The 288,358-nt window shown below is 42.6% G+C and overlaps 11 protein-coding genes across 25 annotated transcripts in view; 6 read left to right on the top strand and 5 right to left on the bottom strand.

Annotated features, from left to right (window-relative positions):
• The window catches only part of LOC115105533 (cytospin-B-like), a 179,239-nt gene extending 157,823 nt beyond the window's left edge, over positions 1 to 21,416 (top strand). For 5 of the 6 annotated variants that reach the window (XM_029627693.2, XM_029627692.2, XM_029627691.2 and 2 more), the window contains 2 exons: positions 4,279 to 4,338; positions 17,737 to 21,416. In XM_029627693.2, coding sequence (XP_029483553.2) covers positions 4,279 to 4,338; positions 17,737 to 17,826 — 150 coding nt within the window. In that variant the 3' untranslated portion in view covers positions 17,827 to 21,416. Of the gene's footprint in view, positions 1 to 4,278; positions 4,339 to 8,291; positions 9,142 to 17,736 lie in introns of those variants that run through there. The other variant, XM_065007328.1, reaches the window with a different exon arrangement.
• Positions 21,417 to 35,149: 13,733 nt separating this feature from the next.
• LOC115105532 (adenosine receptor A2b) lies at positions 35,150 to 64,404 on the top strand. The gene is made up of 3 exons (XM_029627689.2): positions 35,150 to 35,393; positions 35,626 to 36,089; positions 57,001 to 64,404. The coding sequence occupies exons 2-3, from the start codon at positions 35,770 to 35,772 to the stop codon at positions 57,746 to 57,748; spliced, it is 1,068 nt and encodes a 355-aa protein (XP_029483549.1). The 5' UTR covers positions 35,150 to 35,393; positions 35,626 to 35,769; the 3' UTR covers positions 57,749 to 64,404.
• Positions 63,635 to 88,909, bottom strand: zswim7 (zinc finger, SWIM-type containing 7). Its single transcript, XM_029627688.2, has 5 exons — positions 88,612 to 88,909; positions 74,759 to 74,780; positions 74,188 to 74,290; positions 66,462 to 66,566; positions 63,635 to 64,992 (listed from the first exon to the last, which is right to left on the bottom strand). Exons 1-5 carry the CDS (start codon positions 88,685 to 88,687, stop codon positions 64,873 to 64,875), a joined length of 426 nt encoding a protein of 141 aa, XP_029483548.1. The 5' UTR covers positions 88,688 to 88,909; the 3' UTR covers positions 63,635 to 64,872.
• Positions 88,910 to 100,861: 11,952 nt separating this feature from the next.
• ncor1 (nuclear receptor corepressor 1) lies at positions 100,862 to 200,479 on the bottom strand. Its single transcript, XM_029627674.2, is given in 48 exon segments — positions 100,862 to 103,384; positions 103,540 to 103,728; positions 105,695 to 105,883; positions 106,090 to 106,143; positions 106,421 to 106,563; positions 107,099 to 107,248; positions 107,463 to 107,707; positions 108,181 to 108,329; positions 112,631 to 112,780; positions 113,044 to 113,504; positions 115,346 to 115,484; positions 115,710 to 115,916; positions 117,657 to 117,806; positions 118,309 to 118,515; positions 118,934 to 119,158; positions 119,407 to 119,743; positions 119,874 to 120,130; positions 120,277 to 120,360; positions 120,482 to 120,601; positions 120,916 to 121,081; positions 121,330 to 121,388; positions 122,167 to 122,253; positions 122,506 to 122,623; positions 123,114 to 123,280; positions 124,332 to 124,493; positions 125,291 to 125,495; positions 126,089 to 126,335; positions 126,587 to 127,061; positions 128,760 to 128,850; positions 129,212 to 129,348; positions 132,397 to 132,480; positions 136,832 to 137,142; positions 138,275 to 138,405; positions 156,574 to 156,675; positions 156,849 to 156,903; positions 160,974 to 161,152; positions 161,642 to 161,732; positions 165,207 to 165,379; positions 170,350 to 170,416; positions 172,653 to 172,705; positions 174,104 to 174,160; positions 180,052 to 180,174; positions 181,430 to 181,612; positions 181,906 to 182,088; positions 182,091 to 182,127; positions 183,973 to 184,067; positions 186,271 to 186,462; positions 200,331 to 200,479. Coding segments are annotated over 47 exon segments (7,602 nt in total). The 5' UTR covers positions 186,382 to 186,462; positions 200,331 to 200,479; the 3' UTR covers positions 100,862 to 103,187.
• pigl (phosphatidylinositol glycan anchor biosynthesis, class L) lies at positions 192,428 to 228,635 on the top strand. 3 transcript variants are annotated; one of them, XM_065007327.1, is made up of 8 exons: positions 200,917 to 201,428; positions 201,937 to 202,036; positions 202,694 to 202,816; positions 216,064 to 216,154; positions 220,005 to 220,072; positions 221,647 to 221,678; positions 223,000 to 223,133; positions 226,053 to 228,635. In XM_065007327.1, exons 1-8 carry the CDS (start codon positions 200,999 to 201,001, stop codon positions 226,098 to 226,100), a joined length of 1,026 nt encoding a protein of 341 aa, XP_064863399.1. In that variant the 5' UTR covers positions 200,917 to 200,998; the 3' UTR covers positions 226,101 to 228,635. The 3 variants fall into 3 exon arrangements, with proteins under 3 accessions (XP_029483542.1, XP_064863399.1, XP_029483540.1); XM_029627680.2 differs by lacking the exon at positions 226,053 to 228,635 and adding an exon at positions 223,743 to 224,395 and having other exon boundaries at positions 200,940 to 201,428; XM_029627682.2 differs by lacking the exons at positions 200,917 to 201,428; positions 202,694 to 202,816; positions 226,053 to 228,635 and adding exons at positions 192,428 to 192,510; positions 223,743 to 224,395.
• On the bottom strand, positions 224,486 to 228,004 carry LOC115105529 (centromere protein V-like). Its single transcript, XM_029627683.2, has 5 exons — positions 227,644 to 228,004; positions 227,451 to 227,543; positions 226,489 to 226,558; positions 226,284 to 226,398; positions 224,486 to 226,110 (listed from the first exon to the last, which is right to left on the bottom strand). Exons 1-5 carry the CDS (start codon positions 227,652 to 227,654, stop codon positions 225,941 to 225,943), a joined length of 459 nt encoding a protein of 152 aa, XP_029483543.1. The 5' UTR covers positions 227,655 to 228,004; the 3' UTR covers positions 224,486 to 225,940.
• LOC115105530 (centromere protein V) lies at positions 228,089 to 230,131 on the bottom strand. Its single transcript, XM_029627686.2, has 5 exons — positions 229,758 to 230,131; positions 229,554 to 229,658; positions 228,768 to 228,837; positions 228,528 to 228,642; positions 228,089 to 228,367 (listed from the first exon to the last, which is right to left on the bottom strand). Exons 2-5 carry the CDS (start codon positions 229,643 to 229,645, stop codon positions 228,243 to 228,245), a joined length of 402 nt encoding a protein of 133 aa, XP_029483546.1. The 5' UTR covers positions 229,646 to 229,658; positions 229,758 to 230,131; the 3' UTR covers positions 228,089 to 228,242.
• A 6,939-nt stretch (positions 230,132 to 237,070) lies between these two features.
• ubb (ubiquitin B) lies at positions 237,071 to 240,289 on the top strand. Its single transcript, XM_029627670.2, has 2 exons — positions 237,071 to 237,175; positions 238,197 to 240,289. Exon 2 carries the CDS (start codon positions 238,205 to 238,207, stop codon positions 240,032 to 240,034), a length of 1,830 nt encoding a protein of 609 aa, XP_029483530.2. The 5' UTR covers positions 237,071 to 237,175; positions 238,197 to 238,204; the 3' UTR covers positions 240,035 to 240,289.
• A 7,964-nt stretch (positions 240,290 to 248,253) lies between these two features.
• Positions 248,254 to 274,526, top strand: p2rx5 (purinergic receptor P2X, ligand-gated ion channel, 5). Of its 3 annotated transcripts, XM_029627667.2 has the most exons (13): positions 248,254 to 248,492; positions 259,744 to 259,894; positions 261,873 to 261,944; positions 262,554 to 262,629; positions 262,965 to 263,049; positions 263,465 to 263,545; positions 264,263 to 264,404; positions 270,816 to 270,949; positions 271,146 to 271,239; positions 271,334 to 271,399; positions 273,139 to 273,221; positions 273,342 to 273,563; positions 273,648 to 274,526. In XM_029627667.2, the coding sequence occupies exons 1-13, from the start codon at positions 248,269 to 248,271 to the stop codon at positions 273,658 to 273,660; spliced, it is 1,443 nt and encodes a 480-aa protein (XP_029483527.2). In that variant the 5' UTR covers positions 248,254 to 248,268; the 3' UTR covers positions 273,661 to 274,526. The 3 variants fall into 3 exon arrangements, with proteins under 3 accessions (XP_029483527.2, XP_029483528.2, XP_064863398.1); XM_029627668.2 differs by lacking the exon at positions 263,465 to 263,545; XM_065007326.1 differs by having other exon boundaries at positions 273,342 to 274,526.
• Positions 274,527 to 274,776: 250 nt separating this feature from the next.
• On the bottom strand, positions 274,777 to 276,704 carry emc6 (ER membrane protein complex subunit 6). Of its 3 annotated transcripts, none has more exons than XM_029626020.2 (2): positions 276,506 to 276,704; positions 274,777 to 276,351 (listed from the first exon to the last, which is right to left on the bottom strand). In XM_029626020.2, exon 2 carries the CDS (start codon positions 276,310 to 276,312, stop codon positions 275,977 to 275,979), a length of 336 nt encoding a protein of 111 aa, XP_029481880.1. In that variant the 5' UTR covers positions 276,313 to 276,351; positions 276,506 to 276,704; the 3' UTR covers positions 274,777 to 275,976. The 3 variants fall into 3 exon arrangements, with proteins under 3 accessions (XP_029481880.1, XP_029481881.1, XP_029481883.1); XM_029626021.2 differs by having other exon boundaries at positions 274,777 to 276,348; XM_029626023.2 differs by having other exon boundaries at positions 276,651 to 276,682.
• Positions 276,705 to 276,900: 196 nt separating this feature from the next.
• Positions 276,901 to 281,047, top strand: shpk (sedoheptulokinase). 4 transcript variants are annotated; one of them, XM_029627663.2, is made up of 7 exons: positions 276,901 to 277,140; positions 277,325 to 277,466; positions 277,575 to 277,758; positions 277,986 to 278,138; positions 279,380 to 279,555; positions 279,839 to 280,039; positions 280,178 to 281,047. In XM_029627663.2, the coding sequence occupies exons 1-7, from the start codon at positions 277,006 to 277,008 to the stop codon at positions 280,570 to 280,572; spliced, it is 1,386 nt and encodes a 461-aa protein (XP_029483523.1). In that variant the 5' UTR covers positions 276,901 to 277,005; the 3' UTR covers positions 280,573 to 281,047. The 4 variants fall into 4 exon arrangements, with proteins under 4 accessions (XP_029483523.1, XP_029483522.1, XP_029483526.1 ...); XM_029627662.2 differs by having other exon boundaries at positions 277,548 to 277,758; XM_029627666.2 differs by having other exon boundaries at positions 277,051 to 277,140; positions 277,392 to 277,466.
• The last annotated feature ends 7,311 nt before the right edge of the window (positions 281,048 to 288,358 follow it).

Here is a 288,358-nt window from a genome sequence, read left to right as displayed (position 1 = left end):
TTTATCCCAAAAGCCAGAATGGGAACACATGGGGCGTATCGAACTACGGAAATTCAGCCGAGGCAATATAGTAATTTCGGCAATAGATATTCTCCCAGTTATAGGAACTGGGATGTTAGTCCATCTACTGAGATCAGATTGAGTTGATTAGAGCATTCTGTTAAAGTTTCTGCAAATGGTTTTATCTAAGGAAGGAAATATATAATGGGAAACAATTGGGATTCCTTGAGAGGACTGTCTTGAGAGGCAGTAGGGCTGGTTTGGTTAGATACATTTCATAACTTGAGATGAAGCTGAATTTATCTAGAAACGTCAATGCGTTTGGGAGTGATTGAAATACATTGTCTAGATATAGTAAAATATTGTCTGTGCATAATCAGATGAAGTGATCAGCAGATTTCAGGAAAATTGTTATTTCCTTCAATTTACAAATTGCATTGCCCAGGGGGTCCATTGATAATAAAAATAGCAGAGGAGAAATCGGATTGCCTTGTCTACTGCTTCTAGTGATTCTGAATAAATCCGAGCAGATTCAGGTTGAGTGTTTAATAGTCACAGGGTTGCAGGTGTAATTGCAGGCTACAGTGAGAATATTAGGCTCCGAGCTCCAACATGCAGGACTGTGAAATAAAATAAAGAAAATGGTAAAAAAAATATATATATATATATATATAGTACCAGTTAAAAGTTTGCATACACCTACTCATTCAAGTTTTATTGTTTTTATTTGTACTATTTTCTACATTGTAGAATAATATTGAAGACATCAAAACTATGAAATAACATATGGAATCATGTAGTAAGCAAAAAAGAGTTAATCAAATCAAAATATATTTTCGGTTTTAGATTCATCAAAGTAGTCACCCTTTACCTTGATGACAGCTTTTCACACTCTTGGCATTCTCTCAGTCATCTTCATCTGGAATCATTTTCCAAGTCTTGAAGGAGTTCCCACATATGCTGAGCACTTGTTGGCTGCTTTTCCTTCACTCTGCGGTCCAACACATCCCAAACCATCTCAATTTGGTTGAGGTCATGTGATTGTGGAGGCCAGGTCATCTGAAGAAGTACTCCATCACTCTCCTTCTTGGTCAAATAGCCCTTGCTCAGCCTGGAGGTGCGTTGGGTCATTATCCTGTTGAAAAACAAATTATAGTTCCACTGAGCGCAAACCAGATGGGATAGGGTATCGCTGCAGAATGCTGAGGTAGCCGTGCTGGTTAAGTGTGCCTTGAATTCTAAATAAATCACTGACAGTGTCACCAACAAAGCACCATCACACCTCCTTCGCCATGATTCACGGTGGGAACCACACATGCAGAGATCATCCGTTCACCTACTCTGCGTCTCACAAAGACACAGCGGTTGGAACCAAAAATCTCAAATTTGAACTCATCAGACCAACGGACAGATTTCCACTGGTTTAATGTCCATTGGTCGTTTTTCTTGGCCCAAGCAAGTCTCTTCTTTGTATTGGTGTCCATTAGTAGTGGTTTCTTTGCAGTGATTTGACCATGAAGGCCTGATTCACTGTCTCCACTGAACAGTTGATATTGAGATGTGTCTGTTATTTGAACTCTGTGAAGCATTTATTTGGGCTACAATTTCTGAGGCTGGTAACTCTAATGAACTTATCCTCTGCAGCAGAGGTAACTCTGGTTCTTCCTTTCCTGTGGCGGTCCTCATGAGAGCCAGTTTCATCATAGCAGTTGATGGTATTTGCGACTGCACTTGAAGAAACTTTCAAAGTTCTTGAAATGTTCCATATTGACTGACCTTCATGTCTTAAAGTAATGATGGACTGTGGTTTCTCTTTGCTTATTTGAGCTGTTCTTACCATAGTACGGGCTTGGTCTTTTACCAAATAGGGATATCTTCAGTATACCACCCCTACTTTGTCACAACACAACTGGTTGGTTTAAATGCATTAAGAAGGAAATGCATTCCACAAATGAACTTTTAACAAGGCACACATGTTAATTGAAATGCATTCCAGGTGACTACCTCATGAAGCTGTGTGAGAGAATGCAAAGCTGTCATCAAGGCAAAGGGCAAAGGGTGGCTACTTTGAAGAATGTCAAAACACTTGTTTGCTTCTTACATGATTCCATATGTGTTATTTCATAGTTTTGATGTCTTCACTATTATTCTACTATGTATAACATAGTAAAAATAAAGAAAAACCCTTGAATGAGTAGGTGTGTCCAAACTTTTGACTGGTACTGTATATACACTACCATTCTAAATTTTGGGGTCACTTAGAAATGTCCTTGTTTTTGAAATAAATGCACATTTTTTGTCCATTAAAATAACATCAAATTGATCAGAAATACCGTGTAGACATTGTTAATGTTGTAAATGACTATTGTGTCTGAAAATGTATGATTTTTTATGGAATATCTACATAGCCGTACAGATGCCCATTATCAGCAACCATCACTCCTGTGTTCCAATGGCACTTTGTGTTGGCTAATTCAAGTTTATCATTTTAAAAGGCTAATTGATCATTAGAAAACCCTTTTGCAATTATGTTAGCACAGCTGAAAACTGCTGTGCTTATTAAAGAAGCAATAAAACTGGCCTTCTTTAGACTAGTTGAGTATCTGGAGCATCAGCATTTGTGGGTTCGATTACAGGCTCAAAATGGCCAGAAACAAAGAACTTTCTTCTGAAACTTGTCAGTCTATTCTTGTTCTGAGAAATAAAGGCTATTCCATGCAAGAAATTGCAAAGAAACTGAAGATCTCGTACAATGCTGTGTACTACTCCCTTCACAGAACAGCGCAAACTGTCTCTAACCAGACTAGAAAGAGGAGTGAGAGGCCCCGGTGCACAACTGAGCAAAGGGACAAGTACATTAGAGTGTCTAGTTTGAGAAGCAGACGCCTCACAAGTCCTCAACTGGCAGCTTCATTAAATAGTACCAGCAAAACACCAGTCTCAACGTCAACAGTGAAGAGACGATGCTTTTGTTTTTATTGGCCAGTCTGAGATATGGCTTTTTCTTTGCAACTCTTCAATTTAATGATAGTAAAGATACGACAATGTCCAAGAAGTGAAGTCTATATTCTAAATCATATATTCTAAATCAGATTGGACACCCAGCAAGGGCATCCAATCCGGCCCGCAGGTGGTCTGAGTAAAACATGTATTTAATTTTTTGTCTTCTTTTTTGTGTGTAGTAAAACAAACTCAATATACTTTTAAATTACTAAAACCAAAACGAAACAGTGTAGAAATGATAATGGTTTCTTGACTGTGTCCAGCTTGCTAACAATAACCAAAATTAAAGCTAGACAGTCAGGGAGTATCGAAAATTCCTAAAACGATGAATAGAGGACTATGTTTTGCAAATTCTGTTCTAGATACTCTAGACAATAATACATCATGGCCAGTAGGTCAAGTCCTCCCTTGGAGGTAAATGCAATAGTGTAAATGGAGTAGTAGCCCATATGGGACACCTCAGTATATTGTCCATTGTCCATTAGTTGGTGTGGTGTGATCACTGTTTTAATGTCCTGGACCATAGGCAATATAATAACAACAAAATCCAATGCTCAGCAAAAATAGTATTAATGTTCCTTGTACCCAATTGGGGAGTGGGGGGGCTGGGTCCTCATCATTGTCTTATTCTGAGGGCAGAATCATAGCAATAGGCTAGGCTGAGTGATCATGCATGGATACCTGAATATTGAGCCAGTCATGATAGGGTTCCATCTGTTGACTTGTCCCCTTGTGTGTTGGGTTTGATGTGATTATTAAAGAAGTCTTGACAGTGGAAAACATGTGTGTTGTGTTCTGGAAGGTCAAGATGAGTTTTGCCGGGTGGATGAAGCCTCATCTAGCTTGTACAGATTTAGCTTGCGTAGCTTGGAACTCACCTCGTTGTAGGTCGCCCTCTGTTTTAGCAGTTCGGCAGGTCAGTGACTCTTTGACTGTCCTCTCCCTCTCCCTCCACCTCAGGCATACGTTTTGTCCTGGTCCCAGAGGGAATATGGCCTGGGTGTTTAAAAGGGTTTATTTGTGGAGATGTGTGCTGTTTGTTGCTGTTTGCAGCGATCTGTGTGGTAATACGTGTGGAAGAAGAGGGGGAATAGAAGGGGGAAGAAGAGGAGGAAGAGAAAACAGGAGGAGAGGAGGGCCCTGCAGTGTGTTATGAGTAAGGAAGAGGAGGTATAGGAGGAAGAGGGACACTCTGTAGTGTGTAATGAATGAGGAAGAGGAGGAATAGGAGGAGGAAGACCTTGTAATGATCAACACTGTATGTTTTTCCTACAGGTCCGGAATCTGTCCCTGGCGTTTCAGGCTGCAGAGAGCATTGGCATCAAACCCTCCCTGGTGAGTTGAACTGAGCAACCAGAGACCAGACAATGCACCAAAGAAGCATGGACGCTTTGATCTGGTTTATTCCTAAACAAATGACCTAATTTGATTAACTAACTACAGAATGAATAGCATGCTTTGAGTTGGTCATCTACAGAAACAACATTTGATTAGATTATTGAATTTTATCAAGTGATAGAGTGATCAGCGTTCAATACTGTAGTGCCCTCCAAGCTCGTCAGCAAGCTCGGGACCCTGGGACTGAACTCCTCCCTCTGCAACTGGATCCTGGACTTCCTGATGGGCAGACCCCAGGTGGTGAGGGTAAGCAACAACATCTTCACCAAGCTCACCCTCAACACGGGGGTGTGTGTTTAGCCCCCTCGTGTACTCCCTGTTCTCCCACAACTGTGTGGCCACGCACGACTCCAACACCATCATGAAATTTTCTGACGACGGTGGTAGGCCTGATCACTGACAGCGATGAGACTTGGCAGTGTGGTGCTTGGACAACAATCTCTCCCTCAATGTTAGCAAGACCAAGAAGGAAACAGTGGGGGGAGCATGACCCTCTCCACATCAATAGGGCTGAAGTGGAGAGGGTCAAGAGCTTCAAGTTCCTCGGTGTCCAGGTAACATGGTTATAACGGCGCCTCTTCTCCCTCAGGAGACTGAAGAGATTTGTCATGGGCCCTCAGATCCTCAAGAAGTTTTACAGCTGCACTATCGTGAGCTTCTAGACTGTCTGGCCTCACTGCCTGGTATAGCAACTTAACCACCCTTGACCGCAAGGCTCTACTGAGGATGGTATGGACGGCCCATGTACATCATTGAGCCAAAGCTACCAGCCATCCAGGACATTTATACCAGGCGTGTCTGTGGAAGGCCCAGAAAATTGCCAAAGACTTCAACCATCCCAGCCATGGACTGTTCTCAGGCTCCAAGACAGCTTCTATCCCTAAGCAATAAGACTGTTGAACAGCTAACCAATGGCTGCCTACCCTCACCCACAGGCTATCGGCATTAACTGTACCTGCTCTGGCATTGCGCATGGTGATCTTAGGGTTAAGTGAGGCTGCTCAGCCATGGAAACCCATTTCATGAAACTCTCGTTATTGTGCTGACGTTGCTTCCAGAGGCAGTTTTGAACTCAGTAATGAGTTTTGCAATCGAGGACAGGCGATTTTTACGCGCCCACACGCTTCAGCACTCTGTGAGATTGTGAGGCCTACCACTTTGCAGCTGAGCTGTTGTTTCCACTTCAAAATAACAGCACTTACAGTTGACAGGGCCAGCTCTAGCAGGGCATACATTTGACGAACTGAGTTGTTGAAAAGGTGGCATCGTATGACGGTGGTACTTTGAAAGTCACTGAGCTCTTCAGTAAGGCCATTCTACTTCCAATGTTTGTCTATTGAGATTGCATGGCTGTGTGCTCGATTTTATATACCTGTCAGCAATGGGAGTGACTGAAATCCACTAATTTGAAGGGGTGTCCACATACTTTTGTATATATAGTGTATGTAGCCTACACGCGACCTCTCAATGCAGTTTACTGAAGGTAATCTCCATCTTACATTCATGAAATCTCCAATCTATCTTTGTGCCAATGGCAGACGCTCAACATATGAAGTGCAGCTAGGACTACTCACTGTTAACAAAATGTATGGTACAATGTGTCCACAAGCACGCTCGAGGAAATAGACATTTTGTTCCATGATGTTACAATAACAAAAGCGAGTGCACGGGCTTCACTAGATTCGCAGGGATTTGTTGTACCAGGGCACTATCTCTGCTACTGGTGCTGAGTCACCGCTACTAGGCCTATTTGCTTATCTGGTTGTTAAGTGGAGAATCGGATATGTTCCCTGTGACAAAATAACCACAATAAGTGGGTTATCATAAAGTATAAACAGCCACACCTTCCAAAATTCCCCTGATAGCCAGGTGTAAGGGGAGAGAAAAGTACCAACAAGCTCAGTCAAAAATAAGCTAAATCAAATGTAATTTTCACTAGACTGTAGTCCAATAATCACATAATATTTTAGGCCTACATTTAAACTAATTTACATCAACGAAATAGCGTGGTGACTTTGACAGAACTTTGAGTTGATTAAATTGTGACAAATACAGTCATGGCCAAAAGTTTTGAGAATGAAACAAATATACATTTTCACAAGGTCTGCTGCCTCAGTTTGTATGATGGAAATTTGCATATACTCCAGAATGTTATGAAGAGTGATCAGATGAATTGCAATTAATTGCAAAGTCCCTCTTTGCCATGTAAATTAACTGAATACCAAAAACACGTTTCCACTGCATTTCAGCCCTGCCACAAAAGGACCAGCTGACATCATGTCAGTGATTCTCTCGTTAACACAATGCTGTGAGTGTTGACGAGGACAAGGCTGGAGATCACTCTGTCATGCTGATTGAGTTCTAATAACAGACTGGAAGCTTCAAAAGTAGGGTGGTGCTTGGAATCATTGTTCTTCCTCTGTCAATCATGGATACCTGCAAGGAAACACGTGCCATCATAATTGCTTTGCACAAAAAGGGCATCACAGGCAAGGATATTGCTGCCAGTAAGATTGCACCTAAATCAACCATTTACCGGATCATCAAGAACTTCAAGTAGAGCGGTTCAATTGTTGTGAAGAAGGCTTCAGGGCACCCAAGAAAGTCCAGCAAGAGCCAGGACCGTCTCCTAAAGTTGATTCAGCTGCGGAATCAGGGCACCACCAGCACAGAGCTTGCTCAGGAATGGCAACAGGCAGGTGTGTGTGCATCTGTACGCACAGTGAGGCGAATACTTTTGGAGGATGGCCTGGTGTCAAGAAGGGCAGCAAAGAAGCCACTTCTCTCCGTGAAAAACATCAGGGACAGACTGATATTCTGCAAAAGGTACAGAGATTGGACTGCTGAGGACTAGGGTAAAGTAATTTTCTCTGATGAATCCCCTTTCCGATTGTTTGGGGCATCCGGAAAAAAAGCTTGTCCGGAGAAGACAAGGTGAGCGCTACCACCAGTCCTGTATCATGCCAACAGTAAAGCATCCTGAGACCATTCATGTGTGGGGTTGCTTCTCAGCCAAGGGAGTGGGCTCACTCACAATTTTGCCTAAGAACACAGCCATGAATAAAGAATGGTACCAACACATCCTCCGAGAACAACTTCTCCCAACCATCAATTAACAGGTGTGCCTTGTTAAAAGTTCATTATTAACAGGTGTGCCTTGTAAAAAGTTAAAGTTAAGGTATGGGTGGTATACAGAAGATAGCCCTATTAGGTAAAACACCAAGTCCATATTATGGTAAGAACAGCTCAAATAAGCAAAGAGAAACGACAGTCCATCATTACTTTAAGACATGAAGGTCAGTCAATCCGGAAAATGTCAAGAACTTTAAAAGTTTCTTCAAGTGCAGTCGCAAAAACCATTAAGTGGTATGATGAAACTGGCTCTCATGAGGATCGCCACAGGAAAGTAAGACCCAGAGTTACCTCTGCTGCATATAAGTTCATTAGAGTTACGAGCCTCAGAAATTGCAGGCCAAATAAATGCTTCACAGAGTTCAAGTAACACACACATCTCAACATCAACTGTTCAGAGAAAACACTATTAAAGGACACCAATAAGAAGAAGGGACATGCTTGGGCCAAGAAACACGAGCAATGGACATTAGACCAGTGGAATTCTGTCCTTTGGTCTGATGAATCAAAATTTGCGATTTTTGGTTCCAGCCGCCGTATCTTTGTGAGATGCAGAGTAAGTGAGCGGATAATCTCTGCATGTGTGGTTCCCACCGTGAAGCTTGGAGGAGGTGTGGTGGTGCTTTGCTGGTGACAATGTCAGTGATTTATTTAGAATTCAAGACACACTTAACCAGCATGGCTACCACAGCATTCTGCAGCGAAACCCCATCCCATCTGGTTTGCGCTCAGTGGAACTATCATTTGTTTTTCAACAGGACAATGACCCAACACACCTCCAGGCTGTGTAAGGGCTATTTGACCAAGATGGAGAGTGATGGAGTGTTGCATCAGATGACCTGGCCTCCTCAATCCCCTGACCTCAACCCAATTGTCATGGTTTGGGATGAGTTGGACCACAGAGTGAAGGAAAAGCAGCCAACAAATGCCCAGCATATGTGGGAACTCCTTCAAGACTTTTGTAAAAGCATTCCATGTGAAGCTGGTTGAAAGAATGCCAAGAGTGTGCAAAGCTGTCATCAAGGCAAAGGATGGCTATTTTGATGAATCTCAAATATAAAATATATGTTGATTTGTTTAACACTTTTTGGTTGTGTGTTATTTCATAGTTTTGATGTGTTCACTATTATTCTAGAATGTAGAAAATTGTTGGAAAAAAGAAAAACCCTTGAATGAGTATGTGAGTCCAAACTTTTGGCTGGTACTGTACAGTATCAACCTCAACTAGCACTGTATCCCTGCATATATGGTACTGGTACTGTCCTTGTAAATATTCTTGTGTGTTTTATTTATTGTGTGTTTTTATTTGTATTTATCTGACCTAGTATGGTTTCCGTGCTCTTTTAGGATCCTATTCAGGATTTTCTATTTCTTATCTTTGATATTCAACACTGCATTGTTGAGGAAGAGCTTGTAAGTAAGTACTGTTTACACATGTTGTATCCTGTGCAAGCAACAAATTTACATTGATTTGATTTGACATTTCTGATAGAGTTGGTTGAAGTGCCTCAAGCATCTGTTCCCACACTGTCTATAAAATCTGCAATGTTTTGTTTTACTATTACTATTTTTCATCCATATTACATTAAAAATGTTATATAAATGTGGTGTCGTGCCAAAGGTGTCATGCCACTGGTGCCATTCATGCTTGATTGACATCTGCATACATGGGTGGCAGGGATCCTCTCTCATGAACAAACAAAATTGGAGCATAAACAAACAATATTTCATGAACAAACAAACTGGAGCATATTATTGGCCTGTTTGTGTGACATTTGTGCACATATGGGCGTCAGGATCCTTGCTCGTCTTAGGATCTCCACCTCCCCTCACACACACCCAACCTTACCACAGCAGGTCCAACTTGTTCCAGAGACCCGTATTCAGAGCCCCTCAAACCCATCATTGACTGCAGCAGTCCTCTCTCTCTCCCTCTGGAGCAGACTGTTATCATGACACGCACAAACCATCCCTGCAGAACTACTCAAGGCATTTACCACTGTCAACACAGGCCTACGCACGCAGACACAGAGTAACACACACACAAACCAGTGATGTAGAAAACCTGAACAGACGTGCTGCGCCTTTTATAAATCTGTCTTTGACCAATCAATAGAAGGCGTAGGACTGTCCGTAGATTGACTACTTTAAATTTATTCAGATGTCAGATGTATATGTTTTATGACGTGAAACCGTATAGACTTGTTTTTTAACTTGGCATTGTCATCTGCCTTTGGATTTGCCTCAGTGCAACACCGTTTAAGAAGTCAATATAGTGACTGTGTCCGAATACCCACACTAGCGTACTACATACGTAGGCTACTCATCGTTACATACTATTTAGCACATACCGTTTAGTTAAAAAGTATGCAGTATGCCACGGCCGAAATGCAGTAGCTCAGTAGAATCTGGCTGTTTAGATAGGGCGGGGCCAAGTGCTGGTAGAGTTTTCCAAATTCAACAGACATGCATCACATTAACCATCCTGATAATTCTGTAGCTCATTTCCAATTCGATTAATTTCTCTAAACTCTGTATAGAATAGGAATGGAGTTATAGGTCTAAGGCTGGTTATAGGCAGAATATCACATTCAACCTAAATCACAGCCCATAAAGCCCATCTATCTTATTTAAAAAGGACTAAAGACAGAAACATATCATTTGGTTCCATTTCAACATATTTATTAGTGAAACCAAAGTGTTGAAACATGTATAAATTCAAATAAATAGCCTAGTGCACACACCAACACTTTTTAAATGTTCAAATCAAAAGGCTAATGCACAAAACAACATGGACAGGCAGATGCATCGCAAATTCAGAACCGTTGGGCAGCAACATAGTAAACTAAAGCACTGATCATTGGGAACCAGATCAGAGTGACTGCTAAGGCATTATCCATAAATTAAATCATTAAATAGATTACCTAGCCTACCTAGCCTACAATCTATATGTTTAAATTAAAAGGCCTGATTAACTTGACATCAATAACTCAGCCACATCCTGAGTCCTCGGTGCCGACACATTCAGAAATCAAAAGACACATTCAGAAATTAAATATGGTTTAGTACTGGCAAAGGACAAGAGAACAAGAAACACTTTTCAATGAGAAAACAGAAAAAATAATAATAATAAGTCTGTCTTCAGTTGTAGCTTAAGATGCAATAGCCTACTCGTGATCATTTTAAGGAGAACAAAAACAACATAGTTTCGCTATTTGGCATCTTCCCTAATTAATGGTTTGACTACTTGAACAGAACTAAGGCCTATCACTCGCAGCCCACCTCTTCCAATGCATTGTGGAAAAGTGTGCATCAAATTCTGCTAGATGAAGACCGGAATGAGTATAACATCCTGGCATTTAAACCATACTCGATTTTCGAACATTCACATAGGCCTAATATAACACATTCCTTTTTTGCATACTGAGAAGGTGTAATGCGCGATTACACTGTTTCCCGCTATTTGTCGATTTCAGTAGCACATCCCCATATCTAAGTGATTACTATGACATCCAGGCATTTAAAGTATACTCGATTTTCAAAATTTTGCATACTATTCAACATGTATTTTTCCACATATTCAAATGACTTACTATTTAGGACACAAGTATGGGCGTTCGGACACGGCCACTGTGTGGAGCAGGGTACCCCAACTGGCGGTCCATAGGCCCCCCAAGTTTTCTGAGCAAATTATAATATTTTTTGTTGTTGTTGTTGGACATAAAAGACTGTAAAACCACCATGAAATCAGCTCCAAGTGATTTTAATTTTGGAAATCTGTTCCCAAGTATTAATGAGACATGTAATTGTATACAAATTATTACATGTTAATCAAGTATTATATCTGTTTGGGCTTGTAGTCTGCCAATTATTTTAAATGATGTTCCGCCCCAAGACCATCTGCTCAAGAGGGTTCAGCCCGCGGCTGAATTTAGTTAATGATCCCTGGTGTAGAGCAAACAGCTGCATTTAGCAGTGTGTGTCTGTGTGGGTGTCTGTGTTTGTGTCTGTGTTTCTGTGCGAGTGTGCATGCTTGAGTGTGTGCATGTGCATACGTGTCAGGAAAATCATAGATCACAGTTTTGATTTGATCTGACTCCAAACCAACAGCCATTTTGAAATACTGATTATACAACGAGTGTGTATGGATGGGTATGTATCACCATGAGTAATAGTTATTTTAAAGGTGCAAATAGCAGTTGTTGCATACATTTTTGGACTTATAAATGAATGATATGTTCCCATTGATTCTTGAAGAATATAACTTATAAATGCCTCATCAACTGTCACGCCTCATCAGAATACAAAATATAGGGTTGTTTTACTCCAGTGTTAAATTAAATGTAAACAAACACTATATAGCCTTAAAAGATGGTTAAAACTTTAATTTTGATATCATGGATGGTCGGTCAGTCCTTGCATCTATAGATCTATGAGAGTGTTAACATTTTTTCAGCCCCATCCCTCAGCTTTTTACAGAAACGGGCAGGGAGTACGCTTTGTTATTATTTCTACTGCTGATTGCTGCTTTAAAATAAATATTTTTACTGTTATTTCCCGTAAACCTAGCTCATTCTGTGCCTTTGCCAGCTCCCCTGTCATGTTCGTTGTCATGCCAATAATGGATAGGCTAAGGCGTGACAAGGAATGAGAGATTATTTTAAACCTGCCCAGTTTTGTATAGTGAATGTGTGGGTGTTTAGAGGACAGTGGAGGGTATATCTGTGTGGACGTAGCAGGATTACACTCTTATTAAAAAAAAGGAGCTATCTAGAACCTAAAAGGGTTCTTCGGCTGTCCCCATAGGAGAACCCTTTGAAGAACCCTTTGGGTTCCATGTTGAACACTTTTCCCAGAGGGTTCGACATGGATCCCAAAAGGGTTCTATCTAGAACCAAAAAGGGTTCTACTTGGAACTGAAAAAAGGTTATCCTATGGGGAAAACCGAAGAACCCTTTTGGAACCCTTTTGTAGGCATTGGTACACTATGTGTACTTTATGACAGTGTATGTTAGCTCTCTGGACATTAACGTAACTCGATTGACAATGGTATTTTCCATGTCCTACATTCTTTAGGGGCGTTTTGCCCTCATTGCATGCGAAGAGCAAGGCACACTATGGTAGCTGGGTGCTTGGGATAGTCAGGATCATAGACCTGGGTTCAAATGCTATTTGAAATCACTGCAAATACGTTAGATGGGCTTGATTGAGCATGTCTGACACTATGGGCCTAATAGAATAGTTTAAAATGTGCAAATGTGCAAACCCTGCCCAGCTGACCCTCTAGACAGGCTAAGTATTAGACAGATAGTATTTGAACCCAAGTTTGTTACAGTCAGGATCCCAGTTGGGTCCTTGCATCTTTCTTAAACCCATGCAAATTTAAAAATTACTCCCTGAGAGAGAACTTTCCAAATACACAAATCTCAAGGATAGTTCAAATCCAAAGCACTCACACACCCAAGGGACCTAAATAAGGAATTAAGTCAGGCTTAAGTGCTTAATGTGAAACTATGGTTCACTTCACTCTGCTATTAGTGCAGGGGAAGTCATAGTTGAGGTTACAATGGAACGTCAGGATTGCCAGGACATTACAAAGTCCAACCCCACTGGACGTCTGAGTCAAGACATTTGCCAACCAACCCAGTCTTAGAATAATCATCCCTCAAGCTTCATGAGATGGAGTGAGACAAACACATCAAATCACATTTATTTATATAGCCCTTCTTACATCAGCTGATATCTCAAAGTGCTGTACAGAAACCCAGCCTAAAACCCCAAACAGCAAACAATGCAGGTGTAAAAGCACGGTGGCTAGGAAAAACTCCCTAGAAAGGCCAAAACCTAGGAAGAAACCTAGAGAGGAACCAGGCTATGTGGGGTGGCCAGTCCTCTTCTGGCTGTGCCGGGTAGAGATTATAACAGAACATTACCAAGATGTTCAAATGTTCATAAATGACCAGCATGGTCGAATAATAATAAGGCAGAACAGTTGAAACTGGAGCAGCAGCACAGTCAGGTGGACTGGGGACAGCAAGGAGGCATCATGTCAGGTAGTCCTGGGGCACGGTCCTAGGGCTCAGGTCCTCCGAGAGAAAGAAAGAGAGAATTAGAGAGAGCATATGTGGGGTGGCCAGTCCTCTTCTGGCTGTGCCGGGTGGAGATTATAACAGAACGTGGCAAAGATGTTCAAATGTTCATAAATGACCAGCATGGTTGAATAATAGTAAGGCAGAACAGTTGAAACTGGAGCAGCAGCATGGCCAGGTGGACTGGGGACAGCAAGGAGTCATCATGTCAGGTAGTCCTGGGACATGGTCCTAGGGCTCAGGCCAGTTGAAACTGGAGCAGCAGCATGGCCAGGTGGACTGGGGACAGCAAGGAGTCATGTCAGGTAGTCCTGGGGCATGGTCCTAGGGCTCAGGTCCTCCGAGAGAGAGAAAGAAAGAGAGAAGGAGAGAATTAGAGAACGCACACTTAGATTCACACAGGACACCGAATAGGACAGGAGAAGTACTCCAGATATAACAAACTGACCCTAGCCCCCCGACACATAAACTACTGCAGCATAAATACTGGAGGCTGAGACAGGAGGGGTCAGGAGACACTGTGGCCCCATCCGAGGACACCCCCGGACAGGGCCAAACAGGAAGGATATAACCCCACCCACTTTGCCAAAGCACAGCCCCCACACCACTAGAGGGATATCTTCAACCACCAACTTACCATCCTGAGACAAGGCCGAGTATAGCCCACAAAGATCTCCGCCACGGCACAACCCAAGGGGGGGGGGGGTGCCAACCCAGACAGGCTGACCACAACAGTGAATCAACCCACCCAGGTGACGAACCTCCCCCAAGGGACAGCATGAGAGAGCCCCAGTAAGCCAGTGACTCAGCCCCCGTAACAGGGTTAGAGGCAGAGAATCCCATTGGAAAGAGGGGAACCGGCCAGGCAGAAACAGCAAGGGCGGTTCGTTGCTCCAGAGCCTTTCCGTTCACCTTCCCACTCCTGGGCCAGACTACACTCAATCATATGACCCACTGAAGAGATGAGTCTTCAGTAAAGACTTAAAGGTTGAGACCGAGTTTGCGTCTCTGACATGGGTAGGCAGACCGTTCCATAAAAATGGAGCTCTATAGGAGAAAGCCCTGCCTCCAGCTGTTTGCTTAGAAATTCTAGGGACAATTAGGAGGCCTGCGTCTTGTGACCGTAGCGTACGTGTAGGTATGTACGGCAGGACCAAATCAGAGAGATAGGTAGGAGCAAGCCCATGTAATGCTTTGTAGGTTAGCAGTAAAACCTTGAAATCAGCCCTTGCTTTGACAGGAAGCCAGTGTAGAGAGGCTAGCACTGGAGTAAAGATTATCAAATTTTTTGGTTCTAGTCAGGATTCTAGTATTTAGCACTAACTGAAGTTTATTTAGTGCTTTATCCGGGTAGCCGGAAAATAGAGCATTGCAGTAGTCTAACCTAGAAGTGACAAAAGCATGGATTAATTTTTCTGCATCATTTTTGGACAGAAAGTTTCTGATTTTTGCAATGTTACGTAGATGGAAAAAAGCTGTCCTCGAAATGGTCTTGATATGTTCTTCAAAAGAGAGATCAGGGTCCAGAGTAACGCCGAGGTCCTTCACAGTTTTATTTGAGACGACTGTACAACCATTAAGATTAATTGTCAGATTCAACAGAAGATCTCTTTGTTTCTTGGGACCTAGAACAAGCATCTCTGTTTTGTCCGAGTTTAATAGTAGAAAGTTTGCAGCCATCCACTTCCTTATGTCTGAAACACATGCTTTTAGCGAGGGCAATTTTGGGGCTTCACCATTATCTGCAATGACTACAAGGTCCGATAGGAATTCAGGGAACTCAGTGAGAAACGCTGTATATGGCCCAGGAGGCCTGTAAACAGTAGCTATAAAAAGTGATTGAGTAGGCTGCATAGATTTCATGACTAGAAGCTCAAAAGACGAAAACGTCATTTTTTGTTTTGTAAATTGAAATTTGCTATCGTAAATGTTAGCAACACCTCCGCCTTTGCGGGATGCACGGGGGATATGGTCACTAGTGTAGCCAGGAGGTGAGGCCTCATTTAACACAGTAAATTCATCAGGCTTAAGCCATGTTTCAGTCAGGCCAATCACATCAAGATTATGATCAGTGATTAGTTCATTGACTATAATTGCCTTTGAAGTAAGGGATCTAACATTAAGTAGCCCTATTTTGAGATGTGAGGTATCAGGTACCATGTTTCATTGAAATGTACAGCTGTGTGTCATCTGCATAGCAGTGAAAGTTAACATTATGTTTTCGAATGACATCCCCAAGAGGTAAAATATATAGTGAAAACAATAGTGGTCCTAAAACGGAACCTTGAGGAACACCAAAATTGACAGTTGATTTGTCAGAGGACAAACCATTCACAGAGATAAACTGATATCTTTCCGACAGATAAGATCTAAACCAGGCCAGTCCGTGTAGACCAATTTGGGTTTCCAATCTCTCCAAAAGAATGTGGTGATCAATGGTATCAAAAGCAGCACTAAGGTCTAGGAGCACGAGGACAGATGCAGAGCCTCGGTATGACGCCATTAAAAGGTAATTTACCACCTTCACAAGTGCAGTCTCAGTGCTATGATGGGGTCTAAAACCAGACTGAAGCATTTCGTATACATTGTTTGTCTTCAGGAAGGCAGTGAGTTGCTGCACAACAGCTTTTTCTATCATTTTTGAGGGGAATGAAAGATTCGCCGATAGGCCGATAGTTTTTTATATTTTCTGGGTCAAGGTTTGGCTTTTTCAAGAGAGGCTTTATTACTGCCACTTTTAGTGAGTTTGGTACACTTCCGGTGGATAGAGAGCCGTTTATTATGTTCAACATAGGAGGGCCGAGCACAGGAAGCAGCTCTTTCAGTAGTTTAGTTGGAATAGGGTCCAGTATGCAGCTTGAAGGTTTAGAGGCCATGATTATTTTCATCATTGTGTCAAGAGATATAGTACTAAAACACTTGAGTTTCTCTCTTGATCCTAGAGGGTACCATGTTAGAGACAGATATATAGATTTTTTTATGGGTTCCCCAGGTCTATGCCATTGCCTTGGAAATCAAACATACGGTTTCATCCCAGAAGACTGATTGTTTACATCAGACATTTGACAGTAAACAGTATGGTGGTGGTGACTCACTACTAAACACCACCAAATCTAAGGCTGTTATGTAAAGCTGACCCAACCCTGGCTAGGGCTGCTCTGATGGCAGTGTCACAGGACAAGACAGGTATCTTGACCCTGTAAATGCTGGCCTGTCTGTGTCTCTAAGGCTCACCCTTCCCTGTCTGTTTTTCTCTCACCATTATTATCTCGAACCTGATTTGTGTCTGAGCCACGATCTGTGGCCAAAGATTAAGATCCAAATCTGTGTACCAACACAAGAACACGCAGGCATGCACACACACAAACACACACACACACACCTTAGTCATACACTACTTTTTCTGTCCAGACTGAGTTTGAATTGATCTGCATAATCGATAATGATGAAAATAAGTCTTGTATATAATATAATATATGTAGAATTTCTTCATGTTTATATACACAAGGTGTACAAAATATTAAGAACACCTGCTCTTTCCATGTCATAGACTGAATCCAGGTGAAAACTATGATCCCTTATTTAGTCAGTGTAGATGAAGGGGAGGAGACAGTTTAAAGAAGGATTTTTAAGCCTTGAGACAATAGAGACAAGGATTGTGTATGTGTGCCATTCAGAGGGTGAATAGGCAAGACAAAATATTTAAGTGCCTTTGAACGGGGTATGGTAATAGGTGCCAGGCAAACCGGTTTGAGTAGGTCAAGAACTGCAACGCTGCTGGGTTGCGCAACAGTTGCCTGTGTGTATCAAGATTGGTCCACTACCCAAAGGACGTCCAGGCAATTTGACACAACTTTGGGAAGCATTGGAGTCAACATGGAACAACATCCCTGTGGAATGCTTTCGACACCTTGTAGAGTCCATGCCCCGACGAATTGAGGCTGTTCTGAGGGTAAAAGAGGGTGCAACTCAATATTACAGTAGGAAGGTGTTCCAAAGGTTTTGTACACTCAGTGTATAGCATCCATGTATGATATGTTGTATAATGCTCCTACATCAAACAGTTGAGTGAACTGTTTTTTTTCTCTGTCTATATGTCTGTCTGCCCTTTCAGGACATTGATGAGTTGATGCACACGGACAGACCGGACTGGCAGAGTGTCATGCAGTATGTTTCTCAGATCTACAAGTACTTTGAGACTTGACCAGAGAACAGGGGGCAGGAGGACAGGAGGAGGAGGAAGAAAGGATGCACCGCAGCACTTTCTGTACGGTCCATGTCACCTTCTCTCAACATGGAACCCTAGAACCCTTATTCCTCAAACACACTGACTGAACCCCCTCAACTGACTCTCACATCCTCCTCAACACTAAAAGTTTGAACTTGCCTGGAGTTAAAGTTTTTCTAACTCATACGTACATAATGGTACAATCGACACTTTGTGTTAGAATGCTAAGATCTGTGACTGCAAATAAGAAATATAAAACCTTATTGTTAGCCCTTACATGGAAAGACATGATGCAATTATTTTTTATTGTTTATGTTGAAGTCCAATGATTATTTAGAAATGATACTTTAAAGGGATAATTCACCCAAATTACAAAATTACATATTGGTTTCCTTATCCTGTAAGCAGTCTATGGACAAGGTATGACAGCAATCCATGCATTGGTTTAGTTTCCTTGATACTGTTTCCAAATGCTAATGTTTTAGCATTTGTGGCACAAATCCCATTCATGTCATGGCACCGATATTAGCATTGTTCGCACATGTCCAAATTATCCGAAAGTATCTAAAATGGATTATGAGCTCAACAAAGTCACTTATAGATGATTTAAACATGATTGGCGAAAAATGCTAATACCATGACTTGAATGGGATTTGTGCCACACATGCTAAAACATTATCATTTGGAAACAGCGCCAAGGAAACTAAACCAAAGAATAGATTCATTCCATCTCCATAGACTACTTACCAAGGTTATTGTGGTAAATCAAAACTGAAATTAAAACAAAAACGAATCATTATAAATGATTGAGTAAACTGAAATAAAGTAATTAGCAACCCGTTTGAAAAACTAAAACTATACTGAAACTATTATCTTTGACTCCAAAACAAACAAAAATCAAATAAAACACATTGAATGAAACATTAAATTAAACCATCACAACAAAAATGTTATGGATTCTCAATCCTTTGGGGGGTTTTCAAACAACTAAAATGTCTGCTGACCCACCCCTCCACAAATCTAACAACACAACCTTCAAATCTGAAAATGTATATTTTTACATCAACAAATAACCTTCAATTGATTACATTTTCATCTCGCTCATCAAATGTTTTGAACCAATAAATACATCCCCCGCGACCCCTCTAGGAGTTGCGACCCCGAATTTGAATACCACTGGCTTACAGCGTAAGGAAACTAATACATCATATTGTAATTTGGTGAACTATCCCTTTAAAGGAAGAGTTTGGTTTTACATGAGAAGCCTATCAAATCAAATTGACTGCTTTCCTTTATCCAAAAGAAACCAATGCCTTTGTTTTTGTTTACGAGACAGACCCAAGTTGCCATCTATTGGCACTACAATGAATTGACAACACTACATGTAGCTTTGAATAATATTTTACAGTCACACTATTTAATGAAAATGTGTTATTATTAATAAGGAATGTCTTTGCTGTTTAAGCATTGTGGGCCTGACTGACTGACTCAATTAAACCATTATATGGTGTCCTTTAGCAACTGTTCTTTTGGGGTTTTGCACAGCAATATTATTTTGTCTCCAGCAAGCCTCTTTTAGCTGTAGCTATCATACTGGGGATGGTGGAGGGAACATAACTGCAAAAGGTGTTGAAACTAGGACAATTACGATGATGTCATCCAAATGTACCATGAGAGACAATCCGGAATGAACCAACAACCCTGAATGTTTAGCTTCAGTCATGGTTAGTCTCTGATAAAGGAAGTACTGCAGTACAGTATTTATTTATATATGTGCTCAGAAATGTGAGAATGATGCAGGAAATGTACAGTTGAAGTCGGATGTTTACATACACTACTGCGGGAGTCATTTAAACTTGTTTTCAACCACTCCACAAATTTCTTGCTATAGAAATTATAGCAATTTCTTGCTATAACAAACTATAGTTTTGGCAAGTCAGTTACTTTGTGCATGACACAAGTAATTTTTCCAACAATTGTTTACAGACAGATTATTTCACTTACAATTCACTGTATCACAATTCCAGTGGGTCAGAAGTTTACATGCACTAAATTGACTGTGCCTTTGAACAGCTTGGAAAATTCCAGAAAATGATGTCATGGCTTTTTTTCTGATTGGCTAATTTACATCATTTGAGTCAATTGGAGGTGTACCTGTGGATGTATTTCAAGGCCTACCTTCAAACTTAGTGCCTCTTTGCTTGACATCATGGGAAAATCAAAAGAAATCAGCCAAGACCTCAGGAAAAAATTGTAGACCTCCACAAGTCTGGTTCATCCTTGGGAGCAATTTCCAAATGCCTGAATGTACCACGTTCATCTGTACAAACAATAGTATACAAGTATAAACACCATGGGACCACGCATCCATCATACCGTTCAGGAAGGAGACGTGTTCTGTCTCCTAGAAATGAATGCACTTTGGTGCGAAAAGTGCAAATCAATCCCGGAACAACAGCAAAGGACCTTGTGAAGATGCTGGAGGAAACAGGTACAAAAGTATCTATATTCACAGTAAAACGAGTCCTATATTGACACAACCTGAAAGCCTGCTCAGCAAGGAAGAAGCCACTGCTCCAAAACCGCCATAAAAATTCCAGACTACGGTTTGCAACTGCACATGGGGACAAAGATCGTACTTTTTGGAGAAATGTCCTCTGGTCTGATGAAACAAAAATAGAACTGGTTGGCCATAATGACCATCGTTATGTTTGGAGGAAAAAGGGTGAGGTTTGCAAGCCGAAGAACATCATCCCAACCATGACGCACAGGGGTGGCAGCATCATGTTGTGGGGGTGCTTTGCTGCAGGAGGGACTGGTGCACTTCACAAAATAGATGGCATCATGAGGCAGGAAAATTATGTGAATATATTGAAGCAACATCTCAAGACACCAGTCAGGAAGTTAAAGCTTGGTCGCAAATGGGTCTTCCAAATGGACAATGTCCCCAAGCATACTTCCAAAGTTGTGGCATAATGGCTTAAGGACAACAAAGTCAAGGTATTGGAGTGGCCATCACAAAGCCCTGACCTCAATCCTATAGAAAATGTGTAGGCAGAACTGAAAAAGCGTGTGCGAGCAAGGAGGCCTACAAACCTGACTCAGTTACACCAGCTCTGTCAGGAGGAATGGGCCAAAATTCACCCAACTTATTGTGGGAAGCTTGTGGAAGGCTACCCGAAACGTTTGACCCAAGTTAAACAATTTAAAGGCAATGCTACCAAATAATAATTGAGTGTATGTAAACTTACAACCCACTGGGAATGTGATGAAAGAAATAAAAGCTGAAATAAATCATTCTCTTTACTATTATTCTGACATTTCACATTCTTAAAATGAAGTGATGATCCTAACTGACCTAAGACAGGGAATGTTTACTAGGATTAAATGTCAGGAATTGTGAAAAACTGAGTTTAAATGTATTTGGCTAAGGTGTATGTAAGTTTCGGACTTCAACTCTATGTGAGCGTTTTCTATTACAGCGAGAGAGATTTCTGAGATTTGCTCAGAGGTGGAAGCCTCCTCTGGACTGATGGATATTGTTAAATAAAGTATTTTGTCAATCATCACTGGTCATTCTAACACTCTCTATTGTGTGTGTGTGTGTGTGTGTGTGTGTGTGTGTGTGTGTGTGTGTGTGTGTGTGTGTGTGTGTGTGTGTGTGTGTGTGTGTGTGTGTGTGTGTGTGTGTGTGTGTGTGTGTGTGTGTGTGTGTGTGTGTGTGTGTGTGTTAGATAAGATTGGTTGTCATCTAAAGCCTTGTTTATAACATGTAACAGGTGTCCTGTGTCTTGATCTTCTCCACATTCACATTTTCAATCATTAAAGTAGCTGTCCAGTGTTGCAGGTTTCTATGAAGTGTAACCTAGAATTAATGACAATGTGAATGAAATATATTTAGTTCCCCAAAAGTATAATTAAGGATATTAAAAGGCTGTTATTTTCTGTTCCCCTGCAAGGCCTATGAGGAAACAACAGAATGGTTTGGGCTTGTACCGATCAAAAACAGCTGATTTGCCAGCTCAGCCAATTCGAAGTGAATGTACTTGGATATTCAAATGAGCTATCAACTCTACGTCCCACCTACTGGCTAGCAGACTTGCTTTATTTTACCCAGGCGGCAGCTTAACCAAGACAAATAGTTTGGATGGATTCAGGATTTTGAAAAGCATTATGGAACTAATATGGCTCTTTATTATAACAGCAATAAATGCAGATTGATTATTTCACAAACGTGAGTTGTTTCTGTCCATTGCTTGTCCCTATTCCTGATTTTTTTTCTTATTAGCTAGCTAACTAGCTGCTACCTACATCAGTCAACAGCTAACTAGGGCTCTATTCAATCTGTAACGCTGAAGCTTTACAGATTATGCGATAGAAATTTAAACATAATTTCCAATTGAGCCGACATATGCAGCGTTTACCGTGAATGCAGGCTCCGCTAAAGCGGGAACATTGCCTTTAAATTTCAATCACGCTGTAAAGCTGAACTTCCGTGATGCGGATTGAATAGAGCCCCTAAGGTTTCCTCTTGACATCCAATTTTTAGCAACAAACCAAAGTATTTGAAATAGAAGTGACTGGTGAAATAGATGTTTTAAAGGCTTCCTTTTAGCTAAACACCATCTGTGGATTGCTTTGCTCGACTAACTACCTTCTGTTTAGAGTGCAGTGTACTCCTGATTCTGTCTCCCCTACAAGAGAATTCAGACCAGAGAGTGAGTTAGCCTATATATTTTTTGTAACAGTTTGTTTGGGGGGTACAGATTATTGTATGGGACAATATAAAAACTTTTTTGAGAAATTTGGAGATCATTTTTTTTTGTGATGAAAATGTAATGAATTGAAGGAAATTTGTTGATGTACAAATTTTTATTTACCAATTTTAAGGCTGTCATTAGACTTGGGGATGGGCTCCAATGAATTATGTTGAAGAAAATGGTGTTCCCACTGAAAACGTTTAATTACCACTGATTTAGAGGGCAGTATAATGATGATTTAAATGGTTTGGTATTGATATTTTGGTATTTTATTAGGATCCCCATTAGCTGTTGCAAAATCAGCAGCTACTCTTCCTGGGGTCCACACAAAACATGAAACATGACATAATACAGAACATTCATAGACAAGAACAGCTCAAGGAGAGAACTACATAAAACAATTTAAAAACAATTTACAATTTTCAACACATGAATGTTTCTTATAAAAAGAAGTGTTGCAATCAGTCTCTCCTCAACTCTTAGCCAAGAGAGAATGGCATGTATAGTATTTATATCAGCCCTCTGATTACAGTGAAGAGCAAGATGTGATTCTCTGTTCTGGGCCAGTTGCAGCTTAACTTGGTCTTTCCTTGCAACTCCGGACTGCACGACTGGACAATAATCAAGATAAGATCAAACTAGAGGCTGCAGGACTTGCTTTGTGGAGTGTGGTGTTACAGACAGACCTCTCCACATATTTACAACCATTGAATCTATATATTTTGACCATGACAGTTTACAATCTAAGGTAAAACCAAGAATTGTAGTCCCCTCAACTTGTCAGACACACCATTCATTACCAAATCCAGCTGAGGTCTAGAACTTAAGGAATGATTTGTACCAAATACAATGCTCTTAGTGTTAGAGATGTTCAGGAACAGTTTATTACTGGCCACCCATTCCAAAACAGACTGCAACTCTTTGTTAAGGGTTTCAGTGACTTCATTAGCTGTGAGAGAGATGCCCTGCAGTACACCACACTTTACATGTTTGACATTAGAGACGCTTCCATTAAAGAAAACCCTTATAGATAGATAGCTCTGAATCCACAATATGGCAGAGGTTGAAAAGCTATAACACGTTTTTCCAACTACGGTTTATGGTCAATTATACGGCTGCACTGAAATCTAACAATACATCTCCCACAATCTTCTTATTATCAATTTCTTTGAAACCAATCATCAGTTATTTGTGTCAGTGCAGTTAAGTGTTAAGTGCCCTTCTCGATAAGCATGCTGAAAGTCTGATGTTAATTTGTTTACAGACAAATAACATTGTATTTGGTCAAACACCATTTTTTCCAACAGTTTGCTAAGAGCTGGCAGCAAGCTGATAGGTCTGCTGTTAGAACCAGTAAAGGCCGCTTTACCACTCTTGGGTAGCGGAATTACTTTGGCTTCCCTCCAGGCCTGAGGACAAAAACTTTCCTAAGGACTCAGATATGACAGAAAGGGGTGACTATACAGTCAGCTACCATCCTCAGTAGCTTTCCATCTAAGTTGTCAATGCCAGGGGGTTTGTCATTATAGATCAATAATGTTTTTTCCACTTCTCCCACACTAACTTTACAGAATTCAAACTTGCGATGCTTTTCTTTCATTATTTGTTTTTTTATACATGAATACGATGGCTCACTGTTCGTTGTTGCATTTCCGGCCTAAGTTTGCCCACTTTGCCAATGAAGTAATCCTAAAAATAATTGGCAACATCAAATGGTTTTGTGATGAATAAGCCATCTGATTGGATGAAAGATGGAGTTGAATTTGTCTTTCTGCCCATAATTTAAATTAAAGTACTCCAAAGAACTCCATTGATATTTGCTTCATAATACAGTTTCTTCTTATTTTTGTTGAGTTTAGTCACATCATTTCTTCATTTGCAGTAAGTCAACCAGTCAGATGTGCAGCCAGACTTATTAGCCACTCCTTTAGCCATCTCTTTCAACCATAGTTCTTCAATTCCTCATCAATCCATGGCGCCTTAACAGTTCTAACAGTCAGTTTCTTAACAGGTGCATGTTTATCAATAATTGGAAGAAGCAATTTCATAAATTCATCAAGTGCAGCGTCTGGATGTTCCTCATTAATCACATCAGACCAACACATATTTTTAACATCTTTCACTTAAGATTCACAGCAAAGTATTTTGTATGATCTCTTATACACTATTTTAGGCCCAACTGTTGTAACTTTGTCTTTCCTGGATATAGCCACTATATTGTGATCACTGCATCCAATGGGTATGGATACAGCTTTAGAATAAAGTTCTACAGCATTAGTAAAAATGTGATCGGTACATGTGGATGATCTTGTTCCTGTAGTGTTTGTAAACACCCTGGTAGGTTGATTAATAATGAATTAATAATAATTAATAACCTGAACCAGATTACAGGCACAGTAAGACGTTTCCTCTTGAGCAGACAGATTGAAATGTCCAGATTCATCTACCCTTGTAAGATATCCAGACACAATGTATGCCTGACTACCTCAGGAAGTGGGCAGGGAGATCTGATCACAGTCATATCACCATGTGTCTTTTGATTATCTACACCTGTCTAAAAATGTCGGCACAATCAGAATGTGGACAAGATCAGGACAAAGGACGCATGTTAGAACCAGGTATATACGGTGCTTGAGTGAGTTACTGTAGGTACCCATGTATTCATTTCCCCTCTCCTTTTGTTAAGGGTTATAGGAGGAAGTGGACAGGTGTTTCTAATCAGGAATTAGAGTAGCTTTCATACATTAGAGTAAAATACACCATATGGGATGTTATGTTACAGCTTTTTAACATAACAATATTGTTTGATGTGTGATGCAACAAGGTTGTAGTCAGTGGTGTGTGTCCATCGCCCTGGATGGTACCACTTTTAATTGGGTTTCCAGAAAGCCTATTAAACCTCTGTGCCAGGTTTGTGTATGGGAAGACAGTGGAAAATGGGGAGGTATTTTTGTTTTGCCATCAGGGCCATTGTTATATCCTAGTAGATTTCTAAAGTTATTTCATAGTGCAAACAGGTTGGTGCATGCCTTACAAACAGGTGAGTGCATTCTCCATATCCTGCAAACAATCCTTTATGAATAACACTTACACTGAACAAAAATATAAAAGCAACATTTAAAGTTTTGGTCCCATGTTTCATGAGCTGAAATAAAAGATCCCAGAAATTATCCATATGCACAAAAATGTTGTGCACAAATGTATTTACATCCCTGTTAGAAAGAATTTCTCCTTTGCCTAGATATTACATCCACCTGACAGGTGTGGCATATCAAGAATCTGATTAAACAGCATGATCATTACACAGGTGCACCTTGTGCTGAGGACCATGAAGGCCAGTTTTGTCACACAATATAATGCCACAGATGCCTCAAGTTTTTAGGGAGTGTGCAATTGGCATGCTGACTGCAGAAATGTTCACCAGAGCTGTTGCCAGAGAATTGAATGTTCATTTCTCTGCCATAAGCCGCCTCCAACATCGTTTTAGAGGATTTGTCAAAATGTCCAACCGGCCTCACAACCACAGACCAAGTGTAACCACGCCAGCCCAGGACCTCCCCATCCTGTTATGCAGGTGAGTGAGGACCCAACAGCGATTCAACAGAAACAGAGTCTTTTAATGTCCAAACAGGGAAAACATAAATCCTCAATCTTTACAGGAGATGTCCAAACAGGGAAAACATAAATCCTCTATCTTTGCAGGAGAGTCCTCCTTCTAGTAGTAGAGGAGAATTGCAGGGCTAGCGGCAACAGACTGCAGGTCCCTCTGGGTAGGCGCGGGCCGTAGAGGACAGAGACACCTGCTCACACGCAGCATCTGATGAAGAGGCAGATTACGACAGGACGGGACAGGGGCAAAGCAAACAAGAATCCGACAAGGACAGAAGCAGAAACAGAGAGAGAAATAGAGACTTAATCAGAGGGCAAAAGAGGAGACAGGTGTGAGAGAGTAAACGAGGTCGTTAGGAGAATGGGGAACAGCTGGGAGCAGGAACGGAACGATAGAGAGAGAGAGAGATAGTAACCTAATACGACCAGCAGGGGGAAACGAAGAGAAGAGAAAGCACAGGGACAAGACATAACATGACAGTACCCCCCCACTCACCGAGCGCCTCCTGGCGCACTCGAGGAGGAAACCTGGCGGCAACGGAGGAAATCATCGATCAGCGAACGGTCCAGCACGTCCCGAGATGGAACCCAACTCCTTTCCTCAGGACCGTAACCCTCCCAATCCACTAGGTACTGATGACCACGGCCCCGAGGACGCATGTCCATAATCTTCCGGACCCTGTAGATAGGTGCGCCCTCGACAAGGACGGGGAGACGAACGGGGGCGCGAAGAAAAGGCTTGACACAGGAGACATGGAAGACCGGGTGGACGCGACGAAGATGTCGCGGAAGAAGAAGTCGCACTGCGACAGGATTAACGACCTGAGAAATACGGAACGGACCAATGAACCGCGGGGTCAACTTGCGAGAAGCTGTCATAAGGGGAAGGTTACGAGTGGAGAGCCATACTCTCTGACCGCGACAATACCTAGGACTCTTAGTCCTACGCTTATTAGCGGCTCTCACAGTCTGCGCCCTATAACGGCAAAGTGCAGACCTGACCCTCTTCCAGGTGCGCTCACAACGTTGGACAAAAGCCTGAGCGGAGGGGACGCTGGACTCGGCGAGCTGGGACGAGAACAGAGGAGGCTGGTACCCGAGGCTACTCTGAAAAGGAGATAGCCCGGTCGCAGACGAAGGAAGCGAGTTGTGAGCGTATTCTGCCCAGGGAGCTGTTCTGCCCAAGACGCAGGGTTTCGAAAGGAAAGACTGCGTAAGATGCGACCAATAGTCTGATTGGCCCGTTCTGCTTGACCGTTAGACTGGGGGTGAAAACCGGAAGAGAGACTGATGGAAGCCCCAATCAAACGGCAAAACTCCCTCCAAAATTGAGACGTGAATTGCGGACCCCTGTCCGAAACGGCGTCTGACGGAAGGCCATGAATTCTGAAAACATTCTCAATGATGATTTGTGCCGTCTCTTTAGCAGAAGGAAGCTTAGCGAGGGGAATAAAATGAGCCGCCTTAGAGAACCTATCGACAACCGTTAGAATAACAGTCTTCCCGCTGACGAAGGAAGACCGGTAATAAAGTCTAAGGCGATGTGAGACCACGGTCGAGAGGGAATGGAAAGCGGTCTGAGACGGCCGGCAGGAGGAGAGTTACCGGCCTTAGTCTGCGCGCAGTCCGAACAAGCAGCCACGAAACGACGCGTGTCACGCTCCTGAGTGGGCCACCAGAAACGCTGGCGAATAGAAGCAAGCGTACCCCGAACGCCGGGATGGCCGGCTAACTTGGCAGAGTGAGCCCACTGAAGAACGGCCAGACGAGTAGGAACGGGAACGAAAAGAAGGTTCCTAGGACAAGCGCGCGGCGACGGAGTGTGAGTGAGTGCTTGCTTTACCTGCCTCTCAATTCCCCAGACAGTCAACCCGACAACACGCCCCTCAGGGAGAATCCCCTCGGGGTCGGTGGAGGCTACTGAAGAACTGAAGAGACGGGACAAAGCATCAGGCTTGGTGTTCTTTGAGCCCGGACGATAAGAAATAACGAACTCGAAACGAGCGAAAAACAGCCCCCAACGAGCCTGACGCGCATTAAGTCGTTTGGCAGAACGGATGTACTCAAGGTTCTTATGGTCAGTCCAAACGACAAAAGGAACGGTCGCCCCTCCAACCACTGTCGCCATTCGCCTAGGGCTAAGCGGATGGCGAGCAGTTCGCGGTTTCCCACATCATAGTTACGTTCCGACGGCGACAGGCGATGAGAAAAATACGCGCAAGGATGGACCTTATCGTCAGAATGGGAGCGCTGGGACAGAATGGCTCCCACGCCCACCTCTGACGCGTCAACCTCGACAATGAACTGTCTAGAGACGTCAGGTGTAACAAGGATAGGAGCGGATGTAAAACGCTTCTTGAGGAGATCAAAAGCTCCCTGGGCGGAAACGGACCACTTAAAGCACGTCTTGACAGAAGTAAGGGCTGTGAGAGGAGCTGCCACCTGACCGAAATTACGAATGAAACGACGATAGAAATTCGCGAAACCGAGAAAGCGCTGCAGCTCGACACGTGACTTAGGGACGGGCCAATCACTGACAGCTTGGACCTTAGCGGAATCCATCTGAATGCCTTCAGCGGAAATAACAGAACCGAGAAATGTGACGGAGGAGACATGAAAAGCGCACTTCTCAGCCTTCACATAAAGACAATTCTCTAAAAGGCGCTGGAGGACACGTCGAACGTGCTGAACATGAATCTGGAGTGACGGTGAAAAAATCAGGATATCGTCAAGGTAAACGAAAACAAAGATGTTCAGCATGTCTCTCAGTACATCATTCACTAATGCCTGAAAGACAGCTGGAGCGTTAGCGAGACCGAACGGCAGAACCCGGTATTCAAAGTGCCCTAACGGAGTGTTAAACGCCGTTTTCCACTCGTCCCCTCCCTGATGCGCACGAGATGGTAAGCGTTACGAAGGTCCAACTTAGTGAAAAACCTGGCTCCCTGCAGGATCTCGAAGGCTGAAGACATAAGGGGAAGCGGATAACGATTCTTAACCGTTATGTCATTCAGCCCTCGATAATCCACACAGGGGCGCAGGGTCCCGTCCTTTTCTTAACAAAAAAACCCGCTCCGGCGGGAGAGGAGGAAGGGACTACGGTACCGGCGTCGAGAGCTACAGACAAATAATCTTCGAGAGCCTTACGTTCGGGAGCCGACAGAGAGTATAGTCTACCCCGGGGGGAGTGGTACCCGGAAGGAGATCTATACTACAATCATACGACCGGTGAGGAGGAAGGGAGGTGGCCCTGGACCGACTGAAGACCGTGCGCAGATCATGATATTCCTCCGGCACCCCTGTCAAATCACCAGGCTCCTCCTGTGAAGAGGGGGCAGAAGAAACAGGAGGGATAGCAGACATTAAACATTTCACATGACAAGAGACGTTCCAGGAGAGGATAGAATTACGAGACCAATTAATAGAAGGATTATGACACACTAGCCAGGGATGGCCCAAAACAACAGGTGTAAAAGGTGAACGAAAAATCAAAAAAGAAATGGTTTCGCTATGATTACCAGAGACAGTGAGGGTTAAAGGTAGCGTTTCACGCTGAATCCTGGGGAGAGGACTACCATCCAAGGCGAACATGGCCGTGGGCTCCCCTAACTGTCTGAGAGGAATGTCATGTTCCCGAGCCCAGGCTTCGTCCATAAAACAGCCCTCCGCCCCAGAGTCTATCAAGGCACTGCAGGAAGCTGCCGAACCGGTCCAGCGTAGATGGACCGACAAGGTAGTACAGGATCTAGAAGGAGAGACCTGAGTAGAAGCGCTCACCAGTAGCCCTCCGCTTACTGATGAGCCCTGGCTTTTACTGGACATGAAATGACAAAATGACCAGCGGAACCGCAATAGAGACAGAGGCGGTTGGTGATTCTCCGTTCCCTCTCCTTAGTCGAGATGCGAATTCCCCCCAGCTGCATGGACTCAGCACCTGAGCCAGTGGAGGAAGATGGTAGTGATGCGGAGAGGGGGGAAACGGATAATGCGAGCTCTCTTCCACGAGCTCGGTGACGAAGATCTACCCGTCGTTCTATGCGAATAGCGAGTTCAATCAAAGAATCCACGCTGGAAGGAACCTCCCGGGAGAGAATCTCATCCTTTACCTCCGCATGGAGACCCTCCAGAAAACGAGCGAGCAACGCCGGCTCGTTCCAGTCACTGGAGGCAGCAAGAGTGCGAAACTCTATAGAGTAATCCGTTATGGATCGATTACCTTGACATAGGGAAGACATGGCCCTGGAAGCTTCTTTCCCAAAAACTGAACGATCAAAAACCTGTATCATCTCCTCCTTAAAGTTCTGATACTGGTTAGTACACTCAGCCCTTGCCTCCCAGATTGCCGTGCCCCACTCACGAGCCCGTCCAGTAAGGAGAGATATGACGTAGGCGATACGAGCTGTACCCCTGGAGTACGTGTTGGGCTGGAGAGAGAACACAATATCACACTGGGTGAGGAACGAGCGGCATTCAGTGGGCTCCCCAGAGTAACACGGTGGGTTATTAATTCTGGGCTCCGGAGACTCGGAAGCCCTGGAAGTAGCCGGTGGATCGAGGCGGAGATTGTGAATATGTTTCGAGAGGGCGGAGACTTGGGCGGCCAGGGTCTCAACGGCATGTCGAGCAGCAGACAATTCCTGCTCGTGTCTGCCTAGCATCGCTCCCTGGATCTCGACGGCTGAGTAGAGAGGATCCGAAGTCGCTGGGTCCATTCTTGGTCGGATTCTTCTGTTATGCAGGTGAGTGAGGACCCAACAGCGATTCAACAGAAACAGAGTCTTTTAATGTCCAAACAGGGAAAACATAAATCCTCAATCTTTACAGGAGATGTCCAAACAGGGAAAACATAAATCCTCTATCTTTGCAGGAGAGTCCTCCTTCTAGTAGTAGAGGAGAATTGCAGGGCTAGCGGCAACAGACTGCAGGTCCCTCTGGGTAGGCGCGGGCCGTAGAGGACAGAGACACCTGCTCACACGCAGCATCTGATGAAGAGGCAGATTACGACAGGACGGGACAGGGGCAAGCAAACAAGAATCCGACAAGGACAGAAGCAGAAACAGAGAGAAAATAGAGACTTAATCAGAGGGCAAAAGAGGAGACAGGTGTGAGAGAGTAAACGAGGTCGTTAGGAGAATGGGGAACAGCTGGGAGCAGGAACGGAACGATAGAGAGAGAGAGAGATAGTAACCTAATACGACCAGCAGGGGGAAACGAAGAGAAGAGAAAGCACAGGGACAAGACATAACATGACAGTACCCCCACTCACCGAGCGCCTCCTGGCGCACTCGAGGAGGAAACCTGGCGGCAACGGAGGAAATCATCGATCAGCGAACGGTCCAGCACGTCCCGAGATGGAACCCAACTCCTTTCCTCAGGACCGTAACCCTCCCAATCCACTAGGTACTGATGACCACGGCCCCGAGGACGCATGTCCATAATCTTCCGGACCCTGTAGATAGGTGCGCCCTCGACAAGGACGGGGAGACGAACGGGGGCGCGAAGAAAAGGCTTGACACAGGAGACATGGAAGATCCGGGTGGACGCGACGAAGATGTCGCGGAAGAAGAAGAAGTCGCACTGCGACAGGATTAACGACCTGAGAAATACGGAACGGACCAATGAACCGCGGGGTCAACTTGCGAGAAGCTGTCATAAGGGGAAGGTTACGAGTGGAGAGCCATACTCTCTGACCGCGACAATACCTAGGACTCTTAGTCCTACGCTTATTAGCGGCTCTCACAGTCTGCGCCTATAACGGCAAAGTGCAGACCTGACCCTCTTCCAGGTGCGCTCACAACGTTGGACAAAAGCCTGAGCGGAGGGGACGCTGGACTCGGCGAGCTGGGACGAGAACAGAGGAGGCTGGTACCCGAGGCTACTCTGAAAAGGAGATAGCCCGGTCGCAGACGAAGGAAGCGAGTTGTGAGCGTATTCTGCCCAGGGGAGCTGTTCTGCCCAAGACGCAGGGTTTCGAAAGGAAAGACTGCGTAAGATGCGACCAATCGTCTGATTGGCCCGTTCTGCTTGACCGTTAGACTGGGGTGAAAACCGGAAGAGAGACTGATGGAAGCCCCAATCAAACGGCAAAACTCCCTCCAAAATTGAGACGTGAATTGCGGACCCCTGTCCGAAACGGCGTCTGACGGAAGGCCATGAATTCTGAAAACATTCTCAATGATGATTTGTGCCGTCTCTTTAGCAGAAGGAAGCTTAGCGAGGGGAATAAAATGAGCCGCCTTAGAGAACCTATCGACAACCGTTAGAATAACAGTCTTCCCCGCTGACGAAGGAAGACCGGTAATAAAGTCTAAGGCGATGTGAGACCACGGTCGAGAGGGAATGGAAAGCGGTCTGAGACGGCCGGCAGGAGGAGAGTTACCGGCCTTAGTCTGCGCGCAGTCCGAACAAGCAGCCACGAAACGACGCGTGTCACGCTCCTGAGTGGGCCACCAGAAACGCTGGCGAATAGAAGCAAGCGTACCCCGAACGCCGGGATGGCCGGCTAACTTGGCAGAGTGAGCCCACTGAAGAACGGCCAGACGAGTAGGAACGGGAACGAAAAGAAGGTTCCTAGGACAAGGGCGCGGCGACGGAGTGTGAGTGAGTGCTTGCTTTACCTGCCTCTCAATTCCCCCAGACAGTCAACCCGACAACACGCCCCTCAGGGAGAATCCCCTCGGGGTCGGTGGAGGCTACTGAAGAACTGAAGAGACGGGACAAAGCATCAGGCTTGGTGTTCTTTGAGCCCGGACGATAAGAAATAACGAACTCGAAACGAGCGAAAAACAGCCCCCAACGAGCCTGACGCGCATTAAGTCGTTTGGCAGAACGGATGTACTCAAGGTTCTTATGGTCAGTCCAAATGACAAAAGGAACGGTCGCCCCCTCCAACCACTGTCGCCATTCGCCTAGGGCTAAGCAGATGGCGAGCAGGTTCGCGGTTTCCCACATCATAGTTACGTTCCGACGGCGACAGGCGATGAGAAAAATACGCGCAAGGATGGACCTTATCGTCAGAATGGGAGCGCTGGGACAGAATGGCTCCCACGCCCACCTCTGACGCGTCAACCTCGACAATGAACTGTCTAGAGACGTCAGGTGTAACAAGGATAGGAGCGGATGTAAAACGGACAGGGGCAAAGCAAACAAGAATCCGACAAGGACAGAAGCAGAAACAGAGAGAGAAATAGAGACTTAATCAGAGGGCAAAAGAGGAGACAGGTGTGAGAGAGTAAACGAGGTCGTTAGGAGAATGGGGAACAGCTGGGAGCAGGAACGGAACGAGAGAGAGAGAGATAGTAACCTAATACGACCAGCAGGGGGAAACGAAGAGAAGAGAAAGCACAGGGACAAGACATAACATGACACATCCGGCTTCTTCACCTGTGGGATTGTCTGAGACCAGCCACCCAGACAGCTGATGAAACTGTGGTTTTGCACAACTGAAGAATTGCTGCACAAACTGTCAGAAACGGTCTCAGGGAAGCTCATCTGCGTGCTCTTCGTCCTCACCAGGGTCTTGACCTTGACCTTACTGCAGTTCGGCGTCGTAAACGACTTCAGTGCTCACCTTTGATGGACACTGGCACGCTGGAGAAGTGTGCTCTTCACAGATGAATCATGGTTTTAACTGTAACGGGCAAATGGCAGACAGAATGTATGGCATCGTGTGGGCGAGTGGTTTGCTGATGTCAACGTTGTGAACAGAGTACTCCATGGTGGCGGTGGGGCTATGATAAGGGCAGACATAAGTTAAGGACAATAAACACAATTGCAATTTATTGATGGCAATTTGAACGCACAGCGATACCGTGATGAGATCTTGAGGCCCATTGCCGTGCTGTTCATTCGCCGCCATCACCTCATATTTCAACATGATAATGCACGGCCCCATGTCACAAGGATCTCTACACAATTCCTGGAATCTGAAAATGTCCCAGTTCTTCCATGGCCTTCATACTCACCAGACATGTCACCCATTGAGCATGTTTGGGTTGCTCTGGGCGTGTACGACAGTGTGTTCCAATTCCATAAATTTCGCACAACCATTGAAGAAGAGTGGGACAACAATCCACAGGCCACAATCAACAGCCTGATCAACACAATGTGAAGGAGTTGTGAAGTTCTGCATGACGCAAATGGTGGTCACAACAGATACTGACTGGTTTTCAGATCCACGCCCTTACCTTGTTTTTAAGGTATCTGTGACCAACAGATGCATATCTGTATTCCCAGTCATGTGAAATCCATAGATTAGGGCCTAAATATTTTATTTCCTTAAATGAACTGTAAAATCTTTGAAATTGTTGCATTTATGTTTATATTTTTGTTCAGTGTAAAAAGAAGGAAATGATCCTAGACTGAACATATCTTCATTGCTAACTGGCTAACATGAACTAGGCTAGGGGTTAGGGTTAAGGTTAGGAGTTAGGTTAAAGGGTTAAGGTTAGGGGAAGGGTTAGCTAAAAGGGTTAGAGTTTAAAAGTTGCTAATTAGCTAAAATGCTAAAGTTGTCTGTGATGAGATTTGAACACTCAACCTTTGGGTTACTAGACGTTTGCGTTATACACCTACCAATCCACCCCGACCAACCACCCTCCTTTCATTGCCTTAATAACCTTCTTTCAAATGTAACATAATCATTCTAATATCAGTGTTTCGGATCTACGTTTACTATGTTACGTCTAGTCTATGAGACCAGGCTGCTTAGGGAGAACAACTGGGTGGGAGTTCGTGTATGAATCAATTCACACATTTTAGACATCCGTGGAGGGATGGCCTTGAAATGAAAAGACGTACATGTCTTGAGTGGGTTATTGCCAGCACAATAAAAAACGAAAAAACGACTACATCAACCTGAAAGCATGCTGGTTCATTGTTTACACCAACTTTAATAGGTGCGTATACGCTATAAAGTGATGACTTGTCTGAGCTTCATTAAAGTGGAGCTGTTGTTCACAGCATCACAGCATCACACGTCTGTAGAAATCGCTGAATTTGATGCGTGGCTAGCCTACTTTGTGTAATGACATTTTTTTCGTTACTTGAAAAACCATGTGACGTAGTGAATCTCCACAATACTACTATGCACAACAGCCACGCAACAGATGCTTGGCTTGAAGGGACCGGGCGCACAAGTAAAGGACTGGCAAATAATGCACTGTTTCAAGAGGGGTAAGCAACAAAGCTATTTAAGAAATTGTTTGCAGATATAAGTTATGTTTTGAATGTATATTTGATAACATGTGGCTTGGTTAGAGTGATTGTAGTAGCATACTATCGCATTTTTGTTAGATTCATGATAACCGATACGAAGTCGCAAATAATTCACATTTCAAACAATTGTAATTACAGGGTTTGCTTTGGAGAAAAGTAAAGTATCCTATGTTCTTTTTCCCTTTCACAGATGGCTGTTTACACAAACCATACTTTTGGAAGGTTCTTGGATTATTGCAAAAATACTTTATTTCTCTTTTGGACCCACTAGAACAGTGTCGCTCATGACACTTATTTTCGAAGACCGACCTAATGTTCTGACATATTTGCGGAGATGAATTCGTACTACATAGTATTTGAGATATTAATAGCAATATTGTCCATATCTGGCAATGTATTGGTTTGCTGGTCTGTCGCCATCAACACCACTCTGAAAACAGCAACTAACTACTTTTTGGTGTCTTTGGCTGTGGCAGATATTTTGGTGGGTTGCCTTGCCATCCCCTTTGCCATAACAATAAGCATCGGTATCCTTTTGGACTTCTATGGATGTCTTTTTCTTGCCTGTTTTGTTTTGGTACTGACTCAAAGCTCAATTTTCAGCCTCCTTGCAGTTGCAATTGATAGATATTTGGCCATCAATATACCCCTCAGGTGAGTACCTTTTTATTTGGGATTTTCATTGCTAGACAGACATTGAAATCTGTGTTTTGTGATTTAAAATGAATAGCATATACTTACAAGTAATTCAGGAAAAGCCCAGACAAATAGACATGTTTTTCAAGACAGGTCAACTAGGAATACTTTACTGACGGGGAAAATGTATTGCAGTAGCGTATCATGTACACGATTAAAATGGCTTTAAAAAAGAACAAGAATAATACAGTAGACAACAAATTCACAAAAACCTCTGTGTTTTGGGATATATATTTATCTTATGGGATATATATTTATCTTAAAGTGGTGGAAAAAGTACCCAATTGTCATACTTGAGTAAAACTTAATAGAAAATGACTCAAGTGAAAGTCACCCAGTAAAATACTACTTGAGTAAAAGTATTTGGTTTGAAATATACTTAAGTATCAAAAGTAAAAGTATAAATCATTTCAAATTGCCTTATAAGGATAGCATGGGGCACTACAACACGCAAATGAAGCATTTGTGTTTAGTGAGTCTGCCAGATCAGAGGCAGTAGGGAGGACCAGGGATGTATTCTTGATAAGTGTGTGAATTGCACCATTGTCCTGTCATGCTAATAAGCATTCGAAATGTAACAAGTACTTTTAAGTGTGAGTGAAAATGTATGGAGTAAAAAGTACATTATTTTATTTAGGAAGTGGCAAAATAAAAAGAGTACAGATACACAAAAAAATAATTAATCAGTACTTTAAAGTACTTTTACTAAAGTACTTTACACCACTATCTTGGGCATTTTATTGAGAATTTGTTGTCTACTGTATTTTTCTTGTTCTTTTTTAAGACGTTGTGTGTACAAAACATTAGGAACACCTGCTCTTTCCATGAGATAGCTTGATCCCTTATTGATGTCACCTGTTAAATCCACTTCAATCAGTGTAGATGAAGGGGAAGAGACAGGTTAAAGGATTTTTAAGCCTTGAGATAATTGAGACATGGATTGTGTATGTGTAACATTCAGAGGGTCAATGTGCAAGACACAATTATTATTATTTTAAAAACGTTTTATAATTTCTTTACCCCCCTTTTTCATGGTATCCAATTGTTAGTAGTTACTATCTTGTCTCATCGCTACAACTCTCGTACGGCCTCGGGAGAGATGAAGGTCGAAAGCCATGCGTCCTCTGAAACACAACCCAAGCTGCTTCTTAACACAGCACGCATCCAACCCGGAAGCACCAATGTGTCGGAGGAAACACCGTGCACCTGGCGACCTGGATAGCATGCGCCGCGCCCGGCAGTCGCTAGTGCGCGAGACAAGGATATCCTTACCGGCCAAACCCGGACGACGCTAGGCCAATTGTGCGTCGCCCCATGGACCTCCCGGTCGCAGCCGGCTGTGACAGAGTCTGGGCTCGAACTCAGAGTCTCTGGTGGCACAGCTAGCACTGCGATGCAGTGCCTTAGACCACTGCGCCACCCGGGAGGCCGCAAGACACAATATTTAAGTGCCTTTGAACGGGGTGTGGTAGTAGGTGCCAGTCACAGCTGGAAACGGTTGATTTAAAAACTTTTTTTAATGGAATATCTACATAGGCGTACAGCCCATTATCAGCAACCGTCACTCCTGTGTTCCAATGGCACGTTGTGTTAGCTAATACAAGTTTACCATTTTAAAAGGCTAATTGATCATTAGAAAACCCTTTTGCAATTACGTTAGCACAGCTGAAAACTGTTGTGCTGATTTAAAGAAGCAATAAAACTGGCCTTTAGACTAGTTGAGTATCTGGAGCATCAGCATTTGTGGGTTCGATTACAGGCTCAAAATGTCCAGAAACAAAGACTTTCTTCTGAAACTTGTCTGTCTATTCTTGTTCTGAGAAATGAAGGCTATTCCATGTGAGAAATTGCCAAGAAACTGAAGATCTTGTACAACGCTGTGTACTACTCCCTTCACAGAACAGCGCAAACTGTCTCTAACCAGAATAGAAAAAGTGGGAGGCCCCGGTGCACAACTGAGCAAGAGGACAAGTATATTAGAGTGTCTAGTTTGAGAAACAGACACCTTGCACGTCCTCAACTGGCAGCTTCATTAAATAATACCCGCAAAACACCAGTCTCAACGTCAACAGTGAAGAGGTGACTCCAGGATGCTGGCTTTCTAGGCAGAGTTGCAAAGAAAAAGCCATATCTCAGACTGGCCAATAAAAAGTGAAGATGGGCAAAAGAACACAGACACTAGACAGAGGAACTCTGCCTAGAAAGCCAGCATCCCGGAGTCGCCTCTTCACCGTTGACGTTGACTGGTGTTTTGCGGGTACTATTTAATGAAGCTGCCAGTTGAGGACTTGTGAGGCGTCTGTTTCTCAAACTAGACACTCTAATGTACTTGTCCTCTTGCTCAGTTGTGCACCAGGGGCCTCCCACTCCTTTCTATTCTGGTTAGAGCCAGTTTGTGCTGTTCTGTGTACTTTTAGCAAATGGCCAGAATAAAAAGACAAATATGCAATGCTGCTAAACCAGCCTTGATTAAGTGGAGAGTGGGCAATGATTGTTTTTCCCCCCCAATTCGTTTAATTTGATTAAAACCAATACATTTGTTTTGTTTCTAAATACGAGATCAAAAGGCACATCTTCCTTCCATGGGCACTGTGAGTCATGGCTGGATAGGCTGCGCTTCAGCTCTCAAAATCCATGCCATCATCAACTGTGTTACACAAAAAGGAGGTCTTAACGGTATCTTAACTTCCCATTAGCTCTGCATAAAATTGTCACATTTGCGCTTGTTTTTAAGGAAACACCTCAAATATTGCCACACCTCAGCGCAAGGGAGCTGATGTTAGACAGGTAAATTGCCGAACCTGGCGTTAGGGCTGGAAAATGCCAGTGCGGCAGTTTTTACATGACAAAATTGCAAACTATCCTCCTTTGCGCTGGCCGAAAAGGGAGTCCAGAATGCACCTCCTTGCTCTGTCCTGAGATTTCCAAAGACAAGTCAACTTCAAAAACCTGCAGTCGAAGTAGCTTGAGACTAGTCATTTACACATACAGGCTACAACACAGCACACAGCTGAACCAAAGCATTCTTGAGGTCTCACTCATGACTGTAAATCTTGATTGTGTAGATAAAACTATGTTATGGTTTGGGGGGCACTGGGCTCTGGCTTGTTTTTCAAAGGACATGGGTGCCTGAAGAGATTGTAAAAGCAGCTTTAGAGTAGATACATTTAGCAAGGTAGCTAATTTTTCAATGGTATATTGATGTAGTTTGTGAGGCACCACCCCTGGTACACTTTAAAAGGCGCTATAATAGATCATCACACCTCTCTCCCTCAGACTCTGAGACAATGGGTGGGCCCACTTGATCGATACCTAGCCTGCTGGCCTCCGTGTCATCATTGATATAGAGCTGGAGATGGCAGAGGAGCACAGTGGTGGTAGCAGAGTCTGCCACACTGGCAGCCCGACGATAGATGAGACAAATTGGTTCAGATAGAGAAAATCATTATTTGCGAGACAAGACCGGAGGCAGCTGTTTTTTTTAACATGTTTTATTGCAGTATCAGAGTATAAAAGGTTAAAAGGTTTCAGTAGACATTGGGGTCTGAAATTATTGACACCCTTGATAAAGATGAGCAAAAATTACTGTATAAAATAAATAATTCAATTACTAAGCTATATTGTATGCTAAAAACATTTGGAAATGATATTATTTTATACTACTACAATTGCACAGAAGTATTTTGTTTAACAATAAATGTTTTTTCTCAAAAAGTAGGTAAAGATTGACACCCCTGTTTTCATTACCTTTCAATACCTCACCTTGCAAAGATAACAGCACTGAGCATTTTTCTCAAATGTTTTATGAGTTGGAGAATACATTGGGAAGGGATCTTAGACCATTCCTCCATGCAGAATTCTTCCAGATTCTTGAAATCCTTTGTCTGTGATTATGGACTACATTCTTCAGTTCAAACCACAGGTTTTCAATGGGTTTCAAATCTGGAGACTGAGATGGCCATTGCAAAATGTTTTTTTTTGTGGCTAAACCATTTCTTTGTGGATTTGATGTGTGCTTGGGGTTATTGTCTTGCTGGAAGATCCACTTACAGAAGTTTCAGCATGGCCTAAGAGCTTTATTTTCATGTCACCCAACAAATGTAAACTCCTGGAGTTTGCTAAAAAGCATTGGCACTTGGATTGGAACTGGTGCTTTGGTCAGATGACATGAAAATAGCGCTCTTTGGCCACGCACACCAGTAGTGGGTTTGGCATCAAAATGTGAATGAATGAGCAGAAAATAATCCCATACCTACTGCAAAATATGGTGGTGGATCTTTGATGTGACGGGGCTATTTTTCTTCTGCTGGTCCCGGGGTTCTTGTTGAGGTCAATGGAATCATGAACTTTACCCAGTACAAAGATATTTTAGCCGAAAACCTGGTTGCCTCTGCCAGGATTCAGGAGGCTGAAACTCAGCCGCAAGTGGATCTTCCAGCAAGACCATAATCACAAGCACACACAAATTCACAAAGAAATAGTTAATTGGCCACAAAAATCAACATTTTGCAATGGCCATCTGGGTCTCCAGACTTGAAACCCATTGAAAACCTGTGGTTTGAATTGATAGACAAAGGATATCAAGGATCTGGAAGGATTCTGCATGGAGGAATGGTTTAAGTTCCCTCCTAAACATTTTTTTGGGAAAACTCAGTGCCCGTTATCTTTGCAAATTGAGGTATTGAAAACAAGGGTGTCAATAATTTACATTTACATTTACATTTGGATACCTTTTTGAGAATTGTTTTTAACAAAATCTCTTTCTCTGAGCAATCGTATTTTAATTGTAATTGTAATTTAATTGTATTGTAATTTCCAGTTTTTTTGCATACAATATAGCTCAGTATTTGAATAATTTATTTTAGACATTCATTTTTGATCATCTTTAACAAGGGTGGCAATAATTTCCCGACCCCACTGTAACTAAGGCCAGGAGTTTTTCCTGCTCACAGGACTTCTTCTCACATTATGTAAGAAGCCCTCTTACTTGCTACCACATCAGATTTCAGTGCTGGTGTGTGTGAAATGACAAGGAAAACGGTTGCTTTTCCATTTACAGTGGTTTTCCAAGAATTAACTTAATCAGGAAAGCAACAGCATTCTATCCAATATGTTGTTCCCAGGATGGGTGAAATATCAGATGGACTATTCTTCAGGGGGATGTTATTAAAATAACATATCATCACATACAGAAATGTTGCAGCTCAATAGACGGGTTAGTTGTTTAGCAACAAAACTGATGCATGCGCAACTATGGGGCAAAACAGACAGGGTTGTCTTAGATTGTTGATAATATGTAAACTATGTTTTTGTCTCCGATGTCTATTGAATGAGCACTTGTCTCTCAAATACATTGTTACATTTGTTGGTTAGCTAGCTAGCGAATGTTAGCCATATTAGCATAGACGTAACATCAGTCAAAACATCTCAAAACAAGACCTGGTATCAAAATAAAAATATCAAACAAGCCAGTTACGATTCACTACATACCATAACACACAACCTTCTGCCCCTTTGAAGCGCACATCGTTTGTGACGTTGTCAGCTAACCCGTCTATGCCAGCAAATGCATTATAGTCAACACTGGGACTGTAGTTCCCTTAGATCAGACTGTTTTCACAGCTGACTCTGGTGGATGTGAAACGGCAGACGAGATACTTCAAACCCTGCGAGATGGCCCTCTGTTCGGCACCCACTGACTACACACATGCGCACATACTCAAACATTTTAGGGCCTTTATTTTCTGTTTCTCAAGCTATTTTGGTATTTTCTGTCACACACACCAGACTGTCTGGAGGAAAAGATCCAATAGCATAACTCTGGCTACTATGTTCCCAGCTAACAAACCTGCCAGGCCTCTTCACCTAGCTGTCTCTCTTCAGTTCTGTTCTCAGGCCCCACGTCTTTCTCTATGCTTCAAAGAATCAGTGTTGTGTCCTTGAAAAGCTGGTTTCCTCTATGCTGCTACTGAGACAAATGTTTTCAGAGGCTTTTTTTTAAAGGATGGCATTGCCAAACTAAGTGTGTGGACTTACATCATAATGACTTGGCACTATTGAGCCCCAAACACTGTGAGGCTGTTTCAATAAAGTTTGTCATTTGGCTTTTGCAGTTGTTTAATGGCATGAGAGGAAATAGGTTTGGCAACAGGTCTTCCTTACTACACACACAACAGATGTGATGTAAATACAGCAACAATGAGCGTGAATAGGATAAAGGTGGTGAGGAGTGGTTTACTAACACACTTCTGCAACACTACTGAATTCACTTCTGCAACACTACTAAATTAATTTTGTTTGTACAAAACCCAAAAGTGTAGCCTCCCACACACCAGCATTATTCAAAGTTTGCATCCAAGCAATACATTGACTCTATGGCTCTGGGTTGCATTAAAGGGTTGATGATAATTCCATTCACCAGACCAGTTCCATTTCAAATAATAGTTCAGTCATTCAGTATGGGTACACCTTTGTTGGGTGTGGTCACAAGGAACTCTTATCACACAATGTATGTGGTAGACCAGGGGTGTCAAAGTCAAATGGACGGAGGGCCAAATAAAAAAATCAGCTACAAGACGAGGGCCGGACTGTTCGAATGTTCATTGAAAAAATTTTAAATGACGCATATAGTCTAGTGAACCTAATTGAACCTACTGAAAACCTAACAAATATATTACAATATGATCAGATAAATAAAGCAATATTTTCTTATGGCTCTGTCAGTAATCTTTAATTTTCAACAGACACAAAAGACAAATTTCCTTTATATAAATATCCCCATAACATGAACATTAAATGAAAGAAACCGGTATTCAAGGCACCATCAGTAGACTATATTTTCTATTTTAGCAAAAGTGGGCTAAATTTACTTCAAAGAAAAAACAATAATAGCAATTTTCTATCATCCACTCAACTGAAATATTTTTAAAATATAATTGGATTGAAATACAAAAAAATAAAGTGCAAAAATCTATTAATCAAAAACAACACTTTGTTTAAGGAGAAGTAACATGCAGTGAAAACAAATATTAAATTTTAACTTTTAAACTTGAACTGAGTAAAAACTCTAAATATGTGATTGCACAGTAATGTTCACTTGTTTGAGGTTGAGGGTGATACTTGGTGGTGTCCCATCTTTTCCACAAGTTCATCAATGTTCGGGTAAGGCTCTGAGCTGAAGAAATCCTCAGAATTGAGTGGAGGTGTTCAGCAGTAAGTCGACTTCTGTGTGATGTTTTGTTCAGGTTCATCAAAGAAAACAGTTGTTCACACAGGTATGTGCTGCCAAACATAGACAACGTTTGAGCAGCCTGGATGCGCAGCTGGGGCATTGTGCCGGGGGAGGAAACGGGCGAACTCCGCAGCACCCACTGCCGCATATTTTGCCCTCAGTGCATCATTGCATTGGAGGTCAATCAACTCCATTTGGAGGTTTGGTGGTGAGCTTTCCACGTCAACAGCAAATGGGTTACCGAGCAGTTCCAACCTGCTTTTTTGTGCTTCAAAGTCAGCAAATCGGCGTCGAAAGTCAGCGGCAAGCATACCTATTTTATCAGCCAACTGTGTGCTCGGAACGCACTGGTAGAGAGCTTCTCTTTCATGGTCTGGCAGCTGGGAAAGTGGCTCAAATTTTCTTTCCGCATCTGCGTCTCCCACAGAGTCAGTTTGGTTTTAAATGCCTTCACTGTACTGTACATATCAGAGATGACATGATCCCGACCCTGCAGCTGCAAGTTTATTGCATTCAGATGACTCGTAATGTCACACAGAAAAGCCATTTCACACAGAAACATTTCGTCTCGGAGTTGTGTTGTGTCTTTCCCTTTGCTGTCCAAGAACAGACAAATCTCCTCACGAAGCTCGAAACATCTTTGAAGCACCTTTCCCTGGCTTAGCCATCGCACCTCTGTGTGATAAGGCAAATCACCATGCTCCGTTTCTAACTCCGTCAGAAATGCCTTGAACTGGCGGTGATTCAAACCTTTGGCTCTGATAAAGTTAACTGTGCGCGTGATGATGCTCATTACATGCTCCATTTTCAAGGCTTTACCGCACAACGCTTCCTGGTGTATGATACAATGATAAGCTGTCAGCTCACCTGTCGCGTTTTCCTCTTGCATCTTTTCCCGTATCTTCGCCACCAGTCCGCTCCTGTGTCCACACATCGCAGGTGCTCCGTCGGTTGTCAAACCCACGAGTTTTTCCCAAGGCAGCTCCATCTCATTTACACATCTTGACACCTCTTCATACAAATCATGCCCCGTAGTTGTGCCATGCATAGGACGTAAAGCCAAAAACTCCTCTGTCACGCTTAGGTTGGAGTCCACTCCGCGGATGAAAATTGACAACTGGGCAATGTCAGAAATGTCGGTGCTCTCATCCACAGCCAAGGAATATGCAATAAAATCTTTTCCCTTTTTCACAAGCTGCTCTTTTAGATTGATGGACAACTGGTCTACTCTCTCGGCAATGGTGTTTCTGCTCAGACTCACATTTAAAAAGAGTTGCCTTTTTCTGGGCAAACTTCGTCACAAACTTTAATCATGCAGTTTTTGATGAAATCCCCTCCGTAAATGGCCGGGCTGATTTAGCGATCTCTTCTGCCAAAATAAAACTGGCCTTGACAGCAGCCTGGCCTTGTGATTTGGCTTTTTTGAACAGAGCCTGTCGAGATTTGAGGCCTCGTTTTAATTCCTCTGCCTTTTGTAGCCTTTGTTCCATGTCCATATTCTTGTTTTTGTCCGCGTGTTTCGTTTCATAATGTCGTCTCAGATTATACTCTTTCAGTACCGCCACACTTTCTCCACACAGAAGACACACAGGTTTTCCAGCTACCTTCGTGAACATATACTCCGACTCCCACCTTGTTTGAAACCCCCGGTTCTCAGTATCCACCTTCCGTTTTGCCATTTTTGATGGGTATCTGAAAGTTAATTTTACTGTGATGCTGACGACTGCTGTGCCAATAAATATTGAAATGAAGCAGCCTACTGCTCGGTGCGTCACCTTTGCATTGTGGGAAATGTAGTATTGGTGCGTGTAAAAGATCTGCGGGCTGCCGGCTTGCTGCGGGCCGGTTCTAATAATAAATCAAGATCATCCCATGGGCCGTAAAAAACCTTCTTGCGGGCCGGATGTGGCCCGCGGGCCTTGACTCTGACATATGTGTGGTAGACAGACAGAAGCAACAGCCAATAGGGGGGACCCTCGCTCCTTTATAAGGAGCTGTCGCTCCCACTCGCCTCACTTTTCGCTCTTCCTTAGAAGGTCGTTATATTCCTAATTACTCTCCTCAGCCCTGACTTGGTCTAATACTTTCCAGCTATAAACTGTTCACAGGCGAACCCATGAGGATTCACTGCTGTGGAGCTAGTCCTGGCGTTTGGTAGCTAGCGTTCACCCCGTAGGTTAATAGCCTCATTGCTTAGCCATAGCCCTGGTATGGCAAAACCTGGCCTATGCGTGTGCTGCCGACGCGTAGCTGTGTTGCTAGTAGTCCTGTCGGTAGCTAGCTAGCTTTCACCTCGTGGGTTAGCAGTCTAGCTATTGCAATCACACTGGGAAGAGGTAGCCCTCTAGGTTACAGAGAGCTGGTAGTCCCATCCACCAAACTACCAGGTGTGAAACAGGGAAGGGACTCAGGGGGTATGCTAATTTGGTATAGAGCAGACCTAACTCACTCCATTAAATTAATCAAAACAGGAACATTCTACATTTGGCTAGAAATTCAAAAGGAAATGATCCTAACAGAGAAAAATGTCCTCCTGTGTGCTACCTATATCCCCCCACTAGAATCCCCATATTTTAATGAAGACAGCTTCTCCATCCTGGAGGGCGAAATCAATCATTTCCAGGCCCAGGGACATGTACTAGTCTGTGGCGACCTAAATGCCAGAACCGGACAAGAACCTGACACCCTCAGCACACAGGGGGACAAACATCTGCCTGGAGGTGACAGCATCCCCTCCCACATATGCCCCCCTAGGCACAACTATGACAACATAACCAACAAAAACGGGTCACAACTCCTGCAGCTCTGTCGCACGCTGGGTATGTACATAGTCAACGGTAGGCTTCGAGGGGACTCCTATGGTAGGTACACCTATAGCTCATCTCTTGGCAGTAGTACTGTAGACTACTTTATCACTGACCTCAACCCAGAATCTCTCAGAGCGTTCACAGTCAGCCCACTGACACCCCTATCAGACCACAGCAAAATCACAGTCTACTTAAACAGAGCAATACTCAATCATGAGGCATCAAAGCCAAAGGAACTGAGTAACATTAAGAAATGCTATAGATGGAAGGAATCCAGTTTGGAAACCTACCAAAAAACAATTAGGCAACAACAAATTCAATCCCTTTTAGACAATTTCCTGGGTAAAACGTTCCACTGTAATAGTGAAGGTGTAAACCTGGCAGTAGAAAATCTTAACAGTATATTTGACCTCTCAGCTTCCCTATCAAATCTAAAAATCTCAAATAGAAAACCGAAGAAAATTAACAATAATGACAAATGGTTTGATGAAGAATGCAAAAATCTAAGAAAGAAATTGAGAAACCTGTCCAACCAAAAACATAGAGACCCGGAAAACCTGAGTCTACGCCTTCACTATGGTGAATCACTAAAACAATACAGAAATACACTACGGAAAAAGAAGGAACAGCATGCATCAGCTCAATGCAATTGAAGAATCCATAGACTCTAACCACTTCTGGGAAAATTGGAAAACACTAAACAAACAACAACACGAAGAATTATCTATCCAAAATGGAGATGTATGGGTAAACTACTTCTCCAATCTTTTTGGTTCTATAACAAAGAACAAAGAGCAAAAACATATACATGATCAAATACAGATCTTAGAATCAACTATTAAAGACTACCAGAACCCACTGGATTCTCCAATTACATTGAATGAGTTACAGGACAAAATAAAAACCCTTCAACCCAAAAAGGCCTGTGGTGTCGATGGTATCCTCAATGAAATGATCAAATATACAGACAACAAATTCCAATTGGCTATACTAAAACTCTTTAACATCATACTTAGCTCTGGCATCTTCCCCAATATTTGGAACCAAGGACTGATCACCCCAATCCACAAAAGTGGAGACAAATTTTAACAGCAGACTCGTACATTTCCTCAATGAAAACAATGTACTGAGCAAATGTCAAATTGGCTTTTTACCAAATTACCGTACAACAGACCATGTATTCACCCTGCACACCCTAATTGACAACCAAACAAACCAAAACAAAGGCAAAATCTTCTCATGCTTTGTTGATTTCAAAAAAGCCTTCGACTCAATCTGGCATGAGGGTCTGCTATACAAACTGATGGAAAGTGGTGTTGGGGGTAAAACATACGACATTATAAAATCCATGTACACAAACAACAAGTGTGCGGTTAAAATTGGCAAAAAACACACACATTTCTTCACACAGGGTCGTGGGGTTAGACAGGGATGCAGCTTAAGCCCCACCCTCTTCAACATATATATCAACGAATTGGCGCGGGCACTAGAAAAGTCTGCAGCACCCGGCCTCCCCCTGCTAGAATCAAGTCAAATGTCTGCTGTTTGCTGATGATCTGGTGCTTCTGTCACCAACCAAGGAGGGCCTACAGCAGCACCTAGATCTTATGCACAGATTCTGTCAGACCTGGGCCCTGACAGTAAATCTCAGTAAGACCAAAATAATGGTGTTCCAAAAAGGTCCAGTCACCAGGACCACAAATACAAATTCCATCTAGACACTGTTGCCCTAGAGCACACAAAAACTATACATACCTTGGCCTAAACATCAGTGCCACAGGTAACTTCCACAAAGCTGTGAACGATCTGAGAGACAAGGCAAGAAGGGCATTCTATGCCATCAAAAGAAACATAAATTTCAACATACCAATTAGGATTTGGCTAAAAATACTTGAATCAGTCATAGAGCCCATTGCCCTTTATGGTTGTGAGGTCTGGGGTCCGCTCACCAACCAAGACTTCACAAAATGGGACAAACACCAAATTGAGACTCTGCACGCAGAATTCTGCAAAAATATCCTCCGTGTACAACGTAAAACACCAAATAATGCATGCAGAGCAGAATTAGGCCGATACCCACTAATTATCAAAATCCAGAAAAGAGCCATTAAATTCTACAACCACCTAAAAGGAAGCGATTCACAAACCTTCCATAACAAAGCCATCACCTACAGAGAGATGAACCTGGAGAAGAGTCCCCTAAGCAAGCTGGTCCTGGGGCTCTGTTCACAAACACAAACACACCCTACAGAGCCCCAGGACAACAGCACAATTAGACCCAACCAAATCATGAGAAAACAAAAAGATAATTACTTAACACATTGGAAAGAATTAACAAAAAAACAGAGCAAACTAGAATGCTATTTGGCCCTAAACAGAGAGTACACAGCGGCAGAATACCTGACCACTGTGACTGACCCAAAATTAAGGAAAGCTTTGACTATGTACAGACTCAGTGAGCATAGCCTTGCTATTGAGAAAGGCCGCCGTAGGCAGACATGGCTCTCAAGAGAAGACAGGCTATGTGCTCACTGCCCACAAAATGAGGTGGAAACTGAGCTGCACTTCCTAACCTCCTGCCCAATGTATGACCATATTAGAGATACATATTTCCCCAAGATCACACAGATCCACAAAGAATTCGAAAACAAATCCAATTTTGAAAAACTCCCATATCTACTGGGTGAAATTCCACAGTGTGCCATCACAGCAGCAAGATTTGTGACCTGTTGCCACGAGAAAAGGGCAACCAGTGAAGAACAAACACCATTGTAAATACAACCCATATTTATGCTTATTTATTTTATCTTGTGTCCTTTAACTATTTGTACATTGTATATATATATATATATATATATATAATATGACATTTGTAATGTCTTTACTGTTTTGAAACTTCTGTATGTGTAATGTTTACTGTTCATTTTTGTTGTTTTTCACCTTATATATTCACTTTGTATGTTGTCTACCTCACTTGCTTTGGCATGTTTCCCATGCCAATAAAGCCCTTGAATTGAATTGAATTGGTAGCCATAACTGAAGGTGCTCTGAAAATGAAATTATCACAGTGCCATCCGTTTTGTCACCAAAGCCCCATATACTACCCACCACAGCGACCTGTATGCTCTCGTTGGCAGGCCCTTGCTTCATATTCGTCGCCAAACCCACTGGCTCCAGGTCATCTATAAGTCTTTGCTAGGTAAAGCCCCGTCTTATCCCAGCTCACTGGTCACCATAGCAGCCACCACCCGTAACACTCGCTCCAGCAGGTATATTTCACTGGTCACCCCCAAAGCCAATTCCTACTTTGGTTGCCTTTCCTTCCAGTTCTCTGCTACCAATGACTGGAACGAATTGCAAAAATCACTGAAGCTGGAGACTCCTATCTCCCTCACTAACTTTAAGCACCAGCTGTCAGAGCAGCTTACAGATCATTGCACCTGTACATAGCCCATCCAACTACCTCATCCTCATATTTTGTTTTTTTTGTTGCTTCTTTGCACCCCAGTATCTCTACTTATACATTCATCTTCTGCACATCTATCACTCCAGTGTTTAATTGCTGAATTGTAATTACTATTCATTGCCTTACCTCCCTAATCTTTCTTCATTTGCACACACTGTATATCTTTTTTTTTTATTGTGTTATTGACTGTACGTTTGTTTATTCCATGTATAACTCTGTGTTGTTTGGGTCGCACTGCTTTGCTTTATCTTGGCCAGGTCGCAGTTGTAAATGAGAACTTGTTCTCAACTGGCCTACCTGGTTAAATAAAGGTGAAATAAAAAAAAGTAGGGATGCTACCGTGTAGGTAGAGAGAGCTAGAGATGGAGCTAGCTCTAGTCGTGTGTTCGCCAAGGCTTATCGGTGTAGCTAGCTAGTCCTGGCATAGCAAGCTAGCGTTTGCCAGAGGTTTAGTAGTCTGGCTCATACTAGCACACTGCTAGCTGAAGAGAATGTGCGTTCTTCGTGAGCTAGCTTCGACTCTCATCTCTATCCTTTCTTCCTCGGTGGGAATAAGCAGAACAAAATTGTAGTTAGGTGGGCTGTTAGCTGCACACGACTAGCTCTGCCCTAACTGGCCAGAGACTGAGAAGTAAATGTTCCTTTCGGGCAAAGGTGCTCAATCCTCTTGACGAGAAACCTAATTCCTAAGCTCTGTAGTGAATCCTTACCTTTTTGCCTGTGAACAGTTTAGCAAGAAAGCATTAGTCCAAGCTGATGCTGAGGAGAATATTTCGGAATATTACAACCTCATAAGGAAGAATGGAGAGTGAGGCGAGATGGAGCAACAGAGCTTTATAAAGGAGTGGGGGTCTCCCCTATTGGCTGCCGCTCCTGTCTGTCTACCACAGACGTTGTGTGATAGGAGATCCTTGTGACTATGCTCAACGAAGGCGTACCCATACTGAGTGACCTCACTCATATTTGCATAGATCCGGGGTTATGTGAGAGTATTGCTGTCAGGCCTACTCTCATCTATTTATTTATTTATGTTTGTATTTGACCTTTTATTTAACTAGGCAAGTCGGTTAAGAACATTCTTATTTATTCTTTATTTAACTTTTTTATTTATTTAACCTTTTATTTAACTAGGCAAGTCAGTTAAGAACAAATTCTTATTTACAATGATGGCCTACCCCGGCCAAACCCGGAGACGCTGGGCCAATTGTGTGCCGACCTATGGGACTCCCAACCACGTCTGGTTGTGATACATCCTAGAGTGAGATGGGCTGTGCTCACAACATGTGGCAGTCAAAACATCTCAAAACAAGACCTGGTATCAAAATAAAAATATCAAACAAGCCAGTTACGATTCACTACATACCATAACACACAACCTTCTGCCCCTTTGAAGCGCACATCGTTTGTGACGTTGTCAGCTAACCCGTCTATGCCAGCAAATGCATTATAGTCAACACTGGGACTGTAGTTCCCTTAGATCAGACTGTTTTCACAGCTGACTCTGGTGGATGTGAAACGGCAGACGAGATACTTCAAACCCTGCGAGATGGCCCTCTGTTCGGCACCCACTGACTACACACATGCGCACATACTCAAACATTTTAGGGCCTTTATTTTCTGTTTCTCAAGCTATTTTGGTATTTTCTGTCACACACACCAGACTGTCTGGAGGAAAAGATCCAATAGCATAACTCTGGCTACTATGTTCCCAGCTAACAAACCTGCCAGGCCTCTTCACCTAGCTGTCTCTCTTCAGTTCTGTTCTCAGGCCCCACGTCTTTCTCTATGCTTCGAAAGAATCAGTGTTGTGTCCTTGAAAAGCTGGTTTCCTCTATGCTGCTACTGAGACAAATGTTTTCAGAGGCTTTTTTTTTTAAAGGATGGCATTGCCAAACTAAGTGTGTGGACTTACATCATAATGACTTGGCACTATTGAGCCCCAAACACTGTGAGGCTGTTTCAATAAAGTTTGTCATTTGGCTTTTGCAGTTGTTTAATGGCATGAGAGGAAATAGGTTTGGCAACAGGTCTTCCTTACTACACACACAACAGATGTGATGTAAATACAGCAACAATGAGCGTGAATAGGATAAAGGTGGTGAGGAGTGGTTTACTAACACACTTCTGCAACACTACTGAATTCACTTCTGCAACACTACTAAATTAATTTTGTTTGTACAAAACCCAAAAGTGTAGCCTCCCACACACCAGCATTATTCAAAGTTTGCATCCAAGCAATACATTGACTCTATGGCTCTGGGTTGCATTAAAGGGTTGATGATAATTCCATTCACCAGACCAGTTCCATTTCAAATAATAGTTCAGTCATTCAGTATGGGTACACCTTTGTTGGGTGTGGTCACAAGGAACTCTTATCACACAATGTATGTGGTAGACAGACAGAAGCAACAGCCAATAGGGGGGACCCTCGCTCCTTTATAAGGAGCTGTCGCTCCCACTCGCCTCACTTTTCGCTCTTCCTTAGAAGGTCGTTATATTCCTAATTACTCTCCTCAGCCCCGACTTGGTCTAATACTTTCCAGCTATAAACTGTTCACAGGCGAACCCATGAGGATTCACTGCTGTGGAGCTAGTCCTGGCGTTTGGTAGCTAGCGTTCACCCCGTAGGTTAATAGCCTCATTGCTTAGCCATAGCCCTGGTATGGCAAAACCTGGCCTATGCGTGTGCTGCCGACGCGTAGCTGTGTTGCTAGTAGTCCTGTCGGTAGCTAGCTAGCTTTCACCTCGTGGGTTAGCAGTCTAGCTATTGCAATCACACTGGGAAGAGGTAGCCCTCTAGGTTACAGAGAGCTGGTAGTCCCATCCACCAAACTACCAGGTGTGAAACAGGGAAGGGACTCAGGGGGTATGCTAATTTGGTATAGAGCAGACCTAACTCACTCCATTAAATTAATCAAAACAGGAGCTAGCTAGTCCTGGCATAGCAAGCTAGCGTTTGCCAGAGGTTTAGTAGTCTGGCTCATACTAGCACACTGCTAGCTGAAGAGAATGTGCGTTCTTCGTGAGCTAGCTTCGACTCTCATCTCTATCCTTTCTTCCTCCTCGGTGGGAATAAGCAGAACAAAATTGTAGTTAGGTGGGCTGTTAGCTGCACACGACTAGCTCTGCCCTAACTGGCCAGAGACTGAGAAGTAAATGTTCCTTTCGGGCAAAGGTGCTCAATCCTCTTGACGAGAAACCTAATTCCTAAGCTCTGTAGTGAATCCTTACCTTTTTGCCTGTGAACAGTTTAGCAAGAAAGCATTAGTCCAAGCTGATGCTGAGGAGAATATTTCGGAATATTACAACCTCATAAGGAAGAATGGAGAGTGAGGCGAGATGGAGCAACAGAGCTTTATAAAGGAGTGGGGGTCTCCCCTATTGGCTGCCGCTCCTGTCTGTCTACCACAGACGTTGTGTGATAGGAGATCCTTGTGACTATGCTCAACGAAGGCGTACCCATACTGAGTGACCTCACTCATATTTGCATAGATCCGGGGTTATGTGAGAGTATTGCTGTCAGGCCTACTCTCATCTATTTATTTATTTATGTTTGTATTTGACCTTTTATTTAACTAGGCAAGTCGGTTAAGAACATTCTTATTTATTCTTTATTTAACTTTTTTTATTTATTTAACCTTTTATTTAACTAGGCAAGTCAGTTAAGAACAAATTCTTATTTACAATGATGGCCTACCCCGGCCAAACCCGGAGACGCTGGGCCAATTGTGTGCCGACCTATGGGACTCCCAACCACGTCTGGTTGTGATACATCCTAGAGTGAGATGGGCTGTGCTCACAACATGTGGCACTTCATCGCCATGAATCCAAGCCTCTTAACTCCTGTTATGAATCTGTACTAGTTTGGCCTGTAACGACAGATAATAGGCCTATCTCACGTAGAGATATCACACATCTCTTGAGTGGATCTCTAATTAGTGCTGGTGCCATTTGCCATGTGAGGACAGGATATTTGCATACTTTGCATGCAAATCTTAAGTGTAGGCAAAATTTGATGGGGTTGCCAGTGGAGCAAAGAGAAACACCTCTTCCCTTTGAGGTTATACTGTTTTTTTTAAGCGGATGTGCTGTGAAGTGATTGTTGACACTGTACTAGTCTGACAGGTGTTTGTGGGCTGCAATGTGCCCCAGGCGGAACCACATGAACCGTGGGGTTAGAAAAGGGAGGTGTGGGGAGAAAGGAACAGAAGAAAGGGAGACCGAGAGAGACGATGCCAGCATGCTGTTGTCATGCCAGAACTAATCCACTCATCCGACAATTCACTGGCCCTTGCAGAGGAATGTCACCAAACCCATCAGAGACAGAGAGAGGGGGACAGAGGGAGAGGGAGTGGGAGAAAGAGAGAGGGACAGACAGTAGGGGAGAGAAGCAGAGAGAGAGACAGTGTGTGTGAGAGGGAGAACGAGAGAGAGCTGTCTACCCCCCAGATAATAGTCACTGCCTGCAACTCATACCTCTCTTGGCTGAAAGGTTATAGGACTAAGAGGAGGAGAGAGATTGATTGTTAGAGAAGCAGAAAGATTGAGAGATGCGTGCAGTGTACCCACCCACCTCCATCACTCGAGTCGCGTCATGTCATTGTTATGTACGTTCTCAAGCCTCTCCAATAGTGGTGCCCTAAAATCGTGGTGCCCAATCATTCTGGACTGAGGCTAATGACGGTTTAGTCTAAATTACATTATAGTGGCAGGAAATACGATTACATTGCTAAAGTAGTCAAATGTTTAGTAGGACACAACTTTGCCTTCATTATCATGTCGTCAAATGTCCTTTAGACAGATGGCAATGTTGTCATTAGCTAGCAAAATTCATAAAAAATAGCTAGGAATGCTAATGTTAGCAGCTAAAATTTGGTGTCCTCCCCTCAATTTTAGCTAACTAGCTATTGTTATATTGCATCTAAAGGCAATCTGGTGACATCAAAAGGTTTTACTACTAATTATTTGCCTCCATTTTAATGGAATTGTATTTCCAAGCCACTGTAAAAGCCACTAATTCACTTTTGATGAAATGTTCATCAGTGCTCATTGACGATGCATTGAGTAGAATGCTCAGTTGGGCAACAGTCCAAAACAAATGTTCAAAACAATATTGTGATGAAACATGCAACCCATGAATAGCCTTAGGGCCCATCCCTCCAAGAACTTAAGCATGGCTGCGGACTGAGGGACATAAGAGGAGAGAGACAGAGATGGATGGTATGAAAAGAGAGGAAGTGTGATGTGTGGGTCCACCCTACAGCCTTAGGGCCCATCACTTCAGGTCCCTAAGCATGGCCATGGCTGTCTGTAGATTATGGATGTCACTGGTGCCACATCATCCTTCAGAGAGGGATGGGAAATGGAGAAATGGGGACAGAGGTAGAACCCAGGGACCCATGATTAATCATTTACTACTGCATCACAAAAGTCCCAGTCTGTTTTGAGGCTTTGACATCTGAGGGGCTACAGGGTCATCAGTCAAATGAGCTGCTGCTTCCTGTAAACTAAACTTCCGTGAAATGGCACATGGCTGACAGTCATTTTACCGGCAAATTGACCACGTGAAAAAGCATCTCTCATGACGAGGAGGGAAAAAACAACATCCAGCAGACAACGACCACTTCCTCTTCTTGAATAAAACCAAAAAGCTATTTTCTCCATTGTACTAAATTATTAGTCTGTCTATTTTACTAGTAGTACAACAAATATCAACTATCGGAAATATAATGTGGAAATATAATTGACATGCTTATACAGTACATGTCATTATTACATGCTATAATCAAAGCAAGTGAAATCACATGAGCACTGATAATAAGTTCATGATTATCCTTTATCTACTGTATATCTGCTGTATTGTCTCATGATTTAGCCTGAGAAATCTGTGGCTCAATGCAAAACAGTGGTTCTAAATATACCTAGCTGGAGGCAGTATCTGTTTCCATTTGACAGTCATTCAGTCATACCACGCAGTTAACACACGTGTGAAACAGGACAAATATAAGCACCCCTTATTTGTCTATGTGTTCAACACTGTATAGATAGATTGTTGTTCTATTTTTATCTCATCCTTCTTCAATATGCTAGCTATTAAGGTTAACCTCAGTGTGACTGGGCTAGGTCCTGCAGACATGTTTAGAGAGGAGATGAGTTGGACTCTGGGTGTCACGTTCTGACCTTAGTTCTGTTATTTTATCTTTGTTTTAGTATGGTCAGGACGTGAGTTGGGTGGGCAGTCTGTTTGTTTTTCTATGTTGGTTTTTGAGTTCGGCCTAGTATGGTTCTCAATCAGAGGCAGCTGTCTATTGTTGTCCCTGATTGAGAATCATACTTAGGTAGACTAGCTTTCACTTTTGGTTTGTGGGTGTTTGTCTTCCGTGTCAGTGTTTGTCGCCACACGGGACTGTTTCGTTTCACGTTTATTGTTTTGTATTTCGTAGTGTTCAGTTTGTTTTAAAATAAACATTATGGACACTTACCACGCTGTGTTTTCGTCCTCCGATCCTTCTCGCTTCTCCTCCTTAGAAGAGGAGGACGAGATCCCTTACACTGGGATTTTTCCTATCACATTCCTGTCTCTTAAGTTAATGTGCTCAGTGAAATGCAATATCTTACTTGCTCAAATTGCCAAATTCTTATTCTCTGTGCAATATCCAGTTCACTACAGCAGAGCCAGCTTGTTTGCTCTGAGAGAGTGTCACAAACAAATGATCCAGATCCCTACATTGATTCAACCATGGGTTACATAACATTCCAATATCTATACTAGCATACCACTTTGAATGCATGCCCAATACAACAGATTGCTTCATAAGTGGTATGCTATAGATACTGGAACAGAGCACATGACAAGGCAAAGAGAGGCTAAATGTACAGCAGGATACCTGGTGTCTGTGTAAAGCAGACAGGATGTAGGTAGTCTACACTGTGAGACGCATACAGCAATGTGCTGCTGATATCAATATGTTTTCCATATGTCTTCCAACACATGGAGCCCAATGGCATTCTCACCCAGTCCTCGATCGATAGAAGTCTGCTGGAATGACGTCTCGTTATCTGTTGGTATCCTGCTTTAGGCAATATCATGGAAATGATAGATTATTCCTGTCACAGGCCCTACCTAATATAATGTTCAGTCGGAAGAACTTTACGACCGCATGTTTTTGTTGTCTTTCTGTTACTCCTTACGTTATTTTATTCATGAATGAATATGCAGCATTAGTGCCAGAATGCTTGATAGAAGGCCACTGTTCCTTTAAGGGCACTCGGTCACGACTATTAGGGAACAGAAAATAAGACCCTTGTATAACCCCCACAGATGTTAACACTGTCTTTTTGGTCTCTGCATGTCCCCCTATCCAGGTACAAGGAGCTGGTGACAGGCACGAGGGCCAGAAGAATCATTGCTATTTTATGGATCCTGTCCTTTGTCATCGGCCTCATCCCTTTCCTGGGTTGGAACCTGAAGGTTTCTTCCTGCCGTCAGAATGTCTCCAGCAGCCTGACAAATGGCAGCTCTGTGGGGGAAACCAGTACCACTATTGCCCCTCTGGTGGACGATCTGAGCAGCATCAAGCTCACCTGCCAGTTTGAGAATGTGGTGGACATGCACTACATGGTCTATTTCAACTTCTTTGGCTGCGTCCTGCCTCCTCTGCTTATCATGCTGGGCATCTATGTGAAGATCTTCACTGTGGCCCGCAAACAGATGCACCAAATTGAGCTCAAGTGCTCGGTGAGCAGCAATAGGGGCAGCCACCATCACGGGCTGCTTCAGCGCGAGATCCGTGCGGCCAAGTCTCTGTCCATCATTGTGGGGCTGTTTGCCCTCTGCTGGCTGCCCGTGCACATCCTCAACTGCCTGACCCTGTTCTACAAGGACCTGTACAAGCCGGCCCCAGTCATGTACATAGCCATCATGCTGTCGCACGCCAACTCCGCTGTCAATCCCATTATCTATGCCTACCGCATCCAGGACTTCAGGAACACCTTCCGCAAGATCCTGACGCGTCAAGTCCTGTGTCAGAGGGAGGAGCTCTACCTCCACTCCTCCAATGGAAGCAGGCGGAACAGAGACCAGATCCACATGACCATTGACCCATTACTCTGAGGGGTGGGTTGCAGGGGGCATGAGTCTTTACTGTAAGGGCAAGCAACAGGGGCATGAGGCTACTAGTCCTGCCTACATGTCCTGCCGACCATTGACCCTTTACTTCATAGGTGGGGCCACAGGTCAGCCGTGTAGCTCAAAACACTACCTGTGTTCATGTTTTTGTTGTATTTAATTTTTGAATGGCATTTTAAGTGAGATTAGAAATGTTTACAGAACAAAGCATGGTGGTATAATGATATACAGTGCCTTGCAAAAGTATTCATCCCCTTTTGTGTTTTTCCATTTTGTTGCATTACACAACCTGTAATTTAAATTGATTTTTATTTGGATTTCATGTAATGAAAAGTCATGCATGCATATGTATTCACCCCTTTGCTATGAAGCCCCTAAATAAGATCTGGTGCAATCAATTGTCGTCAGAAGTCACATAATTAGATTGCACACAGGTGGACTTTATTTAACTAAGTGCCACATGATCTCTCACATGATCTCAGTATACAGTATACACCTGTTTTGAAAGGCCCCAGAGTCTGCAATACCACTAAGCAAGGGGCACCACCAAGCAAGCGGCACCATGAAGACCAAGGAGCTCTCCAAACAGGTCAGGGACAAAGTTGTGGAGAAGTACAGATCAGGGTTGGGTTATAAAAAAATATCAGAAACTTTGAACATCCCACGGAGCACCATTAAATCCATTATTAAAAAATGGAAAGAATATGGCACCATAACAAACCTGCCAAGAGAGGGCCGCCCATCAAAACTCATGGACCAGGCAAGGAGGGCATTAATCAGAGAGGCAACAAAGAGACCAAAGATAACCCTGAAGGAGCTGCGAAGCTCCACAGCGGAGATTGGAGTATCTGTCCATAGGACCACTTTAAGCCGTACACTCCACAGAGCTGGGCTTTACGGAAGAGTGGCCAGAAAAAAAGGCATTGCTTGAAGAAAAAAATAAGCAAACACGTTTGGTGTTCGCCAAAAGGCATGTGGGAGACTCTCCAAACATATGGAAGAAGGTACTCTGGTCAGATGAGACTAAAATTGAGCTTTTTGGCCATCAAGGAAAACACTATGTCTGGCGCAAACCCAACACCTCTCATCACCCTGAGAACACCATCCCCACAGTGAAGCATGGTGGTGGAAACATCATGCTGTGGGGATGTTTTTCATCGACAGGGACTGGGAAACTGGTCAGAATTGAAGGAATGATGGATGGCGCTAAATACAGGGAAATTCTCGAGGGAAACCTGTTTCAGTCTTCCAGAGATTTGAGACTGGGACGGAGGTTCACCTTCCAGCAGGACAATGACCCTAAGCATACTGCTAAAGCAACACTTGAGTGGTTTAAGAGGAAACATTTAAATGTATTGGAATGGCCTAGTCAAAGCCCAGACCTCAGTCCAATTGAGAATCTGTGGTATGACTTAAAGATTGCTGTACACCAGCGGAACCCATCCAACTTGAAGTAGCTGGAGCAGTTTTGCCTTGAAGAATGCCAAGATTATAGAGACATACCCCAAGAGATTTGCAGCTGTAATTGCTGCAAAAGGTGTCTCTAAAAAGTATTGACTTTGGGGGGGTGAACAGTTATGCACGCTCAAGTTTTCCGTTCTTTTGTCTTATTTCTTGTTTTTTTCACAAAACATATTTTGCATCTTCAAAGTGGTAGGCATGTTGTGTAAATCAAATGATACAAACCCCCCAAAAATCCATTTTAATTCCAGGTTGTAAGGCAACAAAATAGGAAAAATGCCAAGGGGGTGACTACTTTAGCAAGCCACTGTATGAAGCTGAATAGATTAATCTGTCAAATATGCCTTGAATGTGGAGCGTTATTTATGAGTTAAGATGAGTATTAGGCCAGGTGATAAAAAGCTAGCCTGGTCCCACATCTGTTTGTGCCGTCTTACTAACTCCTATGGTCATTGTCATGGCCATAGGAGTTAGCAAGACCACACAAACATCTGGGACCAGGCTAGTGAAAATCGGAGTCTTATTTACTTTAAAGCTGGAATCTGGAATTGGTAAAACTGCCACGTCGGTTTGCGATGTTAAAATAACAGTTACTTCAAACAACAAATATGTTTTCCCCCTCTGACATCATTGCACGCACGATAGAACAGCAGAGTATGTATGCCTACTGCAATTGTTTTTACTACGATGCTGGATGCTCCTCTCCTCCGTTTCATCAACAAAACAAAAACAATAACACATGCTCTGGGGCGAACAGTGGCACTGTTCTACCTAATGCGGATTCCAGCTTTAACTGTTGAAGGATTTTTATTTCCTTTTGTTGAAGCTAACTGGATTTTCAGGACTGTGAAATGAATCCACTGATGAATCCATTACTATGAGAACACCTAATTTACCATTCCTTCACATTGACCATATCATAACTTAAAACACACATTTTTCTAAGCCTTAACTTTCCAAACATAATATGCATCAAGTGTTCAATGTTTACCGTTTGGTATTTGATTAGTCATGTAGCTCAAATTTGAGAAACCTGGCTGAGGTGTGTATTGTATTGTTCGTCATGGGCTATATCGGACTTCTTCATTACTGGTGTTGCATAAAAACATATATAGGAAACTCTGCCCAGTGGAACCAGTTTTGACTCAACAGCAACATCTCAAGTGAGAGGACACACACAGCACAGCTCGGATTGGGAAAGTATTCTTACACATAATATAAACTTGTGGTGTTATTGTGCTCTGCTTGAATCTTGAAAATGTCATGGCTTCTATAGTTCATGGAGAAAGCTCAGGAATATACAGTATGTGGTGGGCAGACTGAGTAATGAGTAATCTAAAATTCAGAAACAGGATATTTAGAGATTCGCAAGAAAATCATGTCAACCTTACAAATGCCTCATTATTTGAAATTCTTGATGACTTAGTTATGTAATCTCCCTTTAAAATGATAGATTTACATTGTTATTCTTAACAAAATGCTGACATATTTTTTGGGGCTCTTGTTCAACATAGCCTAAATCATATCAGAAAACAAATATGTGTTACTTATTGTTATACAGTTGAAGTCAGAAGTTTACATATACCTTAGCCAAATACATTTTAACTCAGTTTTTCACAATTCCTGACATTTAATCCTAGTAAAAATAACCAGTTTTAGGTCAGTTAGGATCACCACTTTATTTTAAGAATGTGAAATGTCAGAATGATTTATTTCTGCATTTATTTATTTCATCACATTCCCAGTGGGTCAGAAGTTTACATAAACAATTTAAAGGCAATGCTACCAAATTGAGTGTAACTTGGGTCAAATGTTTCGGGTAGCCTTCCACAAGCTTCCCATAATAAATTGGTTGAATTTTGGCCAATTGAGCTGGTGTAACTGAGTCAGGTTTGTAGGCCTCCTTGCTCACACACCCTTTTTCAGTTCTGCCCACACATTTTCTATAGGATTGAGGTCAGGGCTTTGTGATGGCCACTCCAATACCTTGACTTTGTTGTCCTTAAGCCATTTTGCCACAACTTTGGAAGTATGCTTGGGGTCATTGTCCATTTGGAAGACCCATTTGCGCCCAAGCTTTAACTTCCTGATGTCTTGAAATGTTGCTTTAATATATCCACATAATTTTCCTGCCTCGTGCCATCTATTTTGTGAAGTGCACCATTCCCTCCTGCAGCAAAGCACCCCCACAACATGATGCTGCCACCCCCTTGCAAGCCTCCCCATTTTCCTCCAAACATAACGAAGGTCATTATGGCTAACCAGTTCTATTTTTGTTTCATCAGACCAGAGGACATTTCTCCAAAAAGTACAATCTTTGTGCAGTTGCAAACCGTAGTCTGGCTTTTTTATGGCGGTTTTGGAGCAGTGGCTTCTTCCTTGCTGAGCGGCCTTTCAGGTTATATCGATATAGGACTCATTTTACTGTGGATATAGATACTTTTGTACCTGTTTCCTCCAGCATCTTCACAAGGTCCTTTTCTGTTGTTCTGGGATTGATTCGCACTTTTTGCACCAAAGTACGTTAATCTCTAGGAGACAGAACGCGTCTCCTTCCTGAGCGGTATGACGGCTGCGTGGTCCCATGCTGTTTATACTTGCGCACTATTGTTTGTACAGATGAATGTGGTAGCTTCAGGCATTTGGAAATTGCTCCCAAGGATGAACCAGATTTGCAGAGGTCAATTTTTTTTTTTGAGGTCTTGTTGATTTTCCCATATCTAGCAGAGGCACTGAGTTTGAAGGTAGGCCATGAAATACACCCACAGGTACACCTCCAATTGACTCAGGCTAATTGACATGATTTATCAGAAGCTTCTAAAGCCATGACATCATTTTCTGGAATTTTCCAAGCTATTTAAAGGCACATTCAACTTAGTGTATGTAAACTTCTGACCCACTGGTATTGTGATACGCGAAATAATCTGTCTGTAAACAATTGTTGGAAAATGTACTTGTGTCATGCACAAAGATGTCCTAACCGACTTGCCAAAACTATTGTTTGTTAACAAGAAATTTGTGGAGTGGTTGAAAAACGAGTTTTAATGACTCCAACGTACGTGTATGTAAACTTCCAACTTCAACTGTATATTACACATCTGAATGTCACCCTCTTCCCTTGGCATCCCTAGATAAATACAACCCTCACATGGACTAACACACACACACACACCTCACATGGACACAGCTGTGATCGTTTGCCCACATGGCAAATTCCTGCATCCTGGAACAAACCAGGCAGCTTTTAATACTCAATATTGTCAAACTGTCGGATCAACCACTTCCACGGTGTACGGTCTGCCCTTGTCCTAGCATAGCAGCTAAGAGCCATGTGGCTCCATCCCCCTCACTCAGTAAGAACTCCTAAATACATCACTTCACTACACCAAGCCAAATCAGTCAATGCAATGCTGAGGAGATCCCTCTTTGTTGAATGAAACAAGTTTCCAGGGTTGGGGTTGCTCTGTAATTCCAATTCTTGAATTTGAATTGGCCACACCTGACAGGAAGCAGCAATTGAATTGAATTTGCATTAAAGAAAGTTTAATTAAATTAAATGTTTTTATTTTGAATTGCTTTGGATTATATTCCACTTCCTTCAATTAAAATGAAATTAAAATCCTGCTTCTTTTGGGGTGTGGCCTATTCAAATTAAATTCAGAAATGTTGAATTGACACAAACCCTGCAGGGAACGCTAGGCCTAACGAGATTGTAGGGTTGACAAGTGCTTGTTCTGTGAAAGACAAAAATATGCTTAATTGTTGTAATTATATTTTTGTACCAGTGAGTCTGACACAGTGTTGTTAAATAGACGGTGCATCGTTCTCGGTTTGAAGATGTCTCTCCCTGTACTTGACCACCAACTGATGAGCTTGCCTTTGTTGTGTTGGTTGGCATTGTGGACAATGGCCTCTTTTCTAAGAAGCTGTGACAGTCTATTTTCCTTTCAACTGGCTGAAATTAGATGTGGTTTTCTATCAAAAACAGGAAACCAGACCTCCACAAAATAAATCCAGTTTAACGAGACCCAGTTTGGATGTGACGGCACACAATCTGTGCTAAAATTAAGGTGGTTTTCCTCTGCTATGAGAAGGGCCTCCTTGCTGTGATATTAAACTGTGTTGTGTACTGTTTTTGTGTTCACAAAGTTAGATTGAACGGGATCTTAAGCACTTACAAATTTGTACAAACATACTGTACGAATTGGAATTCGTAACTTATCATATAAACGTCAGGAGAGGAAAACAAATTGCAGGATGTAACATATTGTGAAAATGTCATTGCGAGTTTTCGATAGTGAGCACTACTTTCAAAACTACTTCCTGAAATGATACAAAACCTCTGTAGTATCACTTTAACTTCTAAAAGGAATTTAAGACAAGTGTTGTCTTAGCACAGGGTCCAACAAATACAGTATTTCCATTGTGTTTAATTTCTTAGTTTTTCCATTTCTTCACCATACACATCAACCATCACCTCTACAACTTCAAGGGCTAAACTATAGGAGTGTGCCAAACTTCAAGTACATTCCATTGGGGACTGCACTGTACTGGTATTACTATTATGTGTTCATTCAAATGTGACCTTAGCATCAAGATAAGGGTTCAATTCCATTACAATTCAGTAAACTCAAATTCCAATTCCCCAAATGCTTCTTACTGAGAAAAATGTGGAATTGGCGTTTGTTTACTTCCGGAGTTGATTGAATTGAAATGGAATTGCCCCAACCCTGCAACATACAGTGGGTTGTAAAAGCCTTCAACAAGCCTGACTTGTGAATGAAGCCTTCCTACAATTTAAGAAGAAAACCATACAAGAACAAGCTGATGTAGTTTTCCAACCTGTGCGTTTGCAAATGTGTTACAGTATTGATGTCGCTAACCTAACCAGTAGCCTAAACAGTCAACTGTGGTTCAAATCAAAGTGTATTGGTTGTGTACACAGTTTTGCTGGTGTTATAGTAGGTGCAGCGAAATGCCTATGTTAGTAGCTCCAACAGTGCAGTAGAATGTCTGAACATCAATGATGTTCAATTATTATTTCACCTAACTGACAACTAAACCAATACTGCTATTTAACATGAGAAAAATCTGTATGGTGAATTATTTTGTCAATAAAAGCTATGTATGACTTGCCTGGTTAAATAAAAAATACAAATAAAATGTTCATATTGTTACAAGTCAGACTCATATTCTTACAAGAGTTTACACAACCTACATATAACAACCATTTTCATATAAAAGGAGTCTTAAAATACAGTCAATGAACAGATGCATATTCTCTGGCAACAGATTAAGAACACGAACACTCACAAAAAACAGCAACATCTGTTGTCTTTTGATTTTCCGAAAGCTGAGAACCACACCAGAGTTCTAGAAGAACAGCACAATGACCTAAAAGCCATAAAAGTAATCTTCACACATGCAGACAGACTGGAGGAGACTATACAGCAGCAGTAGGCTTTGCCTTTTAAACATCTTTCCTCAGGATGTGCTGCAGTAGCTTTGGTCTCAGATGGTGCTGTGTGGCTTTGAGTCTGGATCAGTGACCTGTTGGGTTTTGCTCTACGTGTCTGTGCTTTGGGTCTGTAGCTGCGGTCTGGTCTTCTACATGTAGGTCTGGATGAGTGACCTGGGGGTCTGGTGCTCTACGTGTCAGTTCTTGCTGCTCTCCCAGAAAGGATGCTGGACATCTGCTGGTCAGACAGGGCCTCCTGCTGGGACAGCCCCATGGCCTGACTGAGGTAGGCGGCCAGGATGTGCTTGCACTGCAACAGGAGGAGGAATGTTAGGGAAGTGATAGTACAATACGTGCGTGTGTGAGAGAGAAAGAGAATAAACCCTGATGAAGGCAGCTTAGTAAATCTATTGCATTGGAGCCGTGAGAGTATGCAGCTTTTCTTTTCTGTGTGTCACTCAGACAGAATTGAAGTTCAGGCAAGTTTTCAGAAATGCTTAAAAATTATGATTAATATACAGGTAACTGCCAAAATACTTTCTATTCCATTCACTTCAGTAAATGGGATAGAAAGTACATTGAAAGTAGGTTCTTCCACACAGGTGTGGTTCCTGAGTTAATTAAGCAATAACATCCCATCATGCTTAGGTTCATGTATAAAATGCCCAGTTGCCCATTATTTTGGCTAACCATGGCTAGAAGAAAATATCTCAGAGACTTTGAAAGTGGGGTCTCAAAGGAGCATAGGGGGGTTTAAAAGGTGTGTGTGTCAGTCTCAAGTCACCAGAGATCAACCCAATTGAACACTTGTGGGAGATTCTGGAGCGGGCCTGAGACAGTGTTTCCACCACCAACGAAACAGAATGGTGTCCCATTCCTCCAATAGAGTTCCAGACATTTGTAGAATCTGTGCCAAGGCACATTGAAGCTGTTCTGGCAGCTCATGGTGGGCCAATGCCCTGTTAAGTCACTACGTTGGCGATTCCTTTATTTTGGCAGTTACCTGTATGTATGACTTAAAAACATTTATTTTTTTTAAATTATTTTTATTTTTTAAACTTATGGTTATTACATTTATAAAAAAATGAATAACACTTCTACAATGTCAGAATTTGTCATACCAATGTAATAAAGGCAGGCAGAATGTATTATATTCCCAAAAATCATTGGGCAGAAATAAGCTCAGGGAGACTTCTCAGAGTAACAGTACAGTACAGTGGTGTCTCTCCTGCTGGGCTGTGGACCTAGAGCAGGGAGGCAGGGCTGTCATGGTTTGTAGACTGTCCAGGCAATAGGCTCCATGTGAAACCCCCAGTGGAGACTGTGGCACTTCCCCTGGTCTGACCTAACTGACCCATGACGGGGTCGCAATGACGATGACAGGGTCTGCAATGCCCTTAAAACAACACAGACAGCTCTGGATGTATGTGGGAGAGAGGGGGAGTAGTGTTGTCAACCTCACTGTGAAGTATGGATAGATTCTGTATTCAGGGAAATATTCAGAGGCAGCTGAGCATTTATGGGTCTTCAGGGACTTTTTGGCTTTGTGCTCCCGAGAGTCATACAGGACGAACATGTTTAAACACTAGTGCCAGGGTCTTGCTAATAATGAACTGTTATACAGATCAACATGTGACTGCCTTCTGGGGGGGGAAACCCTGAATGGTGGAATTCCACATCTTGTCTTGCTCAGTTATGCATGTTTTGTCTGATGTCTTTGTAGTTTATGGCTGTGTGCTCTATTAATGATTGAAACAGGGATTATGTCTGTGTGTTCACCAGTAGACTCTCGTTCCTCCTGAGCACAGTGTAGGCGAAGGCTGGGCAGGAGCAGTAGTGACAGGAGGTGTAGCAGGTGTACAGCAGCCCTGACCCTCCAATCACCTTCAACAAAACAAACATGGACAGTCAAAAACAACAGGTAAAAAGTCAAAGGAAGAGCTGGCCAAAACCACAGTTGTTCTGGAGAGTGGATTAATAGGTGAAAAAATGGTCACGGAAAGACTCTCTAAAACAGATCACAGTGTTGTAGGAGAAGAGCGAGAATGTCTTGTCTCTAGCAAGCACTTAAACAAACCTATCAAACAATGATGTGAATTCTGTTTGTACTGACACTGCATTCGCCTGCCACAGCTTGAGTCAATTCCACACATGTTCACAACAGCTGAGGAGCACTGTAGACAGTAGAGCAGGGTGAGGAATGAGGTGAAACAAGTTCCTGACTTCATCTCAACCATCCCTGAGCTCCTCCAACACGTCCTGACACATCCCACTAACCCTGGGGCCTGTTCAGGAGGATGTTACGTTACAGAACATTAAGATAGAAATGTATGGTGTAGAACAGATATGATTGTCTGTCAGATATATGGAATTGTGTCAGTTGTATTCATTCTATTTTTAGAATATAATTCTATTTCATTCTATTCTATTTCTATCCTCAACGTTCACAATATCACAGAATAAACCCCTGGCATCTGGAAAAGGGATTGTGTCGTCTATGGCCCCATGCAAACATTTATAAAATGTATAGTTCCCTTTCTTCCTTGCATATTTCACTGATCTGACAGAACTAGGATGGAGAAAGGTTGTCTTCACCTATCTAATAATTTCAGATCAGCATTCCAACTTAAGGAAGGAAGGAGAGGAAGTATGCATATTTAATGAATCCAAATGTTAAACATGTATTGGGTTTGAAAGTGGAAGACAATAATTCCATGGAGCTAGACAACTGGCCCCAAATATTGAATATAGGCTACTCTAACACCGTAGCTGTAAAGTCTGGCACTCAAGATAGGGGTAGACATACTTTGTGCCAGACTCTCAGCTTCAGCCCCATTCTGAAGATGACGCATAAGGGCATTAATTCAGAGGATTACTCAGCCTTGTCACCAGAACTAATGACTCTCAACATGACAAAAACAGGCTCCATTATTCCCCAGCCCAGACAGATTCACAGCTATGTAGTCCCTCTAAATTACCTTCTCAGTGATCTACAAAATAAAACACCTCATTTGTAGAAAAGTGACGCTTCATTATAAATGAGTAACTCTTCAGGGAATATTACATTGAGTCGATTTTAAAAAAGTGACAAAAGCAGAGTTGTGAGACTGTGAGCCACCCAGCTGAGGGTACCGGAGGGAGACTGTAACCTAGGGTGTGTACTCGTTCACTCCCCCTCAAGGATTTAAGAACATTAAATTGGCATAAGAATACCAAAATGGTAGACACTATCTGCACACCAACTCAATGATTTTTTAAATACACTAGTTGAGGGTGAGTGAACAAGCGCACACTTCAGGGAGAGGGGAGGAACGGAAAATTGGCTCAACATATGGCGGATTGGCCATAGAAATATAATCTATTGTATTTCTATGGGACCGGCCTAGGTCAATCGGTGATGCTGAAGCCTCTAAAGCATTAGTCATTGAAAACCAGCTCACATTTGGGTCTTTTTGTCCTCTGCTTGCATTTCAGAATGTGTCTCCACTTCTGAGCTCTGGCCACAAAGCAAACTTGGTAGGCCAAACACAAAACCACACTTAAGCGCTCCCTGATATTCTCCTTCCACTGTTTGGAACCTGTCTAAGCTATCCTAGCAGGGGATTCCACAGTCAGCTAGAAGCGTTACATACTCTTCAATCTCAGTAAATGAAACATGACATTCAGCTCCAGCGTGGACTGGAGTTGGCTTCTCCATTTTTATGGTAGGAATGCCAGGTTCACACAGGACTACATAGAGGCAAGCCATCATGTGCCAGAGAGCTCTAAAGTTTGGAGGGATGGCTCTGTCATCAGTTCGTCACTGCCAGATCCAGTTTCAGTTGCAGCCCGTCAGGGAAGACTATAGAGGACTGCCATGGTTTGTGGGAAGTCACGACAGGCACAGGACTGATGATGCATCTTACTCAAGGCTTCAGACTGCATCGTAACTAGGGTTGCACATTTTGGGGATTATTCAGAGGTGGAAACTTTCCGTGGAAATTAACGGGAATATATGGGAATTAACAGAAATATATGCAAATTAATATTAATATCATTTAAAAGTAGATCTTTGCATTGGATATATTTACCATATCATATGGAGACAGAAACATAAACATTTGACCTTATCATAAGTAGACAATTGCAAATTATTAAATCCTTCAAATATATTTATATCGCACGGTGTTTCGACACAACGGGTTGAACTTTAATTAAATGAGTTGACTCTTCACATGGGATGATTTCACTGAACAACAGAAAGGGAATATTGAATGATCCTTCTCATCTCTCAAAAACGTTTAACATACATCTGCAAAATGATTGTCTAGAAACTAAAGCTTTGGTTGTCTTCCTCTCAGGCTTCCATGTCTTCTCCCTGGACCTCCTCAATGTCCACCTCTTGAACATCAGACTCATCCCTTTCCAACCTTGTTGAGGATGGCTTGTTGTCAGGCCACCAATTTTTCAACCCTTGTATTGGTCAGCCTGTTGCGTGCTTTGGTGTGTGTGTTCCCAAACAAGGACTAGTTGCGCTCTGAGGCCGCTGATGTTGGTGGGATTTGGAGGATAATAGAGGCAACAGGGGAAAGAGCCTGCATACACAAAGTCCCTTCCACCAGGTGGCTGATGAGATATGTTGGCATGACTGCCATATTGCATCTCCATCCCAAAGCCCTTGATTGGAAGTGTACTTCGCCAGACTGCCAAGAACCTTGCCCTCATCCAGGCCAAGGATACCATAGGCCTTGTTGATCTCTGCACCAGACAGGATGCTCTTGCCAGCATACTTGGGGTCCAACATGTACACTGCAGCGTGTATGGGCTTCAGGCAGAAGTCTTCACGCTTTTTGATGTATTTCAGAACTGCAGTTTCCTATGCTTGGAGCAACAGTGAAGTGGGCAGGGCGGTACAGATTTCTTCTCTTACATCTGCAAGCAGAGTCTGAACATCAGACAGGATGGCATTGTCTCCCTCAATCCGTGCAATGGCTACTGCCATTGAGGAAAGTTTCCGACCCTTTGCTACCCTAATCATAACTCTGGATTATTTGTCTAGATTTGTCATAAAGGGGTGAAACAGTGTTTCCCCTATATTTATTTAGTAGTGGTGGACCACCACTTCAAAAAAATATACTGTATATAAAATAAAAAATTAAAATCTGGATGGTAAAACGTTTTCAGTGTAAACTTAAAAGACTCAAACCAGATATAAAGTATGTAGAAAATACAGTACCAATAAAAACATTTGGACACACCTACTCATTCAAGGGGTTTTCTTTATTTTTTTTACTATTTTCTACATTGTAGAATAATAGTGAAGACATCAAAACTATGAAATAACAAATGGAATCATGTAGTATCCAAAGAAAGTGTTAAAAAAATCATCTAAATATATTTGAGATTCTTCAAAGTAGCCACCCTTTGCCTTGATGACAACTTTGCACACTCTTGGCATTCTCTCAACCAGCTTCATGAGGTAGTCCCCTGGAATGCATTTCAATTAACAGATGTGCCTTGTTAAAAGTTAATTTGTGGAATTTCTTTCCTTCTTAATGTGTTTGAGCCAATCAGTTATGTTGTGACAAGGTAGGGGTGGTATACAGAAGATAGCCTTATTTGGTAAAAGACCAAGTCCATATTATGGCAAGAACAGCTCAAATAAGCAAAGAGAAACTATAGTCCATCCTTACTTTAAGACATGAAGGTCGTTCAATGCGGAAAATGTCAAGAACTTTGAAAGTTTCTTCAAGCGCAGTCGCAAAAACCATCAAGCGTAATGATGAAACTGGCTCTCATGAGGACTGCCACAGGAAAGGAAGTCCAAGAGTTACCCCTGCTGCAGAGGATACATTCATTAGAGTTACCAGCCTCAGAAATTGCAGCCAAAATGAATGCTTCACAGAGCACAGATAAATGCTTCACACACTTTCCTCATGTCTGCAAATTTATTACAAATAAAATATCACATTTACATGAGTATTCAGACCCTTTATTCAATACTTTGTTGAAGCACATTTGGCAGTGATTACAGCCTTGAGTCTTTTTGGGTATGACTCTACAAGATTGGCACTTTCTCACATTCTTCTCTGAAGATCCTCTCAAGCTCTGTCAGGTTGGATGGGGATCGACACCGCACAACCAGAGATGTTCAATCAGACTCAAGTCCGTGCTCTGGCTGGACCACTCAAGGACATTCAGAGACTTGTCCTGAGGCCACTCCTGCGTTGACTTAGCTGTGTGCTTAGGGCCGTTGTCCTGTTGGAAGTTGAACCTTTGCCCCAGAGGTCTTGAGCTCTCTGGAGCAGGTTTTCATCAAGGATCTCTCTGTACTTTTGCTCTGTTCATCTTTCCCTCGATCCTGACTAGTCTCCCAGAATCTGCCACTAAAGAATATCCCCACAGCATGATGCTGCCACCACCATGCTTCATCATAGGGATGGTGCCAGGTTTCCTCCAGACGTGACGCTTGGCATTCAGGCCAAAGAGTTCAATCTTGGTTTCATCGGACCACAGAATCTTGTTTCTCATGGTCTGAGAGTCCTTTAGGTGCCTTCTGTCAAACTCCAAGTGGGCTGTCATGTGCCTTTTACTGAGGAGTGGCTTCCATCTGGCCGCTCTAACCATATAGGCCTGATTGGTGGAGTGCTGTAGAGATGGTTGTCCTTCTGGAAGGTTCTCCCATCTCCACAGAGGAACTCTAGAGTTCTGTCAGAGTAACCATTCGGTTCTTGGTCACCTCCCTGACCAAAATCCTTCACCCACGATTGCTCAGTTTGGACGGGTGGCTAGCACTAGCAAGAGTCTTGGAGGTTCCAAACTTATTCCATTTAAGAATGATGATGGCCACTGTGTTCTTTGGGACTTTTAGTGCTGCAGAAATGTTTTGGTACCCTTTCCCAGATCTGTGCCTCGACACAATCCTGTCTCGGAGCTCTACGGACAATTCCTTCAACCTCATGGATTGGTTTTTGCTCTGACATGTACTGTCAACTGTGGGACCTTATATAGACAGGTGTGTGCCTTTCCAAATCATGTCCAATCAATTGAATTTACCATAGGTGGACTTCAATCAAGTTGTAGAAACATCTCAAGGATGATCAATGGAAACAGGATGCACTTGAGCTCAATTTCGAGTCTCATAGCAAAGGGTCTGAATACTAATGTAAATAAGGTATTTCTGTTTTTATTTTTGATACATTTGCAATATTTTCAAAAAATTAATGGGGTATTGTCTGTAGATTGAGAAGGGGAAAAAAGTATTTAATCCATTTTTGAATAACGCTAAAGTGTAACAAAATGTGGAAAAAGTAAAGGGGTCTGAATACTTTCCGAACGCACTGTATATTGCCATTCTGCCTTAAACTTTACCCTGGTCTGATTCTCTGTGCCCTGTCACAACAGACTGAACGAACCCCATATTCTCATGGAAAAGGTCACCTGAATGTATGATTGAGTCAATGTGGCAAACAGACAGTATCAACCTATGAGCACCCTCTTAGAAAAAAGGGTTCCAAAACAGTTATTTGGCTGTCCCCATAGGAGAACAACTGTTTTTGGTTCTAGGTAGAACCCTTTTGGTTTCCATGTAGAACCCTCTGTGTAAATGGTTCTACATAGTACTCAGAAGGATTCTCCTATGGGGACAGCCAAAGAACCATTTTTCGATTATAGAAAAGAGTGCAGGGCAAGGCCAGTGTATTCATTAGTATCACACCAGACACAATAACAAACAATGACATGTACAACAGATCCCAGACGGGCTCTTTTCCCCAACCCAGAGCTACAAAGTAGACCTACTTCCAGAAAAAGTGGGTATAAACTAAGCTCTTCAGACTGAGTTTATTTGGTGTTATTGCAAGTCAAGCCTCTTCTCAGAAGTGACGTCCAACTGGCTGTGTCATGGTTCTGGTCAGTAAAAACGCCTACACAATGTTGCAGAGTGAGTTACCCCAAATCAAGGATCATCAACTTTTCTTGAGCAGACGGTCAGGGGGCTGTAACATAATTACAAATAATTTGCAAATTGACCACAAGAAGCCCAGAAACACACACTTTCTTTATAAAACAATATACACTTAGCCCTAGTTTAATTTGGAGTGTTGTCAAATGGAAGAAAAATAGGATGCAGGTGCCATGGCAATCCTCCAACACGAGCATTGTGACACTTGGGCAGTTGCCTCAGGTTCCATTGTTGGATTTCCCATTACAATTGACATGCTGACTGAAATCCCCTGTAGATCAATAAAGTTAAATTCAATTCAGGGAAGAACACAATAATTCCTCCTGGCTAAGAACTCAGGGGAGGAGAGAAACAAATGGTCCTCGACTACTGAATCAAAGTAAATCTTTACTCTCAACTTCCCAAATATAGTCTTCCCTCCCTCCCTGAGCCAAAACAAGGCAATTTAACCTGGTCTGGTTCAAGTTATCCCAATCACACTTACTGTACGGATATGTCCCAATACTTCTGAATGAACTATTTTTCTCTGCAGACAGACAGTTCCAGGGATGGATAGAAAACAATAGCTAGGTGACAATTGCACTCAAATCACGATCTCCTTAAAGATTAGTGGTCAAAAAGTAAAAGACAAGAGGAGAGAAAGTAATCTAAGAGGAACGACATAACTAGCTAGCATCTCTTGATTTTGGGGGTTTATGTTTTTATATAACAATAAAGCCACGGAAATGAGTTACTCCAGAAATATGGGAAGATAGCTGTGCTATCTAAATCTTACTCAGACATCTCCTCAGAACACCCACTCACAGCAAATAAAACTGTCACAGTGTCAAAGGGCCCCATTCGACACTTGTATATTTAAAGAGTAAATAGTATTGCAAATGGAGCAACCACACTACATGAATATGGGAAGAGTGTGATATTGGAAGACTTATCTACTTGTTACTGCAGAGGCTTTCCAACACTGTTTTTTCACTCACAGATGTTATAGGAGAAAACGTAATAACTTTCTATGGAAATGTAGAACTGAATTTGTGCCCGGAACCACATCATATTATAGCCTAAACATTTCCAATAAACACCACCTAATTTCACCACAGAAGTCACCAAAAACATGAGAAGGAGAAAAAACAATTAAGGAATTTATTCCAAAGAAACAGAAACCACTGTCTGTATTTTGTCCCATTTCATAAAAGCTGTCAAAGGCATTTACAGGAAACTTGGGTCACTGGACAGGCCCTGCTATGACGCAAGAGGACATGGCCTACAGGGACTCTGGGACTGGTAGGGAATGGCTATGGATTAGGTGGTTTTCCATGAGTACAACAGTAATTCATCCGTCCTTATGTGAGGTTCTGGCATTGATGTCAAGTGTTGGGAAGATAATAGCTTCTCATTAGCGTCTCTATAGTATACAAAGAGGGTCAAAATGCTTAAGACTTAGCTGTACATTTTCCTTTCATCGCTCTTTTGTGTGAATCATGGTCGATTGATTACCAAATGTTTCACTAGGTGGTTTATTGGGAAAGTGAGTACTCTAGTGCAAAGTGGGTAGCAGATGTTCACCTGATATGCTCTCCGTCCACTGGGGGATGAGACACAGGTGACAGAGCGCTGGTCCACCAGGTCCAAGGCCTGGAGGGCACAGGAGCCAAACACAAACCTCAGCCTGGGAGAGAGACAGGGATAGGGGACAGGCATGGAGAGAGACCCATATTAAGGCTAGCCCTCAACTTAATGTAAAAGTGCTTTTAAAGGGAGATATAATGCATATAAACAAACACCTGAGAGACAGAGGGACTGAGACATTAAGCCTGATAGCATCATTCCTAACACACTCAGCCAATTAGCCAGTGAAAAGCAGGTAACGAAGGAATAAAGAGGTCCTATACCAGGAAAATCACCCTTCAATAATAACATCATACAGGGCAGGATGTGGCTGTGACACAGCCACAGCACCCACTACATCTGGAAATTCTCACCCACCAACCAAAATGGGACGGCCCTGCTGTCTGGGTGACGGCATCTCCATCCCACTGTGGAAAGCACATGCCATAAAAGGCCACTCCCTCTCCCACCTCACTGGTTTCCCCAATAAAGCAAATAATCCCCAGGTAAAGATAAAGGTAATACTCACGCAATAAGCAGGTCATCAGGAACTGCAAAGAAAACACACCAAAAAAACAGTGATGGGGTTAGAATAATTTCCTCATTTGGTTTTAAATAGGCTTTAATCTAGAACTTATTGGTAAATAATTCCTCAGAGACATAGCTTAATGAAAAATGAATTTGCAATTTCCTTTCCTTAGTTCTCATGAAGACAGTAATGGATGAGTACTGTAGTAAGGGAGGAGTTGGCTGGCTGGGCTTCTGGAGAAAATAAGGGCTTGACCTCGTTGAAGAAGCGTGTAGCTACTGCAGTTTGCAATATGGTTTTGGAAACATAAGGAACGCGGAATAATAATAAATCATTTTCAGAAAACTAAAAGGTTAAATTACTACACACCTTTATAGGGTCAGGGTTAGTGTTTCCACACTGCCATATCTCCATGTTACAGCACTTTTTTACAGAAGATATTTGGCCACCTGTGCTAAATAGCTATCTAGCGTGCCCCGAACCTGTGTGTTTGTGTAACTGGGGAGGAAGTGTAAGTTCATCAACTGGAGGCTCACACAGACTATGGCTCTGTGTAAAACTGCTACAGTTTATCTATTTTATTTTAAATATTCTTTCTCGCTGATATGAACGATAAGGGGCAAATCAGCATACGTTTCAATAAACCGTTTCCCAAGCGATGATTATTAAAACACAGCGTCGGAATTGTAGTTTACAAGCAGCCAATCGTGGGCGAAGCTAACCACTGAAAACCCTATGGATAAGAAGCAGTGGTGGTCGGTGCCGTTTAATATATTTTGTTTATGAGCATGGCCTTTTCTATTACAGCATATTGGATGACTGTCATTCATATCCCATTCACCCAGCTCAATGTAACATCAATAGATTTAGGATACTCACATTTTCCCTATACCCATCATGTGGTTGCTACAACCTAGCCTATGAATAAAAGTTTACAACGTAGGTGCACAGGTCGAGAGAATTTTGAATAATCAAGGTGACAGACACATTAAAAATGTTTTTACCTTTATTTATACAGGTTTTTGTCATTGAGATTAAATCTATTTTTCAAGAGAGACCTGGTCCAACAGCAGCAGGAACAAAGTTTCAGACAAAATACCTTACATACACTAACACAACATTGAACAAAACTATAGACACACATACAGTACAACAATTACATATTATGTAAAGAAACACAAATGGCATAATTGAAAAACAGCTGTCCTAAAGACAATTACACATCTATGATATTTACATTGCCGGAGTGTTTAAACTCCACCAATGTGACTAGATCATCACATTTTTTAATGTTCAGGAGAGAATTCCAGGACCACAGAGCTGAGTAACTAAAACTATTTGTACCATGACCTAATTTTTAGTAGGCGGGGGTCTAGATCCTCAGGGCTAGGGGATTTCTTTCTATCAATATCTTTCAGGGCTTCAAGCACTTCTGAAACAGAGAAGGATAAGAAGGAGAACCTGGTGAAGGAGTGCACAGAGGTGTCAGGTAAATTGACAGGGGGCTCATTTATACAATGCCTTGCGAAAGTATTCGGCCCCCTTGAACTTTGCGACCTTTTGCCACATTTCAGGCTTCAAACATAAAGATATAAAACCGTATTTTTTTGTGAAGAATCAACAACAAGTGGGACACAATCATGAAGTGGAACGACATTTATTGGACATTTCAAAATTTTTAACAAATCAAAAACTGAAAAATTGGGCGTGCAAAATTATTCAGCCCCTTTACTTTCAGTGCAGCAAACTCTCTCCAGAAGTTCAGTGAGGATCTCTGAATGATCCAATGTTGACCTAAATGACTAATGATGATAAATACAATCCACCTGTGTGTAATCAAGTCTCCGTATAAATGCACCTGCACTGTGATAGACTCAGAGGTCCGTTAAAAGCGCAGAGAGCATCATGAAGAACAAGGAACACACCAGGCAGGTCCGAGATACTGTTGTGAAGAAGTTTAAAGCCGGAGTTGGATACAAAAAGATTTCCCAAGCTTTAAACATCCCAAGGAGCTCTGTGCAAGCGATAATATTGAAATGGAAGGAGTATCAGACCACTGCAAATCTACCAAGACCTGGCCGTCCCTCTAAACTTTCAGCTCATACAAGGAGAAGACTGATCAGAGATGCAGCCAAGAGGCCCATGATCACTCTGGATGAACTGCAGAGATCTACAGCTGAGGTGGGAGACTCTGTCCATAGGACAACAATCAGTCGTATATTGCACAAATCTGGCCTTTATGGAAGAGTGGCAAGAAGAAAGCCATTTCTTAAAGATATCCATAAAAAGTGTTGTTTAACGTTTGCCACAAGCCACCTGGAAGACACACCAAACATGTGGAAGAAGGTGCTCTGGTCAGATGAAACCAAAATTTAACTTTTTGGCAACAATGCAAAACGTTATGTTTGACGTAAAAGCAACACAGCTCCTCACCCTGAACACACCATCCCCACTGTCAAACATGGTGGTGGCAGCATCATGGTTTGGGCCTGCTTTTCTTCAGCAGAGACAAGGAAGATGGTTAAAATTGATGGGAAGATGGATGGAGCCAAATACAGGACCATTCTGGAAGAAAACCTGATGGAGTCTGCAAAAGACCTGAGACTGGGAAGGAGATTTGTCTTCCAACAAGACAATGATCCAAAACATAAAGCAAAATCTACAATGGAATGGTTCAAAAATAAACATATCCAGGTGTTAGAATGGCCAAGTCAAAGTCCAGACCTGAATCCAATCGAGAATCTGTGGAAAGAACTGAAAACTGCTGTTCACAAATGCTCTCCATCCAACCTCACTGAGCTCGAGCTGTTTTGCAAGGAGGAATGGGAAAAAATTTCAGTCTCTCGATGTGCAAAACTGATAGAGACATACCCCAAGCGACTTACTGCTGTAATCACAGCAAAAGGTGGCGCTACAAAGTATTAACTTAAGGGGGCTGAATAATTTTGCACGCCCAATTTTTCAGTTTTTGATTTGTTAAAAAAGTTTGAAATATCCAATAAATGTCATTCCACTTCATGATTGTGTCCCACTTGTTGTTGATTCTTCACAAAAAATACAGTTTTATATATTTATGTTTGAAGCCTGAAATGTGGCAAAAGGTCGCAAAGTTCAAGGGGGCCGAATACTTTCGCAAGGCACTGTACCTTTAACCTTTTCAAATAAACTGCCTGCATCAAGAAAATGCTGATGTAAGGCTTTCAGAATAGAGTTTCTCTAATTTACAATCTGTGTGTCTATCAATAGTTGTTTGTGTATCTTTTTTGCACTCCAAACCATTCACTACTTGCCAAAATTCAGAAGGATTATTTAAATTATCCAAAGTGGATTTAAGGTAGTGGTCTGCTTTCAGTTTTCGGGATATAGCCACACCCAGATTTCGAAGATGTTTAAAAGCCTTCCAATCATCTGCCAAACCAGACCATCTTGCTTTAGCCCACATAGTATTTCCACCCCCATGCTTCACAGTAGGTATGGTGTTCTTTGGATGCAACTCAGCATTCTTTGTCCTCCAAACACAACGAGTTGAGTTTTTACCAAAAAGTTATATTTTGGTTTCATCTGACCATATGACATTCTCCCAATCTTCTTCTGGATCATCCAAATGCTCTCTAGCAAACTTTAGACGGGCCTGGACATGTACTGGCTTAAGCAGGGGGACACATCTGGCACTGCAGGATTTGAGTCCCTGGCGGCGTAGTGTGTTATTGATGGTAGGCTTTGTTACTTTGGTCCCAGCTCTCTGCAGGTCATTCACTAGGTCCCCCCCGTGTGGTTCTGGGATTTTTGCTCACCGTTCTTGTGATCATTTTGACCCCACGGAGTGAGATCTTGCGTGGAGCCCCAGATCGAGGGAGATTATCAGTGGTCTTGTATGTCTTCCATTTCCTAATAATTGCTCCCACAGTTGATTTCTTCAAACCAAGCTGCTTACCTATTGCAGATTCAGTCTTCCCAGCCTGGTGCAGGTCTACAATTTTGTTTCTGGTGTCCTTTGACAGCTCTTTGGTCTTGGCCATAGTGGAGTTTGGAGTGTGACTGAGGTTGTGGACAGGTGTCTTTTATACTGATAACAAGTTCAAACAGGTGCCAATAATACAGGTAACGAGTGGAGGACAGAGTAGCCTCTTAAAGGAGAAGTTACAGGTCTGTGAGAGCCAGAAATCTTGCTTGTTTGTAGGTGACCAAATACTTATTTTCCACCATAATTTGCAAATAAATGCATTAAAAATCCTACAGTGTGATTTCTTTTCTAATTTTGTCTGTCATAGTTTAAGTGTACCTATGAGGAAAATTACAGGCCTCTCTCATCTTTTTAAGTGGGAGAACTTGCACAATTGGTTGCTGACTAAATACTTTTTTGCCCAACTGTATGTAATTTGCAAAAATACCAGAAGCATTAAATCGATGAGGAGTATTGGTTAAGACCAAATCAATCAAAGAGGATTTCAGAGGACACTATATATTCAATTTAGTGACACTGTTGTCAATCTGAGTGAGATTATAGGTATTGCATAGAATTTTGAGTTGATCAAAACTAGATGATAACCAATCCTGACCCAGATCACCCATCAAGACAAACTCTTGCACACTCTTGTCTGTATCTAGCTGATCCAGGGTGTAATCATTGGTCCAACAGTTGGACAATTTTTTTATTGGACAAAATTCAGGTATGTTTTTCCCCATGTCGTTCCATTTGAATCCGTTTAAGAAACGTTTTTCAACAGAATACACCCCTGATCACACGCAAACACAATTTACTTTCCTAGCAGCCACATACAAACAGCATGATCCCTTTGATCGTTGCATAATTCCTTCTCACATCTATGCACTCTCTTCTTCTCACCTTTTCACTTTGCTTGTGGATTTAAGTGCACAACACATCAGCTGTCTGTGACCATGTGAAAAAAACTTTGCAAGCCAAACCTTAATATCATAACCGCAACACACAGCCTACATCATTGTCATTCTATTAACATCATAGTCAACATAGCTAATACAACTAATGTGTTACTAAACCCACTACAATCATGCAGTACAGTGTACAGTCAGCAGCAAGCAGTTTAGCAGTTACACCGGTGGGCTCCAGTGGCAATAAATAAATAAAATAAAAACGTACCTTGACTTGAATGTGTTCCAGGGTTGGATAGCCATAGCCAGCTAGCTAACATAGCATCCCTCTCTGTTTGAGCTTGGTGTTTCAGTAGGCTAAACTAACTAGGTGTAGTCACTAGCTAAGTAAGTGAAAGTTTTTATTTTTTTTAAATACAATGAAATATAGCTCTTGCATCTCTTTCATTTTTGAAGAAATGAATTTGTTAAAAACTGTTCAACTATTGTCTTTCTCTCTCTTTGAGTAAACTACTCACCACCTGTTATGCACCGCAGTGCTAGCTAGCTGTAGCTTATGGTTTCAGTACAAGATTCATTCTTTGATCCTTTGATTGGGTGGACAACATGTCAGTTCATGCTGCAAGAGCTCTGATAGGTTGGAGGATGTACTCCGGAAGTTGTCATAATTACTGTGTCTATGGAAGGGGGTGTGAACCACGAGCCTCCTAGGTTTTGTATTGAAGTCAATGTTCCCAGAGGAGGACAGAAGCTAGCTGTCCTTCGGCTACACCATGGCACTACCATACAGAGTGCTGTTGAGGCTACTGAAGACCTTCATTGCAAAACAGTGTGTTTTAATAAATGATTTGGTGACATGTGAACATATTTAGCATAGTTTATCTAAAAATAATAACTTTAATAATACTACATACTTAATGAGTATATAGTTCATTTTAGTATACTGTAAACAAATAGTATCCTTTCAGTTGAGCATACTTGCGCCTTTCTCCCAGAAGTTGATGCTGTTGTATGCAACCTCTTTGCTAGCTTGTTAGCATAACAAATTACTAGCTAGACTTCGGGTGTGTTTGTAAATTCAATCTGGAGTGCTAGAGTGTGCTCTAGGCGTTCGTAAATTCAGGGCGTTGTCAGATTGTCCGTTTGTAAATTCGGAGCGTTTAGAGCGCACACTGGACGCTCTGGTCGAGGAGTAGGGTTAATCCGAGCGTTCTGACCTCACAACGGCATTCAAGCACCAAGCTAACTTGCTAGCTACTTCTAGACACAAATGAGAGAACACCTTACTCTGACTATTTTACTCGTCCTAGCAGAGCTGGTTAGGCAGTTTTCATGTTATCCAGAGCGTTGGTGACTAACTGTGCTGCTGGCAACAATTTAATTATGCTTTTTAGTCGACTTTTACTGACAATGGCCACATTCAACGGGTGTTGAGCGTTGGTAAATGCACTGGTTATTCTGTGCCCTGCCTGGCACAGTCAGACGAGAGGGCTCTGAAATTCATCTAGATAGCCAGACAAATTTGCAAATGCACCTGAACAACTATACTGTTTAAATGTTAAATGACAAGACAGAGGCATTGATGCGAGTAACCTTGGAGACCTGTCTTCTGTGACGTAGCTTCACCAGCACGTCTGCCACCACACATATGGCTCCAGGAGAGTGCTGGCTACTGGCAGAGCTGCTTTTAAGCGCCGTGCCATGAGGCGCTGTGCCGGGCTGCTATCCGTGCCTTCTGTCGGGGTATTGCGCCACTGCAGGATTGCTTTCCAGGCATCTTTGCCCTCTCGCAGAGCCTTTTTGCGATTTTTACTGCGGACTCCGCCTTCCCATTAGCTTTTGGGTGTCGTGGTGATGAAGTGACGTGCTCGAATTCCCATCCTGCAGCAAATTTTGGGGTCCATTATCTGAAATGACCCTATCTGGCTGGCCATAGCGGGAAAACTGAGCCTTGCAGCGTTTGATCGTTGTCTCTGCTGAGAGGTTGGGGAGGAGGTCGATCTCCCAAAAGTCTGAGTAATGATCGACTACCAGCAGAAAGTCTTTGCCACTGTGCTGGAAGAGATCTAGACTTACGATCTGCCAGGGGCGCATCGGTAGCTCGTGGGACATCATCGTCTCTCTCTGTTGCTCAATGGCATATTCATTGCAGATTGTGCATTTACTGACAAAGTCTTTGATTTCACTCTGCATTCCTGGCCAATACAGTGTGTTACGTGCTTGTCTGTAACAGGCCTCACCTCCTATGTGACTTGAGTGCATGCGTGCCAACATCTCAGGGCGCAGAGACCGGGGAATAACGACTCTCTGACACTTGAATATTACTCCGTTTTGAACACTGAGCTCCTCTTTGACTGGCCAATATTCTCTGACGGCTAAAGCAGTTTCTTCCCTGCAGTCGGGCCAGCCCATCAGAATCACAGACCTCAATGCCTGGAGTTTCCCGTCCCTGTCTGTGTGCTGTCTGATTTGTATAAGGCGCTGGTCCGTAACATTGAGGTAGTCAGCCTGGTTGATGTGTTCAACATCCACTTGCTCTGTTTGTAAGCTGCACACTGCGTGTTGTTCATGCATGGAGCGTGTGTGAGTGCCTGATGCAGTAGCCCTGCTGAGCGTGTCACTCACATACATCTCTGGCCCTGGCTTATACACCACCTTGAGGTTGTAGTTTTGTAGGGCCAGTAGCATGCTCTGCAGTCGTTTTGGGGCATTCAGGAGAGGCTTGCTGAATATAGCAATAAGGGGCTTGTGATCTGTCACTGCGGTAATATTGTCGCACCCATACAGGTAGTGGTGGAAGCGTTGGCATGCAAACACAATGCTGAGACACTCCTTCTCTATCTGGGCATAGTTCTGCTCTGTTGGGGTGAGTGCCCTAGAGGCGAATGCCACAGGCTGGCCCTCCTGCATGAGGCAACAGCCAAGTCCATACTGGCTTGAGTCACTCTGAATCGTGACAGGTTTTGACACATTGTAGTATGGCAGTACAGGTGTCTGGGTGACCAGTTGTTTTATTTCCCTCACCGCTGCGTCATGTTTTGGGAGCCAATGCCAGATGGTGTCCTTGTCCATGAGCCTCCTCAGTGGCTCACACACTTCAGAGAGCCGCGGTAGGAATTTGGCCAGGTAGGTGACGAATCCGACGAAGCGCTGCACTCCCTTCACGTCAGATGGGTGGGGCATTTCCAAGACAGCCTTCACATTTTCAAGATCCGCCTTCAATCCGGTGGACGACAAGATGTGCCCATGAAAGCTTTTTTATGCTTAGCCTTAGCTTGACCTGTCTGCATCTGACCATCAGGGCCAGCAGCTTGGCGTTATGGTCACATTCTGCCTCCTCATCACTGTCCCCACAGCCCACTACGAGGATGCCATCTGCTATGGGTTCCACGCCACTGAGTCCCATCAACAGCTAATGCTGTTTCCGCTGATACACCTCTGGAGCCACAGAGACACCAAACGGAAGCTTCAACCACCTCTTCCTGCCCCAGAGTGTCCAAAAGGTGGTCATGTAGCTGCTGGGCTCGTCGAGCTTGCACTGCAGGAAGGCATCTCTGGCATCCACGAGCGTGAAGACTCTGGCCTTTGGGAGCTTGTAAAGAACATCCTCCAACGTGGGCATAATGTAATGTGAACGTCGCAGAGCCAGGTTGAGGCATTTAGGATCAATGCATATCCGTAGCTTGTCTGGTTTCTTGACGATAACCATATTACTTACCCAGTCTGTAGGCTCGATGATGGGTATGATGTGGCCATCTGCTTCGTATTTGTCAAGCTGAGCCTTCGTAGCTGCTTTCATGGCCACTGGTACATTGCGGGGTGCACACTGGACAGGCTGGATTGCTGCGTCCAACTCAAAGTGGACTTCCCCGGGAACTGACTCAACCGGTGCGTTGAAGACATCATGGTACTTGCTTAGGAGTGTCTCCTTGCTCAGGGGCCCAGCCAGGACTTTGTCTATAATGTTAAGATCAGCTGGGATGGTGAAGTTAATAAGTCCAAGGCGCTCGCATGTAGAACCTGACAGTAATGGCTGTTGACTAGCCTCAACTATTTCAAACTCAAGGGTGTATTTCTGGCCACGTAAAACACACTCTGTCACAAACAGGCCTAAAGAGGTCATGAACTGGCCTGAATACAGTTTCAGCTTGGTGCTACTCTGTGTGAGTTTGTCTCTGGGCGCGAGCCTCCTTTTGTCTTTAAGGCTCATAACGTTGCATGTGGCCCCTGAATCTAGCTGGCATTGCTGTGGTTTATTATTAAGTAGCAGAGTGTCAAACCACTTTTGTCCTTTTGCCCTCACTGCCCCTATGCACTCGCTAGCATATACATCCTCTGTGCTGTCGTTCCCTTCATCTGTGTTTGTTTCCATGGAGTGCACTTTACCCTCCTTTCCCTTGCTTTTCATGCAGACCCTTGCGAAGTGATTAGCTGTACCACAGGATTTGCATATTTTTCCATAGGCTGGGGAGTGTTCTTTTCCTAGTCCATGAGAAATGCCACAATATCGGCATGTATTGGGGTTGTCTACTGCAGAGTTGGCTGTAGTATTAGCATTAGCTGTGGCAAAGGGGAATTTCTTTACGGCTGCCTGAATGTAGCATTGACATTGTCCATATGTTGCCTTCCTAGCTCCATGGACTTTATCCGTATATCAGTAAGCTCTGCTGCACGGCATGTCTCCACTGCCAAGACCAGCGTCAGGTCACGTTCTCTCAGCAAACATCTGCGGGTGCCCTCATCAGTTATGCCAAGCACAATCGTATCTCTGATCAGTTCATCTCTTAAAGCACCATAGTCACATGTAGCTGCCTTTTCCCTTAACCTAGTGACAAAGCTGTCAATGGACTCCCCGTCCTCCTGTTTGAAACGACCGAAAACATAACGCTCGTAGATGACGTTCTTTGATGGCGTAAAGTAATGTTCAAGAGCATCAAGAATAGCTATAGCGTTACCTTGCTGAGCTGCTGTTAGGTTCAGGTTGTGTTTGTATACGTGTCGGCATTCAGTTCCCATTATAGTCCTAGTGGCAGCCACTACCTCATCTTCCTTTTCCAGAAGTCCTGTTGATAGCGCATAGTCCTCCCATTCACCTCTAAACGTATCCCAGTTCGTGCTCCAATCCCCGCTGAGCTTCATAATGGCGGGAGGGGGAATGTTCGCTGCCATGTCTAACCGGTGCTAACAACACTGAAGCTAACTACCAAACTCACTCTAGCTAAGGCCAATTCCAGGCGAAATTTTACACAAATAAGCATTTGTTTGTAAACCAAAGCAGGTGACTCTAATTTGCGGAAAGCATGGTTAGTTATCCGATTCTGACACCATGTTTGAATGTTAAATGACGAGACAGAGGCATTGATGCGAGTAACCAGTCTTGTTCAGTACATCACAACACACCGGGTATCTCAAGCACCCCGGTAAAACACAAGAGTTGCAGTGATGAACATTTATCAACAGATGGCATCCCTGTGCCATCTTACACCCATAACATACACCACCCAGCTAAGCTACGAGAAGTGAATAATCAAGTCAATAAACGTTGTGTAGTTAGTTAGATAGCATAAAGTAAATACTGGCAAGGTCAATGTATTAGTAGCCAACTAATGCTACAGTAGTTAGCTAACATACCAGGTACATACTGCTGTAATGATATGCTATGCAGTTCGTAAGGATAGCGTAGCTAACAAATTGTCAGCCAACACAACATGTAACTTATTAGAAAAGTCATTACTTCATTACATTGCTCATTAACATTTGTCATAATTAGTTAAAGCAACAAATTTGAATCCGTTCTTGTTGAACTTTTTCTGACATTTTTTTCAAATCTGAAAATGTTGTGAGGACACACTCATTTTCTGAAGAATTGCATTATGAGCCATAGAAGCACAGAAATAGTGTCCATTGCTTGTATACTTCTTATTTTGGCGAATGTAGTACGGAGCGGCCTTCTGGTCAGACTAGAGGCGCGCACACCACCCACAGCTTCCGAGTATATTACTCGCTAATGTCTAGTCTCTAGATAAAAAGGTACACAAAAATTAGGGCAAGGGTTGCTTTCAAGAGAGACATTGGGAATTGTAACATACTCTTGTAGTACCTGGGCTGATTGTAGTACCCAGGCTGGCAAAACACTGGATCACTGCTACTCTAACTTCTGCGATGCATACAAGGCCCTCCCCCGCCCTCCCTTCGGTAAATCTGACCACGACTCCATTTTGCTTCTCCCCTTCTATAGGCAGAAACTCAATCAGGATGTACCTGTGACAAGGACTATTCAACGCTGGTCTGACCAATCGCAATCCACGCTTCAAAATTGTTTTGATCACCCGGATTGGGACATGTAGCCTCAGAGAATAATGTAGATTTATATGCTTATTTGGTAAGTGAGTTTATAAGGAAGTGCATAGGAGATGTTGTACCCACTGTGACTATTAAAACCTACCCTAACCAGAAACCGTGGATAGATGGCTGCATTTGTGCAAAACTGAAAGCGCGAACCACCGCATTTAACCATGGAAAGGTGACTGGGAATATGGCCGAATACAAACAGTGTAGTTTTTCTCCCCTCATGGCAATCAAACAAGTGAAATGTCAGTATAGGGACAAAGTGGAGACGCAATTCAAAGGCTTAGACACGAGACGTATGTGGCAGGTTCTACAGACAATCACGGACTACAAAAAGAAAACCAGCCACGTTACGGACACCGAAGTCTTGCTTCCAGACAAACTAAACACCTTCTTTGCCCGCTTTGAGCATAATATAGTGCCACCAATGCGGCCCTCTACCAAGGACTGTGGGCTCTCTTTCTCAGTGGCTGACGCGAGTAAGACATTTCAACGTGTTGCGACCCTTGCAAGGCTGCCGGCCCAGATGGCATCCCTAGCCGCATCCCCATAGCATGCGCAGACCAGCTGGTTGGTGTGTTTACGGACATATTCAATCTCTCCCTATCCCAGTCTGCTGTCACCACATGCTTCAAGATGACCAACATTGTTCCTGTACTCAAGAAGGCAAAGGTAACTGAACTAAATTACTATTGCCCCGTAGCATTCACTTCTGTCATCATGAAGTGCTTTGAGAGACTAGTCAAGGATCATATCACCTCCACCTTACCTGTCACCCTAGACTCACTGCAATTTGCATACTGCCCCTATAGGTCCACAGACGATGCAATCACCATCACACTGCCCTATCCCATGTAAGAATGTTGTTCATTGACTACAGCTCAGCATTCAACACCATAGTACCCTCCAAGCTCATCATTAAGCTTGAGGCCCTGGGTCTCAACCCCGCCCTGTGCAATTGAGTCCTGGACTTCCTGACAGGCCGCCCCCAGGTGGTGAAGGTAGGAAACAACATCTCCACTTCGCTGATCCTCAACACTGGGGCCCCACAAGGGTGTGTTCTCAGCTTGCTCCTGTACTTCCTGTTCACCCATGACTGCGTGGCCATGCACGCCTCCAACTCGATCATCAAGTTTGCATACGACACAACAGTAGTTGGCTTGATCACCAACAACGACGAGACAGCCTTAGGGAGGAGGTGAGGGCGCTCGGCGTGTGGTGTCAGGAAAACAAGCTCTTACTCAACAAAACAAAAGGAGATGATCGTGGACTTTAGGAAACAGCAGAGGGAGCACCCCCCTATCCACATCGACAGGAGATCAGTGGAGAAGGTGGAAAGTTAAGTTAATCTGCGTACAGATCACAGACAAACTGAAATGGTCCACCCACACAGACAGTGTGGTGAAGAAGGTGCAACAGCGCCTCTTCAACCTCAGGAGGCTGAAGAAATTTGGCTTGTCACCTAAAACCCTCACAAACTTTTACAGATACACAATTGAGAGCATCCTGATGAGCTGTATCACAGCCTGGTACAGCAACTGCACCGCCCACAACCGCAGAGCTCTCCAGAGTGTGGTGTGGTCTGTACAACGCATCACCGGGGGCAAACTACCTGCCCTCCAGGGCACCTACAGCACCCGATTTTACAGGAAGGCCATAAAGATCATCAAGGACAACAACCACTTGAGCCACTGCCTCTTCACCCTGCTACCACCCAGAAGGCGAGGTCAGTACAGGTGCATCAAAGCTGGGACCTAGAGACTGAAAAACAGCTTCTATCTCAAGGCCATCAGACTGTTAAACAGCCATCACTAACACAGAGAGGCTGCTGCCTACATACAGACTTGAAATCATTGGCCACTCTAACAAATGGATTTCTTGTCACTTTATTAATGCCACTTTAATAAATTATGTTTACATACCTTGCATTACTCATCCCATATGTATATACTGTATTTAATACCATCTATTGCATCTTGCCTATGCTGCTCGGGTCATTGCTCATCCATATATTCATATGTACATATTGTTATTCCATCCCTTTACTTAGATTTCTGTATATTAGGTAGTTGTTGTGGAATCGTTAGATTACTTGTTAGATATTGCTGCACTTTCGGGAACTAGATGCATAAGCATTTCGCTACACTCACAATAACATCTGCTAACAACGATTCGATTTGACATCAACTTTTTGCATCCTACCTAAATCCATACTATGACTAATAAGCATACTACATACTCAATGTACGTCACAAATATTATGGTTAGCATGAGTATTCGAACACAGCTATGGTCGCTCTGTTTCGAGCTCCAAGACAACTTTGCAGTATTTGTGTCTGTTATTTCTTACATTATTTGCTCAGAACGTTTATGATATTTTTTTATTTCTATTTTTGGGGACGTGTGTGTATTGTTTAGTATTACTGTACTGTTGGAGCTAGAAACATACGCATTTCGCTGCACCTGCGAAAACATCTGCAAAATATGTGTGAGCGACCAATACAATTTTATTTTACTTAAAATCATAGGAGTCTCAATGGTCCATCTGACAATGACCATAAAACAAAGCCATAACAACAGTGCCATCTTCTGGCTGGCATGCCCGACTAGAGACTTGACAGATGAGATTCTGTTCAAGGAAAACTGTAACTCACTTTTAGTTTTCTCTTGGTATGTCTTCTGTATGTCTTTGAAGAGTTGTTCGGCCACCGTAGGTAAAAATGAAGGCATCTCAAAAATTAGCTACAGCAAATATACCAGAAAACGTTTATGGGCAAAGCGCACGAGATACACAATTGGTCAGAGGTCAACCAGTCGATATAGGTTGGTAAAAGTACTGAGTTGTTTACCTCATTAGTTATTGATCTACTAGAGGGACATTTTTAAATAATAAGATAGCTAGTTAGCTAAAACTCCCGGGTATTTTTCCAACTGGTTTTGTTGTGTTGTTCTTCGGAGGGGAAGTAAGCTATGTATTGGCGCCACCATCAGGATGGGAGGGTAAGTTATTTTAACTTGCAACTACTGTATTCAATTGTTTGACTGCAAACGTCTATTTTTAACCTTGTAGATGGCGCCAAATTTCAATAGAAAACATTCGATATTAGTAAAAAATGTGACTGGAATGTCCTACTCAAATCAATTTTTATTTGTCACATGCGCCGAATACAACAGGTACAAAACGTTCTGTAACTAAAACGAGAGTTTGTATTCGACAAATTCAGCTACACTGTAGGTCCCTCCCAAGTTCGTTCCGTTCAATAAATGGGTGATATAAAATCTGAATGCACTACCAGCGTTTTGAAGTCTGTTTAATAATACTTTCCTGTGGATATTCAGAAATTCCCAGCATAAATGGGACCAACCACCAGACAACCATTAGAGTCAGTTAAAATGTACAGTGCCATGTACAGTACCAATCAAAAGTTTGGACATGCCTACTCATTCAAGTGTTTTTCTTTATTTGTACTATTTTCTGCATTGTAGAATAATAGTGAAGACATTAAAACTATGAAATAACAAAAAAAGTGTTAAACAAATCAAAATATATTTTAGATTATTCAAAGTAGCCACCCTTTGCCTTGATGACAGCTTTGCACACTCTTGGTATTTTCTCAACCAGCTTCATGAGGTACTCACCTGGAATGCATTTCAATTAACAGGCGTTCCTTGTTAAAAGGTTAATTTGTTGAATTCGATCCTTCTTAATGCATTTGAGCCAGTCAGTTGAGTTGTGACAAGGTTGGTAAAAGACCAAGCTCATATGATTAAATATCTGAACTGCTATATTTCAGATGGCTAATGGTGATATCTATCACCTGATGGTTTATCAGGCAAAGGTTTTTCTCTAGCTGCTTTATTCATATTTCTTGTTGCATGTTTAGGTTGTATTTATCACATAAAATTACTGGGATGAATTTGAGTCCTATGCAAAAGTGGTAGGATGTTTAATGTGAGATGAAATATGTGTGTAGACTTCAGTTTAGCAATCCTAGCTGGGTACTTGCATTCAGTTCCTCCAATTACATTTTATGAATAGCGAAGATGCATTCAATTTGAGGAATTCAGATATGACATAATTTTTAGCACTGTTCCTAAACTATGGCGCGCGACATGGTTCAATGGAGTTCTTGGCCATACTACTGACTGCAAGTGGGTGGAGGAGGTACCAGACAGAGTAGTCATCTGCTCTGACTCACTGATGAGTATAAATTTGGTTATGTCTCAGAGCAGACAGGATGTATTGTATGAGGTTTTGCAGTGCTTGCATAGGGTGAAACAGATAAGGGTCTTTGTCATGTTCCTCTGAGTACCAGCTCATGTGAGAGTAAAGGGGAATGAGGAGGTGGATGTGATCGCCAAGCAGGCTATTAAACATCCTAATGTTGAGATGGAATTGTCAATCAGTAAAGCAGAAGTCAATGGGTTAATAAGAACAGGGGTTCAAAATAAGTGGCAAGAGTTGTGGAACAGGGAGAGTAAGGGAAATACCTGTATAAGAGCCAGGAAAAGGTGGGTGCAGGAAGGTCCTCAGGCTGAGAGAGAAGGGAGGAAAGTGTATTCACAAGGCTGAGACTGGGACACACAAGGTTCAATAGTACATTAAAATTGGTAAGGAAACATCCGACTGGGAGGTGTGATCATTGTCAGAAGGAGATGGAGACAGTCCACATAAACAACAAACTAGAATGGTCCAAACACACCAAGACAGCCGTGAAGAGGGCACGACAAAGACTATTTCCCCTCAAGAAACTAAAAAGATTTGGCATGGGTCCTGAGATCCTCAAAAGGTTCTACAGCTGCAACATCGAGAGCATTTCATCGGTTGCATCACTGCCTGGTACGGCAATTGCTCGGCCTCCGACCGCAAGGCACTTCAGAGGGTAGTGCGTACGGCCCAGTACATCACTGGGGAAAGCTGCCTGCCATCCAGGACCTCTACAACAGGCGGTGTCAGAGGAAGGCCCTGAAAATTGTCAAAGACCCCAGCCACCCCAATCATAGACTGTTCTCTCTACTACCGCATGGCAAGCGGTACCGGAGTGCCAAGTCTAGGACAAAAAGGCTTCTCAACAGTTTTTACCCCCAAGCCGTAAGATTCCTGAACAGGTAGCCAAATGGTTACCCAGACTATTTGCATTGTGTGCCCCCCCCAACCCCTCTTTTACGCTGCTGCTACTCTCTGTTCATCATATATGCATAGTCACTGTAACTATACATTCATGTACATACTACCTCAATTGGGCCAACAAACCAGTGCTCCCGCACATTGGCTAACCGGGCTATCTGCATTGTGTCCCACCACCCGCCAACCCCTCTTTTTACGCCACTGCTACTTTCTGTTCATCATATTTGCATAGTCACTTTAACCATACCCACATGTACATACTACCTCAATCAGCCTGACTAACAGGTGTCTGTATATAGCCTTGCTACTCTTTTTTCAAATGTCTTTTTACTGTTGTTTTATTTCTTTACTTACCTACACACACACACACACATACTTTTTTTTCTTCGCACTATTGGTTAGAGCCTGTAAGTAAGCATTTCACTATAAGGTATTTCACTATATACCTGTTGTATTCGGCGCACGTGACAAATAAACTTTGATTCTATTACAGTGCCAGAAATATGTGAGGGAAAGGGAGCGATTGTTATTCGATTTGAGGAGTAATGGGGTTGAATGAAGTGAATAATCCTTCATAGCCAGGATTAAGTGAACTGCTGGGGAAATCTTCAGGGGATGTAGTATTTCATTATGTACTTAGTTTCCTTAGGGAGATGAGATTATTGGGTAGGATTTAGACTGTGGCGGTAATGCACCTTAAAGTTGATTGCCAACCATCATATAAAATCCACAGAAGAAGAAGAATGGTTCAATGCGCCAATTTGTTTTTTCAAATTGCCGCCGTCTCGGAGCTAGAATTTGGATCATGTATACTGTACTGATGCCGATACAAAAAAACAGTAACGGAGAGCAATGTACAATATGGTGAACTAAGCAAACAAGTCATTTTGGTAAGTATGGGGGCCGCCATCTTTATGTACCCTCGCCATTGAACACCAGATATTTCATTATGCAAACAAGCAGACTGATACAATGACATAGTAATTGTCAAGGACCTTCATAGACGTCATACTGCTGATGCTGATAACTCCACACCAGTGAAGTTACTGAAGGTGTCAAAGTCAATCAGTGAGTATCACAAGGTAGTCTAATCATCCACAGTTGGGTCAAATATATTTGCACCCTTGCACTTTTCTTAAATAATTTCCCATTTCTTCTTAAATAAATTAATACATAAAAACATGGTCACCACACCTTGATATTGGATTTATCAAATTAAGCGTTATTTATACAGCACATTTCAGACATGGAATGCAACACAATGTGCTGTACAGCAAAGAAATGTATAAACAATCAAAATAAAATATTTACTACACAACAAACATAATGTAAAAAAAACTAAAGAACGACACAAACTGAACAACTAAAATGCACCCTAAGGAAAAGCAAAGTTCAAAATGTGTTTTAAGATCTCTTTTAAATATGTCCACTGATTCAAGCCCCCCTCAGATTCTCTGGCAGTCTATTCCAGATGCTGGGGGCATAATAACTAAAGGCTGCCTCTCCATGCCTCTTGGTCCTAGGCTTTGGGATAGATAAAAGGCCAGTGCCAGAGGACCTGAGGGACCTACTGGGTACATCACTTAAAATCATGTCTGACATGTATTGGGCTGCACAGTCGTGGATTGATTTAAAAGAATAGAAGAATCTTAAAATGTATTCTTAAAAACTCAAAAACAGCTGGTGCAGAGACATTAAAACCGGTGTAATGTGTGCTCTTCGTCTGGTCTTGGTCAGTAACCATGCTGCAGCATTCTGTAAGTTTTGCAGTTGACCAATGGCTTTCTTGGGTAGACCAGACAGGAGGGCATTACTGTAGCCAAGCCTGCTGGTAATAAAAGCATGGATGAGTCTCTCTGTAACAGCCTGAGTGAGAAACGGCCGCACCATGGCAATGTTACTCAGGTGGTCTAAAGCTATTTTGGTCACATTCCTAATGTGTGATTCGAAGTTTAGTTCAGAATCTAAAATAACACCTAGGTTTTTAACCTGGTGTTATGTCTTTATTGCCCAAGAATTCTAATGTGCGACTAGATCGCCTCTGTGCTTTGGCTCCAACAATAATTACCTCTGTCTTGTCTTGATTTAACTGAAAGAAGTTGTGAGCCATCCAAGTATTTAAATCACTAATAATTGATCCATGGAGCTAAAAATACTCTGGTGACACAGAAATGTAAAGTTGTGTTTTGTCTGCGTAGCAGTGAAAATCAATGTTGTGGTTTCTGATAACGCTGCCAAGGGGTAACATATATAAATTGAACAGTCCCGGACCCAAAATCGAGCCTTGTGGAATGCCATATGTGGTATGTACAGTGGGGGGGGAAAGTATTTAGTCAGCCACCAATTGTGCATGTTCTCCCACTTAAAAAGATACCTATGATGAAAATTACAGGCCTCTCTCATCTTTTTAAGTGGGAGAACTTGCACAATTGGTGGCTGACTAAATACTTTTTTGCCCCACTGTATGTTCACCAAGGGTGACAAAAAAACTCTTGACCGGTTAAATACGTCCTAAACCCGCCTCCAGTCTGTCCAGGATGACATCATGGTCAACAGTGTCGAATGCAGCATTTAAATCTAAAGAGTACAAGGACAGAGAGCTGTTTGGCATCTCTGTTGGCTTTAAGATCATTTACACTTTAACTAAGGCTGTGCCTTTGGCACTTACATATATATTTTTTTTGCAGTTTGAAAACCAGTTTCTCCAGAATTTTGCTTAAGAATGGAAGGTTGGAGATTACCGTGAAAATTGCTAAGTGCTGAAGAATCTAGATTACTTCAGAAGGGGTTTCACCATAGCAGTTTTTAGTGCATTGGGGAAAGTGCCTGTGAACAGAGAATGATTAACAATAGCTAGCACTTCTTCAGATATGCAATTAAAAACTGTTATGAAGAAGGCGGTGGGGATAGGATCAAGAAGGCAGGTAGAAGGCATACGTTGTGATATCACTTTCCCGAGCATGTCTGTGTGAACCAGGGAACATAAATCCATAGTGCCTTTACGTGTTAGGCTAGGGCACATATCAAACTTCTCATCAGGTCTGCCTTTCTGCTATTTCTCTTTAAATTATTTGTTTCCTCACTCATATAACATGCTCTCCATTTGGATGTGGCCTTTTTCAACTTTACTGGAGCTATGGCAACAACGGTTGCCCTTAATTTGCTATTAAAGTTATCAACTAAATCATCACAGGAAGGTAGAATATGTGGCGGAATATTGTTCATACACTCAATAAAATATGTAGCAACTTCAGAGGTGAGATAGCATTTCTTAATAATGCATTCAGTATTACCCTGTGCTATGGGCAACAAGGTAGTAAAAAATACACAGTGGTGATCAGATAAAGCAACATCAACAATAGACGATATGTCAATAGAAAGACCCTTTAATAACTAGGTCTAGACTATGGATGTGGTTATGGGTGGGCCGAGTAACATGTTGGATAAAGTCCATAGAGCTCAAAATATTCATCAATTCAACCTTGGAGTCCGTCTCTTTGTCAACGTGAATATTAAAATCGCCCAACACAATGATTTTATCATAGTTCTCAAGGACAATAGACAATAGTTCAGATAAATCAGTAAAGAAAGTGGGTCAGCGCTTTGGTGGCCTTTACAGGGTTATGGCCCACACTGGTGGCTGACATTTAAACAGTATAGCATGATGCTCAAAAGACCCAAATTTGCCATATGAAATGTCCTTACAGCTGAGAGCATTAGTAAAAAAAATAGACACTGTCCCCCCATGCTTATTCCCTTTTCTGAATAGAGTAGGAAAAGCTGTAGTCCGGGGGATGGCTTCAAAAAGAGCGGCACTACAGTCTGATGATAGCCATGTTTTAGTGAGAAACATGCAATCAATTTTGCGCTCAGTAATGAGATCATTCACGAGAAAGGTTTTACTTGAGATTGCTCTAACATTTATGAGTGCCATATTCAATGAATGTGGGCCACTCTGCCCCTCGAGCATCTGCCTCGAGGTAACCAATGGAATAACAACCAAATTATTAATGTTATAACCACGTTTTCTAACATTTTCCAATCTATCAGAATGGTAGGATATGACAGTTTGTATAAACTCCCTTGAAGGCAGAGTTAAAGGAACATAAATTAGGTTACTCACAATAATCAAAGTGCCATTTCTACAGGAGTTGATATGCTTTCTAAGTCTTCTGTTGCTTATTTTGACAGGGAGAACTGGAGCACTACAACATTGCAAAAACAATTTTAGTTTTGTAAACTTTTTTTTACACTTTAAATTGAGAAAATAAAGATACAATTATTGGCAGCCCAGAGCGTGTACTTGGTTGCAAACCCTTTGGCCAAGATAACTGCAGACAAATGCTTCTTGTAACCATCAATGAGCTTGCTGCACCTTTCTATTGGCAATTTGGCCCACTTTTCAGCAGCAAAATGTTCTAATTCTTCCATCTTTGATGGGTGCCCTCCACCGACTGCTGTTTTCAGATTTCGCTATAGGTTTTGGATTTGATTCAGATCTGGACTCTTAGCTGGCCACTCCAGAACAGTCCAGCATCTCTTCTTGAACCATTCTTGGGTGCTTTTTGGCATCATTGTCCTGATGGAAGGCCCAGCAAAGAGCCCAATCAGCAGATTATCCAACTGTTTTGCAGTGCAATGTTCAACCAAGTGTCCAAAAACTGTCTCTAATTTGAAGGTTGTGGGTGTTCAATCAGGACATTCAACCCCAAACAGATCAAAAGCACCCTGGAATGGTTCAAGAAGAAATTCTGTTCTGGAGTGGCCAGAGAAGAGTCCAGGGCCCAGATTCACAAAACCTTCTTAAGAAGAAATGTCTTCTTAACTGCCATTTTTTCATTAACTATAGATTTAAGAAGAAATTTAAGCAAAGTTACTAGTCCTCAAAAAGGTTATTGGAAATGTTCTTGCGCTGTATCTTGTTTCTCCTTTGGCAAAAAGTTAAGAAGAAATTAGATTCTTGAAAATAAAGTTATTGGAAATGTTCTTAATTCCATGATAGCTAAACCCTTGTCTTAAACTAAGGGTAGTGAGAAAAAAGCTCATGCAAGCAACTGAACAAGTTTAATTCACTCACAAACGCAAGAACTTGTTTTAGAACATATGCTAACATGATTGCCATTGCTAGCTAGATAGCTAGCTAAAACGATTGCCGAACCCTAAAATCTTTGTAAGAAAATCATTAAATCTTATATTGTTGAGGAACTGCAATTACGAACTATCTTATGAACTTCATATGTTTCTTAATTAAGAAGCTTCCTACGTTTTTGCATAAGAAGTGTTTTGTGAATCTGGGCCAGATCTTTATCACATCCATAACCTAAACCAAATCCAAGTTTATTGGTCGCTTACACAGTTTAGCAGATGTTATAGCGGGTGCAGCGAAAAGCTTATGGTCCTAACAATGCAGATAAATGTCAAACATGTACACAAATAAATTAAACACATTATAATCAAGAAATGACAAGAGCTGAAAACAGCAGTTGGTGAAGGGCATTTCTAACATTAAAGAATTAGAGCATTGCTGTTGAAGACTGGGCCAAATTGCCAGTAGAAAGCTCATTGATGGCTACAACTTCAAGAAGCATTTCTTGGCAGTTATCTTGGACAAAGGCTGTACAACCAAGTACTAAACTCAGCAAAAAAGAAATGTCAACTGCGTTTATTTTCAGCAGACTTAACTTTATGGCTGGGGGCAGTATTGAGTAGCTTGGATGAATAAGGTGCCCAGAGTAAACTGTCTGTTATTCAGTCCCAGTTGCTAATATATGCATATTATTAGTACATTGGGATAGAAAACACTCCGAAGTTTCTAAAACTGTTTGAATGATGTCTGTGAGTATAACAGAACACATATGGGAGGCAGACATCTGAGAAAAAATCCAACCAGGAAGTGGGAAATCTGAAGTTGGTCATTTTTCAACTCATTCCCTATTGAAGATACAGTGGGATATTGGTCATGTTGCACTTCCTAAGGCTTCCACTAGATGTCAACAGTCTTTAGAAACTTGTTTGAGGCTTCTACTGTAAAGGAGGGGCTCATAAGGGCTCTTTGAGTCAGTGGTCTGGCAGATTGCCACAAGCTCGTGACGCTCGTTCATGTGAGAGTTAACTCGTGTTCCATTGCTTTTCTGAAGACAAAGGAATTCTCCGGTTGGAACATTATTGAAGATTTATGTTAAAAACATCCTAAAGATTGATTCTATACATCGTTTGACATGTTTCTACGGACTGTAACGGAACGTTTGGACTTTTTGTCTGCAACTAGTGAACGCGCTTCGTGAGTTTTGGATTTGTTTACAAAACGCGCTAACAAAAGTAGCAATTTGGACATAAATGATGGGACATTATCGAACAAAACAAACATTTATTGTGGAACTGGGATTCCTGGGAGTGCATTCTGATGATCATCAAAGGTAAGTGAATATTTATAATGTTATTTCTGACTTCTGTTGACTGCACAATATGGCGGATATCTTTTTGGCTTGGTTGGTCTCTGAGCGCCGTACTCAGATTATTGCATCGTTTCCTTTTTCCATAAAGCTTTTTTGAAATCTGACACAGCGGTTGCATTAAGGAGAAGTGTATCTAAAGTTCCATGCATAACACTTGTATTTTCATCAACATTTATTATGAGAATTTCTGTAAATTGATGTGGCTCTCTGCAAAATCACCAGATGTTTTTGGAACTACTGAACATAACTCGCCAATGTATACTGAGATTTTTTTATATAAATATTAACTTTATCGAACAAAACATACATGTATTGTGTAACATGAAGTCCTATGAGTGTCATCTGATGAAGATCCTCAAAGGTTAGTGATGAATTCTATCCCTATTTCTGATTTTTGTGACTCCTCTCTTTGGCTGGAAAAATGGCTGTGTTTTTCTGTGACTTGGCTCTGACCTAATAATTTTAATTATGGGATTTCTGTTGTTTTGAATTTGGCGCCCTGCACTTTCACTGTGCACTTTCGCTGTTGTCATATCGATCCCATTAGCGGGATCTCGGCCATAAGAAGTTTAACATGTGTAAATATTTGTATGAACATAAGATTCAACAACATACATAAACTGAACAAGTTCCACAGACATGTGACTAACAGAAATTGAATAATGTGTCCCTGAACAAAGGGGTGGTCAAAATAACAGTCAGTATCTGGTGTGGCCACCAGCTGCATTAAATACTGCAGTGCATCTCCTCCTCATGGTCTGTACCAGATTTGCTAGTTCTTGCTGTGAGATGTTACCCCACTCTTCCACCAAGGCACCTGCATGTTCCTGGACATTTCTGGGGGGAATGGCCCTATCCCTCACCCTCCGATCCAACAGGTCCCAGACGTGCTCAATGGGATTGAGATCCGGGCTCTTCGCTGGCCATGGCAGAACATTGACATTCCTGTCTTGCAGGAAATCAAGCGTAGAACGAGCAGTATGGTTGGTGGCATTGTCATGCTGGAGGGTCATGTCAGGATGAGCCTGCAGGAAGGGTACCACATGAGAGAGGAGGATGTCTTCCCTGTAATGCACAGCGTTGCCTGCAATGAGAACAAGCTCAGTCCGATGGTGCTGTGACCCTCCACCTCCAAACCGCTCCAGATTACAGGCCTCGGTGTAACGCTCATTCCTTCGACGATAAACGCGAATCCAACCATCACCCCTGGTGAGACAAAACCGTGACTCGTCAGTGAAGAGCACTTTTTGCCAGTCCTGTCTGGTCCAGCGACGGTGGGTTTGTGCCCATAGGTGACGTTGTTGTCGGTGATGTCTGGTGAGAACCTGCCTTACAACAGGCCTACAAGCCCCTCAGTCCAGCCTCTGTCAGCCTATTGCAGACAGTCTGAGCACTGATGGAGGAATTGTGCGTTCCTGGTGTAACTCAAGCAGTTGTTGTTTCCATCCTGTACCTGTCCCGCAGGTGTGATGTTCAGATGTACCGATCCTGTGCAGGTGTTGTTACACGTGGTTTGCCACTGTGAGGCTGATCAGCTGTCCGTCCGGTCTCCCTGTAGTGCTGTCTCAGGCGTCTCACAGTACGGACATTGCCATTTATTTCCCTGGCCACATCTGCAGTTCTCATGCCTCCTTGCAGCATGCCTAAAGCACTTTCACGCAGATGAGCAGGGACCCTGGGCATCTTTCTTTTTGTGTTTTTCAGTCAGTAGAAAGGCCTCTAGTGTCCTAAGGTTTCATAACTGTGACCTTAATTTCCTACCGTCTGTAAGCTGTTAGTGTCTTAATGACCGTTCCACAGGTGCATGCTCATTAATGGTTTATGGTTCTTTGAACAAGCATGGAAAACAGTGTTTAAACCATTACAATGAAGATCTGTGAAGTTATTTGGATTTTTACAAAAGCTCTTTGAAAGACAGCGTCCTGAAAAAGGGACGTTTCTTTTTTTGCTGTGTTTAGCACCAGGGTGTTCATTTTTGTAAACTTAAAATTGGTTCTGCAATGTTGAAAAATCCAATGAGGTTTGGAGACAACCGGTTTTTCAATTTCAACTTATTTTAGAAGAAATAGGGAATTATTTAATTATTAAGAAAAGTGCAAGGGTGCCAATATATTTGTCCACAACGGTTTGTGGATAGACAAAAGTCATAGAAAATAATAATAGACAAAAGTCAAATTTATTCTCTTCTCATAGGTTACAAAGATCTGCATGATCCTGGATCTGATTTCAAACCCTACAGGTCCCCTTTCAACCCAAAAATCTAGACCGTGTGGAGAAAATAGAGGGTAAGTTATTGAAAATAATTATTGGAAACCTGGTGTTATCCGCAGAGAACATTCACCGGACTGCTTTAAGCGATATATTTCCTCTTTTCCAAGTTAGAGAGGTGCAGGCCAAGATGTGTGTGCTCTTGTTCCATGTGAAGCCATATGTAGACACAAGACTAGACAGTGAAGTAAAAAGTCTATACATTGCGGTCTCAACTGGCCAAATATGGGACAGACTAATATCCATCTCTGCATATACGTACCCCAATTTCTCAACGCTGGTGTAGTGACCAGCACTACCTCACCACCACCAAAGACACAACAATCTCTTAAATTGAGGACATCTCTGTTCTTGGAATGAGCAGGCTATATAACTATGAAAGGGCTTGCTACTTGTCATCTTTAACTGTTAGCCTTGAAGTCATGACAACAGAAGAATACCTTACTTCTCACCAATTCAGTACTGAAGTCCTACCTGACCCAAAGAAACCTGCTTCATCTTTTGGCTGATGCAGAATGTTGAGGACAACGGAGGGGCCAGACATCTGGTTGAAAGTAGGGTTTAACTTACTGATTTAGCCTGGTTTGTCCGGCTCCTCAAAAGATATGCTAGAAGCCATGATTGAAACAAACAAGTTGTCTTGGAGGTGTGGTTTGATATGGGTGTTTCTTGGGTGTGTCCTTTCCACCACCAAGACACACCCGTGTGTCAGACCCTCTAAAAAAAAAAAAGGTTGTCTCGTCTTTCAGGTGTACCGCATTCCAGAGATCCCACGTTCCAGCCAAAAGAATGCTACACATTTGGCCTGATTTACAGTCTGTTGGTCTTCAGCCGGAATGTGGAAAGGCTGTTCTGTTGAGCGTTCTTTCGGCATACCAAATAAAACAAAGTTGATTGTTTTTGGTTGTGGTCATTTCACTATACTATGAGTCATTATAGATGAGCATTGCATTGTATTGATGAAGCTATTAGCCTCTTGACCTAGACTTCATGATAGAGGTCTCAGAACCTGTAAGCCAAAGACCAATACGAGAAAGAAACAAAAGATCCCCATTTCAGAGGTGGAGAACTGATCCACTTTATTGATTGGTCTGAACTCTTGTAATAGACTACTAAGAGACATTGTGCGATACAAACATTGCATTTCAACATCATGGGATACACGGGTTTTCAAGTCTCAAATTTTTAAACAGATAAAAAAAGTTACCACGATGTTTGACAGATTTGGTGCCTCCGAAATGGCAACCTATTCCATATATAGTGCACCGGCTCTGGTCAAAAGAAGTGCACTATATAGGGAATAAGGTGCAATTTTGGACAAAGACACAGCTGAAAAGTTGCACTTAGTCTTTTCCGGCTTCATTTCGATGTATCTTTTAAGATTCAAGTTTCGTAACCTTTTTCTCATTGCCGTTGTAAACACTTGACATCCCATCAAAAATAGGATGAATAAAATTGATGTTGAAAATAAAAATCTGAACATCAGCTTTAGGACTTTAAACAATTCAAAAGCAAAATGAAACGGAAAAAACCAAGGAAATATCAGGTTTAGAGCAGATTGGGATTATTTAAGCGAAGCAGAAGCTGAGAGAACCAAAAAACATGGTATGCTTTCACATATCCGAAAAAGGGTCTTGCAATGGAACATTACTGTCATTATTAATGTTGACCTAGTCTTTTGACAAAACGGTTGATTTATCTTGGATATTCATAGAGAATAGATTAAGAGGCAATGGACTTGAATAGTCACCATGACTGCAAAAAAGCAACTCTTCCTTAACAACTTGACTGTACCATACACAAAAGTAAAACAATTGCATGTGTCACACTACAAAACCATGTACCAGCTACAAAAGACAGGAACTCGGTCATAAACATCCAGGTTTCCATTAATTATGGGCAAAGTCAAAGCACATCTCAGTACAATCCTCTGCAGGAGCTTGAATAAGTTATACAACAGGTAGTATGCTTTTGTTGTCAAAGGTTACAAAGCAAAAAGTGCAACAATGGTGCAGACCATTCTTTATGTTTGGTTAGTTTTGTATTTTTTTGTTGTCTAAAAACATAAAAGACAAATCACACAGATCAGTTTACTGTCAGGACAGTATAAAAAATAAAAAGAGGGACTACGGAATCAAAACAAATAAACAAAAAACACCAAAATATTTATCTGAGAAAATGATTTTAAAGCTGCCTTCTTTTTCTCCAGCCACAAGGCATGGGCGAATCTTGGGCGAAGGTTCCTGACGTACTTTAGTTACCATGACAACGTGGGTTGCAGAGTACTGTAAGTAGAACATTCTGCACTGGTTGGAAACCCTAGAGAGACAGCTACGGGTCAGACTGTGTGCCATACAGTACACCCACCTTGTTTGTGGTCAGCTTAATCCAAACACAATTGGCTCATTGACAGAGTTCAGATCAACATGGGGGCCCAGAAGTAAAGTAGTCACGCGGAGAAGGAACAACATCAAGCTTATTAGTCTTCTTTCACCTTTCTGCTTGCTCCTACACCAGTGTTCTCAACTTGTTCCAAAGATATTGGTTTTGTTTTTATCAATGGTGCGGTGACTGACAAAAGCTTTCTTTAAGTTCTAGATCAGCAGAAATATTGTTACATCCATGCATCATCTTTCTCCACAGTGTTGCAAAGACAGGCATCAAATTACAAACGCACAATTAAAATGTTAACGTGTGTGTGTTTGTTTCATTCACATATGTCAACAATGTTCAGGCTTTGGTGGTGCTTGGTGGGCAGGTGGATAGGGGGCCTCTGTCTCTCAGCTTCACTGTGTTGGGGGGTAAGAGATGGACAGGGAGGGACAGACTGATATTCAAGATTAAACCCTGCTCCTCCCCGATTCATTCAAAAACAAAATGGATCCATTTCAAATCAACATTAAAATAAGAATAATCAAGTGAAGAAAAAAAACGGCAGAAAGTTACTCTATTTACATACAATGATTTTTCTTATAGACAAAAGCATCTTTCCAAAAATCAAACAATTTCCCCCCAAAGAAATGTGTATTTTGTGTTGTTTTTTCATATTTATACATTACAAGTTCTTTATCTTTCATCATATCCTCCACCCAGGCTTCCTCTGTCCTGACAGGCTGTCTGCCAAAGCTTCTGAACATAAAGGGAGTCAGTCTATCCTGAAGATTAAAGCCTGTCAGAAATCACTCGCTGCCTTTCTTACTGCTGGCAGTCAGAGGGCGCTGTTGCACCAAAAAGGACACCCCCACACCCTCTGTTCTCCCCACACTCATTCAGCACCAGTGAGTGTTGGGGGGAGGGGGTGGGCAGGCAGGCCTGTACTGAGAGGCCTGCCCTTCCTCTGGGGTGGGATGAGGGGCAGGTAGGGCTCTAGTGGCAGGGCTCAGTCATCGCTGTCTGACAAGGTCTCATACTGCTCCGACAGTAGGGGCTCCCGCTCCCACACACACTGCTGCTGGGAACCCAGAGGGCCTCCTGGTGGGGGCTGCTGGGCCTGCATGGAGGGGGAGGCCATGGAGGTGGGGGGCGTGCTGCTCAGCATGCGCATGGTCAGGGGGTTATAGGGGAACTGCATAGAGCCTGGAGAGAGATGCGAGACAGGATAGTCTTTAGAGGGATTTTTCTTATTTAGAAAATCCTGATTTCTGAATTCCCGTGTGGCTGTTAATAATGTGGTATTGTGTACACAGACAAATAGACAGAGACCCAGAGTTTAAATGTGTCTTGTGTCTTACCTGTGGACGAGGGCCGGTCCTCCCAGGCCCAGCCCGTGGCCTGCTGGTGGTAGTCTCCCTCTGAGTGGACGGAGGAGACTGACGAGGGCCGCTCCCCTCCTGCTGCCTGGGCTGCTGCTGCGTATGCCTGACCTGGGTTGGGCGACTTGGACTTCCGGCTGTTGGCTTTGCTCTGCAGTTTCTGCTTGCCTGTTGTGTTAGCAATAAGTTTTATTTGCACAAATACAGTGAAATGCTTAACTTGCAAGCCCTACTCAACAGTGCAGTATTCAACATCAAAATAGTATAACTAAAAGAGGAAGCTATTTACAGGGTCAGTGCCAGTACCGCATTTACAATGTGCAGAGATACTGGTGTATTTGAGGTAGATATGTACATGTAGGCAGGGATTAGAAGAAAGTGACTGGTAGCAGGATACATAATAATAATAGTACAATAACAGTATGGCAGCAGCATAGGTGGTGGGTGTGTGTAAGTTTGTGGGTGTTAGTGTGAGTTGGAACTATTCTGGAGAGCTTGTTCCAAATCTCAAAATGTCAAAGTATAGGGTTTTTTCTTCCCAGAGTGGGTGAAAACCTGCTTTCGCGATAAATTCACTTCCTTCTGTTATAAAATACATTTTTACCAAGACAGATATGATTTTTTAAAACCTTTATTTAACTACGCAAGTCAGTTAAGAACAAATTCTTAATGACAGCCTTTTCGGTTACTAGCCCAATGCTCTAACCACTAGGCTACCCTGCCGCCCGATTATTCATGTTCTGAATTGTTCAGTGGCGTCTTTCTCGAACATATTATGAACAGTAACCTAACACATCCGACAATAGCCACCGGGCTCTGTTGATAAAGCGGTGCTGCATCTTGCAGCGACTTTTGAGGATTTTACATTGCGATGGTCTTCTGCAAAAGTTGTTTCCCCAGGTCGCAAAAAGCTCAATTAACATAACGAGCTGAATTAAATGTAAAATTATTTGAAAATAAAAAGCTTACGGTTACGCTCTTACCTATTGTTTTATGCCCTCTAGATTTGAGAAGAAAGACGTTGAGCCTGTCAGTTTGCCTTAATTCTCGCACAGCATCCAGGCTAGCTGACGCAAATACTATTTTCCAGATTTTTTACAACTTTTTTCCTCTGGCCTCCATTGATTTAAGCCCTCGGACAGGATACATCCCCCAGGTAATGGTATTATGTGCACGAGCACAAATCACCACATCTGTAATTTTAGTCCCGTTCAAATCTGCCATGTCAGTAATTTTCACTTGGCAGGAAGGTTATTATCCCAGCCCTAAAAACCTACTGTTTTTCGGCAAACTCCAAAGGTCCTCTGATAATGCATATCCTGTGCTAATCTTCATCCCTGTGTTTTGAGGGATATTACGGAGTTTAACAGGTGCTGCACCCAGTTTGGGTTAGAACATGGGAACAAATTGATGCTTAAAACAAAGTGCTATGCACGTAGCATACAAATTAATGATCTGTTTCGTCCTATATCAACTTTCCTAGTGTCTTAAGTGGACACAATTGTACTAATGAATTAATAAATTGCCAAATACGTCAGGTAATTACATATCTGCGTAGGTTACAGTTCATGGTTCTTATTGATATGCATTATTATTGAGACTTTCTCTGAACTGAAGGCCATTAGGCTAATATTAGGCTATTCCAAGACATTTGAAATATCTTCACACCTAGGAGAGCCTCCAGGCATCCGTCATAATGGTCAATTGTGAATGAAGGGGAAAAAAAGAAATTACAGGGGCAGTTCGGTAAAACGAATCCCGCCAGAATCGTCCCCTGTTAAAACGGACATGTTGGGGTAATAATTACATAACCGCCGTTCTATAGTAATACTAGTCACGTGCGAATAGGGCTTTAGTCACCCTAATATTGGCCATCCTACAAAGGGTAAGAAAAACTCAACCTTTGAACGGATTATGATAGAGACCATTGGTTTTCTGAGTATCTACACAATTAACATAATTTTACCCATTGGTCAAAATATTTTTTGATTGGACACCCTACAAAGTACTCTATTCCAATGGATCTTTATAGACAGACAGGGTTAAAAAGGAGGGTGTGTGAGTATGTAAATACATAAACGTTAACTCCTGTTTAGTGGTTTCAGTCTGCTGCGTGTGGTTGTTTGCCACTGACCCATGCTAGGTGAGGGGTTGGCCTCCTGGTGGGCCTCGTTGCTGGGGGTGTTACAGCTGGGCTGAGGCCCTCCCTGGTGCTCCTCTGGCCTTTCTTCCAGGTTGCCCATCAGGGCCTTCCGGATGATGTCCTCCAGGCCCAGGTTACTGGCCGGGTCGCTGAAGGAGTGGTTCCTGGGGTTCACGCTGCCTGGTGGGCCAAACACGCACACAGGACGAGGGGGAAGACATGGCACAGCCACCACGGTCATGTTCATTAGGGTATTCAAACAGAAACATTTAAAAAAATGTTTGTTTCAATTTATTTTGGGCTGGTTTAAATGATTTTAGTATGTTTGAATATGAGTATATCGTGATAGAATAGGATCCTATGGTGTTAGAAATGTTTATACTCACTTGAGCTGGTCACAGCGGGCAAGTTGAAGATCTCTGTGCCTGGTTGTGCATTTCCTGAAAGGAGAAACAATAGCATAGTTCAGTTAGCAAACGAAAAGTCTGACTGCAAACTAAAATGACGCTAAAAGACAGAGTTAATCGTTTTACAGTATGTCTTCCTATTACAATGTTATCCGTTGTTAAATGAGAAATGAGTGCAATGCATAGAAAATATCCTTTAAATTAATAAAATACAGTGCGAATTGAGTTCCATCAAACGCTATATTTTTTCTATCTTGGAATGCTTTCTTAAGTGACGTTCGTACAAGGAAGATAAGAAGAGGCGACTTACCTATATCAGAATCCCCGACACCAGAGGAGTTTAACTTACGAAATATCTCCTGCTTCTTGGATTTCACCATAGGGGAGGTGTTCTCCAGCTTGGTGAAGAAGGAGGGCAGGTAGCTGACACTGCCAGGGGATCGAGAGTCACCCCTGTAACCAGAGAAAGGCCACCACGGGGTTAAGAGTCAGGCAGCAGAGGGCTGATTAGGCTAGCGTGCCACTGGCACCTCCCCCCAGTTTCCACACTGTTAGCATGACAAACAGGTCACAGCTGCCCACAAGGCACATTCTGTCCATGGGCACTGAAGGTATCCAGTATCCACACGCACAAATGCACGTAGACTTACAAAATAAATCGCTGTCATGCTTTTTGGTTTGTCAATTTAATGGCCGAAACATACATATATGTCTAGTGATATCATTGAACGTTCCATTAGGTCAGGGGTGTCATTCCATGGAGGGCCTAGTATCTGCCGGTTTTTCTTTTCAATTAAGCCCCAGACAACCTGGTGAGAGGAGTTCCTTACTAATTAGTGACCTTAATTATTCAATCAAGTACAAGAGAGGAGCGAAAACCCACAGACACTCGGCCCTCTGTAGAATGAGTTTGACAAGTGTGCGTTAGGTGAACATAAAGAAATGCGAGAGCACCCACTACTTAAGAAGATATGCCAGTCCTACACACCTCATCTCAGGCTGGTCAGCCTCTCGTCTCTGGGGTTGTTGCTGCTGCTCTCTGGCCTCCTGTTGTTTATCCTGGTAGCTCTGGGGAGGGGAGATGGGCTCATAACTCTCCACCGCCCCCCTGCCACCCCGATCAGGGGATTTACCAGGTCTGGGGAAGGGACAGAGGAAGAGAGGGAAAAGTGAGAATTTGATGGAATGGACAGGGGTGCACCACCAGGGTTATGTTGATTAGGGAGAAAATGTTTTGCATGGGAGGTACAACCTGAACTTATTGCAAACCGTTTAGCTACGGTTTACCCTACTAAACAGGCTAGCTTGGTCAAGAGGTTGTGTTGGGCTACTGGTGGGTGTTGCTACTGTACCTGGCTCTGGGCTTGTCAGGGGCGTTCTCAGGAGACACTCTGCTGGGCGTGGGTCTCTGATGGTGTGATGGGGCCTGGGTCTGGTTCTCTGGGCTGTAGCGGCTGTGGCCCTTGGCACGGCCCCCGGGGCCCGAGCTAGATACTGGCAGCTGGGCGCTCTGGAATGTGGTGGTGGCAGAGGAGGAGATGGTGGTGGAGGACTGAGGAGGATCCTGGTTCCTGGCAAAGTCCTGGGTGATAATATGCTATAAAAGGAGAAAGAGGAAGACACACAGATCAGGAAGATGTTATTATTTGGAGGCACACCTCCATTTTCAGTCTCTACTCTTAAACATTTGTATCCAAAGTTGTCTAGTAGAGGCTGTTGTCAGAGTTGTTGAGATCATCATTTGCAGTTCAGTCGATGGATCACTCAAGATATCATCATTCAACAAAAAGTGGTATAGGAGGCATACTGTACATTAATTGTTGGTTAAGTCATTTGTATTGGTTACACAGTACATGGATTGTTTGCCTTAGGAACCCAGTTAAAAAGGGCTATGAAGGAAAAAGTCATTGGGGTCTTCTTCAGGCTGACTACATAGCAGTTGCCTGACAGAACTCATGCCTGGATAGGTGTTTAATATCAGCTAACCACAAAATATGATATAGCAATGATGCCCGACTGTGCAGGCAAAGACATGGCATGCAACCGTGGAAAGCTACCAGTGTGTCTTACCGAGATGTGGTCAGCCAGGGTCATGACCCGGTGGGTCTTGGGGACCTGCTGGGACTGGGAGTACCCTCCGTCAGCCTGGGAGGAGGGGGGCTGCTGGGACTCCGCTGACTGGCGGTAGCGGATCATGTCAAAGGAACGCATGCCAGCTGCTGAGTGAGGATAACACACAGTTACCAGACTGAGTTGGGGAGGGTAGAGAAATGGCGGAGAGAAGTGATATATGGGAATGGAGGAGAGGGTGATATATCGGGGAGGGTGGAAGGAGGGGTAGAACTACCCCTCCTTCCACCCTCCCCGTATGTCAACAGGCAGCTGATATACATTTGCCTCCAGCTGACAGAAATAGCTTGTGGAGTGGTCTGGTGACCAGATGGGAGCTTGTGGGGAATGGAATGGTGTCGCCTGCTCTGTCGTACTTAGCTTACAAGGTTACTGGGCTGAGGAGTCATTCGGGACATGTTGGGTAACTTAAACATTCCATAAGGAAACCAATACTTGAGAAAGAGAGCTTGAGACCTTCAAGAAATACTTCAAGTCCCCACATGACATCTATAGTGGAGGTCGACCGATTATGATTTTTCAACACCGATACCGATTATTGGAGGACCAAAAAAAGGCCGATACCGATTAAAATCGGACGATTTATATATATATATTTGTAATAATGACAATTACAACAACACTGAATTAACACTTATTTTAACTTAATACATCAATAAAATCAATTTAGTCTCAAATAAATAATGAAACATGTTCAATTTGGTTTAAATAATGCAAAAACAAAGTGTTGGAGAAGAAAGTAAAAGTTCAATATGTGCTATGTAAGAAAGCTAACGTTTAAGATCCTTGCTCAGAACATGAGAACATATGAAAGCTGGTGGTTCCTTTTAGCATGAGTCTTCAAAGTTCCCAGGTAAGAAGTTTTAGGTTGTAGTTATTATAGGAATTATAGGACTATTTCCCTCTATACATTTGTATTTCATTAACCTTTGACTATTGGAAGTTCTTATAGACACTTTAGTATTGCCAGTGTAACTGTATAGCTTCCGTCCCTCTCCTTGCTCCTCCCTGGGCTCGAACCAACAACACAATGACAACAGCCACCATAGAAGCAGCGTTACTCATGCAGAGCAAGGGGAACAACTACTAGAAGGCTCAGAGCGAGTGACGTTTGAAACGCTATTAGCGTGGGCTAACTAGCTGGCCATTTCACTTCGGTCACACCAGCCTCATCTCGGGAGTTGATAGGCTTGAAGTCATAAACAGCGCAATGCTTGACGCACAACGAAGAGCTGCTGGCCAAACGCACAAAAGTGCTGTTTGAATGAATGTTTACGCGCCTGCTTCTGCCTACCACCGCTCAGTCAGAAACCTGTATGCTTGTATGCTCAGTCAGATTATATGCAACGCAGGACACGCTAGATAATACCTAGTAATATCAACCATGTGTAGTTAACTAGTGATTATGATTGATTGTTTTTTTTTAAAGTTTAATGCTAGCTAGCAACTTACCTTGGCTTACTGCATTCGCGTAACAGGCAGTCTCCTTGTGGAGTGCAACGAGAGAGAGGCAGGTCGTTATTGCGTTGGACTAGTTAACTGTAAGGTTGCAAGATTGGATCCCTGAGCTGACAAGGTGAAAATCTTGTCGTTCTGCCCCTGAACGAGGCAGTTAACCCACCGTTCCTAGGCCGTCAATTGAAAATAAGAATGTGTTCTTAACTGACTTGCCTAGTTAAATTAAGGTATAAAGATAATAATAATAAATAAATAAAGGTATATAAAAAATAAAATTTTAAATGTAAACTTTTAAACATTTATTTTTATTTTATCGGCCCCCAAAAATACAGATTTCTGATTGTTATGAAATCGGCCCTAATTAAATCGGCCATTCCGATTAATCGGTCGACCTCTAATACTAATACTAATATGCATATATTAGCATCTGGGGCTGAGTAGGAAGTAGTTTACTCTGGGCACGCTATTCATCCAAAAGTGAAAATGCTGCCTCCAAATGAGCTTCAATGCCATACAACACTCCTTCCGTGGCCTCCAACTGCTCTTAAACGCTAGTAAAACTATGCTTTTCAACCGATCGCTGCCCGCACCCGCCCACCCGACTAGCATCACTACTCTGGACGGTTCTGACTTAGACTATGTGGGCAACTACAAATACCTATGTGTCTGGCTAGACTGTAAACTCTCCTTCCAGACTCATTTTAAACATCTCCAATCCAAAATTAAATCTAAAATCGGCTTCCTATTTTGCAACAAGCAACCTTCACTCACGCTGCCAAACATACCCTAGTAATACCGACTATCCTACCGATCCTCAACTTCGGTGATGTCATTTACAAAATATCCTCCAACACTCTACTCAGCAAACTGGATGCAGTCTCTATCACAGTGCCATCCGTTTTGTCACCAAAGCCTCATATACCACCCACCACCACGACCTGTATGCTCTCGTCGGCTGGCCCTCACTACATATTCGTCGCCAGACCCACTGGCTCCAGGTCACTTATAATTCTTTACTAGGTAAAGCTCTGCCTTATCTCAGCTCACTGGTCACCATAACACCCACCCGTAGCACGCGCTCCAGCAGGTATATCTCACTGGTCATCCCCAAAGCAAACACCTATTTGGCCGCCTTTCCTTCCAGTTCTCTGCTGCCAATGACTGGAATGAATTGCAAAAAAAGAAAATCGCTGATGTTGGAGACACATCTCCCTCACTAACTTTAAGCGTCAGCTATCTGAGCAGCTTACCGATCGCTGCAGCTGTACACAGCCCATCTGTAAATAGCCCATCCTATCTATCTACCTCACCCACATATTGTTTTATTTACTTTTCTGCTCTTTTGCACACCAGTATTTCTACTTGCACATCATCATCTGCACATCTATCACTCCAGTGTTAATTCGCTAAATTGTAATTACTTCGCTACTATGGCCTATTTATTGCCTTACCTCTTCACGCCATTTGCACACACTGTATATAGACTTTTTTCGATTGTGTTATTGACTGTACGCTTGTTTATTCCATGTGTAACTCTGTTGTTGTTTGTGTCGCACTGCTTTGCTTTATCTTGGCCAGGTCGCAGTTGTAAATGAGAACTTGTTCTCAACTGGCCTACCTGGTTAAATAAAAAAAATAGTCCAGGTGCAGGCTTAATATTTGCCAAGCAGCTCAATGCCTCCGTAGGTTGAGTGCAGACTAGAGTTTTTTTAAATGAATCTCCGACTCGCTATGCGTCGATACTTCAAAAATGTACGTAAACCCTAACTGTATACCCATGTTTGTCCTCATAAGAAGACAGGTTTTTGTTCTACGTTTGCTACGGTTTACCCTACTAAACAGGCTGGTCAAGAGCCGTATCTGTTCCTGGCACTGGTCTCGTCAGGGTCGTTCTCGGGAGACATACCACTGACTGTTTCCTCGTTGCTGTTGCACTAAGATGGCAACTCAGCGTGAATGTGCCAATTGAACCTCAACAAGGTAACAGTCAGTGGTTGTATTTGATTAACGTTTTATTAAAAAGTATGGATTTCAGCAAACAAAGAAAGGCACGCAACGGGACAAACATAGGTATACAGGGTAAAGGGTTTAAGAATGCACATTTTTGAAGTATCGACGCATAGCGACTCGAAGGAGTTGGAGGTTCACATGACCACTGGCTCCAGGTCATCTACAAGGCCATGCTAGGTAAAGCTCCGCCTTATCTCAGTTCACTGGTCACGATGGCAACACCCATCCGTAGCACGCGCTCCAGCAGGTGTATCTCACTGATCATCCCTAAAGCCAACACCTCATTCGGCCGCCTTTCGTTCCAGTACTCTGCTGCCTGTGACTGGAACGAATTGCAAAAATCGCTGAAGTTGGAGACTTTTATCTCCCTCACCAACTTCAAACATCTGCTATCTGAGCAGCTAACCGATCGCTGCAGCTGTACATAATCTATTGGTAAACAGCCCACCCATTTTCACCTACCTCATCCCCACAGTTTTTATTTATTTACTTTTCTGCTCTTTTGCACACCAATATCTCTACCTGCACATGATCATCTGATCATTTATCACTCCAGTGTTAATCTGCAATATTGTAATTATTCGCCTACCTCCTCATGCCTTTTGCACACATTGTATATAGACTCCCCTTTTTTTTCTACTGTGTTATTGACTTGTTAATTGTTTACTCCATGTGTAACTCTGTGTTGTCTGTTCACACTGCTATGCTTTATCTTGGCCAGGTCGCAGTTGCAAATGAGAACTTGTTCTCAACTAGCCTACCTGGTTAAATAAAGGTGAAATAAAAAATAAAACATTTTTAAAAAAAAAAAAATGTTTTTAAATAGTCTGCGCTCAACTCCGCAAGTTTAATCTGTTTACAAACCAGAACTGAGAAAACATCCTATTATTGAATGGCTCACAGTATAACGCTTTCTTCTTACCTTGTGTTGCTGCCTGTGCAGCCCTGTCCCTGTCAGCCCTCTCCCTGTCATCCTGCTGCTGTTTCTCCTGCTGGGCCTGGGCTGGAGAGTTGGCTGGGCTGATCACCTCGATGGCTCCTCCACTGGGGACCTCATACCGACTGGATGACACTACAGGGGAGGGACACACACACCTTGAAAACAACCCTCTCACTGACATATGATCATTTTCTCTTTTTTTGTTATTTGCTATGTTATTAAGTCTTACATGTTAGAAATGCTGGGAATTCAAACCCAAACCAAATCTATATCCAGGTGTCCACCCACCCAGCCAGTAGTATTACAGGACTGGCTCAAATCCTATTTGTCTCTATATATAGTGTCCATGTTCTACACTGTTTCCTGTTGTATTTTATTCTATGTGGAAGACTCACAGCTGCTGGAGGAATCGGAGCTCTGGGAGCCTCTCTCCCGTGAGTCCTTGTCCGAGGCGATCTGACGCTTGATGATGACGTCAATGAAGTTGGCGGCCGTGATGGTGGTCTTTCCTCTGGTCCTCAACTCCTCCTCGATGCGTGACTTGGTGGGGGGACCCTTGTCCTTGCCCCCCTGGGGACCACCAGACCCCTCAGCATATCCTGGGTGGGGTTTCCCCCCTGGAAGAGACATGTAGGGAGACTGCATGGACCGCCTGTCTGCCTCCTGCTGCTGCTGCTCGTGCTGTCGCCTGGCCGCAGAGGATGATGAAGACATGTCGTCGTCTCGATCGTGCTTGGAGGAGTCCTTGCCCTTGTTGACGTCCATCTGAGGGGCGGATGCGGCAGCGTCCACCAGGGCAGCAAGGGCATCGGCTGCAGTGCTGTAACGGGCTCCTGCCTGGGCTGCTGCTGATGGCCTGGAGGTGGCAGAGAGGTTGAAGGTTAATATGATGTATATATAAACTCAGCAACAAAAAAAAACGTCCTCTCACTGTCAACTGCGTTTTTTTTCACCAAACTTAACATGTGTAAATATTTGTATGAACATAAGATTCAACAACAGACAAACTGAACAAGTTCCACAGACATGTGACTAACAGAAATTGAATAAATGTGTCCCTGAACAAAGGGGGGGGGGGGGGGGTAACAGTCAGTATCAAAAGTAACAGTCAGTATCTGGTGTGGCCACCAGCTGCATTAGGTACTGCAGTGCATCTCCTCCTCATGGACTGCACCAGATTTGCCAGTTCTTGCTGTGAGATGTTACCCCACTCTTCCACCAAAGCACCTGCAAGTTCCCGGACATTTCTGGGGGGGAATGGCCCTAGCCCTCACCCTCCGATTCAACAGGTCCCAGACGTACTCAATTTGGATTGAGATCCGGGCTCTTCGCTGACCATGGCAGAACACGGACATTGCTGTCTTGCAGGAAATCACGCACAGAACAAGCAGTATGGCTGGTGGCATTGTCATGCTGGAGGGTCATGTCAGGATGAGCCTGCAGGAAGGGTACCACATGAGGGAGGAGGATGTCTTCTATGTAACGCACAGCGTTGAGACTGCCTGCGATGACAACAAGCTCAGTCCGATGATGCTGTGACACACTGCCCCAGACCATGACGGACCCTCTGCCTCCAAATCGATCCATCTCCAGAATACAGGCCTCAGTGTAATGCTCATTCCTTCGACGATAAACACGAATCTGACCATCACCCCTGGTGAGACAAAACCGCGACTCGTCAGTGAAGAGCACTTTTTGCCAGTCCTGTCTGGTCCAGCAACGGTGGATTTGTGCCCATAGGCGACGTTGTTGCCGGTGATGTCTGGTGAGGACCTGCCTTACAACAAGCCTGCAAGCCTTCAGTCCAGCCTCTCTCAGGCTTTTGCGGACAGTCTGAGCACTGATGGAGGGATTGTGCGTTCCTGGTGTAACTCGGGCAGTTGTTGTTGCCATCCTGTACCTGTCCCGCAGGTGTGATGTTCAGATGTACCGATCCTGTGCAGGTGTTGTTACACGTGGTCTGCCACTGCGAGGCTGATCAGCTGTCCGTCCGGTCTCCCTGTAGTGCTGTCTTAGGCGTCTCACAGTACGGATATTGCAATTTATTTCTCTGTCCACATCTGCAGTTCTCATGCCTCCTTGCAGCATGCCTAAAGCACTTTCACGCAGATGAGCAAGGACCCTGGGCATCTTTCTTTTGGTGTTTTTCAGAGTCAGTAGAAAGGGTGCACATATAAGAATGGATTAACAGAACACGTACAGGTTTTTATATGGAACGAAAATGGGCATAGGTGGTGGGCATGGCGCGCGATCAACCCGTCTAGATTTTAGAAAACATTTTAGAGGCCCTCATCTTGGCAGTGTAGAAATTATTTTGGCATATTTAAGCCAATTACCTGCAATTCTACACATTTATCCATGGAGCCGATTGAAAATGATGCAGTTTTAATGCACATTTTTTGATATTCTATACTTTCCACGGCTAATGCTGTGTTATTTTGCTTAAACATAATAATAAAATCAACACTGCTAAATGTATTGTTTATGAAATTTAAAAATCTCCCTGTCTAGCTTTTATTTTGGTGATTGTTAGTTCTCAAAGATTATATTATTTAAAAAAATATGAGCTCAATACTTTTTCTACATACAGCACTTTACATCTGGTTAACACTGAAAGCGCTTTTCCATCACACACACACTCTGAGTGTACATGGGGTGAGGGCTTACAAGGCCAGAGCAGAGCAGGCTTAGACTCACATGAGAGGGGTGATGACGCCCTTGCTGTTGGTTCCTTGGAAGATGCTGGGTCGCTGCTGCTGGGCTTCCTGTGACCTCATAGATGGGGAGGGGCTACGCAGGTAACCACGGCTTCCTGGTCTATCTGGCTGCCCTGGACCTGGGGGAAAAACAAGAGCTGACTTCCATAACAGAAAAGAGCAATTCAAAGTTGGAAGCTTATAATGGCTTTTTCAACGCTGTCCCAAAAAACATGCTACATTAAAAATCCCTTAACTCTGTGAGAGAATTTGTTCAGCCAGGTTCAATCAAAACAAACTGCTATGAACTAGTTGGCACTGTATTGTTGATGACACTGTACAATATAAATGGCATTGAGGTTCACCTCCACGCATGTAGTCATTGGCAACCGCTGCAGCCACCACTCGCTCACGCTCTCGTTGTCTGTACTCCTCCCTTTCCCTCTCCCTGTTCTCCCTTTCTCGCTCCTTTTCCCTTTCTTTCTCTCGATGCTCCCTTTCTCTTTCGCGCTCCCTCTCCCGTTCTCGCTCCTGACAGGCAGCTGCTGTAGCTGCGAGGTGGGCTTGGTGGCCTGTGGACACAAAGAAACAGACAACACACACACACACAGTAGGTTTACACACCGTCTCTACTTAGGGTACAGTCGCTGAGGGGTAGAAGGACGGTTGGGCCGCCTTAAGCACACAGTGCTGTTGTGAATGCCTGATGACACAGAGAGGAGTGTCCTGCCCGGATGTTGATCAGGATAGGCAGCAGAGATGTTCTGGGTACCATCTCAAATGGAGCTTTCTACTCATTTTGGCATTTACTTTTTTGTTACATTTCCCAATTAATGAGGTAAACTGAACATCTGATTTTGGGTAGAGAGGTTACTGCAGTAGGTGTTTACTGTAAAGAGGTTACTGCAGTAGGTGTTTACTGTAGAGAGGTTACTGCAGTAGGTGTTTACTGTAGAGAGGTTACTGCAGTAGGTGTTTATTGAAGAGCGGTTACTGCAGTAGGTGTTTTACTGTAGAGAGGTTACTGCAGTAGGTGTTTATTGTATAGAGGTTACTGCAGTAGGTGTTTATTGTAGAGAGGTTACTGCAGTAGATGTTTATTGTAGAGGTTACTGCAGTAGGTGTTTATTGTAGAGAGGTTACTGCAGTAGATGTTTACTGTAGAGAGGTTACTGCAGTAGGTGTTTATTGTAGAGAGGTTATTGCAGTAGGTGTTTACTGTAGAGAGGTTACTGCAGTAGGTGGTTACTGTAGAGAGGTTACTGCAGTAGGTGTTTACTGTAGAGAGGTTACTGCAGTAGGTGTTTACTGTAGAGAGGTTACTGCAGTAGTTGTTTATTGTAGAGAGGTTACTGCAGTAGGTGTTTATTGTAGAGAGGTTATTGCAGTAGGTGTTTATTGTAGAGAGGTTACTGCAGTAGGTGTTTATTGTAGAGAGGTTACTGCAGTATGTGTTTATTGTAGAGAGGTTACTGCAGTAGGTGTTTATTGTAGAGAGGTTACTGCAGTAGGTGTTTATTGTAGAGAGGTTACTGCAGTATGTGTTTATTGGAGAGAGGTTACTGCAGTAGATGTTTACTGTAGAGAGGTTACTGCAGTAGGTGTTTATTGTAGAGAGGTTATTGCAGTAGGTGTTTATTGTAGAGAGGTTACTGCAGTAGGTGTTTATTGTAGAGAGGTTACTGCAGTAGGTGTTTACTGTAGAGAGGTTACTGCAGTAGGTGTTTATTGTAGAGAGGTTACTGCAGTAGGTGTTTACTGTAGAGAGGTTACTGCAGTAGGTGTTTATTGTAGAGAGGTTACTGCAGTAGGTGTTTATTGTAGAGAGGTTACTGCAGTAGGTGTTTATTGTAGAGGTTACTGCAGTAGGTGTTTATTGTAGAGGTTACTGCAGTAGGTGTTTATTGTAGAGAGGTTACTGCAGTAGGTGTTTACTGTAGAGAGGTTACTGCAGTAGGTGTTTACTGTAGAGAGGTTACTGCAGTAGGTGTTTATTGTAGAGGTTACTGCAGTAGGTGTTTATTGTAGAGGTTACTGCAGTAGGTGTTTATTGTAGAGAGGTTACTGCAGTAGGTGTTTACTGTAGAGAGGTTACTGCAGTAGGTGTTTATTGTAGAGAGGTTATTGCAGTAGGTGTTTATTTAGATCTGGTCCATAGGTGTGTTCAGGTCAATTCAGATTCTCAGAGCTCAGGGGAGTGCAGCAGGGCAGAGTGCTTCAGGGGGTTGAGGGTAGGAGGGGGGAATAAAGGAACAAGAGGGGGGTAAGAGAACAGGAGGGTCAGGTTGGTGTAGGGGCAGGGGGGTCCTCACCTGGAGATATGGAGGCTGGGTTGAAAGGCCTAGGAGGGAAAGGGGGTTGAGCTCCGGGGATGTAGGTGATGCGGTCCATAGTGGGAGTACCTGTTCCCCCAGGGTGAGGCAACAGGATAGTTGGAGGCATCTGGGCTAGATCAATAATCCCTTTTACAGACAGAAGCAAAGGGCCAATGGTGAGCAACACGAACCAAATCCATAGGATCAATTTGAAGAGGTATGAATGAACACTGTGTACAGTAGCCTTGGTTTTACCAGCCACCTTTCTCTGAACAGTGCTCAAAAACATATTTTTGTAATAGGGCTGCTTAATTTTCAAAAAGGTGCGTGGAGTGGTCACCTTGTAAGAGGCAATCACTGATTAAACGAAAGTCTGAATTGAATGTTTGTCAATACCCAATTTATAAAATGGAGTATTAGCTGCAGGCCCAAAATATACGTCAACAAATCAGCGATAATAAACTAAAAGAAAACTCTAAATCAATATGAGGCAATTTGTCAGGGTCATTTGCTTCTGGGCGTCTGGAAAAGGTAGCCACTAATTCACAAGAACACAGACTGCGTTCTACCCATCACCCCACATCTCTCCCTACCTCCCTCAGGTGAGAGAAGGACACACAAACAGACAGACAGCAGTCGAGTCCAGTACCTCGCGCTCCGGGAGGATAAGAGATGGCAATCTGTTGCTGTTCCCGTGGCGACAGGCCCCTGGCAACATCGGGCCGTGGTATAACCTGCATCTGCTGTGAGGTGATATAATCATTGAGGATGGTCTGCCTTGTGTTCTCCATGGTGTACAGCTGGTAGGTGTTGTGGTAGCCCGTCGGGGACGGCTGCCTCGGGAACATGTATGCAGCTGCATGGGGAGGAGGGGAAAGGAGAGGTGCAGATAGAGACCAAAAATATGAACAGCAGGCGAACAGATGGTGATTACTCTACTGACGTCAATGGATTCAACCTGAGACTGGACAGGACACTCAGTGCCTATGAATGAAAAATGACAAAGCTACCCCAGTTCACCCAGTCTATCATTCCACGATTTAGGTCTATTATTGTGTTGTTCATAGAGGTTGGCTCAGGTTCATATAATATCATTTCTTCCCCTGAATACATTGAGCATTTGACTGAGCCTGCATAGAGTGCCAAATGGGCAGGGTTTGCACTTTTGGGACTATTCCATTGGTTCCATTGCGCCAGGCTCACAAATAAAATAAAAAGACTATTTGAACCCATGCTTGGTGGGTCAGGGTAACAGGGTGTGTTGTGTGTCCTACCAGGGTCCAGGACGGCCCGGTGGAAGAGGGTAGGGTCTAGGTGTGGAGGCAGGTGGAAGCGAGGCTCTCCGGGGGCCATGGGGCGGTGGTGGGGGTCAAAGGGGCTGTGGGAGGCCATAGGGTGGTTGGGATCTCCCCCTGACACAGGGGACTTGGCTGGAACACTGTCCCTCTGATTGGGGGTCATGGTACTCTTCCTATCGTGGGACGTAGGCTTCCCAGTGCCTGGATAGGGAGAGAAATGACAATAACACAAATGGCTTTCATCAAAACAAAAATCAATAAAGTAAACATAAGGATTAACAAAAATGTGTTCAACACTTGCAATGTTTTCAAATTGTACTGATAAAGCCACACATCATTGCTTGTGAAGTGATTGCTGTACAATGAAATGGCCTCGTGCAAATACACCTGACAGAAGATCTATGAATTGAAAGTGAATACTTTGAGAGAGAAGGTCAGACAAGACATACCCTCCTGTCCTCGGCCCAACATGGGCGAGCCTCTGGACATGGAGCTGGTGCTGTAGTTGACCGGGGTCCTGCGGGCATCTGCGTCTTGGTACATGCCAGGGCTGAGCTGGGACTTGCCTTGCTCCTGGTGGGTGGAGCGCAGCACGGAGGTGGCCGAGTTGACCACAGAGGTGTGGCGCGCTCGCTGCTGCTGCTCCGCCGTCGCCTTGCTCTCCTCGTACTTGGCCCGCTCCATGGCCTCCAGCTGGGGCATGGTGGGGCCATGGGGCAGCCTACTGGGACTGGTGATTAGGGACTTGACGTTGTGCTTGATGGCCGACTGGCTCAGAGGATGGCCCTGGTAGAGGGAGAGGAGGGATTGGATTGTCTGTTGGTGACAACGAACGAACAGACAGCACTCACTCAATCACTGGCACACACACGCACGCACACACACAGCTGCAGAACACAAACACACACACACTTACCTGGGATATGGAGCCCTCCATGGCGGCTCGGCTGTTGGCAGCCATGTCGGGGGTCTTGCGGGGGTCCTGTCCAGGCTGCTCCTGGCGGGGGATCTCATGGATGGAGCGACCCATCTCCTTAATGGTGTTCACCCCCTCATAGGGCTTACCCTTACCTATCCCCCCCTCAAAGGAGCGGATGGGTGGACTCTCCCTCTTTATCTGCTTGCCGTACTTCATGCTCTCCTCATAGGCCTCTGCAGAGGTTCTGGGTGTACCTGGAGTGGGAAGAGAAAAATACAAATACATTTTAAAACTTGAGTTACCTAAAAAGTAAAAATCAAATTTGCTGCGTTTAATTTGTGGTTTTCAATTTAATTATTTACGTAGGCGCTGCGATGATGTCACCTAATAACTTAATTACCTTGCATGATGGATCCAGTCATCATGGGCCTCTCCTTGGACTCCCCATGGGGACTTTCTCTGGGCAGGGCTCGGATTATCAACCCTGACACACACACACAAAGTCAGTCACTATCACCTAGTGGCCTGAATATATGCACAGAGATTAGGGTAGAAGACAAAAACCCACTCTCTTACAGACGTGCGCACACACACACACGCCTTACCCTCGAAGGGGGCTCCTTCTCTCCCGGGGTGGCCTCTGGCGGCCTCCATCATATCATGGGAGCGTTTGAGCTCATGGCCTGACCTGGGGCTACATGTGGCCTCTCTTGGGTTCTTAATGGCTACGGAGACAGGAACACAATATATGTTAATTTAGGCCGATTTAGATATACAGACCTAATTTTTGCTACCAATAAATGCCTGACTTCAGGTGCACACGGGTACCATTTTCATTGTCCCAATTGACTAACTCCCTGGGTAAACTAATGCCCAGGATAAGTAATAGGATCATACACAATGCAATGCAGCACATTTCCAGAAACTACTATACTGTAGTATAAATCTGAAGTCCCATAAGTAACACTCTACACTGAAAAATATCAGATTTACAAGAAGATCAAGTCGTGGAGTGACCACTAACACAGCTTCGTATTACCATCGTAGGATAGGATGTGTCCACTCTTGCCCTCGTAGATGACGTGTCCCTTGGCCAGATGTTCCCGGGCCTTCTCTGGGTTGCTCAGTTCCTCTGTGGCCAGCTTGGTGTTGGTGCCCTTCAGCAGGTCAGCCGCAGTGCTAGACCCAGACAGGGCTGGCGTGCCCTGGTCACACAGAAGAGAGGTAGAGAGAGAAAAGTAAAGATGGACAGAGAGAAATGGGTCAAATTAAAGGTCAGAAACCAGGAACAACTCAACTTTTTCATAATAATGTTTATTTTAAAATCGGCTCCAAAAATATTAGACTAATTCACAGCATACATCATAAGAAAACCTGTGATATTAGATGTCCATAGACAGCGTGGTGCTTGGATACACATAATGGCTTAGCAATGTTATTGTAACTGTAATACCTGTGTGATTGATCCTCTGGCTGGGTTGCCTCTGCTGATACCCCCATCCATTGGGCCTCCTAGAAGGAAGACAACAGACAGAGGTTGGTAGTATGTGTGGATATAGATGAGGGTTGTACAGTTGTTGGCATTATATTCCTGGTCAGAATCATTGAAGCCTAACTCCGATTTCCCCTCATTCTCCCGGAAGTTTGCACTCGTTGACTTCATCTCAAGGATTTAAAGTAATTGGTGTAAGATGGTACACTCTGGCTGCACTAATACATTGCTTTTAAATCTTGGTGGGGAGAATAGTAGAGCAATGGGCTGCAGCCTGAAAGAGGGAGACCGAGGTTTCCACACCCCAATGTCACCCCAGAGGTCAGTTGGAGAAGGTGTGAGGAGGACTTCTAGTGAAAGGAGGTGCTTTTTGAACTGGGGCTCGTGAGGTCTCTCTCCATCTCCCTCCCTCACCAGCATGCCACATTCTGTCAAGTCTGTGCAAACAGAGGGCAGGAGGGAGGGAAGGAGGGTGGAGGCCAGACTCCTCCACTTCACTCTTCTCGATCGCCTGCGATAAAGCTATTTTCTATCAATCTTGCAAACCTGGGTTCAAATAGTATGTCAAGTCTTTAGTCCCAGAAATGCAACCCCCACCCATCTGGCACTCTAGGCAGGCAAACATCGAGTATTTGAAAGATTTAAAATATGATTTGAACACAGGTGCGGTTTCTGGGTATTCACTGCGGGTAACAGCACTGTTTTGGTGAGAGTGTGAAAGGAGAAACACTTGGGAGGCAAGGACAGGCAGGATGACAGGCAGACACTTTTGTGAGATGGACAAATAGACACACACACCTCTGACTACCCCCTCATACTGCATCTGGGAAAGGAGGCCCTCCGACTGGCCACGCGGAGAACACTCCTCCTGCTTAATGTAGGACACTGGGGAGAGGGAGGGAGGGAACGAACAGGGAAGGCAAGTGAAGTGGGACTGTGACATCAGGTCTGAATGTGCTCAAACGTTGACAATATGCTTGTCTCTCTCTCATGCCAATCTAATAGCAGAGAGAGGACATTAGATGATGGACAGTATCCACACTTGCACACCACTTAGTATGAATAAATGTAGTATGCTAGTTTGGACAATGGAATGCAGATCGGGGTGCGTGTGTCATCCAGACTGGCTTGTCTTACCAGGTTTGGTGGGGTCCTGCTGCCTGGGCAAGCCCAGGGATATGGAGCCCACTGAGCTCTTTGCAACCTCTGGGCCACCGTAGACAGCATGGGATGTCAGGTACGTACCAGGAGTTCCCTGAAATGGCAGGAACAGACAGGTCAGAATCAGGTCAGGGTTGCAAAATTCCAGTTGGAGGATTCCCTCCCTGCTTGTTCTCTCCTGATTCTGGGAGTCCATCAACCAGGATTTCTGAAAACCTTAACTTTCGCAGAATTATACAGCAGAGAAATACAGGGAAAGTGCAATGTACACAAATAAAGGTGGAGCCAACGGATGTGTACTAAAGTTTGCTCTTTGGCATATTGGCTAGTAAACGTTACTAAATACAGAGTACTGTCTGCTACAAAGGCAAATAGCCTTATAGATTTCTTATTAAATAATTATCACAACAAATACTGTTAGAGTATACTGATGAGAAAGAGAGAAAATAAAATGTTTTATTATTTAACCAAATAGAACATACAAAACACTTTAGCCACACCTGCTCTGGGTGCCCACCACCTGTGTGGGCCTAACCAGGGGGCTGGCTGGATCTGAACCCTCACCTGAGGGATATGGGTATTACCTGGGAGATGGAGCCGCCCTGGATAAAGGAAGGCTTGTCTGTGGGTTTGGAGGTTGGAATGAGTGGAGGAGGAGATGGAATGTTGGCGGGTCGGCTGTGTCTGGAGAAAGTCACACGGACTCCATCAGGCAGACTCTGGACCACCTGGTTGGGAGCTGGCTGGAGCACTAGGAGAGGAAAAACAATAGAAGTTAGGGAGTGACACCATCAATCATATGATTATTTAGCATGAACCTTGTCTAGGATACGGTGAAGAAGGGAAAACACAAAAAGTGTGTCAGGAAAAGAAAATCCAGAGGCACTGAAAAGTTAAAGCATTTAACAGAAAATATATTTATGCCTATTATGGATATTCTCATAGAAAAATGATTGTACCATTTCCTGCCATTTCCACAGATCAGTCACTGTACATTATTGCAACTAAATTCAGGCTAAATTGTTTCTCATTCTCAGCCAATGCATCATTCACTACTCTTACTAACAGGCTCCACCAGCAGCCTATCTTCCATCTATGAGTGCATGGTGATAACATTGAGGCAGATTCCCCAGACTGAAGTAAACAGTGAAGTAAACACAGTACAGTGAGTCTGGTAGCTAGAGTTAAAAGTCTGAAGCCGACCTAAACCTGATGTAACCTCCCTGCCTTCTGTCTGTACATCTGTGGGAACAGCCTCAGGGAGCGAGATCTGGCTCGTCTGAGTTCTACCCTGTTAGTGAGTCACGGTGACCGGGAGTGACCTGCCTTGAGGAAACAACCCCGCTCCCTTCCTCCCGACAGTCTGCCCGCCCTCAGTGCCCCTGCACTTTACAAAATCAAACATTTAAATTTTATCCGGGAGAGTACCTACAGCAGGCACAGACGTCAGCATCCTGGCAGCTCACACAGAGATAAGGAAACAAGCTAGTCCATGACGGAATACTGTTAAAGCCTTACTGCAGCCAGGCTCTGTGTGTGTGTGTGTGTGTGTAAGTAATATTAACATGCATTCATGATAGGGACAGATAGTATTTTAAGGCCAGTTACAGTACAGATTAATCTACTCACAGAGAATCGGTAAAGAGAAGGGGGTGGGGGGGTGGAAAAAATAAGGCCAACTGTACTGTAAGAGCTTTAGCCAATGGAAAAAGAGTTGGCAACAGCACAAACAGTATGGGAACAGGCTAGCTAAACAGTAGAGCTGAGGCCACATGGGGGAGGACAGAGCAGAGGGCGGTTACCTGGAGGCACGCTGTAGCGGGAGGCGTTGGGGTCGTTGGGCTGAGGAGAGGCCTTGCTCATGTCCCTGGGAGAGAGCCTGTAGGGAGATCCAGGCCGACCAGACTGGGCCTCCTGCTCCAGAGCAATCTTCATATCATAAGGCATGTAGGGGAAGGGCTTACCTGAACACAACACAGAACAGAGACATATGAATGAAAACACAGCCACAAGATAAATGCCGCACACAAATAGATGAACAATCAGAAGATGAAACACAACCAGAGACGATTTTATTATACATTTCAATCAACAAAATAATAGGGTCTTGGCACAGATTGACAGATTTCCCAAACAAAAAAAGCCCATCAGCCTGCCTTACTGCTCTAACACGAACTGCGATTTCCAAGCATCTTCAAATATCGCATTGCGGGACTACCCAAAAACCTTTTTAGCTCTTAAAAAAGGTGATAAAAGCTTTGGGTGTCTAATCACGCACTTCCCCCCCTTCACACAAAATATACCATTCAGACTCTGAAACAGGGTAAGCCAATTGTGTCCTTTGTGGCTGAATGACTCTTCTACCCTTACAAATAGGACCCACTTCTCTGTCTGTCTGCCTGCCTGGGGGAACTAACTGTCCTGCTCTGACACGCTCAAGTCATGCTCCTTCAAAAGTCGACCACAGAATCCCTCTCTTCTCCCAGAGGCATTTCAGGAAAAACAAGCTTTCCCTATCAGAGCTTTTAGCTTTCATGTTCGCATTACGTGTAAAATGGGGTCAGCTAACATCTTGTTCTTGTTCTGGTTCAGCAGTCTGAACCGGCTCGCTCTCCTCATTCCTTTTTTGACGCTGAACGAAAGCGAATGGGACTGAAAAATGCATAGGCTATAAATAGGCTGCTGTTGGTTGAGAGGCTCAGGTAGGTAGGGGCTTGGAGGGGGGATACCAGTGTGTATGCGTGTGTGTCCTCTCTCTTACCCTCCCTGTCCAGTAAAGTGGGGCTGTGGGTAGTGAAGCGCGGGCAGTTGGGAGGTTGTCTGCTGTGCTCGGGGTCGGCCTGGTCCTGTCTCTGTTTATCCTCCGCGTGGGCCGACTCGTGCACCGCCTTGATCTGGTGCTGGAACATGGCAAAGCCACTGAGGGGGGCTCCCATGGGCATCCCGCCAGTGCTGAAAGGACCCACCTACAGGAGGAGGGTGAGGAGAAACACCCCTGTGAGGAAGACTGGAGGGGGACAAGCTCTGTACAAGTGAGCAGCTGAAGCATTGTCCTCTAACCCTGAAGTCCTTCTATCTACAATCTAGAAGTAGATGTTGATTGGACTTCAGAATGAGAAGAATAGTACTAACACCTGCCTTTAAACCAAGCCCGGAGAAAGGGTAAAGTACATTATTAGTTGAATAAAATGTAAAAAATGACAAACAGTTGTTAGATTGGATTGCTTTTGTGTTTGCACGCATATCTCTGCCCCATTGCTTAAACAGGCGATCCAGTTTGTCTGACTTCATCCCATAAGAAATAGAGAGACAGAAGCACCATAGAAGAAGCAATTAGAGGGAAAGAAAGGGACATCAGAAAACAATTTGACAGTGTCAGCACATTAGCATGATTGGACTACCGGTAGACAACAGATGGGCCCAAGTTCATTGATTTAGATCCCTGCAAACACATTGATCAACTGATTGATTTAACATTTCAATGGAAAAAGAAGAATCCATGAATTGAATTGATTGATTTACAGGTTGGTTGGAAAAGTGCGGGGGATGATGGACTCACTTGACGGGTAGGTTGGTCTAAACAAGACATGCTTTCACCCTGTTGCCTGCCTCCGTATGCCTGCCTCTCCGAATGGGCATATCTGATCATAGAAAAGTGTGGGTTGCTATAGTGACTGACCATGGGCGGGATGGCAGCGGCACCCTGCTGGAACTGCTGCATGTTGAGGTGGGCCTGCTTGGCCGTGGACATCAGCACTGAGCCGGGAGGGCTGAGCAGCGAAGGCTTGTCCATACTAGAAAAAATCCTGAGGACACAGGAGAGAGGGGGAAACAGGAGAAAGGGGGAGACCAGAGAAGAGAGAGATGGTGAGACACACGGATCAGAAAGAGTTGAGGTAATGATTACAGGAGTTAGGATAAAGGAGTCCTGTATGAAGGGATTCAAATACCACTAATAATATCAACCATTTACAACCTTAATATTTCATCCAAATAGCTTTGTTTTTAAAGTCTGAAACAAGAGTCCTTAATCCCCATGATGACCACCCTGACCCACCTCTGTCTCTCGGGCTCAGCGTCCACATCCTCATCTGCACTGCAGGTGGCGCTGGAGTCATTGTCTGAGTGGTGCCTCTCTCTCTGCTCCTCTCTCTCCCCATTGTCCCCCTTCTCCTTAGCCGAGTCAGGCTCCACCTTCACCTGTACCTCAGTACCCCCTGGCTTCATGTCCACCTCCTGGGGCTCACACTTGGGGTGCACCTGGCCCTCATAGGCCGCCCGGGCCCTCTCCCTGTCCTGATCCTCCTGAGAGTCAGGGTCTCTGGCCTCTCCCTCCGGGCTCTTCTCCAGCTTGACCCTCAGCTCCCCGTAGGACGGATCCTGGCCCTTTCTATCGCTGGCCTGGTCCTGATCAGACCGCTGGCTCTCTGACCCTCCAGCAATGTCTCCCCTCTGGGACTCTCCTCCGACCTTGGAGGGGTCTGCCTGGGACGGGGAAGGGGCACTCTCCGTGTCTGAGCTGTTCTCTCCACCTGTATGAATAAAAAAAAAATATGTTTTTTAAATTTATTTTTTTACATGTGTCAATGCCAAGATAAATCTCTGACACGGGTGTCAGGTGACAAAAGACAAAGCTTCAGTCCCCTTCCCCCAGCATTCCTGGCTATGCCCAACCAAGTAACCCTCTCCAATCTGCAGGCAGTTACACCAACTAACCAAGGCCTTGAGGACAGTTTGGGTTTCCTTGGGAGACAATGAGAGCTTCAGGAACAACAACACATAATATAGTGACCTCCTGTAGCGTAGACAGAACTTTACAACTATCTGGTAGACTGGAACCAGATAAGGCAATCTCTCAAACTGACATGACCCAAGCATTATGACATCCAGTGACTCAGTGACACGACTAAACATAACAGATAGCAACACCCCCACACACACACACCAACCAACCAGCCAACAAGCAACCCTTCCTCCACCTCCACCACCTGCCCACCCCAGCCCTACACCACCTGCCTTGGAGCATGTTGCATAGTTGGTCATCCCCCGGAGGGGCAGAGAGAGAGAGAGAGACTGCAAGGGTAGGGAAAGCCTCTCCTACCTCCCTGTCAGGTGAGGGGCTAAGCTCAATTAAACCACTTTGCTTTATCACAGACAAAACCTGGAGGGATATGGGCTCCACTCCAAACGAGAGAAAGAGGGAGAGGATGAGGGTTAGGGAAAGAAGGGAGCAGAAAGAGGGGGCGAGAGAGAGATGGCTAAGAGCTACAGTCAGTGAGTGATAGGTCTGTGATAAACCCGGGGAGAGAAGGCTCTCCTAAACAATGGAAGTCATGAGCACATTTACAGCCAGGACGAAATAGAAAGGTCCCACCACAGTTAATCTGGACTCACACTCATTAAACTATCACCATAATTGGCAGGACAATAAATGTGAATATTCAAAACAGGCTCTTTCTGCCCTGTTACGGCAGCCGATACAAGGGCACTTTAGGACTTTTAGGAGTGGAGAGAGTGAGTGAGAGATTGGCGTGGAGAGAGAGAGGAAGTGAAGAGAGGCAGAGGAGAGGGAGAAAGTGAGAAAGGGTGTTGGAAAGAGAGCAGAGAGTTGTGGAGAGATGGGGTGCAGGGAGAGGGGATATGAAGAGAGAGAGTGGGAGGCCCTGCAGATCAAAAGAGTGGAGCAACACACTTTCTTGACTCTTTAAAGCCAAAGAACAGTTACATAACCCAGGCCCAGCAGTCAGAATTAGTTCACATCTTTTATGTCTCGCTTTTCTCCCTCCTCCTTTTGATCCCTTTTTCTCTCTCATTAAAACTACAGACAGTAGCGAGAAAATACTGGGGCTCCTTTGCCATTAACTTAAAACGTAATTCTCACAAGACAGAAAGTTCAAGAGGCTCTTCCTGAAGTGGACTCACTGTTACAGATCTCTACACTCTTCCATAGAGAGACGCTTCTCTAACTCCATCTCTATTTCCCTTGCTCTTTCTCTCATTCACATTCACTACTGAATTGAACATTCTCTCAGATCAAATGTAAATCAAAACTAATTCTTAGCTATGATTGTGTGTATATTTGTGTTGTGCAGACAGTGTATCTGTGTCTGAATGCGAGGATTCACGTGTTTGTGAGTTTGGATAAACAGAGAAGGATGGTGTGAGTGACTCTGTTGTGTATGTTATTCTGGTGTGTGTGTGTCAATGTGTGTGTCATCTCTCTGACTGACCGTCACTATCCTCTGGGTTTTCATCGTCGTCAGCTGAGGCCATGCTCTCGCTCTGAGACGGGTCCCGATCACCCCGCGCCCGCCGGATGTCCTGAAGAAACACACAAGCGTTATACAACAGAGTACATTCACTTCACAGTTAGTTTGTAATACAGAAAATTAATTAAACATAGTTTAACATTTATAGATTAAAGATAGTGACAGACATACATTTTTAGATTAAAGATGGTGACAGACATACATGTTCTGATATAGAGATTACAGAAACCAAACCACTTCATATTGTACCTGAACACGGGTGTATTCATTAGGCACTAAACTGAAGAAGATTTACAGAAAAGGGGAGGGATTCCCTGGACTTGTCCTGACGACAAGATATGCTTATTTTTGCTTGCCATTGCAAATAGTTTAAAAACAACCCTGATATTTAATTGTGTTGAGTATTGCCGTACCTGCTTGTGTTGCTGGAGCAGGTTGTCCAGGTTGTGCCGTCTCTTGTAGTTGAAGTAGAAGTTCTTGCACTGAGCCTCGCTCTTGGTGCCCACCATCTTGGCAATGGCTGGCCAGTTACGCCCATGCTCCACAAGGCCTGGCAGAGGAGAGAAAAGAGACTGGGTTGGGATCTGAACCTATAACTGACCCAGATTTAGCCTAATCATTGAACATTAACCTACTACTGAGTGACACCGCCTCACCTGGTAAAACCATTAACTACTGATCTCTCTTGTTCACACGCCCAGTTGTACAGTCACCCCAATGATCCTTGCTGCCATGGCCTGGAATTTTGCCATACCTTGACCAGCACTAATCTAATCAAACAATCAGCTTTGATGAAGTCTTAATAAACTGTTTAAGACAGACAGACAGACTGCGCTTTCAGAGAGGTGCATTGGACTGGAAGAACGACAGCGGATTACCTTTGACATTCGGGTGTCTCTTCTCCCTCCCTCCCTCTTTCTCCACTGCACTGTTGAGCTAAAGGACACGGGCACTTTGACAAATCACCTCAGACTGGAGCCCAGTAGAGGACAAAGGCAAATTACAATACCATCTAAGTGAATGAGGAGACCGAGGACACTCTTGACAGAACATTTATTGAAACGTTTGGAGTCACTTGTATAGAGACTTCCATGTCGAAGTATCGGGTGAGGAGTACTTCAGGCTCTTTGACTGTAAAACAGTCTCATGATCTGGTTTGATATTTAGTAATAGTTCCTCACAGTCCCCTCAGGAATAAAAAAAAAACGACACTAGCCCATTGAGAAAATATACTGTATAATACACCTATAATACATGTATGCAACATTGGCATCATCCATCCACCCTAAAACACACCTGTTCACATCCCTTACTTAGTTTTACAGTAGTCATCGTAGAAAGTGTCTTTCAAAAAACTTAAGTTGTGTTGTTCACAAATGTGACTTGTTGCAGTTGGATTGATCCCTAGTACTCATCAAGTGGCCTACCACCACAACAGCAGTACAACACCAAGACCAAATCAGCCAACCCCCTCCTCACATGTCCAAACCCTGTAACAGCTTACATGAAGATGTAGCGGAAAAAACATTGAAGAAAACAAGTTAAGAATAAGAGGGGGAAGGCCCCTCTATGACCCATCCAGCAGTAAACTCAACATATACAAAGCTGAAAATGAAAAAAAAAGAAGCAGAACACCGTGCCAGAATCTAAAGACGTCATGTACACCATGTCTCCGTCAGGCAGCCCAATTAATAAAAGTGCTCCTAACAAATATACGTCAGCTTTTAAGAGCTCCCCCTCGGTCCCATGCTTCCCATCCGGAACAGTTTGTGCATATACTATGACAACATTTTGAGACGTTTTTGTTCCTTTTCATATTTGGCAAGGGTTTTTCTGACTGTTTATGCACACAAAATCTTTTCTCAAGGCAAGCCTAAGTTCGGTAGCCAAAGTCTACAACCCTTCGGTGATTAGTCAACAGTACGGATTAGTGTTTGTCATTGAACGAGAGACTAATCGTTTTCATGCAAAAAATTTAAAATAAAATAACTTGAGAAATACTTCCCCAAACATCTTAGATGTAAAATTGCTCGACTAACAGCTCCTTGGCAAAAAATGACAAACTTAACGACATATTTCTTGAGTCATCCTAGATTAATTCAGACTATGTTGAGGAAGTGTATATTGGCTACAGTGTCTGAAGAAGGGTACTATTGCCGTTTTTTTCAAGTTCTTCAAGCGAAGGTCTTTTAACCTAAGCTAGCATATGGAATTCTTTTAAGAAGGTCACCAAGGATCATTTAAGCGATTTTATTGAATTTTAAGACCCCTTGAAGTATAGAAAAGTTATTATTTGATGAAACATTGAATTTGACAAACACATTGAACAACAGATTCACCACATGGAACAACAGAAGTGCCTGTCCTGTATCTGAACGATATAAGAAAGATCAGAGATTTTAAATTATTTTTTAAATATTTTTTTTTATACATGTATTTAACCCCTTATTTTTGGCACTAAACCATCTCCATTATTATTCCTCCATTCATTTTTTAAAACTGGTACCTGGGGACCTTCAGAAGAGGCTTGTGGGCGTCCTTTCACCTTTCCACAGGGGCGTCATATTACTGTGTGGGCCAAACTGTTTGGACACTACAGACAGAAGATGGCAGATTAGCTGTACCGGCTTCAGAAGGCGCTTGTTGAGGTTATAGAGCAAAATGGAGAACACTATCATGAGTCTCACATCCATCCATATTTGTAGGCAAAACCGTTCAGACGATTTAGTGAGAAGAACAATTTTCGGGATGTCTCATGGTCTGACAAACACTGCTCCAGCTCTGCCACCTTTCATCCGCAGATGCGGAAGTGCGACATCGACAGATGCAGTGGATTGAGATGCATCCGATGCAAAAAAAAAGATCTCTAGCTTAAAATGTATGGATTTTTATGTATTTTTTTTAAAATGCTCATTAGATGTCTTTGGGGCCACGGAAATCAACTGTAGGGGGTTAAGGGAGTATGTGAGCATACTCATTCGGCTAAGCGCCAGCCGAACCATACAGAAGACTTAAGTCTCTCTCTCTCCACCACAGACTACACTGAGAAAGCTAGAGTACTGGCCTGGCTGGGAGGTAGCTATTGCCGATGGGGGTTGGGGTTATGGGTCAATCACGCATGGACGAGTGTGTGACGCAACTGGCAAAAGCTGAAACGCTGTGGACGCATTCAGTAACTGCATGAAATGAAGCACTCAAATCTCAAAAAGAGTTGTTTTAGATTAAAAAAGGGCTTCAATGTAGAGCAACTTCAAAATAAGTCCTGATCCAGAAGCCTGACTGTTTTTGTGAATAATATGATCTTTAGAAGAAGCCCAAACTGTCACGCTCTGTCACAGAGCACTGCAGTTAGATATCAGAAAAAATATCCTTGCTCAAACCACTGCGTCCTGCTTCCCCCTTAAAGTCTCCACCAGCCAGGGGAGTGTCTGAGAGTGAGAGCTTGTATGGGAGCAAATTATATATATATATATATAAATAAAAGAGAGAGATCAAAGGAGAGAGAGAGAGAGATCAAACGAGAGAGAGAGGGTTGAGAGTGAAAGAGTGCAAGGGAAGGAGAAAAACGGTAAATTAAGAAATAAAAACGAAACGCTACCTTTTTTGGCAACCTCCATCTCCTCCTCGGTCCAGCGAGAAGTCTCACCGGTTTCAATGTTCGCGGCGGCAGCAGTTCCTAGTGCTAAAGTCACAGAGAGAGAACAGAAAGCTCCATATTAGCCCACAGAGATAGTACAGTGTAGCTCGGTCCACTTCTCAGCAGTCTCCTGCTCACTGCTGCTAATCAAATAATCTGTTTACATTCAGAGGCTCGCTGCTGAGGCCTGCACCTCACACTCTCTCTTTCCCTCTCCCTTTCTCGTGTTCTCTTGCTCTTTCGCGATCTCCCTCACAACTAGAACGACCCCCTCCTCCTGTCCCTCCCTCTTTCCCTCACAAGGGGAGGGCCCCGTGTCAGCTGATCTGGCTCCAGACAGCGGAGAAGTAGAGAGACGCACCTCCCACCCTCCAACCTCTTTGGGAAACGGCCTTGGACAAAGACAAACAGACAGACGGAGAGAACATCCCGACAACAGAGACAGACAGACTGACTAAGTAACCACTCCTCTCACTGCCACTTATCTATTAACCACAAACACACGTCTCCCTCAGTATCAGCCTGTCCACACTGACCCCTACCTCCCCTTCACCCACAGCCAAATTCACAGAACAACACACTGAATAAGGGAGGATGGGCTGATGGAAGCTGGGGCTGAGAGGGAGAGTGAACCCTGGCCCACTACTCCATGGGACCCATAGAGATTGCGTAAACTTTTTCCACATTCTGTTGTGTTTGTTGCGTTACAGCTTGCATTTAAAATTGATTAAATTGAGATTTTGCGTCACTGGCCTACATACAATACCACATAATGTCAAAGTAGAATTATGTTTTTACACATTTTTACAAATTAATAAAAAAATGAAAAGCTGAAATGTCTTGAGTCAATAAGTATTCATCCCCTTTGTCATGGCAAGCCTAAAAAAAGTGGACTCACTGTGTGCAATAAGTGTTTAACATGATTTCTGAATGACTACCTCGTCTCTGTACCCCACACATACAATTCTTTAAGGCCCCTCAGTCGAGCAGTGAATTTCAAACACAGATTCAACCAAAGACCAGGGAGGTTTTCCAATTCCTCGCAAAGGGCATCTATTTGATAGAAGGGTAAAAATTCAAAAGCAGACTATGAATATCCCTTTGAGAATGGTGAAATGTTTAATTACACTTTGGATGGTGTATCAATACACCCAGTCACTACAAAGATACAGGCGTCCTTCCTAACTCAGTTGCCGGAGAGGAAGGAAACCGCTCAGGGATATCACGAGGCCAACGGTGACATTAAAACAGTTAGTTTTCTCCTATCACAGCCATTAAACTCTGAGGATGGATCAACAACATTGTAGTTACTCCACAATACTAACCTAATTGACAGGGTGAAAAAAAGGAATCCTGGACAGAACAAATATTCCTAAACATGCATCCTGTTTGCAATACGGCACTAAAGTAATACAGCAAAAAAAAATGGGGCCTTTTAGTCCTGAATACAGTCTTTTTGGATTTGCCCCAAATGTTACAACACATTACTGGGTACCACTCTCCATAATGTTCAAGCATAGTGGCGGCTGCATCGTGTAATGGGCATGCTTGTAATCGTTACGGGCTGGGGAGTCTTTCAGAAAAAAACGGAATTGTGCTAAGCATGGGCAAAATCCTAGAGGAAAACCTGGTTCAGTCTGCTTTACACCAGACACTTTACACCGGAATTCACCTTTCAGCAGGAAAAACACAAGACCAAATCTTCACTGGAGTTGCTAACCGAGAAGACTGTGAATGTAACTGTAACTTGGCCACTCAGGAACATTCTACTAGAAAATCTATGGCAAAATGGTTGTCTAGCAATGGTCAACTACCAATTGAAAATCATTTTGAAAATAATAAATGAGCAAATGTTGCACAATCCAGGTGTGGAAAGAGCTTAAAGACTTACCTAGACAGACTCACAGCTGTAATTTCTGCCAAAGGTGATTGTAACATGTATTGGCTCAGGGGATTGACACATATCTAATCAAGATAGTGTTTTCTTTTTCATAAATGTTTTACAAATGCTAGAATTTCTCTTCCACTTTGACATTCAAGTATTTTGTGTAGATTGTTGACAAAAAAATGACAATTAACTCCATTTTAATCCCACTTTGTAAAAACAAAATTTTGAAAAAGTTATGGGGTGTGAATACTTTCTGAAGGCACTGTTGCTGACATTTATAGGAGGTTTTTTTCTCTAGAGGAGATCCATGCCTAGACGGCTGCTAGCCAACGGTCTAGGGCCATACATAGTCTGTTAAATCTACTCAACGAAGGATAGCTGAATTACTACTTCTGTCCCATGGCACACTCAACTCACATGTTCGCCTAATCGAAACGCATTCCCCCGTTCCCCCAACATGCCTGTTAAGATCCAGGGAGGTGGTCAGGTCATTAATCTTGCCCTGCTCTTTGAAGAGATATGGCGAGACCGAAATGGCCGCCCATTCCATATATAATGATCTGCTTTTGATCCAGCCCATAGGGCTCTGGTCAATAGTAGAACATGACATAGGGAATAAGGGCCCATGGGGCTCTGGTCAATAGTAGAACACGACATAGGGAATAAGGGCCCATGGGGCTCTGGTCAATAGTAGAACACGACATAGGGAATAAGGGCCCATGGGGCTCTGGTCAATAGTAGAACACGACATAGGGAATAAGGGCCCATGGGGCTCTGGTCAATAGTAGAACACGACATAGGGAATAAGGGCCCATGGGGCTCTGGTCAATAGTAGAACACGACATAGGGAATAAGGGCCCATGGGGCTCTGGTCAATAGTAGAACACGACATAGGGAATAAGGGCCCATGGGGCTCTGGTCAATAGTAGAACACGACATAGGGAATAAGGGCCCATGGGGCTCTGGTCAATAGTAGAACACGACATAGGGAATAAGGGCCCATGGGGCTCTGGTCAATAGTAGAACACGACATAGGGAATAAGGGCCCATGGGGCTCTGGTCAATAGTAGAACACGACATAGGGAATAAGGGCCCATGGGGCTCTGGTCAATAGTAGAACACGACATAGAGAATAAGGGCCCATAGGGCTCTGGTCAAAAGTAGTGCACTGTAGAGAATAAGGGTGCCATTTCAGACACAGATATAGATTTATAAATACAGAGTGGGAGGCTAAAACAGACTGTCTGACATTCAGCACACATACATCATAAGAAGCTTTCAGAGCAGGACAAGGACTAGGCTGAGGTACAGCTGAGAGGAGCCATGTCAACGGGTCCATCCTAGACGCCACACTCTATTGTCATGGTGATGATGGCTAGGGTATAGGCTCGACTCAGACTGAGCCCCCTGGCTAGGTTACACAAGCGAGAGATCGGAGGCATTGTGTTGAGGAGCAAAAACAACAACAACCTGAACCTGGTATGTATTCAGCGAGATGAAATTGCAGATAGAAATGTAATGAATAGAGCTGATTCCTTATTCAACCAGACCACCTTAGTAGTTCTAAACAATAAAATATCTGAACAGACCCCAGTTTTAGACAGGCAAGAAAGTGCATATCCTATCAGGTGTGTGTGTAAAGGGTGGTGGTGTTTTTCTTGAAGCTCAGTGGCATGACATTTACATTTTAGTCATTTAGCACAGGGGTTCCCAAACGTTTTCACTCAGGCCCGTTATCCAGCATTGGGGAACATTCTGCGCACCCCCCCCCGTCTCTATTTCTATGGGCACAAGCACTGTTCATGACGAACTGTTCACACACCTCGTTGGTGGAGAGAATTTATCATGTTTAAAGCAAATTCTTGCAATTCTATATGTTGTACCACGTCTAATATGTATTCATGTGATATTTGAGTGACGAAAAAAAATGACAATATCTATGGGCAACAAAAAAAACTACAAAACATTTTTTTTAGCTGACATGAGCTAGTTGTTCTGGACATTTCTGACAAGTTAGAAATAGCTCTCTAACGTATGCAACAAACATGACAAGAAGAACTGATGATGCACTATCCAATTTAGAAATGTACACCTTGTGCATTCTACCGTGTGCGCCCACCGCCGACCCCTCGGCCCCCTTGGTAACTTGTGAGATTTGTTAATGACAGTTGCACTGTCATACTTTCAGAATTGTTTGGCGAGCTACGCATAGGAGGCCTGCGAGCTACTTGTAGCTGGCGATCGACCTGTTGGAGACGCCAAGTGCCACACACACATACTTGTTCATACCTCCATAGCCGAAGTTCAATACCTCGAGTGGACACAAGTAGAATTGTATTATCTACTCAATCCCTTGCCGCAAATACCACATAACCAGAAAAATAGTACACCACCCTGGTAAATGTAAATGTTTCTTCCTCCTTTAGCTGTTTGAGATGCACCTTTGTAAAAAAATATATAGAATTAGGGGATGGTAAAAAAAATGGGTAGAATGGCTGAGGTGCTTACCTCCTCTGTTAGGGTCCATGGGAGCTCCACCTGGTGCAGTTTTGGTGGGCTCTCTAACAGCCTTCTGTGTAGTAGGCTCAGCTTTGAGGGGCTGAGGAGACTCTGCAGGCAGGACAGGCTCAGGGGCGGAGGCCGGCGGTAGTGGCTCCTCGGTCGCCACAGAGGCAGCCTCATTGGCCATGGAGCGCGTGGTGATCCTTCCCTTGCGCCGGCCCTGGCTGTTGGCGGTCTTTCTGCCGCGTGGTGTGCTCTGCTCCTTTCCGTCCTCGTCTTCCCCACCGTCACACTTGTCTTTGTCTTTGCCGATGTCCCTGAATGAGATGGGGACAAAAGGTTTTACCTCACCATAGCATGGCTGGTAGCATAAAATCAATAACACATCATTAAAACTGTGGGTCAAGGGGATTCTGCAGTTTAAAAGCATGAATGACAGTACTGTTATACATTATTAGGCACATTTTGACATTAATTTGTTTTATATTCTACTCAACTCCTATCTAATGGACATTTTCAGAAACTGTACAAGCCTATTGTTTTGCACAGATGAATGCTTAGGAAAAAGCCATTTGCAGAGTCCCCATCAACTGGATTTAAAAGTCCATTTTCATTAGCAGGTTTGTTTTACAGGCACTTGCAACGAGGCTGCCTCTCATTTGGTGGTTGGTAAGGACACGAGTCATGACTAACTGCTGCCCACGGATCCAGCTGGGTAAACAGGCAGGAAGTCATCTGGCTAATGGCTTAGTGTTATGGGGCCAAGATGGCCGCCACGCTCTCCTCCACTCTCAGAGTCAGCTCTTTCTCAATTCGCCTTCCCTTTCAGCCTTTATCCATCTCAAAATTCATTGGAGAACTTCTGAGGGAAAACATGACACAAGTAATCGAGGAAAGACGAATTGAGAAAGGGCCAGAGAGTGCTCGTAAGCAAGAAGTAAACACAGGCCAGGTCAGAGGGAGGAGTACCTTCCTTCCTAGAAGAGCAGAGTCAGTCGACAAGGTCTGATTTCCATTTAGGCCTTGAGGGAGCATTTCAAATACCATTCTGCCTTTCTGCCTTGGTTTTATGGTTTTTCAAACTGCAGGATAGGCGGAACATTGAAAGCAGTCCGTCGGTGGGTGTTATGCTCAGCCTGGCCATCATGCCAGAGAAGGAGAGTGGTTCGCTCCCTCTCGCTCTCTCTCAGTGTCTCCATCTCTGGCTCCGTCCCGTCCCGCTCTGGTCTGATGTACATTACATCTAAGAGGGATGATGATCCCTCCAGAATTCCTGTTGCCTCAACTGAAAGCTACAATTTACTGGGAGGTACAGATTCTCCATCAAAGTGTCAGAGGGGGGTCAGGCCCGAGGCTGACTCTAGCTAGGACTCTAACAGCAGTACCTGTGGGAAACCTATGAGCAAGTGTATACGCACACACACACACACACAGCTATTCAAAATTCACCTGGAGTCCTCCTTTTCATCTTTCTCTTCCTCTTCCTTATTCTGCTCGTCCTCTTTTTTCTCCGACTTCTCCGATTTCTCCTCTTCGATTTTGTCGTCTGACTTGTCTTCTTGCGAGGGTCGTGTTATTTGCTATAAGAAAAGAAAAAAAGAGCAAAAGGATATACACATTTTAGCTAAATGTATTTTCAGTTGGTAAATATATACCTGCCAACTCGAGAGGATCTCCCTATATGATAACTCTGCTCAACTCTCATGATGTCACAGAGAGCACTCTAGTCTATGCAAAGTCATCATGATGACGTATAGCACCTCGAAGTTCAATCTGGGCCAGAAAGTTTACAACAAAACCTCAAGGCAGCCCATAGGTAATTCACGTCTAGTTTTGAAAAAAACTCCTATTTAGTGACTGACTGAGTGGGGCTAAAACAGCACGCCATGACCCACATCCCTTTTAAGGCAACAACAACACAATAATGGAGTGCTAGAATAATACCCTGTAGGAAAGGAAGGATTCAGAAGAAAAATAACAGGCACTGGCAACAAAATATCAAAGCAATACACTGACTGTCCTATAAAATCACAACAAAAGTCTTAGAGTGACCTAGACATGATATACCATGTCATGGCCTATTAATGCACTCTCCAGCCAAGGGACGCTACAAATCAAACAGCAGTTAAGTCCATCTGTCCATTCACCTACATTTACTGTTGCAGCAACTGCCCAGCCTACCACTGATGCTAAAAGTTCACTGTGAAAGACGCTAAAAGGTTCACTGTGAAAGAAGCAGGAGTGGTCTGCGGCTTAATTCTTCAGACTAAAAAGAGAGCAGACTGACTGCCCCACTAAGTGAACAACAGTACAATGTCATAATGTGATAACTCTAACTTCCCTATGGTTATTCCCCCGGCATCAGGGCAGTCCAATTTCCTCAAAGCTAGCTAACCAGATAAGAGAAGAAAGGGAACCAGACAGAGGGAAAGTGGAGTTTAACAGCCTGGTCATGCACCCAGTGTAGATAAGATTAAGTCTATGACCTCCTTTGATGATCTTCACATGGAGAGGGTGTCCACAGGATCATGATACACATACAAACATCATAAGTACAATCCAGGCCATTGTTCCGCCTGAAGTCAGCCTGTGTAGAAAATCAAAAGCCTCACATGACTAAATTAAGAAAATTACAGCGAAATAGATTGGGTGAGTGAGAGGGTGTCCTGGCCCTGAACCCATAACACGACCCGACTAAGCGAAAGCCGAGTTCATGTACTCAATCATATAAGTCATTACGATTTCCCATGATAACTAGTAATCACGTTAGCCTAAAATATGAATGCAGATACTGTACAAACCACACTTTTCTTTTGCAGACACCAAATCAATATAACTTTTGGCTACAAAAGTCAAAAATGCTGATGCACCAATGAGAAGGATCTTAAATGTTGTATTTATAAATACTATACCAAACATTAGGAACAGCATCCCAATAGTGAGTTGGGACTCAGTTTTCACAATTCCTGACATTTAATCCTAGTAAAAATCCCATTTTAGGTCAGTTAGGATCACCACTTTATTTTAAGAATGTGAAATGTCAGAATAATAGTAGAGAGAATGATTTATTTCAGCTTTTATTTATTTTATCACATTCCCAGTGGGTCAGAAGATTACATGCACTCAACTAGTATTTGGTAGCATTGCCTTTAAATTGTTTACCTTGGGTCAAACGTTTAGGGTAGCCTTCCACAAGCTTCCTACAATAAGTTGGGTGAATTGTGGCCCATTCCCCCTGACAGCGCTGGAGTCAGGTTTGTAGGCCTCCTTGCGCGATAATGCTTTTCAGTTCTGCCCACAAATTTTCTATAGGATTAAGGTCAGGGCTTTCTGATGGCCACTCCAATACCTTGACTTTGTTGTCCTTAAGCCATTATGCCACAACTTTCTAAGTATGCTTGGGGTCATTGTCCATTTGGAAGACCCATTTGCGACCAAGCTTTAACTTCCTGTCTTGAGGTGTTGATTCAATATATCCACATCATTATACTCTCTCATGATGCCATCTATTTTGTGAAGTGCACCAGTCCCTCCTGCAGAAGAGCACCCCCACAACATGATGCCGCCACCGCCGTGCTTCACAGTTGGGATGGTGTTCTTCGGCTTGCAAGTATCCCCCATTTTCCTCCAAACATAACAAAGGTCATTATGACCAAACAGTTCTATTTTTGTTTCATCAGACCAGAGGACATTTCTCCGAAAAGTACGATCTTTATCCCCATGTGCAGTTGCAAACCATAGTCTGGCTTTTTTATGGCGGTTTTGGAGCAGTGGCTTCTTCCTTGCTGAGCGGCCTTTCAGATTATGTCAATATAGGACTCGTTTTACTGTGGATATAGATACTCCTTTGCGGTTGTTCTGGGATTGATTTGCACTTTTCGCACCAAAGTACATTCATCTCTAGGAGACAGAATGCATCTCCTTCCCGAGCGGTAGGGCGACTGCGTGGTCCTATGGTGTTTATACTTGAGTACTATTGTTTGTACAGATGAACGTGGTACCTTCAGGTGTTTGGAAATTGCTCCCAATGATGACCCAGATTTCAGATTGATGAACCAGAATTCTTTTGATTTTCCCATGATGTCAAGCAAAGAGGCACTGTGTTTGAAGGTAGGCCATGAAATATATCCACAGGTACACCTCCAAATGACTCAAATTATGTCATTTAGGCTATCAGAAGCTTCTAAAACCATGACATCTTTTTGGGGAATTTCCAAGCAGTTTAAAAGGCACAGTCATTTTATTGTATGTAAACTTCTGACCCACTGGAATTGTGATACAGTGAATGATCAGTTAAATAATTTGTCTATAAACAATTGTTGGAAAAATTACTTGGGTCATGTACAAAGTAGATGCCCTAACTGACTTGCCAAAACTAAAGTTTGTTAACAAAAATGTGTGGAGTGGTTGAAAAACGAGTTTTATCGACTCCAACCTAAGTGTATGTAAACTACCGACTTCAACTGTATATGTAGTTAGAGAGAGAGAATGCCAAGAGTGTGCAAAGCTGTCATCAAGGCAAAGGGTGGCTACTTTGAAGAATATCAAATAACATATTTTGATTTGTTTAACACTTTTGTTGGTTACTACATGATTCTATATCTGTTATTTCATAGTTTTGATGTGTTCACTATTATTCTACAATGTAGAAAATAGTAAAAATAAAGAAAACCCCTTGAATGAGTAGGTGTGTCTAAACATATTTTTCACATAGTGAATGTTCAAAACACATAAGCATACACATTTAGTGGTAATCCTTTTTGATGCATTCACTAACAGCAGTAGATACTAGATAACAAAACTCCTGGGTCAGATGCAGATCTGGGTCAGACAAGTCCAGCGGAGTGATTGAGAATAGAGCAACATTCTTTATCATCATTGCTGGCAAGGGATACCAGCAACTCCCTCCCTCCCCCTCTGCCTGATGCACGAAAGTGCTGTTCTGGAACAAGTCTGGCTATGCCAAACCAAACATCCCATGCTGGTACCAGATGGGGCTAACGAAGGTCAAAAACCCAATGGTGAGCAGAGGGAATGAATCAGAGCGTATCAGAGAGTCAGAGCGATCGAGCGAGACAGAGCGAGTCAGAGCGAGAGTGAAAGTGAGAGAGTCCAAGCCAGAGAGAGAGAGAGTCCGAGCCAGAGAGGGAGAGAGTCCGAGCCAGAGAGAGTGTTGGATAGAGAAAGTCAGAGTGAGTGAGTCAGAGAGAGGGAGAGAGAGAGTTACAGAGAGAGAGTGAGAGACAGAGAGAGAGTGAGAGAAGAAGAGAGAGTGAGAGACAGAGAGAGTGAGAGCCTTGCCATTGAGAAGGGTAGAACACAGGAAAACCTGTCTCCTTGTAGAGGAAAGGCTGTGTAACCACTGCACAACAACAGAAACAGAGCTGCATTTCCTGATATATATATTTTTTTAAATATACACTGCTCAAAAAAATAAAGGGAACACTTAAAACAACACAATGTAACTCCAAGTCAATCACACTTCTGTGAAATCAAACTGTCCACTTAGGAAGCAACACTGATTGACAATAAATTTCACATGCTGTTGTGCAAATGGAATAGACAACAGGTGGAAATTATAGGCAATTAGCAAGACACCCCCAATAAAGGAGTGGTTCTGCAGGTGGTGACCACAGACCACTTCTCAGTTCCTATGCTTCCTGGCTGATGTTTTGGTCACTTTTGAATGCTGGCGGTGCTTTCACTCTAGTGATAGCATGAGACGGAGTCTACAACCTACACAAGAGGCTCAGGTAGTGCAGCTCATCCAGGATGGTACATCAATGCGAGCTGTGGCAAGAATGTTTGCTGTGTCTGTCAGCGTAGTGTCCAGAGCATGGAGGCGCTACCAGGAGACAGGCCAGTACATCAGGAGACGTGGAGGAGGCCATAGGAGGGCAACAACCCAGCAGCAGAACCGCTACCTCCGCCTTTGTGCAAGGAGGAGCACTGCCAGAGCCCTGCAAAATGAACTCCAGCAGGCCACAAATGTGCATGTGTCTGCTCAAACGGTCAGAAACAGACTCCATGAGGGTGGTATGAGGGCCCGACGTCCACAGGTGGGGGTTGTGCTTACAGCCCAACACCGTGCAGGACGTTTGGCATTTGCCAGAGAACACCAAGATTGGCAAATTCGCCTCTGGCGCCCTGTGCTCTTCACAGATGAAAGCAGGTTCTCACTGAGCACATGTGACAGACGTGACAGTCTGGAGACGCCGTGGAGAACGTTCTGCTGCCTGCAACATCCTCCAGCATGACCGGTTTGGCGGTGGGTCAGTCATGGTGTGGGGTGGCATTTCTTTGGGGGGCCGCACAGCCCTCCATGTGCTTGCCAGAGGTAGCCTGGCTGCCATTAGGTACCGAGATGAGATCCTCAGACCCCTTGTGAGACCATATGCTGGTGCGGTTGGCCCTGGGTTCCTCTTAATGCAAGACAATGCTAGACCTCATGTGGCTGGAGTGTGTCAGCAGTTCCTGCAAGAGGAAGGCATTGATGCTATGGACTGGCCCACCTGTTCCCCAGACCTGAATCCAATTGAGCACATCTGGGACATCATGTCTCGCTCCATCCACCAACGCCATGTTGCACCACAGACTGTCCAGGAGTTGGCGGATGCTTTAGTCCAGGTCTGGGAGGAGATCCCTCAGGAGACCATCCACCACCTCATCAGGAGCATGCCCAGGTGTTGTAGGGAGGTCATACAGGCACGTGGAGGTCACACACACTACTGAGCCTCATTTTGACTTGTTTTAAGGACATTACATCAAAGTTGGAACATCCTGTAGTGTGGTTTTCCACTTTAATTTTGTGTGTGACTCCAAATCCAGACCTCCATGGGTTGATAAATTTGATTTCCATTGATACTTTTTGTGTGATTTTGTTGTCAGCACATTCAACTATGTAAAGAAAAAAGTATTTAATAAGAATATTTCATTCATTCAGATCTAGGATGTGTTATTTTAGTGTTCCTTTTATTTTTTTGAGCAGTGTATATATAGAGAGAGATTAGAGTGTCATTTCTCCAAATTTGAAACCCTTTTTCAAAGTTTCAGAGACCTCTCTGATAAGAATAAGCTACCCGTCCTGTTGAGGGAAGACGCAGAGAGCTGTGGGATGGCAGCGCACTACATTGCTGCCTGCCATAAAGATGGGGGACAGTGTCTGACAGACCAATCAACCTGCACATGTCCTCTACTGTATACTTATTGTGATTGTTCAATGTATGGTTATTTTGACCCTTGGTTATTGTTGTTACTGTTGTCCCGTTGACCATTTTGATTCTTATTATTTTCATATTGTAAATATCCAAAGTAAGCTTTGGCAATATGTACATTGTTACGTCATGCCAATAAAGCAAATTGAATTGAGAGAGAGAATTTAAAAAGGATGAGTGTGACTGCATGAAGATGACATTGGGGGGTGGGCTCCCTCTACAGACAGAACACAGCATAGAGACCACTTGGCCAAGTAGACGTGGGTTGTGTTCAGTAAAACAAAACACATTTGCAACAAGAACAATCTATTGCTATTAGACAAGTTCAGGTTATAGGCTAGCTCCCTGTTTCACTCTATTTAAAACATTTCAGTTCTCTATTAAAGTTATTCCTCTACACTAGGGCAGTCCTGGTGGGGTCAGGGAGGTCCTGCGTTTGTTTTGGAGGCCATCTGCGCACCACGATGGCTTTCCTGTTTTATCTCCCCATTCTGCTCAAGTGCTTCCAGTGCTGCCTTCCACACTACAGATGTAAAAAAAAAAAAAAAAAAACGCCTGAGTTTTACAGAGCTTTTTCCCCCTGACCTGGTTTTAAATTTTCCCCCTGCTCGCTTTTCACTGATTCACTAGCGCTGTTTGAGTTAGGAAATGACTGAACCCCAAGTCTTTTCCTACCCTGGAGTTTTTAAATGGGGCATCACACACAGACACACACACACACACACACACACACACACACACACACTTATCAACAAACTGTAATAAGAAAAGAACAGGGGCCTCCTGAGTGGCGAAGCCGTCTAAGGCACTGCATCACAGTGCTAGAGTAATAACTACAGATCCGTGTTTGATACCGGGCTGTGCAGCAGCCGGCTGCGACCGGGAGACCCATGAGGCGGTGCACAAATAGGCCCACCATCGTCCGGGTTACGGGAGTGTTTGGCCGGCTGGGATGTCCTTCTCCCTTCGCACTCTAGCAAGCTCCGGTTTGGCAGGGTCGTGTTTTGGAGGACGCATGGCTCTCGACCTTCGCCTCTCCCGATTCTGTACCGAGTTGCAGCGATGGGACAAGACTAACTACCAATTGGATACCACGAAATTGGGGAGAAAAAAAAGGGTAAAAAGTACCACAAAAAAGGAACAAAATAAACTGTTCAAAAACACCCAACTACTTACTGTCTACCGCTAGCTATTCAATCGTCTACCTAAATTCAGTTCAGTATGACCTTGACTTAAATGAGCTGGGAAAACAGAATAACCCTTTAAGAAAACTCTCCATCTAGAATTCAGTCGGATTTGGTTTCTTCGCCAAGAGAGCAAACAGAATAACCTTTACAGAAAACCTTCTTGATCCAAATCAGTCAGGTTTCAAGACTAGTCATTCAACTGAGACTGCTCTTCTCTGTATCACGGAGGCGCTCCGCACTGCTAAAGCTAACTCTCTCTCCTCTGCTCTCATCCTTCTAGACCTATCGGCTGCCTTCGATACTGTGAACCATCAGATCCTCCTCTCCACCCTCTCCGAGTTGGGCATCTCCGGCACGGCCCACGCTTGGATTGCGTCCTACCTGACAGGTCGCTCCTACCAGGTGGCGTGGCGAGAATCCGTCTCCACACCACGTGCTCTCACCACTGGTGTCCCCCAGGGCTCTGTTCTAGGCCCTCTCCTATTCTCGCTATACACCAAGTCACTTGGCCCTGTCATAACCTCACATGGTCTCTCCTATCATTGCTATGCAGACGACACACAATTAATCTTCTCCTTTCCCCCTTCTGATGATCAGGTGGCGAATCGCATCTCTGCATGTCTGGCAGACATATCAGTGTGGATGACGGATCACCACCTCAAGCTGAACCTCGGCAAGACGGAGCTGCTCTTCCTCCCGGGAAGGACTGCCCGTTCCATGATCTCGCCATCACGGTTGACAACTCCATTGTGTCCTCCTCCCAGAGCGCTAAGAACCTTGGCGTGATCCTGGACAACACCCTGTCGTTCTCAACTAACATCAAGGCGGTGGCCCGTTCCTGTAGGTTCATGCTCTACAACATCCGCAGAGTACGACCCTGCCTCACACAGGAAGCGGCGCAGGTCCTAATCCAGGCACTCGTCATCTCCCGTCTGGATTACTGCAACTCGCTGTTGGCTGGGCTCCCTGCCTGTGCCATTAAACCCCTACAACTCATCCAGAACGCCGCAGCCCGTCTGGTGTTCAACCTTCCCAAGTTCTCTCACGTCACCCCGCTCCTCCGCTCTCTCCACTGGCTTCCAGTTGAAGCTCGCATCCGCTACAAGACCATGGTGCTTGCCTACGGAGCTGTGAGGGGAACGGCACCTCAGTACCTCCAGGCTCTGATCAGGCCCTACACCCAAACAAGGGCACTGCGTTCATCCACCTCTGGCCTGCTCGCCTCCCTACCACTGAGGAAGTACAGGTCCCGCTCAGCCCAGTCAAAACTGTTCGCTGCTCTGGCCCCCCAATGGTGGAACAAACTCCCTCACGACGCCAGGACAGCGGAGTCAATCACCACCTTCCGGAGACACCTGAAACCCCACCTCTTTAAGGAATACCTAGGATAGGATAAAGTAATCCCCCCCCCCCCCTTAAAAGATTTAGATGCACTACTGTTCCACTGGATGTCATAAGGTGAATGCACCAATTTGTAAGTCGCTCTGGATAAGAGCGTCTGCTAAATGACTTAAATGTAAATGTACTGCTAGCCATCGAACCCACCTAACTACAATTTAGTTTGACCTTTTATGATCCTATGAGCCAATAGGCTAATCCAATTAGACAACAAATGCACTAGAATGTCTGTCCTCCACTGCACTCCAGAGCTGGGTTTAAATACTATTCAAAAGAATTTATAATACTTTATCAGTGCTTTAATACGCTTGCATGTTTTCATGGTCAAATAGAAGTCCCAAAACTTCAAAACCCACCCATCTGGCACTCCTGGCAGGTTAGAGAAAATGCTCAAAGTATCTGAAATTAATAGTACTTGAACCTAGGTCTGACTTAAAAACAGTGGCTCATTCAATCTTAACCTGCATGTCATTGATCCAGGATCCAGTTCACTGTTCCAAGTAGGCACCTGAAAATGTAGGTTGAGGGCAGGGCTTGGCTCTCTTTGGTATCCAAAGCGAATGGGATCTGCTTGACTGCTGCCAAGCGATTAAGAAAATAACAAGGGAGAGAACCCACATCTTCTTGCCATAGTAAGGAAGCATTTTTTTTTGTTTAACCTTTATTTAACTAGGCAAGTCAGTTAAGAACAAATTTGTATTTTCAATGACGGCCTAGGAACAGTGGGTTAACTGCCTTGTTTAAGGGCAGAACGACAGATTTGTACCGTGACAGCTGGGGGATACTAACTTGCAACCTTTCGGTTACTAGCCCAATGCTCTAACCACTAGGCTACCCAGTCGCCCCATTGTTGAGAGTAGTTGTAAAGACAGACGTGGCAATTAAGATTGTCAACTGTCCGCAATGTATATTTCTCCACTTCTTCTCCTGCCGTCTGTATGAGTGAGTGTAAAAGCCTGCCACTTGCTGTAGATGAGAGAATAGCATCCATGTGGCTTTTAATGAGGGTAGTAATTCCCATTAAACTGCACAGGGATTTGGTTCCAGCTCATGTCTAGGTCACCTTTAAGACTCCATGACATGCACGCACACACGCACGCACGCACGCACGCACGCACGCACACACACACACACACACACGCCCTTTGGCCCTGGAGGACGTGGCTGAAGGAGAAGGTCAGCAGCACCTCATGAAATAACAGCCATTCCAGTCAGGAGGCATTTCAACATTCAACATTCCGCATTGCCATGCAGGGAGCCAAGCAGAGGGACACACAACAGGTTTGGTGGAGACACAGACATTTTGGAAATACAAGTGTAATGTGAATATTCTTTGTGTATGCTTTTCTCCAATGTACAATTGTTTGGCAATTACTTTTAACGCAATAACTATGGGCTACTACTATTTCAAAACAGATCCATTCTAGATCCAATGTCTAGCATGAAAAAAATATGAGATTTCAATAAAAAAGGAATCGTTACACTAGCACTTTGAAATGTTCTTGAACTTCACTAGAGATAGAGTTAAGTGAAGATGGGAAAAGCATGCAGTCCCTGTGCTCTACATTTTCGCTGGTTACTGGGTCAGTCCTGAACATGATGAATGATAGAAAGGGGAAAAAATGACTCACACAACCTCTAAAAGGGGCTGCTGAAGTTCCTCTCCAACTCCATTTGCAGGCAGCAGGCACATTTGTACAAGCAACTAGCCTACCGTACATCAACAACAACAGCAGCAAAAACCAGGCACCGTGCACTGCAGCCATGAGACTGTGTGATTGTGCAACAGTACAGAAAAAAACAGGAACTGTACTGAAATCCACACAGTGTTCCCTGTTGTAACTAAACGTGTGTTATAAGTAAGTTTAAATGCAAGCAACTGTGGCTGTCCAAGCAACTGAAAGAGAGCAACAAGGAGAGCAAAAGAGCACGAGGAGAAAGAGATCAGTCGAGCAAGCAGAGAGAGAGACAGACAGACAACACACCACAGTACTAGCTTCAAAGTCAGTAGCGGCATACCTGCAAGCTCATTTGTCGTTCATAAAAACCTTGTTGCCATTGATCAAGCCACAGCCTATAGGCGTAGCAGGTGTGAGTTTGGCCGGACCCCCGGAGGCGGTAGTGATACCTCCATTGCAGCGGTACAGATACAGCAGGACAGCGGCACCAAAGCAGAGCTCCTTAGAAGGGCTGCCTGGCCCCGGCACTGCCGCACATATTCCAGGAAAGCATGTCATCAGGCCGTTTAAGCCGCCTGAAAAATCGCCCATCTCACATGCACACTCTAATCTATGGGGGGTTACTCAAGGTAATCCCTGCCGAGTGCTTCTCTTTGATTGGCACTCGCAGCAGCATAGCAAGTTTTTTGGGCCTGTCATATCACTGGGGCGTACCACTCTGCTTTTCCTGGGGGGGTTGACTCTCTCGCTCACCGCCCAGGAAAGAAAGAAAGGAAATGGAGAGGGGGAAAAAAAGTTTAGCAAAAATTAGTTTAAACAAGCTGGCTAGCCAGCCCTCAGTGCAGACTGTCAGGTTTGTTTTCTTCTTTCTCCTTTTCTCTCTCTAGCTATTTTACTAACTCTTTTTCCATTGCTCCCTCTCCCTCCCTCCCTCCCTCTTGCAAGTCACTCTACACACATTCTCTGGGGAATTTCAGAGAATTTACAAAAGCTCCAGCCAACGGCTTGTTTGGATCAGCACAACATCCGGCCTGGGCAGGCTGAGCTGCTTTCCACCAAATAACGAGGCCGTGGCATTTTCACTTCACTGTCAATGGGCAGTTTAAATGCATACCGCAATACATGAGTAGACGTTTACTTTATTTAAAAACAGGCAAGTCAAGTTAACAAATTATTATTCACGAAGACAGCCTGTCAATAAACAATGATGCATTTAAACACATACCGCCCTATAACACAAAGTTCACACTGCAGTTTTATGAAGCCCTATTACAGAAGAAATGACTTCCTAAAAGCATTTGCATAGAAGGTCATAGTGACTCTGTACTCTGGCAGAGCTAAGCTAACAGTTGTGATTATTGGAATGATTATGCTGAGGGCTGCTAGACAGTGGACATATCTTGCCTCCACTGACCCCAAAGCCAAACTTGTGATTGGTCCTCCTGGCTCCCAGACAAACAGAGCCTTCTCTGTTGTTGTTAAAATACATATCTCAGATGATCCAGGGTTAGCGGAGGCTGCTGCTTGCATAGACTGAAATATAGTAAGACAGTCGCTTCCTCCAACTATTTATTGAAGTTGACAGAAGCCAGACAATCCTTCAATGAGCTCTTAAGTAGTAAAAGCAGGAATGTCCACTGACTTGACACACAAACACACTGGTTTATTATTTGATCAAGTAGGAGTACTTCATGCACACATTCTAACCACTTGACTGGTGGCATTCATCTACAGTGGTTCAGAAGTAGGGAAGTCCACTCGGGGCTCCACCCTGTAGTTGTACGCTGGTACCCTGCCAGGCGAGGAAAGACTGATGAAGGTCACCAGGCAGTGGGAAACGCACTAGTGAAAGGACCACAATGTCACTTATAAAATGTGAAGTAACAAACTATAACTATTAAGATCCCGTTAATACAACCGCGCCACGGCAACAATTTCTCACATCGAATATACCCCGTTTCTCCCCACCATAATTTATTGTTAAATATTTTCCAGATAAAACAGGGTTATCAGTGATGCAAACTGGGGAGGGCCCAAAAAGATTTTTATTTTTTTTTTTTTAAATGTGCACTGAAACATGCAAAAAAAATCTGTAAACTGAGTGGGGTTGTCAATATTTTACTAACGACATAATACCAGGCCAAGTACCACAATACCGAGTAGTATGGTGATACCACAGGGTTTGCCACACCCCTCCCAGGACGCATGTTCCCGTTTTCTAAACGCTCTGCACAAAAGCCTGTCCTCTACACCTCAACTCAACACATTTACTGTACAATAGAACAGGTTACTGCAGAAAATAGCTGATTTGCTAAAACCCAAAAGGCCTACCTGTGATTGGACTGGAGGAATATAAATGCATAATGATGCAGTAAGGGTTAACACAATAGGCCTATAGGAAACCATCTTTAGCCTACTTTTCAGAACACTTTACACACATCATTCTCTCTCTCACACACATACACCATCACTCTCACACACAGCTCCCAAAAGTTAGGCCCAAAAATAATTTAAGGAACATTATAAAAAATATATTTTTTAAAATTCAGATTAAGTTTAGAATAACATTGATTAGGCATATGCATTTGACCTTTGAAGCATCTCTTTGAGTAGGCCGTCTATCCCCGTTTCCATTTTTTCCTATGCCATTGTGCATAGCCAAGGTACCATGTTGTTAACTAGCCAGCCAAGTAACATGACTAAACACGGCTGTTTGTTATCAACGAACAACTTGCAACCTGTGAGTAGTATAAAACAGCCAGCGACATGGTTCATAAAATTATATAAAATGTGTGCCAATTCGTGGTAGAAAGGGGAGAATGTAGCTCCAGTAATATGGAGCATAACCTTTGAGTGGTTTTCAGTGACATAAAGGTGACTGTAAGCATGACTGTACCTGTGCTCTGTTTTTCCTCCATGGCAGGAGCACTCAGAGGCTGCTTGACAGCGAAGCCTAGTCAGACGGGCCCTGCTTGTACTTACTGGTGAAATGAAATGATACGTCTCCACTTAGCTCGTGCTGTGAGTTGCTCCAATAATTAAACAAATGTAACAACAGAAACCCAATCACTGCCTGCACACCCCAGCTTGCCATTATGGCTAAATAACATTTTAAACCTGATGGAGTAGTGGGGTGAGAAGCAAGCGGAGTAGGCTAACGGCTGGTTGGGGATACTGCTGGATGCTCACAGCAGTCACTAATGATATCAGAATGCTTCATCCAGTAAGACATATCTGACATCAGGCTTTGAACTCTGCTTGATATTCTATTTGAAAGACACGTAGGGATGCATTCTGTCATTAATTGAGAGAATGTAGTGATCCCACGGAGAAGATCTGTTCGCGCCCATCACCTCAATGGGTGATGCACTCTGCGTATGCACACTTTATCGTCAGGCCCCCCGCGGATGACCTATTTTGAGATCAAAACTGTGAATTTGGCCGAAAACTGACGTGTTTTCATCCCTGTGCTCTGTCAGAGAGGGAGAAGGTGAGAAGACATTGACCGATGAATCAAACCCTGTTCTCCAGGTGGTGGGCGATATTTGGTCTGGAGGCTGCAGGCACCACTATTGCTAGATCAACCGATTATGACGTCTCTGATGTGGTCCCACTCACTCTTGGTGCTCTGCGCTTCTGTGACCGGATCCATGTGTTTGGTTGGCTGGGGCCATAGTTCATACATAGAATGTTCTGTACATACAGGGCCAGAGGGAGCCAAATGCGTCAATGAGATGCACACACAGGGGCCAGAGGAAGGGCCAGAGGAAGGGCCAGAGGCATTGATGAGATAGGAAAGCACCATAAGGAAAGCAGAGGCAGTCTATCCTCCTGGTAGACAGCCAGTGGAAAGAGGAGAGCTCAGACACCATACGAGCTGATAGGGAATGAATGATGTAATCAGCTGTTAGATCTATGCTGGGAATTTCAAAACGAGGTTAAATGTTAGTCAGAAACATCAGTCACATGTGGTGATGAGTCATGGAGATGATCGATCATCGACTCACAGCGTTCAGCGTGCAACAATTCACAACATTTTACCTGCATTTTGTTAATATAATCATAACCCTGCAAACGTAAACAATGTGTATTGTGATTTAGAAAATCCAGTATGGCAGTTAATAGATGGGACTTGTATTAGTTTCATACGAAGACATTGTTCCGCCAACTTTACCATACCGCCAACTTTTTTCTGAAAGGTATTGCCAGTATCAAAGCCAAAACTTCTAATTCCGCCTAACGACCAAAGCATTTTGGTTAACTTCTGCCTATGGCTTAGTATTAAACGTAGCTGTAAATGGCACACACTATGCTATTCAACTCTTGATGGTTGCTAGGCAGTGCCAGTTAATAACCATCCTCCTACCAGTTCTAAACTTTGCGAGGCATGTCACTTCTCCCATCTCTTCAGAGGCATGTCACTTCTCCCATCTCTTCAGAGGCATGTCACTTCTCCCATCCCTTCAGAGGCATGTCACTTCTCCCATCCCTTCAGAGGCATGTCACTTCTCCCATCCCTTCAGAGGCATGTCACTTCTCCCATCCCTTCAGAGGCATGTCACTTCTCCCATCTCTTCAGAGGCATGTCACTTCTCCCATCCCTTCAGAGGCATGTCACTTCTCCCATCTCTTCAGAGGCATGTCACTTCTCCCATCCCTTCAGAGGCATGTCACTTCTCCCATCCCTTGAGGCATGTCACTTCTCCCATCCCTTCAGAGGCATGTCACTTCTCCCATCTCTTCAGAGGCATGTCACTTCTCCCATCTCTTCAGAGGCATGTCACTTCTCCCATCGCTTCGCATAGCGCACCACTAAGCATGTACTTAAAAAAAAAAAATTGAACCCCTTTTTCGTGATTTCCAATTGCGATCCGATTACAATCTTGTCTCATCGCTGCAGCTCCACCAATGGGCTCGGGAGTGGTGAAAGTAAAGCTATGCATCCTCCAAAACATAACCCACCAAACCACGCTTCTTAACACCCGCCCGCTTAACCCGGAAGCCAGCTGCACCAATGTGTCAGAGGAAACACTGTTCGCCACAAGGGGTCGCTAGAGCACGATGAGCCAAGTAAAGTCCCCCCGGCCAAACCCTGCCCTAACACAGACGACGCTGGGCCAAATTGTGCGCCGCCCTATGGGACTCCCTGTCACGGCAGGTTGTGACACAGCCTGGGATCGAACCCAGGCCTGTAGTGACGCCTCAAGCACTGCAGTGCCTTGGACCGCTGCGCCACTCGGGAGGCCCATGCACCGTTTCCTAACCACAACTGGATGGATCCATAAAGAATTACTGTGGGAATAAATATCACTGAATGACGAAAATACAAATGCAATTGAAGGCATATATCAAATTGTTGCTTACTGAAACTCCCAAAGTCATCTGATCATTGTAATAAATTTGAAGCAATAGCCTACCTGTGTGTGGTCAACTAGATTATATTTTCAGCACTGCCTTGATTGGGACAGCGCTAACACGCTGCTTTGAGAAAAGTGTGGGGACTCATCTCCATAAATCAATGTCCAATTTGTTTTCACTGAATCTCCGTTAGGACATTGGTTAGGCTACAATTAGGCTGGGGAAACCTTCGCTAAGTTGAGGTGAGGGCTGCCCATGATCATCTTGTCTAGTTGGCTAATTTATTAGAACATTTTGCCAGCATGTTAAGTAGTTTAACAAGTGGATTATTTTTCTCTTCACTCACAGTTGCTTAGTATCCTAGGCCAACTCCCAACCAAAAGCCTGTGACGTCACTGACTTGTCTCAATCAATTGATTGAGCTTCACTGAATCTCCGTCTTAATAGGCTGTGTGGTTAATTGGTTTCTGGCTGGGTAAATAAGTAGAGGTGGTATAATAACTCCTCGATCACTGATTTAGCACAAACATAGCCCAAATCACGTGTAGGCCTATTATCGCGTTTTGTCAACTCCAAGAGCCGGCAGAGGTTGCGAGGCTCAGTTAGTAGAGCATGGCGCTTGCAATGCCAGGGTTGCGGGTTCGATTCCCACAGGGGACAAGTACGGAGAAAAACAACGTATGAAATGTATGCACTCACTACTTACTGTAAGTCGCTCTGGTTAAGTGGCTTGCAAAACGTTGTAAATGTAAAAACATGAACACGAGACTCGCATGCTTTTGAAAATAGCAGTGCTTTTCATTTCTAAAATCGGTATCATGATGAAGATACTCTCAATGTAAGACCCTATGCCTGCTCCTTAACAAAGTGACGTGACAGTAGGGAAGAGATGAAACGTGAATACAACTGTCATGTAAAGAAATAGCACTATTTTAATATGACAGCAGTTCCACACGTTCCGGTGACAAGTTGTGTGGGAAAAATATTATGTTATATTCCATTATATTCTTACTACAAAATATAGGTGTTGACCGTGATCGGGGTAGGTGTGTGTGGTCTGCTTAAATTAAGTATTGATTTCATTCATTTGGACGTAACATAATGAAACTCTAAATATTCTATTGTATATTGTAAATTGTATTGGTCTTACAATGTTTCTTAGGCACTGCCTAAACACATTTATTTTTGATGGTGTATATTCAATGGATTTTTAAAAAAAAAAAAAATAGATGCCCACCCACATCTGCACACCCCTACTACCACTCGTCACGCACACGGGAGGTATAAAAGCCATATGCAGGCAAGAATGTGAAAAAAAAAAAAAAGCCTGTTTGTAAGCGGGTCATGAAAACATTGTCAAATTGTCAAAATACCGTAAATCATATACAAAGGCAGTATTGGTGTTCTGTTCCCAGACACAATAGTCTCGCTCTCTCACACACACACACACACATCATCTTTATCTCGGAGTAATGCCCGTGTGCCCTCCTTTGCCCCAGGCTGCCATGCCCCAGCCTACCATAGACTCGCCTGGCCTCTGCTCACCTCTGAGAGGCTGGGACAGCCCCAGGGTGAAGGCTGGCTGCCTGTATCAACAGCAGCCCCAGGGTGAAGGCTGGCTGCCTGTATCAACAGCAGCCCCAGGGTGAAGGCTGGCTGCCTGTATCAACAGCAGCCCCAGGGTGAAGGCTGGCTGCCAGTATCAACAGCAGCCCCAGGGTATACCACTACCACACTTATGTAACGCTAAACCACAGTCAAGCAACAGCTCAAATCCAATGGAAAATACTAAATTGTCAACTTAACTGCAGTCTCCAACTATTGCTTAGTTTTTTTCTTCCCTTCAGGCAGTGAGCCTTGATGAATTTGAATGTGGGCGCACAATACCGCCGAACCAGGCGATTACCAAACAAATTACAAAATGTGCATAAACCTACTTGATTAAAACTCCTCCAGTGTTGTTGTGATTAGAGGGAAACAATATGAAACAAGTCTGGTTTAAAACAGCACGGCACTCTGCTGGTAAGCAGAGCTCCATGGCAACAGATAACCTTGTGTGAAGACTGCAACTCACCCAATGTTAAAGCAACTCTCTCACTCCTTCAGCGGAAAGAAACGGTTCTGAAAAGTCTCTCACCATAACCAAATGAATAAATTACCTTAAGCCCTTTGAAAAATAAAAAGCAAAACAAAAAGAGTCTACTGCTGTGCGTCAACATATTTCAGCAGTTAGAAGAAAGGCAAATAGAGGATAACTGGGTGAGTTCAGAGAGAGAGGGAGTATGACTTTCCTTTTTTCCCTCCCTCCCTCCCTCTCGATCTCTCTCTCGCTCTTCCGTCAGGCCCTGGAAAGCAACACTGAGTCTCCAAACTATGGCAAGCAGATAGAACAGATTCCTGGGAATGTCTGCTGCTCCCCAGCCATTGGATAAATCAGTCTCAGCCAGCTCTGTTCTGCCTCTCTCTGCCTGGGCCCTGGTTCTTATTTACCCACATAGCACATCAAGAGACTCCGCTCGCTCAGCTCCCAAATCTCACACTCCTCACAAACCCCTGTGGTTCTCCCTCCCTCTTCTACACAGAGACAGGGAGGGAGGAGATGGGAGGCACTGTGGGCTAAAAATGGGGTGGTAGGAAGATCGAATAATACAAGCCAAGATAAGATTTGTACACTAGAGGGCCTCCTGCTCCAGAGCCCAACACAAACCATGGTTTGGATGATAAACAAACGCTACATCATTAACATGGTATATAGAGTGAAACCAAAAAGGGTCTTCCCCTCTGGCATGCCAAGCATGGTTCATTTGTTAAATCGCACCCAGACAGCCTTTCTGGGTATTTCCAAAGCCCATTCATGAACACACAAATACATTTAGAGTCATTCCCTAGCGAAGATACTTTCTAGAACTCACCTGGTTTCTCCCTCGCCGTCTTCCGTAGTTGCGTCTCACCAGCGTCTTGTAGTTCTGGTTCTTCTTGGTCAAGTAGTAGTACAGGACACAATCGGAGACACACTGCAAAGAGAAAGGGTATGACAGTCAGGGGGACATATGAGCCCATTAACATTTTTTATTAACAACAGACAACATAACAAATACAAACCATGTGCTTTTGGGTTTGGGGGAGAGTGGAGAATGGAGGTTACTACAGAGTAAAAATAGAATGAATTAAATCCACTGTAGCTCACCTTTCTCTCTAGATAGGAAGCAATGAGGCCAAAATTCTTTGGGTGCTGAACAAACCTGTGAGAAAAAACAGAGAAGAGAAAATAGTCACAGTTAAAGCTACAGTCTGGGATTCATGGCAGCCCGCCATTTGTTTTGGTATACAGCCGAGGAATGTTGGTAAAGAAAAGTATTGCCTCTCAAAATCATACCCAAAGAGCTTCTGCTAAGTCAGAGAATACAATGTTAAATTATGATGAAAGTGAGCTCCATAAAAATATTTTGCAACCTACAGTCGCTAAACGCTTTTCCATACCCAGCTGGCAAATAATACATTTTACATTCTAGAACTCCCAAGTGAACTTGATTCGTGACGGGAAACAAAATGAAAATCTTTATGGAAGGTACTAATTTGTTTGAATTTCTCTTTAACCACAAAGCATAGCCAAAAGAGGTCAGGAGTACCTGTGGATAGGATACAGGATATTGAACAAAGTCTCATTGGTCTCTCGCCCCGCCTTGCTTTTTGCCAGTTCTGATTCTGACAGAAACATTGGGAATTTCATTTCTATTCATACACACTATTGAATACGCCCTCTGCATTTCGAGGTCAGTCTTGGAGCATGGGAGCACAGCACCAAGAGTGGGCACAAGGATTGAATGGCTGGAACACGGTTACCGAGATTTACCACCCAAAACCACTCCCTTGTCTCGAAGGCAGTATCGTGTTGGGGGGTGCTTGCTGCAGGAGGGACTGGTGCACTTCACAAAATAGACGGCAACATGAGAGAGGAAATGTATGTGGATATATTGAAGCAACATCAAGACATCAGTCAGGAAGTTAAAGCTTGGTCGCAAATGGGTCTTCCAAAATGGACAATGACCCCAAGCATACTTCCAAAGTTGTGGCATAATGGCTTAAGGACAACAAAGTCAAGGTATTGGAGTGGCCATCACAAAGCCCTGACCTCAATCCTATAGAAGATTTGTTGGTAGAACTAAAAAAGCGTGTGCGAGCAAGGAGGCCTACAAACCTGACTCAGTTACACCAGCTCTGCCAGGAGGAATGGGCCAAAATTCACCCAAGTTAGTGTGTGAAGCTTGTGGAAGACTACCCAAAACATTTGACCCAAGTTAAACCATTTAAAGGCAATGCTACCAAATACTAATTGAGTGTATGTAAACTTCTGACCCACTGGGAATGTGATGAAAGAAATAAAAGCTGAAATAAATCATTATCTGAACTATTATTCTCACATTTCACATTCTTAAAATAAAAGTAGTGCTCCTAACTGACCTAAGACAGGGCATTTTTACTAGGAGTAAATGTCAGGAATTGTGAAAAACTGAGTTTACATACACCTTAGCCAAATACATTTAAACTTCAACTGTAATTATTCATACCCTTTGTAATGGCACTCGAAATTGAGCTGAGGAGTATCCTTTGATCATCATTGAGATGTTTCTACAACTTGGAGTACACCGATGGTAAATTCCATTGATTGGACATGATTTGGAAAGGCACACACCTGTGTATATAAGGACCCACATCATGGCAAAAACCAAGCCACTGTTGACAGCGCATGTCTGAGCAAAAACCAAGCCAGGAGGTTGAAGGAATTGTCCGTAGAGCTCCGAGACAGGATTGTGTCGAGGTCAAATTTCTGCAGCATTGAAGGTCCCCAAGAAGACAGTGGCCACCATCATTCTTAAATTGAAGAAGTTGGGAACCACCAAGACTCCTCCTATAGCTGGCCGCCTGGGCAAACTGAGCAATTGGGGGAGAAGGACCTTGGTCAGGGAGCTGACCAATAACCCAATGGTCACCCTGACAGAGATCTTTGTGGAGATGGGAGAACCTTCCAGAAGGATAACCATCTTTGCAGCACTCCACCAATCAGGCCTCTGTGGTAGAGTGCCCAGACGGAAGTCACGCCTCAGTAAAAGGCACATGACAGCCCGCTTGGAGTTTGCCAAAAGGCACCTAAAGACACTCAAGATTATGAGAAACAATATTTTCTGGTCTGATGAAACCAAGATTGAACTCTTTGGCCTGAAGGCCAAGTGTCACGTCTGGAAGAAACCTGGCACCATCCCTATGGTGAAGCATGGTGGTGGCTGCCTGTGGGGATATTTTTCAGTGGCAGGGACTGGGAGACTAGTCAGGATCGAGGGAAAGATGAACGGAGCAAAGTGGAGAGAGTGATCCTTGATGAAAACCTGCTCCAGAGCGCTCAGGACCTCAGACTGGGGCAAAGGTTCACCTTCCAACAGGACAACGACCCTAAGCACACAGCCAAGATAACGCAGGAGTGGCTTCGGGACAAGTCTCCGAATGTCCTTGACTGGCCCAGCCAGAGCCCGGACTTGAACCCGATCGAACATCTCTGGAGAGACCTGAAAATAGCTGTGCAGTGACGCTCCCAATCCAAGCTGTCAGTGCTAGAGAGGATCTATAGAGAAGAATGGGAGAAACCCCACAAATACATGTGTGCCAAGATTGTAGCGTCATACCCAAGAACACTCAAGGCTGTAATCGCTGCCAAAGGTGCTACAAACAAAGTACTGAATATGGGGTCTGAAAACTTACAGTACCAGTCAAAAGTTCAGACACACCTACTCATTCAAGTTTTTTTTTTACCAGAGTAATAGTGAAGGCAACAAAAATATGAATAACACATATGGAATCATGTAGTAACCAAAATATATTTTAGATTATTCAAGTAGCCACCCTTTGCCTTGATGACAGTTTGCAAACTCTAGGCATTCTCTCAACCAGCTTCACCTGGAATGCTTTCCCAACAGTCTTGAATGAGTTCCTGCATATGCTGTTCACTTGTTGGCTGCTTTTCCTTCACTCTGTGGTCTAACTCATCCCTAACCATCTCAATTGGGATGAGGTTGGGTGATTGAGAGAGCCAGATCATCTGATGCAGCACACCATCACTCTCCTTGGTCAAATATCCCTTACACAGCCTGAAGGTGTGTTTTGGGTCATTATCCTGATGAAAAACAAACGATAGTCCAACTAAGCTCAAACCAGATGGGATGGTGTTACACTTCAGAATCTGTGGTAGCCATGCTGGTTAAGTGTGCCTTGAATTCTAAATAAATCACGGACAATGTCACCAGCAAAGCACCACCACACCTTCACACCACCTCCTCCATGCTTCACGGTGGGAACCACACATGCAGAGATCATCCGTTCATCTACTCTGCGTCTCACACAGACACGGCGATTTGAACAAAAAAAAATCTAATTTGGTCTCATCAGACCAAAGGACCGATTTCCACTGGTCTTATGTCCATTGCTCGTGTTTCTTGGCCCAAGCAAGTCTCTTATTTGTGTTGGTGTCCTTTAGTAGTGGTTTCTTTGCAGCAATTCAACCATGAAGGCCTGATTCACACAGTCTCCTCTGAACAGTTGATGTTGAGATGTGTCTGTTACTTGAACTCTGTGAAGAATTTATTTGGGCTGCAATCTGAGGTGCATTTAACTCTAACAAACTTATCCTCTGCAGCAGATGTAACTCTGGGTCTTCCTTTCCTGTGGCGGTCCTCGTGAGAGCCAGTTACATCATAGCACTTGATGGTTTTCGTGACTGCACTTGAAGAAACTTTCAAAGTTCTTGAAATTGTCTTAAAGTAATGATGGACTGTCATTTCTCTTTGCTTATTTGAGCTGTTCTTGCCATATTATGGACTTGGTCTTCTGCCAAATAGGGATATCTTCTGTATACCACTCCTACGTTGAAACAAACACAACTGATTGGTTCAAACGCATTAAGGAGTGAAGAAGGCATACCTGTTAATTGAAATGCATTCCAGGTGACTACCTCATGAAGCTGGTTGAGAGAATGCCAAGAGTGTGCAATGCTGTCATCAAGGCAAAGGGTGGCTACTTCGAAGAATCTCAAATATAAAATATATTTAGAATTGTTTAACACTTTTTTGGTTACTACATGATTCCATATGTTTTATTTAATAGTTTTGATGTCTTCACTGTTATTATACAATGTAGAAAATAGTTTAAAAATAAAAGACCCTGGAATGAGTAGGTGTGTCCAAACTTTTGACTGGTACTGTAGATAGGATGACAAGTAACTAAAAAAGGACTCTATAGACCTGTTAAGGACAACCAAACTCACTTTTCCTTGAAAATATCCTTCTCGTGTTCGGTCCACACATTCATGAACTGCCGAGCCTTGTACATCTTCATTGGGTCGTCCATCAGGCCGTTCATGTTGATGAACCTGACTCGCCTCTGCTCTGTGTCGTACATCATGGGCGGGATGACGGACAGCTGTCTCATCTGCTTCTCGTTGTTCTATTGGACAAGAGAGAGGGGAGGGGTTTAGACATTACATTTGTTATCCTTATTAAAACTTGATTCAATGGCTGCATCCTGATTCTCAACCCTTCTCACCAAGTTTTATTAATTTAAAAGCATTGACAGTTCTAACCCTTGTGAAATCCATTACAGGAAGTGTGCAACTGCACACTTCAGGAGAAGGGTGAAGAACAGGACGTAGCCAATGACGCTGCTACACTTCCTGAGAACTAGGGGAAGTGGTAATGTGTTTAGCGGTGTAACGTAACTATTCATAATTAGTAGCGTGTCTTGACCATCATGACATCAGTGTGGACTATGCCTTGAGGGGATTTTTGGGCAGTTGGTGGTGACAACCTCTTTGGGCATAATAATACTCAAACTTGGCAATGGTTCAGTGAAGAATGTTTACATTTGTGAAGTGTGTTCATTTCCACAAGAGCTATAACAGACAAACGGAGAGGTTTCAAAGTTAACAGCACTCACCTCCTGTTCAGAAAGGCCGTCGATGATTTCAGAAATCTCATGCTCGCTTCTGGCGATGGTCGCAGACATTCCAGTTCCTCTCTGACCAACCCTAGTGGGAGAACAAAACACAAGGAAATTAAGAAACTACTGGAATCAAAATCACTGTTTAAAATACCAGATGAAATCTTGTTCAAAACCTCTATTATGCCCTCTTGCGCATCCTCCACATAATACTGGGTAGGTGCCATCACATTGTCACATAGGGTGCCCATCCCCTTCTGTCACCTTTTCACTTCAAGGAAAAAAGGCTCAATCGAGCTGTATCAAACCGGTTTTCGGAGAAATCTGCAAACAAAGCTTGGAAAACATTAGGTCTGCTGACAAATTAAGTTGCTTTAGCATTCAGGAATTGAACATCCTTCTCAACCACCTACCATTGACAGCGCATTCAGAAAGTATTTATACCCCTTGACTTATTCCACATTTTGTTGTATTACAGCCTGATTCAAAATGTATTAAATTGTTTTTTCTCTTACCCATCTACACACAATACCCTATAATGGCAAAGTGAAATCATGTTTTTAGAAAATTTTGCAAATGTATTAGAAATACACATTTGCATACGTATTCACACCCCTGAGTCTATACATGTTAGAATCACCTTTGGCAGCGATTACAGCTGTGATTCTTTCTGGGTGAGTCTCTAAATCCTTGCACACATTGCAAGCCTTAATGCTCAAATCAGTTTTATTTTGGTCTACCGACTGTCCAAACAGCCCGTTACAAGTGACCAAATCAGATTTGGGTGGGTTCAGATAGAAGTAATTTGCTGACAAGGCTACGCTAGTTGTCATAGTAACGATGGGTGTGTGTGGAGTGGCGTAGGGTAAGAACACTTAAAACCTCAAAGGATAACATTAACCAACTTTCAAAACAAGTCCTTTTTGGCTAGCCACAGGAGTCAACTAGCTAGCTAGTTAGTGAATGTGCAAGAAAGCTATACAGCTAATTTGTTTGTAAACAATTAACAAGCTAGTTAGCTACCACATGTTCTTGTCAAACTGTCAATGGAGTAGCTAGCCAGTAAAAAGATATGTGGAATAAGTCTAAAAAACCACTTGAGGGCAAATCAATCAGATTTGAACATTGACACAAGTCACATGACCAGGAATCATATTTGTATGATGTCAAACCACCTACGAAGGATTGAACTATTTGATTCCATGTGCTTTTTTGGCTGTTCAGAACTACAGGTAGATTTACAAATTCTAATCAGAAATGCAAATAAATGGGATTAGAGTCCCTTCAAACTACCAATGTGAACAAGGCTTAAGAGCATTTCACACTTGGATAATACAATATTTGCACATTATTCCTTTTTAAAATTCTTTCAAGCTCTGCCAAGTTGGTTGTTGATCATTGCTAGACAGCCATTTTCAAGTGTTGCCATTGATCTAAGCCGATTTACAGTACCAGTCAAAAGTTGACACGCAGGCCTCCCGGGTGGCGCAGTGGTTAAGGGCGCTGTACCACCAGAGACTCTGGGTTCGCGCCCAGGCTCTGTCGTAACCGGCCACGACCGGGAAGTCCGTGGGGCGACAATTGGCCTAGCGTCGTCCGGATTAGGGAGGGTTTGGCCGGTAGGGATATCCTTGTCTCATCGCGCACCAGCGACTCCTGTGGCGGGCCGGGCGCAGTGCACGCTAACCAAGGTTGCCAGGTGCACGGTGTTTCCTCCGACACATTGGTGCGGCTGGCTTCCGGGTTGGATGCACGCTGTGTTAAGAAGCAGTGTGGCTTGGTCGGATATCGGAGGACGCATGACTTTCAACCTTAGTCTCTCTCGAGCCCGTACGGGAGTTGTAGCGATGAGACAAGATAGTAGCTACTAACAATTGGATACCACAAAATTGGGGAGAAAAAGGGGTAAATTCAACAACAAAAAAACAAAAGTTGACACGCCTACTCATTCCAGGATTTTCTTTGTTTTTACTATTTTCTACAGTGTAAAATAATAGTGACGACATCAAAACTATGAAATAACACATATGGAATCATGTAGTAACCAAAAAAGTGTTAAACATATTTTATATTTGAGATTCTTCAAAGTAGCCACCCTTTGCCTTGACAGCTTTGCACACTCTTGGCATGGATGTTCAATGTCTGCTTTTTAAAAATTTAAACCATCTACCAACAATGGAAAACCTCCCTGGTCTCTGTGTTTAAAATTCACTGCTCAACTGAGGGACCTTACAGATAAAAGTATGTGTGGGGTACAGAGATGAGGTAGTCCTTCAAAATCATGTTAAACAGTGTTACGCACGCAGAGACCATGCAACTTATTATGTGACTTGTTAAGCAAGCTTGCCACAACAAAGGGGTTGAATACTTATTGACAAGACATTTCAGCTTTTCATTTTTTATTCATTTGTAAAGATTTCTAAAAACATAATTCCACTTTGACATTATGGGATATTGTGTGTAGGCCAGTGAAACAAAATCTTAATTTAATCTAATTTTAATTCAGGCTGTGTGGGAAAAGTCAAGAGGTGTGAATACTTTATGAATGCACTGTAAAATATGTAATGATTTTTTTTTAAGTTCAAATTTAAAGGAGAGTTTTACTAAAGACTTTGAAGTGGAAACTGAAAACCACAAGGACCAAAAATGAGCACAGATACTTCCTTAATGTTCTGAAGGATTTGCAAGGGTGGTTTATTACTTAATGTGCAATTGTGCTGCTGGGGAAACAATGGCCCCATTGTTTTTAGTTTGTTTTCCTTACCACTAAACAAAAGGCAAAAAGTGATCATTAATCAAATTAAACAGTCAACATGTTGTGACTAAAGGTAATTGCTTGACTGAAATCATTCAAACTAGGGGGAAATTACTTTATACTTGAATGACAATGTCTCTTCTCTTGCCTGTAGAAAAATGCTTCTAAAAGGGGATACAATGAACTTTTAAATCTGGAATGTTTGGCATCATGAATCAGCCTTCCATGACACATCCTGCCCCTAATGTTGACTCTTTACAGCTACAATGATAGCCTCCGAAATGTGAGAACAATCCTCAAAAGGAAATAGTCTAAAATACACAACAGGGACATTGGGGTACAAATAAATGGGTAAGAAATCAGCTACACCTTTTTGGCTAATCATTACTTTCACTGCCTGGTCAAGTACTAGCAGTCTGAACTAGCATCCCTGACCTGCCTTGCTAGAAGATTTCAGAGAAATACCCAAGCCTGTGTGCCAGGAACAGCCAGACGCTGGCTGGACTGACCCCTGACACAGCCTGCTGATCTGCCTGCATCACACCACCTAGCATGCATCTCAATAGTGCAAAGAGGCATCCTCTCCTTGTTTCCTCTCAATCATTCTGCACTGATCTAAAAGAAACTGGACAGGTGATAGCAACTTCTTACAATACGAGGCATTGATTGTATTGCTTTCACCTGTCCTGTGTTTTCAGTAGGAGGGGATCCTTGCCAATGCATTTTGAGAAGGATGCGAGGAGAGAAGACACAAGCAATCGATGGAAGACTTGAGATATCCCCCAGTTTCCCATTCCCTCAATTTACCTCTGGAAGCGCTCCTGCTGCTCTCTCTGCTTGCGTATTTCGGGGAACTGTCTCTCGTAGTACTCCCTGGTGCGGCTATCCTTGGCCTTGCGACGCGGGTTGTTCTCCATCCGCTCCACCTTCTTCTCCCACGCCTCCATCAGCTGGTCGTAGCGCTGGCAGATGTTCTGTTCCTGAACCACACAATACGGGTTTGTGAAAGGGGATCTGGATGTTGAGGTACAACATGATGACAACGACCTAATTCAAACCTTACCCATGGCTCTCCTGACCTACACCTGTAAGCAAATGGATAAGTAGAATGTGTCCAAAATCACAAATCTTGTGCTGATGATACCCTGTCCTATTTGCCATTATTTCACCACGCCTCTCAAAAATAATTCTGGCCACAACTGTGAAATCCAGAGAGTTCCATCGGCAATCATGGACTTAAAATGTGAGATGTTTGAGATGGAAAATTACAGCATTTACACATTATGGACATTAACCAGAGAGAAAAAAAGAGAGGACTAGAAGATATGGAGAGAGTCTCATACAGGGAGGAGAATACAGCCTTGTTTCCACTCTCGACTAGCAAGGGCCAAACAATCCACCTTCCTCTTGGCAGGTGGCCATGCAGCACACTCTGCTGCCATTGTTCAGAGTCATAAAGGTCTGTCTGACCCTGCCTGGAAGCAGCCTGCTAAATGTAGCACTCACTGAACAATAACCACCTACCTTCATCATTTACAAAAAATGTATAACGTTTCCACATGGGGTGGTTAGACTAGACAATATTTAGCATGCTAGCTGATCCCGAATACTTCGTCATTGCGCAAATGCTAGTTAGCATTGGCTCACAAAACCAATTTGAACTTGTCTCATTCTGGACATAGAGATATAAAAATGATATCCATGAAACACAGAGACATTATTTTACTGTAATAGAGAAGGAGTTAACCTTCTTAACGACACCCTTTTTATGTTTCAACTCCTCAATGTGCGCAGAGCAGACACTAGTAAAACAGGAGTAGCCTATCAAAGAACATTGATTCTGGAAATGTAATGATCAGTTTGTCGTACGCTGCATTAAGGTACCAAGTACAACTAGCAGCATATTAGCCACATAAGCTGTCTAGTTTTATACAGCTGCAATAAGCATAAAACACAACTACAGTTGAAGTTTACATACACTTAGGTTGGAGTCATTAAAATTTGTTTCTCAACCACTCCACAAATTTCTTGTTAACAAACTATAGTTTTCGCAAGTCAGTTAGGACTTCTACTTTGCCCATGACAAGTAATTTCTCCAACAATTGTTTACAGGTTATTCCACTTATAATTCACTGTATCACAATTCCAAGGGGGTCAGAAGTTTACATACACTAAGTTGACTGTGCCTTTGAACAGCTTGGAAAATTCCAGAAAATGATGTCATGGCTTTAGAAGCTTCTGATAGGCTAATTGACATAATTTGAGTCAATTGGAGAAGTACCTGTGGATGTATTTCAAGGCCAACCTTCAAACTCAGTGCCTCTTCACTTGACATCATGGGAAAATCAAAAGAAAGCCAAGACCTCAAAAAAAATTGTAGACCTCCACAAGTCTGGTTCATCCTTGGGAGCAATTTCCAAAAGCCTGAAGGTACCACATTCATCTGTACAAACAATAGTATACAAGTATAAACACCATGGGACCACACAGCCAGCCAGTCTCCTAGAGATTAACATACTTTAGTGCGAAAAGTGCAAATCAATCCCAGAACAGCAGCAAAAGACCTTGTGAAGATGCTGGATGAAACCGGTACAAAAGTATCTATATCCACAGTAAAACGAGTCCTATATCGACGTAACCTGAAAGGTCACTCAGCAAAGAAGAAGCCACTGCTCCAAAACCACCACAAACAAAGCCAGTCTACGGTTTGGAACTGAATGGGTCTTCCAAATGGACAATGACCCCAAGCATACTTCCAAAGTTGTGGCAAAATGGCTTAAGGACAACAAAGTCAATGTATTGCAGTGGCCATCACAAAGCCCTGACCTCAATCCTATAGAAAATGTGGGCAGAACTGAAAACCGTGTGTGAGCAAGGAGGCCTACAAACCTGACTCAGTTACACCAGCTCTGCCAGGAGGAATGGGCCAAAATTCACCCAACTTATTGTGGGAAGATGTGGAAGGCTACCCGAAACGTTTGACTCAAGTTAAACAATTTAAAGGCAATGCTATCAAATACTAACTGATTGTATGTAAACTTCTGACCCACTGGGAATGTGATGAAAGAAATAAAAGCTGAAATAAATCATTCTCGCTACTATTATTCTGACATTTCACATTCTTAAAACAAAGCGGTGATCCTAACTGACCTAAGACAGGGAATTTGTACAAGTATTAAATGTCAAGAATTGTGAAAAACTGAGTTTAAATGTTTTTGGCTAAGGTGTATGTGAACTTCCGACTTCAACTGTATATAAGTATTTGGCCACTTGTTCTCATTCTGAGAGATAAGGTAGGCCACTTAATTTCAACATCTGAACAAAGTGTACAGGCAAGCATGCTGATCAAACAGTTGGGAGACAGGCAGGTGTGTTCATAACAATTTAAAACTGCTCTACCTTGTTAGTTAGCAAACAGATCAAAGTTGGCTAAACTTGAATTATAAAGATTAGGTGGCTACTCACTAGCACGTGGGCTTGTGCTTGAGAGACTGTTTATGAGACATGTCTTAATTTCCTATAATGCCTGCTACAAGAAGTTAGTCATTATTAGTGAATGTGGATTATGCTTGGTTCTGGTTAAATTTGTAACAAAAATGGCATTTTTCATTGACAGACTTGAAAGCCAGATCAGTTATTATTATTATTATTATTAAAAAAATAATGAAATTAGTAGGGCTTATATTTAGCCTAATTTCACACCTGAATTCATTCGATTATTGATGACTGTTTGAAACGCAGTGTATTTGACCTTTAATTGTACACCGAAGCTTATTTAGAGACTTATTTTTATTTTTAGAGACTGTATATAATGTGAAATGCCCATATGTTTTTAGGTGTATCGCCCAGCCCTAGGAGATAGCCTGTTCAAACAGTTAAAGTTACTAGGGATGACCCTAATTAGTCGACTGGGCGATTGTTTGGTCGACAGAGTTGTTGTTGTTGTTGAGTAGTAACAAATCTAAAAATATATCTTAATTTTAATGGCACACGAGACACCTGTCTTATTCGTGTCCATCTCAGTGAACTAATCCATTGCAGAGGCCGCGGGGATGGCACAGTCCAAAAAGAAGGGGTGTGGCTAAAATACAAAATGGACGTCTCTCTCCAGAATGCGATCTCTGATGCCAATTTGTGCACATTCATTGTTTGATTGTTAGTGTTTATCAATTCCCTATGACATATATCACCAGTAGTACATTTATCGTTCATTTCTATCATTTCTAATCTACAATGTTTGTTTGGTTGCGAAAACTTCTGTTAATTCGTTCAATATATTATTCCAGTCTTTTATCATTCTCATTTTTGGAGTGGACACTGTTTGCAGAGTGCAACAACCTATGCTACACTTGTGAGTAACATGTTTTGGTTCATTTCATTCCATATGTGAGTTTTGTCATTGTCTGTTGTTTGGAGCACTCCTGTCAATATTGAGTTCAGACGCGCACCTGATTACGCATAGAAGTAGGCCTATAGGCTGCCTGGCCTGCGAGCAAATGTAAGGCATATAAATGTACCCATTTGGGAATCTGATAATATTTCTGATTGGCTTTAATGCACTACCACTAATGAGCTGTGGATCTTCTGAAAGTAATGTTTTCTTCTCCTCAAACAGCAAGCAAACTAAGTCTGTTTTTACATCCATTGAGAATGACAATAGTTCCTTAATGTATTTGAAAAATCTTTCCAGCTCTCCCCATTTAGATAACCACTCAGCATGAAAGGGAAAAACGTCATGCTTTGATCCAGTGGAAACGTCATAAAATAGTCCGACCTGATTACTTCGATTCCCTTGCGCAAATAGCCTACAGCTGTGTCTGTCCCGAGCTCACCAGTGCGGGAGACTGAGGGCCCGGAATATTTTATAAAATGTTGCAAGTTTGCTAGCTTAAGCTTCGGGCTGGACCCAAGTTAACAGTTGATAAAATGTTTCAAGTTCGTTGCAGATAGACCATTCGTAGGCAATGTGATTTATACGATATCTATTTTCATAAGGACATTTTCTACCTGCAGGCTACCATGTTTATATTTGCTGGCTTTACTGGGTATTTTTACATAGTTGGCAATGGCAATAGAAGTAAATTAAATTTGCATCACTTTCATTTCGACTTGGATAGAATTTTGATAAACCACATGACAAATGATTGAGATACGAAGAAGTTATTATAAATTAAATTAAACTGTTCCACGAAAATGTGCATATGAAAACCACTAACTGGCACACAGATCGGTAGAAATGGTAAGATAAATTTCCATTCCAACTGAGAAAGGTTACCGGTAACTTCGGGAGAGAAATGGCAGAATCTTAAAAAGTAAGTAAGAGCAGGTCAGGTTAAGTTTATTTTCTTCTGGTTATCTTGATCTTTGGCTCCCTCGAGTCATTTGTGTCATATTTCATCAAGCAAAGTGCTTAAAGCATCAGAGAACCTCAATGTATATTTAGTTGATTTTATTCAAAACACATAAAGGTGTGTCTATAGATGGAAAAATACACATTCAAAAATTTAGATCAATCAAATAGTCGAAAGAATAGACGACTTTCGGTGGACCAAGATTTTCTTTTGTCGGGGACAGCCCAAAGTGTTAGAAACGTGTCAAACAAATTATGAAACCAATAAGTGGGCATATAAATTCAAGCCACCCATTGCTTTCAAATTCAATTGGTGCCAGAAGACATTAAAATTACACCAAATTGAGGAATGTGATGCAGTTTAACATACAGTACATGCATAGAGTAAAAGAGCTTGCCATTGGGTTAAACTATCAAATTATTATTGTCCATGGTCAGTTTGGGTCATCTCTATGAGAGCACAGCATGTCGGTCAGTCTGTCCGTGAGGCTGTCCGTGTGTGTGTGTGTGTGAGAGTCTCTGTATTTTGGTCATAGCATCCAGCACATGCCTTGAAGTTTCCTTCCCTTGCAGCCCTCAACAGCAGGGAGAGAGACTTACCCTTTGTTTACGAGCATGGTTCCTTCTCTTGAAAAACAGAATCAGCTTCTTCCTCATCACTTGATTACTGGGAGAGAGAGAAAAACGGTTTGCTCAGTGAGGTGTGCGCCAAGCTAGGTCCTATAGAGACTAAAGGTCGACCGGTTAAAACGGCACGGCCGAATAATTAGGGCCGATTTTCAAGTTTTCATAACAATCGGTAAACTGCATTTTTGGACGCCGATTACATTGCACTCCATGAGAAGACTGCGTGGCAGGCTGACCACCTGTTACGCAAGTGCAGCAAGGGGCCATGGTAAGTTGCTAGCTAGCATTAAAAACTCATCTTAATTTTTTTTATTCAATCTTAACATAATCACTAGTTAACTACAATTGGTTGATGATATTACTAGTTTTAACTAGCTTGTCCTGCGTTGCAAATAATCAATGCCTGTTTATTTATCATTGAATCACAGCCTACTTCGCCAAACGGGTGATGATGTAACAAGCGCATTCGTGAAAAAAAAGCACTGTCGTTGTGTACCTAACCATAAACATAAAAGCTTTTCTTAAAATCAATACACAATTATATATTTTTAAACCTGCATATTTAGTTAAAATAAATTAATGTTAGCAGGCAATATTAACTAGGGAAATTGTGTCACTTCACTTGCATTCTATGCAAGCAGAGTCAGGGTGCAACAGTTTGGGCCGCCTGGCTCGTTGTGAACCGTGTGAAGACCATTTCATCCTAACAAAGACTAATTCATTTGCCAGAATTTTACATAATTATGACATAACATTGAAAGTTGTGCAATGTAACAGCAATATTTAGACTTATGGATGCCACCCGTTCGATAAAATACGGAACGGTTCCGTATTTCACTGAAAGAATAAACTTTTGTTTTCGAAATTATCGTTTCCGGATTTGACCATATTAATGACCTAAGGCTCGTATTTCTGTGTGTTTATTAATATTATAATTAAGTCTATGATTTGATAATTGATAGAGCAGTCTGACTGAGCAGTGGTAGGCAGCAGCAGGCTCATAAGCATTCATTCAAACAGCACTTTTCAGCATTTGCCAGAAGCTCTTTGCAATGCTTGAAGCACAGCGCTGTTTATGACTTCAAGCCTATCAACTCCCGAGATTAGGCTGGCAATACTGAAGTGCCTATAAGAATATCCAAAAGTCAAAAGGTATATGAAATACAAATGGTATAGAAAGAAATAACTACAACCTAAAACTTCTTACCTGGGAATATTGAAGACTCATGTTAAAAGGAACCACCAGCTTTCATATGTTCTAATGTTCTGAGCAAGGAACTTAAACGTTAGCTTTTTTACATGGCACATATTGCACTTTTACTTTCTTCTCCAACACTGTGTTTTTGCATTATTTAAACCAAATTGAACACGTTTCATTATTTTCTTGAGACTAAATAGATTTTTATTTAAGTTAAACTTTTATTTTAAGTGTTCATTCAGTATTGTTGTAATTGTTATTATTACAAATATATAAAAATTGTCCGATTAAATCGGTATCGGCTTTTTTTGGTCCTCCAATAAATCGGTATTAGCGTTAAAATCATAATGGGTCAACCTCTAATAGGGACACTACTATTGCTGTTAACACTACAACAACAAAAGGATCCTGTAAGAAATACCATGGAAGGACTAAACAGTTAGACAAGATAACGTGCACAACACATGCCTATTTAACTCTACATAAAGAAACAACATAATCTGCCTTCCACCTCTCCATTAATATGAGGAATTAGAGAAGGAGGGGCCTTTGGCTACTGGACAATGAAAGAAAGTAGAAAAACAATAGAACATGATAGAAATAGGCTAATTAAGTAGCCTATATGTTCTAAAAATGCATAGTCTCCCCAGCTCAACGCAAAGTGGTGTGTGACACACAGCAACCTGTCTAGTTGCCTATGAACTTGAATGGCGAATGGAAGCAAGCATCAATTACCAGTTGAGAAACAGTAGCACTTTATAAAATCATGGCCATTGAAAATGTTTTTAAAACGCGATTGCATTTAGAGTTGTTGTGCAACAATTAGGCTTCTGAAAGCACATATTTCATCCAGCAGCAACAAACGAGCCATTTGATGAGCTGTAGCAGCAGCTCTCACGCTACATCGACTGGTATTCGCAATGGGATTTTTTCCCTTCTTCCGGACAATTGTCCGGCGTCAATTTTATTGATCAGCTTTCCATAATTATTTTTGGGTGCCAAAAGCCGGCTATCTGAAACCCTGACACACATGCTTCTATATATACTGTACACGCAAGAAACAAAAGTGCATACTCACGTCTTTATGTTGTCATGGTATACTTTAGTATCCGACGGCTGGTTATAAAGGGGCTAAGAAAAAAAGGGGGGAAAGAAATCAGTCTATAAGTAATGACTTAAGTAATTAGCTACAAGCATTGTAATAGCTAATAATTCATTGCTACTATATGCAGTTCTCGAAGAACCTTAACACTGCATTCAAAAGTATTCAGATCCCTTCACTTCTACCACTGTCAGCATTATTCTAAAACGGATTGAAATGTTTTCCCCCTTTAATCTACACACAATGCCCCATAATAGCAAAGCAAAAACTGTTTTTTATTTTTCTATGTATTAAAAATAAAAACTGAAATAAAATATTTACATAAGTATTCAGACCCTTTACTCAGTACATTGTTGAAGCACCTTCGCCAGCGACTATAGCCTCGAGTCTTCCTGGGTATGACGTTACAAGCTTGGCACTCCTGTATTTGGGGAGTTTCTCCCATTATTCTCTGCAGATCCTCTCAAGCTCTGTCAGGTTGGATTGGGAGCGTCACTGCACAGCTATTTTCAGGTCTCTCCAGAGATGTTAGATCGGGTTCAAGTACGGACTCTGGCTGGGCCACTCAAGGACATTCAGAGACTTATCCCAAAGCCACTCCTGCGTTGTCCTGCCTGTGTGCATAGGGTCGTTGTCCTGTCGGAAGGTGAACCATTGCCCCAATCTGAAGTCCTGAGCGCTCTGGAGCAGGTTTTCATCTGTACTGCTTAGTACATATTTCTCTCAATTCTGACTGGTCTCCCAGTCTCTGCCGCCTAAAAACATCCCCACAGAATGATCCTGCCACCACTTGTTTGTTTCTCATGGTCTAAGTCCTTTAGGCAAACTCCAAGAGGGCTTCATTTGCCTTTTACTGGAGTGGCAGGCGTCTGGCCACTCTACCAAAAATGCCTGATTGGTGGAGTGCTGTAGAGATGGGAGAACATTCCAGAAGGACAACCATCTCCACAGGGGAACTCTGGAACTCTGTCAAAGTGAGCATCGGTTTCTTGGTCACAACCAAGACCAAGGCGCAATCCTGTCTGAGAGCGTTAAGGACAATTCCTTCGATCTCATGGATTGGTTTTTGCTCGGTCAACTGTGGGACCTTATATAGACAGGTGTGTGCCTTTCCAAATCATGTCCAATCAATTGAATTTACCACATGTGGACGACAATCAAGTTGTAGAAACATCACAAGGATGATCAATGGAATTGAGTCTCATAGCAAAGGGTCTGAATACTTACGTAAATAAGGTATTTGTTTTATATTTTTTATAAATTAGCAAACATTTCTAAAAACCTGTTTTCACCTTGTCATTATTAGGTATTGTATGTAGATTGAGGGGGAAAAATCTGGAAAAAGTGAAGGGGTCTGAATACTTTCCGAACACACTATCTAGGAAACAATAATCATTCAACCATTCAGAATACCCCCAACCACCTACCAGTTCAACCTTGGGACCAAGACCTTCAAATATCTTATGGGCCTCTTCAGCTTTTTTCTGGCAAAAAAAAAAAGACAATATAATGATAGTTAGTACAGATCAAAATAGAATAAACCTTTTACTCAAAGTAGTAGTCCTTGGTGACTGAACACACAATGTGGGCTGCAGGCTCTGTGGTTCCATTTGTTCAATTACAGCTGCAAAATCTATTGACAGCGTAGGACAATAACTAGTTGGATACAATCATTTGCTAAATATATATTTTTCCCCTCAACCATGCAATGGTATGACATTTATTGATTTATTTTTTGGCCCTTTCTTTTTCCTCAGCACACACACAAACATGAAAAAGCAGCATGTATGTATGTATGTATGTACAGTTGAAGTCGGACGTTTAAATACACCTTAGCCAAATACATTTAAAATCAGTTTCACAAGTTTCACAATTCCACATTTAATCCTAGTAAAAATTCCATGTCTTAGGTCAGTTAGGATGACCACTTTATTTAAAAAATGTGAAATGTCAGAATAATAATTGAGAGAATGATTTATTTCAGCTTAAATTTCTTTCATCACATTCCCAGTGGGTCAGAAGTTTACATACACTCAATTAGTATTTGGTAGCATTGCCTTTAAATTGTTTAACTTGGGTCAAACGTTTAGGGTAACCTTCCACAACCTTCCCACAATAAGTTGGGTGAATTTTGGCCCATTCCTCCTGACAGAGCTGGTGTAACTGAGTCAGGTTTGCAGGCCTCCTTGCTCGCACATGCTTTTTCAGATCTGCCCGCAAATTTTCTATAGGATTGAGGTCAGGGCTTTCTGATGGCCACTCCAATACCCTGACTTTGTTGTTCTTAAGCCATTTTGCCACAACTTTGGAAGTATGCTTGGGGTCAATGTCCATTTGGAAGACCCATTTGCAACCAAGCTTTCACTTCCTGACTGATGTCTTGAGATGTTGCTTCAATATATACATTTAATTTTCCTCTCTTATGATGCCATCTATTTTGTGAAGTGCACCAGTCTCTCCTGCAGCAAAGCACTCCCACAACTTGATGCTGCCACCCCAGTACTTCACGATTGGGATGGTGTTCTTCGGCTTGCAAGCCTCCTCCTTTTTCCTCCAAAGATAATGATGGTCATTATGGCCAAACAGTTCTATTTTTGTTTCATCAGACCAGAGGACAGTACTCCAAAAAGTATGATCTTTGTCCACATGTGCAGTTAAACCGTAGTCTGGCTTTTTTATGGCGGTTTGGAGCAGTGGCTTCTTCCTTGCTGAGCGGCCATTCAGGTTACGTCGATATAGGACTAATTTTGCTGTGAATATAGATACTTTTGTACCCGTTTCCTCCAGCATCTTCACAAGGTCTTTTGCTGCTGTTCTGGGATTGATTGGCACTTTTCACACCAAGGTACGTTCATCTCTAGGAGACCGAACGCCTCCTTCCTGAGCGGTATGACGGCTGCGTGGTCCCAGGGTGTTTATACTTGAGTACTGTTTGTTCAGATGAACGTGGTACCTTCAGGCGTTTGGAAATTGCTCCCAAGGATGAACCAGACTTGTGGAGGTCTACAAATTTTTTTCTGAGATCCTGGCTGATTTCTTTTGATTTTCCCATCATGTCAAGCAACGAGGCACTGAGTTTGAAGGTAGGCCTTGAAATACATCCACAGGTACACCTCAAATTGACTCAATTGTGTAAATTAGCCTATCAGAAGCTTCTAAAGCCATGACATAATTTTCTGGAATTTTCCAAGCTATTTAAAGGCACAGTCAACTTAATGTAAGTAAACTTTTGACCCACTGGAATTGTGATACAGTGAATAAGTGAAATAATCTGTCTGTAAACAATTTTTGGAAAAATTACTTGTGTCATGCACAAGGTAGATGTCCTAACCGACTTGCCAAAACCACAGTTTGTTAACAAGAATTTTGTGGAGTGATTGATAAATGAGTTTTAATGACTCCAACCTAAGTGTACTTAAACGTCCGACTTCAACTGTATGTATGTATACAAAGTAGGGATCTATGGAAAAAATAAATCCAGTTCTGTCTTCCTAAGTGTCTGAAGTCTGAAAATACAGCGTCTCTTTCCCAGGCAGCACTGTGTGGTGAATCTGCCTGCCCAAAAGAGGAAAGCCAATGGAGATTATTGCCAGGCAAGGTTATTACATTGACACTTTAGTCATTCAGCAAACACTCGTATCCAGAGCGACATACAGGAACAATTAGGGTGAAGTGCCTTGCTCAAGGGCACATCAACATATTTTCCACCTAATCAGCTCTGGGATTCAAACCAGCAACCTTTCGGTTACTGGCCCAAAGATCATAACCGCTAGGCTACCTGTCGCCCAACAAGAGTTTCAATAAGAAGCTCAAACAGATGAGGAAGAGCGACCAAACAAAAGGCTCTGGTGTATGTTATCTTCCATGTATCTCCAAACTATTTTACACAACTAATAGTAATGTGTCTGTGTTTAAGCTTTTGTCCAAATTATGCATGAAAAATGTATAAACTGTGTTGTTTGAAGAGGAGACAATACAAAGCCAAAATTATCTTCTGGTATAGAATAATTAATAGACATTGGCACTAGCGACAGATCTCTTGTATCTACGCAATAAAAAAAATCATAAAAACAAAATGACACACACACACATATACATATATATATATATATATATATATATATATATATACACACACACACCTTTTCATAAAAACTCTGCCCAGAAACTGCTGTGGCATATAACCAAGGCTACAGGGGGAATGTTCTACGTGGCTCTGCTCTCACAGTCTGGGCTGAGGAGAGGCTTTCCCGCTAAAAGGGTTAATGGCTGGCTGAGGATGCAGGCGGTCTTGCGAGAACACAGACATGAACTAGTTACCCACACACACAGTCCCGCCTTCCCTTTCCCTCTGCTAAAACACACATACACTACCGTTCAAAAGTTTGGGGTCACTTACAAATGTCCTTGTTTTGAAAGAAAAGCAAAAAAAAAATTTGTCCATTAAAATAATATCAAATTGATCAGAAATACAGTGTAGACATTGTTAATGTTCTAAATTACTATTGGAGCTGTAAATGGCTGATTTTTAATGGAATGTCTACATCGGCGTACAGAGGCCCATTATCAGCAAACATCACTCCTGTGTTCCAATGGCACGATGTATTAGCTAATCCAAGTTGATCATTTTAAAAAGGCTAATTGATCATTAGAAAACCCTTTTGCAATTATGTTCGCACAGCTGAAAACTGTTGTGCTGATCAAAGGAGCAATCAAACAGGCCTTCTTTAGACTAGTTGAGTATCTGGAGCATAAGCATTTGTGGGTTTGATTACAGGCTCAAAATGGCTAGAAACAAAGAACTTTCTTCTGAAACTCATCAGTCTATAATTGTTCTGAGAAATTAAGGCTATTCAATGCGAGAAATTGCCAACTGAAGATCTCGTACAACGCTGTGTACAACTCCCTTCACAGAACAGCACAAACTGGCTCTAACCAGAATAGAAAGAGTGGGAGTCCCCGGTGCACAACTGAGCAAGAGGACAAGTACATTAGTGTCTAGTTTGAGAAACAAACACCTCACAAGTCCTCAACTGGCAGCTTCATTAAATACGGGACAGTTTTATCTCCATCTCTTCAGTCAAAGACTCAATCATGGACATTATTACCGAGTTGTGGCTGCTTTGCGTGATTTATTGTTGTCTCTTCCTTCTTGCTCTTTGTGCTGTTGTCTGTGCCCAATAATGTTTGTACCATGTTTTGTGCTGCTGCCATGTTGTGTTGCTACCATGCTGTGTTGTCGTCTTTAGGTCTCTCTTTATGTGTGTGTTTTGTCCTATATTTTTTATTTTTTTAAATCCCATCCCCATAGGAGGCCTTTTGCCTTCTGGTAGGCGGTCTTGGAAATAATCATTTGTTCTTCACGGACTTGCCTAGTTAAATAAAAGGTTAAATAAAAAAATGGCCACAGCTAGATAACTGCCTAGCAAGATGACAATGGAAAGATTTAATTCACTTTCCATAATCCCAGTGCCAGCCCATAGCCAAATGTTTAGCTAGCTAGCTAAGGTCCGCTAGCATATTCATGCTATTTGATTCGCTTAAAGTCAAGTTAAGTACCTATCAGCAGTGAGATTCTCAGTGTGCTTCATGCTTAAGATTTAAGTACAGTTATGCATAATTGTTACCCTCCACTTTCATAAATTTGAGCATGTATGGTGCATCAAAAACCATGAGTGGTGCATCAAAGCTGGGACCGAGAGACTGAAAAACAGCTTCTATCTCAAAGTCATCAGACTGTTAAACAGCCATCACTAAAAACAGAGAGGCTGCTGCCTACACTTGAAATCATTGGCCACTTTAATACATGGATCGCTAGTCACTTTAATGTTTACATATCTTGCATTACTCATCTCATGTAACTGTATTTTATACCATTATTGCATCTGCCTATGCCACTCTGTCATTGCTCATCCATATATATATATATACACACTTGTGTGTATTAGTTAGTTGTGTGATTGTTACATGTTAGATTGATATTGCTGCACTGTCGGAACTAGAAGCACAAGCATTTCGCTACACTCGTAATAACATTTGCTAACAATGTGTATGTGATCAAAACAATTTTATTAGATAAAAGTAAAGTGTGGTTAGCACCAGGCAATATAGAGTTCATTCTAATTGATCTTTTAGGGCAAAATTCCAAATACTTGTATAGCAAGGGAGTTTATGTCCGCTTGTTCTCATGTTGTCTTTTTGGTCTTGTCTCCTTCACTCCTTCTGTGCACCACCCACCCCACCCCAAGCCCCTTCCCCTACCACTCACAACAACAAAAGATGAAAGATTGCTTCCTCTGAAAATAATTAGTTTCAACTCATTATTTTATGTTGGACCAAACCTCAAATGCAGCGGTCATATGGACACCAAAACACATTGTCATTATTTTCCTATAATAGAGAACTTAACCTTTATAACAATACCCGTATGTCTCAATTCAAAATATTGAGCAGAGCAGACCCTACTAAAACAAGAGTATCAGAAAACATTGATTTGGAAAATTTATGTTCAGTTTGTTGCGCACGGCATTGCGGTACCACGTACCCCTAGCAGCATTTTATCCACAGAGTTATGTGCTAGCTGTCTCGTCTGTGTTTTATAAATTTGCAATGAGCATAAGAAATACACATTTGTATCAGGAATTGGCAACTCGTTCTCATTCTGAGAAATAAGCATCTTCTTATCCAGTTAGGCCACTTGATTTCAACGTCTAAAAACAAAGCGGACAGGCTAGCTTGCTGTTCAAACAGGTGAACGGACAAGAAGGTCTGTTCTAACAGTTCTACCTTGTTAGCTAGCAAATAGATTCAAGTTGGCTAGACTTGAAATATAAAAGATTAGTTGGCTACTCACTAGCACGTGGGCTTGTGCTTGAGAAATTAAACTTTTTGAGACCCAGGTCTCATAAACAGTCATTTATTAGTGCTGCTACAATAAGTTGGTCATTATTAGTGGATATGCATTGTGCATGGTTCTGGTTAAATGTGTAACAAAAAGGTTCCGTTTCAGAGTGATTATTATAAGAGTGATTATTGTAAAAGGGCAGATTAAACTATTTTGAGAAAATAATTTAATTATTAGTGTGTCTTACGGTTGTGAAACGCTTATATTTAGCCTAGGTATAATTTTAAAAGCCCTGAATTCATTCGATTATTGCTTGCTGTTTGAAATGCAGTGTATTGACCTTTAATTGAGAAGAAAAACTTATTTAGAGAAAACAATCAAAGAAATATTGTGAATCGCTCATATATGCATGGTAAGACCACCAGACACATTGAAAGAGCTGCCTTGTGTAGTAGTGGCAGGGGTAGTAGAGGTGAGTGAGTGAGTACAGTAGGAGTACAGTGGGTGTACAGGATTCCCCGGTAACCCCACCCTGTTCTCGTCATAGATGATCTGGACGATGCTGCGGTGTTTGTTGTGTTCCTGTGGTATGGGGGGAGGGGTCGCCGGCTTTTCTGGCTCCACTGGCTTCGCCGCTTCCTCCTCCAGTTGTTGCTATAAGACAACACATAACAGTTAACAAATGAGTGTGCTCACACACACACAACAATTATATGGGAAACTTCCTCTCCTCCATAAATCATACAGTTAAAGAATAAGACATGGGTTTCATGCTGCGAGTTTTCAAACAAAATGTTCATGTTTTCTAATTCCACCTCTATACAGCTCATGGTGGTGGCTGGGCAGGAGAACAAGGCTCCATTTCAACTCAACGATGCTAATCCGATTCCAGTCTCTGATATGCGAGGCTCATGCTTGTTTAAAAAATATATATATTTTAAGAGCTCTGTAATGTAACTGACATGCTGGTCCCTGCACTCTCTGAGACTCACTCTGCTGACTGATAGTTGAACTTGTGTGTGTGTGTGTGTTAGTTGAACTGGTGTCCATGTGTTTACATGCTAAAGGTTATGTAAACAACTAGGTTACAAAAGGCCACCCGAGATTAGGAGCTCCTGGAATACCTTGAATAAATAAATAATTCCCCGAAAATCCTGGGAAAAGCCTTAGGAAAACACAAAAATTGCCTTTCTCCCAAAGCCACATTCCTGTCTAACGAGTAGGGATTCCAAAAAGACAGCAACTGTTTTTTGCTCTCCAACTCAAATCCCAACAAAAAAGCGAGTTATTTATCCCTTCACCAGGTCAGGAAGAGAGCTTGATATTGTGAATAATCCCATAGCTCCAGATATTCACCGTCTTCTGGGAGCAAGTAATTCAAAGCAGACATAGGTGTGCAACAAGCTAGCTGACCTGTACTCCAGTGGTAAGCAACTTAAGAGACCCAGAGATTTGCCTTCAAACGCAGCAGTGAAGACAGGGGGGCAACCTGTAGCGCTGCCTGGAGGAGAGTGGTCCTTTCTGGGACGACTACCTAACCTGTAGGCTTAGCTGGAGGCCCTTTCACCCTGCCTGACTCACTTACACAATGGACTGGCTCAGTTCCACCTCCTTGTCACGGAGACAAGAGGCTTTTAACTTGTTTATAACATCTTGTGAAACACGTTGGTATTAGAGGGTATGAATGAGTGATAAAAATACATTTGTTTGGTTCAATCAACATTCAATTATATGTAATGTTGCTGCATTTGGTTGAAGGGCAGTGTTAAGATCTACTCCAATATTATGTTAATAGCTAGAAATCCAAGATAGAAAAGATTTCCCATCGACACAAATCACCGAATATTAATCTTTCCAACAGGTCTGGGGCAGGCAAGTAGTGTGTCACGTCACAAGTGGCCTAACCCACCTGCTTCTTCTTCAGTTTGAAGATCTGCTGCTCCACTTTAGCGATTTCTCTGTCCACACGGTCCATGCTCTGGATCAGTTCCTCCTTGGACAGTTTGGAGGGCGAGCCGTCCTGCTCCTCCCCCACACGGTGCAGCCCTCCTGGGGACTGAGACTCGGCTTTCATGCCACTGAACTGGGTCTCCTGGAACACAGACAAAGAAAGTGAATCCACTGCAGTCAATGTGGGTTCAATAGATTGCAGTCTCAAACATGTACAGTCTGACTGCAATGTAGTCACAGAATCACTCAGACGGACTGTACAGAATCTACAAATCAACTTGTATCCCATATAAATATTCAATATGTGATCTAGATTAGCCTTTCTGTACCTTGCACAAAGTGATGCCCTCAAACATACTGAAAGTCACTGAGGGTTTTAATACATTGCTTTAGCAATAGTTCTCCATGTCTTTATTAGAAATAGGCAGAGCCCACCTTCTTGACCTCCCCTCCGGAGGCTCTGAGGCTGTCCTGGACCTGGTGGGACTGCAGGGGCAGAATGATGCCTCCGGACAGGGCATTGTGGGAAAAGTGGGCCTCAGAGACGGTCTCCATGCGAGGCCGCTTGGCTTCCAGGGCCTCATGTCCGTCGGTCTGCTGCTGGGAGGTGACACTGTGTGGAACTGTTGCTCATAGCCATGACGTCTCTCTGGAGGCCTGGCGTGGTGGGGACGATACCAGTATTGCAATTCTCATTAGTAACGTGGCAAGGAAACAAACCACAGATTTACACAACAGTTCAAAAGTTTGGGGTCACTTACAAATGTCCTTTTTGCAAATTTGCAAAAAAGAATTACGGACATTTTTGTCCATTAAAATAACATCATATTCATCAGAAATACAGTGTAGATATTGTTAATGACTATTGTAGCTGGAAATGGCAGATTTTTTATTAAATATCTACATAGGTGTTCAGAGAGAGGCCCATTATCAGCAACCATCACTCCTGTGTTCCAATGCCACGTTGTGTTAGCTAATCCAAGTTCAAGTTGATCATTTTAAAAAGGCTAATTGATCATTTGAAAACCCCTTTGGAACTATGTTCGCACAGCTGAAAACTGTTGTCCTGATTAAAGAAGCGATACTCAACTAGTCTAAAGAAGGCCAGTTGTATCTGGAGCATCAGCATTTGTGGGTTCGATTACAGGCTCAAAATGGCCAGAAACATAGAACTTTCTTCTGAAACTCATCAGTCTATTCTTGTTCTGAGAAATTAAGGCTATTCCATGTGAGAAATTGCCAAGAAACTGAAGATCTGGTACAGCGCTGTGTACTACTCCATTCACAGAACAGCGCCAACTGGCCCTAACCAGAATAGAAAGAGGAATGGGAGGCCCCGGTGCACAACTGAGCAAGAGGATAAGTACATTAGAGTGTCTAGTTTGAGAAACAGACGCCTTACAAGTCCTCAACTGGCAGCTTCATTAAATAGTACCCGCAAAACACCAGTCTCAAGGTCAACAGTGACGAGGCGACTCCGGGATGCTGGCCTAGGCAGAGTTGCAAAGAAAAAGCATATCTCAGACTGGCCAATAAAAATAAAAGATTAAGATGGGCAAAATAACAATTGTAAAGAAAAGAAAAGAAAATGTTCTGACAACAGCTCTGGTGGACATTCCAGCAGTCAGCATGCTAATTGCACACTCCCTCAACTTGAGACATCTGTGGGATTGTGTTGCATGACAAAACTGCACATTTTAGAGTGGGCTTTTATTGTCCACAGCACAATGATCATCATGCTGTTTGCTCAGCTTCTTGATATGCCACACCTGTCAGGTGGATGGATTATATTGGCAAAGGAGAAATGCTCACTAACAGGGATGTAAACAAATTTGTGCACAAAATTTGCAGGAAATAAGTTTTTGTGTGTATGGAACATTTCTGGAATCTTTTATTTCAGCTTATGAAACACTTTACATGTGGCGTTATATTTTTGTTCATGGTAAATACATGGGTCTGGAGTGTACTAGGGCTATGACTAAACCAATATTCCGATATTTATTTTCCATGGCAAAAATTTAAATACAAAGCAGAGCAAACTCCTTGGTCCTTTAAAAACCTGCTGTATGTAAAATATTGTGTGCTATAGCTTGGAAAATAAATAAATACATAATTATATGTGACTCTGGATGACAACATAATGCTGCTAAAATGATTATTTATTGGATGTATTACTACCAGTATGCTGCTGGTCATTGATTATTGCAACATCGTTTTAGAGAATGAAACGAACCACCCGGACAGCTGATGAAATTGAGGAGTATTTCTATCTGTAATAAAGCCCTTTTGTGGGGAAAAACTCATTCCGATTGGCTGTGGCTGGCTCCCCAGTGGGTGGGCCTATGCCCAGTTATGTGAAATCCATAGATTAGGGTTTAATGAATTTACTTCAATTGACTTGATTTCCTTATATGAACTGTAAGTCAGTAAAATCGTTTAAATTGTTGCATTTATAATTTTGTCAAGTATAAATTGGAGGTGGCTGTTGGTATGGTTACGTACCTCTCAGTTCCAGGGTGGAATTCAGAAAGCAAGGAAGGCCTTCGCCGACCCTGCTGGTCCTGCAGGTGACCTCGGTAGTCCGGGACGGTGAACTCCTACACACACACACACACACACACACACACACACACACACACACAAGGTCATGACATGGGAAGCTATCTATAATAACATGGTGGGTGACAGCCAGTCTGGGCACAGTGAACAGGGCAGGTCTGCACAGCCTGATGATAACACATTTCAAGTCATAGCAAGAACACATATCACCAAAACAAAGCTTTCGCCAAAACATTTTTTAAATTTTATGTTTAAGATAATAAAATGACTTGTAGGTCCCTATACTTTCCATAACGCAAAACAAAACGGGCAGCATTGCAGAATCCAGCATGTTAGAATGCAAGGTAATGCATTTGCTGTATGAGAGGGATTAGGCATTTTTTCTCTTTGATCTGTTGTGAAGAGAACAGTAAAGCTATCGGTGTCCTTGCACCAGAGGCATATTCAGAGACATTTATGTCTATGATACATCGACACTATCAAAAGGGAAAACTACTCTACTTGATGATTATTAACGATGTAAATAAAAAACTATTTGTACAGTCACATTGGCTGCATTTACACAGGCACCAAGACACTTCAGAGGTTATGGTGGAGCTTCACTGCAGTTATTGGCACAACCACTTCATCAGCCAGAAGAGGACTGGCCACCCCTCATAGCCTGGTTCTGGTTTTGGTCTTTCTAGGGAGTTTTTCCTAGCCACCGTGCTTCTACACCTGCATTGCTTGCTGTTTGGGGTTTTAGGCTGGGTTTCAGTACAGCACTTTGAGATGTCAGCGGATGTACGAAGGGCTATATAAATTTGATTTGATTTTGATTTGATTCAGCAAGCACCTTAGTACCTTGGTCAAACATGACTCTAACATCTATTTAATCTATCACACTAGAAAACAAAAATCGTCTTCTATCAGGACACTGTGACCTACAAACAAAACTTGACATGTCAATGCACTTAACAGAAAGTTGAGGCTTACCTAGAGGATAACAACAACCGTTATTTTGTCCATAGACGGGTTGTAAATAACCAGAAATGTACCATTGACTGCATTCGGTATAAGTCAGGGTCTGAGAAATTTGTAATCAATTCCTAACAAACATGAAATGACCTTCGTGGATTGTGTGTTTTGGGATCATTTTTATGTTGCTACAACTGCAAGGAAAAGGTTTGAGAGAGACGGACCCTAGGTTATCAGTCAACTGCTAATTAATCTCAAAACAGTTATTATCACTTGCAAATTAAATTCAAAACATAGGCCTTTTACTGTACTCTCCAAATTCCCAACACTTAGGCGTACACGCATACAGCGAGTTCATTTCAATGTAAATTTCAATGTAAAACTATGAAGCATTGATGATTATGTTATAATGATTATTCGCAGGCCAGCGGGCTGGAGTGTTTACGGACATATTCAATCTCTCCCTATCCCAGTCGGCCGTTTCCACTTGCTTCAAGATGTCCACCATTGTTCCTGTACCCAAGAAAGCAAAGGTAACAAATTGACTTTCGCAGCGTAGCACTCACTTCTGTCATCATGAAGTCCTTTGAGAGGATAGTTAAGGATCATATCACCTCCACCGTTTCCAGCTACAATAGTCATTTAGAAGATTAACAATGTCTACACTGTATTTCTGATTTATTTGATGTTATAGTAAATGGACAAAAAAAAAGATTTTCTTTCAAAAACAAGGACATTTCTAAGTGACCCCAAACCTTTGAAAAGTAGTGTATATTATAGTATAATTAAATCCTTCCATCTCGCTCCCAAACCAACCAACCCCCCCCCCCCCAGCCTACCACCACTCCACCTCCCAAAACCAAGCTTGTCTCACCCTCCCATTCTTACCCACCCAGGCCCACTATCTACCCATGCGTCCCATCAGTACGCGCTTGCGACTAGACATTCAAACCCCTCCTGGATCAACACCCCAGTTGCCTAAATAATAATAATAATAATAATAATAATAATACTACTATAGCGCCCCTTGTGTGCACTTACAGCACTACGTATACCCCAGGATGTACAGAAACTGGTTGTTGTTTTTTTAAACGTGGGGGGCCAAATAAAAATTGCCCACGTGTCAAATTCAGCCCACGGGCTGCCAGTTGGGGAATCTTGTAATAGTTAATAATTTGTATGAAGAGAGAGAAAGTCATTCTTGCTGGTAGTAGGTGTAAGAAAAACATAGCAAGAGATGCAGTGCGAGAGAGTTATGATGTTACTTCATGCACAGTTTCTTACCTGTTGGTGACGTGTGGTGCTGAAGGTGTACTGGACAGAGTGTGGTGGGTAGCGGCTCTGCTCGCTGCTGAAGCTCCCCTGGGTAGGGGGGTAGCCCGAGCTACTGGACATCCTGGCTCAGTTTTGAGCCGGGCGGGCTTTTGCTGCACTGATCAGGGGCTCAGGTTGAGCATGGCTTGAGACCCAAACCACCTGAGGAAGGACAGATGGATGATTTCATATCCGTGTCCATCTTTCTCACACAAGGAAAGGAAGGACACCCCAGGTGAGTCAGTGCTTTTGAGGCATTGTGCAGCTGCAATATTTATGTCTAAAGAGTAAGCTGAGCTGCATCTCAACTCCAACTGGGGGAGGATAGATTATTGTGCACCATATTAGTAGTTTTGTCAGTGTCAGTCAGTAGATTGGTAATGGATTAGGTGAAGTATCATCGTTGACCAATATCAGTCTCCTCAGTCAGACTTGGTTTTCCTCTGCTAAATCATTGAAGCCACTCCCCCCCCAAAATATAAACATTTTATAAAAATAAATAACAGAAATGCCTTGTTTACATAAGTATTCAGACCCTTGCCAAGAGACTGAAAATTGAGCTCAGGTGCATCCTATTTCATTGATTATCCTTGAGATGTTTCTACAACTTGGAGTCCAAGTTTAATTGATTGGACATAATTTGGAAAAGCACACACCTTCCTATGTTAAGGTCCCACATCATGGCAAAAACCATGCCATGATGTTAAAGGAATTGTGGTTCGGAAGCACAAAGTCTCTCGCCCGGCCGAACTGAGCAATCGGAGAAGGGCCTTAGTCAGGGCCATGACCAAGAACCCGATGGTCCAAGCAGCGATTACAGCCTTGACTCTTCTTGGGTATGACACTACAAGCTTGGCACACCTGTATTTGGGGAGTTTCTCTCATTCTTCTCTGCGGATCCTCTCAAGCTATGTCAGCTTGGATGGGGAGCGTTGCTGCACAGCTATTTTCAGGTCTCTCAAAAGATGTTCGATCAGGTTTAAGTCCAGGCCCTGGCCGGGCCACTCAAGGACATTCAGAGACATGTCCCGAAGCCAATCCTGTGTGGTCTTGGCTGTGCGGTTAGGGTCGTTGTCCTGTTGGAAGGTGAACCGTCGCCCCTGTGAGGTCCCGAGAGCCCTGGTGCAGGTTTTCGTCAATGATCCCTGATCCTTGCTCCATTCGTATTTGCCTCAATCCTGACTAGTCTCCCAGTCCCTGCCACTGAAAAACATCCCCACAGCATGATTCTGCCACCACCATGCTTCACCATAGTGAAAGTGCAAGGTTTCCTCCAGAAGTGATGCTTGGCATTCAGGCCAAAGAGTTCAACCTTGTTTTCATCAGAACAGAGAATCTTGTTTCTCATGGTCAGAGAGTCTTTAGGTGCCTTTTGGCAAACTCCAAAAGGGCTGTCATGTGCCTTTTACTGAGGAGGGGCTTCCGTCTGGCCACTCTACCATAAAAGGCCTCTGTCAGAGTGACCATTGTGTTCTTGGTTACGTTTTGACCAAGGCCCTTCTCCCCCGACTGCTCAGTTTGGCCGGGTGGCCAGCTCTAGGAAGAGTCTTGGTCGTTCCAAACTTATTCCATTTAAGAATGACGGAAGCCACTGTGTTCTTGGGTACATTCAATGCTCATAAATGTTTTGGTACCCTTCCCCAGATCTTTGCCTTGGCACAATCCTGTCTCGGAGCTCTACGGACAATTCCTTCAACCTCATGGCTTGGTTTTTGATCTGATATCTACTGTCAACTGTGGGACCTTATATAGACAGGTGTGCGCCTTTCCAAATCATGTACAATCAATTGAATTTACCACATGTGGAATCCAAGTTGTAGAAACATCTCAAAGATGATCAATGGAAACAGGATGCACCGGAGCTCAATTTCGAGTCCAATAGCAAAGGGTCTCAACTTATATCAATAAGGTATTTTCTGTTAGAAAACGTTGTCAGTGTAAACTTAAAACAACTAAAACCATAAAGTATGTAGAATAGATAATGGACCGATGTAGAGTACCAGTCAAAGGTTTGGACACACCTACTCATTCTAGGGTTTATTTATTTTTACTATTTTCTACATTGATATCAAGGATCTGGATAGATTCTGTATGGACGGATGGTCTAAGACTCGGATGGTCAATCTCATAAAACATTTAAGAAAAAAGGCTCAGTGCCGCTATCCTCGCAAGGTGAGGTCTTGAAAACAGGGGTGCCAATCATTTTGACACCCATCTTTGAGACCAAAAAAAACGTGTTAAACTAAATCTATTCTTCTGAGAAATTGAATTAGCCTAGTATAAAATATATATTTTAAATTAGCATAAAATATAGCTCAGTATAAAATAAAGTCTATTTTGCTCATCTTTATCAAGGGTGCAAATTATTTTGGACCTGACTGTATATACTGTCTGCCAGTATGCAACATAGATCAGCGGTTCCAACCTTTTCCATTCCAAGGACCACCAAATCAAGCTCAAAAGCGTGAAGACCACCATTTTCAGAGTCGCAGATTTTTTTAACATAAAATATTTTGACAGTCAAACTGAGAGTAAATTTGATCAGGGAATGTTATAGATTAATTCCTTGGTTTTTCAAATTATTGCCTCGCCTGGTTTACCAACTACTTCTCAGACAGAGTTCAGTGTGTCAAACCTGAGGGCCTGTTGTCCGGGCCTCTGACAGTCTATGGGGGTGCCCCATGGTTCAATACTTGGGCCGACTCTCTTCTCTGTATATATCAATGATGTCACTCTTGCTGCTGGTGAGTCTCTGATCCACCTCTACACAGATGACACCATTCTGTATACTTCTGGCCCTTCTTTGGACACTGTGTTAACAACCCTCCAGATGAGCTTCAATACCATACAACTCTCCTTCCATGGCCTCCAACTGCTCTTAAATACAAGTAAAAACTAAATGCATCCTCTTCAACCGATCGCTGCCTGCACCTGCCCGCCCGTCCAGCATCACTACTCTGGACGGTTCTGACTTAGAATATGTGGACAACTACAAATACCTGTTATGTTATAGTTAGACTGTAAACTCTCCTTCCAGACTCACATGAAATATCTCTAATCCAAAGTTAAATCTAGAATCGGCTTCCTATTTTGCTGCAAAGCATCCTTCACTCATGCTGCCAAACATACCCTCGTAAAACTGACCATCTTACCGATCCTCGAATTTGGCGATGGCATTTACAAAATAGCCTCCAACACCCTACTCAACAAATTGGATTCAGTCTATCACAGTGCCATCCGTTTTGTCAACAAAGCCCCATATACTACCCACCACTGCGACCTGTACGCTCTCACTTGTCACCCCCAAAGCCAATTTCTACTTTGGCCACCTCTCCAACTGGAAACACTTATCTCCCTCACTAGCTTTAACTTCTTATGGCTGGGGAGCAGTATTGAGTAGCTTGGATGAATAAGGTGCCCAGAGTAAACTCCCTGCAACTCAGGCCAAGAAGAATATTATGCATATGCATATTATTAGTAGATTTGGATAGAAAACAGTGAAGTTCCTAAAACTGTTTGAATGATGTCTGTGAGTATAACAGAACTCATATGGCTGGCAAAAACCTGAGACAAAATCCAACCAGGAAGTGTGAAATCTGAGGTTTGTAGTTTTTCAACTCTTTGTCTATCCAAGACTGTGTAAATTTGGTCCGATTGCTCTACCTAAGGCTTCCACTAGATGTCAACAGTCTTTAGAACCTTGTTTGAGGCTTCTACTGTGAAGGAGGAGAGAATGAGAGCTGCTTCAACCAGAGGTCTGGTACCAAGGCCATAATCTCAGTCAGGCATGCGCACGTGAGAGGTAGCTGCGTTCCATTGCATTTCTAAAGACAAGGAATTCTCCGGTTGAAACATTATTGAAGATTTATGTTAAAAACATCCTAAAGATTGATTCTATACATCGTTTGACATGTTTCTACAAAATGTAACGGATCTTTTTGACTTTTCGTTTGGCCAAACAAAAATGAGGTATTTGGACATAAATGATGGACTTTATCGAACAAAACAAACATTTATTGTGGAACTGGGATTCCTGGGAGTGCATTCTGATGAAGATCAAAGGTAAGTTAATATTTATAATGCTATTTCTGACTTCTGTTGACTCCACAACATGGCGGGTATCTGTATGGCTTGTTTTTGTGTCTGAGCGCCATACTCAGATTATTGCATGGTGTGCTTTTTCCGTCGTTCTAAAAAAATCTGACACAGCGGTTGCATTAAGGAGAAGTTTATCTAAAGTTCCATGCATAACCCTTGTATCTTTTATCAATCCCGTTAGCGGGATCTAAGCCGTAAGAAGTTAACTTCTTGGATATAGGGGGCGCTCTTTTAATTTATGGATAAAAAAACGTTCCCATTTTAAACAAGATATTTTGTCACGAAAAGATGCTCGAATATGCATACAATTGACAGCTTTGGAAAGAAAACACTGACGTTTCCAAAACTGCAAAGTTATTGTCTGTGAGTGCCACAGAACTAATGCTACAGGCGAAACCAAGATGAAATTTCATACAGGAAGTGCCCCAGATTTTGAATGCGCTGTGTTCCAATGTCTCCTTATATGGCTGTGTATGGGTCACGAATGAGCTTAGACTTTCTGTCGTTTCCCCAAGGTGTCGACAGCATTGTGACGTATTTGTAGGCAAATCATTGGAAGATTGACCTTAAGAGACTACATCTACCAGGTGGCCGCTTGGTGTCCTCCGTCACAATTATTGCGTAATCTCCAGCTGCGTGTCTTTTTCAGTTTGCTTCGAGGAGAAACACAGCTGCCACGAATGATTTATCATCGAATAGATATGTGAAAAACACCTTGAGGATTGATTCTAAACAACGTTTGCCATGTTTCTGTCGATATTATGGAGTTAATTTGGTAAAAAGTTTGGCGTTGTAGAGACTGCATTTTCAGATTTTTTTCTTAGCCAAACGTGATGAACAAAACGGAGCGATTTCTCCTACACAAATAATCTTTTTGGAAAAAATGAACATTTGCTATCTAACCGAGAGTCTCCTCATTGAAAACATCCGAAGTTCTTCATAGGTAAATTATTTTATTTGAATGCTTTTCTTGTTTTTGTGAAAATGTTGCCTGCTAAATGCTAGGCTTAATGCTATGCTAGCTATCAATACTCTTACACAAATGCTTGTGTAGCTATGGTTGAAAAGCATATTTTGAAAATCTGAGATGACAGTGTTGTTAACAAAAGGCTATGTTTTTTTGTTTCAGGGCTGGGTTTTATTTGAATGGTACCATACCACCCACCAGCATGGCATTGTTTATTATTCATAACCACCTGCAAAGTTTGCAAGTTGTGACTGCTGAGCTAAATAATAGAATCTTTGGATACAGCAAAGATGGTGGATAAATTACGATGGTTCACTCAGACCATTTACCATTGAAAAAAAATGGTTGGTTCCGATCTACTTAACGGGGTGCCTCTCCCATAGACACTAATGCAATAGAAGCTGGGTCTGGTCTAGTTAGTTCATTGACTTTCTTCTGTCTCTGGCTCAATGGCTGGCTAAGCCATGGTGAAAATTAAAAGTGGTGCAAACTTATATTTTTGCACCTCCACTTTTTTAGCAGCAAAATTTCATCATCCATTGGATAATTTGTCAAGTTTCACTTATTTTTGTGCTAGTCTAAAAATAGACGGTAGAATTGCGTGATACGATTTCATTTTAGATGTCGATGTTAGATGTTTTAGATTCTACCAACCCAAACCTCTCTGATTCAGATGGGTTGGGTTAAATGCGGAAGACACATTTCCGTTGAATGCATTCTGTTGGACAATAGGCATGGTTTAGGTAGGCTGCTAGTCTTTCTGAAATAATTATTTTCACTTGACTTACAGTATGCTTGTCCGAACTGAAATGGCGCTCACATAGCTTTATAGAGTTGTCCCCGACAACAACAAAAACTTGGGTTGACCTAAAGTAGTCTGGTCAATGTTTAAATGTGTATTTTTTCATATACCTGCAGGTATAACATATCCTGATAAAAATAGATATCCTATAAATCACATTGGCTATGCATGGCCTGTCTGCAACAAACTTGAAACAAATATTAACTTGGGTCCAGCCTGAAGCTTGAGCTAGCAAACTTGCAACATTTTATAAAATATTCTGGGCCGTCAGAGTTTCCTGCGCCAGTGAGCTCAGAACAGACACAGCTGTAGGCTATTTGCGCAAGGGATAACGAGTAATCAGGTAGGCCTATTTTATGTAGTTTCCACTGGATCAAAGCATGACGTTTTTCCCTTTCATGCAGAGTGGTTATCTAAATGGGGAGAGCTGGAAAGATTTTTCAAATAAATTAAGGAACTATTGTCATTCTCAATGGATGTAAAAACAGACTTAGTGTGCTTGCTGTTTAAGGAGAAGAAAACATTACATTCAGAGGCTCCACAGCTCAATAGTGGTTGTGCGTTAAGCCAATCAGATCCCCAAATGTGCACATTTATATGCCTCCATTTGCAGGCAGGCCAGGTAGCCTATAGGCCTTCTTCTAAGCATAAATTAGGTGTGTGATCTTACTCAACATTGATAGGAGCACTCCAAACAAAAAGACAATGACTAAATTGAAAAAACACAAAAAGGCAATGAAATAAACCAAAATGAAGCATAGGTTGTGCACTCTGCGAGTAATGTGTCCAGTCCGACAATGAGAATGGTAAAAGATTAATAATAATAAATAATATATTGAATGCATTAACAGAAATTACCGTAACCAAACAAACATTGGAAATTAGAAATTATAGGAAATAACAGCAAATGTACTACAGTGGAAGTCGGAAGTCTACATACACTTGTTTTTCAACCACTCCACAAATTTCTTGTTAATGAACTATAGTTTTGGCAAGTCGGTTAGGACATCTACTTTGTACATGACACAAGTCATTTTTCCATCAATTGTTTACAGACTTATAATTCAATGTATCACAATTCCAGTCGGTCAGAAGTTTACATACACTAAGTTGACCTTTAAACAGCTTGGAAAATTCCAGAAAATTATGACATGGCTTTAGAAGCTTCTGATAGGCTAATTAACATAATTTGAGTCAATTGGAGGTGTGTGTATTACAAGGCCTACCTTCAAACTCAGTGCCTCTTTGCTTGCCATTATGGGAAAATCAAAAGAAATCAGCCAAGACCTCAGAAAAAAAATATATATAGATCTCCACAAGTCTGGTTCATCCTTGGGGGTAATTTCCAAGCGCCTGAAGGTACCACGTTCATCTGTACAAACAATAGTACGCAGGTATAAGCACCATGGGACCACGCAGCCGTCATACCGCTCAGGAAGGAGACGAGTTCTGTCTCCTAGAGATGAATGTACTTTGGTGCAAATCAATCCCAGAACAGCAGCAAAGGACCTTGTGAAGATGTTGGAGGAAACAGGTACAAAAGTATCTATATCCACAGTAAAACAAGTCCTATATCTACATAACCTGAAAGGCCCCTAAGCAAGGAAGAAGCCACTGCTCCAAAACCGACAGACTACAGTTTGCAACTGCACATGGGGACAAAGATCGTACTTTTTGGAGAAATGTCCTCTGGTCTGATGAAACAAAAATAGAACTGTTTGGCCATAATGACCATCATACATAACGTTTGGAGGAAAAAGGGGGAGGCTTGCAAGCCCAAAGAACACCATCCCAACCGTGAAGCATGGGGGTGGCAGCATCATGCCGTGGGGGTGCTTTGCTGCAGGAGGGACTGGTGCACTTCACAAAATAGATGGCATCATGAGGAGGAAAATTATGTGGATATATTGAAGCAACATCAAGACATCAGTTATAGCTTGGTCACAAATGGGTCTTCCAAATGGACAATGACCCCAAGAATACTTCAAAAGTTTTAGCAAAATGGCTTAAGGTCAACAAAGTTAAGGTATTGGAGTGGCCATCACAAAGCCCTGACCACAATCCTATAGAAAATGTGTGGGCAGAACTGAAAAAGCGTGTGCGAGCAAGGAGGCCTACAAACCTGACTCAGTTACACCAGCTCAATGGGCCAAAATTCACCCAACGTATTGTGGGAAGCTTGTGGAAGGCTACCCGAAACGTTTGACTCAAGTTAAACAATTTAAAGGCAATGCTACCATAAACTCAATTAGTATATGTAAACTTCTGACCCACTGGGAATGTGATGAAAGAAAGAAATCATTCTCTCTACTATTATTCTGACATTTCACATTCTTAAAATAAAGTGGTGATCCTAACTAACCTAAGACATGGAATTTTTACTAGGATTAAATGTCAGGAATTGTGAAAACGTTTAAATATATTTGGCTACGGTGCATGTAAACTTCCGACTTAAACTGTATATTTAATGGGGAATTGATAGACTAACAATCAAACGCAAATAATTCACACAACGATGTTATGAAACAATAAATGTGCACAAATTGGCAGAAGAGAGTGCATTCTGTTGAGAGAAGTGCATTGTGCATTTTAACCACACACCATTTTCTTCTTGGACTGTGCCATCCGCAATGGATTAGTTCACTGAGATAGGTGTCTTGTGTGCCATTAAAAAATATATTTTCTACTGCTCTACAAAAAAAATTCAAACTTGGTCAACCAATAGCCTGTCGGCCAAACAATCGATTAATTGGGGTCAGCACTTTCATTAGCTCGCTAAGGTTAGCATGAAAGCTAGTTACACTGGCAGCTGGCAGTCAGTGCCCGGTGTGTTTCTCTGCTACATGTGGAAATCACAACGTTCCCACACCCAATTTCTGAATAGATATTAGCAGCCTGCGTCAATCTCCGATTTGTAACCTGAGGCTGCATTCATTGTAACAAGGCTACTCTGAAAACAAGACTCCCAAAATTGTATCAGCATATCAATTGCGCAACCAGGGCTGGTAAAACCTTGGATCATTGCTATTCTAACTTCCGACGCATATAAGGGCCTCCCTCGTCCTTCTTTCGGAAAAGCTGACCACGACTCCATTTTGTTGCTCCCTGCCTACAGACAGAAACTAAAACAAGAAGCTCCCGCGCTCAGGTCTGTTCAATGCTGGTCCGACCAATCTGATTCCACACTTAAAGACTGCTTTGATCACGTGGACTGGGATATGTTCCGCATTGCTTCCAACAACAACATTGACGAATACGCTGATTCGGTGAGCGAGTTCATTAGAAAGTGCATTGATGATGTCATTCCCATAGCAACGATTAAAACATTCCCAAACCAGAAACCGTGGATTGATGGCAGCATTCGCGTGAAACTGAAAGCGCGTACCACTGATTTTAACCAAGGAAAGGTGACCGGAAACATGACCGAATACAAACAGTGTAGCTATTCCCGCCGCAAGGCAATCAAACAAGCTAAGCGTCAGTATAGAGACAAAGTAGAGTCACAATTCAACGGCTCAGACACAAGAGGTATGTGGCAGGGCCTACAGTCAATCACGGATTACAAAAAGAAAACCAGCCCCGTCTCGGACCAGGATGTCTTGCTCCCAGGCAGACTAAATAACTTTTTTGCCCGCTTTGAGGACAATACAGTGCCACTGACACAGCCCGCAACCAAAACCTGCGGACTCTCCTTCACTGCAGCCGACGTGAGTAAAACATTTAAATGTGTTAACCCTCGCAAGTCTGCAGGCCCAGACGGCATCCCCAGCCGCGTCCTCAGAGCATGCGCAGACCAGCTGGCTGGTGTGTTTACGGACATATTCAATCAATCCTTATCCCAGTCTGCTGTTCCCACATGCTTCAAGAGGGCCACCATTGTCCCTGTTCCCAAGAAAGCTAAGGTAACTGAGCTAAACGACTACCGCCCCGTAGCACTCACCTCCGTCATCATTAAGTGCTTTGAGAGACTTGCACTGTTTATGACTTCAAACCTATCAACTCCCGAGATGAGGCTGGTGTGACCGAAGTGAAATGGCTGGCTAGTTAGCGCGCGCTAATAGCGTTTCAAACTTCACTCGCTCTGAGCCTTGGAGTGGTTGTTCCCCTTGCTCTGCATGGGTAACACTGCTTCGATGTGGTGGCTGTTGTCGTTGTGTTGCTGGTTCGAGCCCAGGGAGGAGCGAGGAGAGGGAAGGAGGCTATACTGTTACACTGGCAATACTAAAGTGCCTATAAGAACATCCAATAGTCAAAGGTTAATGAAATACAAATGGTATAGAGGGAAATAGTCCTATAATTACTACAACCTAAAACTTCTTACCTGGGAATATTGAAGACTCATGTTAAAAGGAACCACCAGCTTTCATATGTTCTCATGTTCTGAGCATGGTACTGAAACGTTAGCTTTCTTACATAGCACATATTGCACTTTTACTTTCTTCTCCAACACTTTGTTTTTGCATTATTTAAACCAAATTGAACATGTTTCATTATCTACTTGAGGCTAAAACGATTTTATTTTATGTATTATATTAAGTTAAAATAAGTGTTCATTCAGTATTGTTGTAATTGTCATTATTACAAATATATATATTTTTTAATTTATTTTTTTAATTTAAAAATCTGCCAATTAATCGGTATCGGCTTTTTTGGTCCTCCAATAATCGGTATCGCCGGTGAAAAATCATAATCGGTCGATGTCTACTCTATATCATCTACTGCATCTTTATGTAATACATGTATCACTAGCCACTTTAAACTATGCCTCTTTGTTTACATACCCTTCATTACTCATCTCATATGTATATACTGTACTCGATACCATCTACTGCATCTTGCCTATGCCGTTCCATGTACCATCACTCATTCATATATCTTTATGTACATATTATTTATCCCTTTACACTTGTGTGTATAAGGAAGTAGTTTTGGAATTGTTAGGTTAGATTACTCGTTGGTTATTACTGCATTGTCGGAAATAGAAGCACAAACATTTCGCTACACTCGCATTAACATGTGTATGTGACAAATAAATTTGATTTGAACCTAAACAAGAATTTCCACTTTAGGACAGGAATTACCTGAAATATGTGTGGCAACTTCTGAGGTGGGCCTTTAAAGGCTTATTATAATTAATATTATAAACAATACGCACTTACGTCAAATGTATTACAATACCAGTAATACTGCCAACTTACATTATTGTGAGAAGAAAGAAAATGTGAACAAAAATGTAGCTGACCACCTGCAGTAACCCCGTGGACCACAGGTTGAAAATCACTAGCATAGACAAGCATCCACCAATGGCCTATATATCTGTCTGGACGGGAGGGTAGCAGTGTTGTAGGAGGCTGCTGCAAGGGTCAAGCCCAACGTAAGTATTAACAGAGAGGCTCTCTGGAGCAAACCTCATTGTGGAGGGCAAACCTCCTTGTCCAATAAAAAGAGCACACTACAAACAAAACATTTTGAATTGCAATGCTTTAATGTACACTACCGTTCAAAAGTTTGGGGTCAGTTAGAAATGCCCTTGGTTTTGAAAGAAAAGCTAATGTTCTTCTCCGTTAAAATAACATCAAATTGATCTGAAATACAGTGTAGACATTGTTAATGGGCAAAAGAACACCGGACAGGCCAGCATCCTGGAGTCGCCCCTTTACTGTTGAGACTGGTGTTTTGCGGGTACTATTTAATGAAGCTGCCAGTTGAGGACTTGTGAGGTGTCTGTTTCTCAAACTAGACACTCTAATGTACTTATCCTCTTGCTCAGTTATGCACCGGGGCCTCCCACTCCTCTTTCTATTCTGGTTAGAGGCAGTTCGCACTGTTCTGTGAAGGGAGTAGTACACAGCGTTGTACGAGAGCTTCAGTTTCTGGAATATCCTTCATTTCTCAGAACAAGAATAGACTGACAATTTCAGAAGAAAGTTCTTTGTTTCTGGACATTTTGTGCCTGTTATCGAACCCACAAATCCTGATGCTCCAGATACTCAGTTTGTCTAAAGGCCAGTTTTATTGCTTCTTTAATCAGTACAACATTTTTCAGCTGTGCTAACATAATTGCAGAGGGGTTTTCTGATGATCAGTTATCCTTTTAAAATGATAAACTTGGATTAGCTAACACAACGTGGCATTGGAACACAGGAGTGATGGTTGTTGATAATGGGCCTCTGTAGATATTCAATTTAACCAAACAAAACAAAAAAAAATCTGTCATTCCCAGCTACAATAGTCATTAAGAACTTTAACAATGTCTACACTGTATTTCTGATCAATTTTATATTATTTTAAAAATTGACAAAAAAAAGTGATTTTCATTCAAAAACAAGGACATTTGTAAGTGACCCCAAACTTTTGAACAGTAGTGTAATTTAGAAAAACTCCTTACACCGAAGGTCCCCATCTTCCTTTTCGGAGTTACACTAATGCAGATGACAGCCTGTACAGATTAAATTTGAGAGGGAAAGCCTGAATGTTTATCTGATATCCTCTGAAATCTAGGATTTGTCAAAAACATCTGTTACACAGGTGTCATCCAGACTGACATGGCGAAGACAAGAATGACAAGACACATTTTGTTGTCAGGATTAATCTGTCAGACAAATCCTGAACTGCTGTGCATCTCTAATGTCATGCTGCTTCCCTAAAAAAAATAGGCGATTCTTGAAGGGAACCAAATCGCCACAGTTGCTCTCCAAAGTTGCAGTTGCCTATGAGCTTTTCCTTCAAATGCATAAACAATAAATTGGCATAAAATACCCTGCAGAAACACGGATTTCATACTTGAAATGACACATTACCTAGACTATGATGAAACAGGGATCCTCAAATCCACCCCTCTTATGATTGTGAACAATCTTTGATACAACTTGGATATAGGCTACAGAAACCAAAATGCACTAGCGGCATGTACAAGGTAAGGTGGCAGCTTTCCCCAGTGCGTTTTTGATGCTTGTTCTACATGCCCACAAGGATGGCACAATAATTATCTTCCATCAGGCTGTCATCTTCCTGCCAAGAATTTAGCAACAGATAAAAGCTAAGGCAATGCAACGTCACAACCACCAATAAGAATATTGAATGAGTCTCTTCCACTTCCCTCATTCCTATATTTTTTTACATAAAATGTAACGTTCGATAAAATAGTAAAACTGACAACCAATGAGGCCATATTATCGGAGACGATAAGACAGGTCAAGTGTGCACTTCATAAATAAACTGGATGATCTGAGTCTGCATCTTTAGGCCAGCTGACATTAGAGGACTTGGTTCACATTCTACTCAATATTGAGTTGCTCATCAATACAGAACATATCTAATACGACACTTATTATCGTTTAGTACCAGTTTGTTGACAGACAGGACCAGATGTTGAATTGTAGTTGCAAGGAAAAAACGTATTGTTCAGGCTGAATAAATAACAAGCACTGATTGCAACAAACCACACTGAATATGATATTAGAGCAATGTATTGACTAAACATGCTGTCTCCGTGAAAGATTCAAATAGTTACTTTTGTGTTTGTTGGTGATGCTGGTTATACAGATGTTTACCATTACTAGCTAGTTTGTAATCATGTTAGCGAGCTAACTTACATGACATGATTGCCTAGCTAGCTAGTTTGCGCATAACGTTAACGTTACAAGCTAGAAATATAACCTTCACATCATCTCTGAAAATCAATTATTAACTACGATTGTCTAAAACGATTGAGCTAGTTAATTTTCAACACAAGATTACAGCTGCAAACATTAGTAGCAACTTGGCATAGACAATGCTCGCTGCAGTCTCTGCCTGGTGCTTTTTGCCTTGTTAGCTTACATGCTAGCTAGCTTACAATATCGATAGCTTGTTGCTGAATTTAAGGATATGTGCGTTTCATTTTTGTTGAAATTAACGGTAGCCTTCATTTGGCATAAATATGTAAATGCAGCTTACTTGACCCGTTATAAAGTACATAAAAACATCGCATACCGTAAAACAACATTATGTTGTTGGCTACAATATTTCACCTATGAATTCTCAACCAAGCCGCCATCTTGCAAAGGGTAATTCGCACCCTATAGTACAGTACGCTAAAGTGGCAGCTAAGCGTAACCCAAAGTTCTGCTATATTTTCAAAACATGTAACTTCTGTGCACATACAAAGAGATAGGTACTCACCTCACATTCGGAAAAATACCCTGTAAGAAGTCAAATTGGGTCTTATAGGGCAGATGCTTGTAAATCCGCTGTTGACAGACTGTGGAAGAGTGTTGTAGACAGAAGGCTGCACCACAGAGTTTGGCTGCACCACATTTGATTTGTCTTAGTATCGATGTCCTGGCAGGATTGTGTAAATTCTTACATTTAAGAAAATACAGGACTTTCATGAAGCATATTTTTTGTGAGTGTTAAAGATATTTTAAAATAGCATTCAAATCATCGTTTACCAAACTAGGTGATTTTTTAAAAAGTATTTATTTTTATTATACCAAAAAGGATAATGTTGTGTAACGTTCAAACCATCCCCACAGGCGAACCAAAGTTCCATAGTGGCTCCCTCCTGAGACAAAAACTGCTTGTTGAACCCCCAAAATACAAGTAATAATGTGTCCACAGTTTAGATAAAAACAAAAAACATGATTTTAATAAGATAAATTATCGGTTGGTTGTTTCACGTTACCTTACTTGCACCTTTAACGGAGTTGTCAACAAACGGATGCATCCAACAGAAAAGGGGCAACTTTCATATGCCTATTTAACGTTATCATTAGAACATTTCTGAATTTCATATCAAATGGATATTCGTTTATTTACGGCAATTTTCTGTGAGTTTTTTGTAGATAGATATGATATATTGTCAGGGTACTAAAATGTTACGTTCCAGAAACAGGAAATACTGCAGAATATGTTACTTTTGTAGCGGAACCTTTGATAAAGGAAACTTTGTGAAAATACGGAATGTTTATAACATCGGTAAAAATAAAATAAAAAGAATGCATCTTTTACTTATACTTTTTGGAGCAATTGTTTCCTACTTCTTTTGGATACAATACATTTACTATCGGCAGAATTCAGCAAAGTCACGTAAACATTGGTTGCGATTTATGTTATGTAGAGACAAACAAATCAAATCGTCTCAAACAAGCGATTTAACTGGCGATGTTCGAGCACTCTTTTTAACCGCTCATCCGGATGACGAATGCATGTTCTTTGCACCAGCAATTTTGAGACTCGTGGAACTAAATGCATCTGTTCATTTATTGTGTTTATCTCAAGGTGGGTTTACAATGAATAACATTTTTTGCGTATCCTATGTATTCCGTCCTACAACCAGGGCTAGCTTTACATCATTTTCCATGGAAAATAGTAGCCGATTAAACTCAACCATTTACGATGGAGGAGCTGAGACTGTTGTGGGTGGAATGGAACTCCGACGTCACTTAAGTTATTATTATTTATTTTTAAATACTGATTTCAGCACAAAAAGAATAGCCCGCAATTACACACGACATTGAAGTTGAGTTTAGTCGTCTAGGAAAATAGCAATACGCTGCAGCACCAATTTGTCTGTATAGCTAGGTCTCCCATTTTCTATTCTGATCATTTGTTCAAAAACTGGTTTGTTCAGCCCTATTTAATTCATGCTTGACACAAGAAAAGAGAAACGGCTTACTAGAGCCAAGTATTGTAATAGTTATAAAACGAAGTGTTAATTACTTTTTTATAGGCATGTGGCAATTCCTTTACATGACAACATATTACTTTTCGCCAAATAATCACTTAGGCAATTACTACAATCAAGGGTTCCAGCGTCGAGAAGAGCTTCTAGACAGCTGTGCCGTTTTGGGAATACCAGCCTCCCAAGTCACTATACACGACTGCAAGTAAGTAGTTTCTGCCAGCAAGTAAGCAATCTTCAGCACAATTATCATTCTGCAGCAGGCTTACTACACCTGTTAGGTGCTGCTAGGTTGTTCCAGTAGCAATGAGGCCCTTAAAATGTATTTTCTTTAACTATTGATGCCATGGATATACATTACCCATGTTGTGTTTGGGATGTTGGTTTAGAAAGGAATCTGTTGTTTTAAATAAGAAGTGCCTGCTTAGCATAAAATCGTATACTTAACAGAAATATAAACGCAACATGTAAGGTGTTGGTTTCATGAGCAGGAAATAAAAGACACTAGACATTTTCCATACACGCAAAAAGCATATTTCTAACATTGTGCACAAATTTGTTTGCGTCTCTGTTAGTGAGAATTTCTCATTTGCCAAGATAATCCATCCACCAAACAGGTGTGGCATATAAAGAAGCTGATTAAACAGCATGATCATTACACAGGTTCACCTGGGGACAATAAAATGGCACTCTAAAATGTGCAGTTTTGTCACACAACACAATGCCACAGATGTCTCAAGTTGAGGGAGTGTGCAATTGGCATGCTGACTGCAGATATGTCCACCAGAGCTTTTTCCAGAGAATTGAATGTTAATTTTTCTACCATAAGCTGCCTCCAACGTCATTTTACAATGTTTGGCAGTACGTCCAGCCGGCCTCACAATCGCAGACCACGTGAAACCACAACAGCTCAGGATCTCCAAATCCAGCTTCTTCACCTGGGGGATCGTCTGAGACCAGCCACGCAGACAGCTGATAAAACTGGGTTTGCACAACTGAGGAATTTATGCACAAACTGTCAAAAACCATCTCAGGGAAACTCATATGTGTGCTTGTCATCCTCAACAGGGTCTTGACTTGACTGTATTTCCGAGACGTAACCAACTTCAGTGAGAAATTGCTCACCTTCGATGGTCACTGGCATGCTGGAAAAGTGTGCTCTTTACGGATTAATCCCAGTTTCAACTATACCGGGCAGATGACGGCATGTGGGCGAGCGGGTTTGCTGATTTCAGCGTTGTGAACAGAGTGCCCCATGGTTGCGGTGGGGTTAGGGTATGGGAAGGCAAAAGCTAAGGACAAAGAACACAATTGCATTTTATCGATGGCAATTTGAATGCACAGAGCTACTGTGACGAGATCCTGAGGCCCATTGTCGTGCCATTCATCGGCCACGTCACCTCATGTTTCAGCATGATAATACACAGCCCCACGTTGTAAGGATCTGTACAAAATTCCAGGAAGCTGAAAATTTACTCACCAGACGTATCACCCATTAATCATGTTTGGGATGCTCTGGATCAACAGAGTGTCCCAGTTTACGCCAATATCCAGCAACTTCGCAGAGCCACTGAAGAGGAGTGGGACAACATTCTATAAGCCACAATCAACAGCCTGATCAACTCTATGCGAAGGAGATGAGGCAAATGGTGGTCACACCAGATACTGACTGATTTTCTGATCCACGCCCCTACCTTTTTTTTTTAAGGTATCTGTGACCAACAGATAGATATCTATATTCCCTGTCGTGAAATCCATAGATTAGGGCCTAATTTATTTATTTAAATTAACTGATTTCCTTATATGAACTGTAACTCAGTAAAATCTTTGAAATTGTTGCATGTTGTGTTTTATATTTTTGTTCAGTGTAGTTAGACCGGTTAGCTGACAACGCCACTAAAACAATGTACACGCTTCAATGAGGTAAAAGGCTGTGTGTTGTGATTTGGGCCTAGTGGTTAGAGCGTTGGACTAGTAACCGAAAGGTTGCAAGATCGAATCCTCGAACTGACAAGGTTAAAATCTGTCATTCTGCCCTTGAACAAGGCAGTTAACCCACTGTTCCTAGGCCGTTATTGAAAATAAGAATTTGTTCTTAACTGACTTACCTAGTTAAATAAAGGTAAGCAACAATGACAAGAAGCTTCTATGTGGGGAATCATAGCTGGCTAGTTTTATCTTGTTTTTCATACCATGTCTTATATTGGTACAATTTATGGGGACCTCGGTTCGGTCCAACTATTGCCTATGCGCACGTTATAATGAAAATGAATGAGTCTTAATTGGCACATTTCAGACTGTCCTTTTGTGAGGCGCAGCTAGGAACTACTTCTGTATGATGGCAAGTGGTGGGGTCGAAAAACGAAGAGGATTCTCCATCGTTTAAATCTCCAGTTTGGGAACATTTTGGCTTCCCAGTAGATTACAACAGTGTACTGTTAACAGATAGTTAACAGTACTATGTAGCCACTGCTCAACGAGAATAGTCTATGCAGCTGCCAACACCTCAAACGTGTTGACACATTTACAGCGGAATCAACGCAGTAGTCCTACCACCGGAGCAAGACGGAAACGCAAAAAAAGTGCTCGATCCACATTACGAACTTTGCCCTCTCGGCACCCATTTCAGCAAACTGGTAGTACCCGCTCTATATATGCAAACTAAATCTGAAGTTGTCAATGCACCCTGTGTTGGGTTTAGGCTACTACAGATGGATGGACCTTCAGGGCTTACAGAGAGGTACTTAGTGGCAGCCCATCAACTTATTCCTGAGTGGGAGATGAGAAGTAATGTGCTACAGACACGCCCCCTTTATGAGAGTCACACAATTGCGCATCTTTTTCTCTTTGTAGAAAAGCATAGCAATGTCTGAGCCATGTTTCTATATTGATTTCACATGCATATTGCACTTTATTTTAGTGTTGTTGAGTAATCATGCATTTTCATTTTAAGAAAATACAAGAGGTTGTTATTCCTGATTTGTGCTCTCTTCAGGCATTATATGATCATGGAATACCATCAGGAATACCAACACTTTGTATTTTCTTAAATAAACAAAAATGACTACATTAACTTTTGCCATTTCATTTTCCCGATGTACCGAAACCAACCGTGACCCCAAAACCACAATACGTACCCAACCGTGGGGTTGGTGAACTGTTACATCCCTAATGTTTTTGATTGATGTCACGTCTATGCTAATATGGCAAGAAGTCGCTAGCCAACTAACCAACAACTGTAATGACGTATTTGAGAGACAAGTACTCATTGTGCAAATGTATTTGTTTTCAATAAACATTGGAGGCTAAATATAGTTTTATCTTGTCAACAATCTAAGCCAACCCTGTGTTTTTTGCCCCATTGTTGCACACACAAATTTTGTTGCTAAACAACCAACCCATCTATAAGCAACCTTGTCAGAACAGTCAATTTATTAAGCCTAACCCATAATGTGATTTTTGAAGTGACGGGCTGATGGTGAAAACAAACATGAAGAAGCAGTGTGTGGTGCAGTGCACTACCTCCAGCCAGCCCAGGACTCTGAACACAGCATGCCTGCCCATTCTCAGCACATCAAGCTGAGCCCCCCCCAGTGTCTGTCAGAACAAACAGTAAACCAGCCACAAATCAAACTCCTCCTTTCTTACCATGACAGAGCCTAGTCAGCCTGGCCTGACGTATTGGCCTACTCTGTCATTAGGGGCCATAAACGATTAGGCCCCAGAGGCATTGAGAGGTCGGCCCCTGTTGGACATCCTCTCTCTCTGCCCTCTGAAATCTTACCAGGCCTGCAATGTGATATGAGATTTTGGCCACCATTTCTTTTCAGCAATTAGTTATGTGACTAATTGGTGAATATTAAGACGTATGTTGTGAGTGACTTAGACCTAAGTGATAAACCAATTTGACTGTTTAAAAGTTGGTGCTTCTTGATATGGAAATGTCATGAGGATTTGAGATGTAGTCACTGCTATATTCTTATCAATTATGTCATATATATAGATATATATTAGTGCATTCAGAGAATTTTCAGACCCCTTGACTTTTTCCACATTGTGTTACGTTACAGCCCCCCTCATCAACCTACACACAATAGCCCATAATGACAAAGAAAAACAGCTTTTTAGACATTTTTGCAAATTTATAAAAAACTGAAATATTACATTTACATAAGCATTCAGACCCTTTACTCAGTACATTGTTGAAGCACCTTTGGCAGCGATTACAGCCTAAAGTCTTCTTGGGTATGACGCTACAAGCTTGGCACACCTGTATTTGGGGAGTTTCTCCCATTCTTCTCTGCAGATCCTCTCAAGCTCTGTCAGGTTGGATGGGGAGCGTCACTGCACAGCAATTTCCAGGTCTCTCCAGAGATGTTTGATCGGGTTCAAGTCCAGGCTCTGGCTGGGCCACTCAAGGACATTCAGAGATTTGTCCCAAAACAACTCCTGCATTGTTTTGGCTGTGTGGTTAGGGTTGTTGTCCTGTTGGATGGTGTACCTTGGCTGTGTGGTTAGGGTCATTGTCCTGTTGGATGGTGAACCTTCACCCCACTCTGAGGTCCTGAGCGCTCTGGAGCAGGTTTTCATCAAGGATCTCTCTGTACTTTGTTCTGTTCATCTTTCCCTCAATCCTGATAGTCTCCCAGTCCCAGTCTGGCCACTCTACCGTAAAGGTCTGATTGGAAGAGTGCTGCAGCGATGGTTGTCCTTCTGGAAGGTTCTCCCATCTCCACAGAGGAACTCTGGAGCCCTGTCAGAGTGACCATCGGGTTATTGGTCACCTCCCTGACCACGGCCCTTCTCCCCTGATTGCTCAGTTTGGCTAGGCGGCCAGCTCTAGGAAGAGTATTGGTGGTTCCAAACTTCTTCCATTTAAGAATGATGGAGGCCACTGTGTTCTTGGGGAACTTTGACGCTGCAGACATTTTTTGGTACCCTTCCCCAGATCTGTGCATCGACACAATCCTATCTCTGAGCTCTACGGACAATTCCTTCGACCTCATAACTTGTTTTTTCTTCTGACATACACTGTTAACTGTGGGACCTTACAGTATATAGACATATGTGTGCCTTTCCAAATCATGTCCAATCAATTGAATTTACCACCGGTGGACTCCCAAGTTTTAGAAACATCTCAAGGACGATCAATGGAAACATGATGAACCTGTTATAAATGTGCAAAGAAATTATTAAAAACCTGTTCAGTTTGACATTATGGAGTAATGTGTGTAGATTTATGTTATCCTCATCAATGTCGAAAAAGTCAATGGGTCTGAATACTTTCCGAATGCACTGTATATTAAAGCTCATATTAACTCTTGTGAATTAGCTTTATAACTTTGAAGTACTAATTACTCTGTGTTAATCAATGTATGCCTCTCATTGTATATCAGAAGGAACCCCTTTCTGTTACTAGAATAGACAATTGCTATTGTCTGTAGACCTTTAACCAGAATACTTTTTTAGCTAGTAGACTGACTAGCTGCGCATATCCAGACATGCATCCAAAGGTGATATATATTTTTTTTACCTCAGATAAATAGTGTTCACTGGTAATTAACAATAAATAGGCCTAAGCAGATAATGTATTTTTTACCTAATAGTGGTTATTTTGTCCAGTAATTGGTAGATGAGGCGTTCATTGGACAAATCCTCTGGTGGTTCAGAGAGAATGAGAACATCAATGGCGTCATGGCTGTGGTTCAGCGGGATGGATAAGAAGGCTGTGTATTTTTACTTAAAAGGAAAAAAATGCCTCCATCATCCTAGTAAAGGAGGCCATGGCTGTATCCCTAATGGCACCATATTCCCTATTTAGTGCACTCCTTTTGACCAGAGCCCATACAGCTCTGGTCAAACCTCAAAGTAGTGCACAGTATAGGGAATAGGGTGCCATTTGGGACACAACCCATGGCTGGTATTGGTCCAGAGTCCAGACCACCCCTGGGCTCAGCACCACTGGACACCCCCTTTCAGACACAAACAAAAGGGCCTGGCCAGGTCTTAGCTTCATTGGCTAGAGTCTGCATAGATTATTCACTGTGTGATGGAAATACTTCCTGGAAACTTGGAAAGGGAAAAATACCATTGTAGATAATGTTGCGTAAAGCTGTGAGATGGATTTGAATTCTGATTGCTAGATCATTTTAAACTAGGAGGATTTGTGTCTAAATGAAATTTGACCCCTATCCCTCATGAACTGTCTTTTTCAGATATGTACTGTACTGCTCTGTAAAATCTTCTGCGTTTTGCCATTTCATTTTTTTACGAGTATTGTTGATGCGCCTGCAAGGTTTACAATCCTCTGGAACAGACCACTGCCTATAATCACTGACTTCTCAGCCCAGCGGGTAGGGGTTGTGTTCAAAAGTGCTCACATTACAGGAAAAAAAGTGGAGGGTGGAAATAAATAGTAGGAGACCTTTCTGTGGACAAATCCCAGTGGCTGTACCAGGAAATTGTGGAGGTTCTCAGAACAGGTCTGTCTGCCGCTTGAGATTATGCACCGCAGTTCACCAGGACAGGAGTGGCCTGGAACTGGCAGTATTAAGATGGCAGCATGCCCAGATTGTCTGCCCCGCAGTACATTGTTGGCATTTCATAACCTCACTACCTCCCTTTCCATTTTATCATCTTGACGAGTAGGCCGTCATTGTAAGTAATCATTTGTTCCTAACTGACTTGCCTAGTTAAATAGAGGGTAAATACAAAAATATTGTGCATACAGATAGATGGATCAAATTTGATCTGAATCAGGATGTAAGTGCATGTGTGTTGGTGTGAGCTTACACCCCTTATGCTATGACCCTCACCTTGTACTAGTGGCTGACAGCCCACTCTCCTTCCTGTGTTTTTGGTGTTTGCCTAAAAGACTCACCCCCTAAACTACTCTGTAAGATCCCTACCCCCACCTTCTCTTGCTCTATCGCACACTATTTTTTTTCTCTCTCTCCCCCCTCCCTTGTCTGCTGAAGCCAACTGCTAAGGACCATGGAGTGGATTTTGGAACGGCTCTGAGCCCTTCACATTTCAGCCTCCCAATCCAGGTCACTGATGTTTTTTTTCTGTCTGTAAATGTTTGGCTGCAGCTTGGCTACAGTACATTATCAGTATCTTGAGACAAGTGTGTGCAGATGTACATGTACTTCCTCTGGGTCGTCTCAGTTGTCATGTTGACGTGAACTAATAAAGTGAGACGTCATTCCCGAGGAGCTGGTCTGTTAGCTGACTAACACAGAGAGTTGGAACACTGGAGTCACTGAGGGAGTCTACACACAGCAGTGCCCTGCTCTAAAATAACCCTACAACCCTCTTGGGGTGTGTGCATTTGTGCACCTCAGATTCAGTATGAGTTGACTGTTGGATTAGTAACTGCCGTCCAACCAGTGATGCCATCACTAATGTTTTAGGCCCAGTGCTACACCTCCAACCCCCATCAAATCAAATGTATTTATATAGTCCTTCGTATATCAGCTGATATCTCAAAGTGCTGTACAGAAACCCAGCCTAAACTCCCAAACAGCAAGCAATGCAGGTGTTGAAGCACGTTGGCTAGGAAAGATTCCATAGAAAGGCTCAAACCTAGGAAGAAACCTAGAGGGGAACCAGGCTATGATGGGTGGCCAGTCCTCTTTTGGCTGTGCCGGGTGGAGATTATAACAGAACATGGCCAAGATGTTCATGGTCAAATAATAGGTCTGGGACAGGTAGCACGTCCGTTGAACAGGTCAGGTTTCCATAGCCGCAGGCAGAACAGTTGAAACTGGAGCAGCAGCACGGCCAGGTGGACTGGGGACAGCAAGGAGTCATCACGCCAGGTAGTCCTGAGGCATGGTCCTAGGGCTCAGGTCCTCAGAGAGAGAGAAAGAGAGAATTAGAGAGAGCATACTTAAATTCACACAGGACACCAGATAAGGCAGGAGAAGTACTCCAGATATAACAAACTGACCCTAGCCCCCCGACACATAAACTACTGCAGCATAAATACTGGAGGCTGAGACAGGAGGGGTCGGGAGACACTGTGGCCCCATCCGATGATTCCCCAGGACAGGGCCAAACAGGAAGGATATAACCCCACCCACTTTGCCAAAGCACAGTCCCCACACCACTAGAGGGATATCTTCAACCACCAACTTACCATCCTGAGACAATGCCGAGTATAGCCCACAAAGATCTCCGCCACGGCACAACCTAAGGAGGGGCGCCAACCCAGACAGGAGGATCACATCAGTGACTCAACCCACTCAAGTGACGCACCCCTCCTAGGGACGGCATGAAAGAGCACCAGTAAGCCAGTGACTCAGCCCCTGTAATAGGGTTAGAGGCAGAGAATCCCAGTGGAAAGAGGGGAACCGGCCAGGCAGAGACAGCAAGGGCGGTTCGTTGCTCCAGGGCCTTTCCGTTCACCTTCACACTCCTGGGCCAGACACTCAATCATATGACCCACTGAAGAGATGAGTCTTCAGTAAAGACTTAAAGGTTGAGACCGAGTTTGCGTCTCTCACATGGGTAGGCAAACCATTCCATAAAAATGGAGCTCTATAGGAGAAAGCCCTGCCTCCAGCTGTTTGCTTAGAAATTCTAGGGACGATTAGGAGGCCTGCGTCTTGTGACCGTAGCGTACGTGTAGGTATGTATGGTACGGCAGGACCAAATCAGAGAGCTAGGTAGGAGCAAGCCCATGTAATGCTTTGTAGGTTAGCAGTAAAACCTTGAAATCAGCCCTTGCCTTGACAGGAAGCCAGTGTAGGGAGGCTAGCACTGGAGTAATATGATCACATATTTTGGTTCTAGTCAGGATTCTAGCAGCCGTATTTAGCACTAACTGAAGTTTATTTAGTGCTTTATCCGGGTAGCCGGAAAGTAGAGCATTGCAGTAGTCTAACCTAGAAGTAACAAAAGCATGGATACATTTTTCTGCAGCATTTTTGGACAAACCTTCTGATTTTTGCAATTAGATGGAAAAAAGCTGTCCATGAAACAGTCTTGATGTGTTCGTCAAAAGAGAGATCTGGGTCCAGAGTAACGCCGAGGTCCTTCACAGTTTTATTTGAGACGACTCTACAACCATTAAGAATAATTGTCAGATTCAACAGAAGATCTCTGTTTCTTGGGACCTAGAACAAGCATCTCTGTTTTGTCCGAGTTTAAAAGTAGAACGTTTGCAGCCATCCACTTCCTTATGTCTGAAACACAGGCTTCTAGCGAGGGCAATTTTGGGGCTTCACTATGTTTCATTGAAATGTACAGCTGTGTGTCATCCGCATAGCAGTGAAAGTTAACATTATGTTTTCGAATGACATCCCCAAGAGGTAAAATATATAGTGAAAACAATAGTGGTCCTAAAACGGAACCTTGAGGAACACTGAAATTTACAGTTGATTTGTCAGAGGACAAGCCATTCACAGAGACGAGCTGATATCTTTCCGACAGATAAGATCTAAACCAGGCCAGAACTTGTCCGTGTAGACCAATTTGGGTTTCCAATCTCTCCAAAAGAATGTGGTGATCGATGGTATCAAAAGTAGCACTAAGGTCTAGGAGCACGAGGACAGATGCAGAGCCTCGGTCTGATGCCATTAAAAGGTAATTTACCACCTTCACAAGTGCAGTCTCAGTGCTATGATGGGGTCTAAAACCAGACTGAAGTATTTCGTATACATTGTTTGTCTTCAGGAAGGCAGTGAGTTGCTGCGCAACACCCTTTTCTAACAATTTTGAGAGGAATGGAAGTTTCGATATAGGCCGATTTTAGTTTTTTAAAATATTTTCTGGGTCAAGGTTTGGCTTTTTCAAGAGAGGCTTTATTACTGCCACTTTTAGTGAGTTTGGTACACATCCGGTGGATAGAGAGACGTTTATTATGTTCAACATAGGAGGGCCAAGCACAGGAAGCAGCTCTTTCAGTAGTTTAACACTGAGTTCACACATTCACCATAAACTAGGGTTTCATCATTGTCTTTGTACTCTACCTCTTACTTGTTTAGTCCGATTATTGTAACATTTTGCTCTGTTGTAGGCTTTATTCAATGGAGTAGCTCCTCTTTTTAGTGTTCTTGCTGTTGTTTTATTGCCTCAGTGCTAACACTGGTTAACAGTGGATATTACGTGCCATAAAGGTCAATTCTCCTTTTGCAGGCAGCCATGAAATGGAAAGCCTTTTGCCAAGGTGAAAAATAGCTATGCATTTGAATCAGAATTGCTCATCTTTATCAATCAAAAGTGTCATGTTTGTTTGACATGTGTGGACATTGATAACATATCTACAAAGTTTAGGAAAAATTAATGAATACATTATCCCCCAAAAATCTTCTAATTTTCCCCTGTACACTCTTTCGCTTTCTCCTCCCTCCCCCGCAGTCAGCAAGTGTTCTCCCTTTCTTCTAGTCAGTCATTCAGTGGTACTGTGATATGATCAGATGATGTCTGGCTGACTGACTGACTGGCTGGCCCTCATCCTCGTCAGACCTTAATGAATAGGACAGCTGTGTTGACAGTCTCTGGGCTGGGCCCCAGTGCATCATGGGGCATGGCTTTTGTTGATCAGCCCTGATCTGAGCCCGATCTACTGCGCTGCCTCTCCACTTGCACTGGCACGACCTCCATTCACTCTGCCCGCTCCCTGCACTACGTGTGAGAGAGAGAGAGAGCTTGTCGGTCCCAGCAAAAGTTCATCCACTCCCACACAACCCATTATTCATTGGCCTGGAGCACACTGTACTGTAGTCTTCCCTCTGACTGACTACAGCAGTGACTCTATACATGCATCCCAAATTGTACCCTATTCCCAATAAAGTGCACTACTTTTGACAAGATACCTATCGGCCTCGGTCAAAAGTAGTGTACTTTATAGGGAATAGAGAGCCATTTGAGACACAGCCCAAGTCCGTCTTCTAACTTCTGCAGAGGTGACTAACCTCAGTGGCCTGCCTCATCACAGTGTCATTTGCCCCTGAGGCGTCCCTCCACCAAGTAGATACTGTATTTCCTAAGGAAGATAAACCTGACCTTTATAGTTCAGTTGGATATGAACTTTCAAGTGTCCTAGCCAACTTGTTGATTTGGTATCCAGTCAGAGTTAAGAGAGGGCAGGAGTCGTGTCAGAGTAGAGTCGGAGCATCATCCTCCCCCCACTGTGTTTAATTATACATCGATCTGGTGGAAAAAATAGCTCTGGCTGATTTACTGGCTGCTAGCAGGGCAGAGCTGAGGACTAAGAGAAATGCACACACACACACACATATATACATAAATATACACGCACTGAGGACTGACAGAGAATCTTGTGTTGAGTGGTGCCAACCTCTCACTGTGTTCCCATGTCAGCCACTCAACACACTGCCCTGTCCTGGCCAACTGTTAATACAATCACAGTCACCACGTATGGGAGAGAATATTAGTCCAAAATAGTCTGATGGTTGAAACACTCCATCGTCTTAAGGGCACACTCTATTTTGGACGGGGGAGATAAAGTGATATGATGGCGCATCTACTAAATAATGTGTGTGTATGTTGAGCATTTTTTTGCATAGCAACCCTTATCTGACTGAACACTATTTGCTAGAGCTATTTTAAGCTTAAATACATGTAGCCCTATAAGAGTACAAATAAACATTGTAGACATATTGAAAGTAAAATCACAGCCTATCAACCTCTCTGTAAAAAGATCAAATGTAACAAAACACATGGGCCTATTGTGTAATAGTCCATTTAGAATATGCTAGACTTCCCACAGTTCCTAAGTAAATTAAATATTGCAGTGTTTTCTTTTACATAAGACATTTTGTGTTTAATGTAAATGTGCCGTGAAGGAGTTAACCAACCAGCGGTGTGTCTCAGCGTTTTCCCAGCATATCCTATAAACCTGACAGTGGGGACAGGAGCCTAAGCTTGTCTGGCAGTATCCTAGGCCTCTGGCTGGCCCATGTGACCAGACTAAACAAGGAAAGTGCTGTCTGTCAGTCAGTCTGTCCTACAGCATAGCACTGCCCCTCTTGTCGACTGGGCCAAAGTTCAACCACTGCATCCAGATGCCTGCAAGCAATTAGACATCCACATGCAAAGCTGCAGGAAGGGGGCTAGGAACGGGGAGGTTACTCTAGGGCGTTTGGCACTGTTGCCATAGTGAAGCTCACTCTGCTGCCTGCATCCCGCTTTGAGGAAAGGTCAGGTAGATCATCTGTCTTTTGTACATATTTCTTCTATTTTTTTCCTCTCCTTGTCCTCTTTTGCTTAGCTACGGTTGCCAGGGTAAAAACTGAATCTTATTTTTTTTCAACCAGGCTTGTGGAAGAACAGTAAGTTACAGTTGCACTTCAAAGCTAAATTTGACAACAAATAAACAATAGCTGTTTACTGTGAAGGGTATGTGAGGTTTAAAGTTGATGTGTTTTGGTGTTGTTTATATGTCTTGTTAACGGAGATGAAGTTGTGAAGCCGAATATTCTTGTTTAACGTCTCACACCTTTGCAACCAGAGAAAATGTCTCATTTTGTGTCACGCTTTACTTTTTCTACATTGTGCCTTTCATGCATACTTAGCTAATGACCAATGCTTTGAACCAAAGTCCAACAACATTTGTCATCCAAAACAAAAGAGAACATGGCGCATATGAACATAATTAGGAATCCTACTAATGCAGTAGGAGGGCAGGCTACTTCAACCCTAATACTCCCCCCCCCCCCCCCCCGTGATACAGCACCCTTCAGGCCTGACCCCCATAGCCCTGGCAGACGTTTGATTTGTGTCCTGATCCATCACGTCCCTCCACAGGCACAACTGTCCTGCCCCATTGTTATGAACCAAGGGGGAGGTGGGACGACCTCTATTCACCCTCTACTCCATCACCTCCGCCACCCACCCCCATCTCAAAATGTACAAGACATCAGGTCATTGCTCTCTGTCCAGTGTCTACCCTTTTCTTTCTCCCCGTTTCTCTCTCATTCATCTGCTTCCCTGACGTTGAGCTGTGGTGTTTTTTTTTTAACCAAGTACGTCAAATGTCATCATGCGTTCTATTAGCCCTATGCATCCATTTTGCAACAGTCAAACCTCCTATTCTTATTGTTGGTCAGATCAACATGTAACTAGCAGAGACATGGTTCATCTCTGTGTGAGAGCGAGAGCACTACTGCTTTAGCCAGCCTTCCTAATGAAGCCCTCAGGACTTTGTTTTCATCTGAACTGCCCCGACCCGAGTGTGTCTGAATCACTCTCAACATGCTCCACTGCCTCACTCTCTCTCCCTCTCTCTTGAATGTTTGATGTCTCTGGAGGGAAAGCGAGGCAGGAGGAGGGAGGGAATGAAAGAGGAAATGAGAGAGAGAGAGAGAGAGGCAAAGAAAGCTGCGAGAGTGATCAGCATGAGTGACACCCCCCCATAAATAGTTGGTGTGATGAGGTTGTCTGATGGACAGACTAGAGTAGCTCAGGGAGGTGTGGGATGCACACCTGGAGCCAAATAGTATTTGAAGTCTTTTAAATACTATGACTGTTTGATTAAGTCTGCCTCAAGTATGAGATGGGTGGGGTTTGCACTTTTTGGGGCTATTCCATTGGTTTCATTGTGCCAGGAAAACTCAATCAATCACAGATAAACTATTTGAAAGATGTTGAATACTTTCTGAACCCAAGGGTGTGTGTTGTACATGGTCTTTGTTCTCCCTAGGCTGTAGATTCAGTTGAACAGGATACTAAGGCCCCACTGACCCCTAACGGCCAGCTACAGTATACCCTGGCTGGCATACATTCTAAAAGAAAGAGAACCTTTTCAATGGTTGGGTCCAGTGTTCTCTGTGTGTGAATCTTGTGCATTGTAAGAAGTAGGCTACGTATCCATTTTGTTGAGTTGAAGTCAGGCTACTGTTTTGGTTGGTTGGTGTGCTACAGTAGTCTAGCCAGTTAGAGAAGGGTGACATACCTGCATAGCCAGTTTTATCAATGTCCCAAATGGCACCCTATTCCCTATACTGTTTATTACTTTCAACCAGAGCCCCACTGTAACTCTTTGGGGCGTCAGGTTTGAGGTTAGAGCATTAGGCCAGTAACTGGAAGGTTGCTAGATTGAATCCCCGAGCTGAAAAGGTACAAATCTGTCGCTCTGCCCCTGAACAAGGCAGTTAACTCACTGTTCCTAGGCCGCCATTGTAAATAAGAATTTGTTCTTAACTGACTTGCCTAGTAAAATAAAGTCTAAATAAACTCTAACGTATGCCCCTCTTCATCTTTCAGAGAACTGCCAGACGATCCCAACGTAGAATGGAGCATCTCAATGGCCTCCTCTCTAATCCTGAAGCACATCAGAGCCCACTCCATCAACCTGGTATGATGACCAACTCATCACTGAATCTCACTATCATTTATCAAGTAGCCAATTCTATACAGTACTGTGTCGGATTGATTTAATGACTTTTTTTCTCCTGTGAGTGATTTTTCTAACGAAGCCACCCTGAAAATGCTAGATTATTTGTATAGGCAGTTTTCGGACCACAGTCTTCTGGCCATTGTCAATAGTATTTTGTATATGTGTATGTCTCTCACAGGCTCCAAGGGACAGCATGATAATGAACTGAAAGAGGGTCATCATGTCTTCCTTCCTTTGTATTTAGCAGAATATGGTTGTGGTGGTTTGAGCTCAGGTCACTGTCGGCATGTTTACCCCCAGATTTCAATCAACCTTCCAGGAAATTTACCAAAAGGAATTTGGGAATTGAGATCTTAACTTTTTTTTTTCTTGTCCGTCCGCAACCATTAGTATTCTGACAAAAGCTGAACCCAGTCTGTCTGCTTTCTCAGATACATAATTACGCAGGAGAGTGCACAGCAGGATGCTAGCAATTTCCCTCAAAACCAAACAGTTCAGTGTAGGTTATTTTGATCAGACTACCAAACAGTTGGATATTTCTTCCCCTTCAAATTGTATTTGTCACATGCACCGAATACAACAGACCTTACTGTGAAATGCTTACTTACAAGCCCTTAACCAACAATGCAGTTTTCAAAAGTAAGTAAGAACATTTAGCTAAATAAACTAAAGGAAAAATAGTGATAAAATAACAATAGCGAGGCTAAGTCTTCAGATCCCTTGACATTTTCCACATTTTGTTAACTTAAATAGTTTTTTCCCTAATCAATCTACACATCTCCATAATGACAAAGCAAAACGTTTTTATTAAACATTTTTGCAAATGTTTGAAAAATAAACTGAAATATCACATTTACATAAGTATTCAGACCCTTTACTCAGTACACCTTTGGCAGCGATTACAGCCTAGAGTCTTCTTGGGTATGATGCTATAAGCTTGGCACACCTGTATTTGGAGAGTTTCTCCCATTCTTCTCTGCAGATCCTCTCTTGCTCTGTCAGGTTGGATGGGGAGCATTGCTGCACAGCTATTTTCAGGTCTCTCCAGAGAGATGCCGCTGAAAAACATCCCCACAGCATGGTGCCGTCTCGTCTGTTCCCTGTCTCGGAGCTCTACGGACAATTCCTTCGACCTCATGGCTTGGTTTTTGCTCTGACATTCCATTTCAACTGTGGGACCTTATATAGACAGGTGTATGCCTTTCCAAATCATGTCAAATCAATTGAATATATCACAGGTAGACTCCAATTAAGTTGTAGAAACATCTCAGTGATGATCAATGGAAACAGGATGCACCTGAGCTCAATTTCGAGTCTCATAGCAAAGGGCCTATATATATATATATATATATATATATATATATATATATATATATATATATATATATATATATATTAGGCCCTTTGCTTTGTTGTTATGGGGTATTGTGTGTAGATTGATTAGAAATAAACATGTTCTAATCCTTTTTAGAGTAATTCTGTAACGTAACAAATTGTGGAAAACACCAAGGGGTCTGAATACTTTCTGAAGGCACTGTACAAGGGTTACCGGTACAGTGTCAATGTGCAGGGGCACAGGTTAGTCGAGGTAATATGTACGTGTGTGTTGGAGTGTCAGTGTAGTATGTGTGAGTGTATGGTTTGAGTCCAGTAAGTGTACATTGAGCCTGTGCAAGAGAGTCAGTGCAATATAATAAGAATTAAATAATGGGATCAATGTAAATAGTCTGGGAACTGTTCAGCAGTCTTATGGCTTGGGGGTAGAAGCTGTTAAGGATCCTTTTGGTCCCAGAGTTGGAGTTCCGGTGCCTCTTGCCATGGGGTAGCAGAGAGAACAGTCTATGACTTGCGTGGCTGGGGTCTTTGACAATTTTTGGGGCCTTCCTCTGACACCGCCTGGTATACACTCTTAGAAAAAAAGATGCTATCTAAAACCAGAAAGGGTTGCTGTCCCCATAGGAGAAACCTTTGAAGAACTTTTGGTTCCATGTAGAACCCTTTTGGTTCCAGGTAGAACCCTTTCCACAGGGAGTTCTACATGCAATCCAAATGAGTTCTACCTGGAACCAAAAAGGGTTCTCGTATGCAGACAGTCGCAGAACTTTTGGAGGATTTGAGGAGCCAAGCCAAATCTTTTCAGCTTCCGGAAGGAGAATCGGTGTTGTCGTGCCCTCTTCACGACTGTCTTGGTATGATGGGTCCTTAGTGATGTGGACACCAAGGAACTTGACGCTCTCGACCTGCTCCACTACAGCCCCTTCGATGTGAATGGGGGTTTACTCTGCCCTTTGTCTTGCTCAGAGGTTGTTGTCCTGGCACCACACTGTCAGGTCTCATCGTCGTCGTTGATCAGGCCTACCACCACTGTGTCATTGGCAAACTTAATGATGGTGTTGGAGTTGTGTGTGGCCACGCAGTCGTGGATGAACAGAGAGTACAGGAAGGGACTAAGCATGTACCACTGAGGGGCCCCTGTGTTGAGGGTCAGCGTGGCGGATGTGTTGTTGCCTACCCTTACCACCTGGGGTGTGGCCCGTCAGGAAGTCCAAGGTTCTAGTTGCAGAGGGAGGTGTTCAGTCCCAGGGTCTTTAGCTTAGTGATGAGCTTGGAGGGCACTATGGCATTGAACACTGAGCTGTAGTTAATGAACAACATTCTAGGTAGGTGTTCCCTTTGTCCAGGTGGGAAAGGGCCGTGTGGAGTGCAATAGAGATTGCGTCATCTGTGCATCTGTTGGTGAGGTATGCGAGTTGGAGTGGATCCAGGGTGTCTGGGATGATGGTGTTGATGTGAGCCATGACCAGCCTTTCAAAGCATTTCATGGCTATAGTTGTGAGTGCTACGGGGCGGTAGTCATTTAGGCAGGTTACCTTGGCTTTCTTGGGCACACAGACTATGGTGGTCTGCTTGAAACATGTAGGTATTACAGACTGGGTCAGGGAGAGGTTGAAAATGTCAGTGAAGACACTTGCCAGCTGTTAAAGGATTATGCACAAAGATGAACTAAATCATAAAAGAGACTACAGAAATATAAAGTATTCCACCTTTCCCATAATATAACCTATTCGTATTGGTTTACTGCTGTTACAGTTTTTAGCATGTAAGTCTAAGCCTAAAACAAGCAAAAAAAGAGTTGAAGCAGATATCCTTGGAACCCATTTTTATTATCTGTTCGGTTTGGCAACAACTAATATTTCCAGAAACTGGTGTTTGTACGTGTAATCATTTTTTGCCTCCTCCAAGTCAACTCTGGCAGATGTAAAATGTCTCCCTCAGGCCAGTAAATGGCAAGACATGACCCTGCTCTGGGTTAGAAGGTGTGTGGTGTCCACCTTTTATGTTCGGTTTCAGGGACACAATCATGGTACATTTATCCTCTGCCTCACTCAAAAACTGCTGTGTCTTTAGTCAAGTTGTTTTTCTTTCCCTTTGACCTGCTTGCTCCCCCTTTTCCCTTTCCCCATCTTCCCTTGGTTCTCAGGTGAACAGGCATACAGACAGAAAAAGGCTCTTAAATATCAGTTGTCTCCTGCCAAGCTGCATTCTGCTGTCAGTGTGAGTCCCAGATGGCACCCTATTCTAGCACACGACTTTTGACCAGGGCCCATAGGACTCTGCACTATATAGGGAATAGAGTGCCATTTGGGAGGCAGGCAGAGACACCGACATTCAAGACACGCCTCCATTAACCAAACAGTGAACGTGCATCTCTTTCTTTGGCATGTAGCCAACATTTCACATTGATATGTGATACTTTATGCCATAACATAAAATAACTATCTTCAAATGAACATTGTTGTTGTTTCAGGTGCTGACCTTCGATGGAAGGGGAGTGAGTGGCCATAGCAATCACACTGCCATCTACAAGGCTGTTAGGTATGAACGAGACTTTAAACACTGTCCATCATTCTAAGGCTGACACGTGTGTGTCCTTTTAGATTTGATTATATTTTAATAAGCCGTTTTTGATCCGTTTGTGGAAAGCACGTCATCCCAAGGGATGTACCCTAGGAAACACATATTGTCCACAGATCCAGGACCAGAACCTGGACAAGAAACCAGCCTTGTAGGCGACATTCCTATACTTCATTATTATAAAACATACATACACCACATACTAAAGATCCCAACCTCCCCACTCCCCTACAAACAAACAAACACAGAAGCATTAAAAAAGACACACACATTGTTTTGCATGATTCCTCTGTTGCATAGTTGAGAGGTCGTCCAAACCCACACTCCACCAATGGATCTGCAGATGGCCCTGCTCTCAGAAACCCACAGGAAGTCACGTCCTGAAGAAAGGAGGGTGGAGAACTAGATGAGAAGAGTAGGGAGGAGAGGAGGATCGCTCTGATCTGGAGAACTGAATAGGACACCAGTCCAACAGTTGCATCAGACTGTTGTGAAATAAAATAAAATAAATGTTTTTGTGTTTTGTCATATCACAGTCTCTCATGATAGACTGGAATAAATGTTTAAAATCGAGGAGCTGGCCTGTGCGCACAAGATATTTGGTTCTGGGTTCCTTCCGAAATGATTGTGATATGTAGCTGCACTACAGTGTAGTACAGTGAGTGAACAGAACAGGTGTGTTCATTGACTAGTGCTGCCTGCTTGGTCTCTTCCTCTCTGAGCTAAGCCTCCCTGGCTCTCCTCTAACACCCAGACCTCATCTCTAGTAGGGGAGGATGACAGTGTTGTGTTGTCCAGATCATATCCCATGATTCCCATTAGACTTAAACTCACAAGTGATGCGCACCATTTTATAAAAATAAAAAGAGATGTATAAAGCCATCAGTGTTTTGTTACCTTGGTGTAAGTCTCCAGTGAGAGCTTGTACTGAACAGGAAGGAGGAGAAGTGAAATGTCCTCTAGCGTTCAGACCGTGATGAGTGTGAGAGGAGAGGGAGAGTTACTGTAGCGAATGTGGAATGTGACATGGAAGATCCAGAGACCATAATCCACTCATAAGTTATCATGAACCACAATTCATTAGAACACATCAACAGGTTGTTGCAGCTGCTATTACTGTCTCACCATCATCAATAATTGAGGAGACAACTATTCCCTATTGCAAATGATCCTATTCCTAACATTTGACAGGCTACTTTGCTGCCTTGCCGCTTCTCCTTGTGAAGGCTTAAGCTATTCACCTTTTAGCCATTTGAGCTGTAGCCAGAGAAACTGAACCGTTGGCTCTAATATGGCTGGAAGGACCATACTTTGTCCTGAAAAGGTTGTGTATGGTTCACACCCACAAACTTTTTCACTGTCCTGAACTTTGGCAGTGTAATTAGTTCACTTCCAAATTGTACGTAACTATTTGTCTCATAGGCTTACTTGCTTTTCCTATCTGTAGGATTTTCTTGCAAGTCAAAGTTTGTGTGTGCTTAGGCCTCCAATAACTACTGTGTTGATGTTGTTTTTTTGCTTGTCTCTACCAACAGCTACCTGGCTTCCATTGGCAACATACCAGATGGCGAGTATTTAACCTTTACATTTTTATTTGGCCAAGCACATCTCAAATACCTATATTTGGATAATCATTATCAGCATGGTAAGGTATTTAGCCTATTATAAATTATACACCTAAAAACATTTGCATCAATTACATGACATGATGGTAAATGGAGTACAAACTGGTACACTTATAAACTCAGGACAAGAAGAGAGAAGTTATCCTAAAGCAGTGTAGTTGGAACTGGAGTCTTGGCAAAGACCGCCATCTAGTGTTGAAATTTGTGTGTGTCACTTGCACTTCTCAGTCAGCTTCGAGGCATTAGGAACACAACAAACTATCAGCCAGTGCTTCACCATTTGTTCCTTTCTCCCAGCTGGATGTGAATCTATTCCCATTAACACCCTCCCTCCTCTGTTAGACTTATTTCCTCCAACTCATCATGGCTTTGGCCTTTGTAAGATAGCGGAGCCACATCGTCACAGCTCTTCCTAAAGTGTTGCACCCCTCAGGCCAGGCCAGGGTCAAACGTTTAAACCCTCTTAATGTAGCAGATTGGCAGATCTCTCTCACTCTCCATCTCTCATGTTTTTCTCCCTAGTTAACTCCCTCTGCCTCCCTCCCTGAACTCTGCTGTAAACCTTCCTCTTACATAATATTCAAACCCTTGACCCCTGCTGTCTATATCGCCATTGGTATTTTATTAGGATCCCCATTAGCTGTTGCAAAAGCAGCAGTTACTCTTCCTGGGGTTCACACAAAACATGAAACATAATACAGAACTTCAATAGGCAAGAACAGCTCAAAGACAGAACTACATTTTAAAAAATGGCACACGTAGCCTACATCAATGCATACACACAAACTATCTAGGTCAAATAGGGGAGAGGCGTTGTGCTGCGAGGTGTTTCTTTATCTGTGTACTATCACATTGGTACTCTGCATTTAGTGTTGAGGGAGATAAACCTCAGTGTGATTCTAAAGCCTGTTCACACAGTTGCATACTATAATCCCCTCTCATTTTCACCAGCTTACCCAAAGCCTCTTTTGCCCAATGAACCATTTACTGTAGATATCCAAGTCTCCCAAAAACATGGGGCAATATGACTGTACAAACCCACAGTAACTCTTTGCTAGTAGCTACATTTCCTGTCTGGTCATATTTTCCTCCACTTGAAATATGGCTTGTCTTTCCATATCTTTGTCTCCAAGACTTCAACACACTAATTATACTACATTTATGTCATGTAACCCTGTAAATGATCTCTGTTTTTCATTGACATTCTGGGTGAGATGTAAATTGCACAACAGGTACACTAACTAGGCTAGGATTCTCCCACAGACTGCAGTCTCCTCTCTCTGTTGACCATTGGTGTTCTCAGGAAGTACCTCTTCTTCCTGGAGCTGCCTATCAGCTGGCTCCTCCCATCAGATCTCTGCTGCGTCATAGGCTCAAAGGGCTACATTCAAGCTAAGGTGAGCCTGTCATCAGCCTATACTATCAGGCTTGAAATAGACATGTTAAGGCAGTTCCACTAACATCTCTTCCCCTATTATTATGGGACAAACGTCGTTTAATACATGTAATAGCCTAGTAGATGTATAGTTAGGGTGAGGCATGTATAAAAACAGCATTGGGATTTACATCCGGTGTACACACAGTGAAAGTCCTCGCTCTCTCTTTCTCTATGAAAGTGAAATTAGGTTTCAACACCTGAATTGACTGGTACTGGCACTGTGTACATAGATCAATATTTATAGTGAAATATGCTATATCAGCGTTAGAGAAAATTGTCAGAGACATAAAGATTGATTTGAACTTCTGGAGAAATTTGTGTTTTTACCATGCATCAATATTTATAGGGAAATACATTACATGAACGCAGTGCCAGTACCAGTCAATTCACTTTTATTGAGAAAGAGCGAGGACTTAGGGATCACCTTATACACTTGCGGATGTAAATCCCAATGCTATTTTTAAACATGCCTCACTCTGTAATGACTGATGTCCAGCGAGGGGTGTCTGACAATTTTCTCTACCGCTGATAGATCTTTCTCTAGTCTAATAGACTCTTTATTCACCAGAGGGCCATGCTCTGTCACCGTACCCAGCTCCTGTGGTTTCGTTACCTCTACATTTGGTTTTCACGCTACATGATTATCAACACATTCCAAGTTATTGATCAAGGACCAAAGAATCTGAAGATCTATTAGTGAAAAATGAGGTTCCTGATTAATCTTCTGAGAATACTGTTACTTGGGTTTGTTAATCTTACTGTAATCAGTTTGTGCATCTTTTTATATGGTTTGCCTCATCTAACATATTGATCTCATAGCACTGATATATTCAGACATACCTATTGCTACCTATTGATTGAATGTAGATATTATATTTTTCTAACTTTTTGTTGTTGAAGGAAATACACTATTAAAGTTTCTCTTCCACTCATTGTCAACATTGTTAGTTGGGAACAGATGACTTATCGTTAATACACTATTTTCAGTTTACTGTAAAAATGTTGACATATACTAACACTGTAAATGAATAGTGAATTTGTAAAATTTAAGTAAAATGTGAATACATAGACATTGATTGTAACCAAACAGGGTAGGTTTGGTCCTTTTTATTTTTGTAAATTATGTACAAAAGTTAGAACAAATGTTCAAATTGTTAATGAACCAATAAAGTTTATTTGATTTAGAAGAAAAATGTGTCTCAGTTATACTTCAATAAAGGACTGTGTTTGATCTCAGCTATAGTTGAAGTTGGAAGTTTACATGCACTTAGGTTGGAGTCAATCAAACTCGTTTTTCAACCACTCCACAAATTTCTTGTTAACAAACTATAGTTTTGGCAAGTCGGTTAGGACATCTACTTTGTGCATGACACAAGTCATTTTTCCAACAATTGTTTACAGACAGATTATTTCACTTATAAGTCACTGTATCACAATTCCTATGGGTCAGAAGTTTACATACACAAAGTTGACATTGCCTTTAAACAGCTTGGAAAATTCCAGAAAATGTCATCATGGCTTTAGAAGCTTCTAATTGACATCAGTTGAGTCAATTGGTGTACCTGTGGATGTATTTCAAGGCCTACCTTAACTCAGTGCCTCTTTGCTTGACATTATGGGAAAATCAAAAGAAATCCGCGAAGACCTCAGGAAAAAAATGTGTAGACCTCCACAAGTCTGGTTCATCCTTGGGAGCAATTTCCAAACGCCTGAAGGTACCACATTCATCTGAACAAACAGTACTCAAGTATAAACACCCTGGGACCACGCAGCCGTCATACCGCTCAGGAAGGAGGCGTTCGGTCTCCTAGAGATGAACGTACCTTGGTGTGAAAAGTGCCAATCAATCCCAGAACAGCAGCAAAAGACCTTGTGAAGATGCTGGAGGAAACGGGTACAAAAGTATCTATATCCACAGTAAAACGAGTCCTATGTCGACATAACCTGAAAGGGCCGCTCAGCAAGGAAGAAACCACTGCTCCAAAACCGCCATAAAAAAGCCTGACTACGGTTTGCAACTGCACATGGACAAATATCGTACTTTTTGGAGAAATGTCCTCTGGTCTGATGAAACAAAAATAGAACTGTTTGGCCATAATGACCATCGTTATGTTTGGAGGAAAAAGGGGGATGCTTGCAAGCTGAAGAACACCATCGCGGGGCGGGGGGGGGGGGGTGTTCATGTGGGAGTGCTTTGCTGCAGGAGGGACTGGTGCACGTCACAAAATAGATGGCATCGTGAGGCAGGAAAATTATGTGAAGCAACATCTCAAGACATCAGGAAGTTAAAGCTTGGTCGCAAATGGGTCTTCCAAATTAACAATGATCCCAAGCATACTTCCTAAGTTGCTTAAGGACAACAAAGTCAAGGTATTGGAGTGGCCATCACAAAGCCCTGACCTCAATCCTATAGAAAATTTGTTGGCAGAACTGAAAAGGCGTGTGTGAGCAAGTAGGCCTACAAACCTGACTCAGTTACACCAGCTCTGTTAGGAGGAATGGGTCAAAATTCACCCAACTTATTGTGGGAAGCTTGTGGAAGGCTACCCTAAACGTTTGACAAATACTAATTGAGCGTATGTAAACTTCTGACCCACTGGGAATGTGATGAAAGAAATAAAAGCTGAAATAAATCATTGTCTCAACTATTATTCTCACATTTCACATTCTTAAAATAAAGTGGGGATCCTAACTGACCTAAGACAGGGAATTTTTACTAGGATTAAATGTCAGGAATTGTAAAAAACTGAGTTTAAATGTATTTGGCTAGGGTGTATGTAAACTTCCGACTTCAACTGTATGTGTTTCTGCTACAGGCTTGGACAAGTCTCTGATATTCGGGTGGTTTTTCATGGTCTCCTCATACTTCTGTCCACAGAACTTCTCTACTGTCACACTGCGTACAGTACCTGGGTCCAAACAGTGAGGAGCTATGCCTAGGGTGGGAACACACAAACCTTTTTGTTCAGTTTCATGCATGAGAAACACTTCTAACCTATTGCTATCGTCACCGTTTTACCACAAACAACAATACAAGGCATGTTTTAGGTTTACATAATAAGCAAAGGTAAATATGACTGATACTGTGTTTCTTACTGGTTGTCCTTACCATATCCATCTGGATTGGAACGTGGGGTGAAGAAACTCTGGACTCCACAGGTACTACAAAATGTGTGCTTCCCAATGTGTGTATTAAATGTATATGTGTTAATAATCTCCAAACCCTGAAACAAGAAATTAACCAAATTAACATTCAAACTGACCAACCTGGTAGAGCTATTACCAAACATCACCCTGTAAAAATGTTGTATTACCTGTAAAAGGTTAAACTGATTTTCTGGCACAATGAAATGATGGTTTTGCTTCTTGGTGCAGATACTACAGCTAGATAAAGAAACCAGAATGAGTCATATTGTGATGGACATAGTAAGTTATAATTCCGTAATAGAAATATGATTGTAAAATAATCAAAAGACAGTTCATATACAGAGATTTTGTCATTTGGGCAGGAAGTAAACATTTGCTGAGCCAGAACAGCCCATAGTTTCTTTTTATTTTTGCTCATTCTCAAACCTGTATCTCCAATTCTCCATCACTATAAATTGGGGCCCCAGATTTGCATTGTTTTCCTTTCTGTTATCCTCCTAAGACCCAGCAATTCATTTTTCCTCTCTAGTGGACATCAGTTCTTGGTCCTTATCTCCGAGGCCACTGTATTAAGAACTGTTGTCCCTTTGAGAGGACATTCTGGGCTTTTCAATGATATCACGTGTGGGGGTGTGACCTTGACAACCCTATATTCCTGGTTCTTAAAAACAATTGCACATTTTATGGACATTTGAAAATAAGTGTAATTATGAATTGTAATTTTTGTGAGTTGGAAATTCACATTGTTTCTAGAAAATAAATATCTCAGGAATAGTGAAGGGGGTTGTAAGGACTGTGTAATACATTTTTTCACATTAAATAAGAGCTTATTAAGAAATATCCTGTAGTGGACACCCGGATGCCACAACTATGTATTTCACCTACTGTACCCATGTAAATGTTTTCATATTTATGTCCTAATGACCACTACAGAGGGCAATTTTGCATTTACAATAAAATATTAATATTTTTAGACATGTTTTGTTTTTTCACCCCAAACACTAATGTAAAAATTAAAATAATCCCAACATTTTCTTTCCAGGTCTCAGGATTATAGCCTGCCCTTTCTATTGCTGTTGCAGTGAACCGTATCTGTAATGGATCACTGTTGAAATGTTGCAGATCATACTCGCAGTCGAAAACCAGAAGGTCTGGGGAATTCCAGACTTCGAATCTGACAGCCCCACAATGGCATCCGCCTGTGTGCTTCACTCGTTCCACCCTGTGTGAAGCAACACAACACATTTAGACTGTTCATGAGGCATGACAACTTCAATACGAGTTTAAAATTCTGTTCATAGACAAGACATTTTGCTACACACCGTTTTTCCATTGCAACGTTTAATGAAATTGAAAACGAATTCCAGTGTATTCCATTAAATATATTTTGAAATCGATGATCAGAAATGTCAGCAAGTTAAAATCCCTCAAGCACTACTGTAGTTTGTCGGTTGATATTGCGAGAGAAAGTCCCTTATTGCCTGTGAGCAATATGAGATGGCTCTAAATATGGCTCTGCATTACATTGCCAACTTCTGCTTGAACCATGTTCTACTCCACTCTCACCATGTATGCTGAATCATGCTTTCCCAAAATATTGATACTCTTCTCTTCATTCTTGTCACCAGAGGGCCATGCTCTGTCACCGTAGACCCATTCAACTACTGTGGTTTCACTGCCTCTATCAAAGAGTACCAATATAAAAAATATTTAAACACTTTAAATGAATTGTGAACTTGCAGAAAGAAATACACAGACACTTAGAGATTGGTTGTGACCAAACAGAGTAGGTTTGGTCTTTTTATTTAAGATTTTTTTGGGAAAGTTGATTTGTATTACTGAGCCAAACAGTTGGCTCAGTAATACAATATGGGACTGTTTGTTTCTATCTCAGCTGTGTGTGTCTGCTAGAGGCTTGGTTCTATGGCTTGGACATGCTTTTGATAGTCTGGTGGTTCTGCATGCTCTCCTCCCACTTCTTTCCACAGAACTTCTCTACTGTCACACTGCGCACAGTACCTGTGTCCAGACAGTGAGGAGCTACGCCTGGGGAAAAACAAACACACACATACACAAACCAGTCTGTTAACTTTCTTGCATGGAACACATTCCAACAGCCCATCCTCCTTGTTTAACCACAAATATTACATGGCACGTCAGCATAAAGAAAAAGCCAACATGCATGATTGATACTGGTCGTCCTTACCATATCCATCAGGATTGGAGCGTGGGGTGTAGAAACTCTGGACTCCACAGATCCTACAGAATGTGTGCTTGGCAGCGTGTGTATTGAATGTATATGTGGTCAGATGATCCCAACCCTGTAAAACAAGACAATCAACTAAGTTAAATATTCATTAATTGCAGGATTCACTAGCAATTAACCTGAACCATATATAAATACATTTTGAGTGAATCTGTTAGAAACCTCTATACATTGTCCTACCTGTAAAAGGGTAAACTGATTTTTTGGTACAATGAAATGACGGTTCTGCTTCTTGGTGCAAATACTACAACTAGATAAAGAAACATGAGTGAGTCATTTTGTCATACTCAATTTTTCCCCCCATTCATTAGAAAGTGTGGTGATATTATGTCCAGTTAATAACAATATAACAAACTAAATATCAGTTCCCCATCTTTGTGATTTGAAACGTTTTTTCTCATTATCAGTCAGACCTGTCCCACTGGGCACAAACATCAGTTCAACTTCTAGTTATTATTTACATTTGGTTGAGTTGTCAACTACCGTGAATGCAAACGTGAAATAAAACAAAAAGGTCACCCTTTCATTGGATTTGGGTTTAAAGGTTGGGAGACGAAATTCTCTTCGTTTTATGACATTTTGCAAATCCACTTGCCGCATTCACATGCTAGTCGGAACTAGGACATGTCCAACTTGCTATTAGTTGAACGCGGCATGTGTTAACGACAACCAGTTAGCAAGTCGGACATTTCGGTTTCCTAGTTCCGACTAGCACGTGAACAAGGCAACTCAGTTTTCCACATTGATTCAACATTGAATTCTGTCGTTGCAATGACCTGGAAACAACGTTGATTAAAACCGTTTTTGCCCAGTGGGGTATCTATTCCATATATAATAAAAGGAATGCCTATATGTCCAGTGTTTATTAAACCATTATGTAGTGGATCAATGTGAAAATATTAGATTATGTTTGTGTTAGGTATGTAAAGTTTTAGGCTACTGGAATGTGATAAAGAACCGGCATACTCGCAATCGAAAACAAGAAGGTCTGGGGAATTCCAGACTTCGAATCTGACAGCCCCACAATGGCATGCGCCTGTGTGCTTCACGTGATCCATTCCCAGTCCCACCCTGTGTAAAGACAACACAACCTATTTAGACTGTTCGTGAGGCATTACTTCATGCTTCTTTTCAAAACTGACAGAGGCTTTTTTTTCGAGGTATACGCACCGTTTTCCCGTGCAACGTTTCAATGGAATCGAAAGCAAATTCCAGTGTATTGCATTCCGTGAAATATTCCACCAACCAAGATAGTGACGCGTCGCTTTAACAAGGTTATGTCGCGTTCAAAACAACTGGGAACTCAGGGAAATACGAGATCAAATCGGAAAGTCAGAGCTCTAGAAAGAGGCCCGAGTTGGAATTCTGAGTTGGATGACCGGTCAAATCGTTTTCCCAGTAGGAGCTCGTTTTTACCGAATTCACAGTTGTTTTGAACGCACTGAAGTCGGAGGTCAAAGATTTTCGAGTTACCAGTTCCGAGCTTCCAGTTTTGAACGCGGCATTATTGCGAAACAACTTCCCTTGCTTACGTGGAATCACGTCGAGTCTGCCAGTGTTGCCACCTTCTGTAACTATGTCTCTCCCACATTACATGCTGAATCATGCTGTCCCAAAACACTGATACTGTATCCAAGCTCATTTGTAGCTTGGTAACTAACAGTTGACAGACAAACATTCAAACAAACAAGTTTAATTTAATTATAATTTATGCTATTCACCACAAGATTTGATTGTATTATCTCATGAATAAAGAACAATACATTTCTAATTAATAGGGATGATTTACATAATTGAGTAGAGGGTTATAAGAACGCTATCCAAAAAGGGCTGTGGTTACCATAGTACACAATAAACGTATATCCACGTCTGTCTGTTGTGAGATCCCTAGTCAATCGCTTCTCATATTTTATAAAACTATCATTTACATGAAGCAGTTCTTTACATACAGTACTCAACATAGACTTATGGAACATGTTTTGCATGAAAAATTGTCCTCCCTCCCATAATTACAAACAGCCAGACTGGGTTGCAAAGTACAGCAGGCTTGCACAAACACATTCCAGATAAGCTCAACTAGTCTTGAGGAAAGAGTGACGTGGCGATCACGCGTTGGGATTGAGTCACATGAAGAACCAACAGTCCATAGTGCATGCTGTGTATCCTTATGAGAATACTGTGACTGACCTAAATGACAGACCAGACAAACCAAACCACTCCCTACCCTCAATATACAGTTGGCCAGTTATTGATTCCCTGGAAGGCAGAAGAATATCAAACTTGACCCTCAGCTGCTCAAAACACTGACTGTTCACATTAAATGACAATGCTTGAATTTGATAATGTCACAAATATTATAAGTTAACATGTACTGTATATTCTAGCTAAAGTGTCTAGAAGGTGCTCTGTATGACCATGTCACAGATACCTTCATACTGCCAAATCAGTGTGCCTAAAAATAGCTGATGATAACTGCTTGGTCATTATGACACCAGTCTGTGCCTCTTCTTGAAATAAAACAGAAGGACTATAGCATTTAATCTTTATTTAACTTGGCAAGTAAGTTAAGAACAAATTCTATTTACAATGACTGCCTACCAAAAGGCAAAAGGCTTCCTGCGGGGACGGGGGCTGGGATTAAAAATAAAAATATAGGACAAAACACACATCACGACAAGAGAGACACCACAACACTACATAAAGAGAGACCTAAGACAACAACATAGCATGGCAGCAACACATGACAACACAGCATGGTAGCAACACAAGATGACAACAACATGGTAGCAACACAACATGGTAGCAGCACAAAACATGATACAAACATTATTGGGTACAGACAACAATACAAAGGCAAGAAGGTAGAGACAACAATACATCAGGTGAAGCAGCCACAACTGACAGTAAGAGTGTCCGTGATTGAGTCTTTGAATTAGGAGATAAAACTGTTAGTGTTTTTTGCAGCTCGTTCCAGTCGCTATTTGCAGCGAACTGAAAAGAGGAGCGACCCAGGGATGTGTGAGCTTTGGGGACCTTTAACAGAATGTTACTGGCAGAATGGATGTTCTATGTGGAGGATGAGGGCTGCAGTAGATATCTCAGATAGGGGGGAGTGAGGCCTAAGAGGATTTTATAAATGAGCATCAACCAGTGGGTCTTGCGATGGGTATACAGAGATTACCAATTTACAGAGGAGTATAGAGTGCAGGGATGTGTCCTATAAGGAGCATTGGTGGCAAATATGATGGCCAAATAATAAAGAACATCTAGCCGCTACAGGAACAATGTGTTAAATAATGTATTAAAAGAAAAGTCTGTGATGGTTATGGAAAATAATTCACAAACTCCATCAAGAGTGTAATATCAATCCAAACCAGATTGCTATTGGGCCAGGATGGTAAAGATTACAACTGGGTTGATATGTATCTCACCCTGAATCAGGAGTCAAAGGAGTAGCTCAAAGATGAAACAATGTAATTAATTTTGATGAGTGACACCGTGTATTGTTTTTTTTTGTACATTTATTTGGCAGCACTTACTTGTGTTCTCTTACCAAGAAACCTGTATTTACCATGAGGGTTGTTCAGACAGTTTGTACAACGCTATGACTAGCCTATTACAATCCTGACGTTGGTTACTCTGAAAATACTTATTCCCTTCAAACCTGTACGTTTCTTTTTTAATCATTCTGCTTTGTCTCTAGATATCTCATTCATTTCTCTAGGCAGAGCAGGAAAGGTAGAGAGCCTTACTGGCAGTTAGTCCATGAGCCAGGGCCCAGGGAGGTTGGTTGGGCTCACTTGGGCTGACAATGTCTCATAGTGATTTTCTTGAAGGTCTACAGTATGTCCCTAAGAGTTGGAAAATGTGTTATACCAGTGCAGCAATGTGTTATCAGTCTTTCTTCCATCCTTCCATCCCATGCATTTTTCCCATAGGGATTTTACCTCATGACAAACAATGTCAGTATACAACAAGTTATTGCTCACATATACCCTTTAATCAAAAAAGGAAACCCAGATACATTTTAATCTTTGTTTGCAAGTGGTTCTGAAGGGTCATGAAATTACCTTTCAAATTATATATAATATCACCAATTTTGAAAGTACCAGCAACAACTATTGTTAAAAAATAGCCCATATTGTGCCATTGACATTAGAATGTTGGAAGCTTAGCCATAGAATCCCATGTAGTGGGGAAGCTATGTTTTTGGATTGTAACTTTAGTGATAGAGGCACCACATTTCACACACGTAGCTAGAACTGTAGTGCGTCTGTGTGTAACTGGTGAGGTCAGGCGCAGGACAGCAGATATGAGTAATGAAAGCAATTTTACTCAATAATAAAACAATACGTGTAGTGTAAATACAAGGCCACAAATACGGACCACAATACAATAAACAATTATTCACAAACAAACATGGGGGAACAGAGGGTTAAATAATGAACAAGTAATTGGGGAATTGAAACCAGGTGTGTAAGACAAAGACAAAACAAATGGAAGATGAAAAGAGGATCGGCGATGGCTAGAAGGCCGGTGACATCGACCGCCGAACGCCGCCCGAACAAGGAGAGGGACCGACTTCGGCGGAAGTCGTGACAAGAACAGGGTTTGCCTCTTGTTGGCCATCACAAGATTCATGTATTAATCCCACAGAAGGCTTTTTCCAATATGGCCGCTAAACAACTCAATGGTTGGATCGATTTCGCATAACCATACCTGTATGAAATATAATTGAATCATTTCTGAATATGTTTCATCCTTAATTGCAATACTTAATCTTCAAACATGTCAAATTGATTTATACATGTAAATAGTCAGGGATGTGGGCTGATTAACATGATAAACAATGTTATCCTTTAACTCCTTTCATTATAAGGGCTATAAACCTGTCCCGTACATTCCATTACAATGTAGTAAAATTAATTGTTCAACCTGTTGAGGCCAATTATATAACTTTTAGTATTCTAGTAACAGACCAATCTGCTATGGGCCCATAGTAAGAATACATCTTAATTAAGACTAGCTATGTGTAATAGTTTGCTGCTCTCATCATCAAGATATTAGTTTAAAACCTATTGGCATCCTTATGGAGTTTCTAGTCCTCTGTTTTATGAAAACTTTTAACAGGATCAAATCAAATCAAATTGTATTAGTCACATGCGCCGAATACAACAGGTGTAGACATTACAGTGAAATGCTTACTTATGACCTCCTAACCAAAAATTCAGTTAAAAAAAAATAAAGATAAAAGTAAAAAGTAATTAAAGAGCAGCAGTAAAAAATAACAAAAGCAAGACTATATACAGGGGGGTACCGATACAGAGTCAATGTGCGGGGGCACCGGTTAGTTGAGGTAGTATGTACATGTAGGTAGAGTTATTAAAGTGACTATGCATTGTCATGGTGTAGAGAGAGGGTGTGGGGGTGGGGGGCACTGCAAATAGTCTGGGTAGCCATTTGACTAGATGTTCAGGAGTCTTATGGCTTGGGGGTAGAAGCTGTTTAGAAGCCTCTTGGACCGAGACTTGGCACTCCGGTACCGCTTGCCGTGCGGTAGCAGAGAGAACAGTCTATGACTGGGGTGGCTGGAGTTTTTGACAATTTTTAGTGCCTTCCTCTGACATCGCCTGGTATAGAGGTCCTGGATGGCAGGAAGCTTGGCCCCAGTGATGTACTGGGCCGTTTGCACTACCATCTGTAGTGCCTTGCGGTCGGAGGCCGAGCAGTTGCCATGCCAGGCAGTGATGCAACTAGTCAGGATGCTCTAGATGGTGCAGCTGTAGAAACTTTTGAGGATCTGAGGACCCATGCCAAATCTTTTCAGTGTCCTGAGGTGTATAGATTTTGTCGTGCCCTCTTCACAACTGTCTTGGTGTGCTTGGACCATGTTAGTTTGTTGGTGATGTGGACACCAAGGAACTTGAAGCTATTGTATTGTAATTATTGCTATTGTAATTAATATTGCAATTATTGATCATGACATTTTCAGAAATCAGTGATTCAGACAACTTTTGGGGCACATTACCACAATTCTGTGAATCATTTAACATCTTTATACCTGTCACACATTCATACTACAATTATATTTCATACAGGTATGGTCATGCAAAATTGATCCAATGAGACCCCATTGAGTTGTTAAAAGGCTTTTGTGGGGTTAATACGTGAATCCTGTGATGGCCCTGTATCTACAAATCTTTTTCAAACCTTGTTCTATCTGTCTGTGTGAAATATGGTGCCTCTATCACCAAAGTTACAATCCAAAAACATAGCTGCCCCACTATATGGAATTCTATGGCTAAGCTTCCAATATTCTCATGTCAATGGCACAATATGGGCTATTTTGAAACAATAGTTGTAGCTGGTGTTTTCTTAGTTGGCTTTATTATATATCATTTGAAAGGTAATTTCACGACCTTTCAGAACCACTTGTCAAACAAATATTAAAATGTATCAGTTTCCTTTTTTAAGCGATTTATACAGGTCATTCTGACATGTACCCTAGAGGGTCTGTTGACCTGAACATTCCAAAAAAGGTGTCTGATGGATAGCTGTGAATTTAAGCTTTTCAATGATATATGACTAAAGGTTATATGTGAGCAATAACTTTGTATACTGACATTGTTTGCCATAGGGTCAAATCCCTATAGGAAAAATGAATGGGATGGAGGGATGAAACCAAAGCACACACATCCCTGGGTCGCTCCTCTTTTCAGTTCGCTGCAGCTAGCGACTGGAATGAGCTGCAAAAAACACTCAAACGGGACAGTTTTATCTCCATCTCTTCATTCATGGACACTCTTACTGACAGTTGTGGCTGCTTCGCATGATGTATTGTTGTCTCTACCTTCTTGCCTTTGTGCTGTTGTCTGTACCCAATAAGGTTTGTACCATGTTTTGTGCTGCTACCATCAAATCAAATCAAATTTATTTATATAGCCCTTCTTACATCAGCTGATATCTCAAAGTGCTGTACAGAAACCCAGGCTAAAACCCCAAACAGCAAGCATTGCAGGTGTAGAAGCACGGTGGCTAGGAAAAACTCCATAGAAAGGCCAAAACCTAGGAAGAAACCAACCCAGACAGGAAGATCACGTCAGTGACTCAACCCACTCAAGTGACGCACACCCCTCCTAGGGACGGCATGGAAGAGCACCAGTAAGCCAGTGACTTACCATGTTGTGCTGCTGCCATGTTGTGTTGCTACCATGTTGTTGTCATCTTGTGTTGCTACCATGCTGTGTTGTCATGAGTTGCTGCCATGTTGTTGTCTTAGGTCTCTCTTTATGTAGTGTTGTGGTGTCTCTCTTGTCGTGATGTGTGTTTTGTCCTATATATGTTTTTTTTGTCCCAGTCCCCATCCCCGCAGGAGGCTTTTTGCCTTTTGGTAGGTCGTCATTGTAAATAAGAATTTGTTCTTAACTGACTCGCCAAGTTAAATAAAGGTTAAATAAAAAATGTATGAAAGAAAGAGTGATAACATAGAGAAAGCTACCATTGCTGCACTGCTATCACACATTTTCCAACTCAAGGGACATAGACCTTCAAGAAAATCACTGTGAAACCTTTTAGGCCCAAGTGAGCTCGACTGCCCAAATTTGGGGGTCTGGCTCATGGACGAAGTAGTGTCAGCTTTTTCAGCCTGGCCTACTTTACATGTGCAGACAAAGCAGCTGGAAGCATATGTTGGGAAACACGTTCCCATCTGCTGGAGGCTGGACCTCATGCTGCATGTTTCTGCTCTATATTAAGAAGTATGTTGGATGAAAAGGTCTGCTACTAGTTGCTTTTTTAGGATTGAGAAATGCCATGATATTTGCTCTTTATGTATTATGTTTACAGAAACAAATGCGAACAACTGACAAATAGTGGTATTTGATAGGTTGTGCCATATAGCTTTAACGAAGGGATTGTCTTGGTATTGATACAGTGTGAGTAGGCCTATATCAATAGGAGGATATGAGACAGACAGTACATATTGTCTAAAAAGTTTCCATTGTTTCATCAATAATCCCCCAACACTGAACAGGGCAAATGATAATTTGAGCCTCAAACTGTTTTTACAGTTGATCGGAAATGACACAAAACATTTTGTTTTTCATATCAGTGTTGTTTGGAAAGTTCATGGTACCGTCAGACAAGTTTGAAAACATTCACATTCCAACGCAGCGATACATTAGCATCCACCAATCGTTATTCAGACAAACAAGCGTCCAATCACAGATTCGGAGGATGGGTTCTTCATGTGGATCGTTCCAGCAATTTCTAGAGAAATCTCAGCACACAGCAGATAAATGTGACTCCGCCGCGAGTAATGTTTTTAAATCACCTTGTCCTAATCGAGAATTTGTATATGTGTTATAATATGAATATTTATTGCAATCGAAATTGATTAATGCAATGTAAATCGTAAATGTACAGGTTACAGAACGGACTATGTTTTCAATAGCGGATGGATATTGTCACATGACGCTTTCTACGTCACAACGTTTTCTTTGTATAAATACAATACATGAAATATATTGAACGTAGAAGCAAGAAGAATTATTAGAGACAAATTCGTGAAGTTTTCTTTGAGGTCAATCGTAAGTACACTGATTTAATATGTCGAAGTTTAGCGTTGAAAAAAAATACAGATAGTATTTTGTTAGTTAACTAATGGGCTGGATTTACTTGCTTTTTTTTTAATGAGTAAGGCACAACAACAACAAAAATATTGTCAGGGAAGAGCGAAAACACGGTTGTTCAACACCATTCCGGTAACGTTAGAACAACCGTGTTTCGCTCTAACCTCACAAAATATTAAATTTTTGTGCCTTAACCATTTTTATTTTTTAGGCCTCAATTGTACAAGTGAAAGTTTTCGGGTAATATTTCTCCCTGGAAGTTTGTTAGCCGTAGCGACGGTTGTTAGTTTTCTCCTCCATTTTTATGCTGCTTCGCTAGCCGGGTGAACAAAGGGCACACTAGTTAGTGGTGGGGAAGATGGCGTCGGTACGGAATCCAAACGGTTAGCGTTACGCCACAGATAGAACAAAGAGACAGCTATTTCACCGGATGTATAAATGTGACGCATCCAAGCCCAGTGGGAGAAGATGTATTTTGGATTACATTTTACACGTTCTCATCGACGTAACATTTTATCTTAAAGTTCTGTTCCAGAAGATAAAATCTTATGAACAGAGTTGACTACGTTATTTTTTCCTATAGCCTTTACCGTGTAAAAGTCTTAAATCACGTTTAGGAGTTCAAAGGCGAATTGAGTTACTACACTGATATATGCAAATGCATGCTAGAACACCTAATAGGATCTAGCTACCTCATGCTTGGCTCTGCCCACTTGACTAATTTGTTCCACTTGGAAACTACAGGCTGTGGTATCTTGGTTTAGTTGTAATAAAATTTTGGGTTACAGTCCCAACAAATTTGAGCTTGCATAATGGCAAATACATTAAATTAAAAGTTGTTGGCACCAGGAAAGCAAGTTTGAGGTGTTACTTCACTTTGTGTTAACAATGGACATTAGTATTGAGTGGTACACTAATTCAATAGGGACATATAATTTGCATTATTGTTATGATTAACTGAATTTTCACTCTGTTTCAGGTGCAAAGATGCAGATCTTCGTGAAGACCCTGACAGGCAAGACCATCACCCTTGAGGTTGAGCCAAGCGACACCATTGAGAACGTGAAGGCCAAGATCCAGGACAAGGAGGGCATCCCCCCAGACCAGCAGAGGCTGATCTTTGCCGGCAAGCAACTAGAAGATGGCCGCACCCTCTCGGACTACAACATCCAGAAAGAATCCACCCTCCATCTTGTGCTGCGTCTCAGGGGAGGCATGCAGATCTTCGTCAAAACCCTGACAGGCAAGACCATCACCCTCGAGGTTGAGCCAAGCGACACCATTGAGAATGTGAAGGCCAAGATCCAGGACAAGGAGGGCATCCCCCCAGACCAGCAGAGGCTGATCTTTGCCGGCAAGCAGCTAGAAGATGGCCGCACCCTCTCGGACTACAACATCCAGAAAGAATCCACCCTCCATCTTGTGCTGCGTCTCAGGGGAGGCATGCAGATCTTTGTCAAAACCCTGACAGGCAAGACCATCACCCTCGAGGTTGAGCCAAGCGACACCATTGAGAACGTGAAGGCCAAGATCCAGGACAAGGAGGGCATCCCCCCAGACCAGCAGAGGCTGATCTTTGCCGGCAAGCAGCTAGAAGATGGCCGCACCCTCTCAGACTACAACATCCAGAAAGAATCCACCCTCCATCTTGTGCTGCGTCTCAGGGGAGGCATGCAGATCTTCGTCAAAACCCTGACAGGCAAGACCATCACCCTCGAGGTTGAGCCAAGCGACACCATTGAGAACGTGAAGGCCAAGATCCAGGACAAGGAGGGCATCCCCCCAGACCAGCAGAGGCTGATCTTTGCCGGCAAGCAGCTAGAAGATGGCCGCACCCTCTCAGACTACAACATCCAGAAAGAATCCACCCTCCATCTTGTGCTGCGTCTCAGGGGAGGCATGCAGATCTTCGTCAAAACCCTGACAGGCAAGACCATCACCCTCGAGGTTGAGCCAAGCGACACCATTGAGAACGTGAAGGCCAAGATCCAGGACAAGGAGGGCATCCCCCCAGACCAGCAGAGGCTGATCTTTGCCGGCAAGCAGCTAGAAGATGGCCGCACCCTCTCAGACTACAACATTCAGAAAGAATCCACCCTCCATCTTGTGCTGCGTCTCAGGGGAGGCATGCAGATCTTTGTCAAAACCCTGACAGGCAAGACCATCACCCTCGAGGTTGAGCCAAGCGACACCATTGAGAACGTGAAGGCCAAGATCCAGGACAAGGAGGGCATCCCCCCAGACCAGCAGAGGCTGATCTTTGCCGGCAAGCAGCTAGAAGATGGCCGCACCCTCTCAGACTACAACATCCAGAAAGAATCCACCCTCCATCTTGTGCTGCGTCTCAGGGGAGGCATGCAGATCTTTGTCAAAACCCTGACAGGCAAGACCATCACCCTCGAGGTTGAGCCAAGCGACACCATTGAGAACGTGAAGGCCAAGATCCAGGACAAGGAGGGCATCCCCCCAGACCAGCAGAGGCTGATCTTTGCCGGCAAGCAGCTAGAAGATGGCCGCACCCTCTCAGACTACAACATTCAGAAAGAATCCACCCTCCATCTTGTGCTGCGTCTCAGGGGAGGCATGCAGATCTTTGTCAAAACCCTGACAGGCAAGACCATCACCCTCGAGGTTGAGCCAAGCGACACCATTGAGAACGTGAAGGCCAAGATCCAGGACAAGGAGGGCATCCCCCCAGACCAGCAGAGGCTGATCTTTGCCGGCAAGCAGCTAGAAGATGGCCGCACCCTCTCAGACTACAACATCCAGAAAGAATCCACCCTCCATCTTGTGCTGCGTCTCAGGGGAGGACCTTAAGTTTCCTCAGCTTTTTTCAAAAGTGACCAAATATGTGTTTTAATTCTTGAAGCCATAAAGGCAAAATAAAGGTATTTAGGTTATTTTGTCATCAGTTTCCTTTCATAGCTTTGAGATGTTATTATACAAACAATAATACAACGTATCTTAAATTGATTACATGAGGTGTGTTTGACAATGTGTAAGAAACATGGTATATTGTCGCACTTGTAATGAAACGATGCTATTTAATAAAATTTTTATATATATGTTAAATCCTTTGAGGTATTACTTCCCACTGGTTTAAAGCAAAAGCTGGAGATTCAAGTGCTTTGATGGGTTTCATTGTAATTTAAAAAATTACACTTAATTTAGGGTACCATGGTTACTGACAATTGATAGCTAGCTTTGCCCACCAAAGGGCAATGTGTGGCTAATTACAATAAGATTCTGTGAAGAGGCAGGTGGTCTACATGACCTGGCTGTGAATAACTGCCATATTCCTAGCCTCCCATTTCCCAAATTGTCCTCTACAACAAGCTAGGGGAATTGCCTACAATGGCAAGACAGATCACTTTGGGTAGTATGCTATCAGTTAGTCATTTACTATTTAAAACTTTAAATTGAGAATAAGCAAGAAAATTATTGCTTACATGTTATATACAAAAAATATATTGTGTAGTCCAGTAGCTGCATGGTAAAATAGCTGCTGAATACTACGATTTGAATTTAGTTACACTACCACCAAGCTACTGCAAAATGTAGTTCTGTACCTGAATTCCTATTAATGAGCCTTTGCTGCCCCCTGTTGACAAAAGCTAAAAACAAACTGGCAGCTGTACGGAAAAAGTTCAGCCCACTGATGGTTGAACAAGTAAAAGTAAAGTTAACTTAATAAATTACTCAACTGAAAGTCACCCAGTAAAATACTAGAGTAAAAGTATCAATTTGAATGTACTCAAGTAGCCTAACAATGGTGGGAAAAGGACTCAATTGCCATACTTGAGTAAAAGTAAATGCTATACATATAATTGCCAGGCAGCACAATTACATTATTTTATTTGCTTGACAGCCAGGGGCACACAGCCTGCTTGCCGTCTCGGTTCAACTATTACTGTGCATTTCACTCCTTGCAACTTATGTCACTTTACCAGCAATCACATTCTAACATTAGGCATTGTAAAAATAAACATTGGGCGTGGGCTAGGAACGTAGAGTGTGGGGAGAACAAAGCATTCCCGTTTATTGCATTTTACCACCAGCCTATGTGATCACATCACACCAAAGAAGCTCACGACATTCAAACTTCCCGCCAGTTCATCGTGAACACTAGCCTAATTTTTTATCCAGCGAGCAAGAGCAAGGTTTTTTTTGTATTGTGTTCATAATAAAAAAATATATATATATATATTTTTTTTTTCAAAGAGCAAGGTGCTTCTTTCCTCGATTTTTATTTTTTTACTGAAAGGCCAGTGGAGAAGCTAGCGGAAGGGAACAGTGAAGACTGTAAATGCGAATGTTGTTCATAGGCTGGGGCTATTAATCCACCATTTGTATGCTAGCCTATATATTAGGCCTAGCCTACTTGTGAATTTAGGCGACCAACACCTGTGCTGGAAGTAGTTTGTCCCAGGAGGGTGCTGGATTATTTATTATTATTTGCAGACATCTACAGTGCCTCTGGAAAGTATTCAGTCCCCTGGACTTTTTTCCACATTTTGTTACATTACAGCCTTATTCTAAAATTGATTAAATTGTCACGCCTTGGTCATTATATTTTGTGTTTTTGGTATATGTTTGGGTAAGCCAGGGTGTGACATGGGTTTATATGTTGTGTTTCGTATTGGGGTTTGTAGTAATTGGGATTGTGTTGATTAGGGGTGTGTCTAGTTAGGCTTGGCTGCCTGAGGCGATTCTCAATTGGAGTCAGCTGTTTATCGTTGTCTCTGATTGGGAACCGTATTTAGGTAGCCTGAGTTCGCGTTGTATTTTGTGGGTGTTTGTCCTGTCTCTGTGTTATAGTCACCAGATAGGCTGTATTAGTTTCACGTTCCGTTTGTTGTTTTGCTTAGTATGTTATTGAGTTATTTCATGTACGCATTCTTTCATTAAAGTCATGAGTAACCTACACGCTGCATTTCGGTCCGACTCTCTTTCTACAAACGAAGAACGCCGTTACATAAATAAATATCCCATAATGACAAAGTGAAAACAGTAATTGACAAAAAAGTAAAGAAAACCCCCCAGAAATGCCTTATTTACGTAAGTATTCAGACCCTTTGCTATGAGACTTGAAATTGAGCTCAGATGCATCCTGTTTCCATTGATCATCCTTGAGATGTTTCTACAACTTAATTGGAGTCCACCTGTGGTAAATTCAATTGATTGGACATGATTTGGAAAGGCACACACCTGTCTATATAAGGTCTCAGTTGACAGTGCATGTCATAGCAAAAACCAAGCCATGAGATCGAAGGAATTGTCTGTAGAGCCCCGAGACAGCATTGTGTCGAGTCACAGAGGAAGGGGGAAAGGTACCAAAAATGTCTGCAGCATTGAAGGTCCCCAAGAGCACAGTGGCCTCCATCATTCTTAAATGGAAGAAGTTTGGAACCACCAATTCTCTTCCTAGAGCTGGCCACTCGGCAAAACTGAGCAATCGGGAGAGGAGGGACCAAGAACCCGATGGTCACTCTGACAGAGCTCCAGAGTTTCTCTGTGGAGATGGGAGAACCTTCCAGCAGGACAACCATCTCTGCAGCACTCCATCAATCCGGCCTTTATGGTAGTGTGGCCAGACAGAAGCTACTCCTCGGTAAAAGGCACATGACAGCCCTCTGGACTTTGCCAAAAGGCACCTAAAGACTCTCAGACCATGAGAAACAAGATTCTCTGGTCTGATGAAACCAAGATTGAACTATTGGCCTGAATACCAAGCGTCACATCTGGAGGAAACCTGGCACCATCCCTATGGTGAAACTATATGACATAAAATGCTGTGTAAAATAGCTAAAAGGCTATAAAGTAACATTAACTGTAAAGCTATCAGTCCCTATTGGAAACTTTTACAACTGCAATTAAGTTACGTTATCTTTATAATGTATTTTACCTCAGACAATCTGCTAGTGAAGTTGCTAGCTAGCAAGTTAGCATAAACTAGTGCTAACTGGGATAGTCATTGTCTAAATGACAGGTAATAGAAACACATAACATTACTAAAAAATATCAACATTTTTCTCTTTAAACAAGTGGATTATTTATCTTAAGGTATTTTAAAAACAATTATAGATCTAACTTCATTGGACTATATCTACAACTTTTTCACATTTTCAAAGAATTTGATCAATTTACCACAAAATCGAAATGTTGAAATATCTCCAAAAGTTATGATGACACATCCGTTTTGTCACCAAAGCCCCATATACTACCCACCACTGCGACCTGTATGTTCTCGTCGGCTGGCTCTCACTACATATTCGTCGCCAGACCCACTGGCTCCAGGTCATCTATGAGTCTTTGCTAGGTAAAGCTCTGCCTTATTCTCAGCTCACTGGTCACCATAACACCCACCCGTAGCACACACTTCAGCAGGTATATCTCACTGGTCATCCCCAAAGCCAACACCTCATTTGGCCACCATTCCTTCCAGTTCTCTGCTGCCAATGACTGGAACGAATTGCAAAAATCGCTGAAGTTGGAGACATATCTCCCTCACTAACTTTAAGCATCAGCTATCTGAGCAGCTTACCGATCGCTGCAGCTGTACACAGCCCATATGTAAATAGCCCATCTGTAAATAGCCCATTAAACTACCTACCTCATCCCCATATTGTTTTAATTTACTTTCTTTTTGCTCTTTTGCACACCAATATTTCTAATTGCACATCATTATCTGCACATCTATCACTCCAGTGTTAATTTGCTAAATTGTAATTACTTCGCTACTGGTCTATTTATTGCCTTACCTCCTTACTCCATTTCCACACATTGTATATAGATTTTTCTATTGTGTTAATGACTGAACATTTGTTTATTCCATGTGTAACTCTGTGTTGTTGCTTTTTGTCTCACTACTTTGCTTTATCTTGGCCAGGTCGCAATTGTAAATGAGAATTTGTTCTCAACTGGCCTACCTGGTTAAATAAAGGTGAAATAAAAAATGTAAAAACACAGAGGACATTTTTTGTTGAGCAAGAGCAGTGGCAGCCAGGGAAAGTGTTGGGGAAATTTGGTGACATCTTGTGGTCTTAATGACATCTTGTGGTCTTAATGTGTATTACAAGTCATTGAAATTACTTGGAAACAACGTTGATTCAACCAGTGTGTGCCCAGTGGGTTCTCACAAGGGAATGACCATAGCAGGTTGCAAAGGTATTGTTTATTATTGTTCTTCAAATTATATACGGAAAATATGAATATTGTTTCCAACTACCAATCAGCAACTGCAGTGTAAATTTAGCTGCATATTGAACGTTGAGATTGCTGGAATGCCAGTCTCTTTGCCAAATTACATTAAGTGGAAAATAATGGAATGTTAGCTAAAAAGACTTGTCCCAAACTAGCACACTCCAACACTCAGACACAATTTACAAATGCAGTATTTGTGTTTAGTGAGTCAGCCACATCAGAGGCAATGCGTTATATTAATAGGTTTGGAATTGGAACATATTCAAATCAAGTCAAATCAAACTTGATTTGTCACATGCGCCGAATACAAGTGTAGACCTTACCATGAAATGCTTACTTACAAGCCCTTAACCAACAGTGCAGTTCAAGAGTTAAGAAAATATTTATCAAATAAACTAAAGTAAAAAATATTAAAAAGTAACACAATAACATAACAATAACGAGGCTATATACATGGGGAACCGGTACCGAGTCAGTGTGTGAGGGTACATGTTATTTTGTCATTTGTACATGTAGGTTGGGGTGAAGTGACTGCATATATAATAAACAGTGAGTAGCAGCAGTGTACAAAACAAATGGGGGGGGTCAATGTAATAGTCCGGTGGCCATTTGATTAATTGTCAACAGTCTTATGGCTTGGGGGTAGAAGCTGTTAAGGAGCCTTTTGGTCCAAGACTTGGCGCTCTGGTACCGCTTGCCGTGCGGTAGCAGGGAAAACAGTCTATGACTTGGGGGACTGGAGTCTCTGACAATTTTATGGTCTTTCCTCAGACACCTCCTATTATATAGGTCCTGGATGGCAGGAAACTTGGCCTCAGTGATGTACTGGACCGTACGCACAACCCTCTGTAGTGACTTACGGTCAGATGCCGAGCAGTTGCCAAACCAGGCGGTGATGCAACCGGTCAGGATTGCTGTCTTGCCTGAGCATTCTAAATGTAATGAGTGGGTGTCAGGAAAATTGTATGGTAAAAAGTATATATTTTCTTTAGGAATGTACACTCTTAGAAAAAGGGTTCCAAAAGTGTTCTTCGCATGAAGAACCCTTTTAGGTTCTAGATAGCACCCTTTTTTCTAAGAGTGTAGTGGAGTAAAAGTAAAGATACCCCAAAAGACAACTTAAGTAGTACTTAAAAGTATTTTTACTTTGTCACTTTACACCAGACTAGGCTATGTGGTGTTTTTTGAAATACACTACATGGCCAAGAGTATGTGGACACCTGTTCATTGAACATCTCATTCCAAAATCATGGGCATTAATATGGAGTTGGTCCCCCTTTTGCTACTTTAACAGACTCCACTGTTCTGGGAAGGCTTTCCACTAGATGTTGGAGCATTGCTGCGGGGACTTGCATCCATTCAGTCACAAGAGCATTAGTGAGGTCGGGCACTGATGTTGGGTGATTAGGCCTGTCTCCCAGTCGGTGTTCCAATTCATCCCAAAAGTGTTCCATGCGGTTGAGATCAGGGCTCTGTGCAGGCCAGTCAAGTTCTTCCACAGCTATCTCGACAAACCACGTCTGTATGGTCCTCACTTTGTGCACGGGGGCATTGTCATGCTGAAACAGGTAAGGGCCTACCATGAAAAACAGCCCCAGTGTCACACCCTGATCTTTTTCACCTGTCCTTGTGATTCTCTCCACCCCCCTCCAAGTGTCGCCCATCTTCCCCATTATCCCCTGTGTATATATTCCTGAATTCTCTGCTTGTCCTTTGCCAATTTGTCAAGTCAACCAGCTTTAGTTTCTCAGCGCCTGCTTTTTCCAAGTCTCTCTTTTCTGGCCCTCCTGGTTTTGACCCTTGCCTGTCCTGACTCCGAGCCCGCCTGCCTGACCACTCTGCCTGAGCCTACCTACAGACCTGTACCTTTGCCCTCCGCTGGATTTTTGACCTCTGCTTAACCTGACCCTGAGCCTGACTGCCGTCCGGTACCGTTGCCTCACCTCTGGTTACTGATCCCTGCCTGCCTTGACCTGTCTATTACCTGTCCCTATTGGATCATTAAATGATTGTTTATTCCACATGGTCTGCATCTGGGTCTTACCTTAAACCTGATACCCAGACCATTATTCCGCAAGCTTTATACCACTCCAGCCGACGCTTGGTATTGTGCATGGTGATCTTAGGCTTGTGTGTGGCTGCTCGGAAATGGAAACCCACTTCATGAAGCTCCCTACAGTTCTTGTGCTGATGTTGCTTCCAGAGGCAGTTTGGAACTCAGTGGTGAGTGTTGCAACCGAGGACATACGATTTTATGCGTTACGTGCTTCCGCACTCGGTGGTCCTGTTCTGTGAGCTTGTGTGGTCTACCACTTCACAGCTGAGCTGTTGTTGCTCCTAGACGTTTCCACTTCACAATAACAGTACTTAAAAGTTGACTGGGAAGAAATTTGATGAACTGACTTGTAGGAAAGGTGGCATCCCATGACGGTGCCACATTTAAAGTTACTGAGCTCTTCAGTACGGGCCATACTACTGCCAATGTTTGTCTATGGAGATTGCATGGCTGTGTGCTCATTTGTTTTTTACACCTGTCAGCCATGGGTGTGGCTGAAATAGCTGAATCCACTCATTTGAAGAGGTGTCCACATCATTTTGGCCTTGTAGTGTAGGACTGTATTATCTTACACTTGAATCTGAAATAGGATTGCCTAAACTTCCATTCCCCTCATAAAACAGGATTACTACCACACAGAAATTAGCTGACACAAGCAGCCTGTATAAAAGCTTTTCAACATATGCAGTGACCTTTCCAGCTAAAGTAATCAATACAGTGTTGGCAACCTGAAGAGGAGCCCACATAGTCCATACATGCTACAGAATGAGAATTGAACTCCTTAAATGTCTGTAGTACACTCATGAACTGAACCTGACCTCAAAACTTTTGCCCACAGAGCATGAGAAGAGCAGCCTGTGACCCCTAACATCTCCAACGGTCTACAGTATCTTTCAACCCCAGTCTGTGGAAGTAGTTGATTCTGAAATTAGTCTGGGACTGTCTGGGAGATTTACAATAGTATTTTGTGTGAGAAATATTGTTGTGAAAAGGATTATAGCCTATAAATAAAATGAGACTGATTGAGATGGTACTGCAATTCAGGTGACCCAGTCCAGCAGTCTGCAATATCATATTACACACACACACACACACACACACACACACACACACACACACACACACACACACACACACACACACACACACACACACACACACACACACACACACACACACACACACTAGGCCTAATGAGCACAATGTTTTTGTATTAATTAGACCTAACACCATATTGCTTGTTAGAATGTACATAATTTAGGTTATTATCCAGACTGGGCCAGCCCTATCCTGGCCCACATTTCAATCCAAGGTGTGAGGAAATAACTCTCACAACCCCACTCCACTCTAACCAGTGTCGGGTAACCTACCCAGGATCTATTTTTACTTTCGCTCTTATTAGCTACTCCATTAAAAAATGTATTTTACCAGCCCAGACCAGCAGAGTGCTGCTCTTGTTAATATTTGATAGCTTGTACGAATTAATGTTGTTTTAGTCTATACCTAGAGATATTCTAAATGCTTATTGACAGAAATAAAGTGCATTAAAACAGCACTCTTTTAGTGATGAAGTCTAGAGATAGTAGTGGGTGAGGGTCATGTTTGAGATAGGCAGTCATGAAATATATTCATTCCTAGAATAACCTGTTAATGTTAGCTGATCTGAGATCAGACCTAGGAATTATAATTATAAATTATTTTTGCAGAAAAAGCAGAAACTTAAACAGCTTTCATGGTAGGTTATCCTAGGGCTAGGTCATTGGAATGGCAGTAGCCTCTTATAAATTGACTAATGATAGCCCATGCAATTGCCACTGACTTCAGTGCTGTCATTCTCACACGCGCAGTCACCCGGCTGTCGAAGTCTGGTGACAGGAATATGGGCGAATTGACTTGGAGAATCTTTTTCCTCGGTTTCCTTAATTTTAAAACAGAAAAATATGTCATCGCTGAAAACAGAAAATTGGGAATCTCATTTAGAGTTTTTCAGATCTGTGTGCTGCTATACGTGATCGGGTGAGGTGCATGTTTTAGTGTATTGTATTGCATGCTCGCGACGTAAAAATCATGTATTAAAAGTGTCAATCATTATTTAGATACAAAGTCGTAACTACAGTAGATTTAATTGTACATTTTGGGTGTCTTTGAGGTCGTCCAAACTGTCATCATGAAACATAGGACTAAGGAGTAAAAATGTTTTGATTGAACTTTTTACAATGATAGCCTACACCGGACAGAGCTGGGCCAAATGTGCGCCGCCCTATGGGACTCCCAATCACGGCCGGTTGTGATACAGCATGGATTCGAACCAGGGTGTCTGTAGTGACGACTCTAGCACTGAGATGCAGTGGCTTTGACCGCTGCGCCGCTGACTGACGATTTTGAAGCTGTACTTTTCATAGTCATGGCAAGCGTTCTGTAAGAGCTATTGAAGCTCGATATAGAAAAAAAAAAGAAAAAAAAAGGAAAACAACTTTCAATAGAAAAACCTGTGGTTTTTTGTCGTCTCCCCCCCAATTCAGAATATATCATGTTCATAGTCATGGTAAGAGCTATTGAAAATTGAAAGCAAAAAAAATAAAAATAAAAAGGTGTCGATTTTTGTCCATCCTCCCCATTTAGAATACAAAGTGTGTAAGAGCTATTGAAGATTGAATGCTACAAGCTCGTGTCACACCTGTATTTGGGGAGTTTCTCCCATTCTTCTCTGCAGACGCTCTCAAGCTCTGTCGAGTTGGATGGGGAGTGTTGCTATACAGTTATTTTCAGGTCTCTCTAGAGATGTTTGATTGAGTTCAAGTCTGGGCTCCGGCTGGGCCACTCAAGGACATTCAGAGACTTGTCTTGAAGCCACTCCTGTGTTATCTTGGCTGTGTGCTTAGGGTCGTTGTCCTGTTGGAAGGTGAACCATCGCCCCAGTCTGAGGTCCTGAGCGCTCTGGAGCAGGTTTTCATCAAGGATCTCTCTGTACTTTGCTCTGTTCATCTTTCCCTTGATCCTGACTAGTCTCTCAGTCCCTGCTGCTGAAAAACATCCCCACAGCATGATGCTGCCACCACCATGGCATTCAGTCCAAATAGTTCAATCTTGGTTTCATTAGACCAGAGAATCTTGTTTCTCATGGTCGGAGAGTCTTTTACGTGACTTTTGGCAAACTCCAAGAGGGCTGTCATGTTACTGAGGAGTGGCTTCCGTCTGGCCACACTACCATAAAGGCCAGATTGGTGCAGCGATGGTTGTTCTTCTGGAAAGTTCTCCCATCTCCACAGAGGAAGTCTGGAGCTCTGACAGATTGACGAACGGGTTCTTGGTCACCTCCCTGACCAAGGCCCTTCTCCCCCCATTGCTCAGTTTGGCCGGGCGGCCAGCTCTAGGAAGAGTCTTGGTGGTTCCAAACTTCTTCCATTTAAGAATGATGGAGGCCACTGAGTTCTTGGGGACCTTCAATGCTGCAGAAATGTTTTGGTACCTTTCCCAAAATCGGTGCCTCAACACAATCCTGTCTCGGAGCTCTACGGGCAATTCCTTCGACCTCATGGCTTGGTTTTTGCTCTGATATGCACTGTCAACGGTGGGACCTTATATAGACAGGTGTGTGCCTTTCCAAATCATGTCCAATTAGTTTTTTATTTGTAATAAATGTAACCTTTATTTAACTTTTTATTTCATCAATTTTATAATAAGGCTGTAACATAACAAAATGTGGGAAAGTGAAAGGGTCTGAATACATTCCGGATGCACTGTATGTTCATTGATACAATTTTATACAAATATCAAAATAATTGCAATTTGGGTAAATGGAAATAGTTCATAGTAAGGATGAGGTATTTTCTGCATATCCATTGTTCTTTCAAAGGCCAACCCTACCATTGGATTGCTTGGCTAAAAAGCATTTTTGTTTCATGTCATCTGACCATAGCACCGCCTGGAGTTTGCAAAATGACATTGGCACAGTGCCGATTTTAGCATGTCAGCAAAGCCACTACACAACACAACACTAAACAATACAGGAATTGTACTATAACGGTGACAAACGGTGCCCACAAACAGTTAGGCCCTACATAAAGCTGTCCCAACAGCAGAGCTTTCTATTCAGCACCATGGAGTAAATCCTTACCACCGCCACACCTGGCTGTCAGCAGAGCCTTATCTGGCAGTGAAACAGTTCATTCAGCCTCATTTCTAAAAGCATCCAAGATGGTGTAGCAGTCAGACGTCTTTTGTCTTCGTCTTGTCATGTCCCGTGTATAAATCTTTTTATATATTTTTTCTTCGCTTATATTTTTTTATATTTTTCTTAACCTCAACTTCAACATACTCTTCTGCAATCCGCCTCACCCAATGTGGTATGGATCTGCTATTTTCTTTACTTCAGAACCGGAAACCCCAACAGAAGCTGGCCAGCTAACTAGCTACTAGCTACTAGTCAGTTAACAACTGCTAGCGGACATCAGCTAACCTTTAGCCTAGACAACTCTTGCCAGTCTACACAGCGCGATTCAAACCAGAGTATATCAGACTTATTTTTCTCCATATCTCCGGATTCCTACCGCAAGCTCTGAACCTTTTCACCTGGATCCTCACAGCTAGCTAGCTGCTATCTGAGTGTAAACACATGGCTAACGTCTCTGTCCCGAAGCAAGCACCAATTAGCCTGGAGCTAGCCTATGCTACCGACGTAATCTGCTCGAGGGGTTTTTTCAACAGGCACCCCAATCGCGACATCCCCTGAATAGCCCATCTGCTAGCCTGATAGCCGTGGACCAGCTGTCTAGAGCATATCGGACTGTTAGCTCAAGAGGCCCATCGGACAATTTCTTGGGCCACTATACTTATTTTGCCAATTGGCCTGGACCCTTTTACTACACGGAGCCCTGCTGATCCATCTCGGCTGGTCTGCTGACGTAACTGCATGAGGGGGCTACAACAGACTTCTTTCATCGCAACGTCCCTCTAAGGCCCTTCTGCTAGCTTGCTATCCCTGGCCTGCTAGCTGTCTGAATCGCCGTGTCTCCAGCCTGCTTAGCTACTCACTGGACCATAATGATCACTCGGCTACGCATGGTTTGTGATTATTGTCTTATTTCACCGTGGAGCCTCTAGCCCTGCTCAGTATGCCTTAGCTAACCCTTTAGTTCCACCCCCCACACATGCGGTGACCTCACCTGGTTTAAATTATGTTTCTAGAGACAATATCTCTCTCATCGTCACTCAATGCCTAGGTTTACCTCTACTGTATTCACATCCTACCATACCTTTGTCTGTACATTACGCCTTGAAACTATTCTACCGTGCCCAGAAACCTGCTCCTTTTACTCTCTGTTCCGAACGTACTAGACAACCAGTTCTTATAGCCTTTAGCCGTACCCTTATCCTACTCCTCCTCTGTTCCTCTGGTGATGTAGAAGTTATTCCAGGCCCTGCAGTGCCTAGCTCCACTCCCATTCCCCAGGCGCTCTCATTTGTTGACTTCTGTAACCGTAAAAGCCTTGGTTTCATGCATGTTAACATCAGAAGCCTCCTGCCTAAGTGTGTTTTATTCACTGCTTTAGCACACTCTGCCAACCCAGATGTCCTAGCCATGTCTGAATCCTGGCTTAGGAAGACCAAAAACCCTGACATTTCCATCCCTAACTACAACATTTTCCAACAAGATAGAACTGCCAAAGGGGGCGGAGTTGCAATCTACTGCAGAGATAGCCTGCAGAGTTCTGTCTTACTATCCAGGTCTTTGCCCAAACAATTTTACAAATCCATCTTTCCAGAAACAAGTCCTTCAATGTTGCCGCTTGCTATAGACCACCTTCTGCCCCACCATATGTGAATTGATTGCCCCCCATCTATCTTCAGAGCTCGTGCTGTTAGGTGACCTAAACTGGGACACCCTTAACACTGCTCTTAAATGCAAGTAAAACTAAATGCATGCTCTTCAACCGATTGCTGCCCGCACCTGCCCGCCTGTCCAGCATCACTACTCTGGATGGTTCTGACTTAGAATATGTGGACAATTACAAATACCTAGGTGTCTGGTTAGACTCCTGGTTAGACTCCTTCCAGACTCACATTAAGCATCTCCAATCCAAAATTAAATCTAGAATCGGATTCCTATTTCGCAACAAAGCATCCTTCACTCATGCTGCCAAACATACCCTCGTAAAACGGACTATCCTACCGATCCTTGACTTTGGCGATGTAATTTACAAAATAGCTTCCAACACTCTACTCAGCAATTGGATGCAGTCTATCACAGTGCCATCCGTTTTGTCACCAAAGCCCCATATACTACCCACCACTGTGACCTGTATGCTCTCGTTGGCTGGCCCTCGCTTCAGATTCGTCGCCAAACCCATTGGCTCCAGGTCACCTATAAGACTTTGCTCTGTAAAGCCCCGCCTTATCTCAGCTCACTGGTCACCATAGCAGCACCCACCCGTAGCACATGCTCCAGCAGGTATATTTCACTGGTCACCCCCAAAGCCAATTCCTCCTTTGGCCACCTTTCTTTCCAGTTCTGTGCTGCCAATGACTGGAACGAACTGCAAAAATCACTGAAGCTGGAGACTCATATCTCCCTCACTAACTTTAAGCATCAGCTGTCAGAGCAGCTCACAGATCACTGCACCTGTACATAGCCCATCTGTAAATTGCCCTTCCAACTACCTCATCCCCATACTGTTATTTATTTATTTTGCTCCTTTGCACCCCAGCATCTCTACTTGCACATTCATCTTCTGCACATCTATCACCCCAGTGTTTAATTGCTTTATTGTCATTATTTCGACACTATGGCCTATTTATTGCCTTTACCTCCCTTATCCTACCTCATTTGCACACACTGTATATAGACTTTTAAATGTTTAATTAATTAATTATTATTAATATAATTTGTATTTATTTTTCTATTGTATTATTAACTGTATGTTTGTTTATTCCATGTGTAACTCTGTGTTGCTGTTTGTGTCTCACTGCTTTTTTTTTCGCAGTTGTAAATGAGAACTTATTCTCAACTAGTCTACCTGGTTAAATAAAGGTGAAATAAAAACATGTATTTTTATTTTTACTGCCTTTTTAAAAAACATAGCTGATATTGGTGACTTACTTTAACCAATGTGGTTTCTACTGACAATTTAGATGTACAAACTATGGCATAATGGAATGATGAGCAGGCAATTCGTAATTTCGATTAAGACATTAATGAGCAAGCTAAGATGGACACAGTCAATATAACTATTTGTTCAGCACTTTTCAAATGTACAGCGACAGAATTCATAACTTTGGGCTGTTCTGACAGTACTCTCCCTGTACACCAAGTAGGAACCATAGGATAAATAAGGGGGGCATATAAGCAGACAATGAAAGCTCTTACAATATTCAATGATGTAATTTCTTTAAAACAGGCTATAGGCTACATGTGCACCACCAAGTCAGAACAGTAGGCTAAGTTATGTGGGGGAAAGGGACCAAGTTATTAGGGTGAGGCACATGGGAAACTTACTATACAACATACACTTAGTATTACTTTCTTAGCTACAGTATACATATCTCCCTGGCATATTACATAATTTATGCAGCAGCGTACAAGATGTTTTTGAAATCACCTTGTTGTGCTGTGCTCACTTGAACAGGAAGGTGGCGCGGCGGTCTTTCTGTGGGCAAATTTTGTCATCAAACTTTGTCATCAAAGTCTGGCATTATTTGGATTTATGGTGCTTTCAAGACAACTGGGAAATCGAGAAAAAAAAACAAGGTTGAATCATGACGTCAGTGATCTCCAGAAAGAGGCTAGAGTTCCCGACTTGGAACTCCGAGTTGGATTACTGTTCAAAACGTATTTTCCCTTTCGGAGCTCTTTTTTTTTCGAGTTCCCAGTTGTCTTGAACTCACTGAAGTCTGAGATTTCCAATTTCAGAGTTTCCAGTTGTTTTGAGCACGGCAGAAGTCATGCTGGATTGACAGCATAGCCGATGTATTCAACATTTTCTGGCCCATGGTGTTGAATGTGAATGTTTATCCTTTTAAGCTTGGAAAAGAGACCCCAGACTTGGACCACACACCCTCTCTACTGAATAGCAGGCTAGTGATTGCTTTGCAACACTTGCAGTTAGCCACCGATTCCTTCCTAACCACTCATTGTTGAATTAGCGATTTCAAACTTGTTGTGTAATGTTTATGTCCAATGGCCGATGAGTATGTTTAATCTATAATTTCTCTTTATATGACAAGGTTTGAAAAGGATTTGCCGGTAGATTATCGACTTGATTCATGACGATGACTGCTTGTCTAGCTTGCTAGCTAAGATTGTGAAAGTATGATGTTGACATGTCCAATCAAAGCTACGGTAGATATAACGTGATTTGACATAATTTTATCTGTGGCCATTGACCTTGAGCCTTCTTGGATGGGCACTTCTAATGTAAATCTATGGCAGCACCCAAGGGGCTTGAATTTTCGAGCTCTACCCGTAGATTTTGCCGTGAACATTATCAACCCCTATGCTCTGTATTTTCTGCTGGCTGCCCCACCACTACAGAAAGCATTGAGCTAGGATGAAACACCTGCATTTTGGAGCTGCCTTACAAAAAGAGACCATGTTTGTATGCAGCTTTATTGACTCAAATTAGTTTATTACATTGTTTGCAAACAGATTAGTTCTATTTTGCTAAACATGTGGGGCTCAAAACTCCCTAAATGACGGGTTGCCACTGCATTGGCACTTTGATTTTAATTTTACCTTTATTTAACCAGGCAAGTCAGTTAAGAACACATTCTTATTTTCAATGACGGCCTGGGAACAGTGGGTTAATTGCCTGTTCAGGGGTAGAACGACAGATTTGTACCTTGTCAGCTCGGGGGTTTGAACTCGCAACCTTCCGGTTACTAGTCCAACGCTCTAACCACTAGGCTACGCTGCCGCTGCTGATTGGAACCGGTGCTATGGTCATGTGACACGAATATCGAGCTCTTTGGCCACGCTTATCAGTGGTGGGTTTTTGCACACACCAGAAATCCCCCCCCAAAATGTTAATTGACCACAAAAAAATCAATATTTTGCAATGGCCATCTCAGTCTCCCCAGCCAGCACATTTGGATCTTTGGAAGTTGTCAGAAGGTCCATTTTTGGTTTCCCATTGGTTCTGGTAAAACCGGTAAACCGGTAAAACTCAACGTTTTTTAAACGTAAGTGAAAAATACACCTCTTCTGGGAATGTACATCTTTAGGTAGCAGGGAGGTTCTGAGAATGTTTTACTATGATTCACTGAAAGTTTTCCTGGGATGCTTAGGTTAACTGTTTTGAACAGATAGGACACATGAATTTGCTCCATGGCATTAGTCCACTGCACCACCAGGATGGAGCAAGCATGCTCTTTTTTTTAACTCATACAAAGCTGTTCATTTCAGTCTATTCAAATGGAAACTTCAAAAGGAAACAATCACTCATTAAGATCAAGTGTGGCCAATTAGTGTTTGTTTTTTTACATGTATTTTTAAGGAACTCAGTCTGGCTTTCAACAGACTCTTGAAAGTTGTAATAGTAGATTGCACTTGGTGCAATTTAGAAATTGGGTAGTGCATCATCAGTTTTCCTCATGTAATGTCAGTCATTGCATACCAGATCATCTAGTCCATGTCAGCTAACATTTTTTAAGTGGGTTTTTTAGCCCATAGATTTTGTTGTAGTGTTTGAGTCACTCAAATATCCCATGAATACACGTTAGACATGGTAAAATGTATAGAATTAAAAATTGTCTCTGCCCCAATAACAAAATGTGTAGAATTGCAGGAAATAAACTTTAAATCTGATGATTCACAATTCTGAATGGGGGGGCTGAGTGAAAAAGTTTGAGAACCCCTGAGATAGAGAGTTTTGTTGACTCTTTTAGCAGTTGATGTTATTCTTTAATAACACAGACCCCAAAGCAAAATAGGGGAGGAAAATAGGTTTATTCAAATAGGACAAATCATGATTGGAAGTAGATGGTCGTTCTCCCCTGTCCTCAGTGATGCTCTCCAGTGATCCTTTTAAAATGTTTTATTTAACCTTTATTTGACCAGGAAAAGCCCATTGAGACCCAGAGTCTCTTTTTCAAGGGAGACCTGGCCAAGAAGGCAGCAACAATCAATACTGTTACGAATCCCTTTTGGCCCGACAGTCTAGGGGGGATGGTAATGAGACCCGTAACATAACTCATGCAAATTATTATTGTGACAAAGTAAAAGTGTGCACGAAATAACCACGACAACAGAAATCTACCGTCAAACTCTAGGTTTATTTATAAACACACGGTAATGGGGGGAGCAGGAAAAGGGGCTGAGCTGGACCCAAGGAAAGAAACAATAAGTATTCAAAAACACCCCTAAGCTAGACTAGCCTACTTTAACAACAGCTAACTAACTAACCAAAAATACAGTGGGTGGTCCGCCCAGTTCTAACTAGTGTATTTAACAAAGTTCACCTACGGGTAGTGTATGCCCATGGGCGACTTGTCTTGGTTTCCCCCTTTTCCCACCAGCAACACACAAACACCATAACCAAAAACAATACTCACAGGTGATGACAAAGTGCTATGGAGGTGCTTTAAACAAAAGAGAGGTTAAGACACAAAGCGAGAGTGAAACACAGAGACCTACAGACATGGCATTTACAGAGAGATTGAGCTCTAGATCAAACAAATGATGGGGTTTTTAAACCATGGGGAAGGAACTGTGATAGGATAGGAAGTAGGAGGTGTGTCTTCTGATTGATGATTGATTGGGGAGTGATGGTTTTCACCTGTGAGGGGAGAAGGAGAGAAAAGAAACACACACAGGATACACACACACACAGGATAACTGTATCCGTAACAAATACATTACAGAATTAAAACATACAACAATACAATACAACAACATGATCCAGCCTAAATAAAACATTTACACTCCTCTGTAACAGTCTCCCATCAATATTTTAAATTAATTCAGTGGCACTAACATATCTAGATGAAGCATGGATTGTAGATTATTCCATGCGTTTGGTGCACAAGAAGGCAGTCTTGTCTAATACTGTGAATGTCCTGGGGACTTTAAGTAGCAACCACCTAGCAGTCCGGGTATGGTAACTGCTGGTGGTGAAGGAGACCAGACTACACAGGTAAAGAGGGAGTTTACCCAAAAGGGCTTTGTAGATGAACACATATAAATGTATCTTTCTGCGCATATAAATATAAAATGGTCCAACCTACCATTTGGTACAATGTGCAATGGTGGATGAGGGACTTGGTATTTGTAATAAAGCACAAGGATGCATGAAGAAGACAGAGGAGGCTCATGCATTTACAACAAGTCACCATAATCAATTACAGAGAGAAAAGTGGCCTGAAAAAGCTTATTTCTAGCCATTCTCTCCTGTGGTTCTTTCCTGTGATTATCTCCACAGAACAAAGGGACAGGATCTAGTTTTATAACCCAGACCTAGCCTGTGGTTGACCAATTAGAAGTCAGTGCGACTGGGCCAATGGCCGTGCAGTGCGACTGGGCCAATGGCCAAATTACAAGTATCCTATTTCAGGCTCACTGTGTAGACAAATTCCTCCTATGTCTCTGACCCATTAAAAAATAATTCCCTATTGCAGAAAAAACACTATTTCCATTGATCGTTAATTCTATTGACTTCTCATCCTTGTGACCTCTCGTACTCTGTCTCTGCGTTGTGTATTTATCTTTAAAAGACTCTTATAACGCTGAGAAAGGGGGATACCTAGTCAGTTGTCCAACTGAATGTATTCAACTGAAATGTGTTTTCCACATTTAACCCAACCACTCTGAATCAGAGAGGTGCGGGGGGCTGCCTTAATCAACATCCACATCTTCGGCGCCTGGGGAACACTGGGTTAACTGCCTTGCCCAGGGGCAGAATGACAGATTTTTACCTTGTCAGCTCAGGGATTCAGTCCAGCATCCTTCCGGTTACTGGCCCAATGCTCTAGCCACTAGGCTAGAACAGAATGTTTATGTTTTTAAATAACATTCTTAGGATGTTCTTTGAACGTTACTAATGTTTTATTGTGGTTTTTATGGAACATTTTCATAATGTTCTGAGAACTTGACTTTAAATAGAACCATGAGGAAACCTGCAGAAAAGGTTATGCGGAAGTACTGAAATTCCCACAGAAGAACATTGTTTCTTAATGTTCTGGGAACGTGACTTTAAATAGCACCATGAGGAAACCTGCGGAAAACATCACCTACTGGGCACAGATGTCAATTCATCGTCTATTTCACATTGGTACAATGTAATTTCATTGAAATTACGTGGATGTAACATTGATTGAATGAGTGTGTTCCCAGCAGGTATGCCTCAGTGCTGAAATCCCCACATTGTTTCTTAACGTTCTCAGAATATTTGGAGAAAATTACTTTAAATAGAACCATTAGGAAACCTACAGAAAACGGTATGCTGAAGTACTGAAATTCCCACAGAAGAACGTTGTTTCTTAACATTCTCTGAATGTTCTGAGAACATGACTTTAAATAGAACCATGAGGAAACCTACAGAAAATCTTATGCTAAAGTAATGAAATTGTGGAAAGCTTGTATGCAAAATAACCCTGGGACAACCACGATCTGGCCATGCTCTAAGAAACATATGGTTTCAGAATGTTATGGACTAACTGGGTCTGGACTTGAACCCCATTGTGTTTGAATTGAAGAGGACAGTCCATAAGGCTTAAGTGCAGATGAAGTATTTCAAGGATCTGGAAATATTCTGTATGGAGGAATGGTCTAAGACCCCTCCCAATGTGTTTTCTAATCTCATAAAACATTTTAGAAAAAGGCTCCGTGTCGTTATCCTCGCAAGGGCCCTGCTGGAGTATTTAAAACAGGGATACTATCTTTTTGAGACTTCTTTTATATTATTTGTTAAACAAATTCCTTTTCTCTGAACAATTGTATTAGTATAAAATAATATATTTATATATATTTTTTTTATCATACAATATAGACTGTGTTATAGAGTGCACTTGACATTTCTATGTCTTATGACTCAGCATATGAATGAAAGCTTTAATATATCCAGGGCACTAGGCCCAAACTGTAATTTGTTCAAAGTTTGTTCAAATTACCATCAATGTAATTTCTATATGCGACTGACAACGGCTCAACATTTTCAAATGTGACCGAGTTAGAACGATTTTAAAATATATATTTTTTAAAGTTGAGGCTTAGACTAAATGTAAGAAATCAACCAATCAATCAATCAATCAATAACCGGTGCATTTAAATTCTCAGGTGGGTCTTAGTGTATAAGAAGGGGTATCAATCGAGGGAAGAGACCGTCCAGAGCTCTGTCATCACCAAGCTGAAAGGAGTGGTCATGACCAACAGCACAGAATCTGGACTTTACCTATGGGGGGCTGAGGATTATGTCATACCTCCAACGGTGAGATCCGGGAACTTTTGGGGAGATTTTATGTACACAGGTAAAGCTGGCGCAGTACACAGCTTTACTGCTAGATGATTCATTTAAGTCTATTTGAGTTGAAGCTGAAGCTCATCAGTGATACAGCAAGTCATTGATTGTATATTTCAAGTACAATGAGTCACATTTTTATGGGGTCTTAACTCACTTTCATCAGTATTCAATCACACCAAAATAGTTTTTTAAACAACATGACACCTCATGCAGATTTATATCACATCAATAGAGACAGTATATCTGACCATGCCATGAGAATAGAGACAGTATATCTGACCATGCCATGAGAATAGAGACAGTATATCTGACCATGCCATGAGAATAGAGACAGTATATCTGACCATGCCATGACAATAGAGACAGTATATCTGACCATGCCATGAGAATAGAGACAGTATATCTGACCATGCCATGACAATAGAGACAGTATATCTGACCATGCCATGAGAATAGAGACAGTATATCTGACCATGCCATGAGAATAGAGACAGTATATCTGACCATGCCATGAGAATAGAGACAGTATATCTGACCATGCCATGAGAATAGAGACAGTATATCTGACCATGCCATGAGAATAGAGACAGTATATCTGACCATGCCATGACAATAGAGACAGTATATCTGACCATGCCATGAGAATAGAGACAGTATATCTGACCATGCCATGAGAATAGAGACAGTATATCTGACCATGCCATGAGAATAGAGACAGTATATCTGACCATGCCATGACAATAGAGACAGTATATCTGACCACGCCATGACAATAGAGACAGTATATCTGACCATGCCATGACAATAGAGACAGTATATCTGACCATGCCATGAGAATAGAGACAGTATATCTGACCTTGCCATGAGAATAGAGACAGTATATCTGACCATGCCATGAGAATAGAGACAGTATATCTGACCATGCCATGAGAATAGAGACAGTATATCTGACCATGCCATGAGAATAGAGACAGTATATCTGACCATGCCATGAGAATAGAGACAGTATATCTGACCATGCCATGAGAATAGAGACAGTATATCTGACCATGCCATGACAATAGAGACAGTATATCTGACCATGCCATGAGAATAGAGACAGTATATCTGACCATGCCATGAGAATAGAGACAGTATATCTGACCATGCCATGAGAATAGAGACAGTATATCTGACCATGCCATGACAATAGTACACTTTTACAAACACTGGCATAAGCATGTCTGTCAGCTATTTTGAACATACAGTTTTAGAATATGAGCTATTTTGAACATACAGTTTTAGAATATGAGCTATTTTGAACATACAGTTTTAGAATATGAGCTATTTTGAACATACAGTTTTAGAATATGAGCTATTTTGAACATACAGTTTTAGAATATGATACGTTGACATGTATTTAGAGTGCTCTTCAATTATTATTAAGAACACGTCTGATGTCTTTAAATAATGTGCATTTTGTAAGGTCATGGAAAAGGCAATGATTGGGGTCATTGGACATTAGACTTTGCAGGTCAAAGAGCAATAGGACAATCACACCTTTCGCTATATACTGTACATTTTTAACTATAAACTACTGAGTCTTTTTTCTCCTCAAGGGACAAACCATTTCATCTGTCCTGTTAAATAAAAGGGAGAGGGTTGTTCACCAAGTCTAATTGCTATAATTCTCTTAACCTTTAGCGACTCAGTGATAAACAGATTAAATAGAAAGGTCTGCTCTTGTCCACATGGTGAGCCCAGTCAGATCTCCTTCATTTTGTAAGGCTATATTAATATGGAGTGAGAAGCTGTGCTATTTACATTTAAGCTTGCGGCATTAAAAGCTTTGATAAATTAATATGTATTTAGGGCTTTGATTTTGTACAATTAATACACAGTCCCCTAACTAACCTGACCGAGAAAAGTATAGTGTCCAACATTTTAGCTTGTTGTTGATTTTCAGGGTGAACAAGTCTTCTTCATTGTTACAAACTACCTCGAGACCCCAAATCAGAGGCTTGGGTTCTGTGCTGAGGTGAGTGAAAGCAATATTGTATTACCGTAATCGAGACAAAAATCTTGTTAATTGACTTTATTTTGAAAGATCCCCCAATTCTGAGATAGAGATTGGATGACTGTGCAGCTGAGATAGGAATACTTTAATGATCCAATCAAACAAGGAAATTAAACTCTGCATTGATGATGCAAGTATTCTCACCATATATGGCAAAGTAAACAGAAAATCGACTGGTAATTTGGGGCGGATGTCAGAATCCAAACTGCTTATAGCAGGTAATTATGATGCCTTTAGTAGGCCCAACAGTTTTTTCCCCAGAGAGAGATGGCCTGACCTAGACCTTGCTTATTTGATATTATAGTAGGCTTTCGGTGCCGTTATGATGATTTTCAGAAAAGTTATGAAAATATATTAATTATATTTAAAATGATAAAAATGTTCATAGTATGAAGGTGGCACTGTTCACTGGTCCAATAACATTGTGTAAATAGCTTTAGCATTCAAATGATACTCCCTATTGTGTTCACCATGCTATTGTATGTTGCCGTCGTCTCTAGGCTCTTCAATACACAGCTTTGAATACAGGTTTGCATTTTCAACTACAGCAACGTGTCCTTTTTTCTCCAGAGCCCTAAGGTGCCAGATGGCCAATGTGTAAACAATGAGGATTGTGCCGAGGGTGAAGTAGTAATAGCTGGCAATGGTAAGGACTAATATGGTCAACTGGGGCAGTCTATCTCATTTCAATTTCAATTTCCAAGATAACATTTATTTACAGATTAACACTGGTTATGGTCACATTTCTCTTAAATGCACATTAACACTAATTTTTAGGAAGTGTATAAGAATCACCAGGGTTGGAATTGGACACATGTCTCTCTTAAAAAAATTCTTGATATTGACATTTAAAAATATATATTTTCCATGTTAAAATAATTCAACTCTGGGATCTCCTACGTGTTACCATTCCCCTTAATTTCCACCCAGAATATTATGTCTTTCCAGGATGTTGACAGGGATCTTTGCTTTTCCCTGCAGGGGTAAAGACTGGATTGTGTTTAAACTCTACAGGGACCTGTGAGATACATGGCTGGTGTCCCGTCGAGACGGTCCGGAAACCCTCGTGAGAATTCATCCTTTTTTGCTGTGAAAATAATGAAATGCTCACTTTTGCATTGACCCTCCACTAAAGATTGAGGATCTTAATTTGAGCCAATTTGCTACAGCAGGAATATAATCCTACAGTAACAGGACATGTGAATTATTATGTGGATTATAATTAATGGACATTTTTGTAGTGGTTGATACATTATTTTGTTAAGGCAAATCAAGTCTGAAATTTCAAAGTAGAAATGACAAACTTTAGAAGCCTTTTTAAAACTCAAATACCCTACAAGTTTGCATTTCTTGCTTTGGAGGAAAATTCTCAGCAACAAAAGATTAAGATCCTATGTACTTCAGCATGAAGTACCTTGTCCTGATTATCTACCATTAGGTAACAGTCACTCTGGATTAACACTTTTCCACTTAATTTCCAGGGAGGCTTTATTAAGCAAGGCAGAAAACTTCACAATTTACATCAAGAACTTTGTCAGGTTTCCGAAGTTTGAATTCTCCAAGTAAGTGGTTATGAGTGGTGCTAAGTGGTGCTTGTTCATACAGACCTCAAAGTAGTCCCTAGAGACTGTCTGTCTCTACAGACACAGTCAGTGTCAGTGACATAGATCAGTAAGTATGTGTGAGTTGGGCAGTGGGGGATACATGTCCTAGCACTGCTTTGAATAGCTATGAGGGTGCACAGTCCCTTCTATTTATATACCCCCAAAGCCGTATGTGTGTGTGTGTGTGTGTGTGTGTGTGTTGAGGTCATCTGAGACGTCCTTGACAGCAGAGCAGGCCCAGCCCTGAACAGGTGTTAGAACAGATCTGATTGGCTCACTGGGCTCTCATGCCAATAAGGCTGTTGTAGAAGGTTTAATCAGCTAGAACATTGGTATTGTCTTTCCAAGCCTAACCTGGAAATTACGTCAGACCTCTGCCAATTGATCATTTCAGTTGTAGATCTTTTGATTACGTTGTGTGTATTGAATGTAAAATGTCTAAACTATGAAGTAATTGATCTATAAAGTTACTTGATATGATATATAGCTCTGTGCTATTCCTTATCTAAATAAGGGTCAAAGAGAAAGCTTGTTATTTGAAGCTGATAAGATAACTTCACTGCTCAGTTTATTATGTTTTAGGCCTATGACCTTTAGACAAGGAAAGGTATGATACTGAACTACTAAGCACATAGCTAAACGCTACATGTCCTGTTCTGTCTTCTTTCCCCTCAGGTCAAATGTTCTGGACACCGGTAATGACTCCTATCTAAAGAGATGTTCCTATGACAACGTCCTCCAACCCTACTGCCCCATCTTTCGTCTGGGAGACCTGGTCAGCAGGACTGGACACGACTTTCAGGACATGGCTGTAGTGGTACAGATTTACAATCTTTTTGTTTTGAAATGTACACTTTATTTAACCAAGTAGTCACATTGAGGTTAGGTGACCTTTTTCCTTGGCAGAGCTGGCATAGAGGGGCAGCAATGTTGTATAAAAACAAAGGTTTATCAGCATACAGTACGTTGCTACCCAGGAAAGACACTCAATACAATGCATTAAACAGTCAGTAATCAGGGTTGGGTTTCTAGTTTAACAGTGCGTCCGAATGATGTTTTTCAGGCCTTCGTCATGCTATCCAAGCAGTGTGGGAGGGATGTAGGTCTCTCTTCCTTCAGTCCATTTCATAATGATGCTTGCTTTCAGGCAGTTAGGTAATTACCATTATTTTGATGACCTGTAATTAGACTTTTGCCATTTAGGCTCCCGTCATCAGGCATGAAATTGAAATGAATAACAACTATGGTTGCATAATAACAACATTATGAAACATAACAGTTGTTAGATCTCTATTAAGTGGCTTGACACAGAGCCCTGTATAACGTACCCTCACCTCAACTTCCCAGCAAGGTCAGGTTAGACATTTACAAGTAAATACTACCTCTGGTTGTTAGTGTAGCAGGACACCCAGCATAGAAGAAAACAATAGTTAACCAGAGCCATTCTTACCATATGTCAAATCAAATCAAATCAAATCTATTTGTCACATGCGTCGAATACAACAAGTGTAGACCTTACCGTGAAATGCGTAGTTATAAGCCCTTAACCAACAATGCAGTTCAAGAAGAGTTAAAGAAAATATTTACCAAATAAACTGAAGTAAAAAATAAAACACAAAAATAATACAAAGTAACACAATAACATAACAATAACGAGGCTATATACAGGGGTACCAGTACCGAGTCAGTGTGCGGGGGTACAGTTTAGTTGAGGTAATTTGTACATGTAGGTAGGGGTGAAGTGACTATGCATAGATAATAAACAGCGAGTAGCAGTAGTGTACAAAACAAATTGGGGGGTGTCAATGTAATAGTCCGGTGGCCATTTGATTAATTGTCAACAGTCTTATGGCTTGGGGTTAGAAGCTGTTAAGGAGCCTTTTGGTCCGAGACTTGGCACTCCGGTACCGCTTGCTGTACGGTAGCAGAGAAAACAGTCTATGATTTGGGTGACTGGAGTCTCTGACAATTTTATGGGCTTTCCTCTGACACCACCTATTACATAGGTCCTGGATGGCAGGAAGCTTGGCCCTAGTGATGTACTGGGCCGTACGCACGACCCTCTGTAGCGCCTTACGGTCAGATGCCGAGCAGTTGCCATACCAGGCGGGGATGCTCTCAATGGTGCAGCTGTAGAACTTTTTGAGGATCTGGGGACCCATGCCAAATCTTTTCAGTCTCCTGAAGGAGAAAAGGTTTTGTTGTGCCCTCTTCACGACTGTCTTAGTGTGTTTGGACCATGATAGTTCGTTGGTGATGTGGACACCAAGGAACTTGAAACTCTCGACCCGCTCCACTACAGCCCCTTTGATGTTATAATGGGGGCCTGTTCGGCCCGCCTTTTCCTGTGGTCCACGATCAGCTCCTTTGTCTTGCTCCCATTGAGGGAGAGGTTGTTGTCCTGGCACCACACTGACAGTTCTCTGACCACCTCCCTATAGGCTGTCTCATCGTTGTCGGTGATCAGGCCTACCGCTGTTGTGTCGTCAGAAAACTTAATGATAGTGTTTGAGTCGTGTTAGGCCACACAGTCGTGGGTGAACAGGGAGTACAAGAGTGGACTAAGTACAAACCCCTGAGGGGCCCCAGTGTTGAGGATCAGCATGGCATACGTGTTGTTGCCTACCCTTACCACCTGCGGGCGGCCCATCAGGAAGTCCAGGATTCAGTTGCAGAGAGAGGTGTTTAGTCCTAGGGTCCTTAGCTTAGTGATGAGCTTCGTGGGCACTACGGTGTTGAATGGTGAGCTGTAGTCAATGAACAGCATTCTCACATAGGTGTTCCTTCTGTCCAGGCGGGAAAGGGAAGTGTGGAGTGCGATTGAGATTGTGTCATCTATGGATTTGTTGGGGCAGTATGCGAATTTGAGTGGGTCTAGGGTATCCGGGAGGATGCTGTTGATGTTTATTTTAATAATCGGACACGATTGGTAGATTAACAAGAAGTTTGTCTTTCATTTGGTGTATTGCACTTGTGAATGTATGAAAGTGACATATTTCCGCTAGCGGAACCCCTAGCCATAAGAAGTTTTATAAGGGGCTTTGGTAACAAAACGGATGGCACTGTGATAGACTACATCCAGTTTGCTAAGTAGAGTATTGGAAGCTATTTTATAGATGATATCGCCGAAGTCGAGGATCGGTAGGAGAGTCAGTTTTACTAGGGTAAGTGTTGTATAGCATTGAAGCTCGTTTGGAGGTTAGATAAGACAGTGTCCAAAGAAGGGCCAGAAGTTTACAGAATGGTGTCGTCTGCGTAGAGGTGGATCAGGGAATTACTCGCCGCAAGAGCGACATCATGGATATATACAGAGAAGAGAGTCGGCCCGAGAATTGAACCCTGTGGCACCCCCATAGAGACTGCCAGAGGTCCGGACAACAGGCCCTCCGATTTGACACACTGAACTCTGTCTGCAAAGTAGTTGGTGAACCAAGCGAGGTAGTCATTTGACAAACCAAGGCTATTGAGTCTGCCGATAAGAATACGGTGATTGACAGAGTCAAAAGCCTTGGCCAGGTTGATGAAGACGGCTGCACAATACTGTCTTTTATCGATGGCGGTTATGATATCGTTTAGTACCTTGAACGTGCCTGAGGTGCACCCGTGACCAGCTCGGAAACCAGATTGCACAGCGGACAAGGTACTGTGGGATTCAAAATGGTCAGTGATCTGTTAACATTAACATGGCTTTCGAAGACTTTAGAAAGGCAGGTCAGGATGGATATAGGTCTATAACAATTTGAGTCTAGAGTGTCACCCCCTTTGAAGAGGGGAATGACCACGGCAGATTTCCAATCTTTAGGGATCTCGGATGATACGAAAGAGAGGTTGAACAGACTGGTAATAGGGGTTGCAACAATGGCAGCGGATCATTTTAGAAAGAGAGGGTCCAGATTGTCTAGCCCTGCTGATTTGTACGGGTCCAGGTTTTGCAGCTCTTTCAGAACATCTGCAATCTGGATTTGGGTGAAGGAAAAGCTGGGGAGGCTCGGGCAAGTAGCTGTTGGCCGGGGTTGGGGTAGCCAGAAGGAAAGCGTGGCCAGCCGTATAGAAAAGCTTATTGAAATCTTCGATTATCATGGATTTATCGGTGATGATCGTGTTACCTACCCTCAGTGCAGTGGGCAGCTGGGAGGAGGTGCTCTTGTTCTCCATGGACTTTACAGTGTCCCGGAACTTTTGGGAGTTAGAGCTACAGGATGCCCATTTCTGTTTGAAAAAGCTAGCCTTTGTTTTCCTGACTTCTTTGAACAGTTGCATATCGCGGGGACTATTCGATGCTATTGCAGTCCGCCACAGGATGTTTTTGTGCTGGTCAAGGGCAGTCAGGTCTGGAGTGAACCAAGGGCTATATGTGTTCTTAGTTCTACATTTTTTTAAAGGGGCATGCTTATTTAAGATTGTGAGGAAATTACTCTTAAAGAACGACGCATCCTCGACTGACTGGATGAGGTCAATATCCTTCCAGGATACCTGGGCCAGGTCGATTAGAAAGGCCTGCTCGCAGAAGTGTTTTAGGGAGCGTTTGACAGTGATGCGGGGTGGTTGTTTGACCACGGACCCAAAGCGGATGCAGGCAATGAGTCAGTGATTGCTGAGATTCTGGTTGAAAACAGCAGAAGTGTATTTGGAGGGAAAGTTGGTCAGGATGATATCTATGAGGGTGCCCATGTTTACGGATTTAGGGTTGTACTTGGTGGGTTCCTTGATAATTTGTGTGAGATTGAGGGCATCTAGTTTAGATTGTAGGACTGCCGGGGTGTTAAGCATATCCTAGTTTAGGTCACTTAACAGAACGAACTCTGAAGATAGATGAGGGGCAATCAATTCATATATGGTGTCCAGGGCGCAGCTGGGAGCTGAGGGGGGTCTATAAAAGGCGGCAACAGTGAGGGACTTAATTCTGGAGAGATTCATTTTTTAAATTAGAAGTTCGAACTGTTTGGGCATAGACCTAGAGAGTATGACAGAACTTTGTAAGCTATCTCTGCAGTAGATTGCAACTCCTCCCCCTTTGGCAGTTCCATCTTGATGGAAAATGTTGTAGTTGGGTATGGAAATCTCCAAATTGTTGGTGGCCTTCCTAAGCCAGGATCCAGACATGGCAAGGACATCAGAGTTGGCGGAGTGTGCTAAAGCAGTGAGTAAAACAAACTTAGGGAGGAGGCTTCTGATGTTAACATGCATGAAACCAAGGCCTTTTCGGTTACAGAAGTCAACAAATGAGAGTGCCTGGGGGCACGCAGGGCCTGGGTTAACCTCCACATCACCCGAGAAACAGAGGAGGAGTAGGAAGAGGGTACGGCTAAAGGCTATCAAAACTGTCCGTCAAGTGCGTTGGTGACAGAGAATTAAAGGAGCAGATTTCTGGGCGTGGTAGAATAGATTCAGGGCATAATGTGCAGACAGAGGTATGGTGGGGTGTGGGTACAGTGGAGGTAAGCCCAGGCACTGAGTGATGATAAGAGAGGTTGCATCTCTGGACATGCTGGTTATAATGGGTGAGGTCACCGCATGTGTGGGAGGTGGGACAAAGGAGGTATCTGAGGCATGTAGAGTGGGACTAGGGGCTCCGCAGTAAACTAAAACAATGATAACTATCCTAAACAACAGTATTCAAGGAATATTGACATTTGAGAGATTTAAAGCAATCACAGGTGTTGATTGGGGGAGTGAGCTAAGACATCAACGGGTAAGACAACAACAGCTAATCAGCTAAGACAACAACAACAGGTAAAATGGTGATGAATGGGCAGAGAGGGTAAGTTAACTACACACGGGGGCTGAGTTCAGGGCTAGGGCCGACAGATAACGGCGGGATGCCGTGTCGACAAAGGATCCGGTCCAGATGGCGAAAGAGGTATTGTAGTTGTAGTAATTTCGTTTGCTAGCCGGGAGATGCGCCTGGCTCGCGGCTAACTGGTGCTAGCTTCGGGGCAGGAGCGTTAGCCACTATAGCCACTCGGTAGCAGCTAGCTTGCAGCGATGATCCGATGCAAAGGTCCAGCGCTTACGGCAAGTATACGGTGGAGTAGTGGATTCTAGCCGTGTTGGGGGTAGAGTCCGGGAGATAACGGCTGAGTAGCCGGGTGATCACAGAGTAGGCCGGGAGGTGGGCCTGTCTCAGGGCTAGCTTCGGGGCTGTGTCACTCGGTGGCAGCTAGCTAGCTGTGATGATCAGGAGTAATGGTTCAGGGTTTACGGCAGGAATCTGGCATTGTAGTGGAGAAAAACAGTCCGAGGCTGGCAGGTATTATCCAGGCTAAAAAAACGGCTGGTGCCTGTGCAGAAGGTAATGGCCGCTAGCAGTGGCTAACAATGACTAAATAGCTAGTAGCTAATTTGCTGGTTAGCTTCTGATGGCTAGCTTCTGAAGGAGGTTCTGGCTATAAGGTCTTAAAAAAATAGCGGATCCGTGTCACATTGAGTGTGGCTGGTTACCGGAAGGTATATTTAATTTAAAAATGGAAAAGAGATTGAAAAATAAATTGAAATATTGATATATACAAAAAAAAGACGAAAAACACAAAAAGTAAATGAGAGGACGACAAACCACGTCATGATATTACAATCTCGGACCACAGTCCACTCACCTTCTCCCTGAGATTGGGTGACATTGTACCAAACGAGAGGGTCTGGAGGTTGAATCCTCAGCTCCTCACAGAACCAACATTCTGTGAATATCTTAAAGACCAAATTAAATTTTTCTTTGATACCAACGACAATACAGAGACTTCCCCAGCATTATTGTGGGAAACACTGAAGGCTTATCTGAGAGGCTGTATCATCTCCTTTCAGGCTGCCAGGAGTAGGCAAAATAGAGGAAAACTGGAAGAACTGGAGGGACAAATTCACTTACTGTATAGGGAGAATGCTAGCCATCCATCTATGGAGAAACAAAAAAAATTACCTCTTTAAAATTAGCTACCCTCTTTCTTTCTACATGTCCTTGTTTTGTATGTCGTGTTTTGTATTATTTGTTTTGCACCCACAACTCTGGGTCTTATTGTTCCTGTATGCTCTTTTATGTTTAGATAAGAATTGTATACCTGTCTTGTATACCTATACACCATGCTTTTGTGTATTTAATAAAAAATATTTGAAACAAGAAAGTACATCTTGAATAGCGCTGCAATAGAGTCATCCTCCATATTTAGAGCAACGCATATCTCTCTCTCTAACTCTCTCTCTCTGTCTCTCTATCTCTAACCCTCTCTCTTTCTCTCAGGGTGGGTCAGTTGGAATTCTGATTGAGTGGAACTGTGATTTGGATAAGGACTACTCACAGTGTAACCCAAAGTACAGCTTTACTCGTTTGGATATCAACTTAAACAGCACTGTCACGTCAGGCTACAACTTCAGGTACATCTTGACATGCATTAATAAGCAGATTGCACTTCAAGCAGATATAATAATCCATGCCCTCATTCTGAAAAGGTATTAGCTTCAACTAATAAGGCTTGAGCTCTCTCCAACTACTGCATTTAATCTCAGATCTATCTCTACCAGGCAGTTGTTGACATTTCTGTTCCAAGCAGCTGATTTGTTTGTTTTCCAGATATGCCCGGTATTACAAAGATGAAGCTGGAGAGAGCTTCCGGACTTTATATAAAGTCTATGGGATTCGCTTTGATATCATGGTGAATGGACGGGTATGAGAGTGATTCTTGCTACACTTACTTGAATGTGTTGATAGTATTCATATTACAGTCTGTCAGATCAAATGTTCTTTATTGTGTTTTTCAGGCTGGAAAATTCAACATCATTCCCACAGTAATAGCTATTGGGACTGGGTTCGCTATTATGGGCATGGTAAGCATTTTAATAGATTTGTGTATTCATTTGTTTCCAATAGACATACTGGTCCCCCAAAATATATTCCTCTGGGATTCTATGTCATGTAGCATGGGCAGATTGGATGTTATCAAATTATTTTGATATATCACCACAAGAGAGCGATCCCCTGTCATTGTTCAATGAAAGAGTAATCTTCTTAATTCCAAATCGATCTCTAGCTCATATCCCCTTGCTTAGGCACTCCTGTAGATCTGAAACAATAGGGTAGGCCTAAGCAATATGCAGTGTTGGGGAGTAATGAACTACGTGTAAATCAACTAGTAATTTAACTACATTTTGCAGTACCTTGGTGGTCGTTGAACTAAATCAAATATTGCCTATTATATTGACAAGATATTCGGTGACCGCTATAACAATAGAATAATCCTCAAAGATTGAAGTTATGCAGGAGGATGAGAGATCAGGTGGGACCATTCTAGCCGATGAGAGGGCAGATATGTGTGAACAACAGGCCATAGAGCTAGATAGAGGACTCATCTTTGTATCTGTGCAATTATAGCGTGACAGCATGGGCAGCGCCATTGAAGCTCCATTTTAAAGTAGTCAATTTTCTTCTTCATTGGCTGCTCGCTCCCAACTCATAGCAATCGCCACCCAGTTGTCTACTTTAAAATGGTGGAAGGCCTCAATAGCAATGTCCATGCTGAAATGGGTTATATCCATGATGTATTTCTATAACAGGCACAACTCCGATATAGTCGTTTTATCAAAGTTGCCGAAATGCCATGTGCCTGCCTTCACTTATATTAGTGCATTCGTAACAACCTAACCATTACGAAACTTATATTCAATCAAATGAGCCCCACGTAACAAATCAGCAATACATTTTTTTTGTTGACCAACTTCGACACTGACTTCCATAAAAAAAATGTTGACAGATTTTGGGCTGAGTAAAACCAATCGCTTCGCCTTTTCCTCTCTGACTAAATTCAAATCTAAGTAGTGTTTTCAGTAGTTAATTACTTTTGTTATTGGAACTACACACCAAAAAATGGGTGAAGTAAGGGAATCATTTCCTCTCGTTTTTGGCATTAGTCCTGCCTAATTCTCACTTGAGACATGTTTTTTTGTTTAATAGGCTAAATAACACATGTAAACAAAGTGATCTGTTCTTGCAATTTGTGGTCTATGAAATGTAAGATTTATATGAACATTTTTCACCAAGTAGTTTGGATGAAGTGAACTACTTTTAAAAATGAACTTAGTTAAGTAAACTATATTTATCTTAAGAGCTTTATTAAGGGATGTATTTCTTAAGTAGCTTTATTGTATCTTAACTTCATCCAGTGTGAAGTAATTTGTAGTTTATTATGTTGTTAAAATATACTTTCAGAGTAGCTTCCCCAACACTGGCAAGATGACTACATTTTCTTTTGCCTATCAAATTCTGTCAGACCTACAGGAGTACCTTGGGTGTATAGGGGTTCATTTGGGATTCAGAAACCCTCTGCCCCCTTGTATAAGATTTGAGTGCCCTATTTTAGTCATATTATTTATCAGAGAAGACAGCTCTTTGAAGTCTGCTGTTTACATTCACAGGATACTTAGTGTTTTTTTGTTTTTGCTATGGCCTAAGAAGTTACCTCAAGCCTTATGTTTTATTTATTTATTTATTTATTTATATCATACTGATTACTGTGATCTATTGTATGTCTTGACCTAAACCTGGGCTTTGTGTTTGTTTTTCGTTTCAGGGAAAATTTGTGTGCGATATGATATTCATCTACATGATGAGCACGAGTTCCTACTTCCGAGACAGGAAATTTGAGATTCTCAAGTAAGACACCATGACATGGTATTACTATTAAATACAGAATTTACACTTTGTATTTTAATCAATTAAAGTATGTATTTGAAGTCTGGGATTGCTTGCTCTGTAAAAACATCCCTTTAACAGGAAAGAACGGATTAAGAAGCACAAAGAGAGTGCGAAGACAGTGGTGAACCGAGACACAAGAAAACACAGGACACATGCTGGGGAACAACATGAGCTCACCACACTCTCTACGAAAAAAGAGGAGCAACCAGAGCCCGCCACTCAGGACACAGAGAAACAGGACCTTAAAACTGGGGAGAAAAAGGAGGTTCATATTCTCTCTCCGCGAACTGTGGGGCAACGGTATAATACTCACCCTCCACGACCACGACACTAACCAATTAATTCAGAGTGAGACACATTTTTATTTACCCTTTATTAACACAGGTTGGCCGATTGAGGTCAGAAGACTTGTTTTTCAAGGAAGACGTGAGACAAAGAAAGAGGTGCTGCTATCGTCAAGACGGCTAGACTGGGTCCTCTAGCAGGTGGAAAGGGAAACGAGAGTGGGTGAGGTGGTGATCCTGATGCCCACCCTCCTTCTTCTCTACCAGCGGAGGTTGCTGATGCTGACACTTGGCTTTGGTTTTCCAATGTCTCAAGAGTGATGTGTGTGCTGATTGGAAATGATGGTGACTGATAGGCTAGCAAAGAGAAATGGCAATGCTCTCCTCTCCTTACACTTTACTGGCGCAATGACAATGCAGACGCTCTACGTAGCGAGATATTTATCAAAGAGAAAAAGCACTATTGCATTTCTGTGGTATTATATTTGTTTAAGATGGAAGCATTATGCATCTGGTGTCAATTAGGCCATGCAATCATACCATGGTAGAGGCCTGAACTAGGTTATGCTGGCTGTGGTGTTTCTTCACACCTAAAGAGACAGCTTGTAGTATAATTAAATCCTTGTGAGTCATATTATGGAATTCCACATATCGTGAGATTAGGCCTACAATTGCTTTCTCACGTCATTGGAAAATACACTGGGTGTGAGGTTGTCTATCATAAATACTTTGCATTTAATGTGATTACTTGTAATTTCCATCATGTATTGACTGCACTTATTTGTGAAGGAACTGTTTTTCTGAGTGATTTGTGATGTTTTTTTTGTGCTTCCCATGACTGTGTTTTTGTATTTAAAAAAATATATATATTAGTGCATATCTATGTTGTACTATACAGGGCGCATTTGAAAAAGAGACCTAGATCTCAAAACGTCTTCCCTGTTAAAATAAAGGTCAAATAAAATATAAATGTCCTGTGACTAAAGGAGTGGTTTGTAATGTATTGGCTTGATATTCAAAACATTTTTGTATTGGTAATGCATTTGTATGGGCAATAGCCATACAAATATTTAGTATCAGGCCCATCACCCTGTAGCCTACTACTTATCACTATGTTTATAACCTAGATATGCTTATTATAAAACATGTCAACTGCTAGATGAGAACTTGGAAAATTCAGTTATCCTATAGATGCAATAGAGCAGAGAAACAATAACATACTGCAGCAGTTCAGTGCACGAGAGAAATATTTTATTAGTATACAAATAGAGTTGCTGACTTATACACTACATGACCAAACTTATGTGGACACTTGCTCGTCCAACATCTCATTTCAAAAACATGGGCATTAATATGGAGTTGGTCCCCCCCCCCCTTCGCTTCTATAACAGCCTCCACTCTTCTGGGAAGGCTTTCCACTAGATGTTGGAACATTGCTGCGGGGACCTGCTTCCATTCAGCCACGAGCATTAGTAAGGTCAGGCACCGATGTCGGATGATTAGATCTGACTCGCAGTCGGCATTCCAATTCATCCCAAAGGTGTTTGATTTGGTTGAGGTCAGGGCTCTGTGCAGGGCAGTCAAATTCAATCCACACCAATCTCAACAAACCATTTCTGTTTGGACCGTGCACAGGGGGCATTGTCAAGCTGAAACAGGAAAGGGCCTTTCCCAAACTGTTGCCACAAAGTTCAAAGCACAGAATCGTTAAGATTTCCCTTCACTGGAACTAAGGGGCATAGCCCGAACCCCCCAAAAACACCCCAGACTATTATTACTCCTCCACCAAACTTCACAGTTGGCACTATGCTTGTGTGCAGCTGCTCGGCCATGGAAACCCATTTCATGAAGCTCCCGACAAACAGTTTGTGCTGATGTTGCTTCCGGAGGCAGTCTGGAACTCTGTAGTGAGTGTTGCAACTGAGGGCAGACGATTTTGACATGTTACAGCACTCGACGGTCCCGTTCTGTGAGCTTGTGTGGCCTACCACTTCACAGCTGAGCGGTTGTTGCTCCTAGACGTTTCCACTTCACAAAAACAGCACTTACAGTTGATCGGGGCACCTCTAGCAGGGCAGAAATGTGACGAACTGACTTGTTGGAAAGGAGGCATCCTATGACAGAGCTACATTTAAATTCACAGAGCTCTTCAGTAAGGCTATTCTACTGCTAATGTTTGTCTATGGAGATTCCATGGCTGTGTGCTCAGTTGTATACCTGTCAGCAACGGGTATGGCTGAAATGGCCAAATACACTAATTTGAAGGGGTGTCCACATACTTTTGCATATATAGTGTACTTCACATAGCTGTATAAACAGTTAATCTAACATATTTCATCAATCACCTATATCTACAAACAGTGTGTGGGCAGTTAATATTCATTTCTCTGACATTAGGGTTAAAACCAAAATCATTCTGGTCAACTATATTAGTACACATGCACCATTCCGTAGAGGAAGGTCCAGAACAGGACGTAGGTAAAAAGACCTCCAACGAGCCCTCCTGTGAAGAGCATCCTCCGAGACTTGAAGCACTTGTTCCACCTGCGACTGGCCTTGAGGATTAGAAGAAGGGAGAGTAGAAACGAGGCGAGGAAATAGAAGATAAATCCGTACAGTCCTGTGAGCCCAAGGATGCCCGCTGTTGCCCCGGACAGAGCCGACACAGACGTCCGACAGTAGTCCAGCATGGCGGCGTTGCCCCTCACAGCGACCTCGCTGATGAACTGTGGTCCCTCTCGTTTTGCTACGATGACTGAGGACATGTCTGCACCTGATTTGATTGCAAACGATAAAAGCTGCTACTGCAAAAAAAATAATGCATTATTGATTACATGTTGCCTAATACTTTCATGGTCTTGAACAAATTGTGAATCATTTGTCAATCTAGCCTATTTTGTTACTAACGAAAGTGCTAGCTAAATTGACATCTGGACTGTAAGCTAGCTGGTAACTCACCGAATGAAAAAATAATATACAGTGCTTCGTTTACTTCACAAACACATCAAATGGACATCATTTGTGACACGTAATATTCCTACAGAATGTATTTAGTAACGGCTTCGCTGCTGGAATATAATTACAGAAATAAAGCAAATTCAACCTAGCTAGCACAGCATATGCGACCCGTCATTCTGAATCGGCCATTTTCTTGTTAAATGCATTCTGGGACATTTTGTTTTTGTATCAACTGCTCGCTTTTTATGAAGTCAGTGGATGAATGTGTTCAGTTATCTACTTTTAATCACCCAAATATTTTATTTGATTAAATTACCTTCACATTTTGTGATATTTTTAAGATGTATTTGTTGTGACCTATGACCTTTGTAATGAACTTTGGTCTCTACGGTGACTGCCTGAGATCAAAATAGTAGAGCACTGTTTATAAACACTGCGCTCTGGATAAAACGTACAGTTATTAATTGGCTAAGGAGCCTAATGCTATCCGGGGAGCAACCATGGCGAAATATGTACTCGGCATAGACATAGGAACTACTTCAATCAAGGTCGTGTTACTTGATATTAACTCAAAAACAGTAACGGATGGCTTTTCTTTGCCAACCAAGGCATATATCGTCAGCGACGAAACGCATGTATGTGACAGGTGACAGGCACCTCTCTCTGAATCACCGCACATAATGAGCTTTCACTCTTTCAAATGTACAGCATTTTAAGCCTTTCAAGCTGGTGTGCATTTTTATCTCAAATTGGTCGTAATCTTGTTGATTTATAGACCTCTTCTTAACTATATATTATATTATTGGTTTTCCTTTGCAGGCCAAAGAGCAGGACTCTGTACAAATCATAACGACTCTGAATGAGTGCATTGCCTCTCTGCCCATAGACAAGCTCCAGAATGTCAGTAGAATTGGGGTGTCTGGACAAATGCATGGGGTTGTATTCTGGAAAGCACAAACAGGTAAAACCATAAAGTGTGTCACCCACTATTATGTGGTATATTTTTTTTAATGTAGAAATCACAACACTTTATTCAAACAAGTCCTGTACCATCACTGTCTACCCTCAGGCTGTAATTGGTCAGGTGGAGACAGCCGCCACCTCTTCAGCCCTAGAGACACCAGTCATCTAATCACCTGGCAGGATGGGCGCTGCAACAGTGATTTCCTGTCTACTCTTCCAAACCCAGACTCACATCTCAGCATAGCCACAGGCTTTGGTTGTGCCACTATCTTCTGGTACATGAAATACAGGTACATAGGCCTATAATATTATGCCTACATGACTTGGCTGATTTTGAGGAATAGGTTTACTTCATATACAGCCAGTCGACTCCTGATAAGTACACATTGTAGGATAAGTGTATGTCTATTACACCCAGTTTACACTTATCCTATGTGCACTTATCAGGAGTTTACTCTATAGACTAATAGATTCAGAAAGCTTGTCATTATTTTTTTCACTGTGTGTTTGAATGCAGGCCGGGGTTCCTGTCTGACTTCATGGTGGCAGGAACCATCCATGACTATGTGGTGTCCATGCTGTGTGGCTTGGAGAGCTGTGTCATGACTGGCCAGAATGCAGCCAGCTGGGGCTACTTCAACACTGCCACCAACCAGTGGAACATAGACATGTGAACACAATATCCTGGCCTTCTTCCTCTTCTTGCACCAATTGTTTGCTTTTTAGTACAAAATATGTTATTACTAACATACTACATACTGAACATAATATGAATGCATGTGTTGTGTTGTGTGATAGCTAACACGTACAGGTAACTGCCAAAATAGAGGAAACACAAGCATAACGTGTCTTAATAGGGCATTGGGCCACCACGACCCAGAACAGCTTCAATACACCTTGGCATAGATTCTAAGTGTCTGGAACTCTATTGGAGAAGACACCATTCTTCTACGACAAATCCATAATTTGCTGTTTTGTAGATGGTGGTGGAAATCCTTGTCTTAGGTGCCGCTCCAGAATCTCCCATAAGTGTTCAATTGGGTTTACATCGTTTTCATGTTCATAAAACCATTCAGTGACCACTCATGCCCTGTGGATGGGGGCATTGTCATTGTATGGGGTCATAGCCATGGTAGCCAAAATAATGGCCTGCCCAGTATTTTATTTAACTAGGCAAGTCAGTTAAGAACAAATTCTTATTTACAATGACCGCCTACCCCGGCCAAACCCGGACAACGCTGGGCCAATTGTGCGCCGCCCTATGGGACTCCCAACCACGTCCGGTTGTGATACAGCCTGGAATCGAACCAGGGTCTGTAGCGACGCCTCGAACACTGAGATGCAGGGCCTTAGACCGCTGCGCCATGATGGGATGTTAATTGCTTAAAGGCCCAGTGCAATCAAAATCTAGATTTTTCTGTGTTTTGTATATACTTCCACACTATGATGTTGGAAGAATACTGTGAAATTGTGAAAATGATGATAATGCCCTTTTAGTGTAAGAGCTGTTTTAAAAGACAGCCTGTGGTGGGATGGAGTTTTGGCCTGCCTGGTGATATCACCATGCAATAAATTAGTCAATAGAACAAAAAGAAAGACTGTTCTAAACCTCTCTGCCAATAGCAGCAGTTTCCTCTCCCCACTCAGACCACTCCCAGACAGTCCTAGCAAAATTCTTGCTTGAGAAATTGCTCTTGCTAAAAAGCTATTTTTTGTTTCTTTTTGACCATTTTGATCGAAAACAATCACAGGAAATTATTTATTGTTACCTAGAAATGATTTGATATTGAGATAAAAACATCTGCATAGGGACTTTAATCAACTCAATAACCACAACTCAAGTGTTTCCGTTATTTTGGCAGTTACCTGTATCTTTGTGTGTGTGTGCGTGTGTGTGTGTGCATGCTCTAGTCTGAAGGATGCTGGCTTTCCTGTGCACCTGCTCCCTGAGTGTGTGCCGTCTGGCTGCATGGCTGGTCAGACGTGCTGTGAGTGGCATGGCGTCCCTGCCAGCACACCTGTAGGGGCAGCCCTGGGGGACTTCCAGTGTTCTGTCTACTCCAGCATGACTGACAGGACGGAAGCAGGTGAAGTTTGGTGAAGAGGGGCAGTTTGACGTTTGAATGTCAATATTATTGCTGAATGAGGATTGAATAGGTGTAAGCTATATATGGTAACAGCTCGATTTTAAACTTTCCAATAGGCTAGGTGGGAAATTCAGAATTCTGTGCTTACACCTATTCATCTTTCAGATCTACTGGAGTGCCTAAATGCTAATGATAGGAACTAGGGATTGATTAAGCTTTTGCTTTTGAAATGAAACTTTATCATTGATTATAATAAGGTAACCGTTTCTGTGCCTCTTTGCAGTTCTCAATATAAGCACCTCAGCCCAGCTGACCTATGCCATGCCACTTGACTTCACTCCGCCAAATATCCCTGATCCCACCTCTTCCATCTCCTACTTCCCTTACTTTGATGGCTCCTACTTGGCGGTGGCAGCATCACTCAACGGAGGGAACGTGATGGCCACTCTTGTAGGCATGCTGAGTGGCTGGATGAACGAGCTAGGTAAATTAATCCATCAACTTTAACCTACTGTCATTGACTTAGTCACAAACCCTATACGTTTGTGTCACTTGCAGAAGGCATGTTAAGTCCATGAGAGCTACTTAGTCATTACACCTATTTAATCTTTTTACCTAATAGAGGTGGAAGTGAGCGACTCCAGCTTGTATGAGAAGCTGATCAGATGTGCCCTTGGAGTGGACAGTAGTGACCTGAGGGTTAGTCCTACCATCCTGGGGGAAAGACATGACCCGCTCAGCCTGGGCCAGGTGTCCAACATACACCCTTCCAACCTCTCCCTGGGCCACATGACCAGAGCGGTGTGCCGTGGTGTTCTGGACAATATTACCTCCATGATGCACCCGGTCTTCCTGCTGGAGGCCGGAGTGCAAAGGATCAAGGGCAGTGGGAGTGCCTTATCCCGTAACGCAGTACTCAGACAGGAAGCAGAAAGGGCGTTTCCTCTGCCTGTGGAATATGGACAGGATGTGGACTCAGCTGTGGGTGTGGCGATAGTCTTTCATGACAGAATGTGAGTTATGATTCACACAGAGGGACTATTTGTTTACTTGCATATTTGAATACTTGAATTGTATTTTTTTCTGAATGGCTAACAGAGACTATTACTATAAACATCATGCTTATTTTACATTCCAGTGATATCCTCAGACATGTTTATTAATGAATACTATTGGAAATTCATAGTGCAATCTCCAATCAAGATGATGTCTCACATTTATAGTATGAACTAAAAGTTAAATTAGGCCTATAGTAAGTGGTAATTGGTAATGTATAGTTAACTACAGTTTTAAAAAAGTACTTTATTTATGTTTGCATTAGTGCACTTGAAATTTCAACTAAAACATTGTTCTGCTACTGCTAGCTTACATATCAGTGTTATTAGTAATAATTACTTAGGTAAGATTTCAGTATTGATAATGATTACAACTGTTTTTACTTAATGATTCAATTGTTATGTTATAATGGCATGTAAATAAATCCTAAATCTTGTTGATGCCTCTATCTATATATCAGTCTATTCTTATCAGCAGAGGTTTTCTGACCACAATATTAGTCACAGGAACAGACTCACCAACAACAAAGCATGTTGATAGATCTGAGAAAAGGCAGACTCTCGGGAAGCTCTGAAAAGTGGTTCTGAAAGAAAGAAGAACTGAATGTTATATGTCATATGAAAGATGAAGTAAACCCCCTGTGATGAGACATTCAAAACAATAAGTAAGTAAAGAATCATCTGATAATATGTATTTTAACCTTTATTTAACTAGGCAAGTCAGTTAAGAACAAATTCTTATTTTCAATGACGGGCTAGGAACAGTGGGTTAACTGCCTTGTTGAGGGGCAGAACGACAGATTTTGTACCTTGTCAACTCGGGGATTCAATCTTGCAACCTTTCGGTTACTAGTCCAACGCTCTAACCACTAGGCTACACTGCCGCCGCTGTATAATTACACTGAACAAAAATATAAATGCAACATGCAATTTAATTTTTTTTTAACCGAGGTACAGTTCATATTTGTATTTTTTATTTCACCTTTATTTAACCAGGTAAGCAAGTTGAGAACAAGTTCTCATTTACAATTGCGACCTGGCCAAGATAAAGCAAAGCAGTTCGACAGATACAACGACACAGAGTTACACATGGAGTAAAACAAATATACAGTCAATAATACAGTATAAACAAGTCTATATACGATGTGAGCAAATGAGGTGAGAAGGGAGGTAAAGCCATGGTGGCAAAGTAAATACAATATAGCAAGTAAAACACTGGAATGGTAGATTTGCAATGGAAGAATGTGCAAAGTAGAAATAAAAATAATGGGGTGCAAAGGAGCAAAATTAATTAATTAATTAAATACAGTAGGGAAAGAGGTAGTTGCTAAATTATAGGTGGCTATGTACAGGTGCAGTAATCTGTGAGCTGCTCTGACAGTTGGTGCTTAAAGCTAGTGAGGGAGATAAGTGTTTCCAGTTTCAGAGATTTTTGTAGTTCGTTCCAGTCATTGGCAGCAGAGAACTGGAAGGAGAGGCGGCCAAAGAAAGAATTGGTTTTGGGGGTGACTAGAGAGATATACCTGCTGGAGCGTGTGCTACAGGTGGGAGATGCTATGGTGACCAGCGAGCTGAGATAAGGGGGGACTTTACCTAGCAGGGTCTTGTAGATGACATGGAACCAGTGGGTTTGGCGACGAGTATGAAGCGAGGGCCAGCCAACGAGAGCGTACAGGTCGCAATGGTGGGTAGTATATGGGGCTTTGGTGACAAAACGGATTGCACTGTGATAGACTGCATCCAATTTGTTGAGTAGGATATTGGAGGCTATTTTGTAAATGACATCGCAAAGTCGAGGATTGGTAGGATGGTCAGTTTTACAAGGGTATGTTTGGCAGCATGAGTGAAGGATGCTTTGTTGCGAAATAGGAAGCCAATTCTAGATTTAACTTTGGATTGGAGATGTTTGATATGGGTCTGGAAGGAGAGTTTACAGTCTAACCAGACACCTAAGTATTTGTAGTTGTCCACGTATTCTAAGTCAGAGCCATCCAGAGTAGTGATGTTGGACAGGCGGGTAGGTGCAGGTAGCGATCGGTTGAAGAGCATGCATTTAGTTTTACTTGTATTTAAGAGCAATTGGAGGCCACGGAAGGAGAGTTGTATGGCATTGAAGCTTGCCTGGAGGGTTGTTAACACAGTGTCCAAAGAAGGGCCAGAAGTATACAGAATGGTGTCGTCTGCGTAGAGGTGGATCAGAGACTCACCAGCAGCAAGAGCGACCTCATTGATGTATACAGAGAAGAGAGTCGGTCCAATAATTGAACCCTGTGGCACCCCCATAGAGACTGCCAGAGGTCCGGACAGCAGACCCTCCGATTTGACACACTGAACTCTATCAGAGAAGTAGTTGGTGAACCAGGCGAGGCAATCATTTGAGAAACCAAGGCTGTCGAGTCTGCCGATGAGGATGTGGTGATTGACAGAGTCGAAAGCCTTGGCCAGATCAATGAATACAACTGCACAGTAATGTTTCTTATCGATGGCGGTTAAGATATAGGACCTTGAGCGTGGCTGAGGTGCACCCATGACCAGCTCTGAAACCAGATTGCATAGCAGAGAAGGTATGGTGAGATTCGAAATGGTCGGTAATCGGTTTGTTGACTTGGCTTTCGAAGACCTTAGAAAGGCATGGTAGGATAGATATAGGTCTGTAGCAGTTTGGGTCAAGAGTGTCCCCCCCTTTGAAGAGGGGGATGACCGCAGTTGCTTTCCAATCTTTGGGAATCTCAGACGACACGAAAGAGAGGTTGAACAGGCTAGTAATAGGGGTGGCAACAATTTCGGCAGATCATTTTAGAAAGAAAGGGTCCAGATTGCCTAGCCCGGCTGATTTGTGGGGGTCCAGATTTTGCAGCTCTTTCAGAACATCAGCTGAACGGATTTGGGAGAAGGAGAAATGGGGAAGGCTTGGGAGAGTTGCTGTTGGGGGTGCAGTGCTGTTGACCGGGGTAGGAGTAGCCAGGTGGAAAGCATGGCCAGCCGTAGAAAAATGCTTATTGAAATTCTCAATTATGGTGGATTTATCAGTGGTGACAGTGTTTCCTATCTTCAGTGCAGTGGGCAGCTGGGAGGAGGTGTTCTTATTCTCCATGGACTTTACAGTGTCCCAGAACCTTTTTGAGTTAGTGTTGCAGGAAGCAAATTTCTGCTTGAAAAAGCTAGCCTTGGCTTTTCTAACTGCCTGTGTATAATGGTTTCTAGCTTCCCTGAACAGCTGCATATCACGGGGGCTGTTCGATGCTAATGCAGAACGCCATAGGATGTTTTTGTGTTGGTTAAGGGCAGTCAGGTCTGGGGAGAACCAAGGGCTATATCTGTTCCTGGTTCTAAATTTCTTGAATGGGGCATGTTTATTTAAGATGGTTAGGAAGGCATTTTTAAAGAATATCCAGGCATCCTCTACTGACGGGATGAGAACAATATCCTTCCAGGATACCCCGGCCAGGTCGATTAGAAAGGCCTGCTCGCTGAAGTGTTTCAGGGAGCGTTTTACAGTGATGAGTGGAGGTTGTTTGACCGCTGACCCATTACGGATGCAGGCAATGAGGCAGTGATCGCTGAGATCTTGGTTGAAGACAGCACAGGTGTATTTAGAGGGCAAATTGGTTAGGATGATATCAATGAGGGTGCCCGTGTTTAAGGCTTTGGGGAGGTACCTGGTAGGTTCATTGATAAATTGTGTGAGATTGAGGGCATCAAGTTTAGATTGTATGATGGCTGGGGTGTTAAGCATGTTCCAGTTTAGGTCGCCTAGCATCACGAGCTCTGAAGATAGATGGGGGGCAATCAGTTCACATATGGTGTCCAGAGCACAGCTGGGGGCAGAGGGTGGTCTATAGCAGGCGGCAACGGTGAGAGACTTGTTTTTAGAGAGGTGGATTTTTAAAAGTAGAAGTTCAAATTGTTTGGGTACAGACCTGGATAGTAGGACAGAACTCTGCAGGCTATCTTTGCAGTAGATTGCAACACCGCCCCCTTTGGCAGTTCTATCTTGTCTGAAAATGTTGTAGTTTGGAATTAAAATTCAGAATTTTTGATGGTCTTCCTAAGCCAGGATTCAGACACAGCGACATCCGGGTTGGCAGAGTGTGCTAAAGCAGTGAATAGAACAAACTTAGGGAGGAGGCTTCTAATGTTAACATGCATGAAACCAAGACTATTACGGTTACAGAAGTCGTCAAAAGAGAGCGCCTGGGGAATAGGAGTGGAGCTAGGCACTGCAGGGCCTGGATTCACCTCTACATCGCCAGAGGAACATAGGAGGAGTAGAATAAGGGTGCGGCTAAAAGCAATAAGAATTGGTCGTCTAGAACGTCTGGAACAGAGAGTAAAAGGAGGTTTCTGGGGGCGATAAAATAGCATCAAGGTATAATGTACAGACAAAGGTATGGTAGGATGTGAATACAGTGGAGGTAAACCTAGGTATTGAGTGATGAAGAGAGAGATATTGTCTCTAGAAACATCATTGAAACCAGGAGATGTCATTGCATGTGTGGGTGGTGGAACTAATAGGTTGGATAAGGTATAGTGAGCAGGACTAGAGGCTCTACAGTGAAATAAGCCAATAAATACTAACCAGAACAGCAATGGACAAGGCATATTGACATTAAGGAGAGGCATGCTTAGTCGAGTGATCAAAAGGGTCCGGTGAGTGGAGAGGTTGGTTGGGGGTCACGGCGATTTAGACAGCTAGCCCGGCCATCGGTAGCAAGCTAGCATAGGATGGAGGTCTGTTATTAGCCACCTCTTGCGTTCCGTCAGTAGATTAGTGGGGTTCCGTGTGGTAGAGGGGATTAATCCAAATCACACAACAACAACAAAAATAAAAACAATAGATATAGTTATAGAGGCCCAAGAAGAAAACATAATAATAATAATAATAAAAATAAATAAATAAATTGTCTGATTGTCTATTCAGATAGCAGCCGATAAGACAGCTAACGGTTAGCAGGCCGCAGATGGGCGTTCAGGTAACGTCGCGACGGAGGAGCCAGCCGGATAACTCCTTCGGGTAGATAACGTCGGCAGTCCAGTTGTGAAGGCCCGGTGGGGCTCCGCGTAGGCAGTAAAACGGGTCCGGATAGGTGACTGCAGCCCAGGAGTGATTGATGGAACTCAGGAGTGATTGACGGAGCTGGCTAGCTCCGGAATAATTGATGTTTGCTCCGGAATCGACGAAAGCCGATAGTCACACGGATAGCAGCTAGCTAGCTGTGAGATCCAGGAATGAATGTCCAGAGTTAGCGGTTGAAATCCAGGGACATGGAGAGAAAAATTGGTCCGGTATGTTCCGTTCCGAGCCGCGCTGCGCCGTACAAAACTGGCGATAGATTTTCGAGCTAAAGGATAGCTGATGACCACAAACCGTGGTTAGCTGAATACTAACGATTTGCCAGTAAAGAAGCTAACTAGCTTCTGAACTAGCTTCTGAACTAGCTTCTGGATTAGCTTCTGGGCTAGCTTCTGGCTAGCTCCTGGCTAGTTTCTGGCTAGCTTCTTGGAGTTTCTGGCTAGCTTCTTGGAGGATTACAGATTTGAGGTAAATAATACTTTTTTATAAATATAAATTGGTGAGGCGGGTTGCAGGAGAGTGTTTTGAAGATGAGTTGATGGAAAATAAAATAAAATGTATGTGAAAAAAGTTGTAAATATATATATATATATACGGGACACGACAAGATGAGGACAAAAGACGTCTGAACTGCTATGCCATCTTGGTAAAGATGAAGATAAAGATATAAAAAAAATCAGTCAATGGAAATCTGTGGATTTCACATGACTGGGAATACAGATATGCAGCTGTTGGTCACAGATACCTTAAAAAAAAGGTAGGGCCGTGGATCAGAAAATCAGTCTGTATCTGGTGTGACCAACATTTACCAACATGTTGGTGGATATTGGCGGGAACTGGAACACGCTGTCGTACACGTTGATCCAGAGCATCCTCAATGGTTGACATGTCTGGTGCGTACAGTATGCAGGCCATGGAAGAACTGGGAAATTTTCAGCTTACAGGAATTGTGTACAGATCCTTGCGACACGGGACTGTGCCTTATCTTGCTGAAACATGATATGATGGCGGTGGATGAATGGCATGACAATGGATCTCAGTATCTCATTATGGTGTCTTTGTGCATTACAATTGCCATCAATAAAATGAAATTGTGTTCGTTGTCCGTAGCTTATGCCTGCCCATACCCTAACCCCACCACCATCATGAGGTTCTCATCAGAAAACCTCTCATCCACACGACGCCATACATGCTGTCTGCCATCTGTCCAGTACAGTTGAAACGAGGATTCATCCATGAAGGGCACTTCTCCATCGTGTCAGTGGCCATTGAAGGTGAGCGTTTTCCCACTGAAGTCTATGCCGAACTGCAGTCAGGTCAAGACCCTGGTGAGGAGAACGAGCATACAGACGAGCTTCCCTGAGACAGTTTCTGACAGTTTGTGCAGAAATTTTGGTCTCAGACGATCGCGCAGGTGAAGAAGCCGGATGTGGAGGTCCTGGGTTGGTGGGGTTACATGTGGTCTGCGGTTGTGAGACCAGTTGGACGTACTGCCAAATTCTCTAAAACGACGCTTATGGTAGAGAAATGAACATTAAATTCTCCGGCAACAGTTCTGGTGGACATTCCTGCAGTCAGCATGTCAATTGCACGCTCCCTCAAAACTTGTGGCAAATTTTAGAGTGGCCTTTTATTGTCCCCAGCACAAGGTGCATCTGTGCAATGATCATACTGTTTAATCAGCTTCTTGATATGCAACACCTAACAGGTGGATGGATTATTTTTTCAAAGAAGAAATGCTCACTAACTGGGATGTAAAACAAAGAAATAAGCTTTTTGTGCGTATGGAACATTTCTGGGATCTTTTATTTCAGTTCATGAAACACTTTTACTTTTATGTTGCGTTTATATTTTTTGGTTCAGAGTAGATTAATCATCTACTTTTGTGTTATTACATTGTTTTGACGTATACAAAGTATTCAAGAAGATAGATGCCTGTGCCTCTAACTAACTAGACAGTACCATTAGGTCTTATAGGGACATTAGAAAACCTCTGGTCAGTTGTGCAAAATGTTGTAGGCTACTAAATGTGTGAAGTAATGAGAAGGGGATGATATTTTGGCTAAGCATTTTCAACATAATGTTGTACAACAAGGGGCAAATCAGGACACTGAAATTAACTTTTGAAGCAGAGATTGTGAAATGCTGAATTAGCTAATTTTACCTTGCCATCCAACTTTGAGGATTTACTAACAATGTTGGTCCAACACCTTATCAACTATCAAATCAAATCAAATGTATTTATATAGCCCTTCGTACATCAGCTGATATCTCAAAGTGCTGTACAGAAACCCAGCCTAAAACCCCAAACAGCAAGCAATGCAGGTGTAGAAGCACGGTGGCTAGAAAAAACTCCCTAGAAAGGCCAAAACCTAGGAAGAAACCTAGAGAGGAACCAGGCTATGTGGGGTGGCCAGTCCTCTTCTGGCTGTGCCGGGTGGAGATTATAACAGAACATGGCCAAGATGTTCAAATGTTCATAAATGACCAGCATGGTCAAATAATAATAATCACAGGCAGAACAGTTGAAACTGGAGCAGCAGCACGGCCAGGTGGACTGGGGACAGCAAGGAGTCATCATGTCAGGTAGTCCTGAGGCATGGTCCTAGGGCTCAGGTCCTCCGAGAGAGAGAAAGAAAGAGAGAAAGAGAGAATTAGAGAGAGAGCATACTTA

The sequence above is a fragment of the Oncorhynchus nerka genome, linkage group LG22, assembly GCF_034236695.1.
Source record: "Oncorhynchus nerka isolate Pitt River linkage group LG22, Oner_Uvic_2.0, whole genome shotgun sequence".
NCBI lineage: Eukaryota > Metazoa > Chordata > Actinopteri > Salmoniformes > Salmonidae > Oncorhynchus > Oncorhynchus nerka.
The sequence above is the reverse complement of the archived record's forward strand: the minus strand, read 5'-3'. Positions and strand labels throughout refer to the sequence as shown.

What these genes read in the sequence shown, in the direction of transcription:
- LOC115105532 (XM_029627689.2), top strand. Translation starts at nt 35,770, where the DNA reads ATGAATTCGTACTACATAGTATTTGAGATATTAATAGCAATATTGTCC. An exon ending in GCCATCAATATACCCCTCAG is followed by an intron (nt 36,090 to 57,000) that starts GTGAGTACCTTT and finishes CCCCCTATCCAG; the next exon opens with GTACAAGGAGCTGGTGACAG.
- zswim7 (XM_029627688.2), bottom strand. Translation starts at nt 88,687, where the DNA reads ATGCCTTCATTTTTACCTACGGTGGCCGAACAACTCTTCAAAGACATA. An exon ending in CCTGATGACCTGCTTATTGC is followed by an intron (nt 74,291 to 74,758) that starts GTGAGTATTACC and finishes TCTCTCTCCCAG; the next exon opens with GCTGAGGTTTGTGTTTGGCT. An exon ending in GGAGGAACGAGAGTCTACTG is followed by an intron (nt 64,993 to 66,461) that starts GTGAACACACAG and finishes CTCCTGTTGCAG; the next exon opens with TGCAAGCACATCCTGGCCGC.
- pigl (XM_029627680.2), top strand. Translation starts at nt 200,999, where the DNA reads ATGATATATTGTCAGGGTACTAAAATGTTACGTTCCAGAAACAGGAAA. An exon ending in GAGCCCACTCCATCAACCTG is followed by an intron (nt 216,155 to 220,004) that starts GTATGATGACCA and finishes TTGTTGTTTCAG; the next exon opens with GTGCTGACCTTCGATGGAAG. An exon ending in CATTGGCAACATACCAGATG is followed by an intron (nt 221,679 to 222,999) that starts GCGAGTATTTAA and finishes ATTCTCCCACAG; the next exon opens with ACTGCAGTCTCCTCTCTCTG.
- LOC115105529 (XM_029627683.2), bottom strand. An exon ending in CTTCTGGTTTTCGACTGCGA is followed by an intron (nt 226,559 to 227,450) that starts GTATGATCTGCA and finishes TTCTTTATCTAG; the next exon opens with CTGTAGTATCTGCACCAAGA. An exon ending in TTCCAATCCAGATGGATATG is followed by an intron (nt 226,111 to 226,283) that starts GTAAGGACAACC and finishes TTCCCACCCTAG; the next exon opens with GCATAGCTCCTCACTGTTTG.
- LOC115105530 (XM_029627686.2), bottom strand. Translation starts at nt 229,645, where the DNA reads ATGGATCACGTGAAGCACACAGGCGCATGCCATTGTGGGGCTGTCAGA. An exon ending in CTTCTTGTTTTCGATTGCGA is followed by an intron (nt 228,838 to 229,553) that starts GTATGCCGGTTC and finishes TTCTTTATCTAG; the next exon opens with TTGTAGTATTTGCACCAAGA. An exon ending in ATCAGTTTACCCTTTTACAG is followed by an intron (nt 228,643 to 228,767) that starts GTAGGACAATGT and finishes CTTGTTTTACAG; the next exon opens with GGTTGGGATCATCTGACCAC.
- ubb (XM_029627670.2), top strand. Translation starts at nt 238,205, where the DNA reads ATGCAGATCTTCGTGAAGACCCTGACAGGCAAGACCATCACCCTTGAG.
- p2rx5 (XM_065007326.1), top strand. Translation starts at nt 248,269, where the DNA reads ATGATAGCCCATGCAATTGCCACTGACTTCAGTGCTGTCATTCTCACA. An exon ending in GAGACGGTCCGGAAACCCTC is followed by an intron (nt 263,050 to 263,464) that starts GTGAGAATTCAT and finishes CTTAATTTCCAG; the next exon opens with GGAGGCTTTATTAAGCAAGG. An exon ending in ACGTCAGGCTACAACTTCAG is followed by an intron (nt 270,950 to 271,145) that starts GTACATCTTGAC and finishes TTTGTTTTCCAG; the next exon opens with ATATGCCCGGTATTACAAAG.
- emc6 (XM_029626020.2), bottom strand. Translation starts at nt 276,312, where the DNA reads ATGTCCTCAGTCATCGTAGCAAAACGAGAGGGACCACAGTTCATCAGC.
- shpk (XM_029627662.2), top strand. Translation starts at nt 277,006, where the DNA reads ATGGCGAAATATGTACTCGGCATAGACATAGGAACTACTTCAATCAAG. An exon ending in ATTCTGGAAAGCACAAACAG is followed by an intron (nt 277,467 to 277,547) that starts GTAAAACCATAA and finishes TATTCAAACAAG; the next exon opens with TCCTGTACCATCACTGTCTA. An exon ending in AACCAGTGGAACATAGACAT is followed by an intron (nt 278,139 to 279,379) that starts GTGAACACAATA and finishes TGCATGCTCTAG; the next exon opens with TCTGAAGGATGCTGGCTTTC.